The 288,358-nt window shown below is 43.6% G+C and overlaps 4 protein-coding genes across 5 annotated transcripts; 1 reads left to right on the top strand and 3 right to left on the bottom strand.

Moving 5' to 3' along the window:
• Positions 1-38,816: 38,816 nt before the first annotated feature.
• TDRD5 (tudor domain containing 5) lies at positions 38,817-103,448 on the bottom strand. 2 transcript variants are annotated; one of them, XM_063134208.1, is made up of 17 exons: positions 103,215-103,448; positions 101,731-102,165; positions 99,473-99,675; positions 99,164-99,247; positions 95,961-96,017; positions 95,016-95,169; positions 93,313-93,458; positions 86,099-86,319; positions 84,475-84,687; positions 83,373-83,439; positions 80,648-80,848; positions 79,566-79,727; positions 53,336-53,509; positions 50,844-51,065; positions 48,642-48,731; positions 46,136-46,304; positions 38,817-39,265 (listed from the first exon to the last, which is right to left on the bottom strand). In XM_063134208.1, exons 1-17 carry the CDS (start codon positions 103,444-103,446, stop codon positions 39,018-39,020), a joined length of 3,078 nt encoding a protein of 1,025 aa, XP_062990278.1. In that variant the 5' UTR covers positions 103,447-103,448; the 3' UTR covers positions 38,817-39,017. The 2 variants fall into 2 exon arrangements, with proteins under 2 accessions (XP_062990278.1, XP_062990287.1); XM_063134217.1 differs by having other exon boundaries at positions 99,473-99,618.
• A 6,999-nt stretch (positions 103,449-110,447) lies between these two features.
• On the top strand, positions 110,448-126,263 carry NPHS2 (NPHS2 stomatin family member, podocin). Its single transcript, XM_063117089.1, has 8 exons — positions 110,448-110,730; positions 112,664-112,767; positions 114,671-114,743; positions 116,611-116,693; positions 117,605-117,808; positions 120,239-120,294; positions 123,229-123,307; positions 125,991-126,263. Exons 1-8 carry the CDS (start codon positions 110,448-110,450, stop codon positions 126,261-126,263), a joined length of 1,155 nt encoding a protein of 384 aa, XP_062973159.1.
• A 5,238-nt stretch (positions 126,264-131,501) lies between these two features.
• On the bottom strand, positions 131,502-197,620 carry AXDND1 (axonemal dynein light chain domain containing 1). The gene is made up of 25 exons (XM_063134197.1): positions 197,515-197,620; positions 193,401-193,579; positions 189,958-190,058; positions 188,491-188,599; positions 187,194-187,279; positions 184,372-184,428; positions 184,176-184,284; positions 176,473-176,594; positions 175,227-175,367; positions 175,030-175,134; positions 172,936-173,056; positions 171,770-171,871; positions 169,568-169,734; positions 167,408-167,486; positions 166,332-166,566; positions 164,328-164,544; positions 161,247-161,340; positions 159,785-159,993; positions 158,514-158,610; positions 157,763-157,873; positions 139,872-140,027; positions 137,250-137,378; positions 135,624-135,715; positions 134,004-134,152; positions 131,502-131,817 (listed from the first exon to the last, which is right to left on the bottom strand). Exons 1-25 carry the CDS (start codon positions 197,618-197,620, stop codon positions 131,717-131,719), a joined length of 3,174 nt encoding a protein of 1,057 aa, XP_062990267.1. The 3' UTR covers positions 131,502-131,716.
• An 8,442-nt stretch (positions 197,621-206,062) lies between these two features.
• Positions 206,063-261,501, bottom strand: SOAT1 (sterol O-acyltransferase 1). The gene is made up of 16 exons (XM_063134184.1): positions 261,395-261,501; positions 255,915-256,052; positions 235,584-235,642; positions 230,369-230,511; positions 230,218-230,277; positions 226,993-227,100; positions 224,632-224,914; positions 222,732-222,810; positions 220,972-221,053; positions 218,476-218,521; positions 215,696-215,825; positions 214,707-214,804; positions 214,192-214,290; positions 213,804-213,939; positions 211,427-211,572; positions 206,063-209,696 (listed from the first exon to the last, which is right to left on the bottom strand). The coding sequence occupies exons 2-16, from the start codon at positions 256,033-256,035 to the stop codon at positions 209,640-209,642; spliced, it is 1,647 nt and encodes a 548-aa protein (XP_062990254.1). The 5' UTR covers positions 256,036-256,052; positions 261,395-261,501; the 3' UTR covers positions 206,063-209,639.
• Between the last annotated feature and the right edge of the window lie 26,857 nt (positions 261,502-288,358).

Genomic DNA, 288,358 nt, shown 5'->3' with positions numbered 1-288,358 from the left:
CTATTTCCTAGATGTAGAACTTGGCATTTATCCCTATTAAATTTCATTCTGTTGTTTTCAGCCCAGCACTCTGGAACGTTTAGAGGGTGGGTGAGAACATTTTATTTCAATAATTGTAAATTGACTCATTTTTATTTCTAGATGCATGCACACTTGCTTTCAAAAATGCAACCACATTCTCATGGTGCAGCTCAAGAATTGTAGATTGGGTGAGGGTGGGAGGCGGTTCTAGAGGCAGTCGGGGCAGCTGCAGCAGTGTTGCCTCTAGGTAAGTAATGGTTACAACCATCCTCTCCGGTTGTAAGTGGACACAGAACTTGAGTGACAATGCAAAGTTGTTATTTTCAACAACTCCCCACCCCCATACCTGAACTCATTATTTGCTTTAAAGGTAATATTTACATGCTGTATGCCCAGAATCTAACTTTTTTCAAAGTTAGAAATTCCTGCAACCAATTAATTGCTCAAGACCCAAAGTATTATTTTGTAGCTTAGCTAGGGTCACCATATGAAAAGGGGTATTGAAAAGGGGATTTCAGCAGGTGCTCCCAATGCACCCTGAAGTGCAATCCCTTTTCCAAACCACTTCAACTCCTTGAAAGAAGACGTATCACCTACGTCCAGCCTGAGAACAAATGGAAATCCTTGCTTGCTCCCTTGGAAAAGGTGCTGCAATCCTAAATGCACTTACTTTGCTGTAAGTCCTATAGAACTAAATGGGGCTGTCTGTGTAAACATGCTTAGGATTTCAATGCAACTAGTTTTCAAGTTGTCAGCTGGTCAGGAATTGTTCTAGACCATTGATTACCAGGATGAGATCAGATATTGATTTCTAATCATCTACTTCACTACTCTATCTTCCTTTTCTCAGCCAGCTCCTTCCCTCCCCACCCACCAGCATCAGAAACACTCTCTTTCCCTTTTTTCTTCCTCCGTGTGTATTTATTGTATTTTGTAGGATTTATTGTATTTTGTGGGTGCGACTAGTTCTGTATGTATTGTGAGATAACTATGAGCAATAGAATATATTCCTGGAAGTTGAGGGAGGCTGCCCCAAACAGGTTGGTCTAGTGCTGGAAGCAGCACATAGCTTCACTGAGCAGGGGTCCCTCCATCTGGGTGTTACTGGTATCAGTGGCAGAGCTGGTTACATTGAGAAAAATGGGAATGGTGTTATGACCAGGTTCAACACTAAGGATGAAGCCTCATTGGCTTTCATTTGTTTGATTTCATCAGTTTGGGAGAGAAATCCAGGGAGAACAAGAAACCCGCCATGTGTGCTTAGCCGGGCTTCGCCCACCATGCCTTCCATTTAGGTAAATATCAACCTTTGATATTGACCGTTAGACTGAGAGGAACCTCGGTATTACTAAGTTATCAATACGCTTGCTACTATCTTTGTTGCATTTTAGTGATTATAACTTGTGTGTATTTAGGAATCTTTGTGATCTGCCTCATCGTAGTGAAAGCTTGTTATTCTCTTAGACTGTTTGAGCAATAAAAATGGGTTCTTTGGTTTCATAATTGTGTAGGGTGACCATATGAAAAGGAGGACAGGGCTCCTGTATCTTTAACAGTTGCATAGAAAAGGGAATTTCAGCAGGTGTCATTTGTATATATGGGGAACATGGGGGAATTTCCTCTTCGTCACAACAGTTAAGGTGCAGGAGTTATACTAGAGTGACCAGATTTAAAAGAGGGCAGGGCACCTGCAGCTTTAACTGCTGTGATGAAGAGGGAATTTCACCAGGTTCTCCATATATACAAATGACACCTGCTGAAATTCCCTTTTCAATACAACTGTTAAAGATACAGGAGCCCGGTCCTCCTTTTCATAGGGTCACCCTATAATTGTGTTGCCTGGCTTGAGAGGTGTTTCAGGAAACCCAAACCAAATACTTGAACCCCAAAACACTTAGTAAAGATTTGCAAATCGATCCCTGAGCAGAATCTGTCCTTTAAAGCCATTGTCGTCTCTCTTGATCTGATGAATCTCGGATACACCTGTTCAAGTTCAGGAAACAAGCTAGTCGGATGGAGCGAGAAGCCGTTTTTCATCTCACAGCCTGTTACTTGATTTCTTGCACGTTCTCCTGCTGCTGCATCATCATAGGGAAACAATGCTACACCTCCCTTTTTCTTGCAACCCTCTATGTGAAATCACTGTGCCCTGATTTCACTCACCATAACGGCACGTGGACTTCAGTGCAGTGCAGCCCAGAGGCCTCCCCTCCCTGCTCCCCAGGTGATTCATGTGCCTGCCCCACCTGTGCCTGGCTGTTTATCGTTTGAAGTAGCTGAAGAGCATTTGGGGTATGTGTGGGTTTGTGTGGGAGAGAGGGAAAGAAAGGGGACCGGGCGTTCAGGCATCATCACTACCAGTTTTGGCCTCACCCACTGCTTGTTCTGGTCACACCCACTGCCAATGTGCAGCCCTTGACCTACCCCCCCCAAAAAAAAAGGTTTCCCACAGGGTGTGTTAAGTGTGGACATCTCTCTGAAAAATGTGACCATTTCTGGCAGGGCCAGTGCTACCATAGAGGCCACTCAGGCGGCCGCCTAGAGCGCCAAGCTAAGAGGGGCGCTGGGCACAGCACAGCACTCACGTGCGTTGTTGACTGTGAGCTGGCCCGGCCCGAGGATTCAGCTGGGCCTGGGCGAGCGCGATGGCGCCCCACACCCACCCAGCCGAAGCAAAGCCAGGGACGCTGTGATGGGGGTGGGGCGGCTCCACGTTCAGACTTCTGGAACGCATCCGGAAGAGAGAGAGAGAGAATATATGGGTGAATGGGGTGCAGGGGGGTCTTTGAGTGAATGCATGCGTTCATGCGTGTGTTTGTTTGGAGTGAGTGATGCCGAGTGTATGCATACGTGCGCATGTGAGTTGGGGGGGATGATTTGGATGTGATACTCCTATTAAATAAGGCATTTTAGACCCGTAGACGTTCCTTTCCAATTTGTTTGCTATAGTTGGCATGACGTATTTCTTGCACTTTAAAATAAATGTAGCAGTTTCAAGTTTTGTGCTTCTTATTTTTTCCAGGAAACATATGTCCTTAAAAATCAAAGTTGGCATGTGTGTGTTTGTGTGTGAGAGAGAGAGAGAGTGAAAGTAGCTCCACCTTGCCTAGGGCGCAAAATAGTCTGGCACCAGCCCTGATTTCTGGTATGCACACACCATGGGGCTTGTTTTGGAGGGGAGCAGCAGAGGTGGCCCAGGCAAATGAAGATGGATGGAGGGCAAGGGCCTGCTCAAACCACCCCCATTTTAATGTTGAGCGTTAGGGAAGGTGATGACAATTGGGCATGGGGGAGGGGGCAACCATCCAATAAAAAAAGCAATGGGGTGTAGGGTGCTGCCATGTAAACCCATGACAATGGATGCTTAGCACTTGGCAGTTATGGGAATTGGGGAAGAAGAGGGATAAGTTGGGAATGATTTCTCTTCCAGCCCTGTCAGATTGGGTTAACAAAAGGTGGGGTGCGGGGTGGGGGGAGACGTCCTTGTGTGTATTGAAGCCCAGGGCCCTCTACATGTGCATTGCTCTCTTTGCCCTCCTGGAAGAAGGGTTTTCATATTCTTAAAGAGACAGAAGTTCTCTTTAAAGTTTGGCTTTCATCCCAGGCGCCATGACTAAACAAGAAAGAAGGCTTGTCTGAGTAAGGTAGAAACTGATCAGACAGGAATAGGCCCTTGGGTATGGTGCACTGGCTTCCCTAGGTCTGCCAAGCCACAGATGTTATTTGGCTTGGCAGATTCTCATCTATCACCATTGAGAAACTTGTGGGCACAGGAGCTTAATTCAGTATCTCCAGGCAACAGGACTCCTGGGACATGTGGTTAAGATGGCTTCAGTTGCTGCTGACATCCCAGAATGCACTGCAGCACATGGGACTGGAGGGCAGGCAGGAGTCACAGGAATAGTGCAGCCCGCCAGACATCTGGGACTGACCTAGAGCACAGGGAATTGACTACTGTGTACACTGTCAAGGCCAAACCTGATCAGAGAAGGGCAGAGAATAAAATTGTGTTCAATGCTGTGACTCAGAGACTTTAAAGAATTCTAAATTGAGCATCCCAGGCTCTCAGAATAGGTTCTGTTCTGGGCCTTTTCCACTACAGGCTGATGTTCATGAGCCTTTTTCTCCAATGTGTTTTTAAAAAAGATTTTTAAAAGACTTTCAGGCATTGTACACATTAATTAAAAACTGAACAAAGCTCATTTCACAAAAACGCTTAAACTATGTAACACATTATTTTTTTAAGATAAGAAGAAGATTAAAGACAAACTAAAATAAAAACGGAGCTTAGGTGTGAGGACAGTTACTCATTTGAAGTTAATCTATTTGCAAGACAAAGCCACCTTCGGGTACTGACTATGGTCAGAGAGAGATGAACAAGATTTCAGATTAAGCCACAGGATACATAGATTTGCAGGGGGGGGGGTGTTCTTTAAATTGATCCCATAAATTGGGTACGTTTGAGGGAGGGGAAGAAACCACAAGCAAGTGCAAGCTGCAGTTTTTGAAACTGTTTTTGTGAGTAAAGAGAAGCCAGCAAAATGCAAAATGCTCAAGAGCTGGACTTGGAGAAGAAATTCAAAAACACACAACGGCCTGCCTCAAAAGGAGAGCTCACCCATGGTAGTTGTGAGACCTCTGACCTCAGCTGATTGAAGTGAACTGTCTCTAGCTATTGGCTCCGCCAATGTGTCATGGAATGTTTTGGAATGCTCCAACTTCTAAGAAGTTTAAAAAAGAGCCGGCGGGTATGGGTCTACATGCTCTTGATCGGAAAGATTTGATAAAGGAGAAGGAATTAGGCAACACTGTGAACACATACATTAAAGGTGTATGTGTATGTCACAGGTTTGTGAATGGTATGTGACAGATCTGCCCTCCACCCAAAGGCTCTAAATATATATAGGGTGAACCAACCCCCCTGCCCCCTTTTTTGAGAATAGCCCCCCACTGATGTTTTATGAAACCACTCCCCAACATAGCCCCTATCACTTTTAGAACAACACCCCCATCACCCACACTCTGTACCCCTCTCCCCCATACACACACACACACTTTTGGAGACACATATTTCACCCCTCCACAGCCCCACATATTCCACTTTCTTTGGAAGAAGCTCCTTCCGATTATACACACCTTGCTGCCCCTTCACATTGTCACCCCCTTAGATTACCCCGCTCCCCATATGTTGACCTCTTTCCCCCATGTATTACTCCCTCTCTTAAATCACAACCATGCCCTCACTCTGCCTCAATACACGTTGTTGTTTATTCGTTGAGTCGCTTCCGACTCTTCGTGACTTCATGGACCAGCCCACGCCAGAGCTTTCTGTCAGCGGTAGCCACCCCCAACTCCCCCAAGGTCAAGTCTGCCACCTCCAGAATATCATCCCTCCATCTTGCCCTTGGTCGGCCCCTCTTCCTTTTGCCTTCCACTTTCCCTAGCATCAGCCTCTTCTCCAGGGTGTCCTGTCTTCTCATTATGTGGCCAAAGTACTTCAGTTTTGCCTTTAATACCATTCCCTCAAGTGAGCAGTCTGGCTTTATTTCCTGGAGTATGGACTGGTTTGATCTTCTTGCAGTCCAAGGCACTCTCAGAATTTTCCTCCAACACCACAGTTCAAAAGCATCTATCTTCCTTCGCTCAGCTTTCTTTATGGTCCAGCTCTCGCAGCCATAGGTTACTACAGGGAATACCATTGCTTTAACTATGCGGACCTTTGTTGTCAGTGTGGTGTCTCTGCTCTTAACTATTTTATCAAGATTTGTCATTGCTCTATCCCTAATCTATACCCCCAATTTACAGAACTGGCAAGCTTAGACAATGCAGCATAAGGCCATTATTATTTTTTGCTTCCATCCAATTATTGTAGGTATTTTACTCTCCCCTCCCCCATTCGTTTCGCAAGCTGCTTGCCATAACTGTGAAGGGGGGAAACCTTAAGAACAAGCGGAGTACTAGCAGTTTGACCGTTCGTTACTTGGGTTATTATTGGAGAAGTCTGGCTTGTCATGTTAATGTCATTTTGGACTTTTTATCTTATTTCACTGTTTTATTGTAAGTCACCTCCAAAACTATCATGGAGCCATTCAGTTACTTTTCAATCAATTACCTGCGCAACTTTTGAAAACTGTTGGCAGGAAGGGAGACTGGCTGACCCGTAAGAGACCAAATTGTGCTCCAGAGCAGAACATCCGCCAATGTAAACTCCTTTGGCTGCGATGGAGCTTACATCATGATCTGTGGCTTTATGCCAATTGAGTCTCCTTTCCAACCCCAAACTTCTAATAAAATGTACAGCCAGACCCTATGTGCTGGTAAAGGAGTGGGCAACTTGTACAGGGGTGGTGTACAACTCCCATCAGCCCCAGCCAGCATTGCCAATGGTGAGTGATCATGGGAATTTTAGGCCGAAACATCTGGAGGGCCACCAGTTATCCAACCTACGAAGCATATGGACATATGAAGCCACCTTAAATGAGTACCAGCTTGTGATCTTTGCACGCTTGCTACCTGAGATCCTTACAGATGGAAATGTTGGGGACTGGTTCTCTATCAGTGAGGGCTGGCCACTCCCCATGTTGGCACATGAACATGCAGGATGGGACATAAGGATTGCTGCAGTCGTGCCAGGCCACAACATGTAGGTTTGTGCTAATGTCAGCAGCTCAACTAGGAAATTATGCTACTTCATCACACTTCAAGAAGGACACAGACGAGCTGGAGCGTGTTCAGAGGAGAGCAACCAGGATGATCAGGGGTCTGGAAACAAAACCCTATGAAGAGAGACTGAAAGAACCGGGCATGTTTAGCCTGGAGAAGAGAAGATTGAGGGGAGACATGATAGTACTCTTCAAATACTTAAAAGGTTGTCACACAGAGGAGGGCCAGGATCTCTTCTCGATCCTCCCAGAATGCAGGACACGGAATAACGGGCTCAAGTTAAAGGAAGCCAGATTCCAGCTGGACATCAGGAAAAAATTCCTGACTGTTAGAGCAGTACGACAATGGAATCAGTTACCTAGGGAGGTGGTGGGCTCTCCCACACTAGAGTCATTCAAGAGGCAGCTGGACAACCATCTGTCAGGGATGCTTTAGGGTGGATTCCTGCATTGAGCAGGGGGTTGGACTCGATGGCCTTGTAGGCCCCTTCCAACTCTGCTATTCTATGATTCTATGATGATGGTGTGGAGCTGCCCTCAAAAGATGCAGTAGAGGAACAGTGTCTAACACTATTATGCAACACAGGCCATTTCTACACCAGACCGATGTGGGGGGGGGAGGAGGATCTCGTGATATCCTGATTGTGAGCCTCCCCTTAGTCCACATGCGGGCACGACATCCCAGGAGGAAGGAGGAAGGAGGGTGTCGTGCCTGCCATTTTAAAAAAATCATCTGAGTGCACATGTGCTCCAATGAAATGTGAGTTTAAGAAAGAAAAGAAAAGGGCCTGACCTCACTTCCCCCACCCCCAATTCCTCCTGGCCCGGTTCCTTCCCTCTACTGCTCCCTGCTACTCGCGAGGAGGAGGGAAGAAGCTGGGCAGGCGGCCACACCTCCTGCAGTCTTGGGACGATCCCAAGACTGTGGGAAGAATAGGATTTTCCCAGGGAGTACTTATCCATGGGAGAACCAATTCTCGTCCCTCTTTCCTCCTGGGAGTCCCTGTGCATCGTTTGGCCGCACAGAGACTCAGCCGTGACCAGCCCGCATTTTCGGGCTGGTGTAGAAATGGCCACAGTAGTACAGTCTTGGGGCTGATGGGATGTTGCGGGATACAACTCCCATCATCCCAAGCCAGCATGGCCAATGGTCAAGGTCAATAAGAGTTTTAGTAAAAAACATCAGTATCAAGGGACAAACTGCCCTCAGATGTGCAGCTGTAGGCAACACTGAGGGAAATATGGCACGTTCTCTGTTCATGCAGGGTGAGGGTGAAGTCCAGTGAGCCTAGCCGATACTCTCCCAAAAATGGCCATACTGCTGAGAACACATTCCAGATTCCTCTGCAATATGCCAGAGGTCCATGATAGGTATGCAGAGGGCCCTTGAAAGACTAGCTGCTGCTGCAGGAGTCGCCTGAAGGTTGCTTTAAAATGATTATTCTTATGTGGACCATCACAATAAACTACACATAGGAAAGTGCTGTATACTGAACCAGACAATTGGTCCACCTATTCCGGAATTGTCAATGCTTATTGGCAGTAGCTATCCAGGGTTTAAGGCAGGAGTTTCTGCAGCCTTACCTGGAAATACGGAAATATCTACTGGGACCTTCTGCATCTAAAGCCTGTGTTGTACCACTAAGCTAAGGCCCTTGCCGCTCAGGTCCAAGGGCTAGCAAGTAGCTGGTGGGAAGGAGACAGGTAGGCAGAGATAGTCTGTTGCACCCCTAAAACAAGAAATTGTTCGAGCTGAGGAAAAGCAGTAGATATGAGTGTTTTATAGGAACCAGTAGCACAGGATTGGCTCTCTGGAATCACCTGAATACTAGAAGGATTCTGGCCTGTGGTAACAGTGACTGGGTTCACCCTACATGCTAACCCCCATTTAGTTGAGTGTTGTTGTTTTTGTTGAACTGTGGGTTAGTGCGTTGTCTGAGCCCATGACATTTTCTGCAGGATGGCTTGTTAACCCTGCGGTGTGGTTTCTTAACCAGCCTGAACAACCCAGCAACAAACCATAAGTTCTCAAGGTGGCTTGTTTGGGAATAATAAACCAAAATGCATGGTCAACAAGCCACCCTGCCTGAGTTCAGACAACACACTAACCCACGGTTCAACAACTACCCACACTCAACCACTAAATGTGGGTTAGTGTGTTGTGTGAACAGCCCCACCAGCTTGAATAGTCTGCAGGTCTCCTCTTTTGATCAACAGGCCTAGGGCTGCAGGGCATAGAGAGCCAACGCCTGGGCAGCAGGGATCCTAGTTCTAGAACTACCACATTACATTTTTATTTCAACAGCCAAAAGCTGGGCAATTCCGCCCACCCACCCACCCCAAAACCTCCTACAGTTGCACCCACACACAGGCAAAAGGCAGGGTGCTGCTGTCTCTTTAAGACCTCTTTCTGTGTCCATCACTCTCCATGGCCAACACGCTGTCCTCATTTCAAGCCCAGCTAGTGGGAGGCCGGGCCCCAGAGGTAGAAAGATGATGCCCAAATCTCCTAATGGAGCTTGACAGCAGTGGGATTAAAAGCACAAGCGTGGCGTCCAGAAAGCAGTGAGTAAGATCTCATCACCCTGCAATCAGCCTCTCTCCTTAAAGAGCTGAACCATAAAACAAACCTTTTGGTTGGGGTGGGGTGGGGGGGTCCAGCAGAGTGATTAGAGCGCAATGGGAAAGAATTGGGTGGGAGGAGGGGGGCACAAGTTTCCCTGCAGAAAGCACTGAGAGTACAGAAGAACAAAAATTGGGAGGGTTTAAACTTTGCCGAAACGTATTTGTGGTCTCCTCCTTAAAACTGCATAGAAACCGACATGTAGCCCAGTAAAGGAGAGAACCACCACTTTTTGCCAACTCAGTAATTTAAGACCCTGGATTTCATGGTCTTATGGGAGGCCCCCTTTAGATGGCCTTTTGTATCACTTCATTTGTGAATCACACCACTTTCATCCACAGGACGATGGCCCCACTCTGGATGGCTTTAAAAGGGGTTAGACAAATTCCCAGAGGAAAAGGCTAACAATGGCTACTAGTCCCACTGCCTCTGTGCTACCTTCAGTAATCAGAGGCAGTAAGCCTATGTACACCAGTTGCTGGGGAACATGGGCAAGAGGGCAACCAGGATGATCAGGGGTCTAGAAACAAAGCCCTATGAAGAGAGACTGAAAGAACCGGGCCTGTTTAGCCTGGAGAAGAGAAGATGGAGGGGAGACATGAGAGCACTCTTCAAATACTTAAAAGGTTGTCACACAGAGGAGGGCCAGGATCTCTTCTCGATCCTCCCAGAGTGCAGGACACGGAATAACGGGCTCAAGTTAAAGGAAGCCAGATTCCGGCTGGACATCAGGAAAAACTTCCTGACTGTTAGAGCATTACGACAATGGAATCAGTTACCTAGGGAGGTGGTGGGCTCTCCCACACTAGAGGCCTTCAAGAGGCAGCTGGACAACCATCTGTCAGGGATGCTTTAGGGTGGATTCCTGCATTGAGCAGGAGGTTGGACTCAATGGCCTTGTAGGCCCCTTCCAACTCTGCTATTCTATGATTCTATGATTCTATTCAATAAACAAAAAACCTACAGTTTACAAAACAACGTTAAAGGCTCTACAGTTTTCAACCAAACTCCAAAAAGCAGGGAAATTGGGAGTTAAGGCTCACAAGCCTTTAACACCACATCCTCCCTAAGGAGGCAGAAAGTGCCAGTGAAATTCTCATTCTCCCAAAGCAGATATAAACCATGAGGACAGGATGGAGAATACGATATGCAGGGGTTGTGGAAAACTGATGACAAACAACTTAGGGCCACCTACTTCTTTTTTATTTAGAGCAGCCCTTCCCCAACCTGGTGCCCGCCAAAGGTGTTGGACTACAACTCCCATCATTGCAATGTTATGACCACCATATGATTATTTTATTTAAATTGTGTGCTTTCTGTGAACCGTTTTGAGCACAATGTATTATGGAAAATGCATGACAAGTATTGACAAATGTTTCTATAATGATGACATCTGAGATAATACCCTAATAGAATATCAGATATAAACAATTGCAAAGGAGAATTTTAGAAGGAAATTCTTTTCAGCGGGACCACTTACATTGCAACGCTACTAATTTCTCCCCAGGAGTAAGCAAGCGCCATTGCGTTCAATGGGACTGACTCCCAGGTAAGTGTGCATAGGATTGCAGTCACAGACTCTAACTGAATCAATAGCAGAGCCAACTCATAACATAAGAAGAGCTGTGCTGGCTCAGACCAAAGGCCTTTCAAGTCTAGCATTCTGGCCAAACAGATGCTCCAATGGGTAGCCCACAAGCAGGACATGAGCCCAGTTTTAGCATCCTCCTGTTTATGCTTCCCAGCAATTGGGACTGAGAAGCACACTGCCTCTGATACTAGAGGTAATATGCAGCCATCATGGCTAGTAGCCATTGATAGCCTTCTCCTCCATGAATTATATCTTTTAGTTTTAGAGCCCCTAACTCACTCAACCCCAACCAGATATTTAATAATCACCCCTAGAAAATTAAGAACATTCTCCATCATACGGTTTGTGCTAAATGGTCATGGCCTGAGGGTTCAGCCTATTGGTTCAGCTAGTTTGCAATTAGCTTGCTTCCAGATATGCGACACAGCTGAGAACATTGGTCTAGAGGCATTTCCAGCAACCTTATGCTGGCAAAGTCCAAAAGGTCTAGTTATGCACCACATCTATCCTGGGAAAGGAAAGGAAATGCTGGGGGGGGGGAATGAGACATATGGGAATAGGCAAATCACCCAGAAAGCTTCAGCTATTGGTCATCATAGAAATAAAATCAATCAAACAAACAACAATTGAGGAAGGAAAGGCAACTTACATTGTTCACTCCTCTTCAGTTAAGAAGGGAAAGGAAAGGAACCTCTCGTGAAAGCACTGAGTCATTACTGACTCATGGAGGGACGCCAGCTTTCGCTGACATTTTCTCGGCAGGCCTTATAGCGGGGTGGTTTGCCGTTGCCTTCCCCGGCCGTGATTACCTTTCCCTCAGCTAACTGGGTATTCATTTTACCGACCTCGGGAGGATGGAAAGCTGAGTCGACCTGAGCCAGCTGCCTGAAACCAGCTTCCGCTGGGATCGAACTCAGGCCGTGGGGAGAGTTTCAGCTGCAGAAACTGCTGCTTTACCCCTCTGCGCCACACAAGGTTATTTGCCAGAGGCCAAATTTAGTCCAAGTTTTGCCCATTGCTGCTGAACCCTTATTTTATCTGGGAGGTCAGGCTGTCCCATATACTTTGGCAACTGTGGTATACCTTGTCATGGCAATAAAGTAGCTTTGAACTAAAAATGGAAAGAAAGAAGAAAACTTTCCTCTTAGTAGGTTATCTTTGAGTAGAATTGGTGTACATATCTCCAGTTCAAGGCTGAGCTGCCTGGAAGAGCTACTTCCTGGTGGTGGATAGAACTTAACCAAGTACCTTCAGTCCTGGCAATAGCTGGGTTCAGGCATCCCACAGCTGGCAAACAGCAGTATTGAACAGAGGGCTTCAGGACCATGGACAGAACTCGGAGGAAAGGGATGCAGGGCTAAGGCCAGCAAGCATATAGCCTAGCCTCAGACAGCTTCTGACCATTGGTGGCACAACTGCCTAGGGGCAACTTGTGGCCCTCCAGATGTTCTGGGCTGCAACTAGTGGAGGCTGGTGGCTCTGATGTCAGTGGGGCTATGAATCTGCTCTCGGTTTTAGTCAGAACTTAGAGTTCTGATTGAAACCCAGAGAGGGTTCACAGCCCCACTGACACCAGAGCCACCAGCCTCTACTGCCCATAATGCCCATCTTCTCTCACCATTGGCCATACTGGCTAGGGCGGATGGGAGTTGTAGCCCAAAACATTTGGAGGTCCACAAATTGCCCTACCAGGCCCTAGGTCCTAGAGAGCTGTGACAGCATTAGCCAGAAGCCTATAAAAGCAAAGTTTAAGTTCAAAACCAGGCAAAAATTAGTGGTATCGCATCCCACCTACCCACTCACCCACACCAGCACTCCATTTAAACCAGGTTCTAAATTGCAGTATATGTAATTTCAAAAGAAAAGTACTAAAATCCATCTTAGGGTAATATCATTATTAAGCAACTCGGAAATCACAAAATACTGTGCAAGCTTCATAGAGTGTCATCGCACAGGGGGAAATCGTGTTTCCTAACCACTGCTTCTCCACCCACACTTTTGTCCCTCATTACTACCTGTTTTGAAAGGGGAAGTAAACAATGTGCACGTGGCCCATTCAGTGGGCCGTTTTGATCACATTGCTTCTCCTACGCACAGCAGCAGTTAGTGGCAAGTTCCGTCTCAAAAATAATTCATATTAACCAGGGTCTTCTTTTTGTCACGCAAAGAAGGCTAGAAGGGTCGGGAGGTGCACGGGATGCAGACGATGTTGTGACTAGGACCAGCAAAACTCCATGAGTGCCCAGTAACGAGAGCGCAATAAAATACTCATCTGATGACACCCTGAGTTCTTGAGAAGTCTTCATTGGGCACATTGGTATACAAAGAACAAAAATGTGGAGAGGGGAGAAATGGCTGATGGAAAGCACAAGCCCTGGAGTCTGAAGCTCTCCCAGATACCATCTTGGTTTCAACATAAATGCAGGTTGCTTACCTGTAACTGTAGTTCTTCGAGTGGTCATCTGTGCATTCACACTTAATGGGGCTCTGCGCCTGCACGGAGCCTCAGTCGGACTTCTAATAGCTGAGACTTTTTTGGGCGGGAACTCCTCCCCGCCATCGAGGTGTATATGGTGTTCCCGCCCACTCCCTCAGTTCCTCGAGACCGAAGTCGATCCCGGGTTTCGGGAGAACCCTTCCTTGGTATTGACAGAATTACTGACACCGAAGGGGGAACGGTGGGGGGGGGTAGTGTGAATGCACAGATGACCACTCGAAGAACTACAGTTACAGGTAAGCAACCTGCATTTCTTCTTCGTGGTCTCTGTGCATCACACTTAACGGGGCGATTAGCAAGCTGACTTACCGGAGGTGGGTAAGGTGTCTATTGCAGAATCGATGAAAGCACAGCCTTCCCGAAGCGAGCAGTGGATCTTGCTTGGACATCCATCTTGTAATGTTTGATGAATGTGGAATGCGAAGACCAAGTAGCTGCTTTGCACAGATCAGCGAGGGGAATTCCTCTGGCGAATGCAGTAGAGGTTGCTATCCCCCGTGTAGAATGGGCCTTCACTCCAGATGGAAGGTCTCTTTGTGCGATCTGGTATGCTAGTTGGATCATCTGTCGAATCCAGGCAGCGATACGTTGCTTAGATACCGGTGTGCCTTTTTTAGGTTCTCCATAACAGATGAATAGTCTCTGTGTGGATCTAAAGGCTTGAGTTCTAGCTTTGTAGAATGCTAGAGCCCTGCATACGTCTAATGAATGTAATTATTTCTCTAGGTTGGAAGACGGATTAGGAAAGAAAGCTGGAAGAAATATTGTCTCGTTGACATGAAAGTCGGATGCCACCTTTGGGAGGAAGGAGATGTCCGGGCGCAAGGATACTGATTCCTTGTGGAATGTCAGGTAAGGAGGGTCAATCCTTAACGCTGAAAGTTCACTAACTCATCTGGCTGAAGTGATGGCAACTAGGAATGCAACTTTCCATGAAAGGTATTGGAGAGTGCAGGATGCCATAGGTTCAAAAGGTTGAGCGGTAAGTATTTTTAGAACCAATGGTAGGTCCCATGAAGGTGCCTGTTCTCTGAGAGGAGGTGCAATGTTGTTTAAACCCTTGAGGAAAGACCTGGCCAACGGGTGGCACAAAGGTGTGTAGCCATCAATGGAAGAGCGAGTGTCCGATATGGCTGCCAAGTAAACTCTAATTGATGAAGGTTTAAGTCCTGAGTCGAAAAGAGTTGTTAGGAATTGGAGTATATCGGTTATTGGACCATGGAGTGGATCGAGTCCGTGCTCGGATGCGAATTGTTGGAAAGCTTTCCATTTGGAAGCATATGAGCGTCTTGTTGATGGTCTCTTAGAAGCGTCAAGTATTCTTTGGACCTGGGTAGGTATTAAGGTCGTTGGTGTACCCTCCATGCCGTGAGTTTCAGAGTTTTGAGGTCTGGGTGATGCACCCTGTGGTGGGTGTGAGATATGAGGTCATGTCGTAACAAAAGGTTGACATAGTGTCCCTGTGCTAGGCGGGGGAGTGTGTGGAACCAAGCTTGACGTGGCCACCATGGTGCTATGATAATGGCATCCGTGTTTTCTCTGGCAATCTTCGCTATTACTCTCGTTAGGAGAGGGAATGGTGGGAATAGATAGAATAGTGTCCCTGACCAATGGAGAGGGAATGCGTCTCCCAGTGATGCATGGTGCCCTCCTCTGGAGCAAAACTTGTTGCAGGCAGTGTTCTTTGGGGAGGCGAACAGATCTATGGTGGGTTGCCCCCATTCTAGGAATATGGAGTGACGAATGTCGGTTGCTAGTTCCCACTCGTGGGATGTCCTTGACGAGCGGCTTAGGGAGTCTGCCAAGGTATTAGAGGCGCCTGCAATATGAACTGCAGTGAGGTGAATATTCCTGGACATTGTCCAGGTGAGAATTTCGATAGTGATGTTGACCAGGGATGGCGAATGGGTGTCCCCCTGTTTGTTCAGGTGCCATAAAACGGATGTATTGTCCGTCAGGATTTGGATATGTTGGTTCGTGATGTCCGATTCGAAAGCAATCATTGCTTTCCAAACAGCGAGGAGCTCTAGTTTGTTGATGTGGAAACGTGTTTCCGGGATGGACCAGAGACCTTGTGCTTGGAGGATGTCCCCAGCCTGTGAGGGATGCATCCGTTGTGATGGTCTTTGTGTGTGAGGGAGCCAGGAATGGGACGCCCCGAGTTAGGTTTGATATGTCCATCCACCAGAGTAGGGATTGTGCTATGGTGTCTGGAAGCGAGAGGTGGATCCGACGGCCGTCGGAAGCGAAGTCGAAAACTTCTGCTAACCAAAGTTGGATGGGTCTCATTTTGAGAAGCGCCCATTCTACTACGGCTACAGTCGCAGCCATGTAGCCTAAGAGTCTCTGGATGGTATGCGCAGTTGTATGTCTTTCGTAGAAGACGGAGGTAGCTAGGGAAAAGAGTTTGATGGCTCTGTCTCTGGGGAGGTATGCTCTCCCTTCTTGAGAATTCAGTTATGCCCCAATGAATTGAATGTTCTGGCAAGGCTGTAGGTTGGACTTTTCGGAGTTGACGCAAAGACCGAGGGTATCCAGGAGGTGAAGGATATAGTTCAGATTGGATTGGAGTTTGTGTTTCTCGGTTGCAACGATTAGCCAATCGTCCAAATGTGGGTAAATTTCGAGGCCCTGGGTTCTGAGAAATGCACATATGGGGGCCATGCATTTTGTGAAGACCCTGGGGGCAGAGGAGAGGCCGAATGGGAGGACTTTGAATTGGAAAACCTGTGAACCAATTGCGAAGCGGAGATATTTTCGATGGTTGGGATGTATCTGGATATGAAAGTATGCATCTTGAAGATCAATGGATGCGAACCATATTCCTTGTCGCAGAAGGGATAGGATTGTTCCCAGCGAATTCATCCTGAATTTTTTGGTTGAGATGAATTTGTTTAGGGGGCGAAGGTCCAGAACGGGGCGGAGTCCTCCATCGTTTTTGGGAACAGTGAAGTATCGGGAGAAGAATCCGTTTGTGAATGGATTGGTGGTGACTTGCTCTATTGCTCCCTTTTGGAGAGTGGAGGTCTCTATTCTGAGGACTTGTGTGGGAGGGGTAATTTTTACAAGGCCCAGATGTGGGAGGCTGTTGAAATTCAGACGGTATCCGTTGGTTATGATATCCAGTACCCATGCATCCGTGGTGATGGAAGCCCAAGCATGACGAAAATGGGCTAGCCTGTTGCCAAATTTTATGGGCGCAACCGAATGACTGTCAAAGGTGACGTCTCTGGGGTGAGTCAGCACGGCCACGGGTTGGATGTGGTTTCGGTGGCTGGTATTGTTTTCGCTGCTGTTGCGGTTGGTACCGTGGGGTGCGGTCTGTAAATTGTTTATTGTAATAAGGGTTTTGCTGTCTGAACCATTTGCGAGGTCTGTTAGCTATTTGCGTTGATGGTTGGCCAATTCCCATCTTTTTAGCTGTGGATCATGCTTTTTGCACCGAGTCCATTTGCTCATCTGTTTTCGAGTTAAAAAGTCCTTCCCCGTCAAAGGGGAGTTCTTCGATCCTAGTTCTGGCTTTGGGAGTCAGGCCCGCCGGACATAGCCAGGCATGGCGACGTAGTGCTATAGCGCTGACCATGGACTTAGCGTGGCAATCCGTCTGGTGCCGAGCTGTATTTATCTGGTGGCGAGAAAGTTTCATCGCCTCTGATTGGAACACTCTGGCTAATTCTCTTTGGTCCTCTGGGAGGTAATCGCAAAGGGATCCCATTTTGTCCCAGAGGAAAAGCTGGTACCTAGACATCATTGCTCTGTAATTGGAAACTCGGAGGCCTAGGGCTGCTGTGGAGTATAGCTTCCTCCCGAGGGCGTCAAGTTTCCGACCCTCTTTGTCGATTGGGGCGCTATGTTGCCTGTGAGTTTTCCCTTGTGCCGATTCCACTATTATGGAATTAGGGCGAGGGTGTGAGAACAGGAAAGAAGCGTCCTTCTCTTGTACTCTGTACATAGACTCGAGTCGCCTCGATGCCGAGGTGATAGTTGACGGAGTTTCCCATGTCTGCTGAATAGTCTGGAGTAGAGCAGGAAGGAATGGGACAGACACTGGTACTGCGGAGTCTGTATAAACTGCATCATATACAGGATCTTTGACTTGCTCAACTTGTTGTTGGGCGTCAATGCCCAGACTTTGGGCCATTCGGAGCACTTGGTCCGAGAAGATTCCAAGTTCTTCAGACGGAGATGCTCTGCCCTTTGCCAGTACCATGTCGATCGGTGACAGCATGGACGCAGTCGAGGATGAGTCGGATCGATAGTCCTCCTCTGATGGAGGGGAAGCTTGTCTAGTGGCTCGAGTTGGAGCTTGTTGATGGGTTGGTGGAGGTGGGAGAGGTAGGTCCCGTGACGGGGATCTTTGCTCTCTACGTGAGGGGGCAAGTGATGCCGTCCTCGGTGGTACCGGTGGAGGAGGTGGAGGACACCTGGGTCTTGGTAGACGAGGCGGAGGTTCGTAATATCTATCCTGGTATCTAGGACTTGGGCGTTCTGGGTAGCCCCTCCAATAATCATAGAAATGATGACTTGGTGGAGGATAGTGCTCATAAAAACGATCCGTCTCGGTGTGGTGACCTGGAACGGGCACGGTACGGGTCGCATTCCAGGTGCGGGTAGGAATGCCTTCCCCTATCCCTCGAATGGGAGTGTGAGGGTGAACGGCTCGGAGGGCTCGTTCGTTGAATGTGAGCTTGCGGAGGCGAGCGTTGGATCTGAGGGGAAACAGTATAAGCTGCTTGGTTTGGTGGTACCAGTTGGTCTGGCGAGGTCTCTCGGGTTTGAGTGGTCGAGGTGGGAATTCAACTGTGAGGAGGTAATTCCACAATTTCCCCTTCCAATGCCGTTGAGATCGGTTCGATGACCAGAGGAGGTAATGGAGACCATATCAATACTCTAATTGGAGAGTCGAGTAGAGGTGGAGGCGGCGGCGGCATTTTTGGTGGACTAGAATTTTTAGTCTTGTCCTTTTTCTTCTTAGGCCGTGTTTCAGCTGTTGCTTTAGGCCTTTTTGCCTTTTTAGTCAGTTTTTTCGCCGCAGTTTGCGCCGTGGAACCCCCAGAAGTTGGGGGGCCTATGGGCGGTTTTTCTGAGGTGGATGAGGCATTTTCGTCTATGGATGCCATGTTGGATTGTCGGCTGGAGTCAACTGTTTGTAGCACCCTTTGCCACAAAAGGGATTTTAATCTGTCTGCCCTTTTTTTTCTAGCTTGTCTAGAAAAAGACATACAATGTCTGCAGGACTCGATGATGTGAGTTTCTCTGAGGCACAGGAGGCAAAGGGTGTGTATGTCGGAGGGTGGCAATTTACTGCCACACTGGCTGCATTTTGTAAACGGGGCCTTTGAGGCCATGCGCCTAAAGATGCGACGGGCGACGTTAACCCCCTTAATTTGTCCTCTCTTCTTCTTCTTTTTTTTTTTTTTTAGGAGAAAGAGATGAAGGGAAAAAAAATGAAGAAGACGAAAGGAGAAGAAGAAAAAACAGGATCTCAGCAAAGGTGAGTATGAACACTCTAGTCCCGAAGAGGCGAAGGCGACGGCGGTTGAAGAGGAACTGAGGGAGTGGGCGGGAACACCATATATATACACCTCGACGGCGGGGGAGGAGTTCCCGCCCAAAAAAGTCTCAGCTATTAGAAGTCCGACTGAGGCTCCGCGCAGGCGCAGAGCCCCATTAAGTGTGATGCACAGAGACCACGAAGAAGAACCATAGGACTATAACACCCTCCTGGTCCATGGATTCTTGGGGTGTTAACACTGTGTGGACGAGGTGACCCAGTTAAAATGAGACACAGGCATGCACAACACTGCACAGGTACGTTCTTCTTGCTCAAACAGTGCCACCTTTAAAATTGAGCATGAGGTCTAAAATACAGTTGCAGGGGAACATGATGCCTTGGCCCAAACTCCCTGGAGAAGTTCAACACCCATGGCATGGGGAAGCACTCAGATTCTGAGGTGTGCACTCCACTGCTGCCCACTAAGGCTCCTTGTATAAGGACGAGACTGTTGGTGAAGGAACCAAATGCAGGAAGGAACCAAAAACATTTCTGAGAAACAGTTGCTAGGAACAGAGGACATCAATAGGAGATACACCTGGTTGAGAGTGTTTCAGAAACCTTAGGAACATAGGAAGTTGCCGTATATTGAGTCAGCACTAGGCCAGTACTGTCAATACTCACTGGCAGTGGATTTCCAGCGTTTCAGGCAGGATTCTTTCCTAGCCCTACCTGGAGATGATGCCAGGGATTGAACGGAGACCTCTTGCATGCTACGGTCATTTCCAATCATTCTTCTTGTGATTGGTGAGAGAGTTACCTTCCTCCCAAGACAATCCAAGAAAGAGGATCTTCTCTAGACTCACCAGTCTACCTAGCCCAGGACTCCTCCTCTGATGTAGATGCTTCAGGAAGTTTTGACAGCAGAGAGTACTCACAGCGCTGCTGATGCCCACCCCTAGCCTCCAGCAGTTTAAGGTATGTGGGATACCCAATGCATTAGGACAGATGCCTTGAGCATCCCACTTAAAAGCTGTTGGTGCTCATCATCTTCCAGGAATCTGTCTCACTCTTTGATTCCCCTTTGGATCCTTTGCCTCCAAATTATCTGTTTCTTCCTTTTTTTACAAGACATTTCCAAAGAGCCGTCCTATCTACGCAATATTCAGACTGATTTTTTTAAATGTGCTCTCTCCCTCTCACACACACACACACACAAACCATTCCATGTAATTAACTAGCACATCAGGTTTAAATTAGCCTTCCCCCCAATCCCTGCCTGAAATACTTGGAGCAGTATTCAACTGGAAATAGCACAAACAGGAATTATGTTAGTGCTACTGGCCTGCTTGCATTGGCTGCCTATACATTTCCAAGCCCAGTTCAAGGTGCTGGTTTTAACCTGTAAAGCCCTACATGGCTTGGGACCGCAATACCTGATGGAATGCCTCTCCCGACATGAACCTACCTGTACACGGCGCTCAACATCTAAGGCCCTCCTCCGAGTGCCTACTCCGAGGGAAGCTTGGAGGATGGCAACGAGGGAGAGGGCCTTCTCAGTGGTGGCCCCCCGACTGTGGAATGATCTCCCCGATGAAGCTCGCCTGGCGCCAACATTATCTTTTCGGCACCAGGTCAAGACTTTTCTCTTCTCCCAGGCATTTTAACAGCATTTAACAATATTAAGTTTGTTTTTAATGGACCCCAGAATTGTTGTTTTTAAATGGATACTGTTGTTTTTATACTGTTGTTTTTATGTTTTTGATGGTTTTTAAATTTTGTATACTTTTTAATGTTTACCATTTTTAACTGTTGTAAACCACCCAGAGAGCTTCGGCTGTGGGGCGGTATATAAATGTAACAAATAATAAATAAATAAATAAATAAATAGTGCACTACTTTAAGGTACCTGTAGTACAATGCCAATAGCGTTAGCAGGCACAACAGGATTTCCCAGAAGGCTTGGTGCACCAGCTCACGCTAGTGGCAAGTGCGTTAGAGGTCTCTTACACTAGTGCGACGTCATTTGCATTAACACGAGTACTCAGTTGGATACTGCCCCTAGTTTACTACACAGATGGAACACTGCTAGAACTATTGTTCTGCTAGAAGTTGACTTTGCATTGGGAAATGACACAGAGGCTACCATTCTAAATACAGTTACCACCAGTGAGTAAAGAAGCCCCATTGAACACTGTGAGACTTCCTCCCATGTAAGCATGCATCAGATTGCCCTGGCAGAAAGAAGGCTTTCCTAGCACACGATAGCTAGAAAACAGGTGCTAGACATTTCCGTAGTGCAGAAAAGCTCAAAAACTTAAAGGGCACTTTTGGCTGACTCATACAGCAGGGGCAACCTGCATCAGCATCTCATGTCCCTGATAGGTCTAAACCAGAGGTGCCCTTAAACATTATTTATTTTATTTATTGCATTTCTATACCGCCCAATAGCCGAAGCACTTTGGGCGGTTCACAAAAATTCAAAACATTCAAAGTATGAAACAACAGTATAAAAACATGATATAAAATATGATATAAATGCACAACCAGGATAAAACCAGCAGCAGTGCATAATACAAATTTAGAACAGCAAAGTTAAAATTAATTTATAGACTGTTAAAATACAGGGAGAATAAAAAGGTCTTCACCTGGTGTCGGAAAGAATATAGTGTAGGTGACAGGTGACCACAGCCGGGGTGCCACAGCAGAGTAGGCTCTCCTCCTGGTAGCCACCGGCCTCACTTCCTTTGGCAAGGGCTCACGGAGAAGGACCCCTGAGGATGACCTTAGGGTCCGGGCAGGTACATATGAGAGGAGGCGTTCTCCTCTGCACATACAGAAGCCCAATTGTCACTGGATAGTTCCCACACATTCAAGTATTTTATATTATGTTTTATATATAATAGTTAGTATTTGATAGTTGGAAGACTGATATTTAATTTTGGACACACACACACACAAGATTAAATCCAGATTTAGGAGATATCTACATGGAGCTTTTACTCTGGTTTTACTCCACCTCCAAGTTAATCATGTCAGATGATGCATGCCCCTCTCCATAACCTGATGCCTTCTAGATGTGTTAGACTACAACTCCCAGAATCCCCCAGCCAGCATTGTGGTCCAACACCTCTGTAGTCCAACACATCAGGTTAGGGAAGGCTGGACTAGATTATCTCTTCTCGATCCTCCCAGAGTGCAGGACACAGAATAACGGGCTCAAGTTAAAGGAAGCCAGATTCCAGCTGGACATCAGGAAAAACTTCCTGACTGTTAGAGCAGTACGACAATGGAATCAGTTACCTAGGGAGGTCGTGGGCTCTCCAAAACTAGAGTCATTCAAGAGGCAGCCGGACAGCCATCTGCCAGGGATGCTTTAGGGTGGATTCCTGCACTGAGCAGGGGGTTGGACTCGATGGCCTTGTAGGCCCCTTCCAACTCTGCTATTCTATGATTCTATGACTGAACTATCTGAAAATCCTGTACAGGCAAATGTCTAGAGGCTTGTGGTCCTTCCAGGTCTTTATTTGCACTTGACCAGGAAACTGTAGAGCCTTCCTCTTCTAGGGAGTTCCCCAATCAAAATTTTACTCCTGTAAGAATTAGAGGCGAGGAGACGCTCATTCCCCCTGCCCTGTCAATCTTCCCCTTGGCTCTTGCCCCACAGTCCAAGCAAGGGGAGCCCAGACATCCTCCAGCAGCAATGGGCCGGGCTGAACCAATGCCTCGGGTGCTCAGCACTCAGAGTTTGGCAGCTCCAGCCGCACTTTGTTAAAAACTGAAATGAGACGTCATTTCCCAACCTCCTCCTGCCAGCGCCAAATGCTTTCTGACAGCCCATTTAAAACTCAAAGCACTTCCATTTACAGGCTCTGCAATATAACTGCTGACTGCTACAGCAGAGGAGCGAGGGGTGGGGGGAGCGAGGATGGATCTCTGCCTCTATCCGTTCCTTAGATTTTTTGGCACTGAGGTCCAGCCGCTTCACTGCACCTCCGCCTCATCTCAGGTCCCAGGGTGTAGTCTGAAAGCACATGAGGCCGCTACCTTGCTAAAGCTAAGCAGGTCTGGTTCTGGTCAGTGCTTGGAGGGGAGACTGTGTGGGAACCACCTTGAGTTCCACACTGGAAGAAAGGTGGGATATAAATGTAACAAATACATAAATCTCTCAGCACTGCTGCTAGTCTAGCACTGGCCTCAGACACTGTTGCAAGTAAGTCCACCCCCAGCAGCCACTCAGGACCTTCTGGTCTGTCCCATGCCCCCAAGGACCATGCCTCACCCTCCCTCAGGAGGCAGAAGGCCCCAATCGCACATTGCTCAGCCCATTCAGTTCTCTTTCCTGGACTGTGGACTAATTACTTGTACCGACACCTCCTGACTTCTATGAAACCTGGATTGCCACCCAGATGAACCAAAGGGGACTGACCGGCAAGTCACTCCAGGAAGGGAAAACTCAACCACCACACTTCCCACCAGACCCACAATATGCCAGATTTCAGAGCACATCCAAATACTACACTATGCCTTGTCTGACTTGGTGCCCTCCAGATGTTTTGGCTGAGCTGATGGGAGTTGACGTCCAAAACATCTGGAGGGCACCAGGTTGGGAAAGGCTGGCCTAGGTCACATCCTGCAGCCTGTTTTGAGAAAAGGGGTGAGATGTCACCGCTGAGCCTCTGGCCATCTTTACATCCCACTCTCCCTCCAAGGTGCTCAGAGCTGTGCACAGTGGGATCTCCCATTTTATCCTTGCAACCTTCTTGTGTGAGGTTTGCTGGGCCAGAAGTGTGACTGGCTCAAGGAGACCTGGCCCTCATCTATACGACAGTGGGATAGCTCCTCATTAAATAAAAACCCGATTTTTCATTGATTCGAATGTAGGTAAAGAGCATCACGCTGCAGCAGCAACGACGATTTATTTCCTGAATTATTTTTTATAGTGAGTTATTAATGCGCACATGCGCATTATCACATTATCCCATATACAATGATAAAGAGTAGAAGCCAACGAAGCTATAAATCTTATCTGCGGAGCTCCGCAGACTAATATAACACACAAATCAAGTGGGAGCTGGGGGGACAAGGCTACAGAGGGAAAGGAAGGAGACTGGCTGCCTATTTCCTGCTTTGTTTCCATCATTGCTCCCCGTAAGGAAATTCAAAGAAACAGCCTCTACGAACCGGGAGCAGGGGAACGGACGGACACGAGGCTAGAGAAGGAAAGGAAGGAGGCAGCAGAACACATCACCTCATCCAGCTGCCCATTTTCCACTCTTTCTTTTTGTGAACCGCCCAGAGAGCTTCGCATATTGAGCGGTACAGAATATATATATATATATATATATATATATATATATATATATATATATATATATATATGAATTTGTTTTAAGAAGCTTTCTGTGTGGAGCTCTGCAGAGAGACTTCAAACTAAAATTGGCTCGAACAAAGGAGGCAGTGGATTGGTGCAAAATCGGGAAATGGACCAATCACGTTATCCTAGCCTCAAAGCTCCGCCCACATGTCAAAATCCAACATAACTCCCCCAAGGACACACAGCCAAAAGCGGTGCAAACTTGGACCTGATTTAAATGTTGCGGTAAATCGCGAATGCAAATATGCGCATTATTGCAGTTAAAACCCAGCGCAGAGGCAAATGGATGGCTGCGTGCGCCATATAACCTAAAATGTGAAGAGGCACATTTAGGTCGGGGTAAAGAAGCCGTATAGACAAGCCCCACATGAGATTCATGCCTCTCCAGGGATTTGGAAACAGGAATGTATTTTGTCCATGCTCACCGCTCTTTTCTAGCACATATTCCTGCTGTGGAATGAGCTCCCTTGAGAGGTTCCCCTGGTGTTCTTTCCAGCGCCAGCCAAATGTCTCCCACAACCCTGGAATTTTACCGTTTTAGCGTTCGCGTCTTTTAGTTGGGCTGTTTAAATCTGTTACTGTATTTAAAATCTCTGCATTGCTGCTAGGTTTTATTCTGGTTGTCTTTTTATACTGTAGTTTTAAGATTTGATATTTTATATTGTTTTCATGCTGTGCTTTGTGGTTTTAATTTTTGTGAACAACCCAGAGAGCTTCAGTTATTGGGTGGTATAGAAATACAATAAAAACAGATTTTTACTCAGCCATGAAGCTCACTGGGTAATTTTTTAAACCCATGGCTTGTTTTGGGGTTAACCCCTAAGTTGTTCAGACAACACGCTAAGCAATCTATGAGAGAGTTGATTGTGGGTTGCCAAGGCGACACAGAAGAGATAGGCATGCTGCAGGCAATGCATCCGCTCCTGCTCAGGTACGGCGGCCTAAGGGTTGTCATGCCATGTAAACTGGCCCAGAGATTTTCGGCTTAACCTACCTCACAGGGTTGTTGTGAAAATAAAACGGAGAGGAGGAGGAGGAGGATTGGGTAAGCCACTTTGGATTCCTTGCAAAAGGAATATAAACGTAGAGAGCATTGTTCCAGCATGCACTGCACTACTTATCTAGCCCATAACATAGGGTCATTTTTGTGAAACCGTCTAGAACTGCAGTGGTGTTGCAAGCAGTAATGCAGTGTAAGAGGAAACCTGACTTTACTACATAGACAGGATGACAGCAGTGGAGGCTGGTGGCTCCAATGTCAGTGGAGGGATGAATCCACTCCGGGTTTCAGTCAGAACTCTAAAGGACCTTGGATAGCTTATTTAGAGTTCTGGTTGGTTCTGACTGAAACCTGGAGTGGGTTCATCCCTCCACTGACTCGGAGCCACCACCCTCCACGGTTAGTTCACACCAAGCGCTGTCCAGGCTCTCTGGGCCTCATTGTTGGCCTTTGTGATCTGAGGGTGCCTCCTAGACCCCACCTCCTCTGCCCACCTCTGTGGTTGCGGATTGGAGGCCGAGATCAGTAGCAGTCAACAAGCGATCTTTCAGGGAAGCTGGTCAACCAGTACTTATCTCTTGAGGGCCTCCTGGCAAGTGTCAAAGGTACCCCAGGATTCTGTAGAGTACAGTTTTTTGGGTGGTGTTGGTGGTGGAACCCGCCCAAGCAAGGAAGAAGACAAGCAACTAGAATACCCTCAATATCATCTCCCCGCATAACTAGCAGGAGAGAGGACCTGGGTTGGGTAATTCTCCGAGCACCTCTGTTCTAAGGCTACATCAATATGAATGTAGTGAACTCCGACCCCATACATCACTGGGTTCCATTAGAAGCTCTCCTGGAGCGCACACCTCACTGGAGTTTACCGTGCCCTGGCTTTCAGGAACAGCTGGAGTGAGAGGGAACACTCTATTGAACGTCAATTTTTAATTCACTTTAAACATTTTTGTTTTCCCTCTAGGGAGCTCCTGTGCTATAATCCTGCTTGGTAAAATAAGACCTGTTACCAGCCACGGCACTAACTTGCAGCAAGTTTCACCGCCCTTGATGGTTCTCATGCCTAATGCACCGATGTACCTGCCAAGTGTTGTCACTGATGTAGTAGACCACCCTTCCCCAACCAGGTGCCCTCCTGATGTTTTGGATCATAACTCCCGGCATTCCTGACTATTGGCCTTGTTGGCTGTGGCTGATGAGAGCTGAAGTCCAAAATGTCGGAAGGACACAAGGCTGGAGAAGGCTGGAGTGGATTCATGTAGAGCCAACTGTTTTAGACATTAGAATATGGGCAACGTTTGGTGGATTCTACTGTCACCACTCACAAGGAACTGCCCATGCCAGCTGCATATTGTGTTGGAGATGGGGTTGTATCCCTCCCATCACCACTGAACGTTAGAACAAAGAAAGAAGGGGGCAGTTCTGATTTTTTTCTGTCTTCTCATTTGAAATTCTGGCTCCTGTGGCAGTGCCTCCTACTTTAGACCACCGTGGTCTTCCCTTGTCGACCCTCATTCCTTTTTCTCTATCCATGACTCCAGTGCTAAAGTCACTTCCCTCTCTTATCATTCAGTCCATCTGACAGTTCCTAGGGCCGGCCCTACTGTAAGATCGAGTGAGGTAGCCACCTCAGGCAGCAGATCGGGGTGTGACACCAGGTATTGCAGGACATGACCTAAAGTAACCTGCTACCCTCAAAAAACGATAGAAGCAGCCAGCATTGAAGTAAGATTCAAATGGTTGCCTTCTTCACATGGAACAGGAAAGAGGGAAAGTCTTAGGATGGACCTGGCCGCTCCTCAGATCCCTACCACTGGCTTCCTGTCTCCTTTGTCCACCTTTAAAGTGTTTCGTGGTCTCATCTTTTGTTGTTTATTCGTTCAGTCGTTTCCGACTCTTCGTGACTTCATGGACCAGCCCACGCCAGAGCTTTCTGTCGGCTGTCGCCACCCCCAGCTTCCCCAAGGTCAAGTCTGTCACCTCCAGAATATCATCCATCCATCTTGCCCTTGGTCGGCCCCTCTTCCTTTTGCCTTCCACTTTCCCTAGCATCAGCCTCTTCTCCAGGGTATCCTGTCTTCTCATTATGTGGCCAAAGTACTTCAGTTTTGCCTTTAATACCATTCCCTCAAGTGAGCAGTCTGGCTTTATTTCCTGGAGTATGGACTGGTTTGATCTTCTTGCAGTCCAAGGCACTCTCAGAATTTTCCTCCAGCACCACAGTTCAAAAGCATCTATCTTCCTTCGCTCAGCCTTCCTTATGGTCCAGCTCTCGCAGCCATAGGTTACTACGGGGAATACCATTGCTTTAACTATGCGGACCTTTGTTGTCAGTGTGGTGTCTCTGCTCTTAACTATTTTATCAAGATTTGTCATTGCTCTCCTCCCAAGAAGTAAACGTCTTCTGATTTCCTGGCTGCAGTCAGCGTCTGCAGTAATCTTTGCGCCCAGATGGTCTCATCTAACTCCCCCTTTCTGCCCTTTCCCCCATTATATCCCTATATGAAACCGTTATATCCCTATATGAAACCATTTCTCCAACTCAATCCGTCAAACTCTGCCAAACAATTCTGCCCATTCTCACTTACTACCTATTCCTTATGCCTGGATTTCCATCCAAGGGTACCTACATGGTACCATTTTCCTTCCTTAAATCCACCTACATTTTCCTATGAAATCTTTGGCCCAGCCCCTAAATTTTCATCCCCAGGCAAAATGAAGCATCCATCCAAATAGCTATATTGGCTCATATTCACTCTTACTTCCCCTCTTGTCCCCTCACTGTCAAAACTCAGATAGATAGTCAACACCATTCCTTTTCTTTCTTTACTCTTTCTTGTCCCCCTCACCCCCCTATACACAGATAGACTCCCCAAACTTCTCGATACAGCCCAACTGATTGTAGAGTGTCAGACTACCCAGATATTTAGAAAAGGGATGAGCAACTTGCAACCCTCCAGATGTTCTGCCTACAGCTTCCAGACGCCTTATCCAACATGGCCAATAGTGAGGGAGGATGGGAGCTGTACGCCAAAACATTTGGAGAGCCACAAGTTCCCCGCTCCTGCTCTAAAAAAAAACACCTCAGCATTTTATGGCTTTTAGGGCAACTAGGTGTTTCTTAATGGCGGGGTGGGTGGGAATGCACTGAATTTGAAAAACCAAGTTCAAAATGGTAAAATTGAAATATTAAACAAAGTGGGACAGATTTATTTTAAGAATAGTTTGTTTTAATTGGATATTGTTGTTTTTATGCTTTTGATGGTTTAAAATTTTTATATTTGTTTTTAATGTTCACTGTTTTTAACTGTTGTAAACCGCCCAGAGAGCTTCGGCTATGGGGCGGTATATAAATGTAATAAATAAATAAATAAATAAATAATTGCTTAGTCATGCTAGAAATCACTAATAGATGCTTCACTATCCTGTATATTCACAAGTGCAGGTTATAACCAGAACCAGAAGTTTTGAACATATAAGACCGACTCTGGCCTGCTTGCATTGGCTGCCTATACGTTTCTGAGCCTGATTCAAGGTTCTAGTTTTAACCTATAAAGCCCTACATGGCTTGGGACCACGATACCTGACGGAATGCCTCTCCCGACATGAACCTACCTGTACACTACATTCAACATCTAAGGCCCTCCTCTGGGTGCCTACTCCAAGGGAAGCCTTTTCAGTGGTTGCCCCCAAATTATGGAACGTTCTCCCCAATGAGGAGAACGTTATTATCTTTCTGGCCCCAGGTCAAGACTTTTGTCTTCTCCAAGACCGAATCTACACCAAGCAGGATATTGCACTATGAAAGTGGTATGAAAACACCTTAAGACATTTCTCAAACTGCAGCAGTGTATATGCTATTTACACCATCCAAAGTAAGTGTCCAACATTTTACATGGGAAAAACCATCAGACCCTTAAAAAACTAATAGGGGAACAACTGTGTAATATCAAAAACGATAGACCAGGAGCTCCACTCGTATCCCACTTTGGTGGAAAGAAACATCTCTTAACAGATTTTAAGTTTTGCACACTGGAAAAACTTAACTACAAGGATGAGAAGCAGCTGCTGAGAAAAGAAAAGGGGTGGATTTTGAAATAAAAGACACCGTCTCCACAGGGGCTAAATAAGGAGTTGGAATTCTTAACATTCCTATAATTACCGTGTAGTTTTGAGACATTCCCAGGTGCTTGTAACTCTCCAGATTTGAGAAGACCTTGATGAAATTGCCCCGTTATAACACCTATAGGAAACTCAACGAAAAAACTTCTCTAATAGTATATAAAACCACATTGCCTTCAGTATAACCCATTTGGCGTCATCGCAAGAAATTTGTTGTTAATAACTTTTGCAGACATTATAACAAGCATGTGATATTTTAACTGCTTTATATTATTAAATATATGCACAAGCAATGTGCCCTAAAATCTTTCTGTGTTTTATTGAAATTATGTTATTGTTTACATGTATGCAAAGGCTGTGTTTGCGGTGTGCTCTTAGCATTGAAAAAGGTCTTAAGTTCTGTGTTGCCCCATCCTTGATTTTTATATGTCCCCATTCATGTAAGAGGATCCAGTTTGACGGAACCTACATCGGCTGGGCTCAGGGAACCCTGTTTGTCCCAGCTGGTTTCCCATGCGGGATCAGGGAATGGTGAGGTGTGGGATTGGCACTGCTACATCACTACTTACCCTGAGCACAGCAGTTTATTTGCCAGTAATAATTTATTTCAGTGAATAATTTCACCTTCCAGTGAATTCCCAGGGCCATTTACAAAAACAAACAAAAATGCAAAGTTAATAAAACAAAACCATTGTTTGCTTATGATGAGGTTTCAGGCTATGGATCCCATTATTCAGTTGCAGATTGGTGTGGCATTGAGGTGAAATGAACTTGAAAATTTGGCTGCATGCTTAAATTTCAAGGCTGCAATCTTAGGCATATTGATGGGAGTAAATCTAATTGAACTTAATAAGACTGATCCCTGACAAACTCACACAAGATCAGGAGTGTCAGGTGAGTGTTCATGATAAATCACACCACGCTGCACATTTTTTTAAAAAAAAAGAAAGAAAAGGAAGATTAGCTTCACTCAGACAGTTCCAAGGAGGTGGTTGGATGGAAGGCAGAGAAACTGCCCTTGCTGTTCTTGGAGGTTCTCTGTGCTGATTCTGGGAGCTTTTTCTTTGTTCAACTTTAATTAAATTCCATTCACCAAAAGCTACATACAGTGTGAGTTATCTCAAATCTGTCATTAAGCTGCTGATAACCTTTGAAGAAGGAGAAGGGTAACTTGACTAAAATGTGAACTGCCCTGCTTGAAATACAGAATGCAACTGCAATGCTGCTAGGCATTGTGGAAAGGTAATGCCAAAGGCGCAATTATGGCGAGATGCAGTTTGTTGCTACAGGAGAATGGCAAGCAAGTGGACAGCAACCCTTCGGTGATGTGCCTTGCCAGAGTTAAATGTTCCAGTTAAAACTGCTTCTGTGCAAGTGACACAGTAGAAGGAGTGCCAGAAAGCAGAAAGACACACTAGACACTGTCATATTTCAACCCTTGAATGGAATTATTATTATTATTATTATTATTATTATTATTATTATTACTATTATTATTATTTGCATTTTTATACCGCCCAATAGTCGCACGTCAACCTCATAGGCCACGAGACCAATGTGATGTTTAAAGAGGAATCAGAGTGGGGTTTTCACCCATAGTGCAAGCCCAGCTTCCTCATAGCTCTGCTGCGTGCATGACAGAAGTTCATTCTGTCAAGCACAATGATGATCAGCAATCAGTCTTGCTCTTCTCCTCATTCTCCAAGTGGGGAACCTTTAAATTTAAAAAGCCACATGGATGAACATTATACATAAACCATCTCTCTTTGTAGGCAATTATACTAAGCATTTCAGAATCCCCCAAATGCATTGCCCAGTATCGGGCAATGCATTTGGGTGATTCTAAAGTGATTGCCATGTCAGAGACAGAAGTACCGAGAACATCTGTATGGGTGGAGTCAGTGATAGCCTCACAGCTGCCACGTTTCCTATAGGTGCTGCATTGGGTCTGCTGAGTACATTTGTTCACAACTCTAGTGCCAAGGGGTAAGGACATGGGGTGGTATAATGACACCCGGGGGAGGGAGAGGGAGAATGATGTGTGTGTGGGGGGGGGGTGTAGCACCCACAGCACTTTCTCAAAATTCTAGATGTGTCCACAGACCCAGAAAGGTTGGTTACCCTGGATTAGATACTGTCTTCTAGTATTTTCCCACGTCACAACTTACCAAAAGGTTACAAAATGGGAGTATGTGACTCTTCCAAAAGTATTTATTTATTTATTTAAAACATTTGTATCCCACCCTATATCACTAGGATCTCAGAGCGGGGTACAGATAAAATCATACAATATAAAACAATAAATATACACAGCTAAAAACAAATTAAACCATTAATCAAGTTAAAACCAATATGTAATTTAAAAGCAGTAAAAACAGTCCTGGAGGAATTTCACGGACTGCTTCCACCCCCATGAGAGGAAAGCTAGGCAAGGGGGAAAAAGAGTAACATAGACAAGGCCACCTAGTACACTTCATGGGGGCTTGAATGTAGATCTTCCTGGTCCTTGCTTGACACTCGAGGAACATAGGAAACGGCCTTATGCCAGTTCAGCACATTAGTCCATCTAGCTCTGGATTGTCAACACTGACTGGTAGCAGTTCTCCATGGTTTCAGGCAGGGGTCTTCCCCAGCCCATCTGGAGATGCCAGGGATTGAACCTGCGAGCCTTTTCATGAAAAACATGTGCTTTTCCACCGAGATACTGTATTTCCCCACTTTGGCTCCATCATACATACCTACTCGCATGCAGTGTATGAGGCCCCTCTAATCCCAGCACAGAGTAGACTGAACTTTTAGGTCGCCTCAAACACAATGCTTTTCAGGCAAATCCACTCATACGTTCAGCCGCCAGCCAAGTGGGATTGAGTAATCAGGCATAGACATGTATGCTTGAACAAGCTAGCAGTCTACGTGCAGAGGATCAGAAACTTACGAGCCTTGCTAACATCAGTCTCTCAGGTAAAATTTGTACATGCTGAACGAATCAAGCACGTCCAAACACACTTTTCGTGCTTTGCTTGCAATGCAAGCCAACCCTTTCTTGGTTTGAACCCATCTGAACACATTTGCTTTCTATGTTTACAATTACCAGCTTACATCACCCAAAGAACTGGTCAAGTAAATGACAGGTGGAAATCACAAAAGAGCAACTCACATTCTTAATGTAAATAGAAGTTCAGCTCCTGACCTTATTGGCACTTGGAACATCCGTGCACTGAAGGAAAGAATCAAGGTAGTTGTCTCCTAAATTAGATTTTTAGAGCTAAACATTTCAGGATAACTTCCAGAAGTAACCTTAGGCTTAGGACAACTGTGCAGAGAGGGTGGGGTAACATAGCTGTGGCCAAAGTCCTGTGCTTGAGTGCCATCTAGTTGCCAGAAGATGGAACACAAAAATTTGCTGTTGGATCAGACCAGAAGCCCTTTTTGTCCAGTATTCTGCCTCCAAAAGTAGCCAGCCAGCCAAGCAGCCCCGTGAAACTCACAAGCAGAGCATGGAGCTAACAGCCAACCCCTTGTACTCCAAGTTAAAAGCCTCTGAACATGGAGGTCCCTTTTACCAAGCTCATCTTTTCCCAAAGCAGCTGAAAGTTACGGAGAAAGAACAAAGGAAGCCTGCTAAAATGTAGGTGTAATAAGTCTGAATACTGAATGTACGGTTCCATACTGGGTTTCAGAATCTCCTGCAGAACTAGGACAACAGAACAGCCAGAGACTCTGTAAAGGCCTCAGGAAAGACTATGGTAATAAGATGGTCAGGGCCATTTGTGAAGAACATTATGAACATTTGGCTAGGTCATGGCAACAGCTAAGAACCCTCTTTCAGGATTCAGATTCCAAAATCTAAAAGGAATCTGAGGGCCAATGTAAATATTACCTGTGTAGCACAGATCCAGAGCAGAGAGTTAGCTGCAATGATCATGTGGGAGGGGTGCTGACATATGAGCACCCCTATGATCTGCCTAACACCAGATTTAGGTGGAGTTACACTCCCCCTGAAAGACTGTGTTTGCAGCTTGGGGGTGCTTCTGGATCCGTCGCTCCAAATGACAGCCCTGATAGATGCGATGGCCAGGAGTGCCTACTATCAGCTTCAGCTGATACACCAGCTGCGCCCCTTCCTAGAGTCGGAAGACCTAAAGTGCACGCGCTGGTAACTTCGAGGCTTGACTTCTGCAATGCGCTCTACATAGGGCTACCTTTGAGCCTAGTCCGAAAACTTCAACTAGTGCAAAATATGGCAGCCAGGTTGGTCACCGGTACATCTAGGGGTGACCATATCACACCAGTTTTAAAATCATTACACTGGCTGCCAATTAGTTTCCAGGCTAAGTACAAAGTGTTGGTTATTACCTTTAAAGCCCTACATGGTTTGGGTCCAGGTTACCTTTGGGATTGCCTTCTCCCATAAAATCCGCCCCACACACTCAAGTCTTCTGAGAAGAATTTACTTCAGCCAGCAAAAACTAGATTAACAACTGTTACCCAGAGGACCTTCTCTGCTGCCACTCCCAGACTATGGAATGGCCTGCTGGGAGAGATCCACCAACTCAATAGTCTTTCTGAATATAAAAAAGTAATAAAGACTGATCTCTTCCGGCAGGGCTACCCAGTCGAATTTTAATTATTATTATTATTATTATTATTATTATTATTATTATTATTATTTTATTTATTTATTTATATAGCACCATCAGTGTACATGGTGCTGTACAGAGTAAAACAGTAAATAGCAAGACCCTGCCGCATAGGCTTACGATCTAAGGCTTTTTGCTTTATTCACTGCGGTTAAAGCCATGGTTTAAGGTGTCTTCTGAACAGGGCCAATAGGAGACAGGGCAAGAAGAGGAAGGGGCTGCCAGAGATGCGAGGAGAGACGTGAGAAATCTCAGCCGCTACTGGTGCTTACTGTCTCGGCCTCTGAAGGGAGTAGGAACGGGGATGCAGAAAGGGGAAGGGAGAGCCAGGAAGACGGGATTGTTAAATGGCCAAGGCTCGGATGACATTTGTGTTGTTAAAGGAGCGGGATCAAGGGGCAGAGAAGGAGGGAGAGAAGAGTGAAGAGACAGGAACTAACTTTGCCGAGGTGACCCAGACCAACCTGCCTCCCCCTCCCCTCTTCCCCTCTACCTGAGAACAGATGGAAATCCACCTCTGTGGCACAGGCAGTTTCCACACCTCTGTGTGACCAGCACGGCTGTTATTTTAATAATGTATTAGTTTGTATACGGTATGTTTTAACCAGTTTTATGTATTTTATAATATTTTGTATTTCATGTTGTTCCCCGCCTCGTTCCAGAGGGAGAGGCGGGTAGTAAATTTGATGATGATGATGATGATGTGTTGTTGCTGCAACAAGAGATCCAGTCACCAGGAAGTGGCAGCCGCTGAGGTAACTTAATTTGTTGCCAAGTGAAAACAAATTAATTTGTTGCCAAGTGAGGACTACAGGGCATAGATGGGAGTGCCATGGTGGCTAGGCTACTTGAGAAGAGCAGTTGAAAAATTAAATGTGTGTACAAATAAATGAGGGTTACCCACATTTATATGTACGCACATTCATCCTTCATCTAGCCCCCACCCACCCCAAAAACCTCCACACAACATTTTGAACAAATATTAAGGTGGCAGAGGGGAGTTGATGGCATCAAAGGTGTTAGTCACCCTCCAGAACTGGCTTTCCTCCATTCAGGCTGAACTACTCTGAAAACAAACAGAACTGATTTTCGCCCCCAAGGATCATCCTAGAAAAGAAAGGCATGCATCCCTTTATCAAACTGCATCTGCAACTCATTAAGTACCATGTTTTTACCCAACAAATAAAAAGGAACACTGCATCTACCTCCACCTACCAGTAGAATTCAACAGCTGAGCATCCTGCGCTAGAGATCCCCCAAAGCCATCCAACGTCACAAGAATCTGGCATGGGTAAACTATTAACCCACGCTGCCCACAAGCCAGAAGAGACAGCTGCTGATGATGATGTCAGCAACATTATTAGAAACAGTCAGCAGCTAATGAGACATGAGCACCTCAACCCCTTTCTCCCACCACACACAGACGCGCACATGAAAATATTTCATGTTTACACAAGCCTTCAGAACTGCTGAGACGACAACGCAAACAGGTTCATCTTAGCGTGCTCCTTTGAAGCAGGCCAGTGTCTTTTCTCAGAGACCTAATGGTACAGATTGTAACAAATCAGAATTACATTGCTTATTTATCACCAAGGCAAGTCCTCCCCTTAGGCAGGGTGATGGCGTGCTTCAGGCAGACTATTACAGGGCAACAAGTGACAATTAGTATATTTTTACTACCACAGAGAAACTATTTGGATTTTCTGTCTCAGCTAGAAGAAACATCTAAAGCTACCTGCTTAATCAAATTCGTTTATATTTACAACTATTTATTGTAATAAATAAATGATGCCATCTATTTGTTCCTCTAAAACATGTTCTTCTAAAATTGCTCAGAGTACCACACATGGTGTTATCCCATTGCTTACTTCTAATGTGCTCATAAACATAAAGCACATGAAAGTATGCACACAGAGTTCATGGATGCTCAGACAGAGTCTTCCATTAGGAATCTGCTAATGGGAATAAAGGTTAATAGGTTTTCTTGTATTCCCAAGAAAACCTATTAACGCATTTTCTTACTGGCAGCTGGATTGGCTGGATTACTGGATTGGCATTTGATTTTTTTGTTGGTGCTGAAACCATGGGAATAAAGTTGTTTTGGGGGTGGGGCTCAGACCTCATCCCTACCTTGTACTTGGTCTTTGGGGCTGGTTACTTGTGCTTTGCCACATCTCATGGGGCCATTGTGTGGTGGTGCCCATGAAAGTTTCTCAAATGGCCAAATGTGCCCACAGCCCCCAAAAGTTGCCCAAGATATAAGGCACTGCATTAATAGCTTCAGCGACTGTTTCTAGATGACAAATAGCATTTTTAGATAATATGTAGGCTGGGTTATGAAAACTTTCTGTAAGGCCTAATCTTGGATGTTGGGACTAACGTGTCGTCTGTCGGGGGGAAACCACGCCAGAGTTAGTTATTTTCCAGAAATAACGGTTTTCAGAGTTGTTTACCGGCACCACCATCGATAAGTGTGGCAAGCCCTGTGGATTATTTCCCATGCTTACAGAATCGAGAGGCAAGAGCGGCAAAAAACCCTGCTGTTCTAGCCCAGCAGGGCTCTGCCAGCTTGGGAAATAATTCCGTCCCAGGAAGCACTTGAGGAGCCGCCAATCATCCTGTCCCTTGATGGGACAGCCCAATTGGGGGGCTCCCCAAGTGCTTCCCAGGACGGGCACATGCCAATAGCAGGGCCTCATGTGTTCCCAGCGACATGCACGTCCCTTGCCCCCACTCCCCACGATCCATCTGGAGATTGGCTCAAGGGGGTAGAAAAAGCTCCTTCCAGCCCCTCGAGCTAATCCCCAAATCTATCACAGGGTGGGGGGCAAAGGATGTCTCCTGCAGTTTGATATGTAACAACAAGCTGCAGGAGAAATCCATCTGCCATTATCAGGGTGGAGGGCGCAACGATCTGTCCTGCAACTGTGACGAGCAGAACAGATTCTTGCACCTCCCACCCCCATTTGTCACAAGAGGGCACGGGATGTGCAAGCATCATTCCATCTGCTTGGCAGCAGTAGGAGTGATGCTTCCATGTCCCACCCACTTTTTCCTGTGGTGAACGGGGACGGGAGGCACAAGGATCTGTCCTGCTCATCACAGCTGCAGGACCGATTCTTGTGCCAGCATAGCACCCCTCTTTCCCCATCAGGGCCATGGCAACAGGGAAGGGGGCAACATTGCTTTAGCCACCCACTTCCCTGCTGGTATGGCACTGACAGGGAAGGACGCATCGGCGCTGAGCTATGTGATCCCAACAAGGATGACGTCGCTCTGAGCTGATGCGTCCTTCAATGGCGGATAGATCTCATGCCGACACACGAGAACACCATTCTACAGCCTATTGTTTCTGCAGCAGGTGTGGCATATGTTCCACTGTGTGCGCCCGCTGCAAAAGCAAGAAGCTGTGGAATGGTCTCCTCATATGACAGGGCACATGATCCATCCGCCAGCAAAGGATGCGTCAGAAGCTGTGGCACCGTCGCCTGTCCCTGCTCAGCCAGTGACAGGGGAGGCGATGCACCCACCGCCGTGGCCCTCACCAGAGAAATAAGCAGCGGCGGCAGTATCCCACCTCCTGACTAGAGGTGGAATCAATGCATCACTTCCGCCGTCACACCAGCAATGGCTGTGGCGCGTCTCCACACATTACGTCTCTCCTCCCCCCTACACCCCTCCCCACGGCATGGTGGCATCCCAATAAGGTAAGTGGTAACCAGCGCTATTCAATGGGGAAGAGATGAGTATTCAACAGAGTGTGAATACTCTACTCCATGGAGACTACTTCCGTGTCGCCCAAGTGCAGCATGCAAATAGTCATCCATAGAGTGGACTATTCACACTCCGCTGACTAAGGTGACGTCCGAACACACCCAATGCCTCTCTACAGTGGCAAAACAGACTCTTGCTATACTAGGGCAATCAGTTTTCTTTCATTTATTACATCCTCCTGTTCTAGATTGAGAACATGTAAGGTTTTTGTAAATTCATTCTCTAAATCAGAAGAAATTAAAGACCAATATACAGCTGAAGCTGGAATATTTCCTTTTGGGCTTAATGGATGACCAGATGAAAAGGAGCTATGGGACCCTATTTTTATATATAACAGCAGTGAAATTATTATATGTACAAAAATGGAAAAGCTCAACATTGCCTACAACAGATGAATGGCTAGTGAAGATGGTGGAGTTGGCAGAGATGGCAAAACTTATGTCAATAATTAGAGACAAGTCAACATCTATATTTTTAACTGAATGGAAACCTCTTATAGACTTTTTACAGGTACTAGAAAAATGATTTGTTCATCTGTGGATTCAATGATTAAGAAGATCTTTTTTAAGATAAAAAAGAGAGGAATTTTGATTGTTGTAATTATAGAGTAAGTGAAGATACGGTTACATATTTTTGCTGTGGAGAAAATCGGAAGTCCGTCTTAACTTTGTATGTTTTTTATGTGTTTTGTGTTTTTTATCTTCTTATATGCTTTTTTTCTCTTGTATTGTGTCTGTAAGTTGGTGTTGTTTTGAAATAATAACAAGTTATACCCGGGGGAAATAGAGAGAGAGAGAACATGTAAGGTATTCGCATCATGTGAAGCCAATGAAAAATCCACTTCTGAAATTCCACTCTTCATAGCTCTAGTATTGTCCTGTGGATAGTGAACAGCTAATGAACTAAATAGACAAAGTCATTCTCAGACATGAGAGGGGCCGCCAAGTTTACATGACATAAAACATCACACAGATTTCTTTTGAAAACATTGTATTAAAAATAAAAAAGTCAACACAACTATATAACAAGGAGAAATACATGGGGGGGGGGGGAAAGTAACACTAATCACAGCACTTAGTCCAAATTAAAGCTGGGCTCTAAGCAATTATGAGGCAGAGTTCCCACAGCTTCAAACAAAAAGATTTTTGACTGCTCTGTCCAATAAAGTAGCTGAATACTGAAGTTTCCTGAAAGCCATCCAGACACTTCTTGGCTTTCCTCATGTCTTTATCTTCCTCAAGAGGCTAAGGGAGAAATATCCACCAGACATGGCTAAGCGTGCAGAAGCTCCCAGAGCTACCGTAGGGCTGCAAGGGACACAGAATTTTGGGGACCCCTGAAGCTCAGCAGTGAACATCAAGGTATTGTGACTTATGTTCCCTTGATCCAAACAGATCCTAGTGCTACATAAAGCGACTGCTTTGGTCCTGGAGGCATTGTCCACCTTCTTTTCTGAAGGAGCTTCTTCTGCACAGTAAAAAAAGAAGACAGGGCCTAGGGTTACATAAGAAGAGTGTGTCTAGTCCAGCATTCTGTTCACAGCGCCCAACCAGCTGCCCAGGTGAAACCTACAAGCAGAACATGAGTGCAAGAGCAGCCTCCCGCCTATGTTCACCAGCAACTGATTTAATGGAGGTAGTATGTGGCCATCAGGACGTCACAGATGAAACTTCTCCACCAGGATTTCATCTAAACCCCTTTTAAAGCCATCCAAATTGGTGGCCTTGAAGAAATGCAGGTTGCTTACCCGTAACTGTAGTTCTTTGAGTGGTCATCTGTGCAGTCACACTATGGGCTCTGTGCTGGCGCTGAGCTTTGCCTCGAAAATACTTCTCTTAGCTGAGAAACGTTAATTTTGGCGGGAACCCTCCCCCACCATCCACTGCGCATGACTGCGTGTGTTCCCGCCTTCCCCTCAGTTCCTTTGAGACCGACTAACGATCTTGGTACCGAGAGGATAATCCTTCAGTGCATGACACCGAAGTGGGGATGGTGGGAGGGTTGTGTGACTGCACAGATGACCACTCAAAGAACTAGTTACAGGTAAGCAACCTGCATTTCTTTTTCGTGGTCTCTGTGCATCACACTATGGGCGATTACCAAGCTAACACTCACCGGTGGAGGGTCGGTGTCATTGAAGAACAGCTGACAATACTGCTCTACCGAAGGAAGAGTCTTTCCAGGAGCGGGTGTCGATGCTGTAGTGTTTGACAAAAGTTAGAGGACGTGACCATGTCGCTGCTTTGCATATGTCCTCTAGGGAAACTCCTTTTGCGAAAGCCGTGGAGGTTGCTAAGCTTCTGGTAGAGTGTGCCCTTATCCCTTGAGGAAGGGGAAGTTTGGCTAGACGGTAGGCTAGCTTGATAGTGTGTACTATCCACTGGACGAGCCTTTGAGAAGAGAGTGTAAGTCCTTTTTGTTTGCCTCCATAGCAAATAAAGAGGTTCTGAGATTTGCGAAATGTCTTTGTTCTGTCCTTATAGAATGCTACAGCTCTTCTAACATCTAGACAATGTAATCTTTTCTCTAGGTCTGTGGAAGGAGATGGGAAGAACGTCGGAAGTATGATATGCTGGTTGATGTGGAAGTCTGACACTATCTTAGGTAAGAAGGCAACGTCTGGTCTCATGACAACCTTGTCTTTGTGAAAGATAGTGAATGGGGGGTCGATACGGAGTGCTGACAGTTCACTTGCTCTTCTTCCTGATGTTATTGCTACTAGAAATGCTACCTTCCATGACAGGAGGTGTATGGGAGTGGTAGCAAGAGGTTCGAATGGTTTTGCTGTTAGTGCGTTTAAAATCACTGAGAGGCTCCAGTTGGGAGCAATGGGTTTTACTGGAGGTATTAGGTTTTTAAGGCCTCGTAAAAATTTCTTTATGATTGGTGTGGAGAAAATAGGTTTGTGCTGGATTTCGCCACGGTGTGTCGAAATAGTGGCTAAGTAGACGCGAATAGAGGAGTATTTTAGTCCTTTTTCATATAGGTGATGTAGGAAGGTTAGCACATTGGTGATGGAGCATTGATCAGGTTGGAAGCAGTTTGCATTTGCGAAGACGCAGAAGCGTGCCCATTTTGTGGCATAAGATGTCCTAGTGGATTGTTTTATGCATGCTTTTAGGATATGTTGTACTTCTAGTGGTAGATGTGTGTCATTGTCTATGGATAATCGAGGTCGATTCTCCATGCCGTTAGCTTCAATCTGTGAAGATCCGGGTGGAGGATCTGTCCGTGGTTGCATGATAGAAGAGACGAGATCAGAGGGAGTCGGTAGGTGCGTCCTTTGGTGAGGTGTGTTAGTTGTGAGAACCATGCCTGTCTGGGCCACCAGGGAGCAATTAGGATGCAGTTCGTCTTGTCTTGCATGATTTTCGTGATTACTTTGTTTAGTAGTGGAAATGGTGGGAATATGTAGAAGAGGGCATTCTTCCAGTTGTGTGTGAATGCGTCTCTCATAGATCCGTGTCCTATTCCTCCCCTGGAGCAGAATGTTTCGCATATCATGTTTTCTGCTGTGGCGAATAGGTCTATTGTTGGTTGACCCCAGATTTGGAAAATTTGATGGAGGATGGTGTTTGAAAGTTGCCATTCGTGATTGAGGGTGAATGTGCGGCTGAGAGAATCTGCAAGCGTGTTGTCGTCCCCAGCTATGTGGAGAGCTGACAAATATATCCTTCTGGTGATAGACCAGTTGAGGATCCGAAGTGTGAGTTCGACTAGTTTCGGGGACCTTGTGCCTCCTTGCTTGTTTATGTGCCATAGTATCGTGGTGTTGTCGGTAAGTATCTGCACGTGATGATTTCTGAGGTAAGGTTTGAATGCCTTGAGGGCTTTCCTGACTGCCTCTAGTTCTAAAAAGTTGATGTGGTTGTTGGACTCGTTGGTTGTTCATTGGCCTTGGATTCTTAGCATCCCACAATGGGCTCCCCAGCCTGTTGTCAATGCATCGGTGGTAAGTATCCTGGATGGGGCTGGTTGTTGGAATGGAACTCCTTGTAAGAGGTGATGTGGCTTTGTCCACCATCGGAGGCTGTCGATAACGGTAGGTGGGATGTTGAGGAAGTGTTTTTTTGAGTCTCGATCTTTGTCGTAGTGTTGGAGGAACCAGAGTTGTAGGGGGCGCATGTGGAATCTGGCCCACTGTACAACTGCGGTGGTCGATGCTATATAACCTAGTAGACGTTGTATTTTGTGTGCCGTTGTGTGATGTCTCGCAATGAGAGTTTGAGCTTTGTAAATGAGGTGGTATGCTCGGTCTTGAGGTAAGTATGCTCTTCCGATGACTGACTCTATTCTTGCTCCTATGAATTTTATTGACGGAGTGGGTTGTAGGATTGATTTTTCGCAGTTTATGTAGAGCCCGAGAGTGTCCAAGGTATGGAGGGTCAGAGAGATGTTGTCGTTTAGGGTTTCTTTTGAGTCTGAGGTCAGTAGCCAGTCGTCGAGGTATGGATATACCTCGACGTTGGATAGGCGAAGATGAGCACAGACTACAGCCATACACTTGGTGAATACGCGTGGGGCTGTACTGAGTCCAAACGGTAGGACGCAGAACTGGTAAATCTCTTCCCCGATGGCGAATCGGAGGTAGTGTCGGTGCGTCTCTGAGATGGAAATATGGAAATAAGCGTCTTTTAGATCTACAACCGCATACCATGCATTCTTTCTTAGAAGTTGTAAGATATTTTGCAGTGTCGTCATTTTGAATTTTTTGGGGCGAATGAAGTAATTGAGATCCCTGAGGTCTAAAATCGGGCGAAGACCCCCATCTTTTTTCGGTACGGTGAAGTACCTGGATAAAAAACCTGTGTGATTGGATTCTGGTGGAACGCGTTCTATAGTGCCTTTTGAGAGTAGGAGGGTAGTTTCGTGGTTGAGTACGGCGGAGGGTGCTGTGGTCTTCACGGTACCGAGGGGAGGGAGAGTCTCGAATTCGATTTTGTATCCTTGGAGGATGATTTGGAGGACCCAGGAATCTGGGTGATGGTTTCCCAGGCATGGTAGAACTTGGATAGACGATCGCTGAATGCAAGGTATTGGTTGTGTTGGTGGTTCGAGTCAAAGACGACGTTTGTGCGAGTTGTCTGGTTTCGGTTGTGGGCGAAAACAGTTGGTCGGATTGTAAGGCTTTCGTTGGAAGGCTTGTGTAGGTTGGAATCTTGTTTTGTCAGTTGATTTTTGTGGGTACGGCTGATACTGGCGGAACCATTTACGTCCTCTTTGAGGTTGGAATTGTTGTTTTTGTTGTCCCAGTCCCATCTTTTTGGCATTATTTCTGGCTTTTTGGACTGTGTCCATTTTCTCGTCTGTGGAGGCGTTGAATAGGCCATCGCCATCGAAGGGTAGCTCTTCTATTCTCGAACAAGCTTCTGGTGCCATTCCCACTGACCTGAGCCAGGCATGTCGTCTAAGGGCTACAGAGCCCATCATTAGTTTGGCATAACAGTCTGTTTGGTGTGAGTGGTATTAATTTGGAGTTTTGCTAGGCGTGAAGCTTCGGATTGAAATACTCGGGCTAGCTCTCTCTGGTCTTCAGGTAAGTAATCACACAGTGAGCCAACTTTGTCCCAAAGGAATAACTGATATCGGGACATAAGGGCTTGGTAGTTTGTGACTCGTAGACCCAGGGCTGATGCAGAGTATGATCTTCTGCCCAGGAAGTCTAACCTTCTACCTTCTTTGTCCACAGGGGAAGAATGATGTTTCTGAGATCTCGAGTGGGACGATTCGACTATTATCGAGTTTGGACGTGGGTGAGTGAATAAAAATTCTACATCTTTTTTCTGTACTCTGTACATAGATTCTAAACGACGGGACGTAGGCGTCATTATGGAAGGAGAAGTCCATGTCTGCTTAACGGCTTGAAGTAGAGTCGGTGCGAATGGTATTTCTACTGGCGCCGAGGCTTCAGTGAATATTGGTTCAAAGATAAGATCTGTAATTTGCTCTTGTTGTTGTTGGGCATCGATGCAGAGAGCGTGAGCCATGCGGAGTATTTGCTCTGCGAAGGAGCCCATTTCTTCAGAAGGTGATCCTCTTTCCTTGGGGCCAAGGTTATCATCGGGGGAAGGTAAAGAGGGTTGTCCAGCTGATGTCGCTGAAGAATCAGAATCGTAGCCTTCAACAGGGATAGGAGACCCTGGAGGAGTTGTACGCGGTTCGTCGCGAGTTGTTTGAGCAAGTATTAGTCTTGTGTCCGGATTAGACGAGGTTGCAGGGTTCTGTGCTTGGGATTGTGGAGGACGGTGTGTATGTCGATCCTCACGGTAAGCTGGTCTCCTGTCGTAGTAGTATTCATGGTGTCTTGGAGGGTAAGAGTATTCAGAGTATCTGTCGTGATTGTGGTATGGAGATCTTGATCTGCTGCAGTAATAACGTCGGTGTCTATTAGCGTAGTGATCGCTATATACTGACGGTGATCGATGTCGAGATCTTGACCGAGAATAGTATCTGTCCCGTTCGTAGCGCTCGGCTCGGGAGTGAGATACGCTATGTTCCCTCGATCTTGCCCTGGATATTGGTCGAGGTTGAGAATTAGGTCGATCATGCTCTGTGTTGTCGGTGCTAGGTGGGTCTCTTTGAGTTAGAGGTAATGTCGACAACTGTGTAGGTGTTGGAGGTTCTCGAATTTCACCTTCCGAAATCGTAGAGAGCAGTTCAACAGCCGGGAATTCTGCCCGGTTGGAACTGTCTGTTGTGACCGCTGGGCGTGGCGGAGGCGGGCCAGAGTTCGCGATCTTATGTGTCTTTTTCTTTGGTTTGTCCTGTGCAGTAGGAGGAGACTTGGCGTTTTTAGCATTTTTCGCTAGCTTTTTTGCCGTTGACACAGTGAGAGAACGCTTCGATGTCGAAGGTTCAGCATGAGTTGTCGATGTCGAAGGGTCCATCGATATCGAAGCTTGCAAGGGTGTGGTCAAAGAAGCCATGGTTTTTGGTTTGTCGACTTTTTGCAGAGTTTGTTTCCAGAGTTCGGCTTTAAGCCTATCTGCCCTGTGTCTTCTCGTTTGTTTGGAAAAGGCCTGGCAGTGGTGGCACGTTTCAACAACGTGTGGTTCTCCGAGACACAATAGGCAGAGGGAGTGTCCGTCCGCTGCAGGGAGTTTATTACCACAGCGGACGCACTTTCGAAAGGGTGCCTTAAGAGCCATGCAAGATAAAGTAAGTAGAGAATAAGAGGTTTTAACAACAATTTTTTTTTTTTTTTTTTTTAGTAAGAGAGGAATATGAAGAGAAGAAAGAGGAATGTAGAAGAAAGATGAATATATAAGGTAACAGCTACTCAAATTTAGGATATGAGGAGAAGCATTCCTGCGAGGCAGCAGCTAAGGCGGTCGCAAAGGAACTGAGGGGAAGGCGGGAACACGCGCAGTCATGCGCAGTGGATGGTGGGGGAGGGTTCCCGCCAAAATTAACGTTTCTCAGCTAAGAGAAGTATTTCCGAGGCAAAGCTCAGCGCCAGCGCAGAGCCCATAGTGTGATGCACAGAGACCACGAAAAAGAACTACTTAGTTTTCTCTCCCCTAAATATCCCACCAATCAGCTTCATTGAATGACCTTTCCTCATAGGGGAGTTGTTCCAGTTCCTTGATCTAGATGCACCCTATGGTGTTGACAAGCCATACTTTTACAGTACAAGCATGGCTACTGCTTTCCCATGGCTTCTACTCATGCCTCTCTGGTAACTTCTGCAGGCCAGAACCACATGAGAGGGATAAATTATATGGTAGCCTTGTGTGGCGCAGAGCGGTAAAGCAGCAGTTTCTGCAGCTGAAACTCTCCCCATGGCCTGAGTTCGATCCCAGCGGAAGCTGGTTTCAGGCAGCTGGCTCGGGTTGACTCAGCCTTCCATCCTCCCGAGGTCAGTAAAATGAGTATCCAGTTAGCTGGGGGAAAGGGAATAACGGCCGGGGAAGGCAACGGCAAACCACCCCGCTATAAGGCCTGCCAAGAAAACGTCAGCGAAAGCTGGCGTCCCTCCAAGAGTCAGTAATGACTCAGTGCTTGCACGAGAGGTTCCTTTCCTTTCCCTTCTTAACTGAAGAGGAGTGAGCAACGTAAGTTGCCCTCTGCTTCATCTGTGTGTCCCCTGCCCCAAACCTTTTACTGGAGCTCTGTGGAGCTGAACCATGGGGAAGTAGCTCCATGCCACTGCAGGAAAGCATCACTGCACTGCAGGATAGACTATATCCACTGAAGGATACTCCCATACATGAAGCGATGTAGAGTTGTAGAATTATGTTAAGCACAAGCAAGCTTTCAAGGCACTCAGGGTAGGAAGATTTCCAGGATCCATATAACTAGACCACTCTTGGAGTTTTGTTATAAGCTCACAAGTACCTTGTGAGGCAGATGCTGATGGAAGAGGTTGAGAATTATCGGAAGATAATTTGTTCACATCCAAATCAATTTGGCTCAACTCTCCTGATTTCTTCAGATGGGAAATGGAGATGTAAAACTCCTCCTGTGTTTGTGACAAAGGACCAGATGTAGCTCCAAGAGAGTTCGTCTGCAGTCAAATGAACAAGAAAGAAACCCGGTTTAATGTACAAGGAAATTATTCACCACATAATTATTCTTTCAACCCGTCTTTCAGCTACAAAACTGTCCCCCATGAATCAGTCATAAGACAAATAGAGAGGTGGAGTGGGTTTGCAAGACAACCATTCATAGTGGCATCAAGAATGGGAGCGAAATATATAAATACAACAATGGATAACAAGTTGCACTGAAACACAGCTGAAAGAATCCCTTACAGTGGAAAGAATGAATGTTCAGTTTCAATCCTGCCCACATATATACAAAATACATGTCAGCTCACCCATATATACCCTATGTCTTAGTGCAGGGGCCCTGAGGACACTTCTAGTGCCAGATGAGGGGGTTGGGGACCATGCACAGGTGCATGGCTGCACTCTCCCCGCCCCCTACCATACACACAATCTTGCCCCCACCCCAAATGGATTTCCCTTACCAGCACTAGCAAGAGGAACAGTTTCTTTATCTCCAGTCTCTCATCTGGCAAACTAGTTCTCCTCAGAAACAACACTCACCCCTTGTAAAAAGCCATCTGCAAAGTTCGTTTCTTGCTACGAAACAGAAACTACAGAAAAAACAGAAGGCTCACCATTTTGGTTTCTCTCCCTCCTTCCAAAACTAGCCTGGGAGCTATGCTCCTCTTTATCAGCCTGACTTATTTTTCCTCTGCATTGGGAGAATTGGCCTCCATTCAGGAGAAAGCATGTTCCTTCCCTGGAGTGCAAGCTGTGCCTCATTGCCATAAAGTCACCTGGGAACAGAGCTCCTTTCATGGCTAAAACTGACTTTCTTCTTCATATAGGAGACCTGGTCTTGCTGCCATCCAAGAGGAGGGCACTTTCTCCCTGGGATGCTTGGGTCTCCTGCCAGAAACGAGCCTGGGAGTTTTGCCCTCTTTGCAGCCAATTCTGGTTCTCTCCCTCATTAGTCACATAATGGCCAGGTAAACAGACACCACACACATGTTTAACATCCCCCCCACCCTACACATACTCATTTAATAACAAGAGGATCTAGGTACAGCCTTCCTCAACCTGGGGCGTTCCAGATGTGTTGGACTGCATCTCCCAGAATGCCCCAGCCAGCTGGCTGGGGCATTCTGGGAGTTGTAGTCCAACACATCTGGAGCGCCCCAGGTTGAGGAAGGCTGATCTAGGAGATGCAGCTGAGCACATCATTAAACAAAGACACCAGGATACCTCCTTTTTTGACCTGAAAAACAAGACAGGGCCTAGACAAGGAAGACAGTGAGAGCCTGTCAATGGGGAAAAGTGCACCCCAAACTCCAAGAGAGGCAGCAGATCCAATGATTGATCTAGCTTACCAGCTAGATCACCTGTGGCAAGATTGCGCGCTGGCTATCAAACTGCTAGAAGAAAAACCTGATGAAGTAGAAAACAAGCTGACAAAAATCTCAACAACAGCAAGCAAAACCATAGATCTGGGGATCAAAAGGCACTGTCAAGCCTGGGCTGGCCTAATGCAGACTTACAGGAGAGACCTTGAGTCTCCAGAAAACAGAAGCCACAGGCCTAATATTTGCATCGGAGGCCTGAGAGAAAACACTGAAGGAAATAATATGACAGAATTCCTCACAAAATGGATCAATATAATATTTCCTGAAATCAAACTGAATCACTTTGATATTGACAGGACGCACAGAGCCTTATTTGCTAAGCCACCTCCAGGAGCCATTATATCATAATAGCTCGATTATCCAAGGACTCTCAAAAAAATGCCATTTTGGCAGCACTTCAAACCTGAGGGAAACAGGAGCATGATAGAGACCAGATACACATCTTACAAGAACTTTGTAAAAACAGAGGGCTCTGTGGCATACATCACATCAACCAAGAAAGAAGCAGACTGCCTCAAGATCACCTTTGATTTTGAGCTTGAAAACCACCACCCAGACAATGAAGAAGATGAAGCAATTCTTAACCCACAGGAGTCTGAATGGGAGCAGGCAAAGAAAAAGCATGTATGTGCGTGTGCACTACAAACTCAACCTCTTAAGGAAACTACCTTGACAGTAAAGTACAAGAGAACTGACAATGAGATGGCCTGACTGAGTGCCCGATCTGATCAGCTAGGACACTGTTTTTCCCAAACGGTAAACAAACTTTATAATTAATCCTACTTAAGTTAATAGTAAGTTAAGATCGGACCAATTCTTTGTTGATATCTTGCAGGGTGATATCCTACAAACTTCCATAGAAAATTTGGCTGTGCTACTTTGAGTCAGAAATTGCCTTTGCAAGTTAAGCCAAGAAAAATGAGTTAGTTAAGCCAACAAAAATGAGCTTACCTCCATTCCTCCAGATGAACCCAGGATTTTGCTCAGAGGTTCCAGATTGATATTTTTTGTTCTGTCCACGGCATTAGAAATATCCATATCCTGCCAGAATAATATACACATTTTGTTAAGTAAAAGGCCACAAAATGGTGCTTATTTGGATCGTAAAACCAAGAAAAGGGCAATCTGAACACAGCAGAAAAAAATGTGGTTAAGGAGGATTGTGCTATGGGAAGGGAACTGGCATGGTTCAGGTTTTCCTGTCTTTTCCCTTCACTTCTCCTTTGTGCTTAACAGATCCTAAGGAGGCAATGAAAAGTGTGGTCCAATAGCCATAAAGAGCCAGATTTGGGGTGGGTGGTGTGGGGAGGAGGATACAAGCACATTTCAAGTAAGATGGAAGAAGGATCAACTGTTCGGGGGGTTGAGAATACAATCTGCTGTGGACAGGGTTGCGCCCCCCTGGAAGAATTAGGCTTGCAGTCTTGGGGTACTCCTTAGCAGTTAGGACTAAGAGCACCTTTTACCAGCTGTATCCTTTTCTGGAGAACTCATCTTTGGCCACAGTTATCCACACCTAGTAACCTACAAGCTTGACTATCGTAGCATGCCCTACATGGGGCTGCCCTTTAAAAGGGGTCTGGAAATTTCAATGAGTGCAAAATTCTGTCTGGACAGGATAACTGGTTGCCTATTTATTTCTGGATTCAATTCAAGTTGGTGGGTCCACATAATGCAATGGACTGAGGACTTAACAACGCTATTAATATTTGAACGGGTGTTATATTGGCACAACTTGCAAGTGGATAAAACATGGATATCTGGTCAGCTTTTCCTGAAACCTATGCATAACTCTCTCTCTTTTCTTTTGAAACAAATGGTATATCTGATGGGGAAAACTATGATATTCCTATATATGTAAAGTTTCTTTGCTTTTTCATGATTTATTTTTCTTTGTTTTGTTAATATTCACAATAAAAAATTGGGGAGGGGGGGAGTTGGTGACTCCCAGAGATCACATTACGCCAGTCCTTTTACAACTTCATTGGCTGCCAGTCCAGGTCCGGGCCCGATTCAAAGTGCTGGTATTGACATTTAAAGCCCTAAACGGTTTGGGGCCAGGTTATTTGAAGGAACGCCTCCTCCCATATGTACCTACCCGGACCTTAAGATCATCTACAGGGGCCCTTCTCCGTGAGCCCCTGCCAAAGGAAGTGAGGCAGGTGGCTACTAGGAGGAGGGCTTTCTCCGCTGTGGCACCCCGGTTGTGGAATGAGCTCCCCAGAGAGGTCCGCCTGGCGCCTACACTGTACTCCTTTCGTCGCCAGCTGAAGACCTTTTTATTCACTCAGTATTTTAACACTTAATTTTAACTTAAATTTAAATTATACTGTTTTAACTCTGTATTTTAACCTTATATCAATTTTGCTGCGTGGTTTTATCCTGGTTGTGCTTTTTATATTGTATTTTGTATTTGTATTTTTAACTTGTTGGTTGTTTTATGATGATTTTAATTTTTGTGAACCGCCCAGAGAGCTTCGGCTATTGGGCGGTATAAAAATGTAATAAATAAATAAATAAATAAATAAATAAAAAACCCAAGCTTGTTCCTGAATGATTTCCTTCCCCCATATATACTGACTCCCCCATATACACAGAATGTTTTGCTCTGGAAGCCCTTAGCAACTGAAATTCTGTGGGGGGTCCTCTAAGAGCAGGATCCCCTCAGTGGTGGCTCCATTTTTATGAAATGCCAACCCCAGGATGGCCAGTGGAGCCCTGATACATACATACTGTATGCTTTCTAGTGGTAAATGAGAGCATGGCTGTTTCGGCAGGCATTTAGCACCAGCTGGAGTTGCCTGAGATTTTTATGCCATTAATTCTGTCTGTTAAGTTGCTGGTTAATGTGTTTTTCCCCCCTGTTCATGCTGTTTGTGTTCACTGCTTTTAATATTTTTGTATTTGATGTGTTATTGTTTGCAATTTGTATGTTAGCCATTTTAAAATTGATTCGAAAAGAAAAAACAGGATATATATTTTTAAATAAATAAATGCAATGAAATGTGAATTCTTGGGATGGAGAGCACTGTATTGTCTAACTTCAGGATAATAAAGGGCTATAAACTCGGATAAGTGCTGTGACAAGGGGTTGTAACATTACTAATAACCACTTGCCCATTTTCCTCTCCCTCATTATTGAACAACCACTACCTGTTGCATCAAATCCTGGCTGTGGTGGGCCTCATCCTTGCTTCCTTTATCAGTTGAAGCCTGGCAGGAAAATGCTGCAGTATCAGAGCACAAATTCTCACAAATCTTCCCATTTTCCTTTTCTTCACAATACTTGGAAGGTATCCAGTTCTCATCCCAAATTTCTTTGCATAAATACACTGGTTCCAAGTATGGCATCTCAGAGCACAGGCTAGTTGTATCCTAGAAGATGATTCAGGACAAAGTTACAGTTATGCCAACTTTAAAAAAGAAAATAATTTTCATTTCAGTATGGTTTTTAAAAATTCACTCACTGGAGACAGACACACACCCCTGACACATATACCTTTACAATACAGTTTAGTAAATTGCTGTTGGGATTGAAAACAGAACTGACAAGGGTTCTAACCTAAACTGGGATCACAAAAGGAATCTAAGGGCACAATCCTATGCATGTTTAGACAGAAAGAAGTTCTACAACTCCCAGCTTGGCTGGCTGCGGTGTGCTGGAAGTCGTGGGACTTTTTTTCTGTCTAAACATGCATAAGACTGCACCCAAAATGACCTAATCCTCTATATTAAGGTCTAACTGGACACAGGGACTCTCAATACTTTAGTTGTGCATTTTGCCCCTTTTATTCCCTTTAAAAGTATTACTAAAAATACTAAATGACTGATACCTTCTTATTTTAAATGCTCCTTGGATGCTTCATTTCCCAGTCTCCCCCATTTATTTTAAAAGGGGATCGTCTCACTGAACTCAATGCTCTTTTAGAGAAAGAAATTTTAAAAAGTGATTGTGCAATTATGTAATAAGAGATAAACAATTAAACCTCTTTCTCCATTCAAGTTCATGGCTTAAAAAGCCAAAATATTGATTGGGGCAGGGGTGGGGGTGGGAATCAATATAAGGCAAAATTATATCCATTCTCCTGAGGAAAATATTTATGCCAGATTTTGATGGGTCAATTTTTCTCATCTTGAGTTTTTGTTAAAATGGCAATTTAAAAGAAAACCTGGCTCATTCATTTAGTTTAAAGGCTCATTAGGAACGATCACACAGTCCTAATAATTAATCAACTCTTCCTGCCCTCTCCCAAAATCATCAAAGTACTCGACAACTTAGGAGCTTGCTCATGTACAAGACATTGCAAGCGCTGTCCATGGAAAAACTGAAGGGTGTGACAGTCATCAGATAGGAAGGCCCGGCCTGTCTTTGCCCTCTGAAGTAGAGAAGCAGCAGCACACAGAAAAGAACGGCTACCACTCACCGCTGCGTTTACCAGCTAGGCTGGGGACCATCTCTCCACACACTCACCTCCCAAACACAGGAGCCATCGGAATCTGCACCTTTAACTGCAGCAGTGAGAGTGACAAGAAGCCAGCAGATTCCTTTAGGCCCCAGCAGGCCAAGGCTCCAGCCTGCAAAGCCAGCAACTTCCAGCTACACTACAACAATTGTGAGAAAGGTTGGATCACCGGTGTATTTTTATGAGAAAGGTTGGGTCGGGTCACCAGAGTTGTTGTTGTTGTTTTAACCATGAACTCGTTGTAATAAGAACCATAACATTTCATTATTTTACTTCCCCACCCCCACCCCCGCATCCCGTTCTCCATTTGTGTCATGTCTTTTTAGATTTTAAGCCTCAGGGCAGAGACTGCCTTATTTTTACTGATCTCAATGCCTTCTGGGAGCCTTTCCACCTGAAGAGTGGGGTAGAAATAAACAAATAAATAAATTCATCCTCCCAGTAAGTGACAGCCAGAGTTACACTGACATGCCCATGCTCTCATAGCTTTTATGCATAACATGCCTGCAGCTATAAGAAGTTATAAATAAATTACCCACTGTTCAACTCTCCCCAAAGGAATATATATATATACTGCCAAGGAATATATACTGCCCTTCAAGAGTAGTTCTCCAAGGGCTTGTCTTTGCCGCTTGGTTAGCCCATCGTGGCTACAAGTTGGCGCTGCGTTGTTTGTATGATGCAGCCAACAACTCACAGCCCCCCTCCAAACTGTGCTTTTTAAAAGCTGCTGACTTACTGCGATATTTCCTTTGCTCCGAGGTCACCACCGCCATCTGTCTGTGGTGACCTCACTTCAGGTTGGGGCTGGGGGCATTCCGGGGACGGAGTGAAACCCAGGGTAGGTTGCGGTAAGTGTGGGAAGGCCGGGCAGAGGGCAGGCTTGATGACCTGAATGGCCACCGGCACTGCAGCTTTGTAGGCCAGAAAGCCTGCGCTCCCTCCAGATGTCGGGATTTGCTGTTCCCACCCCACAGCTGCTGTGCCAGGAGGTTTTGAGGGAACGAGCAGCCAAAACAGCATTGTTTAGACACACACACCCAAGTCTGTTTTCTTAATAAAGGCCCTCTGGGGATTTTTAATGATATCAAGTCTACATCTGAGTGCTGTATATAATATGCTGGGTTTTGTCTCTTTAAAATTTGTAAACTTTTTTTTTAAAGGAACTACTTCTTTCTGCACCTTAGCTTCCAACATCTGTTCATTCTGCTCTAGGCTTGAATTCCCATGACAGTCTCTGAAGAGTCCTTTTTCTTGGAAGTCATATGAACAGTAAGAAGAATCTGCAAAGCACTTGTCTCCCTGCTCCAACTGTTCAGGTTCCAAATGTGCCAAATCCTCCCTCTTATCAAATCTCTAGAAAAACACACACATTGATTGTCAGCTTTCCTGTATAACATACTTTATTTGTTGAAGTTACACAAAGTACTAATAACAACAACAACAACTTATAATGAAACCAGATTTGCTCATCATGCCAAAAAATAGGATCTAAACCACAATGAAACTAGTTCCAATGGCCCCAACCGTCATGCCACATTGCAAACTACTTCTAAAAAACCCCAGTTTTAATGTCACTTTTTTGTCATGATATGGAGAAGGGAAGGGGGGATCTGTTGCAAGCTCCTTCCATGATCCTAAGCAGCTCTTTGGATATCCACTAAAAAATTTAAGGAATCCTAAGGCAGCCAGTTCAATGCCACCCAGCCTATGATGTAGAACAGCAAGAAATGGCACATGCTTCGTGAATCATTTTTTTAAAAAAATATATTTTATTGATTAACAATACACTAATACAATACTACAATAATCACACAACACAAGACAACAACAAAAAACATAATACATAATTTGATTATCCTTATAACATTTCTAATTTGATATTTTTACATCATTACATAACATAAAGTGCACACACACACCACCCCGGGATCTATTCCCGTTTCCAAAATCTCAATGATTCTTCTGGAGGTGGTCTTCCACTCCCCCTAGATAATACATATTCTAGGAACTGATTCCAAATTCCCTCAAAATCATTTGTTTTTGTTATCCCTTTTCTTATTTTTATATTACATGTCAATTTATCATTTATAGCAATATCCCAAATCTTTATACCAATCCTCAACATGATAATCTTCTTGCACCTTCCAGTTCCTAGATATGATCAACCTTGCTGCTGTCAGCAAATTCGTTATCAGTTCTTTTGTTTCTTTATTGCATTTTAAATCTCCATATAATGATAGTAATGCCACTGTAGGTGTCTCTTCAATCTCCATTCCCACTATATCATTTATCTCTTTAAACACCATTTCCCACATTTTTTGAACAAATACACATTCCCACCACATATGTAAATACGTTCCTTTTTCTTTACATCCTCTCCAGCAATTTGCTGAATACAGCTTGTTTATTTTATTTAATCTCACTGGGGTTAGATACCACCTCCATAAGATCTTATAATAGTTCTCTCTTATCCTCACTGACATACTTCTCAACACTCTTTGTCTCCATATTCCCTCCCAACTCTGTTGCCCTATTTGTATCTTCAAATCCGTTTCCCACACCATCTTACCCATATTCTCTGACTCCCCCTTCCCAATCAATATTCTATATATTTCACTCATTAAACCTTTTATCATTTTATTTTCTCCTTTCTCAGTTTCTCTTTTTAAAATCATCTCCTCAAATTTCGTTAATTCTCTACACTCTCCATTATCCTTTAACCATTTCTTTGTCCATTGCTCTAATTGAAAGTAATTTAACCATGTTAAATTCTTCTCCTTTAACGCCTCTTCTATTTCCTCTCGAGTGTTCATCCTCCTTAACCAATTTTTTAGTTTCATTATATCCTTCTCTATTAATATTTTCCCTAATTTATCTTTTAAATTCCCTGGAAATTTCCCTAACATTATCACTGGTGTTATTGGAGAAATACTCAGAAGTAACTTTTTTATATACACGCCATATTTCCCAGTGATTTTTTAGAAGGGGGTTCTCTATTTCTTCCCATTTTTTATTATAGTCTCTAAAAAATATGTTTTCCAATTTCCACTCTTTATCCATTCCTTTTCTATCCTCTAACCAACTTAAATCTCCCACTCCTAACATACTTTCTACTATATGTCTTAGTCTATTGGCTACATAATATAACTTTATATTTGAGAGTCCTAATCCTCCTTTTTGTGTTAAATACCACCTTTGTTTATTTATTCTCGCTTTCTTATTCCCATTGCAATAATTATTTAAAATATTTTGCCAACTTTTTATCTCTTTTTCAGATATTCTTATTGGTAACATTCTAAACACAAAATTCACCTTTAGTAATATCTTCATTTTTACTAAAGCTATTCTTCCAAACCATGATAAATTTAATCCTCTATATTTTTCTAATTTATCTATAACTTCTTTTTAAAAATTATTTAAATTCTCCTTTTCTAAATCCTCTAAATCTTTTGTAATTTTAATTCCCAAATATTTAATCATCTCTTTAATTTTCATATTCTTCTCCTTACTTTCCCAATCCTTCCCTTCCTTTTTAGTATAATTAAATAACATCATCTCTGATTTTGTCCAATTTATTCTCAATCCTGTGACTTCTTCAAAATCCTTCAGATGATACGGACAGGTTGCTTACCTGTAACTTTGGTTCTTCGAGTAGTCATCTGTGCAGTCACACATATGGGCTCTGCGCCTGCGCGAAGCCCCGCTTCGGGAATCTTCTATAGCTAAGAGGCATTTTGTGCAGGAACCCCTCCCCCTCTACTGCGCATATACAGAGGGGTTCCCGCCCAGATTCCCTCAGTTCTTCTGAGACCAGTAGGCCTCGTCTGAGGAATTTTGACACCTTCAGGTGTATCTGAAAAAACTACTTGATAAAGCATTAGTAATACTTAATGGACACCAAGAGGGGAGTATGGTGGGTGGGTTGTGTGACTGCACAGATGACCACTCGAAGAACCAGTTACAGGTAAGCAACCTGTCCTTCTTCTTCGTGGTCTCTGTGCATCACACATATGGTCGATTATGTTAAGTATATGAAAAGAAATACTTGCTTAGTCATTAAAATTGTGTGTGTATGGCTATCTCAGGGTTAAACAGAGAAAGTCTATCTGTGGGCAATTACCTTGAGATAGAGGCTGTTCTGGGAACCTTGCCAAGATTCTAAGTTAGCCTCATCACAGCTGTATGTAATGTAGATAAGAATTGTGTAAGATGTGTATATAGTTTCTCACTTGTGTAAACTGCTTACTGATCACTGCTTACTGATCACTGCTCTATGATCACTGCTCTCTGTGCATGCCTCAGTGTGCTGATCTGAACTGATCTGAATTGAACTGCACAGAAGCCTGAAGGAAATAAACCAGCTCTGCTGTGTAAGACCTGTGTGATGTGTGTTTGTTTCTGAGCACAAACAGAGTTCCAGAGAGAGAAAAGTTCTGGCAAAATAACCCAACAAAGGTTATGGGCCCAGTCCAGTCCAGCCTAGACCAGCCTAACCCAGGCAGAAGAACCAGAACTTGATGGGAACGGTGCAGTATCAGAACCAGGAGTCTGCTAAAACAGAAAACTGTTGATGAAGGAAGACATCAAGCTAAAGCCAGTGCTGCAAAGTGAGGAAAAATCTCAGTCGGCTGACTCTGAGGAGGACTCTGAGCAGGAGGACGGTGAGATACAAATTCCTAAAGCAGAGGAAATGGCAGGAGCTAATATGTCTGGTTTGCATCAATTGTTGGAAAAGCTGAATGACTCTAACTATGCATTATGGTCTTACAAAATGCAAATGTATCTGATTCAGGCTGAACTGTGGTATGTAGTCACAGAGGATCCACCAGATAGAGCAGATCCACAGAATGCTAAATGGTTTAAGGACGATGCAAAAGCAATGGCAGTTATTGCATTAGCTGTGGAAGACTCTCAAATTTCCTTCATTCAGTTTTTGAATACATCAAAAGAGTGCTGGAATGCGCTACAAGCTGTATATCAAAGAGAAACAGCGGGCAGTAAAATAATTCTAACCCGGAAGCTGTATGGAATGAAGCTGAAACCAGGGGAGTCTATGTCAAACCATTTGAAAAGCATGAGAGAAATCTTCAATCAACTCAGGGCACGAGGGATGGAGTTTACAACTATACACCAAGTCTATGTGATTTTGTCAAGTCTTGATTCATCGTACGACGCGGTTGTCACCATGATGGAAAGTCAAGAGGAGAAAAATTTAACCCTCGAGTATGTAGCTGGAAAATTACTGGAAACCTATGAAAGAAGACAAGCTTCAAAACAACAGAGCCTTAAACATCCTGTGGCTGAATTTCAACAAAGCCATAAATCTTCTGACGTGGTGGCTGCATTAAAGGCAAGGAAATGCTTTAACTGTGGTTCCACAGGACACTTAAGGCGGGATTGCAACAACAAGAAGAAAAAGCAGTCAACAGCAAAGTGGAGAGAAGAAAACAACATGAATGAAGCTGAATCAACAAAGAAGTGTCTTCTAGCAAGAGTCAAAGAGACAATGAATCCTTGGTTTTTGGACTCTGGGGCTTCAATAAGTATGGCAAAAGACAAACTTTCATTTGTAACCTTGGAAACTTCTACTTCAAAGCAAAAGTGTGTTACCCTTGCAAATGGAACAAAAATCCAGATTTGTGGTGTGGGTAATGTATATTTTGATTGTCTGGGAGTTGAACTACAAAGTGTTTTATATGTACCAGAATTAGAAACAAACCTTCTAAGTGTGTTTCAGTTAACAGAAATGGGGTATGAGGTTTGTTTTACTGAAGAAAATTGTACTATAAAACAGGGAAACAAGGTGTGTGTGCAAGGAATAATGAAAGAATCTTTGTATGTGATTAATACTTGTACAGAACATGAAGTTGTAGCCAGCAAAGTCACAACAAAAACAATAGCCAATTGCAAACCACACCAAGAGTGTATCCATTTAACTCATAAAAGGTTTGGTCATGCTAACTATAAAACAATTTCTAAGATTCCAGAATTGTGTGAAGGGGTGAAAATCAAACCATGTTCTAACTATGTAGAATGTAATGTATGCAGTGAAACCAAGTGTCATAAGTCAAACATTCCAAAACATAGTGAGAGAACAACAAAAAGAATTTTTGAATTAATTCATGCAGATCTTGCAGGTCCTTTTGAGACAAGTCAAGGAGGAAACAGATTTTTCTTGTCTATTGTTGATGATTACAGTAGATTTGGATTTGTGTATGTGTTAAAACAGAAGAGTGAAACTTTTGGAAAGTTCAAAGCGTTTGTTAAGTGGAGTAAAAATAGATTTAAAGAACCTATAGCTAATCTAAGAACGGACCGGGGAGGTGAATTTCTTAGCAACCAATTAAAAAAATTCCTCAGTGATGAGGGTATACAACATGACCTTACTGCTCCATATTCACCATTTCAAAATGGAGTTGCAGAAAGGAAAAACAGAACCTTGCAGAACATGTTAAGAGCTCTATTGAAAGAGTCAGGATTGTCTAATCTGTTCTGGGCAGAAGCTTTGTCCACCTCAAATTATTTGTTAAACAGGCTTTACCACTCTGTACATGAAAAAACTCCATATGAAATGTTTTACAAAAGAAAACCTAGAGTGTCACATATAAGGGTTTTTGGAAGTAAATGTTTTGCTCATATTCAGAAAGAAAACAGACCAGGAAAACTAGCTCAGAGAGGTTTGGAATGTAAACTGTTGGGATATGATACACAAACAAAAGGCTATCGTTTGTGGTCTCCATATCACAAAAGTGTAATTGTGAGCAGAGATGTAGTTTTTCATGAACAAATGCAGGAAACAAAACAGTATGTAAGTTTGCCTGTAGAACAGAAAGCTGTAGAAACAGAAGAAATTCCTGAACAATCTCAGCAAGAGAGGGAGGGGGAAGAAACTGTAAAGGAGGAAACTGTGCCTGTAACTATGCCAAAGCGACCAGAAAGGGAACGCAAAGCTCCAATTCGTTATTCAGATGAATACCAAAGCAAACAGGTTTCTCATAGAGCTTTACTAATAGCCTATGAACCTACTTCATTTGAGGAAATTCAGGAAATGGAACCTACAGAAGCTCAGGGCTGGCATGAAGCAATGTCAGAGGAAATCAGAGCAATGGAAAAAAATGAAACGTGGGAGCTAGTACCTTTACCTGAAGGTCGTAAAGCCATTAACAGTAAATGGGTATTCAAAGTAAAACAAAATGAGGAAGGACAGGTGGAACGTTCAATGGTAAAACACAAAGAGATGCTTTTAAAGCTGGGTCTCAGATTGTAACACAATTTAAACAACATGCGCAAGAGGAGGACTGTTAAGTATATGAAAAGAAATACTTGCTTAGTCATTAAAATTGTGTGTGTATGGCTATCTCAGGGTTAAACAGAGAAAGTCTATCTGTGGGCAATTACCTTGAGATAGAGGCTGTTCTGGGAACCTTGCCAAGATTCTAAGTTAGCCTCATCACAGCTGTATGTAATGTAGATAAGAATTGTGTAAGATGTGTATATAGTTTCTCACTTGTGTAAACTGCTTACTGATCACTGCTTACTGATCACTGCTCTATGATCACTGCTCTCTGTGCATGCCTCAGTGTGCTGATCTGAACTGATCTGAATTGAACTGCACAGAAGCCTGAAGGAAATAAACCAGCTCTGCTGTGTAAGACCTGTGTGATGTGTGTTTGTTTCTGAGCACAAACAGAGTTCCAGAGAGAGAAAAGTTCTGGCAAAATAACCCAACAGATTAGCAAGCTTTTACTCACCGGAGGAGGGTTGGTGTTCTTAGGTGAATATAGATGACAATACTGCTCTGCCAAAGGAGCAGTCAGCCCTAGACCTGACATCCAGTTTATAATGCAACACGAACGTCATTGGTCGGGCCCATGTTGCTGCCTTGCATATCTCTGGGATGGTGATGCCACGATGAAAGGCAGATGATGTAGAGACAGCTCTGGTGGAATGCCCCTTGATCGATTTTGGGGTTTCCAATTTTTGCAGCTGATAGGCTAGAGCAATGCACTGGACCAGCCAGGAAGAGAGTCTCTGAGATGATACAGGTTGTCCCTTTTTGGTTTTTCCATGACAAACGAACAAACGTTGTGTTCTTCGAAATGAGGAAGTACGATCTTTGTAAAAGGCTAATGCTCTTCTCACATCTAGTGAGTGGAGAGTTCTCTCCAGTGCAGTGGAAGGAGATGGAAAGAACGCTGGTAGGACAATGTCTTGATTGACATGGAAGGATGACACAACCTTAGGTAGGAATTGGATGTCAGGACGGAGTACCACTTTGTCAAAGTGAAAGACAAGATATGGTTCATCTATTCTCAGAGCACAGAGTTCACTCGCTCGCCTTGCCGATGTTATTGCTACTAAGAAAACAACTTTTAACGTGAGAAGACGTGAATCAGTGGTTGCTAATGGCTCAAACGGCGGCCTTGATAGTGCATGTAGCACTACTGACAAACTCCAGGAAGGAGAAAAAGTTCTTACTGGTGGGTTCAAGTTAGATACTCCCCTTAAGAACTGTCGGGTGTGAAAACACCTTAAAACCATCAATGCAATCATGGAAAAAGGAGATTGCTGCTAGGTATACTTTCAACGAAGAAACTTTCAGACCCCTGTCAACCAAAACTAATAAAAATGACAGGATCTGATTAACTGAACAAGTTTTAGGAAGAAAATCGTTTCCAGATGCAAAAGAGTTGAACGCAGCCCACTTCCTGTTATAATTTAGCCTTGTGGAAGGTTTTAGTGCTGCATCCAAGACCCCTTGAATTTTGGTTAAGTCAGTGTTCAATATTGAGGAAGTAACCTCCACGCCGTCATGTGGAGCGTATGTAGGTCCGGGTGGTGTATTTGACCCTTGTGCTGGGAGAGAAGATCCTTCCTCTTGGGCAGCACCCAGTAAAGGCCTCGGGACCTGTTCAGCAATGTTGCAAACCAATTCTGCCTGGGCCACCAGGGTGTCAGAATTATACAATCCGGGTTGTCTTGGACAATCTTGGCTAGTATCCTCGTTATGAGAGGAAATGGTGGGAATATATACAGGGAGGAGTGGTCCCACTTGTAAAGGAACGCATCTCCTAGTGATCCTCTCTCTATTCCTTCCCTGCTGCAGAAGAAGTCGTAGACCGCATTGTGTTCTGTTGCAAACAGGTCTATTTGTGGTTTCCCCCAGGTCCGAAAAATTTGGCCGATGATCGTGGGATGAATACTCCATTCGTGTACGAGTGACGCACATCTGCTGAGGTCGTCTGCTAGGTGGTTGTCCACCCCTGCTATATGGACCGCCGTCAGGAATATATGGCGTCGAGTGCACCACTCCCAGATGTGTATGGTAAGTTTTATCAGTGATGGAGACTTGGTTCCCCCCTGCTTGTTGAGGTAAAACACAGTCGTTGTGTTGTCTGAGGTTATTTGTATATGTTGGTGGAGTATTCTTGTTTCGAATGCCCTGAGGGCTTTTTGGACGGCTAATAGTTCGAGATAGTTTATGTGTTTTTTCTTTTCCTTTGACATCCAGGATCCTTGTACTCTTAAGGAGTCGAGATGGGCTCCCCAACCGTCAGGCGAGGCATCTGTTGTGATTGCTATGGTTGGAGTGGAGAATTGGAATGGCACTCCCTCTGTTAGGTTGTGATGGTTTCCCCACCATCTCAAAGATTTGACCACATTTGGTGGTAGAGTTAAGATAGTTCTTGCGTTTCACAAAGGATTGAACTGTCTGTTGAACCACATTTGTAAGATTCTCATCTTGAGTCTTGCCAGAGTCAACACCATGGTTGTTGATGCCATTAATCCTAACAGTCTTTGTACTGTGTGAGCAGTCACAATGTATTGTTTCCTTACTTGAGTTGTCAGGGTTCTTATGGTAGTTGCTCTGTCCACAGGTAAGTATGCTCTGGTAGTGTTTGAGTTTAAGATTGCTCCTATGTATTTTATCTTTCTGGTTGGAGAGAGAATTGATTTTTCTGTATTTATTAAGAGGCCTAATTGGTTTAGGAGGTCTTGAATATAGAGAATATGTTGCTGAAGGGTTTGTTTTGATTCCGCTACCACCAGCCAGTCGTCTATATAAGGGTATATTTGTATACCCTGCTTTCTGAGATGGGAGCGGACTACGGCAATACACTTCGTGAACACCCTCGGGGCTGTTGACAAGCCGAAGGGTAACACCTGGTATTGGAAGGCTCGGTCGCCGATGATGAAATGGAGAAAGTGTTGGCTGTCTGGATGGATGGCTATATGGAAGTAAGCATCCTTTAGGTTGATGGAGGCGAACCAGGAATGCTTTGTGAGAAGTGGTAGTATATTTGGAAGGGAGACCATTCGAAATTTTCTTGGTGTGATGTAGTAATTGACGTCCCTTAGATCCAAAATGGGACGAATTCCTCCATCGCTCTTTGGAACGGTGAAGTACCGAGAGTAAAACCCCCGGTGTAGTTGTTCCTTCGGCACTGGCCGTATCGCTCCCTTTTTTTATCAATGAATGAACTTCCTCTTGTAGAGGTGCTGATGGTGTTGTTCGTCTTAGATGGCCCGTCGGTGGTATGGAATCGAATTCTATTCTGTATCCCCCTTCGACTATCGAGAGAACCCATTTGTCCGTTGTTATTTGGGACCAAGTCTCGATAAATGCTGACAAACGGTTGCCGAAGGGGGTACTCCCTTTGCTGGACGGCGTCAAGTCAAAGGTGCCGGTTTTGCTGATAATCTTGGCGTCGACGCTGAAACTTAGGCTTCGACGCAGGGAATTGTCTTTGTTCCTGCTGTATCGCTGGGAGTTGTCTCGTTGTAGTCTATCAGTCTGATATCGCGGTGCTTTGTTTCCAGGTCTGTACCACTTCCTTGGTTTGTAATATTGCCCCTGTTGTCCTGTTCCAATCCCCATCTTTCTGGCAGTTGACCTCGCCTTTTGTACTGTGTCCATTGCCTCATCAGTCATGGAATTGAAGAGGCCTGATCCATCAAATGGAAGGCTCTCTATGCGCGTTCTGGCCTCTTGGGAAAAACCGGCGGATCTCAGCCAGACGTGCCTACGCAAAGCCACTGATCCCACCATGGCTTTTGCTCCACAGTCGGACTGATGTTTTGCCGTCGCAATTTGCTGACGGGCCATGCGAGTGGCTTCGGCATGAAAAATTCGAGCTAGCTCTCTCTGGTCATCTCCTAGGTTTTCACATAGAGACATCATCTTCTCCCAAAGGAAGAGCTGATATCTCGACATCGTAGCTTGGTAGTTGGCTATTTTAAGGCTTAGGGCTGCCGTGGAGTAAGCTCTACGTCCCATCAAATCTAAACGCCTTCCCTCTTTGTCAACTGGTGCTGTATGCGTCCTCTGTGAGTGTCCCTGCGCTGACTCGACAATTATCGAGTTTGGTTGTGGGTGCGTAAATAAAAATTCCGCATCCTTTTCCAGTACTCTGTACATGTTGTCGAGCCTTTTTGAGGAAGGCTGAAGCGCTGCGGGATCTTTCCAATGCTCTTTTACGGATCTCGTCAATGTAGGGAGAAAAGGGATGGCTACTGGCGTTGTTGCCTCTGTATAGATGGCTTCAAATACTGGGTCTGTAAGCCTTTCTAATGATTGTCTAAGGATTGAGCCATTCTTTGGACAATATCAGCGAAATGTCCGAGTCCCTCTGACAGGGAAACGGCACCTTGTGCCTCGACTATGGAGTCGGGCGATTCCTAAGGGTTGAGCCATTCTTTGGACAATATCAGCGAAATGTCCGAGTCCCTCTGACGGGGAAACAGCACCTTGTGCCTCGACTATGGAGTCGGGCGATGGTATTGATGGAGCAGGAGAAGCCATTGACTTTGAATCGGAGCAGTAATCCTCTATCAACTGATCGGATGAACGAACTTATATCGTTTGAATTTCCATCTGTTGGCTTTCGTGGGTTGTTGTTTCAATGGGCCGCAATGGGCTTCTTACATCTTCATTTCGCCTGACTATTTGGTCTGTGCGCGAGGTAGCTGTAGGTTCGGGTGCCGACGCTGTTGCAGATGGTCGGCGCCGAGTTGATGATCGACGATATCGATCGTCTAACTCCCGCCAGTTTGCATAGTGGTAGGTATGTCTGGGAGGTAGGGACCATTGAGACTCCCTTTCCCAGTCTCTCAAGGGAGATCTGGAGCGACGTCGACCTCGGTAGTAGGGATCAGGTTCTCGATATCGAGAATCAAAGGATCGTACAGATTCTGGCGATCGATATCGGCTCGATGCTCGGTCTCGATGCTGTAATCTGTGGTGTTCAGTAGCCGGTAAATCAATCGATATCTGTGGAATCGCTTGTTGCGTCGGTACTAGAGGGAGATCCCTGCTACGAGCAGAGGACGCGTCCCTTATCTCCCCCTCCGATAACGATGTTACGGTTATGGGGTCGATCGTCGAAGCCGACTGGGTAGGTATATGCTGAACTGTCGGCGTTGGTGGTGGTGGTACAGGCTCTGTCTATAACTGGTTTGCCTCCTATCTAGCGGGTCGCTCTTTCAGCGTGTTGGCTAATGGCAGCTCGTCTTCCTCCTTTCCCCTTTCAGTAGGGGTTCCGCAAGGCTCGGTGCTTGGCCCGTTGTTGTTTTCCTTATACACGTTGCCCTTGGGCAAGCTTATTCAATCTCATGGCCTCCAATATCATCTGTACACCGATGATACACAACTATATCTGTCATCTCCAGAACTTTCTCCTGATGTTCACGATCGTATCTCGGCATGTCTTTCAGATATCTCAGCTTGGCTGCTTCATCGTCGTTTGAAACTCAATATGGCAAAGACTGAATTGCTCGTTTTTCCTCCTAAACCTTCTCCTCATCTCTCATTCTCTCTTACTGTCAATGATGTTACGCTTACTCCGGTCAAGGAAGCTCGTAGCCTTGGCTTTATATTTGACTCCTCGCTCTCCTTTATTCCTCATATTGAGGCAGTAGCTAAATCTTGTCGATTTTTCCTGTATAATATTGCCAGGATTCGATCATTTTTGTCTGTCTCTTCCGCCAAGACGCTTGTTCATGCACTGGTTATTTCACGGTTGGACTACTGCAACCTTCTTCTCTCTGGCCTTCCTTCCTCTCACATCAGTCCGTTGGTTTCTGTTCACCACTCTGCCGCAAAGATCATCTTCTTGGCTCGCCGCTCTGACCATGTTACTCCGCTTCTGAAATCTCTTCATTGGCTTCCAATTCACTTCAGAATCCACTATAAACTTCTCCTGTTAACCTTCAAAGCTTTTCACGGTCTAGCTCCTTCCTATCTCTCCTCTCTCATTTCACACTATTGCCCCGCTCGTGCTCTTCGCTCCTCTGATGCCATGTTTCTCGCCTGCCCAAGGGCCTCTACTTCCCTTGCTCGGCTCCGTCCATTTTCTTCTGCTGCCCCTTACGCCTGGAACGCTCTTCCAGAACATTTGAGAACTACAAGTTCAATCGCAGCTTTTAAAGCTCAACTAAAAACTTTCCTTTTTCCTAAAGCTTTTAAAACTTGATGTTGTGCAGACTTTATACCGTTAGTTTTACCCTATCCTGTGCCTGCTTACCCTACCCTGTGCCTGTTTGCATTCTCTTCCCCTCCTTATTGTTTTACTATGATTTTATTAGATTGTAAGCCTATGCGGCAGAGTCTTGCTATTTACTGTTTTACTCTGTACAGCACCATGTACATTGATGGTGCTATATAAATAAATAAATAAATAAATAAATAATAATAATAATAATACAGGCGTATCTGTTGATGTTGATGGCCTTCTCTCGATATCGTGTCTCCTTTCGATATCGTGTCGATGAGTCTTAGACTTTTTCTTGCTCTTTGTCTTGTCTGTAGATTTTGGTGTTCTCGCCTTTTTAGACAACTTTTTGGCTACGGAGGTAGCTAGAGAGCGCCCTGGCGTAGCAGGCGTGTCCTGTCGGGGCCGGTCAGCTCGACTTGTTGTCGGCTGGACAGGAGCTGGCGGCACAAATGGCTCTTCTTGTGCCATGGCAGGCTTATCTACTGCTCTGAGTGCCCTTTCCCACAGCTCAGCCCTTAGTTTGTCCGCTCTGTGGCGTCTGGTTAGCTTTGAAAAGGCCTGGCAATGGGGACAAATGTCCACTTTGTGCCCCTCTCCTAAACAGATCACACAAAAGTTGTGTCCGTCAGACGGAAGCAGCTCTGTGCCACGATGGCCACACTTTTTAAATGGGGCCTTGGGGCCCATGCAGGCGGATAGAGGAAGAAGAGATTTGAGGTAAAGTAAGAGGGATAGTGATAATAATATATATATATTTTAATAGGAGAAGTAGAGAAGAGGAAGATATGTGAAGAATAAGAAGAATAAAGGTAAGTCTTAGCTATATACGAATTTGTTAAGAAAGCGTTCCCGACGAGGCTGTCGTTGAGACGGTCGAAGAAGAACTGAGGGAATCTGGGCGGGAACCCCTCTGCATATGCGCAGTAGAGGGGGAGGGGTTCCCACCCAAAATGCCTCTTAGCTATAGAAGATTCCCGAAGCGGGGCTTCGCGCAGCCGCAGAGCCCATATGTGTGATGCACAGAGACCAAGAAGAATTAATTCTTTCCATTTTTTCTAATGGATTCTTAATTGTCAATAATGTATCATCTGCAAACATATTTATTTTTATTATTTTATTATTGTTACAACCTACTCCCTCTATAATATCGTCTTCTCTTATCACATTTGCCAATAGTTTTATAACCAATACAAATAGGACCGGTGAGAGTGGGCATACCTATCTGGTCCCTCGGGCCAATTGTATCTTTTCTGTAACTCCATCATTTATCACCACTGAAACTGTGTTTTATGAATATAATTGCTCAATTATACCTTTGAATCTATTTCCAAACCCCATTTTTTCTATTATCCTCTTTAGTGCTTGCCAGCTCACACAATCAAACGCCTTAAATATATCCAATGCTGTTATCCCTGCTTTTATTCCCATTTTTTTTACCTCTTGTACCATATTTAAAACTCTTCCAACTAAATTAGGCATTTGTCTACCCCCCACAAAGCCACACTGATCTTCCCCAATATATTTACCTATAAAGGTATTCATTCTCCTTGCCAATATAGCTGAAAAGATTTTTGCATCCTGACTTATTAATGAAATTGGTCTATAAGAATTTGGGATTGTTAAGTCCTTATCCGGCTTTGGAATTAATATAATTAAATGATTGTTCCCACGATGGTGGTATCTTCTCTCCTTTTATAATTCCATTATATAATTCCATTAATTTTGGTACCAACATTTTTAAAAATGTTTTATAATATTCAGATTCCAACCCATTTACCCCTCTCAATTTCTCAATAGCTTCCTCTATTTCCTTTTGAGATATATCCCTTTCCATTAAATCTTTATCCTCTTCTATTAGACCCTTCTTTATATATTTATCTATATCTCTCTCCATCTTTATCTTTAATAAATCTTTCTCTTTATATAATTCTTGGTAAAATTCCTGAAATATCTTTATTTTCTCTTTCATAATACTACATGGTTTTCCTAATTTTTCTTCACTATCCCTATCAAATTCTTTAACTTTTCCTTTTGTGCGAGTCTCGCTAGCACCTTTGAGTTTTTATTACTATTCTCAAAATACTCTCTTTTCATATAAATTAAATTCTTCTGTACTTATTTTCTAATTCTTTCTTTTTTGCTTGTAATTCTAACAATATTTGTTTATTTCTGCTTTGCAAATACTCTTTTTCCAACTTCTTGATCCCTTCTTCTAAATTTTTCTGTATTCCCTCTTGTTGCCTCCTTAAATTACACATTTCTCTAATACAGATCCCTCTAGTCACAACCTTCATTGTATCCCACACAATTGATGGTGAACTTCCCCCATTTTCATTAATTTCCCATATTTCTGACATTTCTTTCTGCATTTTTTCTAAAACCTTATCATATTTTAAAATTCTAGTGTTCATCTTCCATCTATTCGCTTCCCTATAATCTCTTTTTACTTTAAAATCAAGGCTTACCAATGCATGGTCAGTTACTTTAATTACCCCTACTTTCATATTACACACCTTTATTGCTAGATCCTTTGAGACAAAAATATGATCTATCCTGGAAAAAGTTTTATGAACTGGAGAATAATACGTAAAGCCAGGTTCCCCCCTACTAATTAAACGCCATCCATCCACATAATCCTTCTCTTTTATCATTTTATTTAAAATTGTAATATTATTTCTTATCTCAAACCTAGTAGGGTTGGACCTATCTACCCTATTATCCATAACCATATTAAAATCTCCAGCTAAAATAACATAACCTCTTTTAAATTCATCTATTTCCTTAAAAAATTCTTTAAAAAATCCTTTTGTCTCTCATTTGGGGCATATACATTTATTAAAGTACTAGCTGTACCCTGCCACGCGTTGCTGTGGCATTATTTGGATGAAGTAAAGCATTTTGTTTGGTTTTTAAAAAAGGATGTTTTTACGGTGAGGAGGTAAGTGGAAACTCCTGGCAGTCACCTTTCTTCAGAACGTGTAACTGTCACAGGTGTGACATATATATTCACTCAGCCAATTGTGAGAGTACATGCAAATAGGAGAGGAGGCAGAGGCAGTGGATTGGCCTACTGTTTGGTTTTTAAAAAAGGATGTTTTTACGGTGAGGTTAGTGGAAACTCCTGGCAGTTACCTTTCTTCAGAATGTGTAACTGTCACAGGTGTGACATCTATATCCACTCAGCCAGTTGTGAGAGAAATGCAGGTTGCTTACCTGTAACTGTAGTTCTTCGAGTGGTCATCTATGCATTCACACATATGGGCTCTGCGCCTGCGCTGAGACTTAGATCGGAACCTCCAATAGCTAAGCGAAACGCTTTTGGGCGGGAACCCCTCCCCCACGCCACTGCGCATGTACCGTGGGTTCCCGCCCTTACCTCAGTTCATAGGAGTCTGACATCGTGCTCCCATAAACTCGAATGTAAATACTAGTCTTAAATATATATGATAACACATATACACAATGCTCTAATAAAGAATAACATATGCCACCAAGCGGGGTTGGTGGGTGGGTTGTGTGAATGCATAGATGACCACTCGAAGAACTACAGTTACAGGTAAGCAACCTGCATTTCTTCATCGTGGTCTCTATGCATCACACATATGGGCGAGTAGCAAGCTGACATACCTTTGGAGGTGGGTTGGTGCATTATGTCCCAGCCTCAGAGCTCTTTAGGTTAGCCGTCATCTCAGGACTTCCGAGAGCACAGCTCTCCCAAAGGTGCAGTCCTGACGGGCTCGAGTGTCCACGTTGTAGTGCCTGACAAACGTGGATGGAGTAGACCACGTTGCAGCCTTGCAGACATCTGTCAAGGAGACTCCCCTGCTGAATGCAACAGATGTTGCTACAGCTCTAGTGGAATGAGCCTTAACTGACTGTTGCAGTTCCAATTTTGATAGAGAGTAGGCAAGATTAATTGTCTCTACAATCCACCTTGATAGTCTCTGGCATGAGACAGCCAAGCCCTTAGATGGCTCTCCATAACAAACAAATAACTGTTTAGTTTTTCTAAAACTTTCAGTCCTAGCTTTGTAGAAGGCTAGGGCTCTCCTTACATCGAGCGTATGGAGAGAAGTCTCAATTGCCGTCGTTGGGCTCGGGAAGAACGCTGGGAGAATAATGTCCTGGGAGGCATGAAAGTTCGACACCACCTTAGGTAGAAATGAAGGGTCAGTGCGTAAAACGACTTTGTCCCTATGAAACACTGTAAAAGGTGGGTCAATTCTGAGAGCTCTAAGCTCGCTTGCACGTCTCGCAGAGGTGATGGCTATTAGGAAAACTGTCTTAAATGATAAAAGTCTAAGGTCAGCTGTAGCCATAGGCTCGAAGGGTTTAGCAGTCAGTGACTGTAAGACCACAGATAAGCTCCATGAAGGTACGACGTTCTTGATGGTCGGTATCGTATTCTTTAACCCCTTCAAGAATGTTTTCGAGAGGGGGTGTGAGAAGGGCGAATACCCTTCGACACCGTCATGGAACGCTGCTATCGAAGCTAGGTGAACCCTGATCGAAGACAGTCTGAGACCTTATCGGTAAAGTGACAGCAAATATTCTAGTATTGTAGAAATAGGACATGAGATTGCTGACTGATTGCTCTTTGAAGCAAAAATTAGAAATCTTTGCCACTTCTTGGCGTAAGATTTCCTCGTTGACGGTTTCCTCGATGCCATCAGTATTTGATCAACTGTTAAATTTACGGTACCGAGAGAGGCGTTGGGATTATCCTCCACGCCGTCATCTTCAGTGTGGATAAATCTGGATGCCGAACCTTGCCCCGGTGTCGAGACAAGAGGTTTGGTATCGACGGGAGCCTGATGTAAATTTGTCTCGATAGTCGAAGAGCATGCGGAAACCAGGCCTGTCTTGGCCACCACGGTGTTACTAGGATGCAGTCCGAATTGTCCATCCTGATCTTCACTAGGACTCTTGTTAGGAGAGGGAACGGAGGGAAGATGTATAGGAGATTTCCTTTCCATGTTCTTGTGAACGCGTCTCCTAGTGAATTTTCTCCTTTTCCAGCTCTGCTGCAGAACCTGGAGCAGGCTGCGTTTCCCTCGGTGGCGAAGACATCGACGGCCGGAAGCCCCCAACATCGAAAGAGGTGCTCCCTGGTATCGACGTCGAGCTCCCACTCGTGGTCGGTGTGGAAGGACCTGCTGAGTGAGTCTGCGATGACATTGTCCTTCCCTGCGACGTGGACCGCCACCAGGTAAGTATCCCTCTTTATACACCAATTCCATATTCTGGTTGCAGATCGAGTCAACGGGTACGACCTGGTTCCACCCTGTCTGTTGATATAACAGACTACCGTGGTGTTGTCTGTGGCTATCAGGACATTTCTGCCCTCGATGATCTGGGCAAAAGTCTTTATCGCATACTCCACTGCCAAGAGTTCTAGGTGGTTGATATGCTCTTCCTTCAACGAGGGGGGCCATCGCCCTTGTGCAGTAAGGTTGTTGCAATGGGCTCCCCAGCCTTCCATGGAGGCATCGGTAGCGATCGTTACCGAAGGCGATGGTCGTTGAAACGGGACGCCTTCCAACAAATTCCCCATCGAGCGCCACCATTTCAGCGATGCCCGTACTTGTCTCGGGATGGAGAGAAAGGTTCTGTGAGCATTGCGGCGAAGGTCGAACGTTCTCAGGAACCATCCTTGTAAAACTCTCATGCGAAGCCTCGCAAACGTGATGACGGCCGTAGTGGCTGCCATCAAGCCAAGTAGCCTTTGAATTTTCCAGGCTGAGTGTCTTGTTCGCTTCTCGATATCGACAATGGAGTCGTGAAGCGTCTTTGCTCTGGCCAGGGGAAGGAAGGCTTTGCCATCCAGGGATGATAAAGTCACCCCTATAAAGTCTATCTTCCTTCGAGGGGTTAGGATGGACTTCTCTTCGTTGACCCAGAGGCCTAACGAATTTAATAAGTCGAGGGTCGTAGATATGTTGTCTCGTAACGTGGATTTGTTCTCCGCTACCAGCAGCCAGTCGTCTAGGTATGGATAGATGAAGATTTGTTGTCTTAGGTGGGCGCAGACGACCGCCATCGTCTTCGTGAAGACCCTGGGCACCGTCGAGAGTCCGAAAGGGAGGACGGAGAATTGGAATTGTTGGGTTCCAATGGCGAATCGCAGGTAAGGTTGATGTGATTCCCTTATCGCTATATGGAAATAAGCGTCCTTCAAATCTACCACCGCGAACCAAAGGCCTGTGTGAAGGAGTTGGAGCACTGAAGAAACCGTTGTCATACGGAATTTCTTGGGGCTGATATAGTTGTTTAGATTTCTTAGGTCCATGATAGGTCGAAGACCGCCATCCTTCTTCGGGACCGTGAAGTAGCGGGAGAAGAATCCCTGGTTGATTTGATGTGGTGGCACCGGAGAGATAGCTCCCTTCGATAGGAGGCTCTGAACTTCGAGAAGAAGAGGTGCGGACGGTGCTGTTACTTTCGGTCCCGAAGGAGGAGGAAGGACATCGAATTCGATGGCGTAGCCCTGCTTGATGATAGTGAGCACCCAGGAGTCGGTTGTTATTAACTCCCATTGATGGAAATGGGGTGCTAGGCGGTTCAAAAATGGTGGTAGATTTGGGGCACGGGAGTCAAACCCGCTGTTTTTTGCTAAAGTCAGGTTGACGTTTATCCCCCTGGAATCGACTCTGGAAGGGTCTCTTCTTCTGCAACTGCTGTTGTTGTTGTTGCCTAGGATGGGGTTGATAATATGGCCTGTTTTGGTATTGTTGGGCAGGTGGTTTTGTCCAACGACGCGGTTTGTATTGTTGGGATGGTGCATTGAAACCCATCCTTCTAGCTGTCGTACGGGCCTTATAGATAGTATCTAGTGCCTCGTCCGTCTTGGAGTTGAAAAGTCCTTCCCCGTCAAAGGGTAAGCTTTCAATCCTGGCTTTGGTCTCAGTTGTTAAATTAGCAGACCTGAGCCAAGCGTGCCTTCTTAAGGCTACGGCGCCCATCATAGCCTTGGAGTGGCAATCTGTCTGGTGCCTCGCCGTGGAAAGTTGTTGCCTGGCTATGGCAGACGCTTCAGATTGAAATACCCTGGCTAATTCACGCTTATCTTCTGGAAGGTGATCGCACAACGACCCTATCTTTTGCCAGAGAAATAATTGGTATCTGGCCATTGTTGCTTCATAAGTCGCTGCCCTGATGCCAAGTGATGAGGAAGAATAGATTTTTCTACCAGTTACATCGAGCTTCCTACCCTCTTTGTCAGTAGGTGCTGAGTGGGTTCTTTGCGATCGGCCTTGTGCTGATTCCACAACTATGGAATTGGGTTTTGGATGTTGTAATAGAAAACCCGCGTCCTTGTCTTGAATTCTATACATAGACTCTAATTTCCTAGAATTAGACTGATTCGATGTTGGCGTTTTCCATGCTAGCTGGGCAGTCTGTATTAATGTTTGAGGCAACGGAATGGCTATTGCTGTATTATCTTCGGTATGGAAGACATCATAGATTTTGTCTTGCACCTGGTCCTCCGGTTTTTGAATATCTAAACCTAGGGATTGAGCCATTCTTAGAACGTGTTCGGCAAATCTCCCAGAGTCATCCGACGGCGAAGCTGGGTCAGTTGAGTAGACCGCGTCTTCTGGTGATGGGATTGATGGAGCGATAGAGAGTGCCGATTCTGAATCAGAGGGATAGTCATTGTCTGGTGAAGAGGGCGCCTCGATTTGCTGTTGAATAGGCTGCAGCGCTTGATCTTGATGTGGTGCTGGTCGATGCGGAGACGCGTTGGCTCGACGTCGAAGGGTTGATGCTGGCGATGAATGGTGAGACAACGGTGGGGCCACTGGCATTCGACAAACCCTTGTTGGTGGCGGCGGATAAGCAAAATATGCCTCTGGAGGATATTGTAGCCTCCTTCCCTCGGGAAGGTAATCATGTGGCCGATAGCCTTCCCAATCATAGTACCTGTTTTCGGGTCTATAGTAGGTAACCTGGGAAGATCGATCCCAATCCGGCCTAGGAGACTGCTGCACTTCCATTGGAGCAGGTCTAGGAGTTCCAGGTCTAGGCATTCGGCTGCCTCATCTGTTGTTGTGAGGCGTGCCGGGTCTCGTGTTGAGGCCGCTGAGGCCAAATCTCTGATTTCCCCTTCTGAGAGGCTCGGGGGCTCATGTTGTCTTCGCCTAGTGGGTGTCGATACCATAGATGGTATCGATGGCTGGTTCGGTACCGAAGAAGTTGCCGTCGCTGTCGGTAGCGAGGTCGGCACGGTACCGCTGGATTTGGATTTTCCAGAATGCCTCGGTGAGGACTTTTCCAGCCTTTTCTTCTTTTTCTTCTTCTCCATTTCGGAGGATCTAGGAGTCCGGGCTTTTATTGAAAGTTTTTTAGCCGCGGAGCTCGCTAGCGACCGTCCTGGCGTGAGGGGTATCTCAGCCCTATAGTGCGCCACGGTCTCATCTCCCACTACGAACGAGGATATTTCAAGTTCAGTATCGGAGGTTTTTGTAGGTGGTTTGTCCATTTTGGCCTTCTTTGGCTCGGTAGCTCGAAGCGCCTTCTCCCACAGGATAGAGCGAAGTCTGTCTGCTCTATTTTTGCGCGTCTGCTTTGTGAACGCCATACAGTGGTGGCACGATTGAACTTTGTGGCTCTCTCCTAAGCAGAGTACACACAAAGAATGCCCGTCCGTCGGCGGGAGTTTAGCCCCACAGGACACGCATTTACGAAATGGGGCCTTCACTGCCATTCGCCTCAGCTGAAGCGTTGGAAAAATTTGTACTATATCTACTAATTTTAATTTTTTTTTTTTTTATAGGAGAAAAAGAGAATAGTTGAAAGAGAGTAGAAGAAAAGGTAAGTATAATAAATTTTAAGTAGAAGAGGTGAAATAGTTCTTTTCTGGAGGTATAGAAACTAGCGTCTAGCACGATGGCGGACGGAAAAAAACTGAGGTAAGGGCGGGAACCCACGGTACATGCGCAGTGGCGTGGGGGAGGGGTTCCCGCCCAAAAGCGTTTCGCTTAGCTATTGGAGGTTCCGATCTAGGTCTCAGCGCAGGCGCAGAGCCCATATGTGTGATGCATAGAGACCACGATGAAGAACATGCAAATAGGAGAGGAGGCAGAGGCAGTGGATTGGCCTACTGGTTGGCGATATCACAATGACCTATAAGAGCAAATAAGAGAGAACATGCAAATAGGAGAGGAGCCGCGTTGCTGTGGCTCAGTCTGGTTAAATTGAAAAGAAAGAAAAGACAAAGCGGATGCTTCTAATATGTTTAATTTCACAATGCTTGTGGATATACAATATTTTTAGTTGTTCCATTGTCTGTGTAGATATAGAGATAGTCTGGTTTGCCGACTCTAGAACACGCAACATATAATTGTCCATGCGAGAAGCAATCTGTGTCTAGATCTAAACCGCACAATTCTAAAGATTGGCCCTGAGCTTTGTTGATGGTGATTGCAAACGCCAATCGAATTGGGAATTGCAATCTCTTAAATTGAAATGGCATATCTGTTGAAATCATAGGAATGCGAGGAATGAGGACATCTTCACCTTTGAAAGGTCCTGTCAAGATTGATCTCCGACTATAACAATTGCCACTTCGTCTATAGTTGGAGCATTGAATCTTCGCACATGTTCTCCAGCAGGCATTTTGTCAGCATGAATAACAATCTTGTGTGTATCAGATGGCATCATGTCAATTGCTGTTTTGAACAAATGTACTAAATTGTTTTTTTCGTGAAGTAGCTGTTGCAGTTTTGAAACGACGGACCTTTTTATGCTGGTATAAATTCCGCAGCGTGCATTCAATTCATCATTGCCATCACCAATGAAATACATTTGTAGGAATTTATGTTGACTATCTTGAAACGGAAGGAAGGAGCCGGCTTTATGATAAATTTGACCTTTGACTTTGAAAGTTGGCATAAATGGAGTTGTGATGATTTCTGCGCCGAACGACGTCATTTGGAAGCATGAGTTGTATTTCCTGATGTTAGATAGGAAATGCTTTGATTCTGCGGTATATCCGGCAAGCAAAGTTTGTAATGGCTCTGGTGGTTCTCCAAGTTGAGGCAGTTTAATTTTTCCAGCAGCGCAACACATTCCTTTTGTTTCTCCATTAAATTTAAGAGCCCTGCAATAAGGACACACTTCAGTCATAGTGCCGATGAGAACATGCCGCCTCAAACTATAATCATCAGCTGGGTTGTACCGGAATACAAGGCGATTGTAATCGTGTGATTGTTTACCACGGAGTCGTGTTTGACGTTGATGTACTGTTTCTCGTTGACGTCTTTCAGCCACTCTCAGCCTGTCGCGTTCATTCTGTTAAGAACAAAGCAGATCTGAAGCTGTAGAACGCGATTGCCGTGCTCGCAATCGTGCATCCTCAAGTCTGGCTGGACGTTGCTTGGCTGGTTCCTTGGCACGTATTTGAGGCATTCTTTTTCTTTTTTTCTCGTTTGCTGATGCCCGTTCTTCCTCAGTCTGATTTGCAATTTCTCGTCGCAGTGCTTCCGCTCTGCGAGTACAACGACCTAAGTGTGATCTTCTGTGAGGCATTATTTGGATGAAGTAAAGCTAATTGTTTGGTTTTTAAAAAAGGATGTTTTTACGGTGAGGAGGTTAGCGGAAACTCCTGGCAGTTACCTTTCTTCAGAACGTGTAACTGTCACAGGTGTGACATCTATATTCACTCAGCCAATTGTGAGAGAGCATGCAAATAAGAGAGAAGGCAGAGGCAGTGGATTGGCCTACTGGTTGGCGATGTCACAATGACTTATAAGAGCAAATAGGAGAGAACATGCAAATAGGAGAGAAGGCAGAGGCAGTGGATTGGTCTACTGGTTGGCGATGTCACAATGACCTATAAGAGCAAATAAGAGAGAACATGCAAATAGGAGAGGAGCCGCGTTGCTGTGGCTCAGTCTGGTTAAATTGAAAAGAAAGAAAAGACAAAGCGGATGCTTCTAATATGTTTAATTTCACAATGCTTGTGGATATACAATATTTTTAGTTGTTCCATTGTCTGTGTAGATATAGAGATTGTCTGGTTTGCCGACTTTTGGATCCCGTGTGCCCACCCATATTTGTAACAAAAACATAATTTTTAACATATAACAACACATAAACACTACTTTGGTGCCCACCCCTCCCCTTCCCACCCTCAAACCCCCTCCCTCCCCTTCCCTTTCCCCCCCTCCTCTACTCCGTGGGTGTAACACCCCGGTCATGGTCAACCAACCCTAAGGGTGTGTGTGATGAAGCCCACAGTTCTGATACGGCAAGCCCTTTACTCATTTTTTATTGTTATTATCTCCCTCTTATTGACACTTTATTCCCCACTTAGGCCTGGACCTTCTACCTCTCCTTCTTCATGCTGAGATGAAATATCACTGTCCATCCCCAGACTTCTCAGCAGCTCCAATCCCTGCTCCAGCGATACTATATGCTGTTTTCCATCTCGCATAAATCTCAGGAACACCGGATAACCCCAAGGGTAAGCAATACCAACCCGCTTAAGCTTTGCCAAAATTGGTTTTACACTCCTTCTCCACAGTATAGTTTGCTGACAAAGATCGTTGTAGGTTTGGACTGGTGTTTCTTGAAACTTCAGCATTGTTATTGATCTCAATTTTTTCATCAGTTGCTCCTTCTTAGAATAATTGCCAAATTTAACCAAAATATCTCTTGGCATAGCTCTTGATCTGTTTCCAGCCACTCTATGAATTCTATCTATATCTTGTTGATTTATATCCAAATCTGGAACCAGAGATTTGAACCATCCTAGACTGCTGGATCTCAAATTTTCTCCTTGTATTTCTGGAAGATATTTAATTCGAATATTTCCTCTTCTTTCTTGATCTTCCAAACGAATCAGCCTCTTCTCATACAGATCAAATTTAATATTTTGCTGTTAGCTGTTGTTCATTCAGATCCACTTTTTTTGATATTTGATTAATTTCTGTTTTAATCTCTTTTACATCTTTCTCTGCTTTCACAACTGAAGTATGTAGATTTTCCTTTTTTTAAAACACTTCTTCCTTTATTGACTTCATTTCTTGAAGCATTGCCTCATTATTACTTTTGATAATTTTTTTCAAGTTCTTCTGCAGTTTATCAAGTGCTGATTTTGGCCCAATGCCAGCTTCTGCCGCAAGCTTCTCACTCTGCTGTTGTTCACTGTTTTGTTTATTTCCCAGACTGTTTTCTTCCCCGTTACTGTTACTGGGGGCGTCAACTTTAAACAATCTGGCTGCCAAATAATATGAGGGGTGTGACTTCTCTCTCACCCAAGAGGGATTTTTAGATTTATTCTTCCTTTTTGGCATTTAATCCTCCGGCACCCTTCTGTTTACTGGGCAGAAGCCGATCACAACAACAACTCACAACTTTTACTTCGCCTCAGTAAACTTCGCCTCAGAGTTATTTAATGCTTTTATCTATATTGCTTCTAGATAGTGAATAATTATGTCTCTATCTCCGGTAACGCTGTGATTTATTTTCTGAAAGTCTCTCTTTGAAGCAGCTAGGAAATCTTCGAAAATGAAACTAACCCTTCCGCAGCTTGCTGAGAGACATTTCAACTTGTCCGCTTACAGAAATATTTCACCATTTAGTATTAAAGACAGTACTCACATAATTGCCAATTAGGAAGAGAATTAGGAAGAGATAATTATGCTTCTTGGCTTACTTCTCTGGAACTGAGAAAAAAGCCTACCACTCCATAGAACCGTCAGGCTCCGCCCCCCGTGAATCATTATCCTAAGCAGCTTAACTTTCTAGCTTTCAAAGAGACATGGGCAGCAACCTGTCAAATCCACCACCAGATCTATTTATTTATATCCCGCCCTATAACATTAAGATCTCAGAGCCGCGTACAGATAAAACATATGGTATAAAACAATAAATATGCAGTTAAAAACAAATTAAACCATGATCCAAGTTAAAACAATATATAATTTAAAAGCAGTAAAAGCAGTTAAAACAACGTGCCAGTGAGTTTAACCATCAAAGGCTTTGTTAAAAAGCCATGTTTTTACTTGGCGTCGAAATGTAATCAACATTGGCACCAATCAGGCCTCCAAGGGGAGAGCATTCCACAGTTGGGGTGCCACAACAGAGAAAGCCCTCTCCTTTGTCCCAACATAGTGTATATGTTGCATTGGTGGGATGCGGAGAAGGGCTCCTCCAACAGATCTAAGGTCTCGGGCAGGCATATATAAGGAGAGGCATATATAAGGAGTTTTCTAAAGAAACTCCTGGGTCTATTATTTATCTAGAATTATTACTCAAAAAAAGCTGTGCTGGAATGAAATGTAGTAAAATTTCTAGTGCCATGCATCTTATCTAACACCTGCAACAACAACTTCTTGTCTGGATATACCTTTAGCTTGTTTAACCTCATCTATAGAAACCGATCTTTCTCCTGGTGTCTAGTTAAAGGAAACAGAGAGGTGGGTGTCATCAGCAAGCTGACGATACTAAACTCCAAAGCTCTGGATGATCTCACTCATCAGATTCATATACATATTAAATCTCAGTGACTACTGAGCCCTGTGGTACAGCACAAAAAAGCTCCCAATAGCTAGTGTCACCAATCACCACACTCCTGGTGCAGTCAGACAAAAAGAATAGAGCTGCAGTAATCCAAGCCCATCAGTTGTTCAAGTCTTGGAGGGGTGAAAAATCCCTAAAACTGGAAGCTGCTTAGAGTCCAGCAGGATCAACGGAGAGGTATCTACCCACTGGCGTCTAGACCATCCATCTGGGTCATGACTTACATTACACATTGCAAATCCTATCTAATTAAAGTTTCAAATCACAGCAGAACAAGGTCTGAATTCTTTGGAAGAGGAGAGTTTAAAATAGTTAAGGGGTAAGAGCAAATAGATTTATTTATTTATTTTGGTGGGGGAGCTAAATTTTAGAAGTTCTAAATTTCCTACCTGCAAAACCACTTCATTCTTGCAGCGCTCTGAATCTGTTATTTCTGGGAGGTCACCAAAAGACTCCTGCTGAATCAAGGAAGCATCTGACTCTGTCAAACTAGCCTGTTCCTTTGGACTGGATTTGATATACACAGTGGAAGGATTGAGCTCTCTGAAACCCTGTTAAAGGCAACAGAAGGAAGAGACGTTTTGCATCTACCAGTTTAAACTTCCAAACATACAACAAGCAAGCAATGGTTTAGAGTGGCTTTGTTTGCTTTCATTTTCTATCCTCTTAATCCAGCCCCATCTCCATGGTGCAATATGGTCCTGAAGGCAAAGTGAAGGCCGTAACAATGGTTCATCAACTTAGATATCACATTAAACCATGGTTAAACTTGCATAACCATGGCTGATGCGATGTCTGAATTGAATTAGTGTTTATTAGATTGTGAATTGCATAGGACTAAATCACTTGTGCAATGGGACTTCCCCCTTTCTTTTCTTCCTACTGCAGCCCCCTGCACCTGCCCCAAATCTGCTCTGGGGCCCCTCCAAGCTTCTGGAGTTTTGAGGGGGCACACAGGGCTGCAGGGAGAAGGGGACATTTCTTCTGTTACCAGACAGGCAGCACTGGATCCAGCCTATAGACATGAACCTGCTTTGTTCGTACTAAAGTCAGATTTCATTTTAGATTAGGGCATTTTTGAAAACACACATATTAACCACTGCCGATTTTTAGCCACGTTGTAAAAAACAAAACTAAGGCTTTGAGATAGGGCTCCCTCAGAAATGAGAACATGTCATGTTCCTGTTTTGATCTTCCTGTCTCCAAGCTTAAGTACTTAGCTTTTATATTCTCAGCTATGAGCCTTTTTGTTTGTTTGTGAATTGCATAGGACTTGGTTCAGTTGCATAGGACTTGGTTCAGTTGCATGGGACTTGGTTGGTTCAGTTACCCCAAGAATATTTGGGACAAGTTTTTCTTTCAGCTCCTTACAAACCAGCTTGAAGATCATCCTGCCCTAAAAATACGTCCATCCAGCATCACTTCCTCTCCGGCATCCCCTCTCCCCGCAAACAGCCTGGCCTCCTTTCACCTTAGAAGGAATGTTCTCTCTGCAGATGAGTGCATGGCCCTCTAATCTCAGTATGTTGTGCAAGTAGATATCTTCATCAGAGCTAGTGTCACAGAGGAAAAGGTGAAGGACTCCATCTATGTATTCATCCACCACTCCCACCAGCAGCTTCAGCTCACATAACCTCCGGAATTTAAGTACGGCATTGACAGTCCAGTCACCCTGTTGAGAAAAGGATAGGGGCACGAAGCCAAGCAAAAGAGAGAAAAAAACTAATTCCTTTTAACTTGTACCTCAGGTTCCATTTGCTTAGTTTTAATACATACTAATTGCTTTTCAAGCTGTTCACGCCATTCTTCACAGGAAGAAGCCTTTTCTAAAATATTATTTAACTCTAAATCTAATTTCTTCTCTGGTTTCTTAATATGTCTCCAACTCTGCCCGCCCCCTGCATTTCTAGTCTCTTTTTCTATTTTTTCCCTGTCTCTCATTTATTGAGGTATCTTTTGTATTTAAACTCCAATAATAAAATTGCTCTGAAACTACTGTAAATCCTTCCTGACTCTCTTCTATGTCCAAACTACCTCATAATTTATTTTCCTTGGTCCCATCTTTATGAAATAAGATGTAATGGAGGACATCTGTCATATCTTCTGCAGTTGCCCAGAGGTTGTTAGTTTGGCAAAAACATTCTTTAGAAAACTAAGAATGCCATCAGATATATTGCACAATATAATCTTAAGTATGTACTTTTGGGATACTTAAGGAATTTGATTTGTATAGTAATCATGTTGATTGTTGTATTAACTATTCCTTTCAGTTTTGTTTTGTTTTTTAAATATTAGATTTAAGAAAAGCTACTAAAAAAGAGAGGCCAGAAAAGAACTCAAATAGACTTTTCCTATCCATTATTTCTAAGATTTATTAAACACTGTATAGCTAAAAGATCTCAGGGCAACCCACAATAAAAATGTAAATAAAATTTAAATCCATACAAATCAAAATAAAAGCAGCATAATAAAACCATCAATTAAAAGCAGCAGGGACAAAAACAGGCATCACGACAAAACTTAAGAGCTGTCACAGAAATAAAATTACTTTAAAATATAGCAGCATAAATCTACAGAGAGTTAAAAGGCCTGAGAGAAGGTCTTTGCATTGTATGGAAAAGATAAAGTAGTCACTAGGCAGACCACTCCCCAGAGTAGTCCGCAATGGCAAAGCTACTGCTGAAAAGGCTTGCTCCTGAGGAGCCCACCTGCAGGACCTTATCCTGCGAGGGCACACAGGGCAGGGTTGCGGATGACAATCTCAGGACTCGGATAGGAATAGAGGAGCAGATGCAGTCCTTTAGATACAATGGCCCCACACTGTGAAAGGCTTTCTACACCAGCACTTTGAATGGGGCCAGGAAATGAACACCTTTACAGCACAAATAATTACAACGCAAAGGAACATGCTGCAGGTAAGGGACAGACTTGGGGCTGGAACACACACACACACACACACACACACACACATGTATGTAAATTGTGGGTAAATAGCCCTCTACTTTTAAACAAGGATTTTTATCTTTGGATTTTAAATGCTTTTAACTGATCTGTTTTGTATTTTCTGCTGCTAAATGTTTCACTGTATTCATTTTGTATTTTAAATGTTGATGTTGTAAACTACTTTGAAATGTCTTTTTAGGTACAGTCAAGCAGTCGACAAATTGATTAAGGGCGCAATCCTAAGAGATCCACCCTGGGTACTTAAAAGCCTCCGAACTCAGATGTTTACGAGTATCCTATGCACGTTGTGCCTCCTGCTCTGCATTTAAGGTAGATGGGCATTTTTGCCCATCTAGTGGAAGCTTCGGGGGGAGGGGGAGGAGGCTAAGGCAGCCATAGGATTCCTTGTATGGCTCCCACCCGTCTCTTCCACGCCACTGGGAATGCCCCCCTTTCCCCATCTCTGCTCTCCATTTTCCAAGCACTGACAGGTATTATTATTATATTTATTTGTATCCCGCCTACAAAGGCGAGGGGAGTGTGGTGTCCTGGCTCCAACGTTGGAGCTCTCTTTCTGACCTTGTAGCCAGGAAACGAAACAATACCATGTCCCCCAGAAGCTGTCCAGAAGGCCACAGCACTGCTCTTCTCTTCTATAAACAAATAACCCATCACAAGCATCCTAATTTAAGCAAATTGCTTAATTTGACAAATCACATGCGTAGGAGCAGGCTAAAAAATCCGGAGGTTAGGGCTCCGTGCTCCTTTCAGCAAACGAGAATGCAATTTCTACTCCACAATCTCTTTGACAAACACAAATGGAACAAGCTATATACAGACCTAATTGGGAAGAGTCCCCTTGATTATTCTTTCCACCCACCAGTAAAGCAAAAGGGCATGCAGAGAGGTAGACTCAGCAAATGCCTAATAATTATGATAGCTTTCCCCAACCTGGTGCCTTCCTGATGTGTTGGATTACATCTCCTAGCATGCTTGAGCACTGGTCATACTGGCTGGAACTGATGGGAGTTGAAGTCCAACACATCTGGAGGGCACCAGGTTGGGGAAGGCTAAATTATGAGTTTCCCTTCCTTGGGAACCTGCCAAAGCCTGAGCAGCTTTCGGAACCAACGTTATAACTTCAGGTGGAATTATATGCTGTTTTTATTATTTTTAAGGGTTTACTTTTAATTTGTTACCTGGAGCAAACACTTGGGAAGAGACAGACTAAGATGTAAACATTACATACGTACCTCTGTGGGTTTCACCCAGGCTAAGGAACAAGGGATAGCTTGGGCAGGAAGCTTTGCATAGCAGTACCTGTAACAGGAACCACATAATGGACGCTTCAGACTTATTGCCAGTAGTTTGGTGCTGTAAGAACGAACCTTGAAGGCACTTCCCTGCTCCTCCCATACACAGCACTTCCCTCCATACCTTCCTGGTCTGAGGCAAATCAGTTTGTCATTTTGCCTGAACCAGCAAACTATTGGTTGCTTCTGAGAAAGGAGGGAGTGGTGAGAGAACAAGTCAATACCAGAGCAATAAAGCAATAAGACATAAGACTGGGAAGTAAATGCAATTCCAGGTGGCCTATGAAGTGAGCATTCCAACAGTCACCTTTTTCCACACGGAGTTTTATTTTTCAAAATGACAACTATGCAAGCACTGGAACTAGCAACCAGCTATCAACAAGGATCAGCACATGCAGTCTATCCCTGCTGCCCCAGGCCAAGTTGTCTTGCATCTGTTTCACACTAGATAATGAAAAAGGCTTGACATTTGACACTCCCCACAAAGGAAAGAAAGTAAGTCTGGGGTAGGTCAGACATAACGCAATTCCAATTTTCACTTTCACAATTTAGTGGCAAACCATAGTTTGTCCGGTTCAGATGCAGCAGCAAATCATGGGAAGATCAAGGGGAAGGGGAGAAGAGCGTATGACCAGAGGGCTTGTTCACATAGCACCAAACCATATCTTGGTGTTACAAAGAGATTAAACAGATGACCATCTTACAACGCATCTAGACCCAATGCACATTAAAATTCTCCCTCTCAGTTGGCTGGATGAAACGAACTACCAAGCTACGCTAAAGTGAGAAGGCAAACACTAAAATATTTTTGTTGTCTACAAGGGCTCAGAAACACACACTTTGATGGCTGAATGAAACAAAAAGGAGTTCATCACCATGTTCCCCTCCAATAAATGAGTACCTAAATTCTGTAACAAAATTCCAAAATAATCCAGTTTCCAAAATAAACAAACATCAGGAAACTATAGAAGACAGTTCTGTTTCTTTGTGCCATGGGAGGCAACTGCCAGATTAGCCCTTCGCCAATGTATAATTTACTTACTTGAGGAACCTCAATGAATTTTTTTGGACTATCCCCATATTTCCAAAGTCTGGGTAAAAGACTTCCACCTCCTGGTCATTAAGCGCTTGATGAATGATAACTCGGTACCACCATTTGTCTTCCAAATTCCTTACACAACAAAGGTGGCCAGGTCGGATTGAGGCTTCAGGTATGATGTAACGGTCAGCTACATTTTTACTAGAATAGCATCGTCTGAAATACAGGATTCAAATGGGTCACTAATAGTGCAATCCTATACATGTCTCAGTAGTAAGCTCTGTTGAATTCAATGGGGCTTACTCCCAGGATTGAAGTCAAAGTTTAGAACTGATAGGGAGAATTGCAGTTTTAAGAAGTTCTATTTGCTGCTCGTCTTTTATTAGAAAACTTAAACAAAGAAATCTTTGGGGAACCTCAGTTTAGAAACACCAGGACTAACCACAGTTTGCAGCAGTAATCTATATTGGAAGTAGGGGAGGGACAGGGGACGTCTTTCCTAACATAATGCATTCTGCCAACATCAAACATCACAACAAACGTTGTATGTGGATCAACCTGCCCTGTTACAATATAAAAATGTACCTTTAGCTTTAAACATACAAGATTATAAAATCAAATGTGGGAGCTTTACACTTAGAGATGCGCACATTAACGAACACCCATCTCAGTAGTTAATATTGCAACTGGATCAAAGTTTGTGCACACGAGCTTCAACATCCCACAAGCATGCAGTCACACTTAAAGCTCCATCCAAGTGTTTTATTGCATGCTCGTTACTGGGCACTGATTCCTCGGAGGTAGATCACATGACGTTGTCTGCCTCTCTTGCTCCTTCCGCCCCTCCTGGTCTTCCTTGCGCCGCAAGAAAAACCAGAAAATCTACGAAATATTTTTTAAACCGAAGTTGCTGATCTCTCCTGCTGTGTGTGGGAGAAGCAGCATGTTCACAATGAGGGACTGAATGGCCCTCGTGGACCTTGTTTACTTCCTGTTTGAAAACAGGAAGTAACTGGGTGTCAATGGAGAAGCGACAGTAGCCAGCATTAGCCAGTGTTTCTTTCACGGTGTGATGGAGCTTTTAATGAGATTGGGTTCTCATTCTTCCTGATCAGGGGTCTGGAAACAAAGCCCTATGAAGAGAGACTGAAAGAACTGGGCATGTTTAGCCTGGAGAAGAGAAGATTGAGGGGAGACATGAGAGCACTCTTCAAATACTTAAAAGGTTGTCACACAGAGGAGGGCCAGGATCTCTTCTCGATCCTCCCAAAGTGTAGGACACGGCATAATGGGCTCAAGTTAAAGGAAGCCAGATTCTGGCTGGACATCAGGAAAAACTTCCTGACTGTTAGAGCAGTACGACAATGGAACCAGTTACCTAGGGAGGTGGTGGGCTCTCCCACACTAGAGGCCTTCAAGAGGCAGCTGGACAACCATCTGTCAGGGATGCTTTAGGGTGGATTCCTGCATTGAGCAGGGGGTTGGACTCGATGGCCTTGTAGGCCCCTTCCAACTCTGCTATTCTATGATTCTATGAAAGGCAGCGGCATATTAATATAATAAATGAATGTAGACTGAAGCCCAAACATCTCCACTGCCTGACGGAACTGGGCAAGGCTATTCTCACCTCATCTCAACCATCATGTCTTCGAGCTTGTTGGAGGTTTCTGCACTGTCAATTCTAACATAGAATTGTGAAGGAGACACAATGTACTCCACCAAAACCCCCACCAAAGCACTGCTGCCACGCTGAGGGAGACTATAAAGGCTTCTATCCAGGACAGCATCTGGTGGGATTTCGTCTTCCAATATCTCCTGCATAATGTGAGGCTCCTCCATGTCCAAGTGCTGCAAATGCAAAGAAAATAGGAAAAAACAATGTTAATGCACGATCCAAAACAAACTGGCATAGTAGGAAAATCCCAAGTGCCTGGCTGCCCAAGAATCTGAAATGCTTTTCTAAATCTGCAGTCTCTCTTCCAATACAAATAAGCACAGCACTAATTTCATCCCCTAAGGCTCAACATTATAAATTTGTTGTTGTTGTTAGTTATTCTTATTGATCTTGATCATCATCATCATCATCAAGAAAAAGATTATTGAACACTGCCATACAACCTACACCCCTCTTCTATTTCTGTGTTTCTTAGCCAGAAAGACTACAAAAATATCAACAAAATAATTCCTCCATGACAAGGCTCTGTTCTAACATCAAGGCCTCTCCTGAATTACTTGGATCTACAGGATGGACAATGGCATGCCATGAAAAAGAAAGCAGCTAAGAAAAAAGTTGTCTCACAAGTCAATAGGCTTTGCACATGGCCTGGCCACAGTAATACATAAATCCTTTTTAGAACTGCCCAGTAACAAGCAAAATACAGTAATAAGATGAGCAATGAACTAGGGAACCATGAGTGGGTGAGGTTCTCAGGGAATCTTAATCAGGGTGAATAGTAAATTCGGGCACAATAAAGCACTTCCAGACTATTTGGTTTTTAGCATAAACAATGCACAACTATATGCAACTGCCAGTAATTCCTAGTGTTTGTTGAGGGGAAATTGCATTTTCCTGGCATTCCATCTGCTGGCTCACAGTTCATGCTTCCCACGAGTGATGATGCTTACAGCTCCACTTAACTTTTGCCTTCTGTTCAATTTCCATGCTCTACTCAGGTGCATCCCACCCCATCCACCCACTTTTATCTTTCTCTGCTATTCCTGTTTACAAAAATGCTTTGTAAACAAACACCAGTTCTTCATGACAAATTGCTATTTTTGTAGCAAAGCTCAAACTTTTTGAATGCATACTAAGGTGTTAAGTTTTAGAAGTCTTTGGGAAAAATAGGTTCTATTTGAAGATCACGATTTTTCAGAGTTAAAACTCCAGAGATTGGGGAACCCCTTCTCTCATGCCATTTTATATATCTTTTTAAATTACGGGTTTTGTTTTAAAGGTATACAAGTACATCCTCGCTTTAGCAATCAAAGAAACACAAATCCATCCCCCCACCCTGCCAGAGAACTCCCCCCTTCATATCTGAATGCTGTGCACACCCACCCTCTCTATCACTACAGCACACATCTGCAGTGAAAATTTAAAAAACAGCAATACCCAATAATATTCATCTCACTATTAGTGAAACTGACATCATTTGCAGAAAGTTATTCCTCTCCCACCCCAACTGCTCATCCATTTTGCATACCAACTCACGTTAATTTAATGAACTGGGAGGATCGCACAAAAATACAAATAGATTGGAAAAAGTGACGACTCGCAAAGTCTTTTAACATAATGAAGATGATTTAGCCTAACACCAGAAATACCTTTCACCAGGGAAGTATACTAGAATGAAAGGCAAATGATTTGCTAGCCAACTTCAAGCACTCTTAAATGCATCTTATTCTGGATCCATTTCCTGGCGTTGGCATGAAAACTGTCTTGGTTGCTCTGTGTAATGACCTTTGCCAGGGGAGAGACAGTGGAATTGAACTCCATTGATTCTTCTGACTTCTCAGTTGCTTTCAGATCTTTTTACCATAGTATCCTTCTGGAGAGGCTATCCACATTAGGAGGAGCTGCTTCTCAGTGGTTTTACCTTTATCTGGATAGCAGATTCCAGAAGGTGGTGCTAGGGAATTTCTGTTCAACTCAACATTTATGCTTTGGAGCTCCAAAGACTTGTTTTATCCCCCATGTTCAAAATCTACATGAAGCTGCTGAGTGCAATCATCCTGAGATTTTGAGTGGTTATGTGGACAACACTGTTCTACTTCCCCTTTCATCTAATACAGGTGAAGTAGTGGGAGAACTAAATCGGTGCCTGCAAGTGGTAATGAGCTAGATGAAGCTCAATCCAGAAAAGATGGAGGTGCTGTTAGCAGGTGGTTCATCTGCCCATGTTAGTGATGTTCAACCTATTGTTGGTGGAGTTGCATTTCCCCTAAAGGATTAGGTTTATAGTTTAGGGTGCTGAAATTTAGAATCTGGAGTGCCTATTCATTCATCTCATCTTTGATATTGGAGTCAGAAATGGCCTCCATGACTTTCAATAGCTTTTACCAGCTTAGACTGTCAACTATGATCCTACCTGGACAGAGATACCATTGCTTCAGTTACCTGTGCCCTAGAAAACTTCTATTTGGATTGCTGCAGTGCATTGTCCATAGGGCTGCTTTTGAAAATGTTCCAGAAACTTCAGATTGCAGTTAGTAGTTCCATAGCCGTATTTTCAACAAACTGGAACTGGTGGATATGAGTATGTCACACCAGTACTTTACCATCTTCAGAGGCTCGCACTACATATTGTGGCCAAATTCAAGGTGCAGGCTTTTACCTTTGAGACAAGTCACAGCTTGGAGCATAGTACCTGAAGGACTGCCTCTCTCCATGTGTATCTACCTGGATCTTGAGATCTTCTCTTGAGACCCTTCCCTGAGTGCCTTGTTTGAGAGACATGTGGGTGGTGGGTGGGAGGGGGGCTATGGAAGAGATTACCTTAGGTACCCTGGCTCTGTAATACCGTCCCAAAAGGCTCACCTAGCACCTGTTTATTATTGATTTTCAATATTAAAACAATTTTACAAACAATTTTAACACAACTTCATTTGTAAATATACCAAACTGTACATGATATAATACATTTTGTTATGATGTTCTTCAATTTCAGCAAGGAAGATACAGAAATATACAAAATAAAAATAATTTTGAGCTCATACAGGAAAGTTCAATTCACTATCAATATACTTTTTTTTCATTGAAACCACAAATTTTGAAAGGCAGCTGGGACTTGTATTGTCACATCATCTTGATTTGTGTATCTAATGAAGTCCCATCAATCAGCAGTGAAAGTTTCCCTTTTTTCTGTCCCCTCGACACTCTCATTTTTTGTGTTAGTTTTTCTGATAATGCAATTTCCCATACTATATTGTACCATTTTTGTATTGTCAATCCTGTTACGTTTTTCCAGCATCTGGCTATTAATTTAGCTGCTATCAGCAAAAATCCTACTAAATTCTATTTTAGTAAAAGTTCATTGGTATCTTTGAATATGTGCAAAAACACTTTTGTTGTCTTATTTTTGTTGAATCTGTTTGTTTGTTTGTTTGTATTGGTGTCAGCAGTTCTAGGTCTGATTCTGATTTCTTAAATTTAGTTTGTCTTCTTATGTAACTCATTTCTTTAATACAAATTCTTCTGATTACTGCTTTCATTGCTTCGCAATGAATAGTTTCTTTCGCTTCTGGAATTAAATTCTCTTTAAAGTAATGCTCCAGTCCTTCCCTGATTCTGTCTTTACACTCTGTTCTAGCAAGCAAAGTGGGGTGTAGTTACTGGATTGGTTCTCCCCTTCTGAGTACTATGGAGACAGCTGCATGACCTTCGTTTGGCCTATTTCTATCTTTTTGGTCAATCGTAAAAATCGCTCGGTCATCATCAGTGAGTCTAGCCTCGAAAACGTTCCATGTGGTCTGGAACAGAAAGTGTGGCTAAAATCATTAGGATGGAATTCCGCCCATGTCTCACATAATTTATATTTGTTTAGTAGGGGCATCAGTTTATTATTAGCATGTTTTACTTGTGTATCCTTCCCCCCTGTCAGTTTTTCTCATTTGATAGGATGTTCTTGCTCCTTGCAAATTCCAGTTAGCGTCAGTTAGTGAGATTTGCCTCAGAAAATGTATTCAGTTAAGAGTCTTACTAAAGAATTTTAGTTGCCCATCATTTGGTCCATAAATGGAAGCCAAAGTTAGTCTGATCTCCATTCAGTACGCCTTCCACAAAAATGTATCTGCCCTCCTTGTCTTTCAGTATACACTTAGGATCAAAGTTAATATCAGAGTAAGTTAAGATAGCCACTCCCCTTGATTTTTTAGATCCTGGTGCTATAAATGTTTTGCCCCACATTTTATTATTGAAAATTCCTCCTTTTCCTGATGCATTATGAGTTTCTTGAAGCATTAATATTTTTGGTTGTAGTTCTTTGAAAAGTTTGTATAATCCGGACCTTTTTCTTGTGCTGCCCATTCCTCTTATATTTCGTGTTACCACCTTTATATCCCCCATCTGCATTTATGAAATATCATGTGTTTTTTTGCAGTTTGGCATTTTCTGCACTTCCTCGCTAGTGATTTGGTATATATAACTCCCTCTGCTCCCATTCCTTTCAACTAGATTTGAAACAAAGAACAAAACCCAACAAACCAAAATTAAAACCAGCAGCATATTCCCTTTTCCACTTCCTAGTTGCCTTTGGGGGGGGGGGTGCATACCGTTCCACCCCTTCCTGGAGCGATAGCTTGCACCTTAATTTAACAAATTGCAACCCACCAATAATAAAATAAAATGACTGGTTTTAGTAATAATATTCTCTCTGTGTCTGGGGGTGGATAGTCAGACCTATGTATAGTAATACATATGTCGACCACATGAGATGAGATTCCCTCACAGCCTTACTAAAATTTCTTCACATACTTTTTTGGCCCTTTTAAATTATCAGTATAACAATAGACTTAGATTGTTTCTGTTACTAGCCTTCTATGTCAAGGAGAAGTTCAAATAACAGTGCTTAAAAACAGTCTATACTTAATATTCTGTAGATTGGCTTATATGCCATGTCAACTTTCTTGTCCATTCATTTTCGTCTATTTAGGAAGGATCTCAGCATACAGGTTGAGCCTTCCAATATTTGTCCTCTATCCCTGGGTCTTTGGTTGCGTCTCCTGTGGATGATTTCCCAGCTTCCTTCTTCTTCAGACTTCTCACCATCCTCTTCTCTGTCTGCATCTTCAATGGAGACCCCTTCCGGGAGTTCTCTATGTGAGTTTGCATCCTTCCTCCTTGGCCCCAGAGCTCTGTGAGCTCTTTCAAAATCATCTGGTGCAATTGGGAAATCCGGGACCAGGGAAGAGAGCCATTTTGCTAAAAAGTCTTATGTTGTCTCCTTCTGTATCTTCTGCAAGGCGATGCAGGCACAGCTGTCATCTGCAATTTTGGTTCTCAATTCCCTCCATTTTGTATTTTATTTCTGCGTTTTGCTTTCTAAGATACTTAAGTTTCTCATCATGCTGTGTTATCGTTATTACTGTTGTTGCTGTTGCTATTTCCATTTGTTCCATCTTTGTATTTAAAGTCCCCAGTTTAGTTTCCAAAATCGTTGTCCAAGTTTCCTTTAGTTCTTACTTGAAAGCAGTAAGTTGCGGATTTATTTCCTCTTTAAGAGTTTTTGCCATTACCTGTGTGCATCGCTGTTGCTCCTGTGTGAATCGGGTGCTGTTGGCAGGCTTCTGGCAGCCATCTTGTCTGCTTTGTTTGAAGCTTCTCTGCTATTTTTTTGGATGGTGTTTCCTTGGTTTAAAATAATTTTTGATGTTGCTTGCTCTGGTTCTCTCTGACTGTCTGTTGCCATTCCCCATCCAAGACTGAGTTTTCCAATTGTTTTTGAACTGTTTTATGATTTTTCAGGGCAGCTTTTTTGCATTCAGGCTGAGGAGCTCCCACTTCACGCTACCATTTTCTCGGCACCCAAGCTCCACCCCCTCGCCTCAGCACCTGTTTTGGTGGTATATCAGCACCAGGTGGAGACCTTTTTAATTTTATTATTTATTACATTTCTATACTGCCTTTCTCTAAGTAACCCAAGGGAGCATGCACGATCTTCCTCCTTCCCATTTTATCCTCGCAACAACCCTACGAAGTAAATTACGCTTTGGGCCAGTGACTGACCCAAAATCACCCAGGGAGTTTCATGGCCACATGATAACTAGAAGCAAGGTCTCCTGAGTTCCAGTCCAATGCGGTAGCCACTATATCACAATGGCTCTCGGGGCTTTTCACAGGCCTTATCATCTGTTTTAGCTTTAAGTTGCTTTTGCTCTCTGCAACTTGTGTTTTATGCTGCATTATACTTTTCTAGTTATTTTTATTGTATTTTGTGTTATTTTATTTTATTCTTGTGAGCCATCCTTTTGTTTTAGAGCAACATTTAATGTTAAGGAAAGGAAAGGAAACTCTCGTGCAAGCACTGAGTCATTACTGACTCTTGGATGGACGCCAGCTTTTGCTGACATTTTCTTGGCAGGCCTTATAGCAGGGTGGTTTGCCATTGCCTTCCCTGGCCGTTATTCCCTTTCCCCCAAGCTAACTGGGTACTCATTTTTACCGACCTCGGGAGGATGGAAGGCTGAGTCGACCTGAGCCGGCTGCCTGAAACCAGCTTCCGCTGGGATCGAACTCAGGCCGTGGGGAGAGTTTCAGCTGCAGAAACTGCTGCTTTACCACTCTGCGCCACACGAGGCTGCATTTAATGTTAACAAGTAATAAAATAAATAAAACTGTTTCATAATCAATAAGCCAGATTTCAATATCACTGACTGACATAAAAGTCTAATAAATCTAATTGTGGTAATAACTTAATAAATATTTCACAAGCTCTGTCCGAATGAAAAAAATATACTGGAATCCAAAGAAATGATTAGGCTCATACAAGGGGCTTGGGCTAGCCCAATATAACTTTTTTTACTGTTCTTCTTTCAGCAATACACCCCCATTCCAAGTCACAACTATCTGCTTTCAAACGTTTCAAAGGCAGTTTGCCACTCAGCAGGAGGGGGCAGCTGCTGTTCAAGAAAGTGAGCCTACAGACCCCTTGTACAATGAGAGCTTATTATAGTTCATTGTATTTCAGCCGATAAAACTTATTTTGAAACAATATATTTATGTAAAAAATTCATAGAACCACATTCAAAATGCTTTAATAAAAATAAATGCCTCTTGATAGCTAGCCTACCCCTGTGAAATATGATGCTACTTAACAATGATATTATTGCAATTATCACTCCTACCGGTGCCATCATCTTTGTTACTACATTGAACTTGGTCTCCAGTTTCTTAGAATCCTCTAAAGGAAAATCCCAACTGGATAGGTCAGTCGCACTGGGGGTCCCCTCATGTGCTAATGACTGGCCAATCTTATCATTTGCTTGTTCATCTGCAGGAATAACATAGACTTATATTAGAAGAATGCATACAACTTGCACATTCAAAGTCAGAACTGTCAGTTCCCAAAGTTCAACTGCATGAAAGGAAATTTATACTCAATAACTTTATATAACAGAGATAGCGCCAAACTATATATAGGGCCCGTTTAGAAGACACCTTAAACCATGGCTTTAACCATGGTAGTTAAACCAGAAAGTTGGGCTGTGTTCAGAAGACACCTTAAACCACAGATTTAACCATGGCTTTTTGCTTTATTCACCATGGTTAAAGCCATGGTTTAAGGTGTCTTCTGAACACAGCCCAGCTTTCTGGCTTAACCACCATGGCTAAAGTCATGGCTTAAGGTGTCTTCTGAATGGGGCCATAATGTTAGACATGTGTTTAAGCAGTAATGGGACCTCAATCCGGAAAATGCTCCCAATCCAGAGGAGGAGCCCTGTGCTGATTTTCAACTGAAAATTTCATCCTACAGGACTATTTGCTCCCAAATGTGCATAGCAGCCAGGAAGGGAGCCATTTTCACCAGAAACCAAGGCAAGGCCCCCCAAAATAAAAGCATCTAGGTTAAGCACACTTGGCAATTTGGTATCCCACTCAATCAAACTTTGTCTGATTGCTCTATTAACTTAATAGGTGGTGACAGTTAGCAATTCATTGGGATATTTTTAGTTTATTCATAGATGTAAACTGTGGCAGATACCCATTCATTTTAGTCTACCTGGTGACTGCTTAGGGTGCCAAGGTAAGGCGTCTCTGAAGGGCCCCCAGGTTATCTCACAGTAAATAAGCAAATGTCAAAATTTCCATGTGCCTTCTAGAGAGAGATGAAGTGTATGTTGGACTCTTGATTTCCAGAGTGGAAGTGCCTACGTGTTGCACCTTTTCTTTACAAACAGTATATCGTGTGCAAAGGAAACCACTACTTGGAGCCACGTATTTAGAGAGCAATCCTATGGCCCTGAGAATCTGGGGAGGCATAGGATAGTTCAGATTCCTGGATTGGAGACACTGTTCCAATCTTGGACCCAGGAGCCTGAACTCCACATTCCCTCACCGCTGGCTGCCTCAACAAGCTCTCAACAGCAACCTCAGAAGGAAGGGAAAGGGAGTGTGCTGGTGGGCAGGGAGGGGAGGTGCAGCTAGACGGATGAGAACACCCCTCTAACTAAAATACAGAGCGCAGCAGAGGCAAGGATCGCCTCCACCACACCTCCTGCTCTGCACTGGATACTCCTAAGCCTCTGAATTCAGAGGCATTCCAGTATCAAGGGTGGATCCAAAAGGATTGCATCCTCAATGGCATATGCAAACTGTGATCCACTACTTGTTCTTTAGTAAAGTAGAAATTTTTAGATATGTAGTGTAAGAGGTGCAGTCTTATGACATACAGTACATTAATACACATTGTTGCGTTATTCTTGCATTGTAAGCATTTACATACTTCAAATGCAACGTTATATTACCAAATTATATAGGGGAAGCACCTTGTTTTTTAGGGGGGGGCAGCTGTTTTGGAAGAAATCGCCAATGCAGTGTCCCTACTTACCACCTGTTAAGCACTGTGAATCAATGTGAAAAATGAGCCAGTCTTGTTCCCTTTCTTTGCATTCAATATGGAGAACATCACTAAGGGCACCAACAAGGTCCATCAGGTTTAAGAAACCCAGTTTCCTTATTGGCAATGTTTCTTTAAAATGCACCTAGAGGAAAAGAAAAACTTACAAGTCAAAGCATGCTTAAAGGTGATTTGCAGTATTCTCCCCAACGCTTGACATGCAGTACTTATATGAACAGTGATTTTAAAAAATTAAATATCACAGCTAACAAGTTTCCAAAAAGAGTTAGCTTGAGAGTGATGAAATTAATTGATGCAAAAGAATGAGGTAAAATCTTGAGCTAAATTTCATTGGGGGATTTCAATGAAAATTACCTGTGAAAATTGAGAAGTTTCTCCATTCTCACCCAGAAAAAATTTTGCCTAGTAAAAATTTGCCACAATTTGTTTTGTCCACCATTCTTGATCTATTTGGAGCAAGATTTTAGCCCAAACTGAGATCATTTGTACAACTGTACAATTTTAGCCAGTTTAACTATGATGTTTGAACCATGATTTACAGTCAGCCAAAATGTCGGCATCAGAAACCTTGGTCCAAAAGGAAGTGTATAAACCAGGGTTTGAAGTGATGTCTGAACTGATGAAGTGATAATTATAGCCATCACTCCACCTCCAGAGGCTGACACACCCTGGAGATGGGAATGAATTTATGAAGCAGAGTGATGAGGCCAGAAAACAAAAACCAAAGAAGCAACTCTAAGCCACTGTATTTCAAAGCTCAAGCTGCAATTTGGCATGATATCTAAAACTCAGCCACTGCTTTTCTAGCTGACTCATATTCCAATACTGGTTTCAACAAAGCACACACATATGGAGCAAGAGGCAAAAAGCAAAGGAAAGTTTGTTTAATACCACCAACTAAGGGAGAAAACATACCTCGAATTCAACAGGTAATTTGGAAGCAAGCAAGCCATCTGGGTGTTGTGCTACAATCTAAAGAAAGCAGAAAAAAGAAGAAGAACAGAAATTGATTGTTGTGCCTACTTAAAAGTTCAGCCCAAACAGTCGATTAAGAATGTTGTGCATGAAATGAATTCTGGTATAAAATATCTGAATATTACAAATTGCACTGAAACAAGGATCCTTACGTCTCACCATCTATTGTAACAGAAAAGCATCCTGCCACACACACTGAACTGGCTCGCACAACACGACAGCCTACTGCAGGGTTTGTCGTGTTGCGCCAGGCATCCACCTTGTTGTAGGTTGTTGTGTTGTGCAAGCTGGGATTACTTGAGGTTTAGATACCCCTCAAACAAACCCTGCTTCCTGAGTTCACACAACGTGATAACCCATGGAAAACTAGGTGTCTGAAGACAGCCAGCATGACAAAACAGCCCACGTGGTTAAATTAAACCAAAGTCGGCTGTCGTGTTGTGTGAAGCAGATTACTATGTACTACTCTGTAAATCACTGTATGCAATTTGGCTACTCTACAAATTCCCAAATTATTTATGAAGCACCTGAACTTTGCAACTAAGACTGTAGTGCCTGAATTTGCTTTCCTTTCCCCCCTCCTCCTCCCTCCCGATCCCCTTTCTTTTTGTGTCATGTCTTTTAGATTGTAAGCCTGTGGGTAGGGACTGTCAAGAAATACTTTTGTAAGCCGCCGTGAGAGCCTTTTTTGGCTGAATGGCGGCATAAAAATGCTTAATAAATAAATAAATGTAGGGGACAAGGCTGGTTTTTAAGTTACATTCATTTAATACTACCCCTTAGTTTCCCATCCTGTTTGCAGGGCAAGTGCAAACCAGAGTTTGCCAGTTCAGACACACTGGCAGACCATTGGCCTCACATTACGAAGAATGTGTGCTTGTAAATCAGAGCATGGTGGGGAGAAGAGGAAGAATGTAAGTTTGAGGGTCCTTCAAGGTTCGTTCATGTAGTCATAGAATCATAGAATAGCAGAGTTGGAAGGGGCCTACCAGGCCATCGAGTCCAACCCCCTGCTCAATGCAGGAATCCACCCTAAAGCATCCCTGACAGATGGTTGTCCAGCTGCCTCTTGAATGCCTCTAGTGTGGGAGAGCCCACAACCTCCCTAGGTAGCTGATTCCACCGTCGCACTGCTCTAACAGTCAGGAAGTTTTTCCTGATGTCCAGCCGGAATCTGGCTTCCTTTAACTTGAGTCCGTTATTCCATGTCCTGCACTCTGGGAGGATCGAGAAGAGATCCTGGCCCTCCTCTGTGTGACAACCTTTTAAGTATTTGAAGAGTGCTATCATGTCTCCCCTCAATCTTCTCTTCTCCAGGCTAAACATGCCCAGTTCTTTCAGTCTCTCTTCATAGGGCTTTGTTTCTAGACCTCTGATCATCCTGGTTGCCCTCTCCAGCTTGTCTGCGTCCTTCTTGAATTGCGGAGCCCAGAACTGGACGCAATACTCTAGATGAGGCCTAACCAGGGCCGAATAGAGAGGAACCAGTACCTCACGTGATTTGGAAGCTATACTTCTATTAATGCAGCCCAAAATAGCATTTGCCTTTCTTGCAGCCATATCGCACTGTTGGCTCATATTCAGCTTGTGATCTACAACAATTCCAAGATCTTTCTCATTTGTAGTATTGCTGAGCCAAGTGTCCCCCATCTTGTAACTGTGCATTTGGTTTCTATTCCCTAAATGTAGAACTTGGCATTTATCCCTATTAAATTTAATTCTGTTGTTTTCAGCCCAGCACTCCAGCCTATCAAGATCACTTTGAAGTTTGTTTCTGTCTTCCAGGGTATTAGCTATCCCACCCAATTTGGTGTCATCTGCAAATTTGATCAGCGTTCCCTGCACCTCCTCGTCCAAATCATTAATAAAAATGTTGAAGAGCACTGGGCCCAGGACTGAGCCCTGCGGCACCCCACTCGTTGCCTCTCCCCAGTTTGAGAAGGTTCCATTGATAAGTACTCTTTGAGTCCGATTCTGTAGCCAACTGTGGATCCACCTAATAGTTGTTCCATCTAGCCCACTTTTAGCTAGTTTGTTAATCAGAATGTCATGTGGTACTTTGTCAAAAGCTTTGCTGAAGTCAAGATATATGACATCCACAGCATTCCCACAGTCCACAAGGGAGGTTATCCTATCAAAAAATGAGATCAAATTAGTCTGACAGGATTTGTTCCTGACAAATCCATGTTGGCTTCTAGTAATCACTGCATTGATTTCAAGGTGTTTACAGATTGACTTCTTTATAATCTGCTCCAGAATTTTCCCAGGGATGGATGTCAGACTGACTGGTCTGTAGTTCCCAGGTTCCTCCTTTTTGCCCTTTTTGAAGATAGGGACAACGTTAGCCCTCCTCCAGTCGTCCGGCACCTCGCCCGTCTTCCATGATTTTGCAAAGATAATAGACAAAGGTTCTGAGAGTTCTTCCGCTAGCTCCTTCATTACTCTTGGATGCAGTTCATCGGGCCCTGGGGATTTGAACTCATTCAAGGAAATTAGGTGTTCTTTGACCATTTGTTTATCAATCTCAAACTGCAATCCTGCCCCCTCAACTTCTACTTCACTTTTTCCAGGGGAGTCATAGACCCGCTTTTGGGAGAAGACCGAGGCAAAGTAGGAATTGAGCACTTCAGCCTTTTGTTTGTCGCCTGTTATCAATTTGCCATCCTCATTAAGCAGTTGAACCACCATTTCTTTCCTCTGTCTTTTACTACTCACGTATCTGAAGAAAGCCTTTTTATTGCTTTTAGCATCCCTCGCTAATCTCAGCTCATTCACAGCTTTAGCCTTCCTGACGCCATTTCGGCACTTCTGCGCCACTTGTCTGTACTCTTCTTTTGTAGCCTGGCCTTCCTTCCACTTCCTATATGTATCCCTTTTTGTTTTCAGTTCATCAATAAGCTTTTTGTGGAGCCACATTGGTTTCCTCTGTTGTCTTCTAGCTTTTCTCCTTGTTGGAATTGTTTGTAACTGTGCCTCTAAAATTTCATTTTTTAAATACTCCCACCCATCCTGCACTCCTTTTCTCATTAGGCTCCCTTGCCACGGGACCTTACTTATTATAGTTCTGAGTTTATTAAAATCAGCTTTCCTACCAGCCCTTGTCCAAAACAATTAATTTAAGTTACCTGAATAAAAATACTTACAGTTTTTATTTTTTCCTTGAGTTCCAAGCTGACTGTCCCTCCAGGTCCTTTTTGGGCAAGTGCTATCTTCATCTCTTTCTCTAGCTTTGGGAGTGGAACAGAACAGAAATTCAAATAATGAGAGGGAATGCCAGTGCATTCATTTTTGCTAGATCTTGCATCTCAGGTATTTTATGAATACTAATATAAATTTTACAAGGAAAGATTCAAAGTGAAACATGTTTTTGAAGAAAACGTAACTTAAACGTAATTTAAATGAAACTTTCCTTAGCTTAGCCACCTCCACAGAGCAATACTTCAACTACTTACTTGTTTCATCCTCTCGTCAGATCTCACCAATGGGGTTTCCACCTGTTTCAACTGCACTAGCGAAGTATCCGATTCCTGTCTTGGAGTCAGACTTTGGTTATCCACAGGCAGGACAGGAGTCAGAGGAGGTGTCTTCACTGCAGGTGCTGCTGGAACAGCAGTAGGCAAAGACTCTGTTTTATTTGGCAGAGTCATCACCGTGCCTTAATAAAGACAAGAAAAGGGTTTCAGCTTTCACTTCACCCGACACCACTTTCCATTCGCCCCATGTAACTATGATGGAAGAATCACACTCACATCCTCTTGAGCAACAAAATCTCACATTAAGTCAACAGAAAAGTACAAAGCCAGACCCTTGCTGTTATTTTATTTATCACTTGCATGTTTGATCAGCACGTGACTTAGAACAAGGATATGCATTTTGCTAACTGACAAAGCATCACATTTCAGGAAGAGAAAGGTAGCTTGCTGTCAGAGTCTTTGTTAATACTGATTTTACAATGGCTTTTCACTGAGTTCCCTGAGTTTTGGCAGGGTGTGTGGAGGAATATACTAGCAAATGTTATAGGAAAAGTAATTGGCAATTTGAACATAACTTTGCAGTAACGTTACCTCTAATAGACAAGCAATGCAATCCTGTGCATGTTTTCTCAGAACTATTGCATTCAATAGCACTTATTCCCAGGTAAAAAGGAAGGAAAGGAACCTCTCGTGCTAAGCACTTGAGTCATTGCTGACTCTTAGAGGAACGCCTGCTTTTGCTGACGTTTTCTTGGCAGACTTTGTAGCAGGTGGTTTGCCATTGCCTTCCCCAGTCGCGGTTGCCTTTCCCCCAGCTAGCCGGGTACTCATTTTACCGACCTCGGAAGGATGGAAGGCTGAGTCGACCTGAGCCGGCTGCCTGAGAACCAGCTTCCGCTGGGATCGAACTCAGGCCATGGGGAGAGTTTCGGCTGCAGTAATTGCCACTTACCACTCTGCACCACACGAGGCTGTACTCCCAGGTAACGGTATATATGTCGACCTGACCCCCCACCCTACCTCATCCTAAGCTTTCTGAGATCTGGGACAACACATGCCCAAGCCTGTATCTAGTTGGGAGTGTGTGTGTGTATGCATACATAAATTCTTGTCCACAGCAATATGTGCTAGCTGCAGCTGTGTGTAAGAATTTATGCAACAGAACAGTAACAATTATTTAATACAAGATTATCTTTGCCTCACAGGCATTGGACTTAGACTGGAGCAGAGTAGCTCCTTACTTGGAATCAGGGTGGATAAAAATCAATGATTTTTTTTTTTTAAAAAAAATTTTAAATTTAAATTGGATTTTTAAAATTTAAATTAGATTTTTTTAATAAAATGCTTTTTGAGGAAAAATCTATCTAAAGATAGTTTTCTATTTAAGATACATTATAGTCCAAAGGTTATTCATCATGAAATATGGATTAGTTGCTAATTATGTAGCATGAGGCGGTTTAAATTTTTTGATAAATGAATTCCATTAATCCATTCACAATGTCATGCTCTTCCAGAGGCTTCTGTAAGTTTATTTTTCTCCTTGCAATAAAGTACAGCAGAAAAGTTGTCCAAATATGAATGATTAAGCTATTAAACTGGAGATAGTTCACCTCGCAATAATTTCACAATTATCTATCTATGATGTGTTTCTAATAGTGTAATCAAATCAGTATTTATATATATATATACTGTAAAACTAACCTGAAAAGTTGCTATTCTAAAAATGAAACCTTCATCTGGTTGTAAATATTAAGATTATACCAGCAAGAATGTGTCTTTGGTAACTCTGAGTTGTGTAAAATATAGCAAGGAAGAGTGCACTTTTTTGGGGAGGGGGGAAGACACATGATTAAATCGAATCTTTCTGAGTAGTGATTTAAATCGTGATTTAAATCAAATCCACCCTGCTTGGAATGTTGCTGGGAGACTACCTGTTTGTTGTCTGTGCGAGAGAGACAGAGCATACTTTCAGAAATTCCACCACCACCCATGACTAATTGTCTTCCAGTAGCAGTTGATTTCTCCAAGATCCTTCCTTGTAGCAATACTGCTGCCAAAGAAGACTGATGTATAGTTTGAGAATCTAGAGTTAAGCTTTTAATTAAAGGGTGGAAACCATAAGGTTGGTACTGGGTGGCCACTTCTACATGATCTTAGTGAGTAAATCAAATGAGGATGTTACAGTGCTAAATAAAAACCACTACGAACCCCAGCTGTAATTAAGCACACTGTCTTACACTCTGGCAGCTTTTCTGGCGGTTTCTTAAGGGATGGGTTCTTTTTTAGAGTCAACAGGGAGCCTGCCCTTGTTTGCATAATTGTGATGATATCCGAAGCTGCATCCAGCACCTCAAACATAGAGAAGAACCCATAGCGAATAAATTCAAAGGTCCGTCCAAAGCGCTTAATAAAGGCTTTGTCAAAATCTGACAACAGGACAGGGGAACAGCTCAGCAATTCCTTCAGCTCACTTTTTACAACAGCTGGCAGAGTGGGCAGTACCCGGCCCCGCCGAGGTAAGCTTACAGAAATTTTAGGGCGCCAAGGCAAACCAGACCAAGATGTGGAATAAGAGAAATTCAGCCTATGCCTGGAAGGCTGTGGCTTAGGTCTGTTCTTCTTTTGTCTGGCAACCAAGCTTGCAATCCCCTTGGTGGACTCATCTGCAATAGCTAAAAGACAAAAGACAATATGGCTAAGTGACATGTTAGCAATACTCTTCCTTCAGCATTTTCTTTTTTTGTCAGCTTTTTACAATGCAATGACGCTGCTGAATAAAGCTTGTTATCATAATACTAGTACACACAGTTTACGTTCTGGAAACATAGGAATTTCCCCAACTATCCAAACCACAAATTCATCTTCTACCCTAACCCACCCGCAATGCCAGGATTATTAAAGTGTATAAAGAAAAATTCCCAAAGTTTTCCATTTTGTCTTATGTTACATCTCAAGGCTTACTTAACTATCACTTCTCAAACCATTCACCCCTGACTATTTGTGATTCATTTTCCTCCTCCCTCCCAATACCTTTGAGTTTTTTGTCATATCTTTTATATTGTAAGCCTGAGGGCAGGATTTGTTTTATGACTCATCTTTGTGAGCTACTCTGGAAGCCCTTTTCTGCTGAAGAGCAGGGTAAAATGCATTAAATAAATAGTAACATATATGAAGGAAAATGCCTACAACCCTCAGTTCTGTTAGATGCATAGTTTGGCTTCCTTCCTTCTGGAATTCTGGCTTCTTTTATTAAGTCGACATACTGCTCTCAGTTTCAAATAAGACATTAAAATCTGCTATATCCATACTGTTGTAGTAGTCAGGACATCTTGGATGACGCATGTCCAAATCTCAATTTTCTATTAGCTGCTGGAGTACCTTAATTTTGATACCCCAACAAGTGAAACAGTGTCTAAGCTCATTATAGCCTGTAAAATATATTAAACAACACCCATGGCTTTCAGATTTTATTACTGGTTCAAATTTAAACAATGTATTTATAGAAAACGCAGGTTACAAGCATGCTCTTTGTCTGTGTTATGCTCAGAGAGCCTGAGAAATATTTTATCAAAACTACCCAGCATATTTACAACCGACAACTCTTTAGCCAACTTCATTTCCTTGTTGTAATGCCCAGTTTATCCTCCTTGTGTGCTTACAAAACTTAACTTTAACAACTTGTGGACATTTCCCATTCTTGCCAGACTAGTCTTAAACCCACCTTTGAGGATTACATCGCCGTTTCCCTTAGGGCATACGTTAACAACATCAGGCATATCCTTCACCAGTTCCATAATGGAACGGTAACCTAGAGCACGAAATGGAAGCTGTTCCCCTATCATAGATTTGTATTCTTCTTCTAACTGGAAAGGGGTGAGGCCTTCCTGGATTGAAGTTAGGAGTGACCTCACTTCCTTCTTCAACAAGTTCATCAGATGTTCTTGATCCGACATGTTTACACTGAGGGGGTGAAAAAGACAAAGAAAATAAATACTGTTTTGACTGGTAACAGGGTCCACAATCACCAGAGAACTTTACCGCCTGATAGACAAGGGAGAACACAATGTATGGTCTGAAACAGAGGAACACACATGGCTTGCACTATAACCCAGTGGGGCAGGTCACAGTGGGGCATGGAGCACCTGGAGAGGAGGCATGAAGTTCCTGGGATGGATAGGATTTTGAAGCCAGTGGTGCCTTCCAATCTTACTAGCCAGATATAGATGGATTGAATATTCCGGGTAGGGGATTCTCACTTGTATGGCTGTTATGAGCTGATAGTATTATGATTTAGGAATATGCTGTTTAAATCAAATGGTAAACAAGCCAATTAACTCAATTTTAATTCCAGGTTGTAACACACCAAAATGTGGACAAGTCACATGGGAGTGAATCCTTATGCAAGGCACTGTATGGCTAGAATCCCATCAACACTTTGGTGGAGGTGGTAGAGAGGGGTGAGTCTTGCACAGGAGACCATCCCAAAGGTTGCAGCACTGCTCCCACAGTTCTTTAATCTTCTGTCCAATAACTGCCACATTCTCAGTCCAGTTTGAGGCAACTGGCCCTTCTGCATGTTAACAAAATATCTAGAACATTGCATAAAACAATGCAACACAACTGTAAAGAAGCCTACTGATCGTTCTCATCAAGAGCTAGTAATACTTCAACCTGGATGCACATACTTTTGTGAATTGCCTTGATGCAAAGGAAGGAGCTTTAAAAAAAGAAGAGATAAAATTCCCACACAAATGGCACTTAGAATTTATGAAATACCTGTGGTCACCCTATACAATATGTACATACAACATTTTATATTGTGCGTATCTTTCAGGTTAAACCAAATCCATGGAAAGAATTCTGTTTACAAAACTGGGTTAATTCAGTTTCTATCCCTCCCATTCCCAAGGCCTCAGGAGACATCTTACAAACAAAACAGCCAACTCAATACAGATCTCTCTCTCTCTCTCTCTCTCACACACACACACACACACACACCTGTTTAACTCTGGGCAAGGAATGCCAGCCCACATGAGTTCTCCAAAACCATCTGCCCACATCCCTGAGAATAAACCCTACTGAAGTGAATGGAGCTTACTTGTAAGTGAGCATGCACAGACTTATGCTGAGGTAAGGGTCCCACTTGGCTTACAAACATTAAGAACATAATGTTGGACCACACCATCTAGCCCAGCATTATGAATGAATTTTATTTACAGTCACAAGACCAGCAAAACAACACAACCATATGAGCACATATAATATTCCCAAACCGACGGAATAAAATGGGACTATGAATAAAACAATATATGATAACCATTAATTAGTACATGTCCCGCATTTTTTAAGAGATTAAAACATTATCCCAATCAGATGATATTATCCCACGCCGACAAGCAATTGCAGCAGCACAAAATTTAGCCACCTTGGGAGGTTATTTGAGATTTCTGACCAGCCAAAAGTTAGTCTGTATAGAACACATCAGATCTCCCAGGTATTCCTTGTAAAATAGGAGTGATGAAAATATGCTGAAAACCACAATAAATGGAGCCAGTACAGCAATACGCGGTCCACAGTTTCTACCATGTCAGCTTTACAGGGGCTTAGAATATGGGATATTATTATATTTACCCTCCAAAACCGCGGAGGGAAGCACATTAAATTCAGCCCGCGTGAACGCTGCTTTCCTGGATTTTGGAATAGTTAAAGAAGTTAAATATGTTGCAGGGAGGATTGCCTGACCCCTATCTCTAAATTCAGGGTATGGGGTTGCAGCCCAGCGTTATGTTTACACAGTGGCCAAGCAGCTGCCCACAGGAAACGCACAGCCAGGACAGGAGTGCAAAAGCCCCCAGCACCCATGTTCCCCAGCAACCGACATAGGAGGAAGCCACTGTTTTACCACCCCCATGAGCACGAGACTATTCTTAATTGGCTGACGGGAGCAATTAACGCCAGGGCAAACAAGTCTCTCACCCCTCCTCAAATATTCACACACGACCAAACGCACCCTCTCCTCGTGGCCCGCGTAGCCCCACCCCGGAAGTCCCTTCTCCGCGCTTCGCCTTCGCAACCCACCAAACTGCGCACGCGCAGAGCATGGGCCCCGCACGAACGACGCGCGCGCGCCCCCTTTCGGCCTCAACGACTTTGAGGGCAGCAACGACTCCTCCCCAACCCCTCTGCCTTTCAACTGCCATAGAGAAAAGTGGGAAAGAAGGGCTGCGGTTATAGCTTCCCTCAGAGCAGCTTGAAGGCTCAGTCCGCCCCCTAAGGGGAAGAGGAGCGCACTTCAGGGCCAGAACTCTGAGGGGAATAAAGAAAGCTCTCACACCGCAGCACCAGCCGCTGCTGTGAGAGGAAAGGGGCCTTAAGCAGCATCACTACAAACTACAATTCCCAGGATTCTTGGGGGGGCGTCGTGGTTAGGCTTAGACTCGCAGCCTTCCCCAACCTTCTGCCCTCCAGAGGATTTGGACTTTAACTCCCATGAATCCCAGCCATTATAGACAATGGTCAGGAATTCTGGGAGTTGCAGTCCAAGCCATCTGGAAGGCAAAAGGTTGGGGAAGCCTGGCTTAGAGGACGCAGTCAGGAAGCTAAACAAGAACTTGGTTTTCTCTCTTGAATTAGAACCAGAACCTCCACCCAGATATAGTACAACTAGTCCAGTGCCATCTGGTGGCTAAACGATATAATGGCACCATCTGCACGGGGGAATACATGAAGATAAGAGGATGTAAAATTCAGAGCAGCAGCAGCTCATATCATGCGGGTGTGCATTTAAGTGTGCCCACGTTTTAAAATTCTCTATTGCTGCCAGCTTTGTCCCCCAGCAAAGGCTCCTCCAAGTTTTAAAGCTGGCTACATGGTCAAAGAAGAAATAGGGCTAACTGGGATGCTTGAGGATTAGCCACCAGGCCCCTACAGGACACATTTGCCAATGTCTATTTTTTTTTTTTTACCTGTTGCTCTTTACAATGGTGCTTTACAGAGCAACAGAAGCAAACAACGCAGGTCCTTGCCCCGGGGAGTTTACAGTCTAAATCTTTGGTTGGTTTTAAGCTGCCAATCCTTGCTTTAGGCTTTTTTTTTTTTAATTTTCATCATTTTTATTTTTCCCAACAACATCTAAACAAACATCACACAAACATAATACATAATACATACCAACAAAAATGTAAATAACTACAATTACTCTAAAAAAAACATTTAGGTGTGAGGTTAGAATATATAATAAGAGCCTCGTGTGGCGCAGAGCGGTAAAGCAGCAGTTTCTGCAGCTGAAACTCTCCCCACGGCCTGAGTTCGATCCCAGCGGAAGCCGGTTTCAGGCAGCCGGCTCAGGTCGACTCAGCCTTCCATCCTCCCAAAATGAGTACCCAGCTAGCTGGGGGAAAGGGAATCACGACCGGGGAGGCAATGGCAAACCACCCCGCTACAAAGTCTGCCAAGAAAGCATCAATGAAAGTTGGCGTCCCTTACCCTTCCACCTAATTTACATACATTAGATTCATAAAATTGTTCCCTTTTCCCCTGATTTAAAATCCACAAACAAATACAAAGGTTTGCATTCCAACATAAATGTGACTGTTGACCTTTCTCTCATTATCACTGTAAGTTTTGCCATCTCTGCCAGTTCCAACATCTCTTGCTTTAGGCTTATTGAGCTCCATCACACCTACACTTTTGCCCTGGTATTATCCCCCTTAATTTGCATAGTGTGTGAAGCCCTGATCACTTACAGCTGTGCGCTTTTAGGGTTCATGCATCTTTACACCGCATATCTCCTTCCTACCTCCCCTACACTTTATTTGTGGTTGGACAACTCCCCACCCCTCCTGCACTGACTGTGATGGACATGGGGCTACTAGGTGTTGCTCTGCTTTTTTCTTGGCAGTAGCTTCTCTTGTTGCTGAACAGATTTGGAAAAAACAAGGATTGCTCTCCCGTAAGTAGTTTTGTGGATATCCCCTGTAAGTCATTAAGCGCCATCCTACACATCTTTACTGGGATGTAAGTTTGTTCTATTCTGCCCTTTAAATAAATAAATAATCCACTTTCCTGAGAGTAAGCCCCGCCACTGGTAGGAAGAAAGAAAGGAAAGGGGGATGTAGAGAGAGAGAGAATCCCACTTCAGTAAAGTGCCCACCTGGATGGAAAGAGACACAGGGCTCTCACTTCCCCACCGCTTGACTCAAGATTGCCTCTCCATCTCCCCTTGATGCAAAACAGAGCCCCCCTCCCCAACTTGGAAAAAGAAAAGGAGGTGCTGCTGCAGCCCTCCCAGGATTGGTATCCTCAGCCAACTGCAGAAATAGCTGGTGTCCAAGCCTCTTAAAATAGTTAAGAGCAGAGACAGCACACTGACAACAAAGGTCCGCATAGTTAAAGCAATGGTATTCCCCGTAGTAACCTATGGCTGCGAGAGCTGGACCATAAGCAAGGCTGAGCGAAGGAAGAGAGATGCTTTTGAACTGTGGTGTTGGAGGAAAATTCTGAGAGTGCCTTGGACTGCAAGAATATCAAACCAGTCCATACTCCAGGAAATAAAGCCAGACTGCTCACTTGAGGGAATGATACGAAAGGCAAAACTGAAGTACTTTGGCCACATAATGGGAAGACAGGATACCCTGGAGAAGAGGCTGATGCTAGGGAAAGTGGAAGGCAAAAGGAAGAGGGGCCGACCAAGGGCAAGATGGATGGATGATATTCTGGAGGTGACGGACTTGACCTTGGGGAAGCTGGGGGTGGTGATGGCCGACAGAAAGCTCTGGCGTGGGCTGGTCCATGAAGTCACGAAGAGTCAGAAGCGACTGAACGAATAAACAACAACAACAAGCCTTGTGGACAAGCCCGTCGCCCTCTTCTTCTCCCCGCCTCACACGGTGCACCTCTCATACACACTCCATCTGTCAAACACACACACGTATACACACGTATACTCCGTGGCTCTCTAGAACTGGAATATGTCTTTACTCAGAAGTAAGACTCTCTGTTCAATGTGGTTTACTCAAAGGTAAGCCTGCATGTGACTTTAGCAGTTAAAACCAATGGGATTTACTTTTGAGTAAGGGAACCAGCAGATATGTCGTTTATGAACTCGAAGATGCACAGCTTCGCTACTTGTGTATTTGTGCTATTCTGCTATAGCACAGTGCCACCTAGAGGTTATGTAGCAGATAAGTAGGAAAGGAAAAGCACTTAGTCTAGAGCTCAGATCTCAATTCTGTGACAAAACCAAAGCAGATACTGCAATTAACATCCTCATGAAGAAAAACCCAGGATGAGGACATGCAGACAATGGGGCAAGGCTATGAAGAGACACCAGCCTTCATCCCCTTGCTCTTGGTGTTCTCAGCATTACCCATTTACCTTTCCCAAGTAACGCTGGACCTTTTATTAGAAGTAGTCATCAAAGGGGGAAAGTCTCACCAGAGGGAGTCAAGAAGAAATTGCTAAGGCTGTGTATTTAGTCCCACATGGAGCTATTCCATTTTGTTTGCCAGTCATTAAATGCTGGACACGTGGGAGGAGAAATCTCAAGGTGCCAGCTCCAGTTAATGAAATATACACAGTTAGGGAAGCCCAGGCAGACATTCCCTCACTTCCGGTCATTCCTAGGCCTGCCACGTTAAATGCGTGCTATTACATTACACTTTGTGTGTAGTAGTATGTGTGCTTGCGCATCATGCAAAACACAACTGAGAGCCTGTATTTTGCCAGACACATTCAACTTGACAAGTTAGAATGTATATGGCCATGCTGTGACATCACATAAGCTCAGCCTCTCTCATCCAGAACCTTCCATTTATAAACTAGCCTTCCCCAACCTGCTGCCCTCCAGATGTGTTGAACTACAACTCCCAACATCCCCAGACAGCACAGCTGTTTCTCTAAAGCCAGAAAAGTATTAAACGAGCCATTTCCCTCCTTTCTAAACAGTTTACAGGAGGGAGTTAAAAGAAGTCATTTGTGCTTACAATTGCCACTAGAACGGCAGAGATTTCCAATTACAAAGGAATTCAAGGAGGGGAAACCACAAGATTTATCACATCATTTATCACTGTCATTTTAACTCCTCAGCCATTCCTCCTAAGGACAAACGCAACTAACTCAGCACTAATTTCAAGGGACCCAATCCTACACATACACAGACGTGCAATCCCATTGAAATACACATGGCAACATGAGGAAGGGGTATGTGAATTTGTACTGTTATTTTTATTTATTCATTTAAAAAATTGTCCTTACCAAGCATCATAATTGATCCCTGTATATTTACTGCAGAACTGAATGGGGGAATCCACCCCCCCCCCAAAAAAACCCACTTTTGAACATCAGCACATATCTGCCTTTGAGTAGCATAGTTGTGAATGGCAGGGAACAGCCACTCAAGGTCTCTGGTTCCTTCCCTGCTGGCAGGTTACACAGCTGGGATCTGTTATACTACTGCATTCTATCCTAGTAACCAATCCCATGAGCAGCATATAGCAACTCTTGGATCCCAGGTGGGGTCTGCCACTGTATTGAAGGAATGGTGAAAGGTGGATCACAAATAGAAAACAACTGATTTATTTCTTAGGGCGCAATCCTATACCTATTTATACAGAAAAGAAGTTCTACAACTCCCAGCATTCTGCAGTAAGGACTTTTTCCTGTCCAAACATGCATAGGATTGTGCCCTGAATGAACGAAGTCTAAACCTATGAAAGAACATGCTGTGATACATGAATACTTAAGGTGCAGCAGGGCTCTGCCATTTCTACCATAACACACAACCACTCCTCTAAAATTCATGACTGACTTGACTGCCCAATAGCTTGAGGTGCGTGGAGAAGGAACCTCCTGCTGGGCGATGGCTTTTCCCTCCTTGGGGGCAGGATAAATGGTCAGCCAGCCCAACCTCCCACATTCTCATACAGAGCTGCTTTCCTCAGCACAGCCCCACTAAATGAAGGCAGAAAAGAAGCCTCAGAGTTCTTCTAAGGAGCACCGTGGCAGAAGCAAAGAGCGGTCGGCTCCAGATGGCAAGAAGGAGAAGGTGGAACGCAGCCAGAAAACGAGCAAAGAGAGGCAGGATTCCGACCAGAGGAAAGCAAAACGGGAGACCAAGAGCACCTTGGCAGCAGACAACCAAGTCCACACTACCACCGTGGTGGATGTGGATGACGTAGTGTCCTTTGAGGAGGAAATGGAGGTGATGGCCCCGCTTGACAGTGAGAAGCAGGAGGAAGGTAAGGGGAAAGTGGAGGAAGCACACAAGTAGATGGTCCTCTGGAGGAGTGCGTGGTTCTTGGCAATACTAAGAACAGTGGCCTCTGTCTTCTCCCTGTGCCTCCTGGGAAATATTTAGTTTAAGGCAGCATGAATTCTTAGAAATGGGAGGCCACGGGGGCGGGGGGACGACAAGAAAAATGTTGGGGAGGGAATTCTGTTTTTTTCAGGGAGTTTTGGAAAATCTGGGAGGAAATTCTTCCAAATATGTCTGGGTTTTCCCCATTTTTTCTGGGCTTTCACATCTCTCAATGTCATCGCACTCCTTGTATCCCTTCCTGCAAGTGGCAGCCTATTCAGTGGAGAAAACACTGAATGCTATGACATCATGTCACACCAGAGAGAGCGAAACAATCTCTGTGGTGATTCTGTTAAAGACAGACATGCTCAACAGAGATGTTAAACCTCTGTGGTGGTTCTGTTAAAGACGGACATGCTCAATCAACATAGAAGCAAGCCGTTTACAGGAACGACAGAGAAGCCACCCAGGTAACACCACAAATGCATCCTGTAGCTCAGCATCTGCTGTAAAAGAAATCAATATAGATTCCAAAATGGTAGATTCAGATTCACCTTCCAGTGAAGTTGCACAGGGGTTAAATATAGATTGGGGAACATGGGCTTATGTGTGAAGGATTCTGCCTTGGTATTTGACTTGCATGATGGACTGCCTGGCAGGACAAGCTCCAGGTTGGAGTGGGCCCTAGACATCACATCCTGTGGTGGACTCCCTCTTCCACTGGGGGACCCTGGAGGAAAGCCCCAAGCTTCTGGGTCTCACTGCCATTTTAAGTTCTCAGAAGGCCCTGGTAGTGTTGTTCTGAGGCATTGTGGGAAATTAAATTGGCTTGGCACTGATAAGAGCACCAGATCAAGTCTAACCCAGAGCCCGGTGTAGGTATTAATGGTGGGCCAAGCTGGGGCCTTGCAGCTGCCCAAGGATGCCAGCCCTGGGTTTGTGCTTCTAGGAATAATTAAGCTTTGAAAAACATGATGTAAAGCTTGTCAAGTAAGCAACAGATTGGCAGCAAGCATCTAGAGCACAGATGAGCAACTTATTTATTTATTTATTTATTTATTTATTACATTTCTATACCGTCCAATAGCCGGAGCTCTCTGGGCGGTTCACAAAAATTAAACTTGTGGGCCTACAGCTCCCATCAGCTGTTCCACACCTGATGATTGTCCTCTGAGAATGCCCCACCCCTGCTTTTTCTCCCCCACAGCAGGGCTTACTACTCCCAGCTGGAGAAAAATATTCAAGATATTTTAGGGGAGAGCCTGCAGGTATGGGTGGAGTGAAAGATTTTAGCACCTCTTCCCCTCCAATTCTCCTCTTGCACGCCTTAAAAAGCAAATACAGAATTAGGAACTGTAACCCATTTTAGCACTGTGCTTTCCTTATAAGGAGCACTATCTCCTAACAAGAACAGAAATCACCATTATATCCTGCAATATGTTTAGGATAAGGGCTGTACTTCTGGATGTGGGGCAGAGATACACTGAAACGCTAGGACTGGCTATCACAGAGTGAATTCATATAGCTTACATCTGACAGAGAAAAAACTTCAACAATATTCACTTGTGGAGAAGGAAACTTCCTTCTCAGAAAGCTATTTTTGGTGTGAGAACAGGAGTGTGAAAAGACACAAGGGCGATCCTATTTTTGTCGGAGAAATATTGGGAGTTGAGCATATTATCTCAGTTCTTTTCGTGGGTTCTACCTTATTCCCAAAAAAGCCCAGGCTAGTCAGGCCACACTCCTCAGTTATTATATTTCACTGTGATTCCCCGCCCCACCCTGACACAGGCAAGTTTATGGGGTAGAGCCTTTAGCCTAAGTCTATGGGGCAGAGCCTATAGAATTCTCCACTCCTTACTGTTTTTCTGTAGGTATAAAGTCTCCCGGCCTAGGCATTTGTGAGTGGATTCTTGTCATCCTCTCTCTCCTTTTCATCATAGTCACATTCCCCATTTCCATCTGGTTCTGCATGAAGGTAAGACTGTTCCTAGAAATTGGGGGCTGGTGCATGTTCAAGAGCTGCAATTTGTGACATCGACAGCTTGCATACGGATTTATTTATTGCATAGATACAGATTCAGTCCCATACATCTAGAACACGGTGGGGCATGCAAGCTAAGGTAACCATATGAAAAGGAGGACAGGGCTCCTGTATCTTTAACAGTTGCATAGAAAAGGGAATTTCAGCAGGTGTCATTTGTATATATGGAGAACCTGGTAAAACCAAGTTTTACACAGGTATGTTCACAAGTAGGTCCAACTAGTTGAGAGAAAGATCTACTTGTGTGGAAATGTAGGCCTCAGTTCACAAATAACATCCTATAAACAGAAGAAAGCAGCAAGACTGAGTCCCTGTGCTTCTTTCCTTTACAAACTGAATACCAAAGTCTACACATCTTCTGTAGGCTACGTGGGCAATTGAGCATGACCACATTCCGACAACTTAGTGTGGGAATGGAAGAATGCTTGGTTCACCCCACAGTGGAAGCTTACAGACAACCAGCTCCCCAGTTAGTCAGTCTAGGGAGCACGGTGTGAAAGGTGGCAGGTTGTGCGTATCAATACCAAAAATGAGGGAAAGTGAGGTGGCGTTGAAGGGTGGCCAGGCCATGGTGAGGAAAGGAAAGGCGGCAGCAGAGGGGAAACGGTGACACACATGAAGCAGTGGCAATGGGGCAGAGGGCAAGAAATGTGAGGGGGGAGGCAAGGCGGATGCACCAGGGGGCAGTAGAAAGGAGGAGGAAAGGGTGTAGTGGTGGCAGCAGGAGGAAAGAAGGCCGCTGCAGAGGGTATGCATGTGTAGGAAATGCAGTGTGGTAAGGAAGGGTCTGGTATTCAGCAGGGTCTGGTAGGCACACTTGGGGAGATCAGAGGGTGCTAATGTGCCTGAGGACTGTGCATTGCCAAATTCTGGGTTAGATCCTTTGTGCATGATGTTTTAAAGTAGCAACTGGTTATCCATGTTCAACGTCACATGACTGAGAATAAAGCCCAAATATTGGTGGTTAGTTGGGGTCATTTAGGAAAGGAAAGGAACCTCTCGTGTAAACACTGAGTCATTACTGACTCTTGGAGGGACGCTAACATTTTCTTGGCAGGCCTTATAGCAAGGTGGTTTGCCATTGCCTTCCCCGGCCGTGAGAAAAATGATGTATTTGTTTGTGGATTTTAAATCTGGGGATAAGGGAACAATTTTATGAATCTAATGTATGTAAATTAGGTGGAAGGGTAATTGAGAAATTAAGGGGCATTTCAGGCATGAAGAGGGCAAAAGAAGAATATATATATATATATATATATATATATATATATATATATATACACATACATACACACACACATATACATATATATACACACACACACACACACACAGACACTAAGGAAAGGAAGGAAAGGAACCTCTCATGCAAGCACTAAGTCATTACTGACTCTTGGAGGGACGCCAGCTTTGGCTGACGTTTTCTTGGCAGGTCTTATAGCGGGGTGGTTTGCCATTGCCTTCCCTGGCCATTATTACCTTCCCCCCCAGCTAGCTGGGTACTCATTTTACCCACCTCGGGAGGATGGAAGGCTGAGTCGACCTGAGCCGGCTACCTGAAACCAGCTTCCGCTGGGATCGAACTCAGGCCGTGGGGAGAGAGTTTCAGCTGCAGAAACTGCTGCTTTACCGCTCTGCACCACATGAGGCTCTGGGGTCATTTAACATCCTGTTAAATAGAAAAAGTTGCCTACATGATTTCTACCACCCAGTAAACACCCATCAATTTATGTTTGAGAGCAGTTCTTTTTTAGCAGCCTGCTGAAGCAGAGGCTTCCACACTACCTAGTTCCACTTTATCCTTCCTTGTAGATTCATCTTAATTTTTCCATGACAGATTGTACAGGAGTATGAAAGAGCTATCTTGTTTCGGTTTGGACGCATTCTTCATGGAAGGCCCAGAGGGCCTGGTAAGTATAGAAGAATGATTAACCTTGTACACGGTCTCAGGTTCTGTTTACATGTGCCATTGCATACCATGACATTTATGTGAATTGGACTGTTGGTGCTGAGGTTGCAGAAGGAGTCTCTCCCCTCCAAACACATACACACACAAACACACACACACAAACACACACACACCCCACTTGAAAAACAATGGCCTAGTCAGATGCTGTACTAATTCCTAAGGATATTGTGTGAAGGAATCTTCCCCTCTAATCACTCAGAGTCAATACTGGTTTTGTTTCATTTTCTTCCATGTTTGCCAAAGCACAGCCCACGAAATAATAATATGTTTTGGGCTTATTTACGTATAACAGAAACAGACTTCTACTACATTTTTTTGCCGTAACATTTGAAGAGAAACACACACCAATATTAGACTTGTAGGAAACATATACCCAGGAGACTAGCTGTGACTGGCTGAGTCTTAGCAGTACATTTTGCATGTGTTTGCATACATACATTTCCTCTTCAAATATTCCAGCAAAAGTAGATACACTTTGGAAACATAAGGATCCATCTTTTCCTTGAAGGCCCCCTATTCAAATCACAGTTGCGCTTATGAAATCATTAGATCGCTGAGGGCAAATGATGACTCTCTCAGCACAGTTTCCCTGCCGTAAAAAATAGGAGCAACTAACCTGAGAATGGTTAGATGAATAAGAAAGAAAGTTTTGTTATGTGCCCTGATCCTTCATCATAAGATCAACTATAAATCCAGTTAATTGTTGCAAGGAGTTTAAAATTTTCTGTATGTACCCCATGCAGGACCGGTGCCAGACTATTTTGCGCCCTAGGCAAGGTGAGCTACTTTCACCACCGCCTCCCAAATGCCAGCTTTGATTTTTAAGCAGCTCTGGGAGGGTGGCTTCCAGGTGGAAGTCCAAACGTGGAGCTGCCCCCCACCCCACCCCAGCATCCCTAGCTTCGCTCTGGCTGGGTGGGCGTGGGGCGCCATCTTGCCCGCCCAGCTGAATCCTTGGGCCGGGCCAGCTCACAGCCAACGCGCATGAGTGCTGTGCTGCGCCTGGTGGCCCTCTTAGCTTGGCACTCTAGGCGGCTACCTGAGTGGTCTCTATGGTAGCACCGGCCCTGACCCCAAGAACTGAGAAAGTGAGGAAGGTTTCTTTGTAACAGAATAAGTCTGAGGCTAGAGACAGTCAGAGCATTAAGGAGGCCTGACAAAGACATCAAAGCCCAAGGCGGCACATCCATCTTGCCATTGTTTCTAAAATCCATATAGCATAATATATTTATTAGGTCAACTCAAAGAGCCCAGTTTGAATGTCTGCAAACCCTCCTCTTCCATATTGTCTTAAGAGTTTAACTATGCCAACTTCCTAACTACAAAATTTAATCAGCTTCCCTCCCACTCCTATCCAATATACTTTTGTAAAGTCTTGCCTGATGAAGAGATCTGGAGATTTTGATAGCTTGCACATTTTTTTTTTTTTAAGATATTTGAATTGGCCTAATAAAGGTATTCCACTCTATGGATTTTGTCAATTTTCTTATATCAATACAGTAGTTTGGTTTTTTGTACCATTGTTTTTGTTCACAGCTTTTGTAGCACTTATGAGACCCATTTGACCAAAGACAACAGTAGTCTGACAAAAATAGGGTGTACACATACCATAGGCAACAATGTTGCTGTCCTACAACATTCAGCTTTCTGAAAAGGTCTATCATCTGTCTCTAGTTTCAAGGCCTAACTACATGTCAAGGTTTCTGTCTATACCATCCTAGTCTAGAAGGTTTAGCATTTAGAAATGTGACTTTTCCCCCCCTACAGCATCCAATTTGCAAGTGCTGCTGTTCCCTTTCTCCCAACAGGCTTATTCTTCCTCCTTCCCTGTTTGGACACCTACCACAAAATAGACCTTCGTCTCAAAACCTTAGAGATTCCCTTTTATGAGGTAATCGTGTCCAGTTATCGCCTCTCCTTTGCCTCTTCGAATGCATTTGCAGGAGGCAAATACACAGATAATCAGGATTAGATACAGTTGCCAAAGGCATAGTACAGAAGAAGTTCCCAGGGAGACGGTTGTGCTAGTCTGTTGCAGCAAAAACAACAAAGAGTGTTGATGCATCTTAAAGACTAACAAATGTATTATGGCATAACCTTATTGTGGCACAGTCCACTCATCAGATGCAGTTAATTAGGTTCTCTATTCTTGGAAATTAGAAATCCACAGTTCAGATCTCACCATGGCTATGAACTCACTACATAGTTTTAAGCAAGCCACACACACCCTCCCAATATATAGGGACAATAGTAATCTACCTTACAGGATTATGTAATGTAAGTGAAGCACTTTGAGCATTCGGAAGTGCTGTGAAGCTGCTAAGCATGGTGTTTTCTTCAGTTGTTCACTTGTAGAATCGGGTTAACATTGTCACTGGGCACCTGCCCTGTGTCTTATCACACAGAATTATCACCAGCTGTTGTGTGAAAAGACCGCCCATCCAATTCCTGGTATTTTTCAGTTGATAGAACTACAAGCCCGCTCCCTAGGGTGACCATATGAAAAGGAGGACAGTGCTCCTGTATCTTTAACAGTTGTATAGAAAAGGGAATTTCAGCAGGGTGTCATTTGTATATATGGAAAACCTGGTGGAATTCCCTCTTCATCACAACAGTTAAAGTGCAGGAGCTATACTAGAGTGACCAGATTTAAAAGAGGGCAGGGCACCTGCAAAATTCCCTTTTCAATGCAACTGTTAAAGATACAGGAGCCCTGTCCTCCTTTTCATATAGTCACCCTACGCACTCCCTATCCCCTCATTACATTGGAAGATCACCCACAATGCCTTCTGCTTGCTCTAGGTCATAACCAAGGACATGGCGAGTCTAGAAATAGATACCGTCTGCTACTATCGAATGGAGAATGCCACGTTGCTCGTGACCACCCTCGCCAACCTCTCTAATGCCGTCCAGCTGCTAGTGCAGACCATCACAAAGCGCTTGCTGGCACATCGGTCTCTCACTGATATCCTGATGGAAAGGAAGTGCATCAGCCAAGAGATCAAGGTGGCCAGGGTTAGGGTTTTGCTACAGCTTGGAAGGGTGGCAGATCCCATCAGCCAGAATAGAATGCTTTCCCCAATGACTGCTGTAAGCAGAACTAGATAAAGCATTGTTACCAAAGGCACCAGCAAGCCATTGCTGCCCTGCTATTGTACAGATTTCAGAACATGCAGTTTCAAAAGAACTGCCCTGTTAAAATCAGACCAAGACCCATCCAACGTAGCTTTCAGTTTTCAACAGCAGACAACCACGTACCTCTGGGATACTCACAGGGCAAGAGGCCAACAGCGATGGCCTTCCCCTGTATGTTTGCAGCATCTACTAATCAGAGATATACTGCCTCTGGGTTTAGAAACTGACCAGAAGAACCAGACTAGCCTGCTCTTGTGCCTTTAAGAGGAGCTTGATCTACTGAAATCAGCAGTTGATGCTTTTTATGGCATGGAGATGAGCACAACCACCTGCTAATATCTGTAAATCAAGTTGGTTCTAAAAGGCACAGGAAAGAGCAGCCTGTTGAAATGTTAGCAACTAGCTCTGAACATGGAGGTTCCAGATTATCGCTCTTGACTATCACATGGTTATAGGCCTGTCCACAACAAAATAAGATTTCCCCCTTGCCCCTTTAAAGCTAACTTCCTGTATCAAGCATGTGCTTAGAGGTACTGGGCCTGTTCAGACAACACGCTAAGTCATGGTTAGTCTGTTAACCCTTTTGTAGCAAGTGGTTAGTGAGCATGTTTAAACTGGTTGTGTAGCCACCGTGATTAGAATGGTTCACATGACACGCTAAGTCATGATTCACACGATGTTTAGCTCAAAGCGCTTAACCATTGGGGCTTAGCATGTCATCTGAACAGGGTCACTCTTTTCCTTAATTGTGAGCATGCATCCACATCCTTGAGTCGCTATTGTGTCCCTCGCTCTGGTCGGTGGTCCAGTCAGAGTTCTAGTGTAAAATAAAGCAGATCCTGCAAGCTTGAAATTTGCCCACCCCTGCCTTGAAAGGCACAGGAGCTATTTCTGGCTCTGGAGCTGGCAACTCTCACATAACTACACTTCCTCTGGCCTTCATTTTAAGGCATAGATAGCAAAACCAACAGTACAGCTTCTAGCAGCTCTGTATACACTTCTGTCATTTGCAGCCACCCGCTCCTCTCTTTGGTCTGCATCATCTGAGCTGCACCTTGGCACAAGCCCCAACATTCCTCCCTCCAAGCTTCAACTTACCCAAACCCATACAGGTGGAGTCTGCCAAAGGCATCCCCCATTGCCGATGAGACAGCCAGCATCCCTTACACCAGCAATTCCCACGCTCCTTGGAATGACATCTGGCGCACCTGGGATAAAAGAGGGAGGGGTGGTAGCCCTGCCCAAGACACTTCTAATTGGCCCCAGCGGCCAGGACCACAAGTCACTCTCGTCTTTTAGTTGAAGCATAGCCTCATCCAAGGCTTTCAGCAGTTCACTTTGTCAAAACAATAAGAACAGCAAAACCATTCTGGCCACAGATTAGGTTAGTTAGCCATATGTTATGGATTTATGAAACCATATAACCAGAACAGGGTTTCCAGACAATTCACAGAAGGATGGCAGTGGTTGCCATTGTTCATGGAAAACAACAGGGACTAGCAAGGGTCTCCCATAATGGTATGAGGATTAGTTAGCAGTGGATTGCCTTTTTTGAATGAGGGCTACTCAAAGACCCAGGTTATATTGGACACCAATGTAAGCCCCCCGCCCCCCACGCACACAGCCTTCGAAGAGACCAAAGAATCCTTGTTCCGTCATTCCTGCTGCCTGTGGTCTCCTGTCCTCCTGGCTCTAGGAATATGTGACACCCCACCAGTGCATTCACAATAAGTCCAGCTCTACAGCATTGGGTGAGATCTTATCACAAGTGGGTGCATGTATTTATACTGAGCCAGTTTAAACAGGTACACCTTGGAGCACTTTTAAATAGGTACAACTTTCCCTGCTGCAACCATGCCAATGGGAGCAAGGGAAGCAGTAGGCGGCTTCCTTTTAGATCTTTAAAGAAGGATCTGGATACTTCCAGATGAGGCTTCATTCATGGAGTGTGTGTGTGTGTGTTTTCTGACAATGTCATCTTCAATTTGTAGCCCTCCCATGTTTGTTCTGTCTTTTTCCTAACCAGAATAAATCCGTTAAGGAAAGAAAGATGAAATAGTTGCACAATGCCTTTAGACGGTTAGCGCTAGGACGCCTCCATCTGGAAGCACTCACACACCTCCTTGAACAAATTAGGATATATTTACATGAAGTTTGCAGGCAGCAAGGAAGTACAGGAGAAAATCAGCCTCTAATGGAGCATTTCTCACTAGCGGCACCAGTGCTGTGTATTTTGTATTTTCAATTCCATTTTCCCATCCTATAAGGCTGCTGCCACGAATGAACCATCCTTTTTTGCAGGTGGCTGTGGATGCTATCACCTGTCAGTGGGGGATCAAGGTGGAGCGGACAGAAATGTAGGTATGAAATGTGTTCTCTGCAGAAGCCATTAGGTGACAGTGGCTGGGTTCACGCAATATGCTAAGCCATTTATTTTCTGGCAGAACCCTTGTCATGTGTGGGATGTTTCTGCCACCCACAATGGGTTAATTCACCCAAACACCTTATTCTAATAACCCATGAGCTGCAGAACGGGCATTGTGGGCTGTTTGCATAACCTACAGCGCTTAGTGCTTAGCAACTTATCATGGCTTAGCGTTATGTGTGAACCCAGCCAACATGTCAGGAAAGAAAGAAGGTGTTCTCTTAGTCTTTCACTATTACCGCTGTCACCCACCCACCCATAAGTATCGTCTGCTCCGTCTCACCTTGTATTTTTCCACGTGGGCAGTCTCTGGGCATAGGGTCATCCTGGACAAGGCACCATTTCATGGGGCCTCTTTCTTCTTCCATTGCAACCACTGCACACAGGTGCACAGCTATATCCTTGCCTACTGATTTTGCCGTGTCTGTGGGTGTAAACAGCTGACCAATAACATAAGAGCAGCTGCTTAAAAACTGGCCAGTCAGTACACACCAAGTGTTGTCACATTCCTGCAACTTCATGGAAATACATGTGGCCAGAGACTTTAGCTAACCAACTCTTCATGTTTAGGGTCATCTTGGATTAATTTGTTATCTAACTGCCATTTTGTTTACCCACAGCCTGTATAAAGAGAAGTAAAAGGCTATCTGAATACAGTATAGGGGCTGCCCCCTGACCAAGACATGATGTAATAAGTAACTTTTTTTTTTGTACTAGCAAGTAAAGGCAGTTATGAAAACATGAATTACTTCCACTTTCTCTCTTCCTTGACTGTCTGTGATAATTATAGCTGATTCTATTTTCTGATAGTGCCATTGAGGAATCAGAGTGGAGTAGAAAAGTCTGGGAGTTTATTTTTATTTTATTTGCAAGGGATTGCAGGGGTTGTGCAGTGGAGCTTAGAGAGAAGAGAGAATGGATATTCTTGGGTCACTGGTCACTGCTGCTTGAGGTCAGGCAAAGATGTCAGTGACGAAGGTGGCAGCTGTGTTCCTCCCAGGCTCCTCCTTAGGTAAAGTGTCTTATAGGACTGCTATGAGAGAGAAAAACAGGTGTGGGAGACTAAGGTTGGAGTCCCCCTCACCTCTTTCAGAGTTATGAACAAATAGTAAGGATTTTGAGGCTCTGAATTGGTCATCAGGCAACGTTTCCAAACACTGACCAGAGCTAGTTCTAATTAGCAAAGTTGCTGTATCACAAGCCTTCAGGCCACACACTATACATAAAGACCAGGTTAACACAACACACTAACTCACCCAGTATGGGTTGTTATTGAACCATAGGTTACTGTGTTGTTTGAACGCAGCATGTTTTCTGCAGAGTGGGTTACCGCGTTGCCTGAACGCAGTGCTTTTTCCACAGCGCTTTTTTCAAACACAGCGCATTTCCCACAGGGTTGCTCGTTAGCCGTGCATTGTGGCTTGTTAACCACCCTGAACAACCCAACAACAAGCCATGGTTCTCAGACTGGCCTGTTCAAGAAAAATAACCCACATTGCACGGTTAACAAGCCACCCTGTAGAAAACACTTTGCATTCAGAGCACACACTAACTCACCTTGCAGAAAATGCACTGCATTCAGACAACACGCTAACCCATGTTGGGTGGCATGTCGTGTAAACTCTGCCAAAGAAAGCAGGTTACCTCTTGACAAGAAGCAGCAGCAGATCTCTGCCCTGACAACTGTTTTCATACGGTTTCATACCCCTGCACCACTAATTACAACTGCACAGAGCAGTGGAATGCTTTTCCCCACAGCTAGGAAGAGGCAGGGCCGGTGCCAGACTATTTTACGCCCTAGGCAAGGTGAGCTACTTTCACCACCACCCCAAAAAAATGCCAACTTTGATTTTTAAGAACATATGTTTCCTGGAAAAAATAAGAAGCACAAAACTTGAAACTGCTAAATTTATTTGAAAGTGCAAGAAATACATCATGCCAATTATAGCAAACAAATTGGAAAGGAACATCTATGGGTCTAAAATGCATTATTTAATAGGAATATCATCTCCAAATCATCCCCCCAACTCACACACGCGCACGCACACACACACACTCAGCATCACTCACTCCAAACACACACACATGCATTCACTCAAAGACCCCATGCACCCATACATTCTCTCTCTCTCTTCCGGGCATGTTCCAGAAGTCCAACCGTGGAGCCGCCCCACCCCAGTGTCCCTGGGTTCGCCTCGGCTGGGCGGGCGCCATCTCGCCCGCCCAGGCCCATCTGCATCCTCGGGCCGGGCCGGCTCACAGCCAACGCGCGTGAGTGCTGCGCTGTGCCTGGCGCCCCTCTTAGCTTGGCGCCCTAGGCGGCCGCCTGAGTGGCCTCTATGGTAGCACCGGCCCTGGGAAGAGGCAGCCAGCAAGGTGAAAAATCTGATTTCTAAGGATTGCTGGGAGATAAGGCAGCTAAAAGCAGCAAGGACTGTGGGCCAACTGTGGCAAGAATGTACGTATACTTCCTGTGGTCCTTTTAAAGTGCTTTCGGAAGACCCTGCAATAATTTCAAATGTTCTCTCTTTGTGACAGAATAAATAAGGGGGAAATCTGACACAGGGATACATCAGCAGTGTAAAAGCTGCTGTAGTTGTGACTAAGAAATGATTAGGCATGCTCAGGAAAGGCAATGACAGGGATACATGGCTGGAGCGTAGGGTGGCAATCCTGGACAAATATCCATTTATTTGGATAATAGGCAGGCAGGCTGCCTAGATGTGGCCCCATTACTAATTTCCCCCTGATGTAGCTCAAGTTTTGCTTCTGATCTAAATAGTTCAATTCAGTAGAACTAAATGGTTTCCATTGTCTTCAATTCTGGACTGCAGCCCCATCTTCGTGATGCCTATTTTTGTTTCAGTAAAGATATACGGTTGCCAGTTGGACTTCAGGATTTGTTGGATGCAGAAGCAGAAGCCCAGAGACATGCTAAAGTGAGGGTAAGCCAGCAACATACGAATGCTGTGTAATTTCCTGACTGGAACGCAAAGGGAAGCATAGAATAGCAGAGTTGGAAGGGGCCTACAAGGCCAGCGAGTCCAGCCCCCTGCTCAATGCTGGAATCCACCCTACAGCATGGAAAGATGTGCCTTTCTTCCCTTCCTCCTTCTGGCCCCATTACTGCTACTTCCTATGGTAAATTTATACACATGCCAATAGTGGTTTTGAACCTGTGAAATAACACATTCTTAGGATACTCCCTGCTCCTTCTCCCCACACCTGTTTATGTTAGGGAGTAGGCAACTGGGGGTGTAGGGCGTGGATGGGCAGAAAGTAGGCCTCCAAGTGTTTTGGACTTCAACTCCCAGTATTCTTGAATGATTGGTCATGCTGACAGGCTTCTGGGAATTGAAGTTAGGGATATCAGAGAAATCTGAAATGGATTCACATTACTTCATAGAATAGCAGAGTTGGAAGGGGCCTACAAGGCCATCGAGTCCAACCCCCTGCTCAATGCAGGAATCCACCCTAAAGCATCCCTGACAGATGGTTGTCCAGCTGCCTCTTGAAGGCCTCTAGTATGGGAGAGCCCACAACCTCCCTTGGTAACTGATTCCATTGCCGTACTGCTCTAACAGTCAGGAAGTTTTTCCTGATGTCCTGCTGGAATCTGGCTTCCTTTAACTTGAGCCCGTTATTCCATGTCCTGCACTCTGGGAGGATCAAGAAGAGATCCTGGCCCTCCTCTGTGTGACAACCTTTTAAGTATTTGAAGAGTGCTATCATGTCTCCCCTCCATCTTCTCTTCTCCAGGCTAAACATGCCCAGTTCTTTCAGTCTCTTCATAGGGCTTTGTTTCCAGACCCCTGATCATCCTGGTTGCCCTCCTCTGAACACGCTCCATCTTGTCTGCGTCCTTGAAATATGGAGCCCAGAACTCTAGATGAGGCCTCTAGATGAGGCCTAACCAATACTCTAGATGAGGCCTAACCAGGGTCGAATAGAGAGGAACCAGTACCTCATGTGATTTGGAAGCTATACTTCTATTAATGCAGCCCAAAATAGCATTTGCCTTTCTTGCAGCCATATCGCACTGTTGGCTCATATTCAGCTTGTGATCTACAATAATTACAAGATCCTTCTCGTTTGTAGTACTGCTGAGCCAAGTATCCCCCATCTTGTAACTGTGCCTTTGGTTTCTATTTCCTAGATGTAGAACTTGGCATTTATCCCTATAACATTTAATTCTGTTGTTTTCAGCCCAGCGCTCCAGCCTATCAAGATCACTTTGAAGTTTGTTTCTGTCTTCCAGGGTATTAGCTATCCCACCCAATTTTGTGTCATCTGCAAATTTGATAAGCATTCCCTGCACCTGCACCTCAGATTTCTATGGATTCGATTCACAGATTCCATAGTGGATCAGCCTTTTCCAAGTCGCGTGTCTTCTGCAGATTGGTGGATTTTGGGGTGGGTGGGTTACTTTTTGGAATTGTACACAAATTTACTAGAAAATATGCCAACGTATATGCCATGGTTAAAAAAAAAAACAAAACCACACACAACATATCTTTGATCTCCCTTCAGCTTCCATGCTTTAGCACTCTTTTTTTGTGCACTCTGCTCATTGATTGTACACTGAACTAAGAAAAATATGCTGTTCTGTACTTTTCTGAAGGGGGGAAGAATCGAATTCCATCAAGGAACAGATGACAGAACAAAACAGATTAAACAAAACCCATACATCCCTAGTTGGAGTCCAAAAATCTGAAATCTACCTTATGCCCACCCCTGGCGTAGGACTCTACCCATTCCCAGTGTAGTCCCCAAAGATACCCCCCTTTTGTTGCATCTTGACCACTTTCTCCTGGTGGGGAAAATTATTGTGATAACTGGTCAGGTGAGGTAAAAAATGGGATGGGGTGGGATGGCACTTTGGAAGCTGAACCAGAAAGTCTAGACCTATTTGAATACTATGTAGTTTCTACGTTAGGTTCCTTACACGCTAGCCCTTTTCTCAGCATTGCCATCATATCCAGATGATATTGTTGAAAAACTGTTGCCATTGCCAATTTTTCCTGCGGGGTCCGTGTGTGTGTGTGTTTTCCATAATCTGATTTGTGGCAACAACAATGCAATAAAAAGCAATGGCAGCTATAGCCAGTCTAGTGTGGAAGGACAAATTGCTGTTGAGACGTTTCAGAACTACTGTGCCTTTAATTAAAAGCTTCCTAGTGGCAGGTTTTGGCCATATTATTGCTGCTGTTCAACACAGCTAGGGGATTAGCTGCCCCTTAATAGTCAGTCAGCTTCTGTTCCCCTGCAGAGGGAATTAATTACTGTTTTTCTTGCATTACTTTCCTCCTTTATTATATTTAAGCAGAATAATGCTATTTTGCTATAACAAACAAACATTCCCCTTACCTCTTCTCTTAACCAGGGAACAGAATGGGATGAATTGGAAGAAATAAAAGTGCCTGAACCTGCACATAGGGAGCTTTTAATGAACACTGTTAAGGAACTTTACAGAATGGGACTGGGCAATATAGCACCACATTAAGTGCTGGGCAGAACCTCAGTTTTAATTTTGCTTCCAGCTGAGGAAAAGCAATGCCTTCGCAACACTAAAGGGCTCTATTGTGGAAACAACGAAAGAAATGCCATCAAATTGTATTTTTATTTTAGGTGATAGCTGCTGAAGGAGAAAAGGCAGCCTCAGAATCCCTGAAGATGGCAGCTGAGATACTGTCCCACACACCATCTGCCATCCCGCTCCGTTATCTTCACACATTGCAAAACTTGTTTGCGGAGAAACCTTCCACCTGTATCCTACCTTTACCCTTTGATTTTCTGAATCTTTCATCTGCAGTAAACTTGAAAGCCCCAGGCTGCAATCCCTCTTCAGTTGCTACCAACCACCCAGAAGTTCCAAAGGACAAGGATTCCCCCATGCTCTAGGGCATTCGTCAGAAATCCAGAGCTGCTTGATTTCAAGCTGCGGCTGATGCTAATATAGTTCACTCTATGATACACCTCCTACAGTTAAATCTCCTGCTTAAACTTCCAAACTCTTGACTTCAAAGAGGTCCTAGAAAACTCTACACATTAGGAGGTACCAAGCCCAGGATTGCTACTATTCTTGAGGGGTAGTTGCAGCCAACCCTGTCTGATACCCATGTTTTCAAATACATGTTTGTCTCATTCACACATTATTTTAGATATACAGTTCAAACATCTCAGGTGGTTGTGGTGCAGTAGATAGTGTTGGATTTTGACTGTGGAGAGCTGGTATGAATCCTTATTCAGCCACAAAGCTCAGAGGGATGTCTATGAGCCAGTCATTAACCCTCAGCCAATCTACCTAGCAGGGTTGTTGTGCGGTTAAAATGAGGTGGGTGGGGGAAAGTCCATGTATGCTGCTCTTGGGGGCGGGAAGGCTAGATAACAATAAATGGATCCTAAAAAACCGATTTCAAACCCTCTTTCCTTTCCTATTCTCTAGTCGCTCCATTCCTTGTCCCTGTCTTTAAAGATTGGCACAGTGCATGATAAGGGATCATGTCAGGTAGGAGCAGCAGGGATCCCTTATCCCTGCTGCTCCTACCAGTAACATTTGGATCTCTTCTCGATCCTCCCAGAGTGCAGGACATGGAATAACGGGCTCAAGTTAAAGGAAGCCAGATTCCAGCTGGACATCAGGAAAAACTTCCTGACTGTTAGAGCAGTACGACAATGGAATCAGTTGCCTGGTGAGGTTGTGGGCTCTCCCACACTAGAGGCCTTCAAGAGGCAGCTGGACAACCACCTGTCAGGGATGCTTTAGGGTGGATTCCTGGACTCGATGGCCTTGTAGGCCTCTTCCAACTCTGTGATTCTATGATTAAGTGTTGGTGGTGAATGAAGAATCCTCCAAGGAAGAAACATAAGCACCTCCTTTGGGCAAACATCTTTGTGCTACAGCCCTACACCCACTCACAGCTTCTGGGTCCCAGATGCGATGTGTCCGGCCTGAACTGGCTGACCCATTATAAAGTGAAAGTGAGCAGCACAGCACAAATGAAGTTTGGGAACTTGCTGCGACAGCTCTTTGCTATCTGTTTGCTTAAATGTTAATTAGCTCAGGGAGTAGCCCTCCTGCCTATCATTAAAGCCAGCAAAGGACACACACCAGCTGTACTCACTCCTTCAGCAGCAGGTCAAGGTATGTGCTTGGCTGGGACCATAAAATACTGACAAGCACCTCCATCAGCATCCTAAGAATATCAGATTTATTCTCTATTATTATGTAAGTTTCCAGTCTATATGATTTGAAAACTTCAAAACAAGTTGGTTTTTTCTAGTAAATGCACAGAGGAGAAGGCGAAGAACCTTTTCAGACATAGACCTCCACATCCTCTGTAACTCGCAATCTCGGTCATTGAACCTAGTCCTTCTCTTAGCCCTTTCTAATGTATTTTCAGCGCCAGGTTTTGACCAGGTCTTGTAAGTTTTTGTAGAACTGTAGAGGTTTGAGTCTGTTTTATTTTTTTTATAGTGATCACACTTCTTGTAATTTTTATGTAATCTGGTTTTATTGTGTTAGCTTTGTACACCAGCTTTGGTGCCTTTGGGCAATGACTGGCGTATTCCATTTTTAAACTAATAATAATAAATTTTAACCAACTGAATTTGCAGAATAAGTGATTGCCAGATCTTGTTTTCAAGAGAGCATTCTCGAGTTGAAACAGTTAACCCACCAGGACTACTGCTTAAGCTCAGATAGCTGCACAATAGGACGGGGGAGTTTAGGAGATTCAGGGCTGCTTCCAATCTTTTTCCTTTTCTTTGTGAAAACGTTTGTAGAGTAGTAGCCAGATGACTTATATTTCTATGTAATCTGGAAATAGACAGATGATTTTGTAACATACTATAAAAAGAACCATGGCATTCTGCCAGGCATGTATCTCAGATTCATATTGGACCAATCCCACTTTTGAGGTAAATGTTTATATTTGGCCATTTGATGGCCTCCCTCCTGCTCCTACCAGTAATATTTAGATCTCTTCTCGATCCTCCCAGAGTGCAGGACATGGAATAACGGGCTCAAGTTAAAGGAAGTCAGATTCCAGCTGGACATCAGGACAAACTTCCTGACTGTTAGAGCAGTACGACAATGGAACCAGTTACCTAGGGAGGTTGTGGGCTCTCCCACACTAGAGACCTTCAAGAGGCAGCTGGACAACCCTCTGTCAGGGATGCTTTAGGGTGGATTCCTGCGTTGAGCAGGGGGTTGGACTCGATGGCCTTATAGGCCCCTTCCAACTCTGCGATTCTATGATTCTATGAATTAGGAGTGTTCAGCATGGGGACTGACACACCTAATGTATGGATTTGTATGAGTCTTCTATGCCAAAAGGTTAGTGTGCCAATCACCTTCAAAAGTACTACCATTTCTGGGAGAAAGCTGCTGTTTGGGAGCATCATTAGACCAATGAACTGACATATTAAAGGGACCAAGTAGCATGCTTTGCTGTGGGACGTTCCCAAGGCCAAATGACGTAAAAGTACATTTTGCTACACTGTTATCCGAATAACACCAGTCAATGCAGGATGAGGAGTTGAGAACTTCCTTCATTTTCCAAATGGAAAAGATTAAGTTGGTGAGAACGTGACCTTCTTGCTCCGTCAAGATACACGTTAAAAACTACAGGGCTGGAGACAGACGTCAGATTTTAAGAATAGTGGGAAGAGATAACCCAAGACGTGTCGGTGTGAGCAGCAGAATATCATTCAGGGTTTCAGTACAGTTCAGACTAAAGTGGAGAAAAAGCTGATTTCTCCTGAGTAAGAAGATGAGCATCCATTTCAGCTTGCCCAAGGTAATGATTATGGCACTAAATTCACCATCTCCAGTTTTAAACGTTTCTGTGTTTTCATTTTAGAAAGAGGATGGGTGGAAATATATCCACATAAACACATATGTGATTCTTTAAACAATTCAAAAATTGTGCAAAGCCATCCTCTCATTCCCCATAACATTGCCCCATCACTTACATATACTTTTTCTTTTGTGTTTATCTTTGGCCATTTTAGTGGGCAGAATGTGTTTCCCTTCTCTAACACTAGAGCCAAGACCTGCTGGAATTTAAAATCCTTTTTTTAAAAAAAGCAAACAGCCGTTATTTCCTATAGCAAGGATGCTCCCCCTACAACCACCACCAAAGAAGCAAGCCCGCCCTCCACTTGTTTTCGTACAGTTACCCCATTTTCAAAGCAGGATTAGAGCTACAGAAACCAAACGTCACTCTGGAAGCCATACACCTGTCTCCAGCCTGGGGAATGTTATATTTCCCCTAGCCACTATGTGCATCTTCTTTTAAAGGAAGCCTCCAACCAACTCCATTTGGAGGATCTGTAGCTCAGCGACACACACATCGCTCACGGAAGGTCCCGGGTTAATTCCCTGGCATCTTCGGTTAAAACGATCTTAACTAGCACGGCTGGGAAGGCCTCTGCCTGAGAGTCTCAATGGCTACTGTCAGTGAAAGGAGAGGATGTTATTAGGGGTGGGAGAATCAGGGATGCTCATGTTCAGAAAGATTCTCTGAACTCCATTTCAACGCTCGGTTCATCTCATTCCCATTTGCAGCCTGTTTTCTTTTTGTTCACACATGAAAAATCTGCATTTTGAACAAGAAAAGCACATGTTTTGTTGTGAATTTTTCAACTGCACAGTTTCCTCCATTAACTGAAGAGTGATCATGTTGTTCTGGAAACTGTACAGTTGAAAGTGCACATTTTTCAAAATATACATTTTTCAAATGCAATTGAAAGTTGGGAATTTACAGACCTCCCCCCCCCCGCCCCCGCCCCCGCCCCCGCCCCCCCCCCCCCCAAAATAAGCTCCAGTTCATGTTAACATTCAGGATTGTGAGTGGGGCAAGTTTGAATGATCAGCAAACTGAAATAAAATTGTCGTACATCCCTAGATATTACTTGTTCGAAGCTGGATTAATGGTATAAAATAAGGAAATCTAGCTGTATTTCTCCTCATTACTCCTAGGTGGCACCTTTGTCTAGGACTTCACACCATAAACAGGAGCACACAGCCAGCCATCCAAAGTGGAAGATACTGTTTTAAATATTCCAGTTTCCTCTTCAAAATACAATGCTACGACATAATACTCCTGGGGATGGTGAGGCACACAAAGAGAAAAAAATGTTCACTGTCCTCTAAGACAAATTTCTTCAGACAAATTTGTGAAACAGATGCAATGCTGGGCAGAAAAACTACATTTTCCAAATTAGTCTAAAATCTGAAGAAGTTATCAGAAGCACTTCGGCAAGCCAAAGGAAGTCACTTCCATTTGTAAAGTATCAGGCTTCCACAACTGGCATTAGCAACCAGGAATCTCTTCCTGGCAACCACATTTGTGAACAAGCACAGCGGGAGGACTGCCCCCCCCCGCCCCCGCTCTGTCTTTTCGCGAGTTCTGTGCACATAATAGAGCACTTGGAAGGGTGAGGGGCTCTCTCGCTTCATGGTGGGTGGAACAGACACGTCCCCTTCCCTGAGGCCGGCCTCCAACACATGCAGAGGACTCCGCAGATGGAAGGAATCAGGGTATCACTTTGCATTGGAGATGCTCAGAAGCAGGGAGAATCTTTCTTGCCAGCTCCATCTGTCCAAAGCAAAGCGAGAACTGAGGGAATGGCCCTCCCCTTCCCTACATTCCAGAGGGGGAAGGAATTTCTTTCACTTCATGACAGGCTTTAGGGTTGCCAGAAGTAACAAGAGGCTCTCACTGCTTCTGCTGCCCCCAACGCCGGGCATGAACTGAAAGAATCGTTTCCCGAGTCCTCTGGAAATTAGGGAAAGGTTGAGGTTGTTCACACACTGTGCACTAAGCTTTGGAGACGTCCAGAATTGTTGAGAGCACTTCTTGTTGTTTCTCCCACCAGTGAAAACTGAGAGACTGACACCCCCCATCCCCCAAGTCCTCTAAATATAACAGAGGACTTATGGGAGTAGATATGGTAATCCCAAATCATTGCTGGATACTAAGGCCCACCAACTCAAGACACTCCAAACCCCCTACTAGGGGATCTGAATAAACACAATTAAACAAAAATCCTAAACCTTTCCTTGAAATTATTCTTAAACCCAATCTCCATTTTATATAGGTGAATATGCCGAAAAGTCCGAACACCCCCCAACCTGAGCTTCGACTGTTTTCTAAATAAATAATACAAATTGGGAAACGATTCCACAATGTCCAGTCAACTTCTGTCCATGTACTGTACTAAAATGCTAACAGAACTGGGAGGATTTCAAGTAGCCCTTGCGCTCCAGGGATGTGCAACCTTCATACTGGGCCAAATGTCAACTTCAAGCAGGAGCCGAAGGCTTTCTTGAAACCACTGGTTCCTCTTCAGCGCTTGGGTTTAGTGGATTTCTTAGGACGGGGCGTGGATGTTTTAGTAGTAGTAGCAGGCAATATGGATGGATCAGACTTTCTTTTAGAAGAGGATTCTGCAATAGGAGAAACATAAACATACATGTGCTTGTCATCTTCACACTCTACAAATATACCTGTGTAATCTCAATTGGAATTAAGGTACAATGGGCACAATCCACTTATTTCAATTACTTTAAGCTTCCTTATTTGACATGTATGCAGAGCTGTGAATAGTCAAAGCATGTTTCACATAAAGATCTCAGTAATCCTTACAGGATTGCTATAAAGTAAGCCAGTATTATTTAACCTTATATTGCACATAAGCTGCTCAAGCTAAGAGACAATGGGTTGCCTAAGGTCACCAAATGCATTTCATAAGTGAAGTTTAACCCAGGGACCAGGGGCGACTGCACGAAGGGGCACAAGGGATGCAGCACCAGCCTCACCCCTGATGAGCCACAATCCCCAAATTCTGTGCGCGCATGCGCATAAAGCAAGTCTCAAGCCCTCATAGAACCTGAGATATGAGGTAGCCAATATTCTGCCTATTCATTTTGTGAAAAACTAGCTTTCCCCTGGCTTTCAGTGTTCTTAGTCAATGAATGAAGTCCTAAGAATGGTTGAGACACCCGCTATCAGAGTGTGTTAATCATTTTGGATGTGCTAACGCCTTTGTTGGGATCTTCCCTGTTAGGAAGTAATTGCAGCCTCATAAAAAACAATTTAGAAACCCAAGAGTTGCATGTAGCTGGGTTTGGGCAGAAGCGGGTCTACCAAAAAACAAAAAGTAGCAGCAAACACAGGAGTTCGTGATCTTTCTACCTAAGTTTATGAAAAAAAAAATAGCCTGACAATGTGTGCACATAAAGTTCATCATTGTTATATCTATATTGCAGGAGGCAGGGCGGTGGCTGAGAAAGTGTGAATTACACTATTATTATTATTATTATTATATTTATTTGTATCCCGCTTTTTGCCCAGTACTGGGCCTCAAATTGCTACAAAGTAGCCCACTATTGTTATTTCCACTTTGTGGGGAAGTGGGGCGGGGCGTTAGAATAGCATAAGACAATTCTGCAATATCCTCCAGAGCCCTTTTTTCCAGTTTGCTGTTTTAGACTTTTTTTAAAAAAAAAAAAGCTTCTGAGTGACCACACTATTAAAAGTCAGTTCTATATGTGTTTACTCAGAAGTCTCTCCCTGTTCAATGGGGTTTACTCAAAGGTAAGCATGCCTCTGATTTTAGTATGACTTAGATGTAAATGCAGTTGAAATCAATGGGATTTACTCTTGAGTAAGGGAACCAGCAGATCTGTAGTTTATGAACTTGGAGATGCACAGCTTTGCATGATCAAAAGAAAGGAAAAGCGATCCTTCGCACTGGTGGACTATGAGGAAAAGGGTTTAAGAGGGGGGAATTAAAAAATTCCTAAAAAATCAAGGGATGAACTGATCTGATTCAAATTTGGCATGGCTAAAGCCCTCCTTAAATGCTATCACTGTTCCAAGTTTGATCTCCTTACCTTTAAAAATGAGGGAGCTCTGGGCAAGGAGGGTGCATTTTCCACATTTCTTTTAAGGTGAAAATGCCTACTCAGGAGTAAGAAGGTAGAATTAAATGGGACCTCTCTCCTTTCCCCTTTATGGTTGAGCAGAGAACTTCCCCACCCTCCTCTTTTGTTAGCGAGACTGCACTTAGACACACACGCCCCCCCCCCCCAACAAAGAATGGGATGGCCGGATAGAACGCAACTACAGCAATACATGGGAGGGAGGAACGCATTTATTTCGCAGGGAGGGAAAATAATCTAGACTTTCCCCACTCCAAAAAGAAACGAAACATGGAGGGGAAGAGGCAAAATGAGTGCAGGATGTGGACGACGCCATGTGAGTACTGGGCTGCAAAACTACATACCAGGCATGGGAAGTGTGTGATAAATTGCTGGCGTGATGGAACTCAGAGAGAGAGAGATTGTGAAATGGTACATCCCAGCAAAAGCAGTAACACATGACTGCCATGCTTGCTTTGGACTTTACATTTCACACATTACGCAGCAGCAAACTACATTAAATGGGCTGGTGCACTGAAAGAGAAATGTGGCCAACCCCATTCCTCTGACACATACATACTAAATATTCATGTGTTTACAAACATGTTCGTTACATGCCTAAAAACATAACGCATGAAATGGCCCCTAGACTCCAAAGAAGCTGGATTTTCAGGAGTCTACAATTTCACCTCCGTTGTCTTGAGCTGTACCTGGTTCAGGTTTTGGAGCCCTCTCTCCAGCAACCTTCAGTTTTGGTGCATCACCCTCCAGGTCGTTTATTTTTGTCAGAGCTTCTTCCAACTCCTCATGAAGGGCTTCTGATTTTTCCTCTGCTTGTTGCGCTCGTTTTTCAGCCTCTCTGAAAGAACAGTAGCCACCGAGACACTGAAAGCCCTTGCCAAAGAACAGGTAAGACACCAAGTATAAAGGCTGACCAATCAGAAATACCAAATACACAGCATCTGAGGCTTCCCAGGGCAGTTCAAGGTGTTTTGCTGCCTGAGGTAGGGTCAAACGGGATTTGTGCAGGTATCTTAAGTGCATGTTTGCCCATCTGCATATGAAGAAGGGATGGGGGAGCTACTTCTCACACAAAAAGGAGTGTGTAGGGGGTGGGGGGTGGGGGGTGGGTGGGTGGGGGTGGGTGGGGGCGTGCATGTAGGGGGGAGGAAATGACCTCTCTCCCCACTTCGTTTTTCTGTACTCTGCTTTCTTCATGGCCAACTCATTTCCAGTATCGGAACCTGGCTGAGGGGGAAACTTCTTTGAAAACTGTTCCCCACCAATGTATCTGTTGTTTATTCCAGATTTATATCACTGCTCATGTTCTGTGGAAAACTTGGATTGCAGTGGATAATATAAAGGTGCTACCCAAGAAAGTTTTCCATACAAAGTCTACATTCACACATGCCATTTCTTCTTCGCACAGAAACGTCACTTCTGATGTGTCTGGGTGCAATCAAGCTATTCTGATTTACTTCTGGCTGATCAACTTATACTGTGAAAAATGCTATAGATAATTTCCCCTTGAATTTTTACCTCTACAATGTAACAGCCAATATTACTACCACCTATGTAAGACTCCACACCTGATATTACATTTCAAGGCTCTAAAATCTACAGGAGACTCCAGAATCCTAGCATCCCAAATCCAGGAAAGAACTCAAACATCATCTATATATATAAAATGCTTAAGTATGTTTCCGTACAGGCTTCAGCTGATACAGGTTACTAAGCAACAGTAACAACGTGTAACGTCAGCTGATACAGGTTAAGCCCCTCGCCTGACTCCTCCGGGCTTTCCAAGATAATCCTACCCCCCTTTCTGCCTCTTCGCTCCCCCCCCCAAGAAGGGGGCAGCGCCACGGTCCGGAGCATGAGCAAGGCACAGCCGGGGCCCTTGGTGGCCAGGAGGGAGTCCGCTCGCCTGCTGCAAGCCCAGGCCCCGACCTAATCTGATGCGAGCTGGGCGGGCGGCCCAAGGCTGACAGGAACCCCGAGGAGAGGGGGACACCTGCTCCCCCTCCCCCCGACCTCCCTGCCCCCCAGGTCTGCCAGATGGCACTGTATCGGCAGCCTCCAAGCAGCCCGCGCCCCCGCGATGATATCTAATTAATAAACTTTAAGGTATGCTACAATGGCGTATATTACGCCGGGTACAGCTAGTATTTTTTAAAAAAACAACTGAATGTGTGGATTCTTAAAGCTGGGTGGTAAAAAGGCTCAATCCTCACCTAACACCTACAAGTTCAAGACCCCTTGAAGGCTCAAATCTGGGCAAGAACACAACACACACACACACACTTCTACTCTAGGATATTAGTACTCACATCAGCCGCTCTTCCAGAATTTCCAGTGACGCCAGCATCTCAAATTCCTTTTTTGAGTATTTAGTGGTCCACTGGCTGGCATACAAGTCCCGCTGGAATAAGAAGAGCAAATGCCTTATGGGCATGCAAAGGGAATAAAAACAATAAGCTACTTTCCATCTCAGAGCTGGTGTGCTGCAGTGGCAAAAGCTGTAAATCAGCCTGGCGCCCTCCAGATGTTTTGGACTACATCTACCAGGCCCCCATCTTGATGGCGGGGAGGGGGGGGTCTGTGCTGCGAGGCCTCGGGCTTCTGAATTGGTGCTCCTTCCTGGCATCTGCACGGGAAGGAGTGCCAACGCGTTGTTGCCGCTGCCACTGCCATACCACGTACCAAGGAGGGAAAAGGAACAGGGCAACCGGCTCAACTCCCCCTGGCTGCCCCATTCCTCTCCCCCACACCCCGTTTTTTTTTAATCTGTAGATGTGAACCTTTGCATGTACAGACTTTTTAAAAAAAACATGGGTGGGGGGAGAGGAACGGGGCAGCCAGAGGGAGGTCAGAGGGAGGAGAGCCAGCTGCCCTGTTCCTCCCCCCTCCCTGGTGCTCAGCAGTGGCCTCCCAGCTGCTCCGTTCTTCTCTTCCCATCCATCCCCATTTTTAAAATTTTATTTAGTATTAATTTATCATTTACAGTACGGCTGGACTTGGAGCTCCTGGTCCGCCCTCTTCCCTGTCAGCCCATCCAATGGTGACCAATCAGGGGGCACCATTGGCTGTGGCACGCCTCCGCTTAAAAAAAGTGGGGGTAAGTGCCCAACTTATTTTAAGCAGCGTTTCTGGGATTTGCCCCTGGATGGGCTTCACAATGGCAGCTGGGTCATGTAGATGACCTGCCGCCACTCTGAATCCACCTCAGGGCAAACCCTTCGTCAAGACAAGCCCCAGCATTCCTGACCAATGGCCTTGCTGTTTCAGGCTCATGGGAGTTGTAAGACCAAAACATCTAGAGGGCACCGGGTTAAGGAAGGCCATGGTGTAAGTTGTAAGCTTGCAAGACTCTGGCTCAAATCTTGCTATGCTCTCTCATCCTCAGGCATTTCTGCCGTGTGGGACTAATAATGTTGGCCGACCTTACAGGGCTACTGTGTTGACTAAGAGGCACTGGATCAGAAGAAAATATATGGCTGCAGTTGTTCTGCCTGTGAGGAAAAGCACTATTTGCAATAAGAAGCTGGGCTGCTCTGAGACATTTTGGTGCCTGAGGCAGAGAAATCCGAATGCCATTGCTCTCACTAACTAACTCACAGCGCATTCCTCTGGGAAGTTCTCCTTTATAAACCCAATTTAAATGAACAAGCGAGGCTCCCATTCATTTCAACAGGGCTTGTGCAGGAGAACTTCCACCGGAGGTCAGACCTGCCTGTCAGTCTCCCACTCTATCACCCTCAAAGGCACTCAACGTCTACCTGGTAAAGCAGCTGCCTCACCTTGTCTCAGCACAGGGCAGCCTTCACCAACCTGGTGACCTCCAGATGTGTTGGACTGCAACTCCCATCATATGATGGGAGTTGCAGACCAACACATCTGGAAGGTGCCAGGTTGGGAAAGGATCACCCTGGTAGAGGAGATTCATACATACATACCCCTGAGACTGTGATTTCTTCCATGGTCAGAGGTTTGACATGCACATTCCAATCATCACCAAGGTATCGGACTGGAGAAGCAATCTCAGCTTGCTCATTGGTGCTGGAACCAGGCACAGGTGGCCCTTCCTGCAAGAGAAAGGGAAGCAGACAATGGTTCTGCCTTCTTCGTCAAAGACACCAAAACGCCTCATAGAAGAAGCTCAAATTTTGCATGCAAGAATAACAAGGATCAACTCCATCTTAGCAAATTTCCACGTTCTACAGAAGGTCTAGATTCTCAGGACCTCCTTGCCAGGGGAATCTCAAGAGTTGGAACTCTGGGAATTACTCTCTGGTGCTGAAGAACAAGTTGCAGGAGGATGCAAACCCTGGGCTTATTCGCTTTACAGATATAACGAGCTGAACCAGCCTCTAAAAGAGCGTTCTCAACACCTCACCAAATGACATTTCCCAGGATTCTTTGGGGAATGCTAGGAGAGTTAAAGTGGCAGAAAACTGATACAACTTTGTAGCGTACAAATAAGCTCTTTTTCAAGCAGGGACTCTGCACACAGCAGCTGGAAAAAGGAGTAAGTTTCTCTTTTGTGAATGCCTACAAAGAGGCCTGCCTCATCATCATCATCATTTTGTATAATACATAGTCCTGTTTATATTCTGCACCAGAATAATTCATAAACTGCAGCAAGGAATCCCAGATTCATTGACCAGGACCTACTGGCATTTAATTCTGCTTCCTCACGTGTTTCAAAGGTTTTGCAATTTTTCTGTAATACTAGATGCCAGAACAGCAGGGAACATTAGCCCCAGAAGGAGGTACTGAATTACGCAAGGTGTTAAGTTGTTGCTTCATATGTTCCTAGCAATAGTGACGTATTTATTTATTTATTTATTTACTTATTTATTTATTTAATGTATTTATATACCGCCCCATAGCTGAAGCTCTCTGGGCGGTAGTCAGTGCCAGAGGAGATTCGTCAACTTGACGGTCTTTTAGAATTTAAAAAAGCAATAAAGACTGATCTATTCCAGCAGGCCTTTCCAGGGAGCTTCGGCTGTTGGGCGGTATAAAAATGTAATAAATAAATAAATAAATAAATAAATAAATAAAAATCTCCCATTGCTCCTGACAGCATCTGAATGAATCAGAAGGATCCCATGGGAACGACTCCTGTGAGAAGTAACCACGTTGGCAGGGCAGTCTGTGTAATCAAGCTTCCTTAACATGTTATTAGCAGCAACATGAGAGCAACCAGCTGCTGCCTTTGGGCACTAAACATACACCAACACACACCATCATGTAATACACCCAGAGCCCTGGGGCCAATTTACATGGGTGACTGTGCAGAGCAAAAGCACATCATGGTAATTCGTGACACATGACGTCACCACTCCGCAGCAATCCTGCAGCTTCCCTCTCAAAGAGGTGCATTTTCGCAGTCATTTTAGTGTGTCTTTCCCCCTTAAGCGTGGCTCCCATGCAATTTCACTGCAGTGTGCCCCATCGCCCTGAATTAAATCCTGCATACTGGATGTGCCTGTGACCTGGTGTTTTTCTGTTGTTTTTTTATTTATTTATTTATTTATATAGCACCATCAATGTACATGGTGCTGTACAGAGTAAAACAGTAAATAGCAAGGCCCTGCCGCATAGGCTTACAATCATCATCGTTTGTAGGCTGTTCATTCCTCCCCGCCCCCCCATTCACAGTAGCATGCTTTGGACACAGGCTTTCTTTTCAGCTTAACTTAGCACTACGTTGCAGTGGCACTGTTCCATTTTTTACTGCTGCACTACTTCGCAGTTGTGCACTTTCTATACAGGACATTTAAGGCTTTCCAACACCAGTTTCTATTTTTACTTTGCGCTATTTCACAGTTACGCTGCTTCAATTTCAGGGGTCAGGTTAGAGATTTTCTGATCGACTTTCTTTACCTCACTGCTGCTTCACAGTTGCTTGCTTTCATTTTAGGGGCTTTTAAGAACTTTTCCTGCCACACCTTTGCAGCTACTTCATTGCTACTTACAATTGCGGTAGCAGAGTCCCTCAGCAAGAGCTGTGGGGTATCATAAAACATCTTGAAATCATCAATCTCCTTGGCATGTACTGGGTAATTCATTGTCCACCATTACAATGGCCAAGGCTGCGAAGAGCTGGGCGTTCAATAACGCAATAATGCATCCCTGGGACTATGGCACCACGCAGTTTCATATCAATGTAACCATTCTAGAACTTCTGAAAACAAATGATGTATGCAGGAGAAGAGATCATAGAATCATAGAATAGCAGAGTTGGAAGGGGTCTACAAGGCCATCGAGTCCAACCCCCTGCTCAATGCAGGAATCCACCCTAAAGCATCCCTGACAGATGATTAAACTACAGGGTCATAATACATCTCTTCCATTTCACTTCCCTGAGCAGGGGAGTACGGAGAGAGGCCGTGAAAGCGAGTTTTTAGGTACTGTAAACCCTGCTTTTCTTGCTTCGCGTGTAACTGACAGACCAAACCGATTTCATGAAAATGCAGATATAACCAGAAAACACTTCAGAGCCCGTCTCTGTGTAGTTGGGCCCCTGGTTACAAAGAGAATTCTGCCCATTTCCCAATGCAAGTGTTCACCTCCGTTTCCAGCACTTCTTTCTTTTCCGCTGCTTTCTGAGAGTGAGGTTCTTCCTCTTTCTTACCCTCCTCTGGAGCCTCTACTGTTCGAATGAAGGAGGCGCTCTTCATGCCATGCTCTGGTTCAGGTGGCAGTTGCCGCTTCAGCTGGAGCACCTGTGAAGGGGCACAGAAAAGCTGGTCGCTAGAATTCTCACTCTGAAATTTTGCTCTGCTCCGAAAGAGAGGGGCAGTTTCCGGACTAACAGCAACTTAAAAATTGGAAAAAACTTTCAGAGAAGGGCCTGGCCAATGTGCTCCCTCTCACTGACTTATTGGCTCTTGATTGGTGGTTTTAATTGGTTTTTAAGAGTTCGTTTTATTTTGTCATGGTTACAAAAGCTGACCGGGGGATTCTTTCGGATCAAAAGATAAGGTCAAAATTAAACAAACTACCTATCAAATAAATGACATGAGGCAGATAGTTTTTGCTAATCTTCTTTGAATTTTTGACCGGGGGGGATCTATACTACTGCTTTTAAAGCGCTTTAAAGCACTTTGAAAATGTTTTGAAAACTGTATACGCAGTGTATCCTGGGCCCCAACAGTTGTCAAAACTGTTCTAAAGCGCTTTAAAGCAGTAGTGTAGATCCCCCCCTGGTTCGGTATTAAGTACAAATTTTGTGAGCACCAGGCACCTGATACATATATAGAGCAAGTAAGTAGCATATGCTAAGCTGAGTGGCCTTGGGCAACTCACTGCCTCACAGAGCTAACAAGATGGACAAATTATGAGATCATTTCCATGAAGCCCTTTGTATACAAAACCTACCAGTTAAATACATACACTTGCATCCAATGCTGAACATAAGGGCTTTTAATACGGTGGAGGCCTCTGCTAATGGAAGGGGGGGACAAAGAGAGGCAATTTTGGGGACGGCCCATGCTACTTCCCGCACTATTTTTGAGCGGCCCCCAACCCTCTGGACCAGATTTGGGGGGGGTACAAGGCAGAGGGGAAAAGTCAGGTTGCTTACCTATAACTGAGGTTCTTCGAGTGGTCATTTATGCATTCACACATATGGGCTTTGTGCCTGCGCAGAGCTCGTTTCGGGTACTCCCAAAGCTAAGGGAAATGTTTTTGGGCTGGAACCCCTCCCCCCTTCCTACTGCGCAAGCACAGCGGTTCCCGCCCAAACCTTAGTTCAAAATAGAGACCGACATTGCGGCCCCAGTCATAGTGGATGAATTTGCATGAGCTACAATAAGTCCTCCACCGAGTGGGGATGGAGGGTGGGTGGTGTGAATGCATGGATGACCCCTCGAAGAACCTCAGTTACAGGTAAGCAACCTGCCTTTCTTCTTCGTGGTCTCTATGCATCACACATATGGGCGAGTGACAAAGCTCACATACCTGGAGGTGGGTCGGTGTATCAGCGGAGGGCCTCCGACAAAACTGCCCTTCCAAATGAGCAACCACCTCTTGCTCTGACATCCAGTCTGCAGTGCTGCACAAATGTGGATGGGGTGGACCACGTCGCTGCTCTGCAGATGTCCTGTATAGGAACACCTCTGCCAAATGCCACAGATGCTGCTGTCCCTCTTGTTGAGTGAGCTTTCACAGATTGTGCGAGCTCCAATTCCTCTAGGGCAGGGGCCCCCAACCCCTGGGCCACGGACCCGGACCAGTCTGTGGCCTGTTAGGAACCGGGCCGCGCAGGTGAGCTGCTTTCACCCACCCACTTCCGGGCGAGCCGTTCCAAAGCCGCCCGCCCCAGCGTCCTGGCTTCGCTTTGGCTGGGTGCCCACCCAGCCAAAGCGAAGCCAGGACGCTGGAGTGGGGGGAGTGCTCTTAGAGCCACTGTGGGAAAGCGGCTTCCGGGTGCGGCGTCGGGGTTGGGGAGGCTGCCACCGCCGCAGCTCCACTCCTCCCCCTCGGGGACCAGGGGGGGCGCGACCCTGGCCACCGCTTGCAGGCAGGGACCCAGCCTCCTCCCCTGGTCCCACCCCCCGTGGCTCTTCTCCACCTCGGGATAGGTCCAGGCTGGCCGCTGCGAGGTAGTTCCCGCCCATATCTCAGCGAGCGCAGCAATAGCAAGCAGCGGCCTGGCTGCTTGTTTTCTTTTATTTGAACAAAATGAAAAATGTTTCCTGTGATATTTTCCATCTTAAAAACACATTTTTTTCAATTATCATTGAGAGTCTAGCTACACTTCCTGTTTCTAATACAAAAACCAGGTTTTAAAGGGGGTTGATTATGTGAAGGCATCCCCTCAAACACCCCCCCCCCCGGTCTGTGGAAAAATTGTCTTCCACGAAACCAGAGTCGTGAAGGCGCTTGCATGCGCCTCCAGTGTGCCCCGAAACTCACTGTGTAGATCCTGGCCAGAAGAGGAGGAGGAGGCCTGCCCCGCCTTCTTCCGCTGAGCTCTCCGACCCAGGTGGCTCTTTCACCGGCAGCAGGAGGCCAGCGGGGAGGTGGGCGGCGGTGGCAAGGACGCTCTAGGCACCAATGGTGTCACTCACTCAGAGCCGTTCCTCCTGGCGTCTGACAGGAGCCCTGGGAACTTTTCGCCGCCGCCGCCTCCTCCTCCTCCTCTTCTGGCCAGGATCTACACAGTGAGTTTCGGGGCGCACTGGAGGCGCACGCAAGTGCCTTCACGACTCTGTGTAGATCCTCCCCAGTCCCTGGGGCCAAAAAGGTTGGGGACCACTGCTCTAGGGAGTAAGCTAGCTTAATTGTCTCTGTTATCCAGTGAGCTAGATGCTGTGATGAGACCGAGTGTCCCTTTCTTGGTTGTCCATAGCACATAAACAAGTTTTTGATTTTCTGAAGAGCTCCATTCTGGCCTTATAAAAGGATAGGGCCCTCTTCACATCCAGAGTATGCAATGCCGGTTCTAGTGGTCTTTTAGGGTTCTGAAAGAACGCTGGAAGAACTATGTCCTGCGTAGTATGGAAATCTGACAGCACCTTGGGTTGAAAGGTTATGTCAAGTCTTCGACCCACCTTATCCCTGTGAAAAATTAAATACAGGGAATCTACTCGAAGTGCTGCAAGCTCTCCGGAGCGTCTAGCAGACATTACTGCTATCAAAAATGCCAATTTCATAGAAAGAAGCTTCAAGTCTGTTGTCGCCAGCGGTTCAAAGGGTTGTCTCATCAGTGCATGCAACACCACCGAAAGGCTCCAAGCTGGGACCAGAGTCCTTGATGGGGGTGCTATATTTTTAAGGCCACAAAGAAATTGTTTTATCAGTGGATTCGAGGAGAGAGACCATTCTCCCAGGGTCCAACAATGGGCAGAAATTGCTGCAAGATGTACCCTTATGGAGGAAAGCTTTAAACCTTCATTATGAAGATGGAGGAGATACTCCAATGACTTGTTAACCGAACTAGGTACAGGATCAAAGTCATTATTCTTTGCAAAGATGGTGAATCTTTTCTATTTGTAACTATAAGAGCGCCTGGTGGATGGCTTTCTCGATTCACCTAGTATTGCTTTAATAGAATCAGGTAAGCTGTTAACCTGAGTCACATCCGGGAGGTGAGTATCCGGTGTTATTGGGCTACTCTCCACGCTGTGAGGTGAAGCGTGTCTATATCTGGATGGCTCACCCTGCCGTGCTCTTTCGTGAGAAGCGTTGGTGTTGAGGGGAGATGATGGTACTGTCCCCTCGACATCAGGAGCAGCTGGGTAAACCACGGTTGTCGAGTCCACCAGGGGGCAATCACTATGCAGTTGGACTCATCGACTCGTATCTTCGCAACCACCTTGGTTAGAAATGGGATGGGGGGAAGATATAGAGAAGATCCCCGTTCCAAGTCCTTGCAAATGCATCTCCTAGAGATGCTCGTCCTTTGCCCGCCCTGCTGCAAAAGTTGTTGCATACTGCATTGTCCTATGTGGCGAATAAATTTATGGGTGGGTAACCCCATCGACGAAATATCATGTGCTGCGATTCCCAATGCAGTTCACATTCGTGTGAGGACTGACTGGTTCTGCTCAAGGCATCCGTCAAAGTATTCTCCTTGCCTGCGACGTGAATCGCTGTTAGGAAGATCTTGTTTTGAATGCACCAATCCCAGATGCTTATTGTCAGTTGGATTCATGGAAGGGATCTTGTACCTCCCTGCTTGTTTAGGTGGAAAACCACTGTTGTATTGTCTGTTGCAATCTGAACGTGATGTCCTCGTAATAGTACTGCAAAGGCTCTGAGTGTCTTTTCCACCGCTCTGAGTTCGAGGAGGTTGATGTGCTCCTTGGTCTGGTTCCGTGTCCTTCGACCTTGAACCATGAGGGAGTTGCAATGTGTGCCCCAGCCCATTAGTGAAGCGTGAGTAGAATGGATGGTGTCGATTGTAGGAACGGCATTCCTCTCACGAGGTTGCGCTTTGTCGACCACCATAGTAGTGATGATCAGACTGCCGGGGACAAGGTCAACCTGACCCGTGTGGCGTTCTGTCGTAGGTCGAAGCACCTCAGGAACCAGTTCTGTAGTGTTCGCATACGCAGACAGGTGAAGCGGACTACTGAAGTACTTGCAGCCATTAGTCCTAGAAGTCTCTGTATGGAACGTGCTATCACCGAGTGATGGTAAGAGACCCTGTTGGTGAAGCTGGTCAGGAAGGGCGGAAGGCTTTCCACCGTACTGAATCAAGGGTGACTCCTATGAAATCCCTCCTTCGAGATGGTGTAAGCTTCGATTTCTCAAAGTTGATGCATAGACCGAGGCTGGATAATAACCGAAGAGTAGTTGTCACTTCTCCCTGAAGTTGTTGGCAGGAGTTGGACACCAGGAGCCAATCGTCAATGTACAGAAAAACACGAATCCCTTCCTTCCGTAGGTGGGCGCACACCACCGCTATGCACTTCGTAAATACCCAAGGTGCTGTTGCTAGTCCGAATGGTAAAACTGCGAACTGGAAGGGTTGGTCTGCAATCATGAAACATAGGAATTTTCGGCTGGATGCGGCAATAGCAATATGGAAGTATGCATCCTTCAAGTCTATCACCACAAACCAGTCGTCTTACTGCAACAGCTGGAGGATGGACTTGACAGTAGTCATCCGGAACTTCTTGGTGATAATGAAGCTGTTGACATCCCTCAGGTCGAAGACCGGGCGGAGCCCTCCGTCTTTCTTTGGGATTGTAAAATAACGGGAGTAGAAACCTGCCCTCATTTCCAACCTCAGAACTGGTTAGATCGCTCCCTTTAATAGGAGAGAATCTATTTCTGCCAACAGCGGTATCGAGGGGGCCATGATCTTGAGTCCTGAGAAAGGAGGGAGGGTCTTAAACTCAATCCTGTAGCCATGCTGTATAATGCTTAGGACCCAGGAATCGGTGATCAGTTCCCATTGATCGATAAAAAATTGAAGATGGTTGGTGAAGAAAGGCACTATCCTAGAAAGAGTGATGTTGGGCATAAATAAGTCATCCTGCGGAGCACGGTACCAGAAGTGGGAAACTCCCTGAGGGTACGCATCATACTGTTTGCAGTATTCCCAGTCACCCCAACCACATGGCCGTCTTGGATCCCCTGGCCAATGAGGTGGTCTGTCCCAACCTACATGGGAGAAGTAAGATCCACCCTGTCTATGCATCGATTCCGATGCATGTGACCATGCTGGCAAGCTTGGTAGAGATACTGGACGCTGCCCTTGAGGCTCCTGTTGAGAGAGCTGAGTCAAAGGTAAGTTGTCTACTCTAGAGGAGCCCGAGTCTCATATTTCCCCTTCAGAAATGGACTCAAGGGATCTAGAAGCTATCCTCAGTACCAACGGTGACTGCATTGGTACCGGTAATCTCGACATTGAGCCCGGTGATTGGTCAGCGTGTGGAAGCATTGGTACCAGTGACTTAGATGCCCAGATTGGTGATTAGGCCCGTTGTGACTGCTTTCCCAGGGACGATCGGGAATGTTTAGTCTTTCTTTTCTTTTTCTGGCCCTCCTTCTGTGTCCGAGCCCTCTTGGAGATCTTCTTGGCTGCTGATAGAGTAATGGAGCAGCCTGGTGTTACTGGGTGAGTAGTGCGCTCAAGTCTGGTTGAGGAGATTTGCGCTTGGGGCAAGTCACCAATGCGAACCCCCTGAATAGAGAATGCTGAATCACCTTGCTCTGAAACGTTCGGTGAGAGTGCCTCCCTTCGAGTAGAGGACGCGGAGGCTGCCATGATTTTTCAAGGGCGGTTATCCATGGATTTGGGTGTGTCAGTTGCCTGGAGGGCCTTCTCCCAAAGTATCGCACAGAGCCTGTCTGTTCTATGCCTGCATGTAAGTCTAGTAAAAGACATGCAGTGATGGCAAGACTCAGCTTTATGTCCTCCCAGGCAAATGAGGCAGACCGAGTGCCCGTCTGTGGGCTGGGAGCTTTCCCCCGCACCTCGCACACTTCCTGAAAGGAGGCTTCATGGCCATACGCCCGTAGGGCGAATCGCTATTACAATTTTATTAGAACGCTGAAGAAGACGAACAAGTTTCCCTATAAACGAAGAAATCACTATCAGAAGTCCCTCAAATGATGTTGCCGCAATGGCGGTCGAAGAAGAACTAAGGTTTGGGCGGGAACTGCTGCACTTGCGCAGTAGGACAGGGGGAAGGGTTCCCGCCCAAAAATGTTTCCCTTAGCTTTGGAAGCACCCGAAATGAGCTCTGCGCAGGTGCAAAGCCCATATGTGTGATGCATAGAGACCACGAAGAAGTATCAGTACAAATTCCATCCCCCTCTTTCTTTTGTTAGCAGAGGCCTCCATTGCTACAAAATCTCCTTTGAGAACAGAAGAGCAGCATTGAATGCAACCTATAAAAGCTAGTTTCCCACAGCATCAAGCCACCCTGTCCAGCTTTGCACAACATGAGAAGCCATGCTGTCAAGGATAATTAAGTTAATTCCTCTGACACACAATTGGCAGGGGCACAGAGGAAGGGGGTGGAATAAGCCACTGTGGCTTCCCCCCCGCCCCATGATCATGTTAACCTGGTCACTGTGCCACACTCTAGCACAGAGCTTTCCAAACTTTTCATGTTGGTGATACACTTTTTAGACATGCATCATTTCGCGACACAGCAATTCAGTTTTACTAGAAAACCGGAGGTTAAACTAACCCCTTATAAGAGATACGGACACGTACATAAATTGTAATAACGAAATGTATGGGGACACAACATATCTCATGAAAACCTTTCTTTTATATTTTTAAAAATATATGATTTGCAAGATAATAACATACATTTCCAAGACCTTTCACACTGAACCAATTTTGTCGAGCTGCGATTGAGCAGCGGTTGAGACGGTGTTCTGTCAAAAAACTGGACCCATGGAATTTCTCGAATGCGTCACTTCAGGTGCAGCCACGTCACAGGAAGTGACGCAGAATCAGCTGTTTCGACCCGATTATGCATACTGTGCATGCGCAGTACCTGTATGATCCCTCGACCGTGGTGTGCATACACGGATACAGCGGAAGGGGAATATACTAGTGCACCATACTAGCTGGCACCTTTGCTCCGTAAAAATGCATGCAAGTTGGTATTGCTTATTTCACATCGACTCAGAGGTTTCTCGTTACATTCGCGTGACACACCTACACACTGCAGCTGACACGCTAACGTGTTGCGACACACAGTTTGGAAAGCTCTGCTCTAGCATGACCAAGAAACAAAATCCAGGATGGAGCTATGCCAATGAAGAAGGCTTGCTTCTTAATACCTAGTATCAGGAGGAAACACCTCAATGGTATTCTCCCATGGTGGCCATCACTCCAATGGAGATGTATTAATCGTTAGAAATAGAGGATACTGTTATGGTGAAGACAAAAGTTACCCTCCATGTCTAACATTGGGTCATCCAGCCCTCAGTGAGTTTCTGTAAGGGAGTATCTAAAAAGATGCCATGTACCTCCCCACAGTTCCTTGCAATTTACAAGTCCTCTTAAAACGAGACATGCTAGTATTTGATCACAATGGAGGAAGAAAGTGGTGCCAAATAAGATATTCCTCTGTACTCAGGATTTCCCTCCTCATTCATTCTGGGGGTGGGTGGCAGGTTCGGGGACTTCCTGGGTATACACATGAACATAAAACCTAGCTGACTTAGGTGTTACTTTCTACCTACTGAAAGAGGCCAGAGGTAGAGTTGCCAGATCACAACCCAGAGAACGGCACTCACGTGCCTGCCATTTCCCAAATTATCCTTACAATGGTACAGGTTGCCATCTTGTCTGAACAGCAACCCATGGCTAGATGTACAGACTATGGGGTGCTTTGGAAGCCACACCGCCCCACCCCCCGCCCCCCGCCCCCCCGCCACGCACCTTGCTGGATTCAGACGACCTGGTAACTTGTGCCACAGTGAGGGTAATTTGGGAAATGGCGGATGGCAAGTGGCATGCCCAAGGTGGAGAAAGGAAGTGACGGTGGCTTCTTTTCCTCTGCTGATCGTCTGAACCCAGTCAATGAGCATTTACCTTTGAAACCATCATAGCCTCACTTTCCCTGCCACAGTCCTCCCCTGGCCCTCTCATCCACCCTTCTCTCCCTTCTGCTGTAAGACAAACATGGACTCCTGATTGCTGCTGGTGGTGAGGGAGGCCAAAAGGGACAGGTGAAAGGAGCGAAGCTACATCGCCTGCCAAGTTCATGGGTGCTTTTAATATTTAGCATTTATTTGTGATTAACATTTATATACAGCTTTATCATCTAAAAAACCATGATGGCGGTGTACAACAATTTAAAACAACAAAACCCTGCAATAATAAAAACAAGAACGTTAAAAACATTTAAATGTTTTTTTAAAAAACCACCACTTTAAATGCATTTAAACTTAAACACTTTTAAATGCTTGTTCTCTGGGGAACATGGGCAAGTCTGGAGCTCATTTACTTTCATACCAGTTTTAAAATGTAATTTGTGTGCAGAAGCCAAAACCAAGTTTTTACCCCAAAATGAAAAAAAATGGCCATATTTGACAGCAGTTACTCACTGCATCTTGAGATGCAGAGTTACTGTGACTGATTTGTAGGAAGTCCTTTTCTTTTCTCTTTTAAAATAAATATTAACGATGCAACTTCCGTTGGCTGAGTAACATCTGGAGTCCCGAGCTCCCAGTCATTGAAGCGTTTATAAGAAAATATCTCACTTCTGAGAGAAATTAAGAGTGAGTAAATTTTGACAGAGTGCAGCGAAAGCCTCTGGCACTGAAAGCGAAAGGAGCTGGAGTTTTAAGAGGGAGATAAGGGGAGACTAAATCAGTTTTGTTACCGGTCTGAAACTGGCGTTTGGCGTTTGGCCGAAAGCTGATGTCTGGAGACCCTAAATCTTCCTCCAAAGATGGGAAAGTACATAAACAACTTGAGCTGCCGCGCTGGGGTAGACATCCCTCAGATAGGAATTTGGCACGTTTAGAAAGGATTGGAGCTAAGGAGCAAGATAAGAGTGACAAGGAAGCGGACGCTCCGATGGCTACTGGGAATCAGAAAGGAGTCAAGGCAGCTCCTGTTGCTAAGAAGCCAGATATGACTCCAGAACAGATGCTGGGGAGTGTCAGAGAGCTGATAGGGGATGAGCTACAAACATTCCGTAAGGAAGAAGAAGCAGATAGAGAAAAACTGCTGCAAAGAGTGGAAGAGAAGATGAGAGAAGCTATTAAAGAGGTTAAGAAAGACACACAAGTTTTGCAGACAAAAGTGGCGGAAATGCAAAGAAAGTCTTTGATTCAAGATCAGAAGCTGGAAGAACATGAGGTCAGATTTGAACAATGGGAGCAAAGAATAATTTTTTTACAGGATCGGGACCGCCGTTGGAATCTTCGCATCAGACGGGTCCCTGAGGTTTCAGGTGAGAACCCTAAAGTTCTGAGAGGCATGATCCTGGAATGGTTGGGGACTGTGACCAAAGAGCTGGGATGGGAAGAAGCTGATCTGGAACATGTCTACAGAATGGGCCCCAGAAGGAGTATGTACCCAAGAGACATTATCATAAGATTTGCAAGTTCTTTCAAAAAAGACCAACTGATGAAAGCAATAAGGTTGGTTCCCGGGATGCTGATGTTCAAATCAAATCCAATTCAAGTTTTCAATGATTTTTGCCCAGAAACCATTAGTTGGAGGAGTATGAAACCATGCACTGTGGTTTTGAAGAGAGCTAGGATAAGCTACAGCTGGGCGTACCCAGTGTTTTTGAAGTTTGTATATGGGGGACGCCATCACAGAATAACATCGACTTTGCAAGGATGTGCATTGTTGCGGGAGTTGGGGCTGATCCAAGGCGACAAAGAGATGGAAAACAAGGAGGTGGAATCTGAAACAGAAGAAGGAGCAGTTGGAGGTGTCGCTGTAGGGAATGCAGAGAAGTGAGAAGACTGACTGGGAGTGGGGACTGGAGGTTGCCGGATACCGTGGGTTGTCACCCCCCCAAGGGTAGAATTGCCATGCGGGAGGTTAGACATCTCCAGAGAAGAAAGGGGGGTAAGGGCTTAAATGTAGGGATGGGTGGGGGGGGTGGGAGAAGAGGGGAGAATGTATGTATATAGAATCATAGAATAGCAGAGTTGGAAGGGGCCTACAAGGCCATCGAGTCCAACCCCCTGCTCAATGCAGGAATCCACCCTAAAGCATCCCTGACAGATGGTTGTCCAGCTGCCTCTTGAATGCCTCTAGTGTGGGAGAGCCCACAACCTCCCTAGGTAGCTGATTCCATTGTCGCATTGTTCTAACAGTCAGGAAGTTTTTCCTGATGTCCAGCCGGAATCTGGCTTCCTTTAACTTGAGCCCGTTATTCCGTGTCCTGCACTCTGGGAGGATCGAGAAGAGATCCTGGCCCTCCTCTGTGTGACAACCTTTTAAGTATTTGAAGACTGCTATCATGTCTCCCCTCAATCTTCTCTTCTCCAGGCTAAACATGCCCAGTTCTTTCAGTCTCTCTTCATAGGGCTTTGTTTCTAGACCTCTGATCATCCTGGTTGCCCTCTTCTGAACACGCTCCAGCTTGTCTGCGTCCTTCTTGAATTGTGGAGCCCAGAACTGGACGCAATACTCTAGATGAGGCCTAACCAACAATATGTATGTTGTTGTTTTTTCACTAGAGGACCATTTGAAAGAAAATAATAATTATATGGAGAATCAAATGAGAATTACTACGTTAAACGTCAAGGGGTTAGGAACAGTGTTAAAAAGGTGGAGAATAGAAGCTTTACTGAACAGAGATAAAGCGGATATTATATTTTTACAAGAAACGCATCAAGTTAAAGAAGGAGTTAATGGGGGCGGAGCTTGACGGCCATGAAAGGGTAAGATTTCTTGGGAGGCTCCCGGATGGGGCATCCAAGAATTCAATTATCTCGTTTAAAAAGGCATGGGTTTCTAATGAACATCAATGGAAATATTTATGACTTTCAACAGATGGTGATGATGGTTTTTTTTGAAAGCATAATCGGCATAAGGAGGGAGGAAATTAGCCCGTTCTTCGGGCTTGTAAATCAGCTTGGCGGAGTGTTGAGACTGAAATCGAAAGTAAAGATATTATTGTTGGATCTCTTCCATCGCCTGCTGAGTTAATTACAGTGAAACATTACTCCTTATCTGGGAAGAATGAGTAATTGGCAATAAATTCACCTATCAGAAAGCATTGAGAGAGGAAAACTGTTTATATGCATGGAAAGAGAGACTGTGTTGATTGCTATTCAGGACATTAAGCAATAGATATAAGCTCCATGCCGAACATTAGAATTTTTTTTAAAAAAGTTGAAAACATTATCTGGCAGCGCCGAAAACGCCCCTCAAGTCATACTCTTGCCCGTCTCAAAAAGGTGTGTACAGAAGAAGTTACACAAAGTAGTGAGAGCGAGAGAGAGAACGGGAGTGACAAGATGGCCGGGAAAGCTAGCAAGATGCCAGCCTCTATGGAGGAACTTAAGAGCCTGATATTGGATAGTAACGCAACTCTGATTAAAAAGATGGATGAACATTCAAAGAAAGCAGATAAGAGGCTGGAGGTGTTAGCTGACAAGATTGCTCAGAATGACAGAGCTATAAAGACATTAGAAGTTGGAGTAAAATCATTGGAGAAAAGGCAGGATGTCTTTGAAAAAAGCTGCAATGTAAAGTTCCAGGACCAAGAATTAAAGCTGATCCAATTACAAGATCAAGATCGAAGATCCAATCTATGAATTAAAAACTTTATTGAAGAACCTGGAGAGGATTTGAGAAAAATAATTTTGAAGTGGTTTAAAGATATGATGCCTGATCTGGAAATAAAAGACTGTGAGCTGGAAAGGATTCATAGAGTGGGAGGAGCAAATTCTAAAGAAGCAACTAAAGACATCCTATTGAAATTTGGCAGCTACTACAAAAAAGAGCAAGTTATGAAGAAATTGAGGTCTATGGCTATGATAAAATACAAAGGCAGAGCAGTGCAAATCTACAACGATCTTTGTCAGCAAACACTCCAATGGAGACGCAGCGTTAAGCAAATAACTGAAACGTTAACAAAGAATGCAATAAAGTATGCTTGGGGTTACCCTATTTTTTTAAGATTTTCACATGGTGGGAGGCAGCACAGAGTAACCTCTTTGGATCAGGGCAAGGAGTTGCTGAAGAGTTTGGGTTTGTTCAAGGATGCAAGTCTGGAAGCTGCAGATGGGAATGGAAGTGAAGCTGGGGCGTCTGGGATGTAATAAATTTGATAAATTGACTACGAGATAATAATACATAAAACTTGTTAAAATATAGAGGTCTTGCCGGTCAGGCGGAGCACTGCCTCCCCCCCCTCCCTTAAGGGTAGATAATGGCCGGAGTGGTAGACTTACGGGGACTTGGGGGGAGGAAAGAGGTGGGGGTGGGATGGAGAGTGGGGAGGTTTGAATGGGTGGGGGGGGAGGGATTTGAAGGGGGTTTATGGGTTTTGTGTTTTTATTATGTGATTATGAGTTGCAGAACACACGGGATCGGAAGGAGTATCAAAAGGTTAAATATGGATAAGAAAATTAAAGTATCAACACTTAATGTTAAAGGTCTGGGGGCAGTCGTGAAAAGGAGGAGAATTGAACAAATGTTAAATAGAGAAGGATCTGACATTATCATGCTGCAAGAAACACATCAGGGGTTCGATGGAGTAAATGAAATACGCACAAAATGGTCAGTTTATTATGAAAAGTCATTGGGGACATAAAAAAAATGGAGTGGCTATTTTGATCTCAAAAAAAAAGCGGATTTATATTAGAAACTATAAAAAAGGATGATAATGGTAGATATCTTATGATAAAGGGACAAATTGAAGGCAAAGCATATACATTAGTTAATGTTTATGCCCCCAATGAGAGACATAGAGAGTTTTATATGGAATTATTTAAAGAAATAGAAGAGTTTAAGGAGGGGTATGTTATTTTAGCTGAGGATTTTAATATGGTAATGGATAATAGATTGGACAAGTCAAACCCCATACTCTAGAATAGATTATATATTTGTTTCAAGAGAGTTTGCAACTAAGGTTTGTAAAATGGAAACAGGGGTAATAAAAGTAACAGATCATGCATTGCTAAGTTTAGAGTTTACAGTTAGAAAGAATTATAAAGAAGCGTTTAGGTGGAAATTAAATACAAAAATTTTGAAGTATAATAAAATGGTAGAAAAAATGCAGAGGGAACTGTCAGAGACTTGGGAAATTAATGAGAAGGGAGGAACAACAAGGGCAGTTGTTTGGGACACCATGAAGGCAGTAGCAAGAGGGATTTGTATTAGAGAAATGTGTAACTTAAGGAGGCAACAGTTTGCAGAACAGGAAAAATTGGAGGTAGAGATTAAGAAATTGGAGAAAGATTATTGGCAATTTAAAAATAAACATAAATTAATAGAAATACAAGCAAAGAAAAAACAATTAGAGAATTTAAATTTAGAGGAAGTTCAGAAAAATTTAATCTATATGAAAAGGGAGTATTTTGAAAATAGCAATTAAAATTCTAGATTGCTAGCCAGACTCACACAAAAGGAAAAAGCTAGGAATGGGATAGGAATATTGAAAGATAAACAAGGGAATTATTGTCACATAATGAAGGGTAAAATAAAAATTTTTCAAGAATTTTATCAATAATTATATAAGGGAAAGGATATTCAAAAAAAGAAGTTGGAAGCTTATATAGAAAAGTATATAAAGAAGGGAATAAAAATAGAACATAAAGAGTTAATGGAGAAGGTAATAACGCAGAGAGAAATTGAAGAGGTAATTGAGAATTTGAAAGTGGGTAAATCACCTGGGTAGATGGTTTAGGACCGGAATATTATAAGGTTATTAAAACCTTCTTAGTACCGAAATTATTGAAGCTGTACAACTCCATATTGGAAGGAGAAAGAGCAAGGGGACAGGAGCAGGCAGAAGAAACATCATGGCCTGCTCCTGTTGGACTCTTCCCCCACCCCCACAGGGCAAACTGTCATCTTGGCCCTGTGGGGAAGAAGAAAGAGCAAGGGGACAGGAGCAGGCAGAAGAAACATCATGACCTGCTCCTGTTGAACTCTCTCTCTCTCCTCCCCCCCTCCCCCCCTCCTGAACTCCTGTTCCTTGTGCGTCATGTCTTTATTAGACTGTAAGCCTGAGGGCAGGGACTGTCTTTTTTGCTAAGTGTAAGCCGCTCTGAGAGCCTTTTTTGGCTGAGGAGCGGGGTATAAATATGATAAATAAATAAATAAAGGAGAGAGGACACCAGAATCATGGGAATATTCATTAATAATTTTAATTCAAAAACCAGATAAAGATTTGACTGTCCCTGATTCATATAGACCTATTTCATTAATAAATCAAGATGCTAAAAAAATTTCAACTATTTTAGCAAGGCGGTTGAATAAATTTATAGCTGAATATATAGGGGAAGATCAATGTGGGAAGATCAATCTCCTCCTCCCTCCCAATCCCCTTTCCTTTTGTATCATGTCTTTTAGATTGTAAGCCTGTGGGCAGGGACTGTCAAGAAATACTTTTGTAAGCCGCCGTGAGAGCCTTTTTTGGCTGAATGGCGGCATAAAAATCCTTAAATAAATAAAAATAAATAAATGTGGATTTGTAGCAGGTAGACAAATGCATAACTTAGTGGGAAGAGTTTTAAATGCAATACAGGTGATAAAAAAGTCTAAGATTAAAGCGGAAATCTTGGCATTAGATATTTTCAAGGCTTCCGATTGTGTGAGCTGGCAAGCTTTAAAGATGGTTTTAAATAAAATGGGATTTGGAAATAAATTTAAAGCTATAATAGAACAGTTGTACTCTCAAAATACAGCCGTAGTGGTAGTGAATGACGGAGTTACGGATAAGATGCGACTAGCCAGAGGGACAAGACAAGGATGTCGACTCTCGCCGGTCCTGTTTGTAATGGTTATGGAATTATTGGCGAATGCAATAAAAGATGATGGGGAGATAGAAGGAATAGGTGGTATTAAAAAAAAAACTGAATATGTTTGCAGATGATACCTTGCTAACTATTAAAAATCCAATAGGAAAGATGGGAAGAATTAAACAGCAACTGAGAGAATTTGAGGAAATTATTGGGTTAAGAATAAATTGGTCCAAATCAGAGATGATGTTATTCAATTATAATAAAAAGGAAGAGAAGGATTGGGAAGAAAAGGGAAGAGAAATGAGAGTTAAGGAACAGATTAGATATTTGGGAATTAAAATTACACAAAATTTAGAGAGTTTAGAGAAAGAGAATTTAAATAGTTTAAAAAAAGAGATTTTGGTAAAATTGGAAAAATATAAAAGATTAAATTTATCCTGGTTTGGAAGAATAGCATTAATAAAAATGAAGATTTTAGCAAAGATTAATTTTGTGTTTAGGATGTTACCAATAAAAATTTCAGAATTAGAGATAAAAAGTTGGCAAAATATCATAAACAATTATTGTAATGGAGATAAGGGAGCGAGGGTAAATAAGAATAAATGGTATTTAAGTCAAAAAAAGGAAGGATTGGGTCTCCCAAATATTAAACTATATTACGTAGCTAATAGGTTAAGACATATTGTGGAGGCAATTATAGGAATAGGAGAGTTAGATTGGATGGATGATAAAACTACAAGTAATATAGAGATTAATTTGGAAAATGTATTTTTTAGGGAAGGGAAAAAAAATGGGTGGAAAGTATAGGTAACCCGCTCTTGAGGTTTCACTGGGAAATTTGGAGTAAATATAAAGGGGAGTTGCTCCCGAGCAACTCACCTCTATCACCGGTAATAATGCTAAAGAATTTTGCGGAGGAATTAAAGAGTAGATTAAGTAAAGTTTTAATAGAAAAAAATAAAATGAAATTAAGGGAATGGTTAAGAGAAATGAATACGAGAGAGGATTTGGAAGAGGTTTTAAAAGATAAAAAATTAACTTCGTTAAATTATTGGCAATTAGAACAGTGGACTAAAAAGTGGGTAAGAAAAAATGTAGATTGTAGAGAATTGACGAAGTTTGAGGAATTAATAGTTAAGAAAGAAAGTGATAAGGGAAAAAGAACAGCATCAAAAGGGTTAATGAGTGAAATATATAGAATATTGGTGGAGAAAGGCTTGATGGATAGTTCAGGTAAAATGGTCTGGGAGACAGACTTGAATGTACAAATAGGACAACAGAGCTGGGAATGCTGTAGGGAATGCAGAGAAGTGAGAAGAGAGAAGACTGACCGGGAGTGGGGACTGGAGGTTGCCGGATACCGCGGGTTGTCACCCCCCCAAGGGTAGAATTGGATGAAGGAAATGGACAAAGACAAAATAAAAGAGTTAGTAAGAGAGAGGCGAAATGCTTGGATGGAGGTACCACAACTAGAACAATGGACAAAAAAGTGGAAAGAGGAAAATATAGAGTGTAGGGAGTGTACAGAAATGGAAAGGTTGATTTTACAAAGAGAAAACAAAAATGGAAAGTTAGTTGGTAGGGGTATAATGAGTGTGGTGTATAAGATACTAATGAGCATGGAAAAGCAACAAGAACATATTAAAATGATATGGGACCAAGATATGGTAGGACAGTTAAGTGGTCAAGAGTGGGGGAAGATATGGAGTCAACGTATATTAAAGAGTATGTCGCCAAGAATAAAAGAAAAGTACTACAAATTAGTATGGAGGTGGTATTTGACACCAGTAAGATTACACCAGATAAATAAGAAATATTCAGTAAATTGTTGGAGAGGGTGTCAGGAAATAGGTACGTATTTTCATGTGGTGGGATTGTAAAAATATTCAGAAGTTTTGGGAAATGGTATTTAAAGAAACAAATGAAATAATGGGATGGAAGGTAGAAATTGGCCCAAAGATAGCATTGTTATCAATATATGAAGGGGTCCAATGTACGCAAAATAGTAAAGAATTAATAACTAATTTACTAACAGCAGCTAGACTGATAATTGCTAGGAATTGGAAAGAACAAAGAGAATATAAAATAGAAGAATAGTATAAAGAAGTCTGGGATATTGCTATTAATGATAGGCTAGCGAGGTGTATGAAAGTTAAGAAAGGAATATTAAAGTGGAACGATTTTGAGGAGATTTGGAAACCATTTGTCAAATTTGTATTAGGAAAAGGGAAAGGGTGTAAACTGTCACAAGATGTGTTATAATTTGGAGTGGAGAATAATGGTCCCAGGGGGTGGGTTGCACCTTTTATTATTATCATTTTTATTATGGTTATTATTATTATTGTTGTTGTTGTTGTTGTTGTTGTTGTTGTTGTTGTTGTTATTATTATTAGATTATTGTATTTAGTAGTTTTTTTTCTTTGTTCCTTATCGTTATTAAATAAAATTTTAAAAAAAATTAAAAAAAAAATATTAACATGTTCCCCTGGGTAAACCAAAAATAATTACATATATTGATATCTTAATGGAAAACAACAGTGTCATCAATGTAAATACCAAGCTTTCCCCGCCCGGTTAATTCTTTCAATACCTCTAAGCCAAACAGGCTGACCAGCTCATCTTTGCTGATTAATGTGGTAGGAGAGGTCTTCATTTCAGACAGGAGAAGGTTGCAGATTTCGATCCAATCCAGGCACTCTATCTGGAAAGATAAAAGAGAAGCAACCAAACACCAGAAGAGAAAGAAAAGCAATAAATTTATTGCTCAAATAGAGCCTCTTACATGGAGATCTCCATCACACCAGTGATTTATCACACACTCGCCATTCCTGGTATGTGGTTTTGCAGCACAGTACTCACATGACATCATGGGATAACACTTAACAACATAGGATTACTGTACCCATTCTTCCCAGCCAACGTCCCGATGAAACAATCAACAACATTGTAGGTAACCGCAGAAAATCCCAGACCCATCAGCCGATGTGATGGACGTAACCAAAATGCTTTAACGATAAGAAATGAAACTTGGAGCCATGATAGCTCTTAAGTAGGGTTTAGGCATACCAAGTTTGAATGAGATTGCTTCGTCAGTTGATTTTTTATGATTTCCTCCCTCAAACCATTCGCCCAGATAAACACACACCTCTCTGATTCTGTGTTAATCCACCCCTACGCATTTATGGAGGGAGCTTTTATCCTCCATAAAAGTGCAGGTGTGGATTAACACAGAATCAGAGGTGGGTGGGTGTTTATCCCGTGACTGTACAACAGACTTCAAACCACATAAAGATAGGATGAATTAAGATTATAGAAAGGCAGGAAAGAGCATTTGGTCTTACTTTGATCTTCTCCAACTGTTGCAATTCATAATCCGCATTGGGTTCAAAGGTAGCCAGTTTCTTACGTGTCATTGATGCAACCATCTCCTTGCAACAGCTGAGGAAATAGAAAATGTCAACCAACCTGCAACAATGTGTTAAGTCATATCAATATCACTTTAATATGAGTCAGCCAATTCCCTTCTGGTTGTGTCTGCCATGTTGATTTGATATTTGCCAATGCAAAACGCAAGACAACTGTAGGCCAGCCGGGAAATATTTGTTGTTTCAAATCTCACTTCTTGATGAACTCGCAAGGTAGTCTTAGACAAGCCCCCCCCCCCCCCCGCTCTCCACACATTGGGGGGATAACAAATGACACCACTTCACAGCATTGCATAAGGCACTATTTGCTGAGGTAAAAACAAAACTCTTATTAACACTTGGTAAAAAATGGCAAGGATGCCCAAGATGGGTAAGAAACCTTGCAGTTTTCTTCCATCGAAACATGATTTATTATTTTTATTTGTTATTAAATTTAAACCACACATTTCTCCTCTTGCAAGGATCCCAAGGTGGCTTACATAACCCTTCTTCTCTCCAGTATATCCTCACAACAACCCTGTGAAGTAGGTTAGGCTAAGAGTTAGTGACTGGCCCAAAGTCACCCAGTGAGCTTCATGGCTAGTGGGGGACTTGAACCTAGATCACCTCAGCCCCAGTCCAACACTCTAATCACTATACTACACTGGTTCTCATTACGCCTGAATGGTGCAGAGGAAGCTACCCATTGAGTAACACCTGAAGGAGGAGTCTTTCCCAGGGATTGGTAGGTGACAACTATGCATTCTTGCAGCCAGTGAAAAATAGATGTGGCAACCTTTTGCCCTAGCTCTTGCAACATCCTCCTAACATCCCAATTTGTGCCAGCAATTCTCTGTGGGTGCACCCGTTTAATGCAGAATGAGGTCAGCACAAGCCCTTGGGATCTTTGAATCCTAGGCAGGTTAAGAACATCAGAAGCCCTCAAGAACCTCTGAATGTGGAGATGGCTAGCTTCACCTTGCAATCTAGGATCCTATTCAGGGCTACCATCTTGTCCTTGAGAATATTGGTACAAAGTCCACTAGCCACTCCCACCTGCACAAATTCTAGAATCCCCTGCATGGCACCCTACCAGAAGTCTGGTACCAAGAAAGAAATACCTCCTACAGCTATTCCATCATAGGTTTCATCCATACCTAATAGGAAGATCTTATAAAGCAGACTGGGTTTAGAGAAATCAGCAATACCTGACCATATAACAGGAGAATTTGCTCAGCTTTGCAGCTAGACCCATGGCTTCTCCTTCCAAGTTGAAAATGTTTAACATCTTATGCTCTGCCTGCCTTGCTGCTTCTGCGTTGGTCAAAGGGAGAGTTTCACGAGAGATGTGGTCTGGCACCATGTGGATCAACAGGTTCGCCATCCACTTGCTCAGAACATTGTGGAAATCAGTGGACTGGAGAAAGCAGAAAACAAGAGAGATCCAAGCTATATTCCAAGGTCACAACATGACCACCAGGGCTGCAACCCTATGTACGCTTATGTGGGAGTGACTTCTGAGTAAATATGCATATGGGTCACTTGTACAAGGGAGAATCTAGTCATGGTCCAAAACTGCGGAAGCTCTTATTCACTTTTCTCATCATTCTGGACAACATCTAGAAAGAGAAAAGGAAGATCCCTTGCCTTAAAGCAGCGGGCTTCAACTTTTCCATATTCAAGACCCACCTTTATCCCTAACCTGCAACAAGATTCATTTTTAATTTTTTACCCTCAACAGCTTGCTTAGGTCATTTTTGGAGGACCTCCTCTAGGTGCCCCTGCCAAGGGAAGCTAGGTGGGTGGCTACAAGAGAGAGGACCTTCTCAGCTGTAGCACCCCACTTACGGAATGAACTCCCCAAAGAGGCTTGCCTGGCACTTACATTGCGATCCTTTCAGCTCCAGGCAAAGACCTGTTTCTTCTTCCAGGCATTTCAGAGACCTAGTTCTAGATTTGTATGGCTGTTTTATCAATTCCTGTGCTATTTGTTCTTTTGTATTGTATTGTATTGTATGCTTTAATTATTTGTTTCGTATTTTAATTTTTTACCAGTTTGTATGGCGTTTTAAACTTTTAGTGGTTTGTAATCCACCCAGAGAACATTGGTTACTGGGCAGATTAAAAATAAATAAATAAATAAATAAATAAAGTTTACCTTATAGCTAGCTAGCCTCCTCCTTTCTCTCCCCTTCCATTTGTCTCTTCCTATCTCCAAAAAAATGGTTATTGCACCAGTGTCAATCGTGAGTCTGGTTGCAACTCAGTTGTGGGTTATAAACTACCAATTGGACCAAAGCCTTAAACCACTGAAAATCTAAGATAGCCTTCTCCAACCTGGTGGCTTCCAGATGTTTGAAATGACGACGCCCAGTATTCCTGATGATTAGCCATGCTGGCACTTGGGGGAGAAGGGCTATCCATGGCTGCTCATCATGATAGCTATATGTTACATCCAGTGTCAGAGGCAGCATGCCTCAGAGTACCAGTTGCTGGGGAACACAAGCAGGAAGGAGCTATTATGGTCATGTCCTGGTTGTGGGCTTCCCATTGGGGCATCTAGTTGGACACTGTGCAAACAGAATGCTGGACTAGATGGGCCTTTGGTCTGCTCCAGCACAGCTGTTCTTATGTTCTTCTTAGAAATCTCAGAAACAATGACATACATACTTCGTGGGTAAGCTGAACGTGTTCTCTTTCCGTACAATTAGTGGTTGTCAGAATCCACTGCTGAATCTTCTTGAACAGATTCTCGGGTACCACCCTTAAGAGAAATAAGTTGGTCAGCCAGTCAAGCCACCTGAGTGCCTACTTCAAAGAATCCTACCTTCCAAAATCATAATTAAAATGGGCTCAAAGAACCCCCAAATTCTTTGGTGAAGAGAACATTCCACACACTGGCCAAGCCAGTGTATACCCAGAAGAACAATTTTAAAGGGCCAAAGTAGATCTGACTCGCAGTTCTGTTTCTTTCTTCAGAGTTGAGAGGAGAAGAGTGGTAGGCGGAAGGTATGCTTAACCCTTTTCTTCCTGCCACCTGTCTTCTCACAATCGCATCCCCCCCCCCCAAACTGCTTTCCCACTCATGGGTTCTGGTAACTTTTCTTCCACAGAAAGAAAAGCCATTCAAAGAAGGCAATTTTGAAGTGGACTCAATCGCCTTATAGGCCCCTTCCAACTCTACTATTCTATGATCTACCAGAGGTGATGAGGTTATGAAACATTTCCCTGCCTGCCCTGTCTCTACCCAGATTTGCAGTCTGCCAAGATTGCTGTCTGTTTAAAAAAAATGTGGAGGAAAGTAGCATTGAACTCTGCGTAACGTCTAGTTTGGTCCTAAGAAGCACAGTGAAACCTACATCACCTCCTTAGCTTTTGGCAACTATGGCAGAATTGCAGTGGAAATTCTTCCTGGCAATGACAATAGCTGATGACACCAGTAAACCATCGACTGACTTCACTAATACAATATAATGGGGACAGGTGGTTGATTTGCAGCTGTCCCCTGGCAATCTCAAGACAGCCTCCTATGCCGTTCAGTTCCTTTCTGCCACATCAGCCAAGACATCGGAAAAAGGCTCTTTAACCCCTTGTGAGTAAGCTTTGGCAGAGTCCCACTTATTATGTATCCCAGCTGGTCAATCTGGGCTACACATGCAATAGAAATGAGGCAGCAGAATGCTGAGCTGGTGGCGGGGGACTCTATCAATTCAGGGCTTAAACCTGGGACTGAGCTATGGCCCCCAATGATACTTAGCACCTATTTAAATGTCTCAACACCCATACATCAGATGCCCTTGATAACTTAGAAGGAAATGGCTCCACCACCTGAAGATAATATTCATCCAGATAAGAGAAAGTGCTCTAGACCAGTGGTTCCCAATTAGCTAAGTACTGCGGACCCCTTGTTTTTCAAATGCCAAGCCATGGACCCCCTACTTTAGAAAAAATTGTTATCGCTATGGTAGTTACCTGCGCGAAGCATTTTTTTGGGAGAAAATAAGAGGTAGCCCCTAATAAGCAAAGGGGTTTAGGGATACTAAAAAAACAGACCATAAAATTTGTGATTTTTGAGTGGTAATATCACAAATATCGCAAATTTTATGGTCTGTTTTTTTAGTATCCCTTTTTTTTATTTTTTATTTTAAAACACAAAATAAACATCTTACAAAAAAGAAACAACAACACAACATACTACATACATTGAATAAATGTTGAGTACATATATATTGAGTAAATATTAACTATAACCTATCCTATCATTACAAATATAATCTTTCTTAACATATAAGTGCACCCTCCACCTCGGGATCTATTCCTGCTTCCAAAATCTCATACTTTCTTCCGCTGGCGGTTTCCCACTTCCCTTAGAAAACACAAATATTAGGAACTGTTTTCAAATTCCTTCAAACTCATTTATTTTCGTTATACCTTTCCTCCACTTAATATCACAAGTCAATTTATCATTAATAGCTATATCCCAAACTTCTTTATACCATTCTTCAATAGAATATTCCCCCTGAATCTTCCAGTTCCTAGCTACCATCAATCGTGCTGCAGTCAGCAAACTCGATATCAATTCTTTAATTTCTTTTCCACATTTTAAATCTTCAAATAGTGACAGTAATGCAATTTTTGGTGTTTGTTCTATTTTCATTCCCACTATTTCTTCAATTTCAAAAAACACCTTCTTCCATAATCTTTGTACATATTTGCATTCCCACCACATATGTAAATACATTCCTTTTTCCCCACAACCTCTCCAACAATTTGCTGAATGCTGATTATTTATCTTATTCAATCTAATCGGGGTTAGGTACCACCTCCACAAAATTTTAAAATAATTCTCTTTTATTCTCACTGACATACTTCTCAACACTCTTTGTTTCTACAGTCCCTCCCAGCTCTGTCGCCCTATTTGTACTTTCAAATCTGTCTCCCATACCGTTTTTCCTGAGCTATCCATTAGCCCCTTTTTTAGTATCCCTAAAATCCTTTGCTTATTAGGGGCTACCCCTTATTGTCAATGATTTAGTGAGGAATATAAAGACGAATTTAATTTTACTAACGTCTAGTTTACAAATGAACAAATTGCAACCTGTCGAGCAGCTACTAAACCTAAATGTGAAGGTAGAAATCATGCCTCTTTTTGTCCCGAACAATCCCTTCCACATCCGGTTCAATATTTCCTACTTTTAATCTCAAATCTGGATCAAAATCAAGCCAATTTCTATGCTTGTTCTTCGTATAACAAAATGTTGAAAATGTTTGTTCACAAAGATATGTGGAACAAAAGGGAACTAGATGTTTCAAAGCTTTTTTACCTAACTTCTTATAATCAGGAAAAACTATCACCCAGAATTGGTCCAGTCTATATTCTTTGAAAAATGATTTCAGTGAACCATCACAAGTCACGTCAACAAGTGCATCTTGCTCTTCCGCAGATAGAGTTGTTAGTTGTACATCACCACATGCAAAAGGATTCCTTCTCCATGAGTTTTCAGGATTAGGTGCAGGGAAGTAATCTCTGAAGATACTCGCTAAATCATGCAAGTGCTCAGTGATGTTATATTTTACTTCTGGTAGGAATTCATCATCAGTGGACTCCAGAAATGAATGGTGAATATGTGAATGGTGCCACGGACCCCCTGGGTGGGTTACGCGGACCCCCTGGGGTCCACAGACCACCAATTGGGAACCACTGCTCTAAACTACTACAACAACAATACTCTGAAAATGATCTTATCTTACGGGATAGTCTTAAATGTTCGATGTTTTCTTTCCTCTGGAGTCTCAGTGGAACCAATGAACTTAAGCAGATCATCTATTTGGGTCAGCCAATCAGAAACAGATTGGAAAAATTTTATCCATTCAGCTTCATGCATACCGGATTTCTGCTTGCTGGCTAGCATTTTGAATGACCAGTCTTCCAAACTATTGACCAAACTTATTAAAATCCTGGCAGATCCTGGCGAACATAAAAAAATACAAATCAACAAGAAATGATGCAGCAGGTCAAGGCCATGAGCAAATAATGCATAAGACTTGAAAATAAAAAGACTTAATAAAAATTTAACAGTAGTCAAATTCAAATATTTTATCAGTCATAATGAGTTTACAAGTTGCTATTCTCTGCCACCTGTTTCAAGCCAAGGCATTAAAAGACACAGCATTCTCGGTAAGCAGTTTTTCTGGAAGGCCACTCTGCAAAAGCAGTAATGGGATATGCTGTGGACCAAGGTCCCAACCCTTGTCTCGCATAACAGCCTGCAGCCAACTTCCCTCATTATAGATGCTGTTCATCCACACAGCCTCTTCTGTTGGGAAATGAGGGCCAATTTTGTGCCCCTTGGGACTCCTGCTGGTTCCTGAACCTGAGTAGTAGGATGGGTTTCCTACCTAACAGCTACTGCTGTTCCACACTTTCACCATTTAGCCATTTAAAAAAAGAAGTTGGATTCAAAGATTACATGAGTCAACTATACTGCAGGTGACACAAAACTTTTCTTTAGTTGCTTTAAAGACACAACCTGCATCTGTGCTATATATTTAACCTCCAGGTTAACCTATCTAGGTTCTGATGCAAGTTTTACATTCATTGCAGCAGAGCTGCACAATATTCATGAATATAGATTCTTCTTTTTTAACTAACACATGCAAACCAACATCCTTTTTCCATCCTATCCTGTTGTACTTATTTTATGGTTTATTTTGAGCAATCAGGTTTGTGGTCAGTTGAAAGTGACAGTCAGAAGTGCTACAGTACAGAAAAAGGCTTTGCTACTTAATTCTGCTGAATGTACAAACTGGGACTTCCAAGAGACTTAGGACTACACTGTTATTAAACTATGGCTGTGTACAGAAGACACCTTAAACCATGGCTTTAACCATGGTGGTTAATCCAGAAAGCCAGGCTGCATACAGAAGACACCATAAACCATGGCTTTAACCATGGGCTTTCTGCTTTATTCGCCATTCCATTGTCATACTGCTCTAACAGTCAGGAAGTTTTTCCTGATGTCCAGCTGGAATCTGGCTTCCTTTAACTTGAGCCCGTTATTGGAAGCCAGATTCCAGCTGGACATCAGGAAAAAATTCCTGACTGTTAGAGCAGTACGACAATGGAATCAGTTACCTAGGGAGGTTGTGGGCTCTCCCACACTAGAGGCATTCAAGAGGCAGCAGGACAACCATCTGTCAGGGATGCTTTAGGGTGGATTCCTGCATTGAGCAGGGGGTTGGACTCGATGGCCCTGTAGGCCCCTTCCAACTCTACTATTCTATGATTCTATGATTCTACCTAGGGAGGTTGTGGGTTCTCCCACACTAGAGGCCTTCAAGAGGCAGCAGGACAACCATCTGTCAGGGATGCTTTAGGGTGGATTCCTGCACTGAGCAGGGGGTTCGACTCGATGGCCTTGTAGGCCCCTTCCAACTCTGCTATTCTATGATTCTATGGCTTTAATCACGGTGGTTAAGCCAGAAAGCCAGGCTGCATTCAGAAGACACCTTAAACCATGGCTTTAACCACAGCGAATAAAGCAGAAAGCCCATGGTTAAAGCCATGGTTTATGGTGTCTTCTGTATGCAGCCTGGCTTTCTGGATTAACCACGTTGGTTAAAGCCATGGTTTATGGTGTCTTCTGTACGCAGCCTGGCTTTCTGGATTAACCACCATGGTTAAAGCCATGGTTTATGGTGTCTTCTGAAGAGCTTCCAAGGCAGCATTATAGGGCAAGCTGAACTATTTCTCACCATTTTCCCCATTGGTCCTTATTCGGTGCTGTTCACAGAGCTTGTTGGTATTTTTGTTGATTTCCTCCAGCATTTTCAGCTGAGGAGGCATCTTGCCATGGAGGTCTTTGTGGCGCCCAAGCACAGCCACTCCCAGCTCCACCCACTGCCTCTGTAGCTTGGCAGCGGTCTTGAAGGGCTCTTGTCTCGCTAGGAGCACATCCCCTCCGTATTGCCCCAACTCCTCGTTCAACATCTGAAAGGGAAAAAACAACAACACACGCTGCACATCTCCTGAAGCCTTTGCCAAAGACGGGATGCTACAGTCGATGTCTGGTGTCCTGTCACACAAATGGGAAAGGAATTGGGGGGGAGGGGCATTTTGGTCGAAAAAAATACACCCTCCTCCCCAGTTGCTCATTCTCTCAAATTCAGGGTTCCCATGACTGCAATAAAGTGGGGGGGGGGGAAGGGAGTCCACCAGGGGAAGAGCCTTCACTGTGGTGGCCCCCCTCCTATGGAATTCCCTGCCTCTAGAGGACAGGCAGGTGCCAACTTTGCATTTCTTCCAGTGCCTCCTGAAAATGTCCTTGTTTCAGGAAGATTTCCCTTAATGACCAGCCATAGTTTTATTACTCCTTGTTTCTTTTAGAGCCTCTTGTGGCGCAGAGTGGTAAGCGGCAGTTACTGCAGCTTAAACTCTCCCCACGGCCTGTGTTTGATCCCAGCGGAAGCTGGTTCTCAGGCAGCCAGCTCAGGTCGACTCAGCCTTCCATCCTTCCAAGGTCAGTAAAATGAGTACCCAGCTAGCTGGGGGAAAGGCAACCGCGACTGGGGAAGGCAATGGCAAACCACCCCGCTACAAAGTCTGCCAAGAAAACGTCAGCGAAAGCAGGCGTCCCTCTAGGAGTCAGCAATGACTCAAGTGCTTGCACGAGAGGTTCCTTGCCTTTTTCCTGTTTCTTTTAAATGTACTTTTAACATGTTTTTAATCTGCCCCATGGGGCAATATAGAACTACAATAAATGAAAATATAAATAAATATTACATCATAATAATTAATAGTGTTCACTGTGAATCATATAGAAATCTATTACCTTTTCCCAAACCTTGAGATCTGCAAGAACTTGATCCAACAAGGCAACTCCCTTTGCAAGAGTGTAATTTCCTTTTCCACTGAAACATCAAGGAAGGAAAGTGGGAATGATACAGCAAAGAACATGAACCCCTCTCTGCATGGTCTCTAAAACCCAAATAAATGAATACTGTATAGCAGCCCTTCCCATCTTGACAGGATAATGGGAATGGGAATCCTGACACATGGGAGGGCAGGAGGTTGTTGAAGGCCACTGTATTCACATCTTGCTTGAGTAACAGTAGAAGAAACCAAAGTACATTTTATTGTTAAGAACTTGGGCTATCTTGGTTACTACGAATGGGAATTTACTTAAAGCATTGTTTGATGGGGATAGGTAACGTTATCCACAATGATTCTGCAGAGGAGTCTGCCTCTTTTAAGATTATTAGGATGTTTGTCACTACGACTTCTCTGATAGACAGTGTGAGTTAAACCCCACTCCATGCATTCCACAGTCCTAATCCTGCTTGTGATCTTTCTCATCTGCTATCATTAAAGGCAAAACAAACAAACACATCAAATGCATCCATACTTTTGAACTCACATCTGCTACCTGTACAACACCTCACTGCTCAGGGACATACACAAAAAGATTTACACTGCAGTTTATCTTGTTGCACTGTGATACAGAACTAATGTATAGCATTGAGGTTAAGAAACCGAGAGCTTCTCTACATGAGTTATTTATTGCATGCTAATGACTGGCCACTCATGGGAGTTTATGGGTTGTTTACATGACGCTGTCAAGCTCCAGGACATCTCCCAACCCTTCCTTCTTTAATCTTGCTATAAAAAACCCCACACAGGGATAATTAGTAGTTAAAATAACCATGTGATTAATTCCTTTCACATTGCCCAGAGACATTTTCAATTATCAATCATGGTTGCTGTTGCTCACTGTCTAAAGCAACCCATAGTGAGCATGAAAAGACCCAAGGAAAAAAACCTTGATAAGATTGCAGGTTTTTTCCTTACTGTAGAGATGCTCTTATTCCTAGGAATAAGCAGTTCTGCATGTTTGGGGCATATTCCAAATTGAACTGAAGAAAAAACAGGTGTGGTGAGTGCCTATTGGCTGGATTCCAACCTGGTGCCCTCAAGCTGTTTTGGCCTAAAACTGCCATAATCCCCCAGACCATTACCCACACTTGTTGGGACTGATTGAGAGAACTGACCATTTATTTCTACTCTTTCTGTTCTTTAACCAGTTTCTAATCCATAATAGGACCTCTCCTCTTGTTCTATGACCGCTACGTTTGCTCCAGAGTCTTTGTCAAAAGCTTTTTGGAAGTAAACAAGGTCAACTGGATCGCCCCTGTACACATGTTCATTGATACTCTCAAAGAACCCTAACGTTTTAGTGAGCCGCTCTGATTGTACCAGCACATAAGTAAAGAGAGGGGTTTTTGCCCCAAGGTACATCACTTTGCATTTGCTTACATTGAACTGCATTTGCCATTTTGGTTGGTTCGATGACCAGCTGTTCTAGGACCAACTGTTCTAGTGTTGAATTTTTTTCAAATTTGTCATTATTTATTTATTTAGAATACTTAATAAAGGGGTAACTGAAGTCACCCATTATTACAATACAACTTCCCTGATTTCATTTTCCATCTAAAGATCACCCTAATCATGTCCCCAGTACTAAATTAGTTTGGGGTCCTGGTATTGTTAACCACAATGATTCTATGGTGGAATCTGGCCCTTTAGAGATTTCTAGTTTGTTTGATGCTATGCCTACTTAGATGTATAGAGAGCAACATTACCTCCAGTATACCCTTCCCTGCATTTCCTATAGAGTTTGTATCTAGAGCTAACTGTATCCCACTGGTTCCCTCCATTCTGTAAGGTTTTTATTATGCCCACTATATCCTTGTTCTCTCTTACAAGCAAGCACTCCTGACCTTCAGGTTCTGAAGTTAAACAAATAACTGCAATGTGCATTTTCCACTATGGTCCTTAGGCCTCTTTGACTGGCTATCACAGCCATGGCCTATTTCCACCTTGTCTCTATTTGGACAACTGGAAACATTTTCAGCTAAGGATGTTTCCACCTGACCAGGCATTCCTGTCAGCTTTCCTCCACGAAGCATGGACGCACCCAATGATAAAGACTCACAGAACATGATTATAGAAGTAATTGAGCCATCCAGCCAAACCATTCTGAATACTTCTTGCTCTTTCCCTACTGGTTTCTTCAACTTGCTCCACCTCTACTCCAATTTGTTTCAAGAGTTCCCGGAACTCCTGTGTCAAATGCTGCAGAGCAGAAAGATCAGTGGCATCCTGAATGCATCACAAAAGAAAATTGGGAGAGGGAGGGGAGAACTATAAGCAAACTAGAATTTTAAGGCATGAAGATCAAAACATTCAGAAAAGCCTCCATATAACGGACATCTAAATTGCAGAGCAAATTGCATTCTACATAATCCCACACTCTACACCATCAAGATCTTACAACTGTATATATTGGATATATTAGGACTTTGATATATTGTTCTTAACAGTACAAAGCATGGAATGCAAAGCTAGCTTCTAGGACCAGTGGTTCTCAACCTTTTTTGCTCCATTCCCCCCTTGTTCAGAATATAATTTCCCCCTTCCCAAGATAGTCTAACTCAAAAGGTACATTCCAAATAAAATGCATATAATATTGAAAATCTCCCCCCCCATATTAGTCCTATTTTAAAGGGGCAATGCAAAGCATGGCCCCTTTTACATTCTCAGCTCCCATGCTTTGTGTTGCCCCTTTAAATGGGAAGCTTGAAACTTCTAGGATTGCGAGGGAAGGAGGGAAAAGAGAGCAAAGGCCTGGCTTTTGCAGACGACATGACACTTTTCTGGGACGTTTTTAATAACATGTGTAGGAAGACATAATCTACAGGACATCATACTTTGCTGAATAGTGATCCCAATTCCCCCCCTGGAACCCTAAAATCCCCCCCCCAGGGGGAATTCCCCCCTTGTTGAGAACCCATGTTTTTTTTATTATTATTATTTATTTATTACATTTTTATACCGCCCAATAGCCAAAGCTCTCTGGGCGGTTCACAGGCACTGCTGCTAGTCATTAGGCCCAGCTTTTTAGCAATTTTCCCAGTTTCTTGGTATCATCCAATCTGGACCCCACCACCCTGCTTTTCTAAGTATAGATGAGCAGTAACATAGAACTGGAAAACAATTCTGAGTGTGCAGGAGGCAATATTAACTGGGCTTACCCACGTTTGCAAAGGGGAAGCATGCCTAGTATGAAACTATGTATGACATATACAAGTCACATTCATCTGCAGAATGATACTTAGAGGTTGAGCCACATATTTTATCTGTGATAGTACTGGAAGGAACAGGTGGCACTGTTTAGTGACTTCTACAAAGACCTGATTTGGTAAGGTTGTCACCAAAATGGCCAAGCTTAAAACAAAGGCATGTTAACCGATTGCTTCCTCAATATTTTAGATTTCATCCTATTTTGTACACTGAACAGGTGTTGAATATCTCATTAGCTTGTACTAACTTAAAGTGGGTGACATTAGTGAGCATAAACACCTCATCCCCCATATCAAGCTGGCACCATAAGCCCATTATCCCCTGGTCTCATTGGCTAGCATTTAAAAGCAGTGCTATAAAAGAGATATAGAGTGTATCCCTGCGATCAAAGTGGGTGGGGAGGCAGATCAGGCTCCACTACTGTGAAAACTCTAAAAGTGAGATCCAAACATGCCTTTTTGCTTATGGAAAGTACGTTCTGCTGATAGAGAAGGGATTCTTTACACCTCATACTTGTATGTTGTGCTAGAAAAATAACATCAGATATAAAAGTTATGCTAAGTAACCACGGAGTCTTTATACACTCAAGGTGTTTTTAGGAGAAGCTTTTAACCCACCACTTTTTACCCTCTAGATGAAGCTTTTAGCCCGCATTGCTTCTGGATTTCATTGTGGGATTAAGATCGACTAACTACATACTGTTTTTTTCCTTCTCTGACTTTCTGTATGTTCTGCTATATAAGCTCTAGGTTGTGTTGTGGTTTAGAGGAATTATGCAATTACACTAGCATTTCATTCCGCCATTCCCCCAAATTCCAGATTTTCACCGGTCAACTCCCCCTCTCCCAATAATGCTTGGAAAGCATGAGAGAAGCCCTGGAGGATTACGACATCATCTAAACACTCACAAACTACTGTGAGTGAAGAATGGCAAGCACACAATAAAAGCCACATCTAGAAATGCATCCCTGGAGCAAACAAAAGTGGCTGGATCATCACAGCTTACATCACACCGTACCATTAACCCAATTAGACATCCTCAAGTAACCTCTACCTGTGATGCTAATAGCATTATGAAGTGCCTTATGACTTTGATCCAACCATTTTCACTGTCATACATTCTGCGAGCCAAGATCAGCTTGTTCTTTTCAATCACCTGAAAAGGCACATTAAAGGATGAATGTTGGGAATGGAAGAATGGCGAGGACATTTGGAAATGTTCAGCCTAAACATTTTTGCTCATGAGACACGCCCTAGCAAATAAGCAGCGGACAGTGCCAAAAACAAGTAGGGATGTAGTGTTAGTCAATGAACTGGTTAGATTAACTGAGTTAAAAACTTATGATCAATTTCTAAAGCACTTCTCAATAAATTGTTTTTTTTTAACTGCTTAGAAGCCCCACAGATAGCAGGCATCCTCTTTGCAGAGGCATTCTCCCTTCTCATACAGAAAGCGGTCCTCTTCTAAAATGGTGCCTCCTGCAACCTGTAGGCAGCAGGGTTCAATTTAAAAACAACAACGCATTCCCTCCTGAGAGAAGAAGGAATACCTTTGCTAAGATGGCCCACGCTGGAACAAGACAATGACACAGGGACAGGTGCCAGTGTCCTGCTCACTTTGCATCCCCTGGCTAAGCTCATGGGGCACTCAAGATTGCAACAGGGAGGAGGGGTGTGATAGGATTTACACTGGCCAGGAAGATGCACTGGAAGAAAAGTAGAGGATGGACAAAAACATCCTGACTGTTAGAACAGTACGACAATGGAATCAGTTACCTAGGGAGGTTGTGGGCTCTCCCACACTAGAGGCCTTCAAGAGGCAGCTGGACAAACCATCTGTCAGGGATGCTTTAGGGTGGATTCCTGCATTGAGCAGGGGGTTGGACTCAATGGCCTTGTAGGCCCCTTCCAACTCTACTCTTCTATGATTCTATGATCCTTCTTCAAACAAACAAAATCCTCCACTCCACTCTTTGTCCCCCATCTGTAAAATGGGAATAATTGTGATCTACCTCACAAGTTGTTTTGGGGATAAAGGAGATACAAATTTGTAACTAATTTTATGCACTAAAATGTGCGATAAATGACACATTAATAAATGAGAAAGCAATGAAAGCAACCAAAATGATCTCAAGAATCTGCTGGCCGAAGTACCAGACATTAAGGGAGGAGAATGATCAAAAGCAGGAGCGCTCCATCTGTGCCTGTTTCGGCAGCTACCTTAAGAGCCAAATCATATGCAGTATTGCTCCACAGCTCTTTTTCTTGCGTCAGCTGGTGAATTTGAGCCTCAAGCCTTGCTCTCTGCAATTCATACAGTTCACGATATTCATCCAAGAGGCTAAAATAGTAAGACATGAGCTATTAATATAAGGGCATTCATTATTCCCCTCATTAAGGTACCATCAGTTGTCTGGATGATATCCAAAGCCATCTTATTAACTAGATCATAATATGAAAAACAAAACTCCCCCACCCCAAAACCGTGGACACAATCCAAACAAAGTGAAACATATTTAAGGACCTGGCTACTTCTTATAGCCATAACAATCCAGCGGGGCTTTGACTGCTGAGAATTCTAAAGGTGTTATCCATTCAGTTGACATTCAAGGAAAGCTTGTTGGGGTTTGCTTTGACATTCCAGGGAGAGAAAAGAAGCTGCTATTAGCAAAACTCCTTGGCCATCCAGTCAGCTAATTTCCTCTAGCGACCAAGAAGCAGGAAAAATCAGCTGAGTAAGACAGCAAGCGATCAAAGCCCACTGACCAAAACCAATTCCTTCCCGCTCAGTATAAGATCAAGTAAAAAACATCTAATCCTTCCCGAAGTACTGACTGATTGGAGGATGCCTTCAGAATCCTTCAGTCAAAGCCTAGCTACTTTTCAAGTGGTGAATGTAGCAAGTACACAGTGTTTCTCAAAGGTGGTTTTAGAACTCCACGATGGTGGTGTCTGGTGGGAAAACGCCACGATGCAATGGTGGTGGGGTTTTTTTTTTGGAAAACACTCCATGCAGAATATCAACACTGTGCAGAGAAGAGTTCCTGCGTAACTGTTGTGTTGCATGCTTTATGGAGGGCTCCGTGGAGTTTTCCGACACGTTGAGTTGACTTCTCCCGCTGGCTACAGAGTTCTCTGGAAAGAGCAGGGAAAGGAGGGAATGCCGTTCTGGGAGAGCCACCAGGATTGTTTGTTCACAGCAGTGGCTGGTGGGATACCATCAGGAGGAGCGGGGGAGGAGAGGGGGCAGAGGAAATGTCAATCAAGGTCCATGAAGTCACGAAGAGTCAGAAGCGACTGAACGAATAAACAACAACCACGGTAGCCCACAGTCACACAACGGTGGAATTAGAACATGTTGTGTGGGGAGTGCCCCCTGAAAACTCAACCATTGAGTGGCGTTTTCACACTGCGCTGACTAACGTGTTGTCTGAACTGAGCTAGTCTCTAAATTGCACGACTGCAGCCTAACCATGATCAGCTCTGAAAATCAATGAGGCAAGATCCTGAAGCCAACAGAGTGCCCACTCAGGAAGACTGGAAAAAGCTAGCAAGCCACATTCTTACTGCCAATGCATGAGTCACCCTCACCTCACTCAGGAGCACCACAACAGATTTTTTAGGTGTGGAGAGCGAGTGTGATTTCCAAAATCTTTCAGTGGAGGGGCAGGGAAATGTACAACAAAGCTGAAGGCCTGCTTTTGAATATATCCAGAATTAAATTAAGGGGGATGCTATATTTTAAGGTGCAACTACTTCTCGTAATAACTGGAAATGAATCCTTGCTTTCCACGTGTTAGGATTGCAGCAGAGGAAGCCTCCTCAGATGAGGAGGAGGCAAACTAACAAGTAGTAGAGGGTGTTTCCTCCCCCACAGCCAGACCAGAGACCGGTGCACAGTTGCAAGAGAGTCATGCAATGGAGGAGGATGCAGGTCCCGTGGAGGAGCCACGGGCCAGTCAGTCGCTTCCTCTGCCTGTCTCTCCTGAGGCTGAGTCTGAGACGGAGCAGAACGCTTTGACTCGCGGCTGGTCACTGAAACCACGGAACATTTCTTGCACTGAGACCTCCAAAATCACGAAGCCCAATCCTGAACTTGAGAAAATATTATTAATTTCATGAAGCCACTTGGCAAAGTGTGTGTGTGTGTGTGTGTGTGTGTGTATTTGGAGGGTGGCTGTTGTTTCTCTAGCCCAATTTTTATATTGTTTAACTAGTCTTATTATTTATTTATTTATTACACTTATATACCTCCCCCATAGCCAGGACTCTCTGAGTGGTTTACAGAAGTCTTCCCTCTAAACTGGAACTCACTTTGCATTCATCTCGGACTCCCGTACTGCCTTTTCCAGCTCCTCATAAGCTTTTTCTGCTTCAACAGTTGCTCTGTGGTCATGTTCTTGGATAGCATTCAGCTGCCTGTATTTGAACATAGCAATACCTTCAGTTTCCTTGTACAATCACAACTTTTATTCACAAAGTTGAATGGAAATACCAATTAAGATTTAGACCTTGCCAGTTGTCCTATAGCTTCTTTGAAATTGAATAACTCATCTGTGATGTGTTTGTCCATTACCCTCTGTGCCATCATTTCTTTGTAGAGAGTCCTCATTTGTCTGGGAATCCGTTCTAGCAACTCAACATATCTTTGTCTGTAAGAGAGAGAGAGAGAGAAGGAGGAAGAGGAGGAGGAAGAGGAAGAGGAGGAGGAGGGGGAAGGAAGAGGAGGAGGAGGAAGGAAGAGGAAGAGGAAGAAGAAGAGGAAGAAGAAGAAGAAGAAGAAGAAGAAGCAACAACATCATCATCATCCTTGGTTAATTATTATTATTATTATTATTATTATTATTATTATTATTATTATTTATATAGCACCATCAATGTACATGGTGCTGTACAGAGTAAAACAATAAATAACAAGACCCTGACGCATAGGCTTACATTCTAATAAAATCATAATAAAACAATAAGGAGGAGAAGAGAATGCACCAAACAGGCAGTATAAAAGTCAGAACAAAATCAAGTTTTAAAAGCTTTAGGAAAAAGAAAAGTTTTTAGCTGAGCTTTAAAAGCTGCGATTGAACTTGGTTAACCCAAACATAGTTGCAAAATGATCATTGAAAGGGAGAATCCTTTCTGAAAATGGTTGGGGAACAAATAATATAGAAGCAACCTTTGCACATAAAGGTTTAACACATTCAGAACACTCAAGACAAGTCTGTACTACACAGTAAAACTAGTTTCGGTTATGCCCTCCCTCAACACCAGAATCCTAGGATTTATACTGCTATATACTGCTATACTGCTATAGAGAATCTATAGGTATTAATTGAACTCTCAGTGCTATCTCACAAAATGAACACCCTAAATTTATTTTGGTAAGTCATGACATTAAACTGGCTCAAAACACATTTCAGTTCATAGAGCAGATATATCCTCAGCAGCTGAGGACAACAGAAAAAAAGAATAAATGCTGGACAGATAATGCTGGACAATCCCTCATTCTGAAGGAACTCCCATCAATTATTTTCTCAGAATTCCTTTCACAAATGATGAAGCTGGATTATGGAGCTGTTGTGTAAGCCACAGAACAGGATCCCGATGGAAGCGGTGTTATAGTGTTATAGTTTTCTGGCAGTGTATCTATGCCACTTATACACAGCTGCAGACATTTCACCCTGTCGTGCTGGCCAAAAATAGCCACATAGACATCTTCTTCTATGAGTAATATTAAAACATGGGTCTGTTTAGATTCCTGACCTGAGCATGGAAAGGAGTTCTCCTCGTTCTGCACAGTCAACGCTGACCTGCCTGATGATCTCATGAAACACTATATTGTAGATGTTCTGTTCCACCTTCAGCACCTCCAGCACATTGTGCATCTTGGGAGAGAGGCAAAAAATAAGTTCAGATCTTTGCAAAACTAGGCAGCAAGGAGTTTACTACACCTTTTGATAAATTAGGAGGAAGAAGATAACAAATTTGAACTACGTTATTTACCCTCACAAGAGGTTTCCCATTTAGAACAAAATGTTAAAGCCATCTTTACTCTACTAGGATTCCTTTTGGAAATAATTCCTGAAAGAGGCCCTGCCGCTGCTGTTTTCACTCCCCAATGGTAGTTCCATTGGAAATGTGATTCCATTACCACTGAATACTCAGCAAAAGTTCTGAGTATCCCAAAGAGCTCAAATTCTTGTTCTGAAATAACTTTTAAACAGACCTTGTTTGAGCTCTAATTTAAGTATGGCTATTTTGTGCCCACGGGTTAAGCCCTGCTGGCTGGTCCCTGACATTCCCACGGTTTCTGCAAGGATCGTTTGGGGTAGTCATTAAAGGATTTTGGAAAAGTCATTAAAAATGTTACACTCAGTAAGAAAGGAAATACCGTATTTCTTTGATTCTAAGACACACTTTCCCCCCCATATAAACATCTCTAAAAACAGGGTGCGTCTTACAATCGCAGGTCGTTAATTATTTCTTAGAATCAAAGCTTTTTTTTTCTGTTGGTGGTACTGAAATTAGTGTGAGTCTTACAATCGAAGAAAAGACAGGTTGCTTACCTGTAACTGTAGTTCTTCGAGTGGTCACTTGTGCAGTCACACATATGGGCTCTGCACCTGCGCGGGGCCAGCTCCGGAAACTTCTATAGCTGAAAACTTTTTAGGCAGGAATCCCTCCCCCACTGTCCACTGAGCATGCTCAGGAGTTCCCGCCTAATCCCCTCAGTTCCTGAAACCGCCTAAACAGTCTCACTGAGGAGAACCACCAGGTGATCAAAAATTTTAATGACACCCTAGTGGGGACGGTGGGAGGGTTGTGTGACTGAACAGATGACCACTCGAAGAACTACAGTTACAGGTAAGCAACCTGTCTTTCTTCTTCGTGGTCTCTGTGCATCACACATATGGGCGATTAACAAGCTGACTTACCGGAGGTGGGTGGTGTCAGTTGGTGGATGAGTACTCATAGAATTGCCGATAAGACGGCACGCCCAAAGGCACAGTCTCTGCACGCCCTGATGTCCAGGCGGTAGTGACTGGCAAAGGTCAGAGGTGTCGACCAGGTAGCCGCTTTGCAGAGGTCTGGTAAAGCGATCCCCTTTTCAAAAGCCGTAGAAGTGGCCACTCCTCTCGTGGAATGAGAGCGCACTTTACCCTCCAACGGGAGGCCAGCGAGTTCATAGGCTAGCTTAATAGTCTGAACCACCCAAGCAGATATTCTCTGCGGAGATGCCTGAAGTCCCTTTTGCCTGCCCCCGTAACAAACAAAAAGTCTTTGGGATCTCCGGAGGGTGGCAGTTCTGGACAGGTAAAAGGCAAGGGCCCGTCTTACGTCCAGGGTATGTAGAGCAGACTCAATAGGGGACGTCGGCGAAGGAAAGAAACTTGGGAGCGTAATGTCCTGTCCAAGATGAAAGGAAGACACAACTTTCGGCAGAAAAGCTGGGTCCGGTCTAAGGACCACCTTGTCAGCGTGAAACACCGTGTATGGTGAGTCTATGCGAAGTGCTGCTAGCTCGGATGCACGCCTAGCAGATGTGACTGCAACAAGGAATGCCACCTTAAAAGTTAGTAGCCGCAAGTCCGTCCTTGCTAAAGGTTCAAAGGACTTGGCAGACAGTGCCTTGAGCACCACCGAGAGGCTCCATTGAGGGACAAAGGAACGAACTGTTGGGATGGTGCTTTTCATGCCCTTCATGAACCGCTTTGTCAAAGGGTGTGTGAAGACCAAACAGTCCTGAATCCAATGGTGTGAAGCAGAGATTGCTGCTAAATAAACTCTAAGTGATGAGAACTTAAGTCCTTTTTAAAATAAAGAATAAAGAAAGGAAAGCACTGTTGCTATTGGTGCTGAAAACGGGTTCTCGTTTCTACTGAGAGCAAAGGCAGAAAATGCTGTCCATTTTTGCATATGACCTTCTAGTAGTTGGTTTCCTAGCTGCTAGGATAATGTTCCATATGTCAGTAGGCAGCGGTTGGTTGTCTAACGTTGCCTTATCCTCCAAGCTGTTAGGTTTAGGGACTGGACATCCGGATGGAAGATGAGTCCCTTCCCCTTCGATATGAGGTTGTGGCATTGGGGCAGTCTGATAAACTCCGCTGAGGACAGTTTGAGTAGCAGAGTGAACCACGGCTGCCTTGGCCACCAAGGCGCTACTAAGATGGCGTTGGCGTTGTCGCTGCGCAGCTTTATAATAACTCTTGAGAGGAGTGGTATGGGGGGAAACAGGTACAGGAGCTGTCCTGTCCACATCCTCTCGAAGGCGTCTCCTAGAGATGCTGCCCCGTGGCCCGCCCACGTGCAGTATTGGCTGCAGATGGCGTTCTCTGGTGAGGCAAATAAATCTATTACAGGCTGTCCCCATGCCTGAAAGATCATGTCCAGAACAGTGTCTTTCATCTGCCACTCGTGCGTATCCACAAAGGTGCGGCTGAGGTCGTCTGCCAGGATATTGTCCTGGCCTGCGATATGAATGGCAGACAAAGTCATGTCGTGGGCAATTGCCCAATGCCAAATGTCCAGAGTGAGGGAGATCAGGTCCATAGACCTCGTTCCACCTTGCTTGTTTATATGCCAGACAGCAGCCATATTGTTTGTATGGATCTGGATTACATGACCCGATAAGGTCTGCTGAAAGGCATACAGAGCTTTTTGGATAGCCATCAACTCCAAGACGTTGATGTGTCTTTTCCTGTCGAGGGAGCTCCAGCGCTCCTGGATGGTTAGATCCCCGCAGTGGGCTCCCCAGCCCAATAGGGATGTGTCTGTCATTAGATGTTGTGATGGTATTAGGGGTTTGAAGTCCAAGCCTTGTGTGATGTTGGACAAATCCGTCCACCAAAGGAGCGTGTCCTTTATTTTGGCAGGGAGCGACAATTTCACTCGATGAGCGTCCAATGTATTGTCGTACTCCCGCAGAAGCCACAACTGGAGAGGTCTCATGTGCAGACGCGCCCAAGGGACAACGTTGACCGTCGCTGCCATGAAACCAAATAACCTTTGCAGCTGGAAGGCAGAGGTGATTTTAGAGCGGAAGAGTTTAATTGCAAGTTTAATTAACGTATTAGCTCTATCCTCTGGAAGGAAAGCCCTGGAGCGGGTTGAGTCCAGAATTGCTCCAAGGAATTTTTTTTATTATTTTATTGGTTGAAAATTTGATTTTTCTTTGTTGATGCAAAGGCCTAATTTGTTGAGGAGGTTGATGGTGAGGTGGGTATTACGGGCGGCTTCCTGCTCCGTATTAGCCACTATCAGCCAATCGTCCAAGTAGGGGTAGATCTCTACCCCTCGAGTCCTCAGAAAGGCGCAAACTGGTGCCATACACTTTGTGAAGACTCGGGGGGCAGTAGAAAGCCCAAAAAGAAGCACTTTGAATTGGAAAACGTCTTCCCCCACTATGAACCTGAGGTATTGGCGATGATTGGGATAGATAGAAACATGAAAATATGCATCCTTAAGGTCGATAGACGTGAACCAATCCCCTTGGGAGAGGAAAGGTAGGATGCTTGCTAAAGAGTTCATCCAGAATTTTTTAGGGTTGATGAACTTGTTTAGCTCCCTGAGGTCCAAAATAGGTCTCAGCCCCCCATCCCGTTTCGGAACCGTAAAGTAACAGGAGTAAAAACCGCCTCCCAATGCGCAAGTTGGTAATCATTCTATGGCACCCTTCTCTAAAAGAGACGTAGTCTCTTGCAACAGAGCGTCTGTAGGTGGTGAGAACCTTGCGGTTCCGAGGGGAGGGGGGGTGGAGAACTCTATTTTGTAGCCCCGAGATATGATGTTAAGGACCCATGTGTCAGATGTAATAGAGGTCCAATTGCAGAAAAAAGGGGCAAGGATGTCACCAAACTTAGGTGTTAGGCTGTTTGGTGTGTGGCAGTCAAAGACGCCGTCTTTGATTTGGGTCAGGCTTGCTCTTGTTTTGCTTGAACCGTCCCGGATACTGTTGCCTCCTGTACTGACCCTGAGGTTGGCACATAGTGGGGCGGTCTTGCAGTTGGAATTGCTGCTGCCTTGGTTGGAACTGCTGCTGCGTTCTCGGCCAGCGTCTCTGGCGGAATGGTCTCTGGAGCTGTTGTTGCTGCTGACCAATCCCCATTTTCTTAGCCATATTTTTGGCTTTCTGGATGCTCTCCATAGACTCGTCCGTGGAAGAGTGGAAGAGACCTTCCCCGTCAAAGGGAAGGTCCTCTATCCGGGTGCGCGGTTCCTGAGATAGTCCTGCGGACCTGAGCCACGCATGTCGTCTCAACGCGATGGAGGCTACCATTGCTTTTGAAGCACAGTCAGTGGCATGCCTCGCTGTGTTAAGCTGTTGACGTGGCAGCCTCATAGCTTCTGTGTAAAAAACATTTGATAGTTCTCTTTGATTGTCTGGCAGATATCCAGAAAGAGATGCCATTTTTCCCCATAAAAAGGACTGATATTTTGCCATGGTGGCTTGGTAGTTGTGTACTCTTAGTGACAAAGATGTGGAAGAATAAATTCTTCTTCCCAGGCCGTCCAGTCTCCGACCTTCCTTGTCAACCGGAGCATTATGTTTTCTTTGAGTGCGTCCTTGGGATGCCTCAACTATGATTGAATTAGGTTTGGGGTGGGTGAAAACGAACGGCGCTGTCTTTTGTTGGATTTTGTAGATGTTATCTAACTTCCTCGACGTTGGTGGCATAGAGGAGGGCATTTTCCACGACTGTTGGGCTGTGCGTAATAGCACGGGTAAGTATGGAATTGCCGCTGGGGTAGATGACTCACAATATAAGTCGTCGTAAACAGGGTCATTTAACTTCTCTATTGGCTGAGAAGTTTCGATCCCCAGGGACCTCGCCATTCTTTGCACTTAATCAGTGAAATGGGTCAAGTCCTCAGAAGGGGAGATTACATCTGTCGCTACCACCAAATCATCCGGTGAAGGGATTGATGGTGGAGGTGATGATTCCTGAGAGGAATCTGATCGATATTCATCATCAGAGGGCTCATCCAATGCACTTCCTCTCGTTCTAGCCGCGGGCAAAGCTTGCAGAGCCTGCGACGGTACCGACGTTGTCGGTGCCGTAGTTTGCACCCGTTGCGGTGGAGGCCTCGGTACCGAGGGCTGCGGCCACGGTAGCATAGTGGCAGCATCTTCTGCGGGTGGAGGGCGGGAAACTGTCTCTGATGGAGGTTGCCGGAAACGCGGGTACGGAGCGTAATGTTCCTGGTAATAATAAGTCTTGCTGCCGTCTATGCCTCCAATCCTCGTAGTAGCAAGGAGGATACTGCGGAGGATGCCAATACTGACTAGAATGAATCGAAGTCGGTGAACGGTCTCGGTTGTAGTCATATGGTGATACTGGACAGTACCGACGGCCGTTGGTATCGGGAGGTGGCATATCTCGGTACCGATGCGTGTCGGTATCAAAGTCTCGGTACCGATGCGTGTCGGTATCGAAGTCTCGGTACCGATGTGTGTCAGTATCGAATCTCGGTCGTGATTCATGTTCTTGTCGGTACCGATGTCCATTGGTACCGATAGGTGGTTGTTGGCTTTGGCAGTATCGAGGAGAGGTAGGACCCTCTTCCACCAATGTCGGATCTAGTGAGGAGCCTCTAATTTCTCCTTCCGAGATTGATGCCCTTAAACTTGCCTCCTCGGCCAGTATCGTGATGATATTGAAGGACGGTACCGGGGAAGCTATTATTTGCTCTGTTCATAGCAGCATCAAGGCCGGCGGTGAAGACGGAGTCGCCCGTCTTGGTATTGAGAAGGCTCTCGGTACCGAGAGTGTCGGTATCGGACTTGCCGATATTGGAGGTGTTTTCTGTAGGGAAAGCCTCGATATCGGGCTTCTCGGTGCCTTAGGGCGCTTCGGTACCGAAGTCGTCGGTACCGGAGTCCTCGGTATCGACGGATTTGACTTTGTCGATTTTTTCTTTCCCTCCTTTGATTTTAGTTTGCTTTTCTTCCGTTGGGGTTCTTCAGACCCAACGTGGTCTCTCACTCTCTTAGAGATTTTCCTGGCCGCTTTTGACGAGGCGGAAAGAGAGGAGGAGGGGGGAACCAATAAGGCATCACTCCGTGATGGAGGAGGTTGGGGCACATCCATTGTATTGGGAGATTTGGAGCGTCGAGACGTACTCGGTTTCTCCACTGCCTCCAACGCCTTTTCCCAAAGTAACGCCTGAAGGCGATCAGATCGGTTCTTCCTGGTTTGCCTCGAGAATTTCAGGCAAAAACAACAGGACTCGACGACATGCATCTACCCCAAGCACAGCAAACACCGGGAATGTCTGTCGATTTGGGATATCTTCTGCCCACAACCGGAGCACTTTTTGAAGAGGCCTTGTAGTGCCATAGGCACCAAGGCTGAGGTAACGAACAACAAGTATTTTTTTTTAATATATATAACTAGATAGGAAAAGATTAGAAAACTGTAGAGGTAAGAAAAAGGATGAAAAATAGTATTATTCAGCTAGGTAAAAAAATGATACCAAACAGAGAAGTCTCTAAATGCTGTTGACCCTACAAGCGGTTGAAGACAACTGAGGGGATTAGGCGGGAACCCCTGAGCATGCTCAGTGGACGGTAGGGGAGGGGTTCCCACCTAAAAGAATTTCAGCTATAGAAGTTTCCGAACCTGGCCCCGCGCAGGCGCAGAGCCCATATTTGTGATGCACAGAGACCACGAAGAAGAACACAGTAATTGGCCCTGCCAGCAAATTTCTGGCCCTGCCTTATTTGCTGCAAGGGATTTTAGGGACAGCCATTCAAAACACAAAATGTTGTAGGAGTGAGGGAAAGCAAAGGCGGAGTAACTACATCAAAAAGATCTATAATCTTTTTGATAAGATCTATAACCTTATCAAAAAGCAGAACAATTACCACAATAATAACCAGGTAGGTAATTCAACCTGCTGCCCTTGTTCTTCCACCTATCAGAATTTATATAATAAGCTTTGTGGAGCACAATCTTTCTTGCTTGTTTATGTTACTATTTTAAAGTGTTTTGTACACTGTGGGTGGTGTAAAAAAAATGGCAACAACAGTCATCAGTCTGACGAACTTCCAAAACGTAACTAGCCCAGGAAGAAGAAGGGTAGGCACACTGCAAGTGGCCTCTTTTAAGCACAGCCCTGCTCTGAAGGTCTTCTTTATACCTCACGTTGCCTACCGAAAATGGTGAAGACTGAGGCCAGATCTACACCAAGCAGGATACAACACTTTGAAAACGGTATATGGAGTGTGTCCTGGGCCCCAAGAGGTGTCAATACCATTATAAACCGTTTTAAAGCAATAGTGTAGATCCTGTGTGAAATAGGATTTTAACACTGTCACCCTATGCATGTCTACCTGGGAGTAGTACCTGACCTGCCATCAACTGCAAATTTTCATTCAATATGGCTACCTGTCCACAGTAAGCATGGTAGATTTAACTGGACATGTCCAGTATTGGGGGTAATGAAACTGGATTAGGAAGAATTACCTGTGAAAGCCCTTTGACTCCAACATCCTCATTATCTACCCCAGCCTTTTCTAACATGCTGTCCATCACCTTCATCAGTTGGAGGACCTCCAGCCTCCCAGATGGCTTCCTAACGGAAAGAATAGAGAACCGAAGGAATATGCGACTAATTTCTATAGCATATAATTCAAAAGCATTTTGATTCAGTGTGACTCACATGGATGGGAAAACTCGTAGCCTGTTTTCCTCGTCTTCAAGTAGAGTTGTGAATTTACTGCAATAGATAAAAAATAATTAAACTGCTTTTGGGCTGTAGAATTCAACAGTCCTCTTTTTAAAAAATGTTTAACATGTTTAATGCTGCTAGCTATAAAAATGTAAAAAGACTTCTACTTCATATATTTGACCGTAATATACAGACATTAATGAACAATTAATAATAGATTATGCAGTTTGAATTTTATTAAAATTCTGTCAGCCAGTGACAAACCTACAGTGATTCAGAGAAGATTAAACATTTTGTTTCCAATATCTACAGAAAACATAAATACTAACCCTAGAAGTCTTATTGGATTAGCTGGAACCACTTTAATAGCTGTATTTAGTTTAATTTCAAAAGACAGGGTATTAGTTAAAAAAATACACATCTCTTTTTTTATTTTTTTATTTAAATTTGGGAATTTTGAAATACATTGGATGAACATTAAATATGAGCAATTCTATTACAGACTGCTGATTAATTAAATTTATAAGATTACTAGGAGGAGGGCTTTCTCCGCTGTGGTACCCCGGCTGTGGAACGAGCTCCCCAGAGACTTCATGGGCTTTAGCTGGTTTGAACTTTCCGTTTTTAAGTGAGGCCTCATGCTATCACATAAGGACTGATATGCTTCCAATGCTAGTTTTATATTGGAGTCAGGAGCTAAGATTATATTTTGCAAAGATATGCCTAGTGCTGAGTTTTGGAAGTCTTTGACCTTATTTACTTTAACTTTTTGCCATTTCAGTCTCCTCTCGCCTGTATTTCCAGATTCTGTGCTAACCAATGATCTGTAGGGGATGCTTTCCTCATATTGGACTTAGCGGCTATTTTCAGTGCTATGGGCTGATGGTCACTATCACTATTCAGAGGAGGGCAACCAGGATGATCAGGGGTCTGGAAACAAAGCCCTATGAAGAGAGACTGAAAGAACTGGGCATGTTTAGCCTAGAGAAGAGAAGATGGAGGGGAGGCATGATAGCACTCTTTAAATACTTAAAAGGTTGTCACACAGAGGAAGGCCAGGATCTCTTCTTGATCCTCCCAGAGTGCAGGACACGGAATAACGGGCTCAAGTTAAAGGAAGCCAGATTCCAGCTGGACATCAGAAAAAACTTCCCGACTGTTAGAGCAGTACTACAATGGAATCAGTTACCTAGGGAGGTTGTGGGCTCTCCCACACTAGAGGCCTTCAAGAGGCAGCTGGACAACCACCTGTCAGAGATGCTTTAGGGTGGATTCCTGCGTTGAGCAGGAGGTTGGACTCGATGGCCTTGTAGGCCCCTTCCAACTCTGCTATTCTATGATTCTATGATTCTACTAGATCAGGGATACCTAAATGGTAGCCAGCCAGCAAAATCCTGTACAGCACCATGTACATTGATGGTGCTATATAAATAAATAAATAATAATAATAATAATAATAATAATAATAATAATAACAACAACACAGATTTCTGGTCTCAGTCAATCAACCGTAGTAAAAAGCTTGCCTATAGCCTCACTTGCTCACATCTCTCTTCTAGATTTTTAAAAATCTAATGCTAAATTTTACAACTTCATTATACTGCCTGACCATCCACGAGGAACTCAGTTTGTGTACAACAATACAGTTTCTCTCCCTGTATCCCAGCTGATAATATGGATGTTGGCCATCACCAAGCTAAATCCGATCATGGCTGAAGTATAATTTATTTATTTATTTATTACATTTCTATGCCGCCCAATAGCCGGAGCTCTCTGGGCAGTTCACAAAAATTAAAAACATTCGAAGTATAAAACAACAGTATAAAACCATAATATAAAATACAATATAAAAGCTCAAGCAGATAAAAACAGCAGCAATGCAAAATTACAAATTAAAAACACCAAGTTAAAATTTATTTATAGACTCTTAAAATGCTGGGAGAATAAAAAGGTCTTCACCTGGCTTCTAAAAGCATATCATGTAGGTGCCAAGCGAACCTCCCTAGGGAGCTCATTCCACAGCCAGGGTGCCACAGCAGAGAAGGCCCTCCTCCTGGTAGCCACCTGCCTCATTCCCTTTGGCAGGGGCTCATGGAGAAGGACCCCTGAGGATGACCTTAGGGTCTGGGCAGATATATACGGGAGGAGGCGTTCCTTCAGATAGCCTGGCCCCAAGCCATTTAGGGCTTTAAATGTTAATACCAGCACTTTGAATCGGGCCCGGACCAGGACTAAAGAGTGTTGAACTCAGCAAAATCTTATATAAGAATATTGAGTGATATTACTCGAGATCTACCGGATCGATATTGCTCATTTTTGTTTTAAACTGAGCTTGAGCAGTGTAGACGTGTGTAAAAAGTTTAAAGTTCAAAGCTCAAGCTTTATCAGCAATTAATTTCCTCCAAGCCAATCAGGCAAGGCAGCCCTACTCAGCCAGCACAAAGGCAGGCTGTGAGTCACCATCTGCGGCCCTGGGCCCAGGGCTACAGATGGGCAGTTGGGCTGTCACTGTCAGCAGAGAGAGGGAAGTGGATGGACTCAGCCAATAGAGGGGCATGAGGGAGGTGCCTCGCTGCAGGCAAATTTCGGAGGAGGATTTGCTATGAATGAGTGACATTTGCATTATTCATGAGCCCCTCTGTGATAAGGACCAAGACTACTAGCACCCACGGTAACTTTACGCTAGTTCTTAGCAAGGTTGTTCATAAATTTCCTCCTGCCTATATTCAAATGCTCTCGGCCTTGTCACTTTCTCCCACTTAGTAGATGCAGCATAGGACATTAACAATTAATAGTAGTACAATAGCACTCACTCGTCGTAATACTCCAAACCCAGGACACTTCTGTTTTTTACCATATGAAATTCCTCTGGAACAAGGGTGTCTGCTATAGTTGCTGGCTAAAAGGAGAACAGAAAGGGCAAACTTTAAAAGCTGCTAGTTTGAGACATAAAGGCGTAGAGCCTTTGCAAATATTCCCAAAGAGGATATTTGGATTTTGTTTTTACACAAAGATCCCCCTTGCTGCTATTCCTTAAACGTGGCTTGTTGCCTAGTAAGATAGCCAAACTTACAAGCAAAACCACTGCTAAGCTTCTAGAATAGAGACCCCTGAAAGTATGAATGGAGACGCCCTGCTAAGACCTACTTGCCTGTCACCTTCCAAGGAAAGGGGCTGGAGATGCAGGGAAATGGCCTTAACTATAATCTGCTCAATGCAGATTTTAAAAAAATAACCGTGGTTAGCATACACCATGGTTCACACAGCCACTTCAAACCATGGTCTGCAATGAGTAGACCATGGTTAAAGCAGTTTCCCCACAGCCTCCTTGCAGCAAATCCTGAACCACTGTTTAAGTATGCAGATGTAATGTGGAACCTCATAGAAGGAAAAACAAACTGTGGGTAACTCCTACATCTGCACAGGGCCACTCAGGGAAATCAGCTGGTAAATGCTTTTTAACAGATTTTAAAAAAAAACGAAGCAAGATAAACAGGCACTTAAAGTTCCCAGTGTCATCTGAGACTTTCTGTGGATTTGGGTACAGAAAGTGGCTACCTGTAGAAAACCTGTAGAAAATGAGTAAATTAGGGTGACCATATGAAAAGGAGGACAGGGCTCCTATATCTTTAAAGTTGTATAGAAAAGGGAATTTCAGCGTGTCATTTGAATGCATGTAGCACCTGGTGAAATTTTGTCTTCATCATAATAGTTAAAGCTGCAGGAGTCCTGCCCTCTTGACCAGATACAAAAGAGAGGAGGGCACCTGCAGCATTAACTATTGTGATGAAGAGGGAATTTCACCAGATGCTGTATACATACAAATGACACCTGCTGAAAATCCCTTTTCTCTTCAACTGTTAAAGATACAGGAGCCTTGTCCTCCTTTTCATATGGTCACCCTACAGTAAATATAAATTCCTTATTGTCAATTTTCACTGCGTATTCATACTTTAAAATATTCTTTTTTGCATCTATACAATCCTCAACAGAAGCCCAATGCTCAATTCAAACTCCATCTTACCTCTCCATGCTTTGAGAGAATTGGCAAAGCCTTACTCCTGCGCTTACTGTTACCAGTGCTTTGACTGAGAGACGGATTCAACTCACATGTTTAGTCACAACAGCTTCCTGCTCCAAAGTCTTGTGAGGTACGGGAGTTGGTGGAGGATTCTTTGCCTCTTTTTCAGCAACAACATCATACAGAAAAGAGACATCCCTTAATAAATACAAGGAAAACAATCAAGTCAGTTGGGAAAGTACAACAGAGCCATTTACATGCTCCATTGCTCCACTTTTTACTTTGTTTTTTTTTATTCTGGTTCTATTCTGTTGTTGTTTGGGTTCATACACTATGTATTATTATGGTTTTTTATATTGCACGGTTTTAGGTTTTATTTTTGTGAATTCCAAGAGAGCTTCAGCTGTTGGGTGGCATAGGAATGTAATAAATTCTTCACTGTGCTGCTGTCCCCTTTCATCTGGAATCATATGGCTCTAAACAACTGATGATCCACAAACAAGTTCTGCATAATTTCAGCACTGTAATTGGTTGGTTAATCTTGGCTTTATTATTTTGAATCAAATCTCTTACCTGCAGCTATAACCATCACGTTCTCTCTTAGCATTTTAACTATTAATCCGTAACCTCTGTGTCCCACATTACCAATGAAGGCCAAAGACATTTTACCACCTGAAATGAATCCCAAATGGCATGTTTAAAGAGTCTTGGTGGTGCACTTTTGAGATACGAATTCTTGCCTTCATCTATCCCTCCCTATCATCTATCTGCACATTACCCCAACAATTGCTTGGCACATGTTTCCCCCTTGGCCTTCCCCCCTTTGCTGATAATAAACACATGTATTCAAGGCCACACTCTTCTAGTCTATCATGAATCAAGTAAGAGAGTGAAAGCTCCATCCCACGAGCGTTTTATTGCACACTTGTTAATGGGCACTCACGGAGTTTGCTCAGGTCCCTCACATGGGGTGGTCTGCCTTCCACCCCTTCTGGCCTTCCTCGCGCCACAAAGAAAACCCCTCTTTAAGTCTGATGTTTATTTAAACTCAGAATTGCTGCTCTCTCCTGCTGTGTGCAGGAGAAGCAGCGCCATTAGAACAGCAGACTCAAGAAGGGTGAATACTGGTTAAAATGGAGCAACACATGACAAGGAGGGAGGTGTGTTCTAAATGGTTTGTTTTGTGTTCTAAAAACAAACCATTTGTGTTCTAAATGGTTTGTCCCTGTCCATATGTGCTTTTTATACTATATTTTGTAATTGTGCTTTTAACCTGTTGGTTGTTTTATTGTGGTTTTAATTTTTGTGAACCGCCCAGAGAGCTTCGGCTATTGGGCGGTATAAAAATGTAATAAATAAATAAATAAATAAATACAAATATGTATGATCAACATCCATGTTGCAGGTTAGCCACCCTTATTTATAGATGTGTAACTTGCATTCTCCTTCTTTCCTGGGATGGGCCCTCAAACTGCTACGAAAATTGCTATTTCTTTTAAGGAGATATGAGGTACCAGTTCCTTCTACAGGGGGTCCTATTATTTCCAGACTGTTACCTTCCAGCTCCTGTCAAGCAGACGGGATGCTCAATCAAGTATCGAAACTTGTTTCTGCGAACAGGGTGTTGCCAGACCCCATCAGCAGTACGGATGCAACCCTGAAGAGCAAGCAGCAGAAAAGTTCAGTTTACACTTTATTCATGATCAGGCAGTAAACAAAGACAAGCTATTATTCAAGGTATTCTGTACAAAACTAAATCCACAATACTGCTAGTCTGACTCCATTTTACATACAAACACACGTAATGAAACCCTGGCAGTTTCTTCTTTTAAGGAAAAACAGCTTCTGAGCGGGTGATTTAGAATGGAGAAGCAGCAGGCAGGGCAGGAGGGGGTTCCCTGAACCTTTCCCCATCCGCTATTCTTTGCCTGCCAGACTATCCCTGAAGTCAGTTATCTTTAGGAGGCGAAGCAGCTATTAGACTTCCATTATATGGACGGATGGACGTGCATGTTTGTAATGTTTAGTTGGGCTCTCAGACAGCTCATGGCCTAAGAGGTTCATCTTTTAACTGTAAAAAAAAAACCCTGTAAATAAGAATTTATTTTATTATTATTTTATTATTAACAGGTATGGCATAAAAGTGCTAAAGAAATAAATAAAGGAACAAATAAAGAAAAAAATAAAGAATATTTTAAAACAAGGATGCAAACCGCACACTACAGCTTCACATACACAGCCTTTTAAAAACAAAGACAAAGGTGAGAATTGATTAATAACAAGATAGACCATTTTGTGGCAATGGTCTGGGAGATGCCGGCAGTTTTAAGATAAGACGAAGGGCAATTTATATTGATATGAGCTCCCTGGGGACACGCAGTGAATAAGTACGGTTCTGATAAAGGCTGCTGTGTTATACTGAACTGTTTAGATTAGCAATAGTCAAGCTGTAGGGCATTCGGACAGAGGTTGTATGTCTGAAGCCAGACAGAAAACAGTTTTGGAAAGGTTTGTTTGGAAAGCTATTTGAAAGACCTTTTCAGTTGTTATGATGTCCCTGTGTGTCGCCTTTGCTCAAACAGATTTTGAAAGGAAAAACCTGCCATACCTATTGTCAAAAGGTAAAAATGGGAAGAGAGACAAAAGGCCCCATCACATCTAGGTAGAAGCGCCCGGCTCCGTCGCTTCTCCGCTTCCTGAAAACAGGAAGTAACGAGGCCCATTCAGTCTGGCAGGAGAGAGCGGCAACCAGACTTTTTTTGGGTGGGGGTAGGGTTGTGGCGCAAGGAAGGCCAGAAGGGGCGCAAGACACGAGAGAGGCAGATGGCGCAATGTGAGCAGTCCATGAGTGCCCAGTAACAAGCGCGCAGTAAAACGCTCGTGGGATGGCGCTTTGCATCACAAGGCAGCAATCATTCTTTCAAGCTGGCACTAGCACTTTCAGAAAAGCTAGACCTTCTCCAGCCTGTCTCCAACATAGTGCTAACAAAATTAATTCTCAGAATGGACCCTTGCCTCAGGGAGATTCCAGCTCAAATTAATTTATTCCACACATCATGTGAAATTGAGAAAAAAATCAATGTATCTTTATTGGTCATCTTTTTCTGTCTCTTCTAGCTGTCCGAATCTGAGTTTGAGTAAGTTTTTCAAATTGATCTATATGATGATTCACAAAAACTCGAGTCCTGGAATGAAATTACCATATGAATATTTGAAGCTGTGTTTGACCCATCTACGGCAGCCTTCCCTAAGCTGGCGCCCTCCAGATATTTTGGACTACCAACTTCCAGAACCCTCCAGCCACAGCCAGCCATTGTTGGGAAGGCTGATCTACAGTCTAAGCAGCAGGCTCCCCAGGATCTTAGCGCTCCATCACACCAGCAATTTATCGCACACTTGCCATGCCTGGTATGTGGTTTTGCAGCGCGTTACTCACATGACATCGTCCCTGTCCTGCACTCATTTTGCTCCTTCCCCTCCGGTTTTCATTCTATTTTGGAGCAGGGAAAGTTTGGTTTCTTCCCCTCCGTGTGCAATAAAGCTGCTCCTCCCTCTCGTGTATTGCTGTCCTTGCGCTCTATATTGGACCATCCCGTTTTGTGTTGGGGGCGTGTGTTGAAGGGTGATCTCCTGACAAAGAGGAGGGCGGGGCGGTTCTCCGCTCATCTGCTCAACCGTGAAGTGGGAAGGAAAGAGGGGCAAGGCTGCTGCCACCCATGCTCGGGACTCGGTCCCATTCAACTCTATGCTCTTACTCCTCAGTAGGCATGTCTAGGTTTCCTGACCGGGGGACATTTTTGCCTTAAAAGAAATGGGGAAAAAACCTCAAAAGAGACTTCAGCTAAGCGCAGGTGCACTGACATGGGAGTGGGGGGTGGCAGTTCACCCCCGCACCTCCCTAGAACTTCAAATATTCGCAGTTAAAGTTTTTTTTTTTTTTTTAATGGAGCAAGGCATGGGGCTGCAGTGCACATTCGCTCCTCCTCCAATGTAAACCTTTCCCAAGCCAAGCTATCTGTCCTCTCTTCATACAAACAGGTAGCTGCAGCAACAGTCTCTGCCCATGTGTTCCCTCCGGCTTCCCACAAATGGCCTCCCTTCCTTCTCTCCTCGGAGTTTCATTAATACGATCTTAGGGGAAAACACAGTGTGTTGTTTTACCGTAATTGCGCAGTTTCGGGCTGCTGTACCATTGTACTTGCACAGAAAAAAAATAAATTAACAAAATTAACTGCAGGGGGGAAGGAGAACATGGGGGACGGGGCTGGAGATTTCGCCGGCACAGTAGTGCTACAGGTGAGAAGATACATGAGCTGAAATAGTGCAACAATGCACAGATGTGAAAGTGTCCAGTGCTAAATTCGCTAAGGAAATGGAGGATGAAACAGCAGACTCAAAGCAGGGGGAAAGAAAGTAGGTGTGATGGAGCTTTTAGATGGGAGTCTTTCTGCGCTTTGCTCCTATTCCCTACATTCTTTATCTGGAAATGCCGGGGACTGAATCTGCTGGTGGTTTCCACTACCTGCTGGTTTCAACACATCTCTGACTTGAGACCTTGCACATCATGTGCTTGACACCTCCCCATTAAATCCTGCATTCCTACCCCCACATAAGAACAATGACCAGGGAATGAAAGGCAGAGTTCCTAAGCGGCCTCCCATCCAGGCACGGATTGAGTTTCAGACCTATTTAGCTTCAGCAGAATTGCTGCAACATATGCCTGCAACATTTTCATTTTCAATCTATTCATAGCCATTTACCCTGTATTCTCTGATGGGTTTTTTTGCCTCCCCCACCTTTTAGTGAACTTCAGGTCCTAATGGGTTTCGCACAAATCCATTCTTCAGAAAACATTGCTTCTTGCAAAGTGTCGTCCTAAACTGAGGTCTAGGTGCAACTGGCATAACAAAGTTACCAGCAGGCATGCAACCAGTGGATTTTGCAACTGATTTTATATTGAAAAAGTAAATGTTAATCTAACAGAAATGAAGTTACACACCTGAAAGTCTTTTATAGTTTTTTTCTTTGGGGGTCTTAAAAAAGTGGGGCATTGGACAGGTTTGGCAGCAGAGGTCAGAGCAACAAAGATCTCTTCTGGGATGAAATCACGCTGTAAGGATTTGGGAAGAGGCTTTGAATGGTCTGCAGCACCTGACTTGTCTCTTAGCTCAGGGAGTTCTAGAAAAGATTAAGAAAGAAACATAGACAGTACGTGTTAATATTTTGATAGTGACATATATTTTTCGAAACTAAAGCATACTGACAATTCCTCTCTCTCTCTCTCTTCACACACCCACACCCACACACACACACACCCTTCATGATGGTGCTCTAAATACAATACCTTATCCACTCCACTATAATGGTCTTCTAGAAATGTGCAATAACTTATTAATTAGTATCTTTGTTTTTTTAACTGTGAATATTGTCAAAATATAACAGAAAATACATTGTGAAAATGGGGAAAAAACATACATTAAATATATAGGGTTATCAACAATTTCCATTATGTGTACCATTCATTAAAAAAAAATAGTGGGGGGGGGGGGAGAAAGTTATACAAAGGTTTCAAGAAAAGCAGACCAGATATCTGTGTATTTATCCACTTGCAAGTTGCATCTATATAACACCTATTCAAAAGTTTATAATGTTATTAAGTCCTCGATCCATTGCACTATGGTAGGTGTGGATTTATCCTTCCAATGTGATAGTATAAGACTTTTGGCTGTCATAAGGGCTCTGAAAAACCATCTGCGCTGACCAGGTGTTAACTTCCAAGAAGCCGGTAGGTAATTTAGGCAGAGATGCACATTATTCCATATTATAGATTGTTTCAGTACAAAGTTCATCCTTATTATAACCTCCTCCAAAAATGGGGCAACCACAGGGCATTGCCAAAACATATGAGTTAAAGAAGGATTAGATGCATAACATCTCCAACAATTGTGCAAGTTAGACAACCCCTTATTAAAAAGGCGTGGTGGAGTCCAATAAACCCGAAACAGAATTTTATGCTGAATAAGACATTACCTGAGACCCATAGAAGCTTCAGATACAGATGTTAGGGCATTAGGCAACCATCCATTGGTTAGGCAAGATAAGGCACTCCAATTCTCTATTCCATTCAAGTCTTAAACTATGGGTATCATAAATTACCTACTGCTACTAAATACTTATATATCTCAAGAAACCTACTCTTGATATGCTATCTGTCTAACTACCGACCTGTCTCTTTGTTGCCTTTTGTTTCAAAGATCCTGGAGCGTGTGGTCTACTCTCGTTGTCTTGATTTTCTTTCTATTAACTCTGCTCTGGATCCTTTTCAATCTGGATTCCATCCTTTGCATTCCACTGAAACAGCCCTTATTAAGATTACCAATGATCTTCTTATTGCCAAGTCTAAAGGCCTTAATTCCGTTCTTATTCTCCTTGATCTAACTGCAGCCTTTGACACGGTTGATCACGATCTTCTTTTAGATTCCCTTCATGACCTCGGATTTTGTGGCTCTGTCTATAACTGGTTTGCCTCCTATCTAGCGGGTCGCTCTTTCAGCGTGTTGGCTAATGGCAGCTCGTCTTCCTCCTTTCCCCTTTCAGTAGGGGGTCCGCAAGGCTCGGTGCTTGGTCCGTTGTTGTTTTCTTTATACATGTTGCCCTTGGGTAATCTTATTCAATCTCATGGCCTCCAATATCATCTGTATGCCGATGATACACAATTATATCTTTCATCTCCGGATCTTTCTCCTGATGTTCACGATCGTATCTCGGCATGTCTTTCAGATATCTCAGCTTGGTTGCTTCATCGTCGTTTGAAACTTAATATGGCAAAGACTGAATTGCTTGTTCTTCCTCCTAAACCTTCTCCTCATCTCTCATTCTCTCTTACTGTCAATGATGTTACGCTTACTCCAGTCAAGGAAGCTCGTAGTCTTGGCTTTATATTTGATTCCTCGCTCTCCTTTATTCCTCATATTGAGGCAGTAGCTAAATCCTGTCATTTTTTCCTGTATAATATTGCCAGGATTCGATCATTTTTGTCTGTCTCTTCTGCCAAGACTCTTGTTCATGCATTGGTTATTTCTCGGTTGGATTACTGCAACCTTCTTCTCACTGGCCTTCCTTCTTCTCACATCAGTTCACTGGTTTCTGTTCACCACTCTGCTGCTAAGATCATCTTCTTGGCTAGCCGCACTGACCATGTTACTCCACTTCTGAAATCTCTTCATTGGCTTCCAATTCACTTCAGAATCCAATATAAACTTCTCCTGTTGACCTACAAAGCTTTTCACTGTCTAGCTCCTTCCTACCTTTCCTCTCTCATCTCACACTATTGCCCCGCTCGTGCGCATCGCTCCTCTGATGCCATGTTTCTCACCTGCCCAAGGGTCTCTACTTCCCTTGCTCGGCTTCGTCCATTTTCTTCGGCTGCCCCTTACGCCTGGAACGCTCTTCCAGAACATTTGAGAACTACAAGTTCAATCGCAGCTTTTAAAGCTCAGCTAAAAACTTTTCTTTTTCCTAAAGCTTTTAAAACTTGATTTTGTTCTGACTTTTATAATGCCTGTTTGGTGCATTCTCTTCCCCTCCTTATTGTTTTATTATGATTTTATTAGAATGTAAGCCTATGCGGCAGGGTCTTGCTATTTACTGTTTTACTCTGTACAGCACCATGTACATTGATGGTGCTATATAAATAAATAAATAAATAAATAAATAATAATATATGGGTCATGGATCAGCGTGTCAGTTCAGCTGTTATATTAGGGTGACCATATGAAAAGGAGGACAAGGCTCCTGTATCTTTAACAGTTGCATAGAAAAGGGAATTTCAGCAGGTGTCATTTGTATATATGGAGAACCTGGTGAAATTTCCTCTTCAACACAATAGTTAAAGCTGCAGGTGCCCTGCCCTCTTTTAAATCTGGTCACTCTAGTATAGCTCCTGCAGCTTTAACTGTTGTGATGAAGAGGAAATTTCCCCAGGTTCCCCATATATACAAATGACACCTGCTGAAATTTCCTTTTCCATGCAACTGTTAAAGATACAGGAGCCCTGTCCTCCTTTCCATAGGGTCACCCTAAGTTACAGTGTTTCTAACAGTGCTGGTGGCTCCAAAGTTGTAAAAGCAGCTGGACCAAACCTAGATTCCAGCAGGTGTAGTTGCAAGTATTGCCACTGGGCCGTAGAAGGTAAATTATATTTAACACACAAGTCTGAAAAGGGCAAAAAAATGTCGTCTGCGCCTATTAATTGATCCAGAGTAAAAAATCATCTGTCCATGTCCTCCACAAAAATGTTTTCTTTCCAATTCTTAAATCTGGGTTTCCCCATATAGTCAATTTTGCATGAGAGAATGGATCAAACTGTAATTGATGTGATATTACACGCCACGTCTCTCTAGCAGCCAAAATTGTAAGAGGGGTGGGGTGGGGTTGCTTATTCTGATATGGTGAGAACTGAGTGCTATCCATTTGGGAAGGGGTTCTAACCATAAGGCTTCCAGAACAGACCATGATGGCAGTTCTGAGTGAGCAGAGAAAGACCAAAACTTAGTACAAACCAATAGGTAAGCCCAATGATACAAAGCTAGGCCTCGAAAACCAAAGTGACCAGATACAAAAGAGCCCTGCCCTCTTTTGTATCTGGTCACTTAAACTGTTGTGATGAAGAGGGAATTTCACCAGGTGCTGCATGCATACAAATGACACCTGCTGAAATTCCCTTTTCTATGCAACTGTTAAAGAAACAGGAGCCCTGTTCTCCTTCCCATATGGTCACCCTAAAAAAATTAATTATTGGGAAGGTTCTTCTTTAAACAAAAAGCAACCATATATGAAGTGCCTTGTAGAAGAGGGCGTTGAAAGATGCCTAAGTATGGGGGAGAAAAGGTGAAAGAATGATGTAGCAGGGCAATGATGAAGGGATTCAGACCTAACCACTGGATTTGGGCAGCTCTTAACCTATGCCACTTGTGCCATGATTTCTTATTGAGGGATTTTTTTTCTTTTTGTGTATTCTGGTGGCAACACCTGCATATTTCTTTGTGCCACAAATGTGTTTGAACTAAACCAAAGCAGCTTTACAACATCAAACAATCCTATGTAAGATTTACCTTTATTATCCTTGCTGACAGGTACTATAGATGTATCTTTTGTTTTTTTGATCTCTTGTTTTGAAGTAGATGGCAGCACTGGAACCAGTTCCTTGTTAGCAGACATGCTGAAATGTTGATCTTGGGTAGTTTGCTCATTGACTCACATATATTTTCAGCAGCAACCTGCCAAGAAGGGATATATATAACTAGATGTCCAAGCACCTGCAAACCTCAACAGACAATCTTAGGCTTCCATTGATGCCTACTCTTCCCTCTAACTCCCCTCCCGAAAAACTGTTTGACCTGTTTCAAGTGTCCCCAAATTCCTTTTGGGATATGGAGGCAAGTGAGTAATCCTCTGTGTGCTTCATCCTGACCTACTTAGTCTGTGGAGTATGTTTCAGAGTCCATAATCTTAATTTTGCAACTAAGAATGTAGTAACTGAATTTGTTTCCCCTTCCTCCCTCCCCGTCCCCTTTCCTTTTGTGTCATGTTTTTTTAGATTGTAAGCCTGTGGGCATGGACAGACTAATCCTGTCAGACTAATTTGATCTCATTTTTTGATAGGATAACCTGTGGACTGTGGGAATGTTGTGGACGTCATATATCTTGACTTCAGCAAAGCTTTCAACAAAGTGCCCCATGATATTCTGATTAACAAACTAGCTAAAAGTGGGCTGGATGGAACAACTATTAGGTGGATTCACAGTTGGCAACAGAATCAGACTCAAAGAGTACTTATCAATGGAACCTTCTCAAACTGCCCTGCCCTCTTTTAAATCTGGTCACTCTAGTATAGCTCCTGCAGCTTTAACTGTTGTGATGAAGAGGAAATTTCCCCAGGTTCCCCATATATACAAATGACACCTGCTGAAATTCCCTTTTCTATGCAACTGTTAAAGATACAGGAGCCCTGTCCTCCTTTCCATATGGTCACCCTATACTTACCCAATTGTTCTTTTTAAGAAAGAAAAAAAATATTTGTGAATTGCCAGGAATCTCTACCTTAGCACACATTTTCCTCTCTATCCCCAAGGAATATATCTCCACAAAGAACACATTACTAAACCCTCCAGCACCAATGAGCAATCACTATCCAAACCACTCCTCTATGAGTACTAGGAACCTAACCCTAAAGTAGGGTGACCACAGGGCTCCTGTAACTTTAACAGTTGTATTGAAAGGGGAATTTCAGCAGCTGTCATTTGTATATATGGAGAACCTGGTGAAATTCCCTCTTCATCACAACAGTTAAAGCTGCAGGTGCCCTGCCCTCTTTTAAATCTGGTCACTCTAGTATAGCTCCTGCACCTTTAACTGTGGTGATGAAGAGGGAATTTCATCAGGTTTTCCATATATACAAATGACACCCTGCTGAAATTCCCTTTTCTATGCAACTGTTAAAGATACAGGAGCCCTGTCCTCCTTTCCATATGGTCACCCTATACTTACCCAATTGTTCTTTTTAAGAAAGAAAAAAAATTGTGAATTGCCAGGAATCTCTACTTTAGCACACATTTTCCTCTCTATCCCCAAGGAATATATCTCCACAAGGAACACATTACTAAACCCTCCAGCGCCAATGAGCAATGACTCCAAAACACTCCTCTATGAGGACTAGAAACCTAACCCTAAAGGGAAATTATAACGACTCCGTCCGCAGTAGCACTACTGTACGAAGGGAAGCCTTCAGCGCAGACCTCGTTGAACATCCAGCCTACATTTTAGAGGGAGAAAACGTGGGGTTACTTTGTTTACCTACATCTCCGTGCTTCCTAGCGGCAGCTGTTGCTATGGGAACGCCGCACGCCTCTTGTAATTGTGCTACAGGGCGCCTAACTGCACCTAGGAATTGTCTTTCTACAAGGCACTCATTTAGTCGCCTTAACAACGGTACTTGGGGCCCTTCCGTCGTATTTCCATAAGAAACAGCGAGCGAGCGCTCACTAGCCCGTGGTGTAGGATTATGGGAGTCGTAGTTCAAAACGTCTGGAAGACACCAGCTGGTTGCAAAGCGGTGGATCTCACCGTTTGGATGGGCAGATTCCGGAGTAGGCTTTTGAAAGTGTACTTGGGGCAAAAGCCACCCATAAAATCAGAGGAAATGCTGAAGATATTCACGTAGCTGTTTATTTATTTTATTTATTACATTTTTATACTGCCCAATAGCCGAAGCTTTCTGGGCGGTTCACAAGAATTAAAACCATAATAAAACAACCAACAGGTTAAAAACACAAATACAAAATACAGGATAAAAAGCACCACCAGGATAAAACCACGCAGCAGAAATTGATATAAGATTAAAATACAGAGTTAGAACAGTAAAATTTAAATTTAAGTTAAAATTAAGTGTTAAAATACTGAGAGAATAAAAAGGTCTTCAGCTGGTAGGGTGACCATATTTTGGAAAACAAAAAGGACAACATGGTCGCCCCCAAGGGGGCGTGTTCAGCACCAAGGGGGCGTGCCCACCCGAACATAGTCTGATTTTACATGTCTGATTTTACAGCACACATTTAAGACAAATCTCTTCTTCATAACATCTTAATGTTAAAATCACTGAAATAAAGAACAAGTGAGAGATTCAATGTATCTGAAATTAACTTCACTCACTCCTACTTTTGTAGGTTTTGCTGTACTTTGAAGCTTTTGATATTCTCTTTGTGTTATTTTATTTATTTATTTATTTATTTATTTATTTATTTTATTTTATTACATTTATATACCGCCCCACAGCCGAAGCTCTCTGGGCGGTTTACAACAATTAAAAATAGTAAACATTAAAAGTATACAAAAATTTAAAAACCATAAAAACAGTATAAAAACAACAGTATAAAAAGTGTTACATTCTCCCCTTCCCTCAAATATTTTTTCTGACTGTATCTTCACTCATTGCAAGCTGCTGTTGTTGTTAACAGGGTTTGCTACTGGCCCCAGATCTGTTTCAAATTTGGTATGGCTAAAGCTCTACCTAAAAGCTATCATGGTGCCAACTTTCAGCTCTTTATCTTTAAAAACGACAGTTTAAAAAATAATAATTTTAAAACCTCATTTAAAAAAAATCCTAAAAAATCAATGGATGAACGGATCTCTTTCAAATTTGGTGTGGCTAAAGCTCTACCTAAATCCTATCATGGTACAAAGTTTCATTGCTTTATCTTTAAAAATGACGATTTTAAAAATAATAATTTTAAAATCTCAATTTTTAAAAAAATCCTAAAAAATCAATGGATGAACGGATCTGTTTCAAATTTGGTGTGGCTAAAGCTCTACCTACGTCCTTTCATGGTGCAAAGTTTCATCTCTTTATCTTTAAAAATGACGATTTAAAAAATAATAATTTTAAAACCTCAATTTTTAAAAAATTCCTAAAAAAATCAATGGATGAACGGATCTGTTTCAAATTTGGTGTGGCTAAAGCTCTACCTAAGTCCTTTCATGGTGCAAAGTTTCATCTCTTTATCTTTAAAAATGATGATTTAAAAAATAATAATTTTAAAACCTTAATTTTTAAAAAATTCCTAAAAAATCAGTGGATGAACAGATGTTTCAAATTTGGTGTGGCTAAAGCTCTACCTAAGTCCTTTCATGGTGCAAAGTTTCATCTCTTTATCTTTAAAAATGACGATTTAAAAAATAATAATTTTAAAACCTTAATTTTAAAAAAATTCCTAAAAAATCAGTGGATGAACAGATCTGTTTCAAATTTGGTGTGGCTAAAGCTCTACCTAAGTCCTTTCATGGTGCAAAGTTTCATCTCTTTATCTTTAAAAATGACGATTTAAAAAATAATAATTTTAAAACCTTAATTTTTAAAAAATTCCTAAAAAATCAGTGGATGAACAGATCTGTTTCAAATTTGGTATGACTAAAGCCCTTCCTAAGAGCTACCATTGTGCCAAGTTTCATGTCTTTATCTTAAAAAATGACGGAGTTATAAGCATTTTTGTTAATTCCCATTAGAGCTGCTCTTTGTAAAAAATCCTGATTTCCCCTCCCCCTCCCGGATCTGCCGGTTTGCAGCAAAAATCCGGCCATATCCGGACAAATCCGGGTCATATGGTCACCCTATCAGCTGGCGATGAAAGGAGTACAGTGTAGGCGCCAGGCGGACCTCTCTTTGGAGGGAGACCTGTTAATCCCCCCTCCAAACAAAAGATAGTAACTTGGGGCTTATTTAATATATTTTTTTAAAAAATGTGTTCAAAGCATTCAAAGGTGCAACATTTCCGTATGTAGGTTGGGAGAGAAGGAGGCTGAAGGGGTGATTTTCGTAGTGAGTGACCTTTGCTGAAACCTATGGGGAGTTTTCTAAGGGGACTTGAAATCTATTGAGCCCTAGCCCCACATCTGAGCTGCAGTGTTAATAATGCAAGCCTATCAGAAACTCCTCTAATCTGTAATACGGGGATATGGCTTATTTATTTATTTATTTATTCATTCATTTATTACATTTTTATACCGCCCAATAGCTGAAGCTCTCTGGGCGGTTCACAAAAATTAAAACTATGAAGAACATAACAAAAAAAACAACTGTCTAAAAATCCTAAAAAATCAATGGATGAACGGATCTGTTTCAAATTTGGTGTGGCTAAAGCTCTACCTAAATCCTATCATGGTACAAAGTTTCATCTCTTTATCTTTAAAAAAGACGATTTTAAAAATAATAATTTTAAAACCTCAATTTTTAAAAAATTCCTAAAAAATCATGGATGAACGGATCTGTTTAAAATTTGGTTTGACTAAAGCCCTTCCTAAGAGCTACCATTGTGCCAAGTTTCATGTCTTTATCTTAAAAAATGACGGAGTTATAAGCATTTTTGTTAATTCCCATTAGAGCTGCTCTTGGGGGGGGGAATCCAGATTTCCCCTCCCCCTCCCGGATTTGCCATCAAAAACCTGGACAAATTCGTAGCAAATGGCTACGAGTCAGTGTGTGGGCGAAGGTCCAAAGCAGAACTTGGATTCCTTCATCTGGTTTTACCGTCTTCATGGTTCCAGAAAAGGTTGGGGCAGAGCGTCAAGAAGTCAGGGGTGCTTGTGTACTTTTTCATGAGAGAAACCTAGGAAAGACAATTTTCTTGTCAAGACCTGGGGGTTTTCTGTTGGAAGATGGCCAATGTAACACCAATTTTCAAAAAGGGATCCAGAGGAGGATCTGGGAAATTACAGACCAATTAGCTTGACATCTGTTCCAGGTAAATTGGTTGAAAGCATTATTAAAGACGAAATTAGTAAGCATATAGAAGGGCAGGTCCTGCTGAAGAATCAAGACGGCTTCTGCAAAGGCAAGTACTGTCTCACGAATCTTCTAGAATTCTTTGACAGTATCAACAAACGTGTAGACAGGAGTGATCCAGTGGACATTGTTTACATGGACTTCTAAAAGGCTTTTGATAAAGTCCCCCACCAAAGACTCCTGAACAAACTTAGCAGTCATGAAATAAGAGGAGAGGTCCTTTTATGGATCAGTAACTGGTTAGAGAACAGAAAGCAGAGAGTAGGAATAAATTGTCAGTTCTCCCGATGGAGGGAAGTAAACAGTGGGGTCCCACAGGGATCGGTATTGGGACCAATTCTTTTCAACTTGTTCATAAACGAACTGGAATTAGGAGTGACCAGTCAAGTGGCCAAGTTTGCTGATTACACCAAATTATTTAAGGTTAAAATGTAAAGGGGTTGTGAAGAGCTCCAAAGGGATCTCTCCAAGCTGGGAGAGTGGGCATCCAAATGGCAGATGCGGTTCAATGTAAGTAATTGTAAGGTGATGCACGTTGGGGCAAAAAACCCTAATTTCAAATATAACCTAATGGGATCTGAGCTGGCGGTGATTGAACAAGGAAGAGATCTTGGGGTTGTGGTGGACAGCTCGATGAAAATGTCAACCCAGCGTGTGGCTGCTGTAAAGAAGGCAAACTCCATGTTAGGCATTATAAAAAAGGGAATTGAGAATAAAACTGCCAGTATCATACTGCCTTTTTATACAAATCTATGCTATAAGTGCAAGAGTAAATTGTGAGAATTCCGTCAATTAATCCCACCATATTCAATGCCTCTTATTTCTTTTATTACATGTTACAAAGGCAATGGATTGTAATGATAAGCACCCGGCTTCATCAGGAGCATCATCTTCAAAAACATTGTCTTTTGGATCTTTAGACTACTACTTCACAAGCCAAGCAAAACTCAGGCGTAGGTCTGATGTCACACAAACATAGGGTTCCTTGGAAAGACTAATTGAACCAGTACTTGACTGGGAGGAGGAATTATCTGGCAGTAGTAGTGAGTCTGATTGTTCTGAAATAGATAATTCTGAAGACAAAAGTGTTTCAGAGTTGCCAGATGCTTGTTTAGGGGTTGAGTTAATGCCTACCTTTGTAAAAAAAAAAAAAAAAAAGTTACCTGGTCCAAGTGACATTGCACAGTCTCAAGAAGAAAGTCCAATTCAGCCAGCGCTAAAAAGTTATCCATCAACAAAATATGGCCAATCATCGTGGAGACATTTCAACCCAGCATGGTACAAATGGTATTCTTGATTAGAATACAGTGTAGTACAAAATGCTGTGTTTTGCTTTGTTTGTCACCATTTCTGTGGAAAAGACCCCTGTACTGCTGAAAATCCATTTACTCATAAAGGCTACAACAACTGGAAAAAAGCTACTGCTAATGATTCAGGATTGAATCTGCATAACTGAAGTGCAATCCACAAAGCCTGTGTGATGGCATGGGAGAGTTACAAACAAAGGCAGAAATCCAAAGGAGGATCAGTTTTAGTGCAATTGTGATGCTCATCAAGAACATATCAAAGAAAATAAGCATTATAGAAGCACACAACAACATACATGGGGTTTCCTAGGTGTACAGGGCCCACAGTTTGCTCTTACTTTTCTTACACTAAGAGTCTACCTTCCTGGTTCTACCTGCACTGGTTGAAAAGTAACTGTTTTCTAAAGAAAGTGTTCTGTCTGTTTAACCTGTATGTCAAGGAAATGCTTATGTACTGACTACCTTGTTTGAAAGCCTTTTTCCATACTGCAATTTGAATTTAGCTAATGCATGCTATATGTTTTTTTAAAAAACCACCTAAATCAATATGTTTTATTTCAGAATATATGGTTAGGATGGCAGTTATAGTGTGAGATATAGCGTTATTTTTCTTCAGAGACCTTAACATGTGGGGCACAGCCTGCCCACCTAGAAATATACTTTACCGCTGCTGTGCCCCCCCCCCCTGAATTTTTTTTCTTAGTGCCACCACTGCCTGCGCGGAGCATCGAATTGGGAAACGAATACAGCTGAGCAAGTTTTGGTGGGAACCCTGCCCCACTGTGCATGCTCCAAGGGTTCCTGCCCATTCCCTCAGTTGTGGAAAGAGACCGGCATTGTGGCTCCTTAGTAACCGAGGCAAGAAAGAAACACTCTGTATCAACTAATATTAAAGACACCGAAGCGGGGACAGTGGGTGGATTGTGTGATTGCACAGATGACCACTCGAAGAACTCCAGTTACAGGTGAGCGACCTGACTTTCTTCTTCATGGTCTCTGTGCATCACACTTATGGGCGAATAACAAGCTTACTAACCAGCTGGTGGGTCGGTGTCTATCTTAAAACCTCCAGGAGGACTGTTCTGCCGAAGGAGCAATCCCGCCTTGCTCGAACAACCAGACAATAGTGCCTTATGGATGTAGAGGAGGAAGCCGAGGTCGCTGCTCTACAAAGGTCACAAAGAAGTATTCCACGGCTGAATGCCACTGACGTGGTCATCGCCCTTATTGAATCACTGCTATCCTACCCGGGAGGTCTAAGACTGCTACTTCATACACAAGCTGGATTGTCTGTACCACCCAGGAAGCTAACCTCTGCGTAGAGACAGGGTGAGCCTTCTTTGGGCCCCTGTAGCACACAAAAAGGCAAGGCAACTGGCAGAACTGCTCTGTTCTGTCCTTGTAGGAAGCCAGGGCTTGTCTCATGACCAAGGAGTGGAGTGTCCTTTCTACAGGCGTCTTTGGTGACGGGGAAAAGGCCAGTAAATAAGTTTCAACCACAGTTTCAGGCTTGTCAACAGTGGCCAAAGATGTACATCAAATCCTTACAAGCTTGGGCTTAATTTGCATTTGCGCTCAAATTGGCACCTGTAGTGTCTCAACAGATATGAGATCATTGCTGCAGACCTACAGCCCAACATCGGAAACAAGACATTTCCCACAAGCTTTCGATCCTTCTCTGCAAAAGATTATATATAATATCCCCAAATATATATAGTCCAAGTGCCAAAACCCACAGCCTAATGGGGACTGAACATGCTCAGTGGGCACGCAATACTTGGGAGAGGAAAATTCAGAAAACTGAGGGGTAATGGAATATTTTGGAAGAAAGCATGGCTGGCTGGATGAGAGGGCACAATGAACAGAAGTACCAAGACTCGCTTGTGAGCAGATCAGTAAAGGTAACACACATACCAAAAATGGCATAAACTCTACCCTGGGCAAAAGAGTGTTTGGTAAACATAATGCTTCTAGCCAATTTGCAAAAATCAAATGCAAGAATGAAGACAGGTCAACACGTTTCATAGATAGCAAAATATATTTCAATTTCTGTAGTACAGTATAGATTATATAAACCTTTGCACATGACAGAACAAGTCACAACAGACAGTTCAGTACATTTTAAAACCAGTTTACAGAATTACATTACCCAAAATCATCAACTTTTCCACAATCTTCTCTATCTTGTAGTATATTACAGAAGCTGCAAGACACCTGATGCTGTTCCAATGTCAAGTGCAGCTTCATTTCCTCTTTTCATTGGCATCTCTGCAAGTTTTTCTGAGCAAAAGGGAAGTTATATCCTCCTGGTTTGTGGAAAATTCCAGCAGCCTTATCAACCGCTACTCAAGCTAACAGAATGCCTTGCAGCCGATGGAGCTATACAGATCTCTAGTACAAAAGGTATATTTTTATTCAGATATTACAGTTGCCCTGCCCCTTAACAGCTTACATTCAGAAATTCAAAGCCAAGACATGGTGCTGATTAAAATTAGTATGTTAATGTTCCCTTTTTTTCTCCCCTTAAAAATAGTACAAGTATTCCACAGAGAAAACGGGATTTATTTGATAAGTTATTAAATTTTATTCTAAAGTTAGAGGTTCAAGTGGCTTTGTTTAAACAAGCAGCAGAAAAGGACAGGATGTATGAAAATTCTTTGGATGGATCAGAGACCATCTTATAAACACAAATACTGTACCTCCATAAATGACTAACACACACAAGCACAAAGCAGACTTTTCAGTTCTACAAAGCTGCACATATGCAGTTTGTAGTGTTCCAGGAAAAGAATCCTATTATTCCCATCACAGTGACTAGGTGCTACTAGTTAAATTTCACCTCCTTGACACAGAAACTGCAACTACAGGTGAACAGCCTTTAGAATCATGGTCAGTGAATCTTTGTTAAACAATGTTTGCGTTATTAAACTTTATTTCAGATTGGCATCTTCTAACAAATACAGAAGTGATCAGAGAGGTTTGAAATTTGGTGAGGGACGGGCGGGGTGGGGGTGGGGAGAGGCCTTTAAGATTTTATTTATTTATTTATTTATTTATTTATTTATTTATTTATTTATTACATTTTTATACCGCCCAATAGCCGAAGCTCTCTGGGCGGTTCACAAAAATTAAAACCACAAGATAACGAAGTTGTTTTGGAATGCTTTCATTGTTCCTAAACTGCTTCTTTCTCGAACTCGCAGCTTGTTGCTCTGCACTTGGATCATATAACTCTAGTGATTAAAACGAACATACACCACTTCTTTCCTGCAGTATAAGCATGAAATATATTCTATGATTCTATATTAAAGGCTGTAGGCTGGCTACTCAGCCAGGCTTCATTGAGGCCTGCATGGCCAAGGAACAGTCAACAGCAGACTCAATCAGTTCTATAGGCCACAGCTACCAACCATGAATATCGTGATACTGCAAGTCACAATGGCATGGTCTCTTCTAATGGGCTTCAATACAAATCACATTCACTACTCCAGATCACTGCAGTAACTGTGAATGAGGAATACCCACACCTAACGTTGGATGTGCAACACAGGACAGCACTCCCTAGCTGTTTATAAAAATGTAATACTGAACATATACTAATAGGATAAAGTGGAGGGATGACCGAATGGCAGGGCATGGGCTGGATCAGGCCCACACATAGCTGATAGCCCTTTTGAGTCATCACCAAGGTAGAACACATCACGTTGCAAATAGCAGTGATCCAGATCGGGACCACAGCGTGACAAAGTGTAAAGATCATCACAGGCCTGATCTGGAACAGGGACTCCCTGACTACCGCTTACTTTATAAACATCATGCAATTACTAGTTGTGGGAATAACGTCACATTTGGTTTGGCCCTAAACCAGAGAGAAGAGGATCGCAGGGAAACCTGAACACACAAGCTCTATTAATGGAAGGGCTGCAGTCTTCAGCAACGGGCAGCACCCACTTTTATTATTGAAAATGGTGCCATGAACGCACAAACGAGCTTCCAGATCCCAGGCCACTGTCTGAATCTGTGGTGTATCCCACAAGACTACAGGCCATCCCTGGCACAGAGAATGAAAGCTACTCACAGTGTAGCAGGCCTGCCATAGTACTTAATATAATGCTGCCTGTTTTACTGGATCAGATGCCGAACGACAAGTGAACACTGTAGGGAAAGGCCAAGACTTATTACCAATATTTTAAGAGACGAAGGGCTCATCTACACCAAGCAGATATTCCACTATGAAAGTGGTATGAAAGCGATACATAAAATGCAGGAGCCATACTACTGCTTTATAGCGGTATTGAAGTGCACTGACAACTGTTGGGGCCCATTGACACAGACCATATACTGCTTTCATACCACTTTCATAGTGTTATATCCTGCATAGTTGTGTCATGGGCCCCACCAGTTGTCAGTGCACTTCAGTACCCCTATAAAGTAGTAGTGTAGATCCTGCAGTGCACTTCAATACTGCTATAAAACAGTAGTGTGGCTCCTGCCTTTTATACAGCACTTTCATAGTGGAATATCCTGCTTGGTGTAGATGAGCCCTAAATGCACAGATGAAAGGCCTAAAAGGTACATTCAGCCATTGAAGTTAGGATTGTTTTTATTCAAAATGAGAAAGAATAAAGCTTGAAAACATCAAAGCAAAAAAGTTAGGCATAGCTTTCACAATTCACTCTTCATAAAGGCAGTAACATTATCCTTCAAAGCAATATTCAGTGTCAGAAGTTGACCGATTGTATTTAACCTAGGCCAATTCAAAATTTCTACAAATGTCTGCTGTGGGCTCAAAAACATTATGAATGGATCAGTCAAAACCGTATGCATACATTATGGCTACTTCCTTGGAAAAGGATGTAAAACCTGTGGCTACTGCTCCCTCTAGGCGTCCATAAATACAAACAGCAGGTGACAATGGCCCTCGAACAAGTAGGGCACCTAGGAACACGTATCTCTTCAGCCAAGCCCTCACTTGTGCTGTGGGTCAGGGAATATAAGAAACTCTAAATGTATCTCCCACTATTCCTTAAATTTTCCATTGCCCAGTGCAAATGAGAGAAAGCGTCAGCCTCTCCCACGAGTCCTTTTCACGTGCTTGGGGGAAGGTCAGGTAGCTGGACTCCTGGCTCCATTGTACATCATGTTGAAGCAAGAAGTAAACGAATACATACAAATACTGTGCAAATGTCCTGTTATTGAAGGATCATTCTGAAGGAATGTTATACTCAGACAGGCAAGACTAAACCCGGACCACATAATACTGCCCTTTCAGGAGAGCACGAGAGAAAAGTAGTAATACACAGAGCGCTGTTTGCGACAGCCAAAATCTTCACAGGAATTTGCTACACCAACCTTTCAGCAGGTTTCATGACCAGCATGGAAATGGCTCAGGTTGGTGCTCCTTACAGAATGAGAACCACCTGTCGAGCCTGCTGCAGTCTGCACTGCCTTGAGTGACAAAATGCCAACATTTGTCAAAACTACAGTTTTCTTTTTAAAAAGGCGCAAGTCATTTATATCACTGGTTCAAGTTATTATTATTTTTGTTTTAAAGAAGGCCTTCTGCGCTTGACCCAAGGACAAATCCCGGAGCACTTCAGATCTTAGCGTGGCAACTCCAGGAGCGCGGCTTTACATAATCAAGGAAAGTGGGCTGCAAGACACAAGAGGAACAGCAGTGTTAGACAGGAAACATGGAATGCTGTGACGACGTGTCTGATATTATCCACTAAACCACCCTGGCTCACACGGCTGCCTGAGTGATATTGTTTTCATCCAGTAGACACACCAACTAGCACCAGTTGTAAAAGCCAAAGGGTCTATAGAAGAGCCTAAGATGAATCTCTCAAGTCTGTAGGGCTATGCTCCTGCTAGTAGCAGCCTACACGGGGAGCCAGAAGTAGAGCAAGAGACTTGCCTCTTCCAGGAAGAGATCAGAACAGACTGGAGCCCAGGAGTGGGCAACATGTGGCCAGTGTGGAAGACCCCAGTGTCCCCACAAATAGAAAAAAACAAAAACAAAATCACCAACAAAACGATGCCTGGAGCAGCCATTTTGAAGCTACACTCCCCACTTTTTGAAAGCTGTTTTTTTTTTAAAAAAGAACAAGCTAATTTTAACCCTTTTGCTGCTCTGTACACTTCCCAAACTTGCCCACCCCTGCTCTAACCCTTAGCTTGGTGGCTCCTCCATGCCAAGCAGAACTGCGGATAACTTGTATGCAGGTGAGGCAATTCAACAGGTTTCTACAGGGAACCAGCCCTGAAGGATTATGGAGTCGTATCTTCTCCCATGCACATGTGTGTGCAAGAGCTGTTTTGGCACTATTTATCAAAAGGCAGGTCGTAGTGAACACTTTTCAGGACTCAGGGTACTTGAAGCTGGGAGATTAGTCTTGGAACACAGAGGACCACTAGATGTCCTTGAGGCTTTTCGCGCCCTTACATTTCCTCTCCCATCCTCAACTGGTGCCTCCCCTCCATTCTGCAAGAACCAATGACGTTTATCTATCCAGGAGGGAAGGTATCAGCTTAGACTTTTACAGTATTCACATATGAGGACATGAGGACATACCCTCATCCCTGCACACGTGTGTATGTGTGAGCGCACACACACATAGGAGAAAGCACGCACCTTCCTTTGAGTCAGAATATGGAGTACATTTTCTACGAGTCTGAGAATGTGGGGTAAAGGGTTTGAGTACATGAGTGTAAGTTCTCTATATAAATGTTTACAGGTGCCAGAATTTTGCTTCTTTGCTGCTTTTTCTCCTCGAATAATAAGGTCACCAGCCCAAACATAAACAGTGCCAAAGGCCTGGTAGTAGGGCATCTGAACACATGTGCAGAACACAGAGGAGTCCACTTCCTAGTAAGCCTCAACTACCAATTCCTTGAATGTTTATTCTCTGTCCCTTCCAGTCCTCCTGACATTGCTGTGTTTTTGCTGATCCACTTAGGAGAGCCTCACCTGTGGCAGTTCTGTACTAGTGACTCAAAGAGAGAATGACATTTTCATTACGTTTAAAATGATACATTCTCTGCATTCAAACACTGCCAAATTTGAAATTTCTGAATAACGGAATCGGTTTAGGAAAGGCACTATTTTGTGTTGAAACTCAAGTTCCCCCAAGTTTTACTCTGCCACTGACATCTCAAATGCTGTCATATAAATACTGTTCCATCAAAATAAAATAAAAAATCCACTAATAAAATGTTTGCTCAAAACATTGCATTCTAAGCAAGAATTTCAAGTTTCCAAATGCCATCGCAGGAATGCAAAAAATTAAAATCTGAGGTGTTTTCAAATTGTTCATTCAATTTTTAGGCTTCAAAATCCGTAGAGCAGCTCAGCTTACTTAGAATTGCAGGCATATTACTCACGTTTTTCAAAGGGCAATTCTGACGCGCATACCACTCCTGGCTATAGAGGCAAAGAATGACACCCTGGCCGAGGAAGAGGGAAGTCCACATGATTATATTCCAAATGGGACCTTTCCGACGGTCATGGAGAATAAAGTTGAAAACCACTGAAGAAGAAAAAAAAAATGTAATCAAGATGCATCAGTTTAAGACATGATTCAGCACCCTCTCTTTGTTGCCCAGATAGCAAAGTATGGCAGGTCGTACCTTCCCCCATAGAAGTGAATGGGTCTCACAGAAGTAGAGGCCAAGCTTTTCATCTAGCTCAGTGGATGGCAGCACTTTTGAATTCTCTCAAGAGAAATCGGTGCAAGCCACCTGGTCCTATGGAAGAAAAGTGGCTGCGATTGGAGAGGCATGTTCATCCACCACTTTAGACACTGATGAAGCCGGTGCCAGAGAGGAGAAAAGGTGCCCTACTGGGCTGCCACCCGAAGAGCTCCAAAATAAGAAATACACCGTGTGACCATAAGAAAATGGCACATTGTGTGTGTGTGTGTGTGTGTGTCGTCAGCATTTGCCATATTTTATTAGACTACATACCATTCCTGTGGTATATTAAATTAGTACATTAATCTAAAAAGGAACATGAGCCAGGACCAGTGATATGGGTTCCAATGCAAATTAGCTTAATAGGGTCATTTGCACAGGGAAATTTTCAGATTATTTCAGAAAATTTTCCAATGCAAATTCAGTTGATTTGCCTATGGTCTTTTCCATAGGGAGAAAAAAATCACTTTGTGTTGGAAAATGTTCTGATGCCCTAGAGGTCAGATACGGTCAACCCTTCAGACATTTTGGTCTATAACATCCCTCACCATCACCCTTCACTGTTGGCTAAGCTGCCTAGAACGGATGGGAGCCATAGGCCAAAACATTTGGAGGGCCACAAGTTGCCCGTCCTTGCCCTAGAGAAATCTAATTCAGCAGGTCTTTTTCTTGTATTTAGTTAGAAAAAAAATCTTTTAAAAAGTAACACACATTAAAAAAAAACAATCCCGGAACATCACATTATTGGAATACTTGTAAAAATGGAAAGATAATAGTATGTTCTTCCATTATATAGTTTAACTTTAAGAAAGAAAGAAAAAATGGAAGGGAATACTTTTGACCCACTAATTTATTTTAGCAAGCTAAAGAACTATCCATGTTATAGAATCATAGAATAGCAGAGTTGGAAGGGGCCTACAAGGCCATCGAGTCCAACCCCCTGCTCAATGCAGGAATCCACCCTAAAGCATCCCTGACAGATGGTTGTCCAGCTGCCTCTTGAAGGCCTCTAGTGTGGGAGAGCCCACCACCTCCCTAGGTAACTGATTCCATTGTCATACTGCTCTAACAGTCAGGAAGTTTTTCCTGATGTCCAGCTAGAATCTGGCTTTCTTTAACTTGAGCCCGTTATTCCGTGTCCTGCACTCTGGGAGGATCGAGAAGACAACCATTATTGACAACCATTCATCTATTTCAACAGAGTTCAACTCTCTTCCACTAAGATTGTTGGGGAGACCCTCAGTTTCATCACTGTCAGTACTTATTAGTTCTATTTTTGCACTGAGACATGTATGTTTTTCAATGACATATGTGTATTCTCTTGTATACTTGTTAGGGATAATCAGCAGAAAAAAACCCATTAATTGCAACTCTGAAACTGCCAGGGTTGGCCCACATTCATTTTTACTAACGAACTTATGAAATAGGAACTTTTCCATGGAAAATAAAGCACTGGAAAGTTTTCAACCCCACATCACTGGCCAGGACACAAGCTGTTTTTTTTAAAAAAAAATTATGCAGGGTAGGGGGGAATTGTCCACAAAGCTTTTGAGACAGGGCAGAAGGATGTTATGGGAAGAGGGAGGCAGACCATACACTCCTCTCTCTGTATTGCCATCATCTTCTTACCTTCTCACAATGCTCCTGAGTCAAGCTGGTGGAGATGTTCTCTCTCACCATGCAATAGTGTTCTAGAGCAGCCTTCCCCAACGTGGTGCCCTCTAGATGTTTTGGACTTCAACTCCCATCAGCTCCATCCAACATGGCCAATAGTCAAGACTGCTGGGAATTGGGGAAGTCTGAATTAAATGAACAGCCACCTGCTTCGGGACCAAGTAGGGTCCCACCCAGGCAGCTCCTCTATCAACCTAAGAACTGGCTTTGAGAAACGGAGGATCATCCTCGATTTTGGGGACTTTCTAGGACAGAGGGTGTGAATGCTAGGCAACCTTGAACCCGCACACCTTGAATTTTAGTAGTTAAAAGCATTGATAACAGCTATCACAATGAAGGTTTGTTCTCAATATCTTGCTGAGCACAACTACTGGAAAGTATATTTGTTACTTACTTCCAAAACACATGAAGAGGCAGAACATGACTGGATAGAAGTAACCAAAGCAGATAGCCAGGACATATTCGTGCACAGCAGCAGAAAGAGTGAAGACGGATAACATGGCGACGGCTTTGAATTTTTTCCCAAAGAACTGGTGGTGACAGACAGACAAGAGGGGGGTGAGTGAATCTATCAAAAGGGGTCCAATAAAAAAAATGTGTGTACAGCTTGTGGTAACTGGCAGTAATTTCCTGTTAATATTACTTTCCTGGATATTTGTGTAAATACAGGTGTCTCTGTATCTTCCTGACTTGGAGAAAGGCAACTGTAAGATTTCTTCCCACCCTCTGAACAAATTACAGTCAAAGTAATTAAAAGAGGTCTTTCACAGATTGTAACTTACCCAAAGGAAGTCTCTGTATGCATAGTAATAGAGCCAGTCATGCACAATCACATTCCAAGTTCGGTAATAATTTGAGTAAGAGGTAGAATTCCACCAGTCCTGCAAGTGGGAGGAAAGAGGGGGGAGGATGTCAAGGAGCACGGATGCAAAAGTCCATATTCACAGTGCCAAGGGCGCTCCTGTTACTCCAATATTTCTGGCAATGCAACATTCAGATCGACATCTGTTTACGTCAAGAGTACACCTCAATGTATTTTCCTAACCGACTCTAAATCCCACCTAGAAGCTCATTTGCAAGCAACAGCCAACAGCCAGCGGAAGTCGCTTGGTGCCTCAGAGTACGCAAGCACAGCATCGCTCTGGGGAGCAAACATTAATATGGCAGAGTGACAGATGTTCACTTAACATTTGCATCAGAGGGCTGCTGCTTGGCGTCCCTCCACCACTCTTTGGCTATAAAACAGCAAAAAACAACAACAACCGCCTCCCCAAAAGAGCAGCTGCACATCAATTACCTTATAGAACATTCTGTCGGCAAAGCGCAGCATCTCAGCAAAAGCATTATGCCAGCAGTGAAGGAATGAAAAAAAGATCAGGAGTAGAATCAAAACGCCTGGGAAACAGTAAAGAAAAGAAGAATGCATAAACCCAATTCCGTTCATTGCAACCACTTGTTGCACTGATTGGAAGGTGAAAATCTCTACTTGCACTCCCAAATCAAGACTAATAATAGTGACAGGTGAAGCAGGATTGGTGACAGGTGAATAGTGACAGGTGAAGCAGGACTGAGAATATCCTGAGAATAGTCATGAGGTTACTGCAAAATATTCACCAATATTATTAAGGAGATTGCTACAAAGGCCCACTGATGACAACTGCGGAATGGCATCCCATGGGTTGTTGGGCCATGTGGGAGCGAGCCTCCTGCCTGGAAGTGATGAGTAGGCAGGAGTCTCACTTCCATGCAGTCCCAACAACCCATGGGTCAAACAATGGGATGAGATGTTTGAACCCAGAACTCTGGGTTTCTGAGGTGGAAATGATCCAGAATTTTAACCCATCAACAAACCATGGGTTAAAACTCTGGATGGTTCCCCCCTCAACAACCCAGAATTTCGGTTTCATAGGTCATGCCAAACAACCCAGGAACAGGGTGTTCCTGGGTTGCTTTCTAAACCAGATGCAAAACAGAAGCAGGCGGCAGCTCACATTGCTGCATGGCCCTGATTAACCATGGGTTACTAAGTCAGTTAATTAATCAATCAATCCATGGTTGGTCGATACATGAGAACTTGGTCAGTGTGTGTTATGGGGGAATGGGGGTGTTGGGGGAATGGGTATTCAAGAAGCCTACAAAACCGGGTGGTTTGATGAACTGAGATCTGAACCACACTATCTACTAGACCATGCTTTACCAACTGTTGATGCTATGACAATTGTAATTATATTGCTTTCCGAAGATCCAGATTAAAGAGGGCACAAGTTGGTACCCAGAAGTACTCACCTGGAAGAATGGAGTTGAAAATGCAAAGGACCAGCCCCCGTATATTGAAGTGCTCCCGACTATAGTTCCGGTACGTAGGAATACAGAGTCTCACAAGGATGTAGTAAGCATAGAAGAGTGAACCTAGTATCTGAACCAGAGGGAAAGTAATCAGCTGATTATAAAAAGCAGGAAAGAAAAGGAAGTAACGTGAGAGAAAAACGACAGTATCATCTCAGCTACTAACATCTACAGATCTAGACTACGGTCGGAAAACAGTGTCAGGGCTTCTACAACAGTAATTACCTCATTCAGACCTGGCTATGGTTACATTCATCATGTCAATAGCAGCCTTGTGTAACCCTAATCTCTGAGTGTTGAAAATTTCAATGCTCTGTGGGAGATAAAGCCGAGGCTGCTGGGAGGAATCAAGGGGCAATCCCACAAGGAAGCAGAGGCTGCTGTTGAGCTTTTTCCATCAGCTGTTTCTCTGCTTATTGTATTGTTCTTTTAAGCAGCTATTTAACCCAAAGGGTTGAGAGGAGAAAGGACAATTTGCCACTAAAAGAGAAAAGATTCCAACAGCAAACGCCTTCTCTGTGTTGACCTAGAATCCCCTCATCCTTCTTCAAGGAAGCTTCAGAATGCTCAATGGTCTGAGCCAAAACGGCAGTGAGGGTGGCCACAGGTTCAGTGCTTTGTCTGTGCAAGCATTCCATGCAGGCTCCACCATGTATAAGTACAATTGTTATGTGAGCTGCGTATAGTGAGCGTACCAGGAAATGGTGGCCTGGGCAGGTGCACTGTTGGCATCCAAACTCAACACATGAATGGGTCAGCTCGCACAGTAAGTGTGTTCATATGAGATCATAGAATCATAGAATCGCAGAGTTGGAAGAGGCCTACAAGGCCATCGAGTCCAACCCCCTGCTCAATGCAGGAATCCACCCTAAAGCATCCCTGACAGGTGGTTGTCCAGCTGCCTCTTGAAGGCCTCTAGTGTGGGAGAGCCCACAACCTCCCTAGGTAACTGGTTCCATTGCCGTACTGCTCTAACAGTCAGGAAGTTTTTCCTGATGTCCAGCCGGAATCTGGCTTCCTTTAACTTGAGCCCGCTATTCCGTGTCCTGCACTCTGGGAGGATCGAGAAGAGATCCTGGCCTTCCTCTGTGTGACAACCTTTCAAGTATTTGAAGAGTGCTATCATGTCTCCCCTCAATATTCTCTTCTCCAGGCTAAACATGTCCAGTTCTTTCAGTCTCTCTTCATAGTGCTTTGTTTCCAGACCCCTGATCATCCTGGTTGTCAGCTGCTGTCACGGCTGCTTTTTTTTAAATCAATGTTACTCTTTAAACCAGGGATGGGCATCTTTAGCCCTATATCTCCTATCAGCCCTAGCCAGCACAGCCCATGGTGAAGGAATATAATAAGAAGTGTAGCCCAAAATATCTGGAGGGCCACAAGTTCCCCACGCCTGCTTTAAAACGTGTGTCGAGGATCTACTTCACTACATAGCTAGGACCAGCCTTGGGGAGGGCTCAATTTCTTAGGAATCTGACCATGCTTGAAAGCAACTGCAAAATAAATACAGAACATGCAATGTTGCATTGTTTGTAATAGTTGTCATTAAAAGTTAGGAAAATGTCTGTGGATTCTGAATGAAAATCATAGAATCATAGAATCGCAGAGTTGGAAGGGGCCTACAAGGCCATCGAGTCCAACCCCCTGCTCAATGCAGGAATCCACCCTAAAGCATCCCTGACAGATGGTTGTCCAGCTGCCTCTTGAAGGCCTCTAGTGTAGGAGAACCCACAACCTCCCTAGGTAACTGGTTCCATTGTCGTACTCCCTAGGTAACTGGTTCCATTGTCGTACTGTTCTAACAGTCAGGAAGTTTTTCCTGATGTCCAGCTGGAATCTGGCTTCCTTTAACTTGAGCTCGTTATTCCGCGTCCTGCACTCTGGAGGATCGAGAAGAGATCCTGGCCGTCCTCTATGTGACAACCTTTTAAGTATTTGAGGAATGCTATCATGACTCCCCTCAATCTTCTCTTCTCCAGGCTAAACATGCCCAGACATTGCTTAAGAGCTGGATTAGGAAGGTTCGTCATTCACTACAATTGCCTCCTGTCTCTGGAAAAGCTGGGCATTTTTATTTCTTGTATTATGCATACGCACATCCTGTCAAGGCTGTGGGGCTAAGGACAACCAATACCTAGTCATTCAGTGATCCAAATCTAAATGACAGGGGTGCTTTGAGCACAAGGATAAATTCAAGAACAATCTGGCACTGTGCATTTCTTGCAAGACACTGAGACTGAATACTGAAGAATCAGTGTTGGCAATAAATTCAAGATGCATTTCTATGAATGTTCTGGGAAAAAGAAGCCCTACAACTGCCAGTATGCCCCAGGCAACCATGCTGGCTGGGGAGGCTGCAAACTGTAGGACTCTTCTGCAGAAATATGTATAGGATTGCACACTCAAAAGCTCTCAGATGAATAAATCCTCTGGTTCCCAATTTCACTATAACCCAAAAACTTCCATTAGGGTTTTAACAGCCTGGGAGAGTAAGCAAGGTGACCAGATATAGAAGCTTAACAAATACTGGTTCTAGTTTAGTCTAGGTTAACATAAACTGATATAGCTATAAGCAAGCAGCAAGGGCTAGTGAGCATTATTATGGGCTAGCAGCATTTGTAGGTTTGCAAGGCTGTTTTACATAGCCATATTTTCACATAGGAAAATGTGAATTATCTGGAGAAACACAAGATTTCAAGGGGGGGGGGGGAATCACTAACCTGTGCAAACTTGGTAGCTACATAGCTCCATCTTGTTGTGGGAGTCCTGCAAAGAAAATAAGGCCACAGAATTACACCGAAAGCAGCAACTTCCTTGGTGTCAGCTGAAATCTATTTTGAGAGCTTTACTAAGGTACTCCTAGACAGAGCAACCAACCTGCAGCAAACACAATCTAACAACATATCAAGATACCACCCAAACATTTAATTGTAGGCAGGTCTGTCTGATTTGTAAGACACAGCTCAAGATGCATGCTCTATTTTGGACTGGATTATTATTATTATTAGTAGTAGTAGTAGTAGTAGTAGTAGTAGTTATATTTGGAATTAAAAAAACATGTAGGGAAGGAAATTATTAAGAGAGGGCAGCAGGGGATATATAGTCTGGGGGATGCAGAAGATGTCACTGAAAGAGATAGGTAACTTTATAACACAGAAACATCTAAATTGTATAGGTAACTTTAAAACATCACAAACATAAGGATTAAAACATTTTTGAAGCCAAAATGCTCAGGCTCAGCACACATTATGAAATGTGGGCACACAGTCAAACCGGCTGCTATAAGAATTGGCAAGTTTTATGGCAGTTAGCTATAAGCGTATAACTAACACAGCAGGGAGGATAGTATTCTTTTTGATGTTTAGCACTTTACACCTGAGGGAGTATTTAAAAACAGGATTCCCCTTTTTGATAGGTGCAGCTGCACAAAGCTGCCAATACCTTATCAAAACTGGCTTTAAGATTGCAACCCTGTGCCAACTCACTTGGGAGTCAACCCCATCAGACGAGAGTTGAATTCACCTCTGAGCAATTACGCATTGGGCAATGCTGCAGTTGTTTGGATCTCCTTAACCCATCCACTTCACAAAGCGGTACGAGCCGCAAAGTGAAATACATTTCATCAACAAGTCAGATCTGTAGTCCGGCTACCCACGCGTAAGCAGTCTCAACCATGTTGAGAATGTTCCCTGCTCCTACCCTTCACGTCCCTTAGGCACAATCAGCTGCCAAAAGGAGAGATAAAGCGGAAGATGAGAAATGGGAGAAGCAATCGTTGTAGTTGCCGCCCCCGACTCTCAAATGTGAAACCGCCATTGGGATTCTTGCCTGTGCTGTAGGTTGCATGGTAGGTTCACCACCCATGCTGTGCCACCCTCTGGGTTTGGTCAACATGCCAATCCGCCCTGCTGCAAGAGAGTAATGCTAATGGCTGCCATGCACACAGCACGCATTGTAGGGACTGTCGTGGGCTGGGCCCATGGTCCCTTTTTGGAGAACGTCTTTGCTTCATCCCGGGGAGAGGGAGAGGGGTTTCTTTGTGTCCGAAAAGGGAGTAGCAAGTAAAATGCCAAGGCCGCGCAGTGCGAGAAGTGCCTGGCATCTGATAACGCCTCCCCGGGCTGGTACCGGGGGGGGGGGGAGTAACAAGTTGCAGCGTGCAATGACTGGGAGAGTTCCCCCCTGCCTTTGGGTGAGGTGTAGGTTGCTAAGGGGTTTCTATTGGTCAGGGTGGGTCTGGTGACAAGGGGGTCCCAGAAAGGGCTAAAAAGCTTGGGCACCCAAGGGTTCGGCCTCTTTCCTATGTGTGTTAGGAGTCCGATGAGTGCGTGGTGAGTAAGAGCACCCAGGCTGGGCCGGCTGGATGGCAGAAGCCCCACGTGGCCGCTGAGGGAAAGAGTCAGTTCGAGTGGCGACATTGAGTTGCAGTGTTAAGTGTTTGTTTTGTTTTAGATTAGGTTTGGGTACAAGTGGGCAAGGGACCTTGCCGGAGTTATGGCTAGGTGGTTAGTGGGGAGTGAGTGCGAATCCAATTGGTCTGAGTATGTAAAGGGGGAGGGGGAGGTATTAGTCCCTGCTGTCCAAAGTGTGTCATTCCTTTGTCCGTGTTTTTCCCCCAAACCTCTTACGTGTTTACCTTAATGTGTGGACCCTTAAGGAAGTGTGTTTGTGTGAAGAATAAAAGTGTTTGGTCCCTATCTCCAGTGTAGTGTTGTTCCTTGAGCTTAGACTTCCAAAGGGTTAAAAAGCGGTAGTGAAGGTGTGTGTGTCTGGGCTGGCCGAGTTAAACCCCCCTTTTCTGGCCGGGGAATTGCTGAGTCAAGCCGAGCAGTTCCGTCACAGGGACCATGACAGCTGCTTCCCCTACTGCAATTGTCTGAACCCAGTCTAAGAAAGCGAGCTAGTGGGCTCCTCCTTTGCTGCGTGTGATTTCTGTCCCCACCAGCTCTCTCTCCCTGCTGGTGAGGGGGAGCCTTCAGAACTCTTCACAGGAAGAGATCTCACATAATGGGGCTGCTCTCCCATGATGAGTGTAATGTGCAGCCAGGACCTTAGAGCATTCGGTATCCATTGCATAGGTGAAGAAGAATCCCTAGCTGTCCACATTTTGAAACGCTGGCATCAGTACAAAGAAATGCACTAGTAAAGTAAAATATTTAACTATGCTGAAGAGGGAATTAAGCCACCAAGTAGAAGGTTATTCATATTGACATTACCTGGGATAGTCATCTCTGTAAATAAGGGTGGGAGCAAAGAGGAAGTACAAGTACTGGGACATTTTAGGAAGTTGAAGAGTGTCTGAAAAAGCAGAGGGAAGAGAATCGTTTAGTACTAGGTCACACCGCACACAAGAAAGCAAACCTATAATTTCTGTCCCACTTCCTATGAATAACTGGTTATCTATTACAGTTTGTTTAGAAATACACATTCCCACAACTTTTTGTTCCACTACGCTTAGCCTTACAATAAGATTATCCTTACAATAACATCATTCCTACAATACAATCATTCTTACATTTTTTTTAAGTGACCCAAGACCATCCGAAAAGTCTATGACTGGGTTTGGACAACACAGTAGTCAACGGTTGCTTAAATAGTCCACCGTTGCTTAAATAGTCCACCGTTGACTATTGTGTCATCCGTCGAGCATTTTACACACAACGATTGGTTATTTCCCAGAAATAACCAATGCACGTAATCAACAGTGTGCAGAGTTGACTGTTGATTATTATGTCGTGTGTTGGGCTCCGTCGACTATTTCACATGCCTACAGAGTCGCGAGGTAGGACAGGCAGAAATGCCTGCTGCTCTTGCCCTGCAGGACTCTATAGTCATGTGTCATTCATCCCGGGAAGTGCATCCCTGGGAACATGTCAGCTCCCCACACGCTTCCCAGAACGTGTACATGCTGGCCCTGTGTGGGGTGCCACAATTGGAGGCTCTCAACATGTTCCCAGGGACGTGGACCTTTAAAGCCCTCCATGTTTTGGGGGGACTCTCCCATGAGCCATTTGGATATCGGCTTAAGGGGATGGAAGAGCTCCATCTATCCCCTTGAGCCGATCTCCAAATGCATTGCGGGGCTGGGGCTGGGGCCGGGGCCAAGGGGTGGGGGGGAAGGATGTCTCCCACAGCTTGATGGGCAATGCCAAACTGCGGGAGATATCCTTCTCTCGATATCGGGGTGGGGCAGGCAAACATCTCCTGCTGGAGATGCTTGGCGCCCCGCCCTCATTTGCTAGAAAGTGGTGATGAAAAGGGACGCTAGGCTCTCCTGCAAGTGGCAGGAGATCCTAGTGTCTCCCGTCCCTATTCGCTACCACTTTCCCACATTGGAAGACACTGGAGAAGGGGTGGGCGGCAGCGAAAGCAGCTAGGCGGCAACTCTCCTCCATCTTCCTCCCCACCCTCCCCACCCAACAGCGTCGCTAGTTCCCACTTTCCATATCAGGACGCCACAGAGAAAGACGCAGCAGAGCCACCCGGGCCGACAGGGTGTGTGGAGAACAATACTCAACCAAGTGTTAATAGTCAACTCCATCATGTCGCATTGGGGGTATCCCCAAATGTCATCCATGGAGTTGACTATGTACACACGGTTGACTATTGTGTTGTACAAATGCAGCCGATGACAACTCTCTGTGCTCCAGATCACCCCATATAAAAACCAAACAAACCTACAGTCAGCTCACATCTCCCAGTTCCATTAATAAATCAGCTGAAACTTGTGTAGAACCTAAACCTAGGATTCTCTTCTATCCGCTGCAAGTAGTGCACTCTTACTCCAATGAGCATTAAGACCATTTAACAAGTTCCATGATAACCTTACGAGACAAGGAGCAGCCCGTGCCACTTTGTCTCAACTGCAGTGGGTCCATAATCTTGTTCCATCTAGAGTCCTATCCTCAGAACAACAAAAAGGCAAGGAGCCTTCATCCCCACAGCTACAGAATCCCAGCAGGTAAAAGCTACTCACTTGACTTGTGTGAGGTAAAGGAGACTATTCGTGGAACATTCTCCCTGATGAAAGAATGGGCTTTCATCATCTGACGCACCTGCAGGAAGGAGAAGACAGGTGAGGTCTATTTGGCATCTTCCAGAGAATGGTTTTAGAAACAGCTCAAATAAACAAAGCAAAGTGCAACTTCTCTCGCATGGATTTCTTTGGCAATTCTGTAAACTAAACATTATTTTCCATTTACTCATTTTGCATCTTACATTTGGTGTTACATAGCATTTTGTTTTTAAGGCCTTGTTGTCAGTTCTATTCCATCTCACCCCCTACAATAATCTTAGACTTAACAGTAAGCTATTTGACCAACATCTTCCAACTAATATTGGGGGTGCTCCTGGATCCGTCGCTCCAAATGACAGGTCAGATAGATGCGATGGCCAGGAGTGCCTACTATCAGCTTCAGCTGATACGCCAGCTGCGCCCCTTCCTAGAGTTGGAAGACCTAAAGACGATAGTGCACGTGCTGGTAACCACGAGACTTGACTTCTGCAATGTGCTCTACATAGGGCTACCTTTGTGCCTAGTCTGGAAACTTCAACTAGTGCAAAATATGGCAGCCAGGTTGGTCACTGGTATATCTAGAGGTGACCATATTACACCAGCTTTAAAATCACTTCACTGGCTGCCAATTAGTTTCTGGGCAAAGTATAAAGTGTTGGTTATTACCTTTAAAGCCCTACATGGTTTGGGTCCAAGTTACCTGCGGAATCGCCTTCTCCTGTACAATCCGCCCTGCACACTCAGGTCCTCTGGGAAGAATTTACTTCAGTCAGCAAAAACTAGGCTGACAACCGTTACCCAGAGGACCTTCTCTTCTGCCGTTCCCAGACTGTGGAATGGCCTGCTGGGAGAGATTCGTCAACTTAACAGACTTCCGGAATTTAAGAAAGCCATAAAGACTGATCTCTTCCAGCAGGCCTAAGCAGTTGAATTTTAAGATGCCTTTTAATAATGTGCTGCTTTTTAATAATGTATTAGTTTTATATTTTTTTAATCAATTATATGTATTTTATGGTGTTTTGTATTTGTGTTGTACCCCGCCTCGATCCAGAGGGAGAGGCGGGTAAGAAATTTATTATTATTATTATTATTATTATTATTATTATTATTATTATAATAATAATAATAAATTAAAAGTTTGTGCAACTACTTCACCTGAGTGGATATAGATGGCGTAGGAAAACATAAACTGTTTTAAGAGGCAGTTTGGGAAGCAATAGAGCATCTACAAGGAACCAGCTTGACTGCACAGTCTTAATGGCCCTGTGGGTACTATGCTTCAAGAGGAGAAAGAACCTGCCCTGGCCAAAATCCTGGGGTATGGTTGACAAATATTCACTATGATCTGTTAGGCCTTCATGATTATGGTGCTTTCTTGCTACATCTAAGCTCCAGATCCCAGGGATCTAAGATCCTCACACTCATCTAAGCCCCTCACACTCAGCCTTCTAAAAATAAAACAAAACCCCACTAGCCTTGATATTTCCTAAGTCAAATAGAAGTAAAAGCCCTGCATAGGGTCACAAACCCAGGAATTAAGAAGCAGCATTTTGGTAATTTAAGCTTTCTGAAATGGTTGGGAAAGGATAGAGAACATTCTCTGCCCATGTACATAAGGAACTGGTTTCCACAATCAAATCATAGAATCATAGAATAGCAGAGTTGGAAGGGGCCTACAAGGCCATCGAGTCCAACCCCCTGCTCAATGCAGCAATCCACCCTAAAGCATCCCTGACAGTTACTTGCTTTTCCTTTAACTATTATACACATCTCTGAAAAGACTAGCTTATATCCTAACTTGTGGGGAAAAAAGCCCCCATCTCTCATCTCCTGGTGCGACCTTTTGGGTACCAAAGCCTACCTGCTCAAGTATAACGATGAAACGACAGGCTGGTGGTAGATCATAGGCCAATGCAATATAGGTTGGTCCAAGTCCAAGCCCAACTATCTGGAAGATCATGAAGAGAGCCCCAAAAAAGAAGGAGCGGATAGTCTTGTGGGAGGAGCCATGGTACCCCTGGGCCCACTGGACAAAGAGGCCATAGGGCACAATCAGCGTGGACAGGAACATGCAAAGCCAAGTGGGAGCGGCGATGGAAAATTTCCCAAAGGAGTAGACGAAGAGGTCAAATTCCAACACCAGCCTTCAAAAAGATGCAAACAAAAGAAAACATTAGGAGAGCCTCATTTACTGGGTTAAAATATATTTTGCTAGGTGAAATCAGTAACAGCGATTGAATCCTATGCCCAAAGTGTCATTTCACACACTGCTTTTTAAAAAGTATATATACCCTAAGACAGACAATCAAACATGAACATGTTTTTGTAGTAAGCTAAAGAAGCCTTCCCCAACCTATGACCTCCAAATGTGTTGAACTACAACTCCCATAATTCCCAGACAGCCTGAGAATTACGGGAGTTGTAACCCAACACACCTGGAAGAACACAAGGTTTGGGAAAGCTCATGTTAAAGTGTGGCAGCAACAAATGCCTGCATCACCCAGGTACAACTGATCCAGGGTAGGTTGCAGGTCTTCGGCAAGCACAAACTTGTGGCAATCCTGTGGATTTTTTTTTTTTTTTTTTTTGGTTATACATATGTGTGGTTGGACATAGTTACTGGGTGTTCTGTAGCCTTCAGGTTAGTGTACTGGAAAGGTTGTGCCCGAGATTCTGCATAAAGAACCTGGATTCTCACGGTTTAGATCAAACAGCCACCTGAATGTCTGCTGGTTGCTTTAAACAAACACTGAGAGGCCAATCCTAAGCAAGTCCAAATGGGTTCAAAATGAACTGACTCCCAATTAGGTGTGCTCAGGATCGCAGCCTTAGATGGGGAAGATGGAAGGGAATGTGCAGCAAGAAATCCACAGCAACATTTGAGTAAGCCACAAAAATGACAGCAAGGATCAATCTGCCTGAAAAAGATGGCAAATTCTTATTTATTTATTTAATTTATTTATTATATGTTTATACCGCCCAATAGCCAAAGCTCTCTGGGCGGTTCACAAAAATTAAAACCATTAAGAACATAATAAAACATCCAACAGTCTAAAAACTCAAATACAAAATACAATATAAAAAGCACGACCAGGATAAGACCACACAACAGAAATTGATATAGGATTAAAAATACAGAATTAAAACAGCAAAGTTTAAATTTAGGTGTTAAAATACTGAGAAAATAAAAAGGTCTTCAGCTGGCGATGAAAAGAATACAGTGGACCTCTCTGGGGAGCTTGTTCCACAGCCAGGGTGCCACAGCAGAGAAAGCCCTCCTCCTAGTAGCCACCTGCCTCACTTCCTTTGACAGCGGCTCACGAAGAAGGGCCCCTGTAGATGATCTTAAGGTCCGGGCAGGTACATATGGGAGGAGGCGTTCCTTCAAATAATCTGGCCCCAAGCCATTTAGGGCTTTGTATGTTAGTACCAGCACTTTGAATCGGGCCCAGGCCTGGACTGGCAGCCAATGAAGTTGTAAAAGGACTGGTGTGATGTAATCTCACCGGCCAGTCCCTGTTAGTAAACAGGCTGCTCTGTTTTGTACCAGCTGAAGTTTCCAGACCGTTTTCCAAGGCAGCCCCACATATAACGCATTGCAGTAATCCAAACGAAATTCTTATCGCCCAGAGTTCTGAGGTTGTTAAGACGCAGCTGCAAGCTTCCCTACTTAAGGGTGCAATGCACACACACACACACATACACAGAAACAGAATGACAGACTCTTGGTGTTTCATATAAAGCTTGGTTGGCATTATGAACATGAACACACACACACACACACACACACACATATATGTGGACACGCATACACACAGAATAAACAAATAAACAAAAACAAATAAAAACAAAACATTCAAAAGGTTTCTAAAAAGCATTCCTAAAAGCGCACGCATGCACGCACGCACGCACGCACGCACACAATGTTCAGGGGAATCTACACCAGAGGAATTCTTCTATGCAATTCAAAACCTTACACTTCCAGCATTTTCATCTTTAGTTCCTATAAGAAGAGCCAATCCCTCACTGGGTAAGTGCATGTTTTTATTCTGGGAGACCAATATAGTTGTTTTGATACAATCCTTGCTGCTAGGGATATTCTAGTTCAGCCAAAACAAACAATGCATTTTTTATTTGCACCACTCACTCGTGATCTGTATTTGGCAAGTGCCTCTTCTTGAGGCAGCACTGCCAAAAAGGTACACAAAATATTAAGCTTTACCTTCCTTCATCAATGAAGTCTACCACAAGTGTGCTGAGAATGAACAAGATGAGGAGGGCAATGAACATGTGATAGATGGTCCGGATGTGATCCACTTCAAATAGCTCACTGAGAGAGACAGACAGAGAGAGAGAGAGAGAGAGAGAAATTAAACATTAGGACATGGACGGACACATACACACAAACCATTCTCATTAGTGTAATCTTACAAGAAATGCTACAAGTCCAGGATTTCCAGTGCTTAAAACTTAGAACACTGGAGTGCAATGTATGGCCTCCCAGATTATTTTGGCCTACAATTCCCATTGCCCTACTACTCCCAGGGCTGATGGAAGTAGTAGGCCAAAATATCTGGGGGACCACCAGTTGTCCACCTGTGGCCTAGAAACCACAGTGGTATGAGTACATCAGACAGGTTTGCATTAGATGATATACATCTCCAGCCTAGGTCATGCCTTTTCACCTTCAAATGTAACATGGCAATTGTCAACATACATAGGATGCTGGCCAACAGGAACAACTTATCCTCTTTTATCGTAGATACACTTACCTTGGGGAGGTCCACCAGGTTAATGTTGGGGAATATACTGTACTCATGACTGAATCCACACAAGCAAGGGCACCGTGCTGGGCAGTATGTAAAAGCAGAAAGAAGCCTATAATGTTGGTTGACTGCTTCTTGTTCTTTTTGGAAATATAACATGGATCATCACAAGTATATTGCCTCAAGGAACATTTTGCAGGAGAGACAGAAAACCTAAATGGCTAATTTATATACACCCCTTTTTATTAAAGTGGGGCACAATCCACCAGGACATTCTCTGCTAAATGCCCACTGAGATGCAAGTCACTCCTATCCATTTCAGTGGGGCTGGCACAGCAGAATTTATCAGTGGATTGTACCCCATGGGTCAGATCGAGCGGTCTCCCACTGGACTACCCTGAATGTTGCCCCAAATCTGCCACCTCAGATGGCAGGGCTTGCTCTGAAGTTAGTTCAACGGATGCTCATCCAATTATTTTCCTTATTTAATAGATAATGGATTCTGTGAATCAAGGTTAAGTGACTTATGAAAGGAAGCTTAGAGGAACTAAATTATTCCTCAAACGAGTCCTGCATGTTTACACCTTGCAGTGCACTGGAAAAATATAAAACGCCCAATGCTGATTTCATGTCTCATATGATTATGGGAAAATTAATCAAGCAAACTGAACTTGCTAAAAGGTATAATTAACCCCCTTGCATTTTATGCCATGGTTTACAGATAGCACAAGCCTCCCCTAAAATATTACATTGTTTGGTTTTATTGAAATACGAGAGCAGGGGTGGGAAACTTGTGTCCCCTCCTCCCTGATGCATTGTCCTACAACTCCATCATCCCTCAGCACTGGCTATACTGTCTGGGATTGGTAGGAGTGGTAAACCAAAACATCTGGACAGCCATCGGTTACCCACCCCTGTACTAGAGGGTATAAAACATAACACTGGGAAATGTATTGTACATTTTAATGCCAAAGTTTGATTTTGTAAAAATGAATATGTGGCTATTTTTAAAATTCTTTTATTATCAAAATCTAAATTAAAAAAATGTCCTTCTTTAAAAAAAGAAAAGAGAAAGCCCAGGTGAAGGGCAATGAAATTCCAAACCAACTACAACATTGGAAGGTTTGGACAGCACAAAGCCAACAGAAGGTGCTACACAGCATCCTACAAAACAGTCCCTTCCTCCCAGCCCATCAATAACAACAATTTGACAGGACCTTCAACTGAACCAAGTAGGATAATAACTAACAACCCTGTTATCTATTAGAGTGAGGACCAGGCACATCTTTATGGGTTTTTTTTTTGAGACCTTGAGTGTGGCCGCTAAAAGGACACGTCCCTGAAATGTTAGATATCTCAAAGCCTGGAGGAAAATTCTGCTACCAACGCAAGGACAACATTGCAACATTTTCTAACTAAAAAGCAAGCACTCCAGCAAGTTGTAGCTGGAGTTACAAACATCAGCTAAACTGGTCACTTGGAGCTAGAACAGGAATTAGCAACTGGTCCCCCCCCCCAAAAAAAGTAATGTTATCTGGTCCCCAAGCAGTGGTAGCAAGATATAATCAAAGTGTGGTAACGTTTGAAAGGGAAAGCGTGGGGAAGAGGGTGTCTTCCAGACTTTAATGTTACGTCTCTTTGTACTTTTTATGTAAAAATTTTGCTACAGGTTACAGGAGGACCATAATGTATCAGACCATAACAGGAAGGACCGTAGCAGGACCTTGCTACAAGTTATGAGAAGGACCATAACTCATCGTAAGAGGCTGAAGCTCCAGTTTAAAAGGATGGGAAAGGACTTCTGCCCAAGACCCTGGAGAACTGTTGCCAGCTGCAGAAGACAATGTTGGGCAAGAAGGACAAATTCCCTGACCTGGTGTAAGGCAGCTTTCAATGTGCCAGGACCACATGTGCTCGCTAATGGTGAAGCTGCTAGGTGGTGCAAACTTTGTTAGGGCACCCAACCACCCGTGAGGCTGTTGGATGGCTGGCACAAGATCTCCTGGCTCAGCTGGAGGGAGAGCACACACGAGCCTCTGCCCTCCTTGCCACAGCCACTGTAACTCTCCCCTGCGTCTCCTGCCGCCACACCCCACCCCACCATTTTCCCTTCTGTCGTCCCCACCCTCTGAAGAGCTGTATCAGCCATTAAAAGCAGCCTACACGGTTCTCCCACAGTACAAATGATCTCTAGGGATTCCCCTCCCACAATGCCTGGCTATGAAGAAGCCCCCCCCCCACACACACACACTCTAAGACAGGCATTTGGGCCTGCCCTGTTTTCTGGAGAACCTGCCTGCCCAACCAGCAGCTATGGGAGGCCCTCCTGGCAGGGAGGAGAGTGCATAATTCGCTGGTATTCTTGCTCCATGGGGATTTACTTCACCACATGGGGATGGCTGGTCCTGTGGATTCAAAGCAACACACATTTCGGAATGGTAGAGCTGTTTTTGGTGATCATCTCTGAGCTAGAATCTGAGGAGGTAGTAGCACTCAGCAGCACTTCTGGAAGTTTTAATGCCAACTTTTGGCCAATGCATGGAACTAAGCCACTCCATGCCCTCCTGCAATACAGATTACAGGAACTGGTGTGCTTAAACAGCACCCACTCAGTAGACCAGGGCAATACTAACTTTACTCACGGCACCAATTCAGGTTAAAAGCTCATTAAACATACTCACTCCAAGACGGACTTCCTAGCAATAAAAACTTTCCCATGTTCTGGAGGTGCTCTTGATTCTCTGTGAAAAGAAAGAATATTTAGCATTTTAAAAAAAATATAAGGGAAAAAGAAATCCACTCTGCTGTAGGTGCAGCCAGGAAGCAACATACTTGGTCTTGAAGCCGTCTTTCTCTGAATGAGCCTCTGGGAAGGCCGATGGCGAAGGCTCCAGCAGCGCAGACTTTGCAATCAAGCTGTTTACAAATTCCGAGAAGTGGCTGTCGACCCCCTTCATGAAAGCTGGCTTCAACCGCTGGTAAAATTTGGGGAAGGGATGGAAGAGAAAGAACACATAAGCATGATCTTCGCAGAAACCTGCAGCAAAAGTCGCACTGTACGCTTTGCCATCAGATGCCGGGTTGTCATCCTAACTTCATGTCAAGAACAAATGCCAAATCTGAAGGAAGGCTGCAAGCTCAGCTCATTTGCTGTCTGCTGACCGCAGATTATCTCACCACAGTCAAAAACAGGGCTCACAGCTCTGCTTCAGAGCAAATGTTTCATATGCAGGCACAACACCTGGCACTTCCAGGTGGAGATTTTATGCGTACAAAGCTGAGCTATGGTAGAGATCATAGAATCATACAATAACAGAGTTGGAAGGGGCCTACAAGGCCATCGAGTCCAACCCCCTGCTCAATGCAGGAATCCACCCTAAAGCATCCCTGACAGATGGTTGTCCAGCTGCCTCTAGAATGCCTCTAGTGTGGGAGAGCCCACAACCTCCCTAGGTAACTAATTCCATTGTCGTACTGCTCTAACAGTCAGGAAGTTTTTCCTGATGTCCAGCCGGAATCTGGCTTCCTTTAACTTGAGCCCGTTATTCCGTGTCCTGCACTCTGGGAGGATCGAGAAGAGATCCTGGCCCTCCTCTGTGTGACAACCTTTTAAGTATTTGAAGAGTGCTATCATGTCTCCCCTCAATCTTCTCTTCTCCAGGCTAAACATGCCCAGTTCTTTCAGTCTCTCTTCATAGGGCTTTGTTTCCAGACCCCTGATCGTTCTGGTTAATATAGTTAAAATCCAATATAAATCCTACCTAGAGTAGACCCATTCAAATGAATGTGGCTTATGTTAGTCATTTCAATGGGTCTACTCAGAGAGCTTCGGCTATTGGGCGGTATAAAAATGTAATAAATAAATAAATACTCTACATAGGGCTTATGTTGGATTTTACCTTCCCCAACCTAGTGTTCTCCAGACGTGATAGACTACAACTGCTGGCAATTACGATGTCTGGGAATTATGGGAGTTGTAGTCCAATACAACTGGAAGGCACCAGGTTGGGGAAGGCTGGGTACTGTGCTACATGGACCAATGTTCTCATTCAGACAAGGCCGCTCCATACGTTCAAATATACAAGAACCTTCTTGTCTTCATGGAATAAGTGGGGTTTTGATAGTAATGGTCGAAGTGAGGTCTCCTTGCTTCCAGCTTTGTAAAACTCGGGGTCACACACCACTCACTGAGGAACAATGCCCCAGCCAGTCTCCCTGCCCAATTAGTGATGTTTCCAAAGTTGATAATTAACCAATTCATAATGCAGAAGTTGTGCAGCTCATAATGTTCAGCTGTATTATGAATCAAACAGCATCTCTCACCACACCACCCAGAACAGGTCTTCCAGAATTTCCAAAACGTAGCACATCTCCAAAGGAAAAAGAAAGTCGAAAGAAGTTCAAAAAAAGAAAAAGCTTTCACGCAGGAATGTGGCACTGATATTGCTTTAATGTGACATGGCGGGGGGGGGGGGACCGACAAGAGAATGGAGTCACTTCCATGGCTACTCAAAAACAGCAGCTGTGATGGTTAATGGTTAACTTTTTGCTTGCAATCCCACCGAAAACAGGAACTTCAAGTTTCCTGGCAATCCTGTTCCACGGACTATGTTCACAAAAGGCAGTTTTTTTGTTTTTTTAAGACTACGGAGTTGTTTGATCTGCCACTGCAGTTTGACACAGTCAACAAACACGGAACCATGCCAAAAGAACAAAAATAAGAAAAACCCAAACAAGGGAAGGTAGAGCAGGCAGCAGAGTTTCTGCTGTTCAGCAGAACACCAGGTTGCCTACCAAACAACAGGTTCTTGCTCTCAGAGTAAGCGGCAACCCTATCACTCCTTTAGAAATTGCCTGGGAAGGCAGGCATTGTTGTTATTTCCACATATGGCCGGCTCAGCCCTACAAAGAGGCGTTCTGTACTTTGCCACTCATTTTCTCTCCCTGAGGCTGAGTACTGACAACAACATTTATGTGCCTCACAGATTTATGAGAATTTACTGCCTCCAAGAAACCCTTCGTACATTGCTATCTGTTCTGGAGCTTCTGTGCATTGTAAAAGATTCTGGGGAGCATTTTCTAAGGTGCACAGGCAATTTCATGTTGGTCAGACCTGTTGGCCTCCATTGCTGCCTTTCACATACTAGCACAGCCTTCCTCAACCTGGTGCCCTCCAGATATGGGGAACTACAACTCCCATAATTCCAAGACAATATAGCCCATGCTGGCTGGAAATTATGGATATTATAGTCCAACACATCCGGTGGAATACTCAGGCAGGCTTATGTGGGGTTTCCTTCCTAGGCAGTTTCCCACACAGACTCGTCAGGCCCACACTCACTTAGTTTTAACCATGTTGCAGCATCTAGTGGGATATATACATCTATTGGCCAAGAAGAAAAGATACATCATTAAGTGTGTCAGGACATTCTTATAACGTTCTTACAGTCCACATCCAGGGTTGGAGAATGATGGCCCATCAGATGTTGTTGGACTCCAACTTCCATCAGCCCCAAGCAGCTTCACCAATGGTGAAAGAGAATGGGAGTTGTAGTCCAGCAACATCTCGAGAGCCACTGGTTCCCCATCCCTGGTGTAGGGTCTTCAGATTGTCAATCTACATCCATGGGGTTCCTTCCTTACGAAAGGATACACACAGAGGCTACAAATGGCACTGTTGAACTTGATCAGTTTAGTCAGAGGACTTGAAGTCTAAAGATCAGCAATCCAAAATTCCATTTGTCATGGTTAGAATCTGATCCCTTCCGGAGCAAGTGTTACTATCCATAATTCTGATTTGCTTTTATATTCCGGTTATCATTTTATTTTATATTTTATTAACTCTAGCTGCCTTGTGCACTCTTCATGGTGGAAAGGTGGGATACATATTGGACAAACAACAGAAATAAATGTGTTTTGTGCTGGGGAGGAAGTGATCATACCCTCATTGTCCTTCTGAGACTCTCCAAGAACCTGAGAAGCACAAACACAACCCATACAGGTCCCAGTCCTCTTGAGCTTAGAGCTGAGGAGAGAGGCAGGGCACCATGTGATGTTTTGCTGTATTATTTATTTATTTAAAACATTTGCATCCTGCCCTATATCACTATGATCTCAGGGCGGCGTACAGATAAAATCATACAATCTAAAACAATAAATATACACAGCTAAAAACAAATTAAACCATGAATCAACCATTCATAGTTTAAAATTAAACCAGTACATAATTTAAAAGCAATAAAAACAATTAAAACAGTTAAAACAATGTGCAAACTTGGTGAATTTAACCCTTAAAGGCCTTGTTACAAAGCCATGTTTCCACTTGGTGCTGGAATAAAATCAGCGTTGGCGCCAGTCGGGCCTCCAAGGGGAGGGCATTCCACAGTCGGGGTGCCACAACAGAGAAAGCCCTCTCCCATGTCCCACCATAGCTTATGTGTTGCGCTGGTGGGATGCGGAGAAGGACTCCTCCAGCAGATCTCACATCTCGGGCAGGCATATATAAGAAGAGGCGCTCCCTCAAGTACCAAGGTCCCAAGCCGTTTAAGGCTTTAAACGTCATTTCCAACACCTTGAATTCTGACCGGAAGCGTATAGGCAGCCAGTGCAATCTTTTTAAGACTGGTGTTATGCCTATTTATGTAGTGTAAGTATTTGAAATGTTTTAGGAATGTCTATTGCTTGAAAGAATGTTAAATGATTATAAATTTACTGAGTTTATGTTGCAAGGACCAGGATGTGAGAGTGAGTGCTGATTGACTGGTAGTTGGAATGGTTGGATTGGGAGACAGCAGGGAATGGGAGGAGTCAGCAGAGCGTGTGTGGATATATTGAAGTGCTGTGTGTGTGAGAGAGGTAGTGTGTTTTGGGGTTTAGGCCTGTCAGGGCTTTGAGGAAGGAACAATGTGGTTTATTATTTTGGTGGATTAGATTGAGGGAGGAGTGCTAGAGTAGACTACAGAGGGGAGAGTAGGCAGGGTAACAATTGAAATTATATTTGGAACTGTTTTAAAAGCATTGAACTGAAACCGTTACACTTTCTGCCTATTGTAACCATCACGCTTTTTACTGAGGAAGCCAATACACTTTTACGACTGAAACTTACTCCTTGTTAATTCACACTGGTGTAGTTTATGAGGTACCTGGGTAGGGTACAGCTTCAATTGGTGGCAGCGGAAGGGAAGGCAAAAGTCTAGGGTGCAGAGCTGGACTGCTGTGGGACCAGAAGAGAGGGCACTTCCAAGGGACAGTACGCAGCATCTTCACCCCTTTTTGATATACCCTCTGGAACTGGGACCTTGGATTCAAGTAAATGAATAAAGGAGCAGGAAGGGGGTATACCACACACCATCCCTGTGCTTTGGGTCCCTCTGTCCAAGCTCCTGCAAACCCCAGCATAACTTTTGGGGTGATCTTCTCTGCACCTCTCCTCAGCTCCATTCTAAGAGAAGGGCTGAAGCTCGTGCCTGACATGCTGCATTCCCAGATGCTTGGAATACCCCAGCCCATCTCCAAGATGGGGAGGGAAACAGGTGATGGCCCCCAACCTCGAGCTGAGTTTTATTGGTGTATCACAAGGTCAGAGACAAGATTCGGCTCTTGAGGGACGAAGAAAGTACTAGTGATCACAATTTTTTCGTTAACTACCAAGGCCAGCCAAATTCAGTGACCTCCAAAGAAATAAGTTAAAAAAAAGCTCTCAGACTTCTGTATCCTACAATGTCATCTAAGCCAACTTTCCGATGTAACCTTCTGCTTCATGGCCAATAAAAAATGTGCAGCAATCCCTGTTCATCATCTGAGATGACCTCGCTGTTGTTCCAGGGACTCCAAATGTCTAGAGTCTGGATTCCTATCAAGTGCTGCACCACACTAAATGTTGGTAGCCAATTTTGTCAATCAAAAGTCCTGTCAGCAACAGGCTGATTTTATGAGAAAGTGACAGATTGATATTAAGCATAGGCCCATATACATTAGAGAAGAGCTTCATGTTACCTAGGGATTCTTCCTTGTCAATTCATATTAACTAACATTCACATATGTTTACCTCAGCTTCCACTGTGAGCTGCATCTTCCTCTTTACTGCACGGTCAACATCAACTTGACCTAAGAGAAAAACAAACCATTAATGTATTTTCTTCAATAACGACAGCTTATACTAGCCTTCCCCAACCTTGAGAAAGCTGGCTTATACCCAGTATGCAAGTATGAAAACAGAACGGGAAGGGGGGAAATACAGACATTTATTTTAAAATCAGCACTGAAAGCCCACAAAAGTTACAACATCACAAAAATATTTACTCATCCAGACATTTCTGTGCCAGTCATTTGTTGCCTATTAGTGGTCTAAGAAGAAGAAGAAATGGATTTGTACTCACCCCAGACTAGTGGCTATTTACAAGCAAGCTTTAAAACTGTCGATAAACTTATAATAAAAAATTGATTTAAAAATCTGTAGATAATTGGGGTAGATAATTTTAAAGGCTAGCACTCTTGAGGTTGTAAACCTATGTCTGGGCAAATGAAATTCCCTCCATAAGGCAGACTAGATGTCAGAGGAAAAGGTTCTAGCTTAGTCTTCTCCTTGACATGCTAATTGTACATGGAAGAAATTAAATGTTTCTATATGGAGGAAAATTCAGCCATGTGAACGCCCCTCTTGCAATCCCACGTGATATCTGAACTTTGTGAAAACAAGACCTAAGACTTGGTGCATTAGAAATTCAATAATGTAAGAAAACTAAGCTGTAAAAGATATAGAAATTTTATTTCTAAAAACAGAAACAAATTTGTTATGGTTGCTCATAAAAAATATAGAGTTGCAGGAGCCACACAGACACGTCTTTTTTATATTCACCAGAAGTCAGCCATGCCTCAGAATATATAAACACACACACAATATATAGCACTGAGTTTAGTATGCATGAATACAGTATTAATAAGATTTGCATATTCCCTAAAAGTACAAAATTGCAAATGGATTGACCTTCCTAAAGGCCCACTCATTAAGATGCATTTCACCAAGCTATTTCCAGTCTTGTTTCTCCAGTCCCTGTTATGAAGTTCCTCACACCTCTCCACAAAAGACCTGGGGAGGGAAAATATTTCACATTCCAAAAAACAACCCCCTGCATACACAAAGTTTGCAGCCCGAACAAGGGATGCCAGGTATATAAATCTATGAGGTTATGCTCACTTTTGAGCAATGTGATCCAACTGCAGAATTAAATGGATTTTAAAAATGGATTTGATCCCCATGCACAGAAAGAATTCTAAACCTGTCATGCCACCTGCTGCAATCCTCTAAAGGCCCTGTTGTCTCAGCCTGTCTTACTTCGCGAACATACAAACAGTTCTAGCCACTTGCTCCAGTAGCCGTGTTCCCTGCTTGGAAGAGTAGTAAGGTCCACATAATCATCCCATTAGAAAGACCAGCTTCCAATTGCTTTTGGGATTTATTTATAGGACTTTGGGTGCTAGGGCACGAACAAGTGATAACAGATAACAACTCATGGGAAATGTTTGCTGCATTGGCGTTTCCTTCAGCATGTCCAAGGTCTCACGTTTGACTAAACCTGAGGTGGGCCCTGAAGGCTGTCCACATCTCTTCTAGCCTTCTCTGCTACCATTAGTTATTCATGCCAACAGCATTTTAGCTCCCTAAATTTAAAAAATACTCTTCCTTTGTTTACATGCACTTAGCAAGAGATTTTCAACAACCGTATTTCTTTGATTCTAAGACGCCATCGATAGTAAGACGCACACTAATTTCAGTACCACCAACAGAAAAAAAGCTTTGATTCTAAGGAATAATAAACGCCCCCGCGATTCTAAGACACACCCCATTTTTAGAAATGTTTATATGGGGGGAATAGTGCGTCTTAGAATCAAAGAAATACAGTTGCAAGTGTAAGAGTACCTAAGCAATATGTATTCATCCGTGAAGTTTATTGTACTGGCCAAAAGCCCTGACAATTACGCCAAAAGGGAGCATCTGTGCATATACAATAATCTATATAAATAAAAATGTAAATGTTCGTTCGAAACAGACGTTATATCTCCGAAAGTTCTTCACCGATTGCTTTGAAATTTTGACACAACGTTGCATTCGAATACGCGAGCGTTGTTATGTAACTATGTTCTATATGGGGACAAAAGTTTGTCTTAAAATCGAAAAAATAGGCCTCCTCAAAACCAGTCCTGCTGATCATTGTGACATCGCCAACCAGTAGGCCAATCCACTGCCTCTGCCTCCTCTCCCATTTGCATGTTCTCTCCTATTTGCTCTTATAGGTCATTGTGACATCGCCAACCAGTAGGCCAATCCACTGCCTCTGCCTTCTCTCCTATTTGCATGTTCTCTCCTATTTGCTCTTATAGGTCATTGTGACATCGCCAACCAGTAGGCCAATCCACTGCCTCTGCCTCCTCTCCTATTTGCATGTTCTCTCCTATTTGCTCTTATAGGTCATTGTGACATCGCCAACCAGTAGGCCAATCCACTGCCTCTGCCTTCTCTCCTATTTGCATGTTCTCTCCTATTTGCTCTTATAGGTCATTGTGACATCGCCAACCAGTAGGCCAATCCACTGCCTCTGCCTCCTCTCCTATTTGCATGTTCTCTCACAATTGGCTGAGTGAATATAGATGTCACACCTGTGACAGTTACACGTTCTGAAGAAAGGTAACTGCCAGGAGTTTCCACTAACCTCCTCACCATAAAAACATCCTTTTTTAAAAACCAAACAGTAGGCCAATCCACTGCCTCTGCCTCCTCTCCTATTTGCATGTTCTCTCAAATTGGCTGAGTGAATGTAGATGCCACACCTGTGACAGTTACATGTTCTGAAGAAAGGTAACTGCCAGGAGTTTCCACTAACCTCCTCACCGTAAAACCATCCTTTTTTAAAAACCAAACAATCTGCTTTACTTCATCCAAATAATGCCTCGCAGAAGATCACACTTAGGTCGTCGTACTCGCAGAGTGGAAGCACTGCGACGAGAAATTGCAAATCAGACTGAGGAAGAACGGGCATCAGCACTGTTGTGGAAGCAGATGAAGCGGTTAATTATCCAACAGAATTTTTGAATTCACTCGATCTGCCAGGGATGCCACCGCACGTACTGCAATTGAAAATCGGCGTGCCAATTATCATGTTGCGAAATATCAACCAACCAAAACTTTGCAACGGCACGCGGCTTGTAGTAAAAAAATTACTGAGCAACGTCATAGAAGCAACAATCTTGACAGGACCTTTCAAAGGTGAAGATGTCCTCATTCCTCGCATTCCTATGATTCCAACAGATATGCCATTTCAATTTAAGAGATTGCAATTCCCAATTCGATTGGCGTTTGCAATCACCATCAACAAAGCTCAGGGCCAATCTTTAGAATTGTGCGGTTTAAATCTAGACACAGATTGCTTCTCACATGGACAATTATATGTTGCGTGTTCTAGAGTCGGCAAACCAGACAATCTCTATATCTACACAGACAATGGAACAACTAAAAATATTGTATATCCACAAGCATTCTGAAATTAAACATATTAGAAACATCCGCTTTGTCTTTTCTTTCTTTTCAATTTAACCAGACTGAGCCACAACAACACGTGGCAGGGTACAGCTAGTCTATATAAATAAAAATGTAAATGTTCGTTTGTTCCTAATCTTAAATATCCAAAAGTTCTTCACCGATTGCTTTGAAATTTTGACACAACATTGCATTTGAATACGCGTGTGTTTTTATGTAACTATATTATAGATGGGGACAAAAGTGTGTCTTAGAATCAAAGAAATAGGGTATATAAAAGCCCAGAGGCCTCCTCCAAGCCACTTATGCAAATAGGAGAAAAGTCATTGTGACATCACCAACCAGTAGGCCAATCCACTGCCTCTGCCTTCTATAGATGTCACACCTGTGACAGGTAAAAATATGCTTTTTTTGAAAAACAGCGCCATCTGTTGGACGTAAAAGGAACACATGCTGGTCAGGCTGGAAAATACATAAGCAGCAATGAAGCTATATGGCGAATTCTTTCATTTCCCATACATGAACGAAGTCCAGCTGTCGTTCACTTAGCAGTACATCTAGAAAATGGACAACGCGTTTATTTCACAGCTGCAAATGTGCAACAAATAGCCCTGAATCCACTGGCTACAACGTTAACTCCTTTCTTCACGTTATTGCTACCAGGTGGAAGAACTGCTCATTCCGCTTTGAAATTGCCATTGAACATGCAATTCATTGAAACTCCCACGTGCAACATTTCCAAAGCATCCGGCATGGGAAAAGTGTTGCAAAAATGCAAACTTATTGTTTGGGATGAATGCACAATGGCGCTCAAAAAAAACGCTCGAGCCTCTTGATCGATCATTGCAAGATTTGCGTGGAAACATCAGACCATTTCGGAATGCATTAATATTGCTTGCAGGACATTTCAGGCAAACATTACCTGTAATTCCTCAATCGACACCAGCAGACGAAATAAATGCTTCCCTGAAATACTCTACTTTGTGGCGACACGTAAAGACGTTAAAATTAACTACAAATATGCGTGTCCAGCTGCAAAACGATCGATCAGCTGAGATATTCTCACGTCAATTGCTGGAAATTGGGAACGGAAAGGTGCCGGTTGATCTGACCTCAGGACGAATTTCATTGCCTCATAACTTCTGCAATTTATTGACGTCAAAAGAAGAATTGGTTCAAAAAGTATTTCCCAATATTCAAACCAATTATAAGACTCACGATTGGCTGAGTGAACAAGCTATTCTTGCAGCCAAGAACAAAGACGTCTACGAACTTAACAATATTATTCAGTCTAACATTCAAAGCGAGGCAGTCACATACAAGTCCGTCGACACTGTTGTGGAAGCAGATGAAGCGGTTAATTATCCAACAGAATTTTTGAATTCACTCGATCTGCCAGGGATGCCACCGCACGTACTGCAATTGAAAATCGGCGTGCCAATTATCATGTTGCGAAATATCAACCAGCCAAAGCTTTGCAACGCCACACGGCTTGCAGTAAAAAAATTAATGAGCAACGTCGTAGAAGCAACAATCTTGACAGGACCTTTCAAAGGTGAAGATGTCCTCATTCCTCGCATTCCTATGATTCCAACGGATATGCCATTACATTTTAAGAGATTGCAATTCCCAATTCGATTGGCGTTTGCAATCACCATCAACAAAGCTCAGGGCCAATCTTTAGAATTGTGCGGTTTAGATCTAGACACGGATTGGTTCTCACATGGACAATTATATGTTGCGTGTTCTAGAGTCGGCAAACCAGACAATCTCTATATCTGCACAGACAATGGAACAACAAAAAAATTTATATACCCACAAGCATTGTGAAATTAAACATATTAGAAACGTGCGCTTTCTCTTTTCTTTCTTTTCCATTTAACCAGACGGAGCCACAGCAACGCGTGGTCGGGTACAGCTAGTATAGTAATACAAAGCCTGGAGAAAAAAAGACATATATCACTTAAAATTTACCATACCTACATATCAAGATTCAATCATGTGTGGAAAAGGCTGTCTAATATAGTTATATATTTTTAGGTTAGCTTTCTTCAGTCAAGGCGTAACTTAACAGTTTAGGTATAATCCCTAGGGTGGTTATTGTAAGGGTAAGGTGAGGGTTAAACTGGACCTTGGGACTGGCATGTCTTTTAATTTATGAATTTTATAGTTCCATAGGAAGGGAGATAAGAACCAGGCAGCTGTATGGGGGAGAAGACTGGAGCCAAGCCTATTGCAACTATCCGCTTGTCCTTGAGTGATTAATCATCCCGAGCGGAGGTGTGAAGACTCTCCACGCATCAAAGCTGAAGGGAGGGGGGAAGGAGTGAAAAGAATAGGATAAAGACATCCCTGTGAAGGGAACAGGGGGGTCGTCGGCTGAGATCGGTCTGGGGTGACGTATGAATTGCAGTTGTAGTTTTTAGCTTGCTTGCTCTGGATTCTTACACATTTATGCATGTTTTTATAGTTTTATTCTGCTAATCCCATGTATTCCTACCCTTTTTCTAATAAATGGTCTTAAACCTCATTTCGTGTGAGCCGTGAGTGTCTGTGCCTGGGGATCCGTGCTAAATCCAGTCCAGAAACCAGCAAGTTGCTGGGCGCTCTTCCTTTACAGTTATAGCCCCTGATTATATCAAGTGATCCTCTTTGCAGTCTACTCCTACTTCCTTCAGGAGCTTTTGATGAATTTTTTGCGCTGCTGTCGCGACTTTGAGTGTATTTGCTTTATTATAGTCTGCTAACAGGTCACAGATTATATCTCTGGTGAGCCAGCCTGCTCTTGGCCTCAAAAGGTCTTTTAAAAAACGCTCCCTGATCCCATTATAAAACGGGCACTGTAACAAGAGGTGTACTATATCTTCCACCTCTCCTGAACCACAGAAGCAGAGCCTACGTAAATATGGGATCCCTTTATATTTCCCTTCCAGGTAAGCTGAGGGCGTTGTTTGAAAGTGGAGGGCAGTAAAAGCCCTTCTGAGTACAGGAAACGTTAGGTCTTGTAAATATTGAGGGAAATATTGATCTTTCTTAATAAGGCTAAACCATGGTGAGAAAGCCTGCCTCTGGCTAAAAATTACATTTTCATGAGTATCTACCTCAAAGATTCTATTTCTAATAGTCCTTCTGTCATATTGCAACAGATTCTGTTCATCCTTGACATAAAGGCATGCTAAAGTTACCCAGGAATGTGCCCACCCCCCTTTTATGAGCTGTTCGGTAAAGCATAGTCTGGTCAGATTATTTTCCGTCAAGGTCATCAGTTTTTTTCCATAAAGAATTATTGCTTTGTAAATTCTAGCCTGCATAGAGGACAGCCCTGCTTCCAATCTTAAAAGGGCGGATGGAATCTCTGCTGGGAGTGACAGCAGTTCCTTTAGCGTGTGGTTCTGTACAGTCTCCACCTTTGGGGCTACATCGTGGCTCCACAGTTCCACCCCATATAAGAGATGGGGGAGTACTTTGGCGGTAAATAACTTTAAAATAGGGACTACTAAGGAGCCTCCCAATATGTATTCTAATTGGCAATTGCCCTTTCCCCTACACCTACATCATTACGGGAGTTCTAGACCAACACATAATTTCAGGCTCCCTCCCTGCAAATCCACACTGGGGTGTGATCTTGTCCCATTTGCTATGTTTGCCAGGGATGGTAGGAATTGTGGTCCAACACATCTGGAGAATGTCAGGTTGGAGAGGGCTGGATGCCGAATTCAGCTTCCTAAGAATCTCGACTCTGTTGGTTTTGTCTTTTAATAGCGCAAGCCCTTACGCTTGGCAATTGTGAGGCCAGTGACATCTGGCAACTCAATTTGATTTGATTTTCTGCATTTTTAAACCAGCCAATAACTAAAGTTGTCTGCACAGCGTACAATGTGTTAAAGACGTAAGATACAAACATTAAAACAAAAACAAAAACGCAGCGCAGAATATGATTTTCACGTTGGGAGTTGCGCTTCAGTGCCCTGTGTCAATCATGGCTCTGCTTCGAGACTAGCAAACAGAGAATATGTTAGGCAAAATATGAACCAATTATACAAAATAAAAGAAGTCGTACATGTATATTCATGTAATTATGCAGATTTTTCTTGGCACAGAATTCAGATAGCCTAGATGCAAAAAAAATCTTGGCACAGAATTCAGATAGCCTAGATGCAAACATTTTCTTGGCACAGAATTCAGATAGCCTAGATGCAAAAATTGTCTTGGCACAGAATTCAGATAGACTAGATGCAAAATTTAGTGCATATTAAGTGTCAGAGACATTTCCCATAGTTAAGGCTAAGTAGGATTCTCACCTAAATAGGAGGGCAAAACCAGTTTCAAAACCTGGTTTCCAATTCTGCTTAAACAGAAAGCTTAGCCATATATTTCATGTTACTCTTTAGCCTTTTTTAAGATGGAATTTTATTTTGAAATAAAATGTTAAATACAAAAAAAGTTTGTTTATTTCGGTCATAGACCAGCACAACAGAAAACATCATCACAATAATATTAAAACCCCCAATATACAATAAAATCCATACATAAAATCCATAAAACGTGGCAGTCTCAGCCTTAGTCTAAGGTGCAATAAAATTCTTCAACATTAATTTCCGTTGGCTTATGGCAACCGCACAAAAACTGGCCACTTTTAGAGTAATCTGAGGATTCTGATCCGATAGAAGATGTTTTATGTAATATTCATCTGATCTACCGGGAATTCACTGCAGGATAGAGGTTATAAATGTTTGGCGTAGATCTTGATAAAAGGAACAATACAGCAGAACATGGCCTACTGAATGTTAAATACAGGGAATAACAAGGCAGTCCACACAGAACAATACAGCAAAATCACCAAGGAGATAAAGGAACTCACCAAATTTCTTAATATATAATGGAAATACTTGTGGGACAACAAAAATGTCCTAAGGAGAAGTTCACTAACTATTGGGAAACTGAATATAAAAGTTATATAGCCAAATCATATTCAGAGAAAAATAGGAATCATTTTATTTAATTTAAGAATTTCTAGACAGACTATACAATTACTCCAGAAACTGAACTGGCTATTGGGGGCAGGTGTGTGCAGAGATTCTGGCTTCTACATTACATCTACACCAGTAGCGTTAGATACACCTTAGAAACGGAAGGAGCAAAATAGTCCTGTGCCAAAAAACTTTATTATGTGTCAACACTGATTTATGCAGCACATATATAAAATGAACGTCTAAGGGAAACACTGTGTAATACAAGATTGCACAGTTAGTAAACATATTGCCTAATAGAGGGATGAAGCTACATCATATGGAAATTTCAGCTGACTAATATTGTACAGGATTCATCAGTAATAAACCACTAAACCAGAATGAGGACTCTTAGAACACAGTCTGTTTTACTATGCAAGTCAAGAAACATGTGACCTTCCTAATCCCATGATGAATCAGCCTGAACAGCAGCACTGAACCCTAGCAGCATGACCTTTATTTATTTTATTTTATTTTTTAAAAAATGACCCCCTGAATTGTATTTACAGGTTGCAACATGCTTAATGCAAACTTTATGACACTGCAAGAAGATCCAACACAGGCAAAATGCCAAGAGCAAAAAATAAAAGGCCATTCTACTGGGATTTGGACCGCATTCAAATGCAACCCCAGCCACAGAAATATTCATTTGTCTCTGCCTCAGTTCTATACCTGTGAAATGGGAATGAACAACCTCCTCACAAGAGCAGAGAAGAACCCAACTGGAAATCAAAACAAAAATCCGATATAAAAGCTAGCGGCCAGGGCCAGGGCCAGGGCTAGGGCCAGACTATTTTGCACCCTAGGCAAGGTGAGCTACTTTCACACACACACACACACCAACTTTGATTTTTAAGGACATATGTTTCCTGGAAAAAATAAGAAACACAAAACTTGAAACTGCTAAATTAATTTTAAAGTGCAAAAAATAGCCCAGCTAGATGCCATCAACAATCGCTAATAGAGGGGATGTCACCCAGAGTGATGACAGTCAGAGCTTTCCATAGCACAGCTCCAGAACCCCTAGGAATTCAAGGGCTCACCTTTGAAATATATTGGGTACAAATCAGAAGCCCGTGAGGACTTCTTTTTTTTAATTATTTTTTATTTATTTTATTATTATTAATTAATTAATTTTCTTGTGTTTTGATACTACTGTTTGTTTTATACTTTGATTTGTTTTATACTTTGATTTGTGTATTTTTTGACCCGCCCAGACAGCTTTGGCTACTGGGCGGTATAAATATGCAATAAATAAATAAATAAAGGAAGCACGAGGATTTGTCTTTATCATCTGTTTGCAGTCTATTGTCAGAGTACCCCGGGAGAGTACCTGACAGGAAAAGGTCACATTCCCGTCCAACAACACACTCCCATCCATATCCCCCAACAACTGGTATGTACACTTTTTCCAGCACCACACATAGTATTCCAAGGTCATAGACAATTCCTGGCCCCACTCTTCCAAATTCAGGAAGTATATAATAGCAGGCATTTTAAAGGATAGCAGAATCTAGGCTATATTGCACCAGACATTGGATCACAGCTCAAGCAGCCACTTCTACATTTTTCTTTAGGTCATATATTTTATTTTATTTTTATTTTTTACTTATCATTGCATTTACATCCCGCCTTTTTTCCTCCAAGGAACCCAAGGCGGCATATATAATCCTCCTCTCCATTTTATCCTCACAACAACCCTGTGAGGTAGAGGCTGGGATGAGAGTCTATGACTGACCCACAAGTCACCCAGTGGGTTTCCATGGCCAAGTGGGGACTAGAACCCAGATCTCCTGGTTTCCAGTCTGACACTTTAGCCACTATACCACACTGGCTCTCACATATGTTCAGGGCTGTAGAGTCGTGGAGTTGGAAACAATTCTTGGGTTACTGGAGTCGGAGTCAGTAAAAATGTACCAACTCCAAATAAATTTAAATTGTATAAAGAGTTGCGATATGTCCCTGAGAACCAAGATTGTCCTGGATTCCAGCCAATTCCAAAATATTCTGGCTGGTTGGACAAAAATCCCGGATTCGCAGTCCAGCTAGCCTGAGAAATTCAGACCCCCTCAGCAGATCACCAACAGCAGAGAAAAAGACAGATCCATGTGCCGCCCTTTCCAGAGTGCCGCTGCTTTTTTTTTTTTTGCTTTTTTGTAGTTTTGACTTTGATATCAAAGTATATACTTTAGATTTTTGAACCAGTAGAGAAAGTTGTTCCTGATTTTCTTTTATAGTTTCATATCCTATGACTTTATACTCTATAGTCTTTTGATAAACCGCCCAGAGAACTTCAGCTATGGGGCGATAGAAATGCAAATAAATAAATAAATAAATAAAAATATAACATCGTTTTCAGAGCGGTAAAGCAGCAGTTTCTGCAGCTGAAACTCTCCCCACGGCCTGAGTTCGATCCCAGCAGAAGCTGGATCTCAGGCAGCCGGCTCAGGTCGACTCAGCCTTCCATCCTTCCGAGGTCGGTAAAATGAGTACCCAGCTAGCTGGGGGAAAGGGAATAACGGCCGGGGAAGGCAACGGCAAACCACCCCACTATAAGGCCTGCCAAGAAAACGTCAGCGAAAGCTGGTGTCCCTCCAAGAGTCAGTAATGACTCAGTGCTTTCACGAGAGGTTCCTTTCCTTTCTTTTTCCTTAATAAATAAAATTTAAAAAACCCAGAATGTCTTAGCTATAGCCTTTAGACCCGGGCTTTAATAGGTTAGGGTTCTAAAAAGTTGCATGCTTGCACTCGATGTAGGAAATATATAGGAAATTTATTTCCTATATCGATATATAATTAAAGGAGTCGGAGTTGGAGGTACCATGAATAAAGGAGTCGGAGGTTTTATGTGCTGACTCCACAGCCCTGTCTACTGTCACTGATTCCCAAAAACTTAAAAGTGAGCAAGCAGCCTATTGTCTTTATAATACAGAAAACATGTAAGTCAATGTCTTTAGCCAGAAAGGAAACAAGGAAGGCCCACATGGCATGGATCAAGTGGATAGCATTCAGAAAACAAGAGCAACATATGCGGAGGCCTCCAACTTGATGCCTTTGGGCACTGCTTTTAGCACCTGGCAGATTGTCTGCCCCTCCTGATTATTTTATTTATTTATTTATTTATTTATTTATTTATTACATTTCTATACCACCCAATAGCCGGAGCTCTCTGAGCAGTTCACAAAAATTAAAAACATTCAAAGTATAAAACAACAGTATAAAACCATAGTACAAAATACAATATAAAAGCTCAACCAGATAAAAACAGCAGCAATGTAAAATTACAAATTTAAAACACCAAGTTAAAATTTATTTATAGACTGTTAAAATGCTGGGAGAATAAAAAGGTCTTCACCTGGCGTCTAAAAGCATATAATGTAGGTGCCAAGTGAACCTCCTTAGGGAGCTCATTCCACAGCCAGGGTGCCACAGCAGAGAAGGCCCTCCTCCTCGTAGCCACCTGACTCACTTCCTTTGGCAGGGGCTCAGGGAGAAGGACCCCTGAGGATGACCTTTGGGTCCGGGCAGGTACATATGGGAGGAGGCATTCCTTCAGATAAGCCGGCCCCAAGCCGTTTAGAGCTTTAAATGTCAATACCAGCACTTTGAATCGGGCCCGGACCTGGACTGGCAGCCAATGAAGCTGAAAAAGGACTGGCGTAATGTGGTCTCGTCGGCCAGTCCCTGTTAGCAAGCGTGCTGCCCTGTTTTGTACCAGTTGAAGTTTCCGGACTGTTTTCAAAGGCAGCCCCACATATAACGCATTGCAGTAATCCAAACGAGAGGTTATCAGAGTATGTACAACTGTAGCTAGGCTATCTCTGTCCAGATAAGGACGCAGCTGTTATATCAGCCTAAGCTGATAAAAGGTGCTCTTTGTCACTGAGTTCACCTGTGCCTCAAGTGACAGTTCTGGATCCAAGAGCACCCACAAACTACGGACCAGATCCTTCACGGGGAGTGCAACCCTGTCCAGGACAGGGCAAACATCACCTATTTTTTAAAGATTCTGCAAAGCACAGTGTTAGCCTCCAGTGCCACCTTTAAGAGGCCCTTCTTTCAAGGCCACCACCTTTAGAGGCACATCTGGTGGCAAAGCAAAAGCGGGCCTTCGTCCCTGCCTGTGGAACTCCCCGCTGAATGAGGCTAGCTTCGCTCACTCTCTGCGGTTTTTCTCCCGGGAGGCAAAGGCCACTTTATTCAAGCGAGTCTTTGGTGTGAAGGCAGGTCTTTTGAGCTGGATGCAGTTTTTACTCTGCTGTTCTTGCACCTTTGCTGGTCTTCTATGAAATGAGTGTTAGAGCAGAAAAAACGTGGGTTCAAAAAAGTGATTTTGTGTTTTGTAAGTCAGACCCCCCCACCTCCGCCATTTTGTGAAAGGGCAAACCATTTTGTGAGAGTGCCCACAATACTCTCTCAGCGTACCAAATGTGCCCACTGCTCTAATAGGTTTGGGGGCACTAACACATGTGAGGAGGGAGGGGGATACTGCCAGGCATACGTACTGGTGGTGCCTCCCTTTTCAGCAAGGGTGGATGAGCATAGATCCAAGCCTTGGAGAAGGGAAACAGCTCATTTATGTCTCCCTATGTTTCCAAGGCACCCCAAGGCACTTCCAGATCATCTCGCCACTGTGGAACATCATCTCCACACATACCCTTCAGAGGATGACCAGGAAAGAGATGCTCAGCCTTGATGAACAATGAGTAATGATAACGTTTGTGGTGACACCTCATTAAATGTTGTGCTTCTTTCTGTTCTAGATGGGAAGGTCATGTGTGTAACTTAAATCAATCATCTACTTTTGAGACACATGAAGGTGATGTCATACCTCATTTCCTCAAATCTGAGGCACATCTCCTCTTGTTCCACAGAAGCTCTTCATGTACAGTACTTCCTGTTTTCTCCATAAATAAGGCATGGCCAACTGGCAAGAATTCCTCGAAATCCCAATTAAAGTTGAATCCCTTGCAGACACACATCCTTAAGATCTCTTGGTAGTTAAGACTGGGGCTGGGCAGTTTTATTTGAGCACTTCCCCCGCTGCTCTGCTTTAGGCAATTATTTCCGTTAACAATAAGATCAACAGAGCATTCACACTAATGGCTACTGAACCTACTTCTATGCCAAACAGTTTGCTTCTTGCTAGTAGAAGGGATTTCTCTTATTTGTTGGATAAGGGAGAGAGAGAGAAAATAGAACAATTCCCTTCTACTAGCAGGAATCAACCAAATGCTAGTGCTGTTGAGGAGGTATCTCCAGGCACTGCCTGTCAGAGCAAACAGCACTGGGCCAATGGTATAAACACAGTGACCCTGTTCAGATGACACACTAAGCCATGGTTCACATGACATGCTAAGCCATAACGTTTAGCTCAAAATGCTTAACCACCGGGCTTCGCGTGTCATCCGAACAGGGTCAATAAAAGGCCTCTCCATGCATTCATATGAGGCTTGCATTTGAGTAAACGAGAGTCACACTGCATGCAAGATTCCACTCTGGGGCTCAACGCTGGCAGCGGCCATGAAAGCCACCAGCCACAGTGGACATATGACTGGACTGTGAATTTGTATCTTGGCAAATAAGACTAGGGCACTTCACAGCAGAGTCATATGCAATGGCTTTGTTCAGCTGAAGCATGGGCAAGGGGATGCTACTTACCGTATTTCTTCAATTCTAAGACACACCTTTTTTCCCCATATAAATATCTCTAAAAATGGGGTGCGTCTTAGGTGTATTTTTTTCTGTTGGTGGTACTGAAATTAGTGTGCGTCTTACAATCGATGGCGTCTTACAATCGAATAAATATGGTAGCATGCATTTGGAGCAGAATGGGGCCGTCAGCAGCTCTAAAAGACAAATCTCTAGCACAAGGCAAACACAGCAAGCCAGACTTCCCCAACATGGTGCCCTCCAGTTGTGTTGGACTGCAACTCCCATCATTCCCAGCCAGTATGGGAGAGAGGGCTCAATGGCAGAAGAGACATTTTGCATGGAGAAAGTCCCACATTTAATCCCTGGCATCTCCAGGTAGGGCTGGAAAAAACTCTTGCCTGAAACCCTGGAAAGCCATTGCTGCCAGTCAGTGTTGACAATACTGGGCCAGATGGACCAATGGTCTGACTTCGTATGTGGCAGCTTCTTATGTTCCGTGGCCAATGGCCATGCTGGCTGGCAATCATGGAATTTAAAGTCCAAAACATCTGGAGGGCACCAGGTTAGGGAAGGCTAAAATAAGCACAGATGACTTCAGCCTTCCCCAACCTGTTTTGGACTTCAGCTCCCATCAGCTGGGAATTGTAGTACAAAATATGGAGGACACCAGGTTTGGGAAAGGGAAAGGCTGAACTATGGCCCAAGCTGAAAGTGCTTCTAGCACAACCATGAATGTCTCTCCCATGTATGTCTTGCTGAGCCTCTAGGAAATCAGCAGACACCCTGCTCAGGTATCAGAACTAGTACAACTGATGGCCACCAGGCCCATGGTTACTGGCACCATCCCTCTGAAGCTCCGTCCAGAGGGAGCCATAACTTGCCCAACTCTTGACAGGTTTTCAGAAAGGGGATGGAGAGATCTCTCTCTCTCTCTCTCTCATCAGAGCTTTCACAGTCTAGACCAGGCACTAAGTGTACTCTGGTGTGAGTTTAGCCAGAAAGGTCCACCTGTGTTTGCCTGTTGCTGTTTGATTAGCTGGCTGTGGCTATTGTAATGGTATTTTAGTTACAGTTATTTTTAACTGGACTGTCTGTGAAATCTGCTTTGCAGGTTGGCCAGCCAAAAAAGCAGGATAAAAATAGTGCTATATATAAATAAAGTGTATCTGCTGCAACAGTAACGGCAAGTGACTGTATGAGTGGGAAAGGCCGGGAGTCCACCAAAGCGAAAGGAGAACAAAACTCTTTTCAGAAGGAAAAACCAAGTAGCCAGTGCTTCATTGAACAATATCCTCCTTCTTGGCCTCAACTTTCCCCTTACACAGGGAAATAATCAATCATTCATCAGCATGACACTTTGTGTTTGCGCCACTAAAGAATGACCGAGAGTAACCTCCACCTCAGGAAATTACAACTATCTCACTGAGACAAAGATCCCACATGCTTTCTTCATGGCAGCATTACTCACTTGGGTGAAACCCAAAGCTATTTGAAGTGAGGACAAAGGCATTTTCTAGGCCCTTCCAGGGAAGAATAAAACATACCCCCTGCACATCATTCTAAGCGGTGCGCTGGCCTAACACCAGTCCAACTCAACGGGCAGAATATCTCCACTACCACCCTTGTAATTTTGTTTTCCACACCAAACAAAAAGCAACATCCAAACCAAGGAAGGACTGTAATGGGCCTGTTCAGACAACACACTAAGCCACTAGCCCTTTTGCAGCAAATAGTTAGTGAGTATGTTTAAACTGTGGTTATATAGCCACTATGATTAGGAATGGTCCACACAACACACTAAGTCATGGTTCACGTGACACACTGAGCCATAATGTTTAGTTCAAAATGCTTAACCACTGTGGCTTAGTGGTGTCATCTGAACAGGATTGGTATTTTAGTCCAACCTTTCCCAACCCGGGCTGCTTGCTGGGAATAATGAGAGTTGTAGTCCAACGCATCTAGAAGGTGCCAAGTTTGGGAAAGTTATTTTAGGACACAACCCTATGCAGGTTTAGATAGAAAAAGAGGCTACAACTCCCATGCTGAAAGCAGTACGTCTTTTTTCTGTCTAAACATGCATAGGATTGTGCCTATAGTCAATTATCCCAGTCAACAGGTTCAAAAACCTTTATTGATTAATTAAAACAGTATCCCCCCATCAACCAAATATCAGATATTATATATCTTAATTCAAACTCAAAAATACAGGTGTCAGCATGTGTTTAGAAGATGCATTTATTTTCGCCCAAACACGAGAGGAAATGCCTCTTCTAAGATTTTGGCCCAATTCAGACATCACACCACCAAACTATGGCTAAGAAAACTTAAAGATGGTTTGGCTACATGTCTTAGTTAACAGACCTCCAGAGACTGCTGTGCCCCAGAGACAGAAGTGAACTTAGGAAGTCATAGAATAATAGAATAGTAGAGTTGGAAGGGACCTATAAGTAGGGTGACCATATGAAAAGGAGGACAGAGCTCCTGTATCTTTAACAGTTGTATTGAAAAGGGAATTTCAGCAGGTGTCATTTTTATATATGGAGAACCTGGTGAAATTTCCTCTTCATCACAACAGTTAAAGCTGCAGGTGCCCTGCCCTCTTTTAAATCTGGTCACAGTATAGCTGCAGTATAGTTCTTGCAGCTTTAACTTTTGTGATGAAGAGGAAATTTCATCAGTTGCGACATGTATACAAATGACACCTGCTGAAATTCCCTTTTCTATGCGACTGTTAAAGATCCAGGAGCCCTGTCCTCCTTTTCATATGGTCACCCTACCTATAAGGCCATTGAGTCCAACCCCCTGCTCAATGCAGGAATCCACCTTAAAACATTCCTGTCAGATGGCTATCCACCTGCCTCTTAAACGCCTCTAGTGTGGGAGAGCCCACAACCTCCATAAGTAATTGGTTCCATTGTCGTACTGCTCTAACAGTCAGGAGGTTTTTCCTGATGTCCAGACAGAATCTGGCTTCCTGTAACTTGAGCCCATTATTCCGTGTCCTGCACTCTGGGAGGATCGAGAAGAGATCCTGGCCCTCTTCTGTGTGACAACCTTTCAAGTAATTGAAGAGTGCTATCATGCCTTCTCTTCCCAAGGCTAAACATGCCCAGTTCATTCAGTCTCTCCTCACAGGGCTTTGTTTCCAGACCCCTGACCATCCTCACTGCCCTCCTCTGAAGGGAACCAGTACTTCGCATGATTTGGAAGCTATGCCTCTATTAATGCAGCCCAAAATAGCATTTGGTTTTTTTGCAGTCACATCACACTTCTGGCTCTTGTGATCTACAACAATTCCAAGATCCTTCTCGCTTGTAGTAATACTGAGCCAAGTATCCCCCATCTTGTAACTGTGCATTTGGTTTCTTTTTCCTAGGTGTAGAACTTGGCATTCATCTCTATTGGAAGAAAAAGTGAGAGGACTTGAGCAGCGAGTGTCCAGCCTCCAAGGAATAAGAAAAGGCAAAGAGTTCTTAGACAGAACGGTGGAACTGCAACAGCAAAGAGAAGCACAAAAGATTGAAGAGCAACAACAAGCTGAAGCAGAAGTGGAGAATGCTGAGGTGAAGAAAGCCAATGAAATAGAAACTCCTTGGAAAAAGGTGACAGGAGGAGAAGAACTAGAAGACATTCCGCACCAGTAGAACCATTAGTTATGTAACCACTTTCAGCTGCTGGAGGATGAGACTGAAAGGCAGCCTGCACAGGAAGAATTACAGCCGGCCCCGTGCAACAGTGAACAAGAGGCAGAAGGCCAGTCGACCAAGAAGAAGAGAAGAGTAGTTGTTGTGGGAGACTCCCTGCTGTGTGGGATTGAAACCCAAGTATGTCGTGAAGACTCATGGACTCACCAGGTATGCGGTCTCCCTGGAGCACAGATTAGAGATGTGACTGAAGGGTTGCCAAAGCTCATAAAACCCACTGACACATACCCTTTTCTTCTCATCCATGTGGGAACAAATGATATTTCCAAGCAGACCTACAAAGAAATCACGTCAGACTTTGAAGCTCTGGGAAGGAAACTCAAGAACTTTGGGGACCAGATAGTATTCTCATCCATCCTCCCAGTTCTTGGAAGAGGATTAGAAAGGGAAAGAAAAATACTCCAGGTGAATGACTGGCTACAAAGGTGGTGCCGACGTGCGAGATTTGGATTCTGGGACCACAGGCTACACTACTTGGAAGATGGTCTGCTGGACGGGCTGGGTTGCACCTCACAAGGGCTGGGAAGCATGTGTTTGGCCACAGCATGAAGAACCTCATTAGAAGGGCTTTAAACTGAATCCTACAGGGGTGGGAGACGTAAGCTTCAAGACAACAATGGATGAAGGCTCACGCACCATAACACAGAGAACAGCTCCAATAGTGCCCCAAATAGTGTTCATAACAATGCAGGAATGAAGTCAGACTATAAAGCACATGGTCTTCGATGTCTATATACTAATGCCCAGAGCATGGGAAACAAACAGAACTAACTTGAACTCTTAATACATGAAGGCAAATACGACTTGATAGGTATAACTGAAATTTGGTGGGATGACTGCCATGACTGGAATATAGCAACTGAAGGAAATAACTTGTTCAAAAAGAACAGAAGAAATAGAAAGGGAGGTGGAGTTGCACTATATGTTAAAGATACTTATCTCTGCACAGAAATACAGGAGAATGAGCCTGGGAGCCCCATCGAGAGCATCTGGATTAAAATAAATGGGGCAAGGAATAAAAGGAACATGATAGTTGGAGTCTACTACCAACCACCCAATGAAGGAGAAGACGAGGATGAAACTTTGGAGAAACAAATTGCCAGTGTTTCAAGGAAGTGCAATGTAGAAGCGATGGAAGACTTGAATTACCCCGATATCTGTTAGGAGACAAATATTGCCAAAAGTGGCCCTTCCAAGAAATTCCTGCCATGTGTGGTTGATAACTTTCTCCTACAGAAAATAGAGGAGGGAACTAGAGGAACGGCAATCCTTGACTTGTTATTGACCAATAGGGATGACTTAGTGGATAAAGTGGCAGTTAGGAGAACTCTGGGGGAAAGTGACCACGTCATACTTGAATTCTTGATTTTAAAGGAAGCAAAAGCTGAGTGTGGTTCAGTGGTTCCACTGGTGCAGAGCGTCTTCTAGTTCTTCTGCTCCTTAACTGACACCCTTTTCCAGAGAGTTTCTTCTTCTTTGGCTTTCCTCACCTCAGCATTCCCCACTTCTGCTTCAACTTCCTCTGCTTCTCTCTGCTGTTGCAGTTCCACCATTCAGTCTAAGAACTCTTCGTCTTCTCTTATTCCTTGGACGGTGGGCACTCGTAGCTCAAGGACACTCAATTTTTCTTCCAACAGTGCAACCAGCTTGCACTTATTGCAGGTGTGCACCATGTCGCTCTCAGGCAGGAACACAAACCTTGAACAAACCTTCCAGGTCACCACCACTGGAGAATCCTTTCTAGCCATAGTCCCTTTTTGTTTCTGCCTTTCTGACTATACTGGAATAACCTGTGCTTTGTCCTGTCCTCCCTGAAGGTTAACAACAGAGTCCCGTACTATATGGGTGTGTCTTACAAGAACAAAAAAGCATTTTTTGTTAGGGACCTCCTTCTTGACCTCCGCTGCTGAACCCCCCTGACAAACTCCTGTTAGCTCTCCGTGTTTGCTCACTCTGATGGCTCGCTGTGTAGGAGCTGGCTTCCTTATGTAGCTTCTAGTTCAGCTGGGGAAGCTCCTCTTCTCTGCTCAGCTAGGAGTTAGGAAACAGAATGAGTCTCCCCACCCACTCAGCTGCTGAGAACAATCAGGCTGCACCCTTTCAGGCCCAGCAGCAGCTCTCATGACTCGCCCCTTGACTCAACACTCAGGAGCACATGGCAAGCACACGGCATCTTTGAATAGGCAACCCCCTGGATTCACTTGAGCCAAGCGCTGCAAGGACAGAAAACAAGAACACCTTTAAAACATCATTTCCCTATCATGCTTTCGGAAGGTTAACCCACAAATTGAGTTCTAAGCTATGGTTCGTACAAACCACTGTTTGCCTGAACTGAGCCAGGGCCTGCTGAGATACATGCATTCTCTAAAAGCAAAGAATGTGATCATTAATTGATAAAAGTGTATGATCAATCAATTAACATCTCTTTAATCAGACAGCAGCCCTACTTCATGCAGTTATTACTGAAGAAATCTCACCATTGCTGGACTTTGAGAATGACCAGTCTCCTTCAAGCCTGGTTGACAAGTCATCTTTGTCCTCCGCAGAGCCATAAGGAGATCGGCGATTCCTTACAGAGATATTGTCTTCACCCACCATGGTAACTGGCTAAGACACTATAAGGCAAGGGAAAATTAGTTAGCATAAAGCTCCTCACTTTTTTGTGATCATGCAGTTACTGTCCTTAATGACAGTATAACAAGGACTCTGTACCAATAACCTCAGCTTTTTTTTTCTTTTTTCTTTTTTTAAAAAAGCAAGTTCCTAGCCCTCATGGCTGCCAGGAAACATTTTTAAAATGCACGGCTTCAGATTGATGAAAACTGCGAAATTAAAGAAAGCCGTAGGGCACAGCACCTGTTCAAAACACAGATGACTCTAGTCCTAATCGAGGCTTCCTCTCATTTTCAAAATACGACGAGCAACACACAATAAAAGGTGTAATTGCGCAAATGTTTTCTGCCATTATCTTTGTTTCTTCAAAGTTGCCCCAAAAGATCATTCATCATGGCCCATTTTACCACGTTCACTCCTTGAGTTCAGAGCGTAGGGAGAATTATCTGACACGCACCTCCCTCCCTCTCACTGTCACGGCCTTAAGAAGCAATCAAGCGGTCCCCAACAAGTAGACTGCCTATATGCTTCCGGTCGGAATTCAAGGTGCTGGTAATGACGTTTAAAGCCCTAAACGGCTTGGGACCTCGATACTTGAGGGAGCGCCTCTCCTTATATATGCCTGCGCGAGACCTTAGATCTGTTGGAGGAGCCCTTCTCCGCATCCCACCAAAGCAGCATATACGCTATGATGGGACAAGGGAGAGGCTTTCTCTGTGGTGGCACCCTGCCTGACTGTGGAATGCCCTCCCCTCGGAGGCCCGATTGGCACCAACATTGATTGCATTTCGATGCCAAGTAAAAGCATGGCTTTTTAACAAAGCCCTTGATGGTTAAACTCACTGGCACGTTGTTTTAACTGTTTTAACTGCTTTTAAATTATATATTGTTTTAACTTGGATCATGGTTTAATTTGTTTTTAACTGTGTATATTTATTGTTTTATACTGTATGTTTTTATCTGTACGCCGCCCTGAGATCTTAGTGATATAGGGCGGGATATAAGTATTTTAAATAAAATAAAATAAATAAATAGAAGACATTTCACACTTATTCTGCAACATCCTTCTTCAAGAATGGTTTGTCACAGGGGTGGGGAAAAAAAACCCAGTTCATCCCTTTAAGAAGCCTTGATTTATGAACTTAAGAGTCCTGAGAGTTGAAACGATTCATCTGAGTCCCTTTACTTGCCTTCATGTTTCGGGGTGCTGGTGGTTGCCATCCGATTTTAAAAACTCTTCTCTCAACTGTGATGCCTAGATTACTATATTTTAAGGATAAATGAAGATGTAAATGTGCTACAAGACACATTTGTCATGCAAATTACTTGCATGTGTTTTAACCTGTTGGATGTTTTACTGTGGTTTTAATTTTTGTGAACCGCCCAGAGAGCTTCGGCTATTGGGCGGTATAAAAATGTAATAAATAAATAAATAAATAACTGCAAATGTGCCCAGGCAGCCCAAGTTACCACTTCCTTGTATCACACAGGCATGCATAGGAACACAAGACAGAACAATGCAATGGCCCATAACACCTACAACATTTTTTAACAGCCACCTACAGAAGCGCCCTTATATGCAAAAGCCAAGGTGAATGACAGAGCACTCAACTTCCTGTATCTCACTTTTATGCCATTTTTAACACATTGGTGCTGAAGCTGGTTGGGTTTTTTTGCAAGCCTCGCATTTTTAATTCAAATATAAAAAACCAAACATTAGCTATTCTTCTGCTTTTTATCCCACATTAGGATTAATAAGAGACTCATTCCAGATTATGAGCCACTCTGGGAACCAAACATATGACATGCAATAGCCAAAGCTGTCATTAGCTAGGCACACCTGTAGTTTATCCACAGAGTGAGCTAATAGCAGCTGAGGCGGGGGCATGATTTAGAAAATGGCATGCAGGAAAGCCTTAAACACCCCCTCTCCCGGCACTCCTGGACTTCTGAACAAGAGCAGAACCCGCTGTGCTTGTTTTAAAACTGTGTTAGGTGCCCTGTGCAGAAAGGCAGGATATAAAGTGAAATGCTAAATAAAAATCTCCTGAAATCATCTGCAATTTAGCATCACGCCAAAACTGCACTGAGCTGTAACTGACTATGTCAAGGCTGCCTGATTCAAATCAAGATCATTCTAACTTATATTATTATTACTATAATAATATAGTTAGATAATGTTTTAGAGTGTATAAGATAACTCTAAAATCTAGCAGGTAGATCAGTATTATCATCTCTACTGAGGGCAAGAGATTCTGGCTTGCTTATGGTCACAAACTAAGCTCATGTCACGACACGGGCAAAGTTCATACCAAGGATTTCCTGACACACGTACGTTCAGTCTCTTGGCCATTAAACTACTCCAGCTCAGTTATAAATAATCAGTTATTCCAATCAGGGCAGTTTATTAACTATGTGCAAGAGGAGAGAATCTGCAGCACCAAGAGAAAACATGGCTTTTTAACAAAGCTTTTAATGGTTGAATTCACTAGGCACATTGTTTTAACTGTTTTAATAGTTGTACTGCTTTTAAATTATATATCGTTTTAACTTGGTTTATGGTTTAATTTGTTTTTAGCTGTGTATGTTTACTGTTTTTATACTGTATGCTTTTATCTGTACGCCGCCCTGAGATCTTATTGATATACGACAGGATATAAATGTTTTAAATAAATAAAATTGTGGCTGCACATTATGCTTGCACAATCCATTGTGCAACACATTGCACAAGCATAATGCTCTATCAAAGGATTCATGGAGCTACTTGAGTTTGAGGAATATCACCATCAGATCCCAGTCTCACTGCTTTGACCTACAACTCCCACCATCCCTCACCACTGGTTATTCTGGCTAGGATTGATGGGAGTTGTAGGCCAAAACATCTGGCGAGCCCCAAGTTGGCCACCCCTACTATAGAGCATGTATTAAACACATTTTGCTTAAATTCTGTTTTATTTGTAAACAAGGAAAATTACTGTAATTTTAAGCTATAAAAGTTTGGTTTCAAAGTTATGTTTATCCACACTGGGCAAAGTGTTGTGACGTCCCAATTTTTCTGCAGTTGTTCGTCTCCTGTGACTCTTTTTGCCCAGAGTTCCATTACAGTCTCCACATCCATGGCAATTGTCTCACTGGCCTGACTGGGAAAGATGGAAGCTGAGATCTAACTGGAGGACACATTCCTTGAGCTTAATTTTGAGCAGAAGAACCCAATGTCCCTCAGTGTTAACACCTCATAGCCATTTAACACTTGCATCTAAGGAGGGGAGAAGATAAATGTTGCAACCACAGGAGAATTGAAAGAAACTGCAGGAAATCTGCACATTAAAGAAACAAAGGAGGGGAGAGGTTAACAAGATGTACTGGAAATCACAAGATGCCCAGTGATGAAACCACTAAAGCAAGCAAGCATGTTTAATTTAGGAACAAGAGTACCAAGAGAGAGTAGAGCTGTTTTCAAATACTGAAAGTGCGCCCTTTTTCGCTTTTTTTTTTTAAAAAAAAACACAAAATGGCTTATTTGGGCTATGTCCTGAGAAGCAGAGATGAAGTGAAAAAGAGGGGACACTGGGGCCCTAATTTCATCACCTTTCACTCTTAAGATCTCAGAAAGGGTTTAAACTGTCAGAAAGCAGAACTAGTCCGGATCTCATGGAAACAGCCCTGAAGAAACGGACTGAGAAAAGTTGCCTTCTTATAGGAAACAAGGTAAGCATTTTTGGCAGACTTTAATCCTGCCCCTTTGACTGTCTGTGGCCTTAGCTAGACCTAAGGTTTATCCCGGGGTCGTCCCTGCCTGCTCCCAGGATATCCTGTGTGTCATTTACATGAACAGGGATGACCTCGGGACGATCCCGGGATAAACCTTAGGTCTAGCCAAGGCCTCAGTCTGTGTTCTTGAGATCTCAGAATCATCCCATTTACAGAAACCCCTACTTCAGCCAAGATCTATTGTAATTCTCCCCCTGCTTTGTCTTTCCAAACTTTGAATTATATATTTTGCACTGCAACAGTAAAACATCCTATCATGTTACTCTTGCCTTTCTGCATTCCTTTCCAGAAAAGCAGCCCTGTGAGTCTGTAGTAGAAAAAAACACACAAAGAGTTTTGTGGCACCTTAAAAAGAAACAGATTTATTGCTGCGTAAGCTTTCTTGGAGTAGAGTCCACTTCAGCAGAGGTATGAAGTGTTATCTCCAAAGTCTGGCAGGCACAGAGATGAGAAGCAGTGAGGTCAAATGGCAAGGCAAAAACTCCACAGATTGCACTTTTCGTATTTCATAGCCATTTGATCCCATTCCTTTCCACAATTTTTCTATGTCTCCCAAACGGAGCGCATCTGATGATGTACGCCAGCCCAAGAAAACTTAGGCCACAACAAATCTTAAAACTGTACTCAATGGGTTGTATGTAGCCCATCCATTTCAGTGGGCCTACTCTAAGCAGGCCTAATGGATACAACCGTGTTTAGACAGAAAACAAATTCTACAAGTCCCAGTATTCCCCAGCTAGCCATAGAAGGTGAGGGATGCTTTGAGTTGTATGGCTTTTTTCTTTCTAAAACATGCCTAGGATTGCGCCCTTAAATCTTCGAGGTGTATCACAAGACGGTATTTCCCCCCTGCATTAATCGTTGTCTTTGTCTCACCCTTCCCTCTGTTGTCTCCCCAACCCTGACGATTAATACTTAATTTGTAAACTCTTCGGGGCAAAGCCCATCTCGTGGGATGGGGAGGCACCTCTCATTCTATAAAATACCACGTATTCCAATGCATCATTCCAAACAACGCTTGTTGAGTGAAGGGGTGATTTAAAAAACCTAAATAAAACCAAGCCAGAGGCCCTTTTCCCTTCTCCATCCTCGCGCTTTCCCTGCCTTCCAGGCCTCTCCTAAGAGAGGTCAGCGCCCTCCGTTCTGGTTCCTCGTGGCAGAGGGGTCATGTCCAGCCACATGGTCCTTTGCCTTCCCCTCGCTGGCTCGGGAAAAACGAAGGGCACCCAGCAGAGAGACCCTTTGCCCGTCGCGACGCTCCCAGGGCTGTACCACCCTCGACTTGTTTGAGAGTAAATTTACTTGGGGGTAAAAAAAAAAAAAAACACCCCACAAACCCCGGACCGCAGCGGGGCTTACTCGCGAGGAAGCATGCGCAGGCTCGAGATCTTCCTATGCTTTTCTGGTTTTCAGAGCGGGCGAGGTTCAGCCTTTACGCACAAGGGAAGGGGGCGCAGGCGGGCGGGCAGGCAGGCGGGCTGGCTTCCTTCGCTCCATCTCCCTTCCCCCCCTCCACGCCGTTTGTTAAAGCAGGGGAAGAGATCCAGAAGCGTGCCGCCGCCCCGGTCGTTACCTTAAACACCAGCCGGCCGGATGCCTCCACGCGTCTGGCTGCCGCGCTCTGCGTCGCCTCCGGCGCTTGCGGCTTCTCCCACGATGCAGAACCAAACGCTCCGCCCGGCGCTTTTCTTCCTCCTGCGCCTTCGTCACGGCGGGGTGGGGAAAGCAACCCCACACCCAGGACGGCGAAGGCAAGCGCCGCTGCCCATTGGCTGAGGGCTCCCGGACCGGCCGCGCTTTGGCCACTGGCTGGCTGCTGGGGCGCCGTGGAGCTCGTCTGGAGGGGAAGGCGCGCTGACGGCTAGGGAGGAGAAGGTCGAGCTTGGAGACGGAGGGAGGGGGGCTGGCAGGCAGGAGATGGGCAAGGATTTGGGGATCGCCGGCGCAATGACTTCCCCCTGGCTCAATGATACCGCTGGGGAGGGCGGAGGGAGGTCGAGAGACCTGGAGTGGAAAGGGCCGGGAGTTTCCGTTCAGTCGGTCCTCAGTACAAATGCCTGGGCTCCGAATTCATCGGGTGTCTTTTGCACTCGTTTCCGGTTAGTGCAACTCATGCTTCCAGTAACAGGAGTAGGAGTAGATGATGATGATGATAATAATAAATAATAATAATTATAAATTAATAATAATTAATAATTAAAAATTAATAATAAAAACAATAACAATAATAATAATAATGGGCGCAATTTTATGCATGTTTAGCCAGAACAAAAGCCGCACAAATCCCAGCTGGGAGTTGTACAGCTTCCGGCCGGCCCCGTCTAAACAAGCATAGGATTGCGCCCTCACCCCACCTCCAAGCAAATCCTGAAAGACTAAAGTCGGCCTGCTGCCTCTGTCTTTGGGCTCATCTACACCAAGCAGAATATTCCACTATGAAAGCGGTGTATAAAAGGCAGGAGCCACACCAAGCAGGATATAGTGGTATGAAAGCGGTATATGGCATGTGCCAATGGGCCCCAGCAGTTGTCAGTGCACTTCAATGCCCTATAAAGCAGTCGTGTGGCTCCTGCCTTTTCTATACCTCTTTCATAGTAGAATATCCTGCTTGGTGTAGATGAGCCCCTACTCCTCTGCCTCTGAACCAGGTGCTTGTGGACTATACCACTTAGAAGAGCAGGGCGAAGGTCCTTCTTTCTCAGTGCTGAAATAAACAGGCGGGTATCCTCCACTTGCAGTCTGAGTTGCTGCAACCCACTAGCCACAAAAGGAGAATGGCCCAGTCCTGACAGTTTCAATACAGCTGCTATTTCCTGTTCCTGTATTTAGATAGCCTCGCCACTATGTAATGTGAGGGAAGGCTATTTTATCAGAATATATCATACTTCCCTTTCTCCTCTCTCTCTCTCTCTCTCTCTCTCTCTCTCACACACACACACACACACACACACACACTGTGTCAGGGCACTCTCATTTCGTATTGCTGAGCTTTGTTGTTGATGCACAAGTTGTTTTTGTATTTTTAATACAGAAAACTGGTTCCAATAAACCTTAATGTAAATTTTCGACTGCCTGGCTCCATACTGCTATAGCAAACTAAACTCACCCACTTTTGCCCATTAGCACGCATGAAAATGCAAAGGTAGAGCCATTCTCCAGCAGTTGTTTAACAACCCTGCAGGACGGCCATATCCCTCCCCAACCAAAAATAAAATATCCGAATGCTCTCTAATTACTAACTAGGGTGATCAACTCCAAAGGTAGAGCTCCTGTAATTTCAAAAGTTCTGCAGAACAGGGAATTTCTATGGGGGCAGATACACTTGTCCAAAATCCACTCCTTACACAGCTACGAAAGGCACATCTTTGCATCTGGGCACCCATTGATGACAAGCACTCAGATGCTTTGTCTTTCACCTGCTGCAATAATAATGCCACTTTATACGTCTACTTATCTGTGGTTAAGCAGCTCTTGCATTCTAGGGATAAACTCCACAAAAGCATAGAACTCTTATGAATGGCTCACTGCTATTTTTTCCAGCCTGATAAAGAATGCGGTTCCCTTGTCAAAGGAACATCAGTTTTGTGCCAAGGAACATCAGATTTCAGTTGTAATGTTGAAACACAGCCTTAAGGATTGGATCCAGATTAACACTGCATTAACTGTGCTGAATGCTGCCTCCTCCTTCCCACAGCAACCCCTCCAGCCGCCTGACAATATTACACTGACCTGGTTGTTTGTGTGCATAACCACCTGCCTTGCTGCAGCTTGTCATGTTGGCCAAACCTGGAAGGCATGGCTTGTTTGAGAGGAGAACAAGCCTCAAACAACCCAACAACAGCCCATGGGTTATTTGAGTGTTGTTTCCTTCTCAAACAAGCCATGCTACCTGGGTTCAGATGACACAGCAAGCTACGGCTGGGCACGTGAGTATGCCAACCACTGCCAGAATGTACCATGGCTTAAACAAGCTATGATGATGGTGTGAACCAGTCAATAGAGTCCAGGCATCCTGCTGAATGGAATACGGTAAAGGGAAGTAATCCCCCAAACCAGGGTGGGAGGTCCCATCCTCTTGAGGGAGGTTGGATCCAACTCTGAGACAGTACTTTTAACTACCCAATTACGTTAATCAGTGCACAAAATCATGCATTATATTTTTAAATGATTAATAAAAAGCATTTTCTTTCTAAGACCCATAAATAATGCTTCCTGATGTATGAGGGAAAGGGTTGCCAGTTTAGGTGCGGAGTGGGTTGCAGGGCTCCTGCACCTTTAGCTGGTTGTTGTTGTTTTTACGTCTCTCCAACGCCATACCAAGAAAAATAGCTGCTAAATTTCTACTATTAAAAGCACGTGGGTGGGAAATTTCCAAGCCATCTGGAAAACTAGGAGTTCTGTGTAACTTGAAAACTTAAAGAAGTTGGTCTAATACATGGGGTGATACAGCTGCAAAAGACGATCAAGTTCCTTTGGAAAAAAAAGTTGGAGTTTTGTACCTGCCAAAATTCCACCCAACTGTTAAAGAAGGTTTATGCAGCTTCACCTCATTTTCATGATCTGGGTCACATGCTGACAATCAAAACTGGCCAAAAGTTATTTGAGGGTGGTTTCTCCATCAAACAAGCCATGTTGCCCAGATTGAGCTGGCACAACAAGCCACACCTGGGCAGGTAATTAAGCTAATGGTGCCTGGCATATGCCGCTGATTTAAGCCATGGGTTTGTTTGTTCATGTGAAGTGACCCATATTTCATGCCAGTAAACAACTGCCAACCACATTGACTAAAGCATTTAATGGATACATGCTGGCGGGGCAGGGCATTAATGGTAAATGTCTTGCAAATATTTTCAATGTGTACATTTGCAAGTAAAAGGGGGTATACTAGCTTAGATGTCATCTGACCTGTTCTGATAATTCTGGATTGCACGCTAAAAACAATATGCTTAAGGAATACTGTTGTAAGCAATATGAAATGTTATCAGTAACATCAGTCCCTGGAAAATTCCAGATGGTATAATATCTTTTAGTGACCTCTGTGCGTCTGCATTTCTCTCCTTGGGAAGGGAAGGGAAGGGAAGGGAATGTATATCCCCTACCTGTGAAGCTTTATACAAACATGTGCGTCAAGTAGAGTTGTCAACCAGTTCAAGAATTTTTAGCTGATGAATCATTTCAAAAGCAAGTTATGAATTCACTTTAAATAAAATTTTGATTTTACCAAAACTTTAATTTAAGAGGAAGTGGGTTGTTGTTGTTGTCGTTTTAGGATATTAAAGAGTGTGTGACATAACTTACAATTAAACAAAAGGTAGTGTTTATTGTTAGAAGGAGAGGTTGTGTTTAGTTTTTCATTGCCTATCGTAAAAACAAAGCCACATCAAAATTCCTACATGAAATGAGTGTGCTGTTAAATAGCCCTGCCAATTTAAAGAAGTGCCTTCACCAATTAAAAATTGCCACCCTCCCTCACAAATAGTTAACTAAGACTGCAATCCTATGTCTTTGTGGCCCAAACTGGACTTTATATTTACTCTTCTTTTTTTCTTATTGAAAGCAGCCTTGGAAGATGCAAATAAATGGGCACTAGTGGACGAGCAGGGGGGCTGAACTGATGAATTATCTCCCTTCCTGCCATTTCCCCACTCTAAGTTCCCCCTATAAACCCCCAATTATGAGGAAAACATATGTGATCTCATCTCTTTTTCCCTGCAGGGAGAGAAACAGCATGGGGAGGGTGATTTTGACAAAGAGACACATACCGACATTATAGTGGGAATTTCTCCTAAATTTCAGAATTCACTGTGTAGCTTTGTCAATAGTTAATCAGTAGCTTTAAGGGAGAAAGCATTACTCTAGGTATTATCGTTTTTTTTATAAAAATGTATTTTAAATTTAGCTGAAAACTGCAGTCCTGGAGAGAGACTGCAAACAACCCCCTTAAAGGCTGACAAGATTATAGCATCACCCTTCAGCTATCTGTTCCACCGCTGCTGAGTCTAGAACTAAACAGTAGACTTTTCACTCTTTCTGTTTTCCTTAGTAGCTCTGATGATGCTCTTCAGGTGAGCAAGTTGAAGTCTTTTACATGGGCAGAAGATGTGCGTTGTCTTTTTCTAATTCTTCGTCGTGGTCTCTGTGCATCACACATACGGGCTCTGCCCCTGTGCTGAGCCTCATTTCGGGAATATTCTCTAGCTGAAAAAATGTTTTGGCAGGAACCCTCCCCCACCACCTCAGCGCGCGTGTACTGGCACATTTGCGGTCGCCATAGCTGGTGCCTCGTTGGAAAACTGTTATTAGTCAAGATCATTTTTCTCTCTCGTCCGTTCTCTAGCTGAGCTTAGTTGACTTCTTTATGTCTTTTCCCTCCAACTTCTACTTTTCGTTTGTAATTTTTTTTAAAAAAATATTCTCTCCTTCTTTAAATAGGTCTCTACATTGTTGTTTTTTGACTACATATTCAACTCTTTGCATGGCTCTGAGGAATCCCTTTTGTAAGTGTGTCCATTGCAGTAGTAAATTCTTTGTGCCTTATCTGCCTAGGTGAATTGCATGGGGTGGAGACTTGCCCACATTGCCAGGCATTCTCGAAACAGATGAGTGGACATAGATCAGACCGGCTCAAAGCGAAGTTCTGGAAAAAGACTCTAGAAGCAGTGGATCGACCGAAACAATCTAAGTAGCACCCGCTTAAACATCCAGTATCTGCTCCTGTGATAATGGCACTCACACTGGCTCCTTCACCTGCACCAGCAACTAGGTTGTTAGCCAGAACGGACCCGGCTACAGCGAGCCGTTCTTTGTTGATACTGATGGCAAAAAAGCTCACAAAAAAGGCTAAGAAAACAAAATCCTCACTAGCGTTACATTCAAAGAAAAAATAGGGGGAAAACTCCTTCAGGGAACTCTGTACATGTGCCTAAGAATGACCCCCCTACTCCTCAAATTTTACTGGAGGCCCCTGTGCTGACAGATCTCCCAGCAATTTGAGTTGCTTTCTACCACTTCCGAGAGAAATTAGGGAACCTACCACGCCTTGTCAACATCCGGTTTCACCCTCAATTCAGCAAGATCAAGTCAACACTAACCTTCAATGCTGACCTTCTGTCGATGTCGAGCCTAGGGGTCAACCCTTAAACTCCCCTCAATCTTGACAAGGAGCCTGAGATCCCCAATGATTATGGGATTCACAATCTCCATGTCGGCAATCCTCTAGAGAGAGGGGACTCCATGAACCCTCCTCTGAGCAAATGGCAAAGTACCCATCAGCAAACTGGGAGTACAGACATTGGTCTCCCCCTTGACTGATGCCACTTGTATTCATCAGAGAGTGCAATCTTCAATACCGATGAGATTATCGGGACTGGTTAAGGTCGCCCAGGAGAGATTGGGACCAGTGTTTGGAGTGGTCCTATCCACCCTTGACATGGTATTATCCTGATGATTGGCACATGAGAAGAAAAAGCGATCCATACTATTCTAGAGAAGCGTATTCAGCATCAGTCCAGCATAGGGTGGCATCCTCACTTACCACCGCCACCTATGTCATTACAAAAGGCCCCATACTGAAGGGACTTGCCCTATACCACCAGAACAAGAAGAGGACCCCACACCGGGTACTGGGCCTTGATGTCCCTCTTCCCCTACTTTGGGAGAGGATTATGAATCAGACTCCTCATCTGTTTCCTCCGTCCCACCTTTGTTGACATCGCTTGATGATGCCGTTATTTCAAAAGAATGTACCTCCTCTTCGGAGCAGATGGGATCCTTTGCAGAACAAATTCTCCAGATGACTCAAGAATTGGGTATAGATACACATCAACCAGAGGAATGTATCCAAGACCCTGTCTTTGATGTGGTATTTACAGAATTTCTGCACCCATAGCTCTACCTTTTCTACTTACCTTGTTGCAGGCAGTGAAGCAAGCATGGAGCTGTCCAGCATCGATGGCTCCCACTTCCAGATGACTAGAGTCAATGTTCCATGTGCAAGCCAAAGACTCTGGCTTTTTGTTTTCACACCACAGACGAAACTCCATAATTGTCAAATCCTCCCATATGTGGTCTTAAAGGGTACGCTTGTCTCCTGTCGATATGGAGGGTCAGCAACTAGACCTTCTCAGATGCCACTTGTATTCATCAGTTGCGTTGGGACTCCAAGTCACAAATTATCAAGCCATGATGTCCTGTTACCAATTCTTTTTATGGGACAAAATTGGCTCCCTTTGCGATTATTTACCCGAAGAGCAAAGAGAACTCACTGGAGTACTTCAGGTGGAGGCTTCACATTTATCCAAGCTGCAAATAAATTCAACTAGGCACCAGACAGATTGTAATGCGAAATTAATGATGGGCACCATCGCCCTTAGAAGGCATGCCTGGTTTATATCAGCCTTTAAGGTCCCTTTGAAATCAAGGCCAGGAAGTCCAACTACAAGTGATCTTTCCTGCCTTTCAATGGGGATGGTCTGTTTAACATGAAAACTGATGAACAGATGGACACTGCAAAAAGCAAAATCTACAGCAAAAAAGATGGGCTTGGGTCAGCAAACTCAGCAACACCAATCTTTTGAACCCTGCCAGTGGTTTTGCCAACAGCTATATCAGTGCCTGAGCATGGTAATGGACTGGATGAGGGCTAATAAACTGAGACTCAATCCAGACAAGACGGAGGTACTGTTAGCAGGTGGTTTGTCTGTCCGGCTAGGTGATGTTCACTAGAGGTGTGCTCTGCTCCGATTAGAATCGGAGAATCAGAAGCGAATTGGCCTGCTCCGCCTTGCCCAGAGGTGGAGTAGAAGCGGACTGGGGACCCGTAGAAGCACGGCGAAAAGAAGCACGCATAGGCGGAGCGATTCTCTTTTCGTGGCGAGATCCGATCGCCATTTTGAAAAATTTTGCCCTTAGGATTGCATTGCGGAAAAGAAAAGGGGATAACTGTGTTGTTTTTTAAGCTATCTTATTGAAACTTCTTGTGCTTAGAGAGTCATGGCTGGGGGTCATTTTGAGCCTACTCTCAGCTCTCTGCATGCTGCGGTTCGCTTGCTATAATTTTTTGAAAAAAATATGTAAAAAAACCTTTTCGAAGTGCTGAGGGGCAGAGTCAACTCCCGGTCATGATCACATGATCCCAAAGTTGGAGGAGGGGATGGGCAAAACGGGTAACTTGGGATCCTGGGAAACTTCTCTTTCTTAGTCTGAACGGACTTTTCCCAGTGTTTTTTAAAACAGTAGCCCCACCAAATGCCCAAACACAACCTGAAATCATATACTAAGCAAATAAATAACAGATAGGAAACACAGCACTGCTACCCACCATAACCTTGGGGAACAACTGAATAGATGTGGTGCAAGGGGATGAGGTCCCCTAGGGCATGTGGACATGCCCTGTGCTGAAGCTAATGCCTGTCATGAGTTGAAGTGAAAGGTGACTTCTTAATCCCCCTCCCCTTGGGCACGTCCACTTCCCTCTTACTGGTAAAAGACAGACATAGCCTTTAAAAAAAATTCTTGTTGTTGTTTATTCAGCAGCACTGCTGCTTTTAATTCCACCCCAACTGTATTTATTTATTTATTCCATTTTACACCCCATAGCCCAAGCTCTCCTGGCTTTTCCACTTCAGTGAAGTCAGGCAGGCTTTCATTGTGGTTCAACTCCTTATTGTTGTTGTTGTTATTATTATTGCTATTAATATTAATTAGTACTGCTATTATTAACATTATTATTTTGTTGTTTAGTAATGGCTGTGATCACAGTGCAGTCAGTCAACTCTGAAGCAAGGATCACAAAGCTTTACTCTTATCCTCCTAGCCTCCTAGTAGTTATGGGATGCAAAAGAAAAGGCATCTCTCTGTGCTGCTCCCACCTCACAGGGATGGTTTGCATTACTGGCCTTGAAATTATCCTTGGCTCACTTCCTTATGCCCCCAGAAATGTCTGCTGCCTGCCTGCCTTCCCTCCCTCCTCCCCTGCCCACCTCGCAGGGATGGTTTGTGTCTTGCTTTGACTATGGGGATAAGTCCTTCCTGCACTCACTTAGACTTTTGGAAGTTCCAAGTGTGGAAGAAGATTCATATTTAGGTTTATCTCTACTCCCCAATTCATGGCATGTTGGGATTTCCTTTGAAATGGCCCCATTGAGCTGTCTGCAGCTTTAAATCCCTGAGATACTGGGGTGTCCGATATTCATAAATTCCCAAAAAATCAGGGGATGATGGGATTGGCTTGAGTCTTGGCATGTATGTTTATCCATGGATAAGCTATCATGGTGCTGAGTTTGAGGTTTCTAACGTGAAAATTGATGGAGATATTGAAAGGGGTGTGAATTGGGGTTATAGGTGGTGCGTAGAGGTTAGAGCCCCGCCAAAAATCAGGGGATGATGGGATTGGCTTGAGGCTTGGCAAGCATGGATAATCATGGTGCCGAGTTTGAGGTTTTACTTTCTAACATGAAAATTGACAGAGATATAGAAAAGGGGTGTTTGAATTGCGGTTAGGGGTGCTGCGTTGGAGGTTAAAGCCCCCCCAAATCAGGGGATGATGGAATCTGCTTGAAACTTGCCATGAATGCGGATGTGCCTGCTTCCAAGTTTTTTTATCTGTCAAAATGTCGGAGAACAGTCCATGTCTGCGAATGGGGTGTCTGATTTTCATAAATTCCCCTAACATCAGGGGATGATGGGATTGGCTTGAAACTTGGCACCCATGTGGACATATGGATAAGCTGTCATGGGACCGAACGTGAGGTTTCTGACGTGCAAATTGATGTAGTTGTAGCATAGGACTTTATTTGGGGTGAGTTAAAAGGTTTAAGCCCCGCCAAAAATCAGGGGATGATGGGATTTGCTTGAAACTTGGCATGATTGTGGATCTAGATGGCATCTCTGAGGGTGCCCACTTCAAAAAAAATTTATCTGTCAAAATGTCGGAGAACAGTCCATGTCTGCAAATGGGGTGTCCAATTTTTAAAAATTCCCCAAAAATCAGGGGATGATGGGATTTGCTTGAAACTTGGTGTCCATGTGGACACATGGATAAGCTGTCATGGGACCGAACATGACATTTCTGACATGCAAATTGACGTAGTTGTAGCATGGGACTTGATTTGGGGTGAGTTAAAAGGTTTAAGCCCCGCCAAAAATCAGGGGATGATGGGATTTGCTTGAAACTTGGCATGAATGTGGATCTAGATGGCATCTGCGGGGGTGCCCACTTCAAAAAAAAATGTATCTGTCAAAACGTCAGAGAACAGTCCATGTCTGTAAATGGGGTGTCCGATTTTTATAAATTCCCCAAAAATCAGAGGATGATGGGATTGGCTTGAGTCTTGACATGCATGTGTATCCCTGGATAAGATATCATGGTGCCAAGTTTGAGGTTTCTAACATGAAAATTGACGGAGATATCGAAAGGGGTGTGAATTGGGGTTATGGGTGGTGCATTCGAGGTTAGAGCCCCGCCAAAAATTAGGGGATGATATGATTTGCTTGAGTCTTGCCATGAATGTGGATCTAGATGGCATCTGTGAGGGTGCCCACTTCAATTTTTTTTATCTGTCAAAATGTCGGAGAACAGTCCATGTCTGCAAATGAGGTGTCCGATTTTCATAAATTCCCCAAAAATCAGGGGATGATGGCATTGGCTTGAGTCTTGGCATGCATGTCCATGAGGTGTCATGGTGCCAAACTTGAGGTTTCTAACTTTAACAGAAAAAAAGTTGTAGACTTTTTTGGATTTCAATGCAAGCCTATGGGGAAGAAAAGCAGAGCTCCAATCTGGATCCGGAGCTCTGCAGCGGAGCGGAGCGGACTATAGGTGGAGCAGGGCGGAGAGAAGCGGCCCGATCCGCAAATTGCGGATCTGGAAGAGAAGTGGATCGGGGGTCCGTGCACACCCCTAATTTTCACCCTGTTCTGGACGGGGTTGCACTCCCACTAAAGGATCGGGTTAGTAGTTTGGGGGTGCTCTTGGATCCAGAACTGTCACTTGAGGCACAGGTGAACTCAGTGGCAAAGAGCACCTTTTATCAGCTTAGGCTGATATACAAACTGCGCCCTTATCTGGACAGAGATAGCCTAGCTACAGTTATCCATGCTCTGATAACCTCTTGTTATACGTGAGGCTGCCTTTGAAAACGGTCCAGAAACTTCAACTGGTACAAAACAGGGCAGCACATTTATTAACAGGGACTGGCCAGCAAGACCACATCATGCCAGTCCTTTTTCAGCTTCACTAGCTGCCACTCCAGGTCTGGGCCTGATTCAAAGTGTTGCTATTAACATTCAAAGCCCTAAACAGCTTGGGGCCAGGCTATCTGAAGGAACGCCTCCTCCCATATGTACCTGCCCAGACCCTAAGGTCATCCTCAGGGGTCTTTCTCCGCGAGCCCCTGCCAAAGGAAGTGAGGCAGGTGGCTACCAGGAAGAGGGCCTTTTCTGCTGTGGCACCCCAGCTGTGGAATGAGCTCCCTAAGGAGGTTCGCCTGGCACCTACATTATATGCTTTTAGACGCCAGGTGAAGACCTTTTAATTCTCTCAGCATTTTAACAATCTATAAATTTAATTTTAACCTTGCTGTTTTAAATTTGTATTTCTGCACTGCTGCTGATTTTATCCTGGTTGTGCTTTTATATTGTATTTTATATCATGTTTTTATGCTGTTTGTTTTATACTTTGAATGGTTTTAATTTTTGTGAACCGCCCAGGGAACTTTGGCTATTGGGCAGTATAAAAATGCAATAAATAAATAAATGGAAGTACTTCTTCACACAGCGCATAGTTAAATTATGGAACTCACTACAACAGGATGTTGTATCATGCTTATATCATGTTTTTATACTGTTTGTTTTATACTTTGAATGGTTTTAATTTTTGTGAACCGCCCAGAGAGCTTCGGCTATTGGGCGGTATAAAAATGCAATAAATAAATAAAAGGAAGTGCTTCTTCACACAGCGCATAGTTAAATTATGGAACTCACTACCACAGGATGTAGTGATGGCCACCAATTTGGATGGCTTTAAAAGGGGGTTGGATAAATTCCTGGAGGTGAAGGCTATCAATGGCTACTAGCCCTAATGGTTGTGTGCTGTCTCCAGTACTCGAGGCAGTAAGCCTCTGTGCACCAGTTGCTGGGGAACATGGGTGGCAGGGTGCTGTTGCACCATGTCCTGCTTGTTCATCCCTGGCCGATGGCTGCTTGGCCACTGTGTGAACAGAGTGCTGGACTAGATGGACCCTTGGCCGGATCCAGCATAGCGCTTCTTATGTTCTTAAATGTCGTAGAAAATAAAATAAAATAAGTAAAAATACAAATAGGACAGACACGGTAGTAAAACAAAATGGAGGAGTAGCCCAGAGAAAGATAAAAATGCAGTAAAATCAAGAGCAGACCAAGCAAAATAAATCAGAGTGGCTAAACAGAGCTGCTTCCCTGTCACCATCTTGGCAATGCAACAATCACATGCTCGAAAATGGGCATTTTTTTCTTCATTTTCTGCAGCCAACTCTTTCTCTGCTGACTCCTGTACCATGCTGGATATCCTAGTTTTTTTACACCACCTATATAAAAAAGAACGCAAGTACTTGTCTATCCGAGTATACCTGGTAGCGTTGGCAGTGCATCAAGGACCGACTGATAATACCCTATTTCTTCGATTCTAAGATGCACTTTTTCCCCATATAAACATCTCTAAAAATGGGGTGCGTCTTAGAATTGTGGGTGCATCTTAGGGTTTTTTTTCCTGTTGGTGGTACTGAAATCAGTGTGCGTCTTAAATTGAAGAAATACGGTAGTTCAATATTTTCAATAGCCATTGTTAAACAGTGTCTGTGGGGCTTCAAAAGGCTGGTGCCCCCTCGTTGACCAATAATGCCAGAGTGGAGTCTATCCATGGTCCTAAATGCGCTCACCACAAAAGCATTTGAACCACTGGCAACGATGGCGATGCGTTTACTTACTTGGAAGGTAGCCTTCCCAGTAGCCATAACTTTTGCGAGACGGGTGTGTGAATTATGTGCCCTACGATTGGACCTGCCATTTGCAATATTTCATAAAGACAAGGTTGTCCTCCCACCAGACCTCACCTTTCTACCCAAAGGCATGTCAGATTTTCACATCAACCAACGGATAGTATTACCTTCTTTCTTTCCATCCCCGACTACAGACTTGGAAAAAAGGCTGCATTCACTAGACATCCGCCAGGCGCTTGCTTTTTACAAAGACAGGACACAAAGTTTTCGTTCTATACGACATCTTTTTATTTGTTATGGTGGACAAAACAAAGGTCTACCAGTGTCCAGCCAAAGGCTGGCGGCTTGGATTGTGAAGACAATTAAGCTGGCGTACCAGTTATCTAAGTTAGAGCTCCCTACACAAGTTAGAGCTCACTTAACAAGGGGTATGGCCACATGGGCTACTTTTGCCAGAGGCATTCCACTTGAAGAAATTTGCAAAACGGCAAGGTGGTTATGATGTTTTGTTGTATTATATCTATTTATTTAGTGTAAGTATTTGAAATGCCTCAAAGGAACTGAGGGGAAAGGTGGGAATGTACATGCGCACTGAGGCGGCTGGGGAGAGTTCCCGCCAAAATGTTTTTTCCCATCTAGAGAATATTCCTGAAACGAGGCTCAGCACAGGCACAGAGCCCATATGTGTGACTGCACAAATGACCACTCGAGGAACCACAGTTACAGGTAAGCAACCTGCTCTTACCATTGCTGTGCTGGACACCTCCCCTGTGACTCACTCTGAAGACGTTTACTTTGACGCAACAGGCCTCTTGAGGGCAAACATCCTTGGGCCCTGGTTGTGAGTTGTATTGAGCTGACCCAGCAAAGCAACGCTTATGTCCTTGTGAAATAGTGCCACCCAACGGCACCTCTCAGTAATCTGTATATTTGGGAGTTAACTGTGCAGCTGTAGGCATGTTTACTCAGATGTATGTCCCATTGTCTTCGGTAACTGCGCATAGGATTGCAGCCTTAAACACTATTTGTTAGGGGATCCTTCTGTAACTTTTTGGCCAGTAGTATGTCCATCCAGAAAGAAGAGATAGCAGCAAAGGCAGGGTTCTGTGTTCTTTCTAACTCAGATCTTATTTCATGTGAAAAATGCAGTTCAACATTATTATGGATCATGTAAGCTTCCTTGAGTTCCTTGTAGGAATATAAATGTCATAATAAAATTATCCCCCAGGTGCAGAGAGAATGGCTTATGACAGCCCTGCAAAGTAGGTGGGGTTGCTGTACCCATATTGTTGAGGGAGGCGGGCAGGCTGAAAGAAATTAGTGCGTGATAATTCTGAAATGTAGACCAGTGTTACCCAGTTTCCTCCTGGTGATTAGGGAAATGCAGTACATGCGTGTGTATGTGCGAAATTGATTTGAGGGAAGGAGTGATTAATTGCTTTCCCACCCATGGAGGAAAATAGAAGGTAGCCCAAAACTTTAATTACCCCACTACATTTCCCTAAAAAACCCCCCAACCCTAACAACTATGCTTTTAAAATGCAGTAGAATTTACCACCATCACAACGACCTGCTGAAGCAGCCAAAGAGCACAGTTTCAACAGTAGAAAATGGCACGTCCTTTGCTAGTTTGTAACATGGGGATAATGGCACCAGTCTATTTAAAAAGCTGTTGTAAAAAATTATTGAGATAATACATGCGAAGCACTTCGAGCATTTCGGAGAAGTGCAATTTTATTAAAATATATTTCTTAAAGCACACAGCTGGCCTGTGAAACTCCTTGTCACAGGAACCAGTGGTTAGTATAACTGAGTCCATAAAAGAATGAGACAGATTCATGTTAAGGAACATTGGTACTGGGGCAATATTAACGTGTCTGAGTCACTCCTGCTTTGGATGCAAGCCAGCCCAACTTGCGACTCACGGAGACTTGTCTTGCGGTCTACCAAGACTGAGCCTTCACCAGACCAAAACAGTTAAGTCCGCCAACTTTTTCTCTTGGCCCGGCTCCCATGCCATTAACTGCACTCTGGTATGCAGAGCCAGAAGACTCTGCCGTGGGTTTATTTCTGTATATCGGGAGAGAAGCTTGGGTGCTTCAAGGCTCCTGGCACTACCAAGCAAAAGCTTGCAGCAAGGAACATAAGAACATAAGAAGAGCCCTGCTGGATCAGACCAAAGGTCCATCTGGTGCAGCACTTTGTTCACACAGTGGCCAACTAGGGCCCCCTTCTAGATGGCCCCACTTTGGCGCTGCGAGGCACTTTGCTTCCGCACTTGCGTTCCTTCCCGGCAGCTGCACGGGAAAGAATGCAAGTGCGAAGTTTCCCACTCTGTAAAAGTGAAAACAATGAAAACGGGGGGAGGGGAGGACCATTGCCGTTCCCCCCCTTTTTAATTTTATTATCTGTATCTGAGCAGCTGCAAAGATACAGATAATAAAAATTTAAAAGGGGGGGGGAAATGGCCCCATTCCTCTCCCCCCCCCCGTTGTTGTTTTTCTTTTACAGAGGCACGGGGCCACCCCTTCCCTGTCCACGCCTCCATTGCCAAAAAAGTCTAGGTAAGTGCCCGACTATTTTGGAACAGAGTTTCCAGCCTTGTGTGGTGCAGAGTGGTAACTGCAGCTGAAACTCTCCCCACGGCCTGAGTTTGATCCCAGCGGAAGCTGGTTCTCAGGCAACCAGCTCAGGTCGACTCAGCCTTTCATCCTTCCGAGGTCGGTAAAATGAGTACCCAGCTAGCTGGGGGAAAGGGAACCACGACTGGGGAAGGGAAGGGCAAACCACCCCGCTACAAAAAGTCTGCCAAGAAAATGTCTGCGAAAGCAGGCGTCCCTCTAGGAGACAGCAATGACTCAAGTGCTTGCACGAGAGGGTCCTTTCCTTTTTTTCCTTCCAGGGTTTGCCCCCAGATGGCTTCGCAATGGCAGCTGCGCCATGTAGATAATGTGCTGCTACTGCAAAGCCACCCTGGGGCTTTCATGTAGACATGCCCTAGCTGTCAACCAGGAACCCACAAGCAGGACACAGGTGCAACAGCACCCCTCCCACCCATATTCCCCAGCAACTGCCTATATTCCACCCTTTTATCCTTATCTGATTTTTTTTTCAGGAAGAAAGAAGAAGCAGGAGAGTTACAAATAAAAGATGATGCCTGCCCAACCCTATAAAAACCCAGGTGTGAAACAGGGCAATTACAGGGTAAAAGCCTTGTCTGGAAGCACCCCAGGAATTAAGGCAGTAAAAAGAAGACGGGCAACTCTATGGATGTCAAGCAGAGGGCAGTGGAGCTCTTTCCCAAAACACAACTCCCTGGTGGCTGCCAAATTATCTCAGATCACCACTACAAAGAGAGTACTGGAATAAGGAAAGGCTTTTGTGGAAAGAGTCTGATATGTTGGATCGCCTGCTCTTGCCATACAGGAGAACTTTAGAGCTGGGGCATTATTGCCACAACGTTTTTGCACCGTTACATACAAATGAAGTTTGCATTATTTCCCATGGTTTCAATGAAAACTCCCCCAGAGCTGTAAATCAGCCCATTCTCTCCATGGCTTTTATGCATAGGGTAGGATTACCTTTTCTGGTGGCTTTCAAAATACAAACAACACGGCCTGGAGACAGAAAATATTCTTACTGGAATCTGAAATTTCTAGCAATGGAAAAACATGTTATATAAATACGTTAAAATGCAACTGTTCCTGGAGGACAAAGTGATAAGCATGGAGGAATGCTTAAGACTCTGAAATGGCCAGTTCTAAAACTGGTCTGGATGTTGGAAGGGTAAATACAATGAATATCTCTGTTGAGAAATAAAGTTAGAATCTCAATATGAACTCATCTCTAGCATGGGAAAGTAGTCAGACTAAAGATTCCTCAACAAAATCCATCTACATAATCTGTGTATGCACCAGAGCGGGTACCACACAACCAGGCATTGATCTGGTTGAGTTAATCTAGTTTATTTATTTTAAAGGTTTTTAACCTGCCTTTCAGGGTGCAATGCTCTCACAAGGAAGGTTACAAAAACATGAGCATACAAATTACTGTTAAACACACACACAGAGAGAGCAGTATTCCAATTGCAGCCTGGAATAAAAGCATCTTCAACAGTTTTTAAATACCCAGCAGTGATAAGCCCATCAGTATTTCCCTGGGGCAGGAGTTCCAAAGGTGGGGCCACCACTGAGAAAGCCCTATCCTTAATATTCACCAGCCTAATAACTCTTGCTGATTGGCCAGAGAGAAAGGCCTCTAACACTGATGTTAATGCTTGGACAGACTAATACAAGTGTAGACAGTCTTTTGGATAATGCAGTTCCAAACCATTTTGTGCTTTAGTTGATCCAATTCATCCACTCATTCAAGAAACGTATACCCCACCTTTTGCCAAAACCTCAAGGCAGCTAACACAATCACATAATATAAGAATTAAACATAATAATAAAAAATAAACAGAGCAGATAAAAACAACATTGAACCAGTGACCAAAAATATTTTAATGTTCAATCTAGATAAGGGGACACCCACACACAAATATAATTAAAAGTCATCAGATGCCATTAAAACCTAGAAAGAGAGAACAGAGTGGATTGAGACTGGCATCTAAATGTAGCAGCGAACGTGATAATACATAATATTTGGTTTTATACTGTTGTTTTATACTTGAATTGTCTTAATTTTGTGAACCGCCCAGAGAGCTTTGGCTATTGGGCGGTATAGAAATGCAATAAATAAATAAATAAATTTGACAAGGTTCTCACACCTGGACTGAATCCACGGGTGACTTTTAAACACACATGAACAAGAGGCAGCTACCCAGGAATAAAGATCAATGTATAGTTCTTAGTACACTAGGGCTGCTTTGGAAGCACCCTCACCACCACCTTAATCTCTGCAGGGGTGTGCTCTAAAGAAGTAAATAGAAATCAAATTTAAAAAGTTGGATCAAAAGCCAGCTCAGGGCACTGCCAACTGGCTGGTGCCCATGAAGTCAATCACCAAGATCTCCCCCTGTTAGAAACACGATTTGAAATTAAAATTCAAGGACAAATGGTGAAAGTTAACACCCAGTATTTTATTAGACAGAATTGCAAGTCTGGGTGCTCCAGCAAAGTAGGCACACCCACAAGCTGATGTGAAGCTCTTTTATACCTTTAACCCAGCCGAAGTGGTCCCTCCCCTGGTTACCCATTGGTCAGGTATTCCAAGGGTTACAGCCTATTCCCGGTACGCCTTGTAACTCCTCCCCTGTTTACCTCTTCATCACTTCCCCCCCATAAGGTCATGAGTTCAAACAACAGATTTGTTTCTCTTCCCCTATCATGACCACAAGGCCATAAATTTTTAACTGTTCACAAAGGGGCTTCAGTCCTGTTTTTCTGTAAGTTCTGACAGTTATTTCCTTTGCTCTATTATCTCTACAGAAAAAGATCCTCCATCAGTTAAGTCATGTTTTCCTGTTTTTCTGTAAATTTTTACAGTTATATCCTTTGCTCTATTATCTCTACAGAAAAAGATCCTCCATCAGTTAAGTCATGTTTTCCTGTTTTTCATATAACATCGCATTTAGCTGACCCCTTTCAGAAATCCTTATAAAATTGTTTTGATTATACATTTGCCATTATATTTCCCTTATAACATCTATATAATACATTGGTTATATCTCTTTACAGCATAACATTGAAAAAGTAACATGTTTATCTATTTCTAACACCCCAAATCTAAGGAGCTACTGCTTTAAAATTGTTCCAGTTTTTAACAAGGAAAAGGGGGGAATAACTGAATAAACATATATAGAATCATAGAATAGCAGAGTTGGAAGGGGCCTACAAGGCCATCGAGTCCAACCCCCTGCTCAATGCAGGAATCCACCCTAAAGCATCCCTGACAGATGGTTGTCCAGCTGCCTCTTGAATGCCTCTAGTGTGGGAGAGCCCACAACCTCCCTAGGTAGCTGATTCCATTGTTGCACTGCTCTAACAGTCAGGAAGTTTTTCCTGATGTCCAGCCGGAATCTGGCTTCCTTTAACTTGAGCCCGTTATTCCGTGTCCTGCACTCTGGGAGGATCGAGAAGAGATCCTGGCCCTCCTCTGTGTGACAACCTTTTAAGTATTTGAAGACTGCTATCATGTCTCCCCTCAATCTTCTCTTCTCCAGGCTAAACATGCCCAGTTCTTTCAGTCTCTCTTCATAGGGCTTTGTTTCTAGACCTCTGATCATCCTGGTTGCCCTCTTCTGAACACGCTCCAGCTTGTCTGCGTCCTTCTTGAATTGTGGAGCCCAGAACTGGACGCAATACTCTAGATGAGGCCTAACCAGGGCCGAATAGAGAGGAACCAATACCTCACGTGATTTGGAAGCTATACTTCTATTAATGCAGCCCAAAATACCATTTGCCTTTCTTGCAGCCATATCGCACTGTTGGCTCATATTCAGCTTGTGATCTACAACAATTCCAAGATCTTTCTCGTTTGTAGTATTGCTGAGCCAAGTGTCCCCCATGTTGTAACTGTGCATTTGGTTTCTATTCCCTAAATGTAGAACTTGGCATTTATCCCTATTAAATTTCATTTAATAGTTTTCAGCCCAGCACTCCAGCCTATCAAGATCACTTTGAAGTTTGTTTCTGTCTTCCAGGGTATTAGCTATCCCACCCAATTTGGTGTCATCTGCAAATTTGATCAGCGTTCCCTGCACCTCCTCGTCCAAATCATTAATAAAAATGTTGAAGAGCACTGGGCCCAGGACTGAGCCCTGCGGCACCCCACTCGTTGCCTCTCCCCAGTTTGAGAAGGTTCCATTGATAAGTACTCTTTGAGTCCGATTCTGTAGCCAACTGTGGATCCACCTAATAGTTGTTCCATCTAGCCCACTTTTAGCTAGTTTGTTAATCAGAATGTCATGTGGTACTTTGTCAAAAGCTTTGCTGAAGTCAAGATATATGACGTCCACAGCATTCCCACAGTCCACAAGGGAGGTTATCCTATCAAAAAATGAGATCAAATTAGTCTGACAGGATTTGTTCCTGACAAATCCATGTTGGCTTCTAGTAATCACTGCATTGATTTCAAGGTGTTTACAGATTGACTTCTTTATAATCTGCTCCAGAATTTTCCCAGGGATGGATGTCAGACTGACTGGTCTGTAGTTCCCAGGTTCTTCCTTTTTGCCCTTTTTGAAGATAGGGACAACGTTAGCCCTCCTCCAGTCATCCGGCACCTCACCCGTCTTCCATGATTTTGCAAAGATAATAGACAAAGGTTCTGAGAGTTCTTCCGCTAGCTCCTTCATTACTCTTGGATGCAGTTCATCGGGCCCTGGAGATTTGAACTCATTCAAGGAAATTAGGTGTTCTTTGACCATTTGTTTATCAATCTCAAACTGCAATCCTGCCCCCTCAACTTCTACTTCACTTTTTCCAGGGGGGTCATAGACCCGCTTTTGGGAGAAGACCGAGGCAAAGTAGGAATTGAGCACTTCAGCCTTTTCTTTGTCATCTGTTATCAATTTGCCATCCTCATTAAGCAGTTGAACCACCATTTCTTTCCTCTGTCTTTTACTACTCACGTATCTGAAGAAAGCCTTTTTATTGCTTTTAGCATCCCTCGCTAATCTCAGCTCATTCACAGCTTTAGCCTTCCTGACGCCATTTCGGCACTTCTGCGCCACTTATCTGTACTCTTCTTTTGTAGCCTGGCCTTCCTTCCACTTCCTATATGTATCCCTTTTTGTTTTCAGTTCATCAATAAGCTTTTTGTGGAGCCACATTGGTTTCCTCTGTTGTCTTCTATCTTTTCTCCTTGTTGGAATTGTTTGTAACTGTGCCTTTAAAATTTCATTTTTTAGATACTCCCACCCATCCTGCACTCCTTTTCTCTTTAGGCTCCCTTGCCACGGGACCTTACTTATTATAGTTCTGAGTTTATTAAAATCAGCTTTCCTAAAATCCAGAGTACGCGTATGGCTACGCTTGACTTTTGTCTCCTTCATAATCAAGAATTCAAGTATGACGTGGTCACTTTCCCCCAGAGTTCCCGTAACTGCCACTTTATCCACTAAGTCATCCCTATTGGTCAATAACAAGTCAAGGATTGCCGATCCTCTAGTTCCTTCCACCACTTTCTGTAGGAGAAAGTTATCACCCATACATGTCAGGAATTTCTTGGAAGGGCCGCTTTTGGCAGTAATGGTCTCCCAACAGATATCAGGGTAATTGAAGTCCCCCATCACTACTACATCACACTTCCTTGAAACACTGGTAATTTGTTTCTCAAAAGTTTCGTCCTCGTCTTCTCCTTGATTGGGTGGTCGGTAGTAGACTCCGATTATCATATTCTTTTTATTCCTAGCCCCATTTATTTTAATCCAGACGCTCTCGACGGGGCTCCCAATCTCATCCGCCTGTATTTCTGTGCAGGGATAGGTATTTTTAACATATAGTGCAACTCCACCTCCCTTTCTATTTCTTCTGTTCTTTTTGAACAAGTTATATCCTTCAATTGCTATATTCCAGTCATGGGAGTCATCCCACCAAGTTTCAGTTATACCTATCAAGTCGTATTTGCCTTCATGTAATAAGAGTTCAAGTTCATTCTGTTTGTTTCCCATGCTCTGTGCATTAGTATATAGACATCGAAGACCATGTGTTTTATAGTCTGGCTTTGTTCCTACCTTGTTGCAGACACTATTTTGGGACAATGTTACACTTTATGTTACACTTTAAAAATAATTTAAAGGGAAAGTTAGGATGTCTGCCAAAAGCATGGTGGGTGGGGGTGGGTTGGCAGAAAGAGGCCAGAAGAATGATGTCCCAGCATTCAACTTGGTGGGATGTATGTCTGTGATATACATTACAACAGTGAGAACTCACTGGATGCCCTGAGCCCAGACACAGGTACCTACTGAACCATCTACAATCCCCTGCTCTCTGGGCAGGAGTTGGGAGGGGAGGGGAGCATAACACCTGTCTCCAGGGCCACCTTTCAGCAACTGCCCTGCAAGAAGGGTTCTGATGATTGCTTCACTTTCTTGCTTTTTCAATTTTGATATTGTTTATTGTGGTGTTGCTATTTTTATGTTATTTTGAAAGCTGCCTTGGTAGAATTTGTATCCTGAAAGGCAGCTTATAATTGTAATAAATAAATAAAATCCAGGTTTTTACACCACAGGTAAAGAAACTGATGTGCCTTTTCTGCTGCATGAATTTTCGTTTCAGATTTCACACAGAAATCACTCAAGACTTCTACCACATATGCAAATCCAGGGTGGTAAAAGATCCCAGCTGGATAAGATCAAAGATCCATTAAGTCCAGCATTTTAATGGGCAGCCAGAGGCTTTTGAGAACCCAACAAGCCTTCCCTGGTCCATCATCTAGCAATTGGTATTGGAAACAGCACTTCTGTTTAGCTATCCCATATGTACCTGCCCGGACCTTAAGATCATCTACTGGGGCCCTTCTCCGTGAGCCCCTGCCAAAGGAAGTGAGGCAGGTGGCTACTAGGAGGAGGGTTTTCTCCACTGTGGCACCCCGGTTGTGGAATGAGCTCCCCAGAGAGGTACGCCTGGCGCCTACACTGTACTCCTTTCGTCGCTAGCTGAAGACCTTTTTATTCTCTCAGTATTTTAACACTTAATTTTAACTTAAATTTAAATTTTACTGTTCTAACTCTGTATTTTAATCTTATATCAGTTTTTGCTGAGTGGTTTTTATCTTGGTTGTGCTTTTTATATTGTATTTTGTATTTGTGTTTTTAACCTGTTGGTTGTTTTATTATGGTTTTAATTTTTGTGAACCGCCCAGAGAGCTTCGGCTATTGGGCGGTATAAAAATGTAATAAATAAATAAATAAAGATGGCAGCCACAGACGCCCAGCGCAACTTCCTCTTTCGGGTTCCCCAAAGCTGAAGATAGCCAATACTTCTTCCAGAGAGGACAGATAAAAAAGCATCTTTGCCTGGAATGTGACCCGCTCTTCCCACGGTTACACCTTCCATCTCGGTTGCAGCAAAAGCGGTGAGTTTAAAGTGAGTGTTAGTAATTGTGACATGCATTTCTGTGGACTGCACCCTTACATGGGTGTCTCAGTTTGGATTCCCCCACCCTCTGCAGTGATTTGTAACCTCAGGATTGGATTACTGCAACAAGCTCTATGTGGGGCTGCCCTTGAAGCTGCTCCGGAAGGTGGAGCTAGTGCAGAATACTGCAGCTCAGCTGTTGCCTGGGGCTGCCTCTTTCCAGCATGTAACTCCTCTGCTGAGGGAACTGCACTGGCTGCCTGTTTGCTACCAGGCCAGGTTTAAGGTTCTTGTACTTGTGTACAAAGGAGCATTCCATTGTCACGTATGGGACATTTATACTCAAGTTCAGTACAAAGAAACTTTTGCATATACTACTAATCTTTAAAGTGAAACGATTTATTTTGCAGCATATGAATACAATGGTCATTACTAGCAGAACAGGGTTAGTAACTTTAAATTCAGCAAGAAACAATTATCTTAGATACTATTAATATTGTGTCACGTATGGGACACAAGAATTTCCACCTTTGTGCACATGGTTATCTTCAATTAAATATTTCTGTGAACTGTGAACTTGAAACTAATTCAACTTTTTTCTAATAATTCCTGAGATATCACCTCACATTTATATCCATGTTAGACTCAATTTTTACATTTTAGCTCAGTCAAAAAAATGTGTTTTTTTGATGTCACGTATGGGACATTCTCTGTCACGTATGGGACACTGTCTGCACTACAATATAAAAAACTCACTTAGGACTACTAAATATGAATTACTAAGGCCACAGCTAGACCTAAGGTTTATCCTGGGATCATCCAGGGTTCACCCTTGCCTGAGCACTGGATCCCCTGTGTGTCACCTAGATGAACAGGTTTGACCCCTGGACGATCCAGGGATAAACCTTAGGTCTAGCTATGGCCTAAATTAATTTAAGACACTAGCATCAACAAATAATGTAGTTAGAGCATTTAAGCATTGATATTTGAAAAGTTCCTTTACATTAGAATAATTCTGAAAATTTATACATGGTGCAGCGACGAGAGTTCAAAGCCACAGTTGGTGGGTCCTTAAAGGAGTATATAATACAATCAGGAGTGTGGGGCCACTTATAATGATGTTTGTTGGCAGGAACCATTACACTCACTTTAACTCCATCCATGCCACAGACTTCCATAACACTGCCTGGGTAGGCCACCTTATTATAACTAAAGAAGCACCAAGCACCTATATTGAGTTTCACATTTGAAGTAGGCCTAGTAACAGGAACAGATTCTTCACTCTCCAGGGCATGGCGTTTGAAGGAAATTAGACCGTTTGGTTTAGTCTGCACAATATGATATGATGCTATCCCAGGCACAGTGATAGTTCCTTCCCAAGGCTTGTCTTTCTCTACTTGGGAATGTATTTCACTCTGGGAAATGTACAGAGTGCATGTTGAGGGAGCAAGTTAATTTGCTAACTGTGCAAACTCCACTGCATTCTGTACGACACTGACATTGCCTTGGCTCATGGTCTTTTGTCGTACAAGCCTTTTCACATTGCCTCCCACACCATCAACTATTCCTTTGCCATGTGAGGTGGCAAAATATTTCCAACTGAACTTTCTTTGGTATTTTTTTGCTAGAAGCTTCAGCACGTGCACCATGTATTTGTTCTTGAACTCGGATGCAGGTCCATCGCTCCAATTGATGTCCTGAGTAACACCAATTTCTTCACTCATTATCTCATAGAGTTTCTTCAGCATTACATACACAGTGTGTTTGTCCTTCTGTTTTATATCTGAGCACAAGAGGAAGGTTCTACAAAATCCATTTAAGAAGACAGCTACAGTGAAAAGCGTTACACTTGCTTGAGACCAAAGGGCACTCTGAACTCGTTCCGATACTCACAGCTATAAGACATAGCAAAATCAATTTGCAGCACTCTTACATTTTCCAGTTTTTGATCACTTAAGAAAATATTTGCTTGTATTCTTTTTATGTGAACATGACCCAGAAAGTTTTCATAACTTGAAACAATATCTTCGTGTAATTCACCAGCACAACCATCTTTCATGCTTAACACTAGCCTTCCATCAGCATCCTTTTCCCACTGCTTCCATGTGACGTGCTTTGCTGGCTCTTCAGGAAATGGAATATTTTTTCCACTGGAACATTTTTCACATGTATTTAGTTTTTTCTTGTGTGCTCTCTGCAACCTCTTTCGAACTCTTTCACACGTCTTCCTCTGCAACTTCTCTCTGCTACTCATAGACATATTTTTCTTTCTTCTCGGTTCTTTTAACCTTTCCTTTTCCTTATTTTGAAATTCTGGATCCTCCATCTTCTTCTTTAGTCTCTTTTTCTTCATTCTTTCAGCACTAGTGCTCTTTTTATTTTCAGTTGACACATTCATTGTGCATTAACTGCATAATAAGTGTCACGTATGGGACAATAAATAAACGGACGTATAAACTGTTTAAAATACAAAATTAACATTAAGAAAGTATTTCATTGTGGACAACATTATCTTTGTTTTAAATCTGCTTTACTACATTTTAAATGCTACAAATAACATATATAACCTAAAAAGTGCACTTTTTCATGTCACGTATGGGACAGCAAAACTATATGCATAATTAGCTATATATCTGCTAATAAACACACAGTTTCTAATGTTTTAACATGTAGGCCGCTACTTTAGGACCTTACCTTTGCTATCAGAATGAAAACAACACTTAATTCACTGTACAATACAATGCTAACACTTAATCAAATGTAACCTCATTTAGCATGTGACTGATCTTGACAATGGTAGCCATTTTGAAAACCAGGTAGTGCAATAATAATAGCAAAAAAATATCTTTCATCATCAAAATACCCTCTTTCCACTATATATAACTAATACAATACAAAATATTAACTAATTTTTCATTTTGAAATTTCATGTGTTTTGTCCCTGTTTCAGTGGAATGCTCCAAAGCTCTAAACAACTTGGGACCAGGATACCTGAGAGAGCGCCTTCTCCCTTACCAACCTGCGGTCATAGAATCATAGAATAGCAGAGTTGGAAGGGGCCTACAAGGCCATCGAGTCCAACCCCCTGCTCAATGCAGGAATCCACCTTAAAACATTCCTGTCAGATGACTGTCCACCTGCCTCTTGAAGGCCTCTAGTGTGGGAGAGCCCACTACCTCCCTAGGTAATGTAATGATTGTGTGCTGATTGGGTTAATTGACTTGAGTGAGTGTTCTAGTGATTTGTATAAATGCATTCACCTGACATGGGAGAGGCAGTTTTTGTATGTATCGTGACTCACTTGAAATAAAGGTTATTCTTCGTATGCTGGCTGTAGGAAGTTCTTCAGATATATGAAACCATAAATACTACATGGTGTCAGAAGTAACCAAATGGATCAGAAAAGCTTTTGTTTGAAGGTAATGTGGCTGAAAAGTGGAGAAAGTGGAAGCAAGCATTTGAACTGTATTGTATAGCAAGTGGAGCTGATAAGAAAAGCGAAAAGCTTCAAGCTGCTTTATTTTTGCATGTAATAGGCGAAGAAGCAAGAGATGTATACAATACCTTCCATTTTGATGATGAAACTGATAGGCACAAGATACAAATTTTGCTGAGTAAGTTTGAATTATATTGTGCTCCTAAAAGAAATGTTACATATGAGAGACACAATTTTGTTTCAAGGGTTCAAAATGAGGAAGAACCTATTGATTCCTATGTGACTGAATTGAAGCTATTGGCACAGTCATGTGAATTCAGTCAGCTGTGTGACTCTTTAATTAAAGACAGAATTGTTTGCGGAATAAGATCAGATAATCTCAGAGCAAGGCTACTGAGAGAAGCTGATTTGACTTTGGAAAAAGCTGTGGATATTTGCAGAGCAGAGGAAGTGACTATGAAGCAATTAAAAGGACTAGGATTAGCCGAAAAACAAGTGGATATTTTGAAAAACAAAGATAGTGTACAAAGGAACATTCAGATGCATGAAGAGCCGATCGTGAAACCCGTTTCAAGTTTTGGTTCCAGTTTAAAGTTTTGTTCTCGATGTGGAAACAATCATAAGATGAGACAATGTCCTGCATTTGGAAAAGATTGCAGGAGATGTGGAAAAGCTAACCATTTTGAGAAAATGTGTAAAACTAAGAATGTCCAGTTTGTTAACAAGAAGATGCATTTGGTGGAGGAAGATGATTTGCAAGATATGTTCATTGGAAATTTAACATCTGATAAAGGGGAAGAAGAATGGACTGTGGATCTTAAAATAAAGAATAAACATGTAAAGTTTAAGATTGATACTGGGGCACAGGCTAATGTTATATCCTTAAAAACTTATAAGAAATTCCAGAATGAATGTTTACAGAAATCAAACACGAGATTAGTTACCTATTCAGGTACAAGACTGGAAGTATTTGGGAAATGTGTTATGAAATTTACATATAAAGGGAAAGAATTTGAGTTAGAATTTCAAGTAGTAGATTTTGAAGCACAGTCAATTTTGGGTTTAAAAGCAGTTATTGAATTAGATTCAGTGAAAAGAGTAAATTT

Source organism: Elgaria multicarinata, chromosome 1 (assembly GCF_023053635.1).
Source record: "Elgaria multicarinata webbii isolate HBS135686 ecotype San Diego chromosome 1, rElgMul1.1.pri, whole genome shotgun sequence".
Lineage (NCBI taxonomy): Eukaryota > Metazoa > Chordata > Lepidosauria > Squamata > Anguidae > Elgaria > Elgaria multicarinata.
This window is presented reverse-complemented; position numbering and strand designations above follow the sequence as displayed.

Bases quoted from the DNA above. Each gene is read 5' to 3' on its own strand.
- TDRD5 (XM_063134208.1), bottom strand. From the start codon at position 103,446: ATGTCGGATCAAGAACATCTGATGAACTTGTTGAAGAAGGAAGTGAGG. The intron at 99,248-99,472 runs GTAAGTAGTTGA...CCACTCCCAAAG, and splicing joins CTGACGAGAGGATGAAACAA to CTAGAGAAAGAGATGAAGAT. The intron at 46,305-48,641 runs GTAAGCTCATTT...ATTTGACTGCAG, and splicing joins GTTCATCTGGAGGAATGGAG to ACGAACTCTCTTGGAGCTAC.
- AXDND1 (XM_063134197.1), bottom strand. From the start codon at position 197,620: ATGTCTGCTAACAAGGAACTGGTTCCAGTGCTGCCATCTACTTCAAAA. The intron at 190,059-193,400 runs GTGTGTAACTTC...CTTGCTCTTCAG, and splicing joins AAACTATAAAAGACTTTCAG to GGTTGCATCCGTACTGCTGA. The intron at 158,611-159,784 runs GTATTGCTGATT...CTATTTCCTCAG, and splicing joins TTCTCCTGTTATATGGTCAG to CTGTTGCAAGGAGATGGTTG.
- SOAT1 (XM_063134184.1), bottom strand. From the start codon at position 256,035: ATGGTGGGTGAAGACAATATCTCTGTAAGGAATCGCCGATCTCCTTAT. The intron at 224,915-226,992 runs GTAAAGCTTAAT...ATCTTTTTGAAG, and splicing joins GACTTCATTGATGAAGGAAG to GCTGGTGTTGGAATTTGACC. The intron at 222,811-224,631 runs GTAGGCTTTGGT...TCCTTCCTGCAG, and splicing joins TCATCGTTATACTTGAGCAG to GTGCGTCAGATGATGAAAGC.
- NPHS2 (XM_063117089.1), top strand. From the start codon at position 110,448: ATGAAGGCAGAAAAGAAGCCTCAGAGTTCTTCTAAGGAGCACCGTGGC. The intron at 116,694-117,604 runs GTAATCGTGTCC...TGCTTGCTCTAG, and splicing joins TAGAGATTCCCTTTTATGAG to GTCATAACCAAGGACATGGC. The intron at 123,308-125,990 runs GTAAGCCAGCAA...TTTTTATTTTAG, and splicing joins AGAGACATGCTAAAGTGAGG to GTGATAGCTGCTGAAGGAGA.